The sequence below is a fragment of the Palaemon carinicauda genome, chromosome 4, assembly GCF_036898095.1.
Source record: "Palaemon carinicauda isolate YSFRI2023 chromosome 4, ASM3689809v2, whole genome shotgun sequence".
In the NCBI taxonomy this organism is placed as follows: Eukaryota; Metazoa; Arthropoda; class Malacostraca; order Decapoda; family Palaemonidae; genus Palaemon; species Palaemon carinicauda.
The window spans coordinates 163,155,313-163,380,312 of NC_090728.1; the positions used below are offsets into that span (position 1 = coordinate 163,155,313).

Below are 225,000 nucleotides of genomic sequence, written 5' to 3' on the forward strand. Positions count from 1 at the left end.
TATTTGGCTTGAAAGCTGTCAGAGAGAGACGTAAATCGACTCTTTTTTTTCTATGTCACGGCGATTTCGTGTCTTTAACAGCAGGTACATCACCCGACTGATACCAGTCTCAACCAAGTAAGACGTGGGAAAGGCTAGTAAGAGCAACTTCACATCTTTCCAGAATATTGGGTACTTATTATACACATCTTGATTCATCCACAGCTACTGGTGTCCTCCGCGCTTGAACCTTGCTTGAGCTGTTGTGTTATTCTGAAGTTCAATGAAACTTTCTTGTAGGGTGACATCAACTTCAGATACATCAGCAATGAAAGGATCCACAAACCAGTGTGGCACAGTCATTTGGAGTAGGTCAGAAAAGCGAGTTTCCATATCAGTATGCAACTGCTTCAGATGGTCAACATACACTGCTAAGTCATCATTAAGCAGCTCGGTGGATATAACTGCTAAGGAAGGAAACTCTGCAAACTCTCGTCTTCCAAGGTTCAACCAGAACAGCTTGAGTTTCCCTTTAAATGCAGTAATTGCCTCCTTACAGGAAAACAGGGTGGAGTTATTTCCTTGAAGCTCTTTGTTCAGAACATTTAGCTTTTCAAATATGTCAGACAGGTATAAGATGTCACTCTTTGCATCAACAAGTTTCTGTCCAAGTTCTGTCCAACTAAAGAAAGAGATAAAGCTTTCCCAAAATGCAACAAAACGGTTCAAGCAATTACCTTTAGAAAGCCACCTGACTTCAGTGTGCAACGCAAGTTGTTCAAATTCTTCATTGTTCTTTTCACATAATTGCCGAAAGAGGCGATCTTTCAGTGCACTATTTTTTATTAAGTTGACAGCCTTGATAACATGCCTAAGTGCTTGATGCAGACGTAATGATGTTTAAACTAAACTCAAGCATGATGAACAGAATATTCGAAGCATAATAATAATTTATTTCAAAATATTACACATTTATATATTTTGTGGGTCCTAAATTATCTGTGCCCGCCCCATGGCCCCCCAATTTTCAAATTTTGCCTTGTGGCCCCTAAAAAAATCTCATGGCCCACATTAAGAAACACTGCAGTAGATTGTGAAAAGTGCAATGTTGATCCAGAATTGTGATCTTGATCCGTATCACCTTCAGAATTCCATGGTTTCTTCCGATGAATCCATTGTTAGGTATTGGTGAAAATAATCCTTAAAATTAAGAAAAGAAAATGAAAACGGATCTAAAATCCAGATCTGGTACCGGATCATCTCCGAAAGTTGATAGAATCGTCCATGGCTAAGATCTATTTGTGGTGAGAATTTCGTAAAAATTCGCCAAATTTGTTTTATCTTTAAAATGGCGGAAATGCAAATCCGGATCCGGATCATCTCCAAAATTTAATGTGGCGAGAATTTCGTCAAAATCCGTCGAGTAAGGTAAAACGACAGTGGAAGGTCCTGTAGAGAGTGGGGTTCCCCTTCTGTATTGGACCGGAAAAGCAGCCATCAAAGTAAGTAAAGTAAAGAGTAGTTTTGCGTAATGCTGTCTAGGCCTACATACAACTAAATTAATAAACCGACGCGAAAATATAACTTCCTTGGCGGATATAATGAATAATAATGTAAAAATTAAATTAATTCGACCAGGCAATCATTTTAAGGAATGTTTATCCGTAAACACAAAATAAGTATTATTTGATGTTACTCGTTTATCTTTTTTATTCTTAAATACAAAATAAGTAATAAGTATTATTAATTTTACTTGTCTATTCTCATATCTAAAAGTCGATGAGGGAAAGGGATTCCAGTCTCCAGAAGGGCTTGGTAGTCTAAAAGGTTTTCGGGTGCTATTATAGTATGCTATCTACCGTCGAATTTCTATTATAGTATGCTATCTACCGTCGAATTTCTACTATAGTATGGTATCTACCACAAAGTATGTTATCTACCGTCAATGTTAATCCTCCTGTTTGATGAGGATTATCAAACAGATTATTTACCACCAGTATGTTATCCTCATTGGACTTTAATTATAGTTTAATAATATTTATTGGCTGGACAACATGGGTGCATAATTATAAGCAGTTTGTAGGGAAACTTTTTTTTTTTTTTTTTTTTTTTTTTTTTTTTTTTTTTTTTTTTTATCAAAAATTTATTCTACTACTGCTTGTAAACATATCTTACATCATTCAAGAAAGCAGGAAATACATCTTCGCCTTTTCTCAGAACTTTCCAATTGAAACCACCACACTACACACTTCCAGACACATTAAACCAATCAGTGACAGTATTAGGTGATTTCCCAGTTAATTGTAAAGTAGTGTTAATTGGGGTCTCATAAACAAAATAATAAACCAATTCCAAAATTTCAGAAAGGGGTGGTAGGCTAGATAGCAAAATCGGCGGTAGATAGCATACTATAATAGCACCGGTTTTCGGACCCCTGTTGCAATAATTTACTATGCAATTTGTTAATAACTTCGCAATGAGACTAATTTGCCACCTAAATCCGCTTTCCTATTATTACCAAGTTATTTTTTTAATTCTCCCTTTTTTCTGTTTGAAAATTAAAACTACTAGCTGTGTCAACAATCCAAATGTAAAAGAGCAAAGAGTAATGAGTTCACAGATGACGTACATACATTATTTTTAGTGTTACATTAAGCAGAATAATTTATTTTTTCTTTTCTAGAGCTTGTTAAGCTCTCGTGATCGGTGCTGCATATGACACGATTTTCTTTTCATTAAATTAAAATTCGTGAAAGCTGGTTAATGTTAAATTACCCATTCTTGTGTTGGCACAGGATCTTGCTATTAATGCAAAATAACACAAGTCTACATTCATAATTTTCTCATCGTTATTTCCTTATTTCGTTTGTCAATTTATCTCAAGAAATCAAAACTAAACACAATAAAGCTTACGACATTTCCAGTTCACTAAAGAATTAATCTCTATGGACGAGAAGGACGAGAATCACTACAAATTGTCTTATGTTGTATAATGCTAATTGGTGGAATGTTTTCCCGTTTCGGCCGTCAAAACTGTCTCTGGGTAACTGATGTAAGGCAATGGCTACTAGTGATAGTATTGATGATTTGGTACAGTCTGTGAGCCTTTACGTACCAAGGCCTCTGTTGTTGCACGGATATATATTACCCTTTTTAATATTGTACGGAGGATGGGCGTGGGCATGGATTTTCATATATGGCTGGGAAGAATACTTCGAGGCAGGCCTTATCGCCTTGGCAGGTCTTGGGTGTTTGCAAGTGCTCACATCTCTATTTTGTCACTGGTCCGTCCATGTACGATGTCTCCTCACTTGTAGAAAGGTACGTTTCTATTTCAAACTTTTATTTGGGCATTGGAATAATTTGCTTGCAACCATCTGTTGTTTAGGTTGTCCTCCCAAGTCAGAACAAGTTAGGCTACCGGCATCTGTAGACTACGTGTGTACAGCTGTTGGTGAATATTTATGTTCCACATAAAGCTGATTTATTTATTTTCATATCAGTTTTGTCTCTATGGTATGGTAGAGGAAAAAGATACGTTTGTAGATCTGCGGACACAGGTCTGCTCAGACATAAGGAAAGGAAATATCAATCCCATTTCACTTAGACATATTGGCTAACCTAATGTACCGCCACTTAACCTTTCTAGTAAGATTATTGGGTATTATTACAGTTTCAACCATTATGGGAAATCTATTATATTTATATTTTTCCCGAGTAAAGCACGTGATAACAAAACACTTCTTCTCAATACATTATTGTTGCTAATGCATACTTACAGAGAAAAAAAAATATTTCAGGTATTGAAGGTCTTGACTTTTTCTAAGTTTAGTGTATATCTTTCCATGGGCACGCAAGGTAGCTCTTGTTAGTTTGTATATCTGTTTTCATCTTACTTGGCTCCTCCCCATTGCGTAATGTGACAATATTTACTTGAATGCGCATTTCCTCCTCCCACTAATGTCGCTCCTCCAATCAAAATACTACTGGGATCTTTTCAAGTATTGGCTTCCTGCTAGTAATGTCGCTCTTCCAATGAAATTAGATTTTTTTTTTTCAAGAGTTATCGTTTGCTATTTTTTTCCCTTATACAGTAATTTGTTTTCGAAACGCCCGATTGTCGTTTGTTTTCGATTTTGAAACCTGCCGGTCTCTATACGTTCAGCACTCTCGTTACTTAACTGGCATGGATCTTCCGGTGCAGGTGTGCAATATATGTCGCTATTCGTATTTTGAGGTGATCGCTCGATTTCATGGAAGATATAATGGTACTCCAGAGGTTGTGAATAGGTTTCTTAGAGAGCATTCAGTATTACCCATAAGTGTAAGTGTGCTAAATGTGATTCACCTTTACTTTTCTGTGAGGTACTGATTAGGGGTAGGTTTAGGTAGGTCTAGGGTCTGAGACCGGGGTCGTTCTAGGTTAGGTTAGGGGGGTTTGTTAGGTTAGCTGGTTTAGTTTAGGGGTAGGTCTAGGGTCTGTGACCGGCGTCCTTCTAGGTTAGGTTAGGGGGGTTTGTTAGGTTAGCTGGTTTAGTTTAGGGGTAGGTCTAGGGTCTGTGACCGAGCTTCTTCTAGGTTAGGTTAGGGGGGTTTGTTAGGTTAGCTGGTTTAGTTTAGGGGTAGGTCTAGGGTCTGTGACTGGGGGCCTTCTAGGTTAGGTTAGGGGGGTTTGTTAGGTTAGCTGGTTTAGTTTAGTGATACGTTTAGGGTTTGTGATGAAAGATTAAGGTCTGTGGTATACTTAACAGCTTTCAGGATTTGTTTTCTAACATAAACCATTTTTTTTATTGCAAATATCATTTGACGCCCCCCCCCCACCTGGTGTCCCCCATAATTGTTGGGATGAAGTAGGGTCTTTCTGCATTACAACATAATATGAAACAAAAACAATAAAAACACGGTTACAAACACTGATTTTTCTGGAAAAAAACTTTTGTTTTAACTCTAATTACATAGTAAATCTCTAAATCGGATGGTTTGCGATCAAAATAAACGTTAAATCCGTTGGAACTACACTATTTCTGATGCAACAAGTATATTTTTATTCCAGTTTCCCCATAATGGTTGAAACTGTAATTTTACCGATTATAGATTAGTATGTTAACCTTTGTGGTACTCTTAAATACCCAAGGATGTATATGACAAACAAACTTTGTAGTGTACAGGGGTTCCCTGTGTGCTAGAAACACGGAAGCTGTCCTTAAAGTAAAGTAAGATGATAATAGATGTTCCTAGTTTATTTACAGAAAAATTGAATAGTCGTGTTGAAAACATTTGTCACAAACCTTTATCTTCTATGTTACAAGAGTATGGAACATAAGATTATGAATGAAAAACTAATTTTATAAGGGAAACGGATACAAACTACCTTAAGGTTCCCATTTAACCCAAACTGAGACTCCTTTCCTTACCTACCAGGGGCTCACTCCTCCTCCTGCAACCCACTAAGACTCTGTGTCCTTACTTTACCTTAAGGGAGACCGTATTTTGTGTTGGCTTCCCTTCTGAAAAATGGTTTGTCACTTATAACTTGAAAAGTATGATTTTTATATAATTATATTCCAATAATGTTTATTTGTTTACTTTCTCCATCATTAGAGAAAAAAGTCTTGTCTTTTTGGCATAGAAATAGTGCACAAGAAAAAAAAATAGTAGGAAATTATGCATTGATAAAATGAAATAAAAGTCCTTCTTTTTTAGCATTAAATAGCCCAGAAGCAAAATTAATGACTATCATGTATTTCAAATTTATACAAAAGCAAATTAGAGAAAAGTTATTTAATCCACAATTATGGGGAAATTTTTTTTACCCTTTCTGACATATGCATAATACAGATAAAACTAATGAAAAAAATATTGAAAACTTTAATTTGTTCCGTAACTGAATACAAACCACGCTATTTACATGGGGTAATTACTTTGGCGACAGCCGATGACGAGCCATAAAGTTTTAATGAGGGTTTCCTACCCCACCGCTAGTTAGCGGGGGGTAGGGAGGGGTAGCTAGCTACCCCTCCCCCTCACACACACCGGAGAATGCTCCACTTTACTTTTGGCTCGCATAGTGATCGGAGGTTACCGCTCCTATGCTCTCTTGACGGCCATTATTGTTTTGTCTTTTAACTTTCCTTTTCTTATACTGGATATATTTAAACATTACTGATGTTTATATATTTTTTTGTGTACAGTATAGAAAAGGTAAGTTTCCTTTGCTTTCGGTGTTGTGCGGTGTGTATTGTGTACGTCTGCTAGAGTTCGCCGGCTTAGGCCTCCACGATCTTTCCGTGATCACGGCCTTGCACTTCTAGGCCACCATGGTTGCCTTTCGTGGAGTCCGGCCCTTCTCTTGAGGTCGTTCACCTCTTACTCCGTACTATGCCTACGATAGCTTCTCAGTCCGAGTCGCTATTTAGTTTTATTTGTCTCAATTATTTTTATGAACATCATTGTGTTTTAACTTTTCAGCTCAAGGCTCACGTCCCTTCGGGGGCCGGTGATCCTTGGAACATTCAAAGTCAATTGCATAATTATAATGTTATAATTCTGTTTGTTAACTTCGTTCCCCCCCCCCCTCACCTAGGCATGCCGGGTGGGGAAGGGGGAGGGGCGCATACCTTCTTTCATTCTTATGTTTTTTTTTTTTATTCTCCCCTCGGGGTTTCTCTTCGGAGTTTCACCCGGGGGAATTGCTGTTAAATAATTATTTTGTTTTATTTTCCAGTTTGCGATGCTGTTTCTTCGTTCCTATTGTGTGCCTTCGAAGCAGAGCTGTCCTGTTATCCTGGGGAGTCGGCTTCGCCGCCGTCTCACAAGGCGTTCGTCAGGGGCGTTTCCTTCTCTTAGAAGTTCCCCCGTGACTACTGCCAGCTCTTCATTGCATCCTAGAACGATAAGGAGGTTCGCCTCCAGGGTAGTTAGTTAGCTTCCCTTTTTACTTCCTTGGTCTTTAGGCGGTTATGCTCTTGGGGCTGAGCGGCCGCCCTTATGACTCGCTCAAGGAGCTGAGCGGTTGCAAGGCTAGACCATGGTACTAGCGACTATGCTCTTGGGGCTGAGCGGTCGCTTCTGTGGCTACGCTCAAGGGGCTGAGCAGCTGCAGGTTCAGTCTGGCCCCTCTCTCGTTCGCGAGGGAGGCCTCACTAAGGGCTCCTCTTCGGAGGATCGCTCCTTTTGTCTCTTCTATGAAGAGTCCCCTCCCGTTCGCGTGAGAGGACACTCACAGCGACTCCTCTTCGGAGGATGGTTCCTGTTACGTCTGCTGATCTCTGGGCCTTTCGGGGCTCCATCGCCAGTCTCTTCCACGAAGTGCTTACCTCTCTCGTTCGCGAGAGAGGCCACTCATAGAGACTCCTCTTCGGAGGATTGTTCCTGTTAACAACAGCTTGCTGTTCAGTCACTAACATTTCGGTGTTTAGTGACAGGGAAACTTCGGTTTCCCTTTTTCCCCTTACCCTTCGGGGTCTCGGAGCTTTAGTTACGCAGTTCCCTCGGGTTCTTGTAACTTTGTCACTTCTACACTTCAGTGATTAGTGACGGAGAAACTTCGGTTTCTCGTTGCGTTGATCCTTCGGGGTCTTGCAACTTCTCCTCAGTGTACCTGTTGCCTGCTGTATCCGTTCCTGATTGCAGACGCGCCTTGGGCGCCCTCGCCCCCGTTATCTAACGGGCTTCTCCCTTCGGGGCAGGAGAGACTTTCTCAAACCTTGAGTAAGTCCCTTAAGTGCCAGGTATCACCTGTGCGCCAACGTTCCTTTACGCGCTTGCACTCGACTGCTGTTCCTGAGTCTGCTTTCAGAGACACCCTGTTTCAGTATGTAGTAGGCTGCTACCAACGTTCCCTGTGCATTTTGCGCACATCGTTGGGGTTCCTGAGTTAGCGCACTGGCGCTCACCAGCGTTTCAGCCTACGGTGTCTCTTAAGTCTCCTCTACGAAGGACACCTCCCGTTCGCGGGAAAGGTTCCTCACAGGGACTACTCCTCGGAGTATTTAGCAGTCCCTCAGTTGATCGTCGGCACTGAAGTAGACCTCCTGGTCCTCTTCAGGGGATGCCCTCCCTTTTAGGGATGCATCCCAGTTCCTGATCTACGAGTTAGCCGATCCCTTAACTATTCCCGACGATCTTCTGTTGCACAGAGGCTTACGTTCTTCACTCGCGCATATGCGCTGAAGACCGCCCGCGCGATTCGCGCTAATGCGTAAGCTTTGATGATCGCCCGCGCACGGGATGGTTATTCCGCTCGCGATCTGGCGATCATCAAGGATCGTTAGCCGACGATCTTCTGATGCGCGCCAACGCTTAGCGTTAATAATCGCCCGCGCGCGGGAAACCAACCCTCTCGCGATCGTCGATGGTTTAGCCGACGATCTTCTACTCGCTCTAACGCGTAAGCCTTAATGCTCGCCCGCGCGTGGGATGATTTCCCGCGCGCGATCTCGCGATCGTCGACGGTTTAGCCGACGATCTTCTACTCCCGCTAACGCGTAAGCGTTAATGCTCGCCCGCGCGTGGGATGATTTCCCGCGCGCGATCTCGCGATCGTCGACGTAGCCGACAATCTTCTACTCACGCTAACGCGTAAGCGTTAATGATCGCCCACGCGCAGGATTATTTCCCGTGCGCGATCTCGCGATCATCGACGGTTTAGCCGACGACCTTATGTTCTCGCTAACGCGTAAGCGTTGATGATCGCCCGCGCACGATCTCGCGATCGTCGACGATCTTCTACTCGCGCTAACGCGTAAGCGTTAATGCTCGCCCGCGCGTGGGATGATTTCCCCCGCACGATCTCGCAATCGTCGACGGTTTAGCCGACGATCTTCTGTTCGCGCTAACGCATAATTGTCGGCCGTTAGCCGGCGATCTTCGGATCCGGCGCTAAGCGGGAGCGCCGACGATCTTCTTAGTACGCTTAGGCTCCTATGATCGTTCTGTGCGCGGGATGGTTCCCGCGCACGGTTCTCCGCACTCGATCGCCTCAGGCTCCGTAATGGACAAGTAGCAGAAGGTTGAGGGCATTGTTACCTGGTGTTAGTCTGCATGAATGAAAAGATCTGTCTGGCCCTTATTCTTTTCTTCATCCTCTCCTCCCTTGGAGAAAGCAGCATCCTGGGTTCTCTGCACAGCTGACCTCAAACCACTGCAGGTAGACCATGCTTCCTTGTGTTCCTAGTATTAAGTGTAATACTGTCATGTCCCCATACCGTGACGAGATGGTATTGGGAGAGTCCTAGCCTAAATTTCCTTCTGAGGAACTCCAGGTCAACTTCCTAGGACGAGTCACTTTTCACCTTCGCATACACCTTACGTAGGCCGCGGCAGTTTCACAACCGCTAGCGAGGAGCAGGGATTCCCTGTTGTCCGAGTACTTAAACGCTCGAATATGGAATCCCCGGGCAAGCCAAAGCCAGTATGGCAGGGACTCACCACCCTTCCTAAGGGTTAAGTCACCCCATGTAAATAGCGTGGTTTGTATTTCAGTTACGGAACAAATGACAAATTCGTAGATAATTTGTATTTTTCCTAACTATACAAACCTTAGCTATTTACACATATTTGCCCGCCAGCCCTGTCCCCCAAGATAAGTCCTACCTCTAAGTAAAGTGGAGTTCGCACTGTGTGTGTGAGGGGGGAGGGGTAGCAAGCTACCCCTCCCTACCCCACGCTAACTAGCGGAGGGGTAGTAAACCCTCGTTAAAATTCTTATGGCTCGCCATTCAGCTACGCCGAAGTAATTACCGCATGTAAATAGCTAAGGTTTGTATAGTTAGGAAAAATACAAATTATCTACGAATTTTTCATATTTTTTTAAATGTTTCCTTTTTCTGTTTATTGAACATTTTATCAAAAAGAAGTTTGATGTTGATAGAAAATTAGTACCTAGTAAAATAATATTAAGAAAAATTATTTGTAAACTTGAAAATGATTTTTGCAAACAAGGCTTTGTAATAAAAAGCACTAAAGGAAAGTATAGTTGTGTAAATAACTTGTATTGTTTTAAGTATCTTCTATTGAATCCTTCCTCATATGTTCTTTATGTTTCAGGAGAACAACCCCAAGATTGCAAGTTTAGTCAAAGTTGTGCCAACACCAAACAATGGGTCAGCAGAGCTTGTTAAAATCCACAAAATGTTTGTAAGTTGAAAATTGAGTTTTGATTAATTTGTAACTTTCAAGTTTTGAATATAATATTGAATGCAGTGCCTTGATTTATTTATCGACAAGTAACAAGCCTTAATTGTTTCTACACAAATACGAATCCTTGTCCTTTACTAGGAGTATGATTTCAGCAAAGCTGGAATTTGGCTGTTAAAATTTATAATTAGTTGTTGCTAGTCAACGGTAGGCTGCTGGGAAGCCCCGTCCCCTCACTGAGTAGCCAATTTGACTTCAGCTGCAGAGCAGTATGGACGTAGTCTTTGCGCTAAACAAAGCTTAGATTTGTTCCGTAACCGGAATAAAAACCCCGCTATTTACATTGGGTTTACCTTTTAGCGCAGCTGAAATGGCGAGCCATTAGAATTTAACGAGGGTGTATTACCCCCGCGCTAGTTAGCGGGGTGGGTAGGGGAGTGGTAGCTAGCTACCCCTCCCCCCCTTCACACACAGGTAAATGCTCACTTTCACTTTTGGCTCGGACTGGGACAGACGTCTCTGTCTTGGTCCTCGCTTGGCAGCCATTGTTTGTTTTGTCTTTACTTAATCGCTTACTTTTCTTTTACTCAATATATATGTAAACATGTTTTCATGTTTGTATATATTTTTGAGTATAGAATTCAGTAAGTTTCCTTTTCAGAGTTGTGTGTGTAGTGTACGATATCTCCGTGGAGTCCTCGGCAGTTAGGCCACCACGGCGTAATTTTATGGGTTGCGATCGAGTTTGATTTCGGTCTTTCTCTCTCTCTCTCTCTTGAGGTCGTTCACCCTTTTACTACGTGTTTCTACGCCCTTGTAGCTTCCTTCCCGTGTGGGGGGGTAGCTACGCCGTACGTTTTGTCTCAATTAGTTTATGAATCTAATTGTAGTTGTTTTTTTTAGCTTGTAGAACGATTCCTTTCGGGGTTTTAGTTCTTTCTTTAGTGTTCATTCATTTTTAAATTACATTTTTCAATATTAATCTTACCCGATAATCATGTAGCTGTCAACTCCGTTGCCCGACAGAATTCTACGGAAGGGATACGCCAGCGATCACTATACTAGAAGGGGGTGTACTCACCAGCGCCACCTGTGGCCAGGTACTGCAGTACTTCTTGTTGACACCACCTCAATTTTTCCTCTGTCGTGCTTCCGGCAAGACATACATGGATACGCTTATAATTTTGGAGTCTTGTTCACGGTTTTTGGTGAAGTATTGCTCTAAGATTTCAGCTTTCGCTATACTGGAAACTTGTCTATTAGCTTAGATAGCTTTTATATTGATTTGATTAATGGTTAACGATCTTTTGCTTTAATTGGAATCCCCCTTGACTGTTCTTTGATTCAAGATGTCTGACCTTTCTCAAGCTCCTCCCCAAAGACGATGTAGGACTTGTATTAGGCGTATTCCGAAGGCCTCGGTTGATCCTCACACCGTTTGTTCCGACTGTAGGGGAAAATCCTGTCAGTTGGAAGATCGATGTGAGGAATGCGCCGGACTTTCGGAACTTGATTTTGTTCGATTCCTAAAGTATACCACTAAGTTAGAGAGAGAGAGAGTTAGGAGGAGTTCGGCTCGCTCTTCGCTTTATTCCTCATCCCATGATCCTCAACCTTTTCCTCCCCCTGTAGTGGCTACCCCCGAACCTACTTTTTGTGCTCAGCCTGATATGTCTGATGTTTTACGTGCCATTCAGGCTTTAGGTGATAAAGTGGAGTCGGTAGTGAGTGACCACAAGTTCCTCTTGGCGGACGTCAAGGAACTTAAAGTGAAAAGTGCAGTGGGAAGTGGTAGTGCCAGTGCTGTGCCGAGTGCTAGTGTCAGTGTCAGTGTTGTGCGTGAGGGTACTTCTGTGCGTGCCAGTCGTCCTCCCAGTCCGGGACCTCTTGCAAGCTCCCAAGCCCAGGGGAGAAGCAATGTCGAAGGGCAAAAGGGTTCGGCAGGCCTTGATCGGCGCACAGAAGTATCCTCGGTGGTTGCGGGCGTATCTTACGGAGATCGTCACTTCCACTCTCAGACGATTGAGCCTTTAATTTCCTCGTCTGCAGTAGCTTTTTCGGGGAGAAAACGCTGGACTCAGGTCTCAAGACCTATTAAGCGTAAAGTCCAAACCTCACGAGTTTAACAGCCCGGATGTAGTCATTGGGCTAGCTCTGACTCGCCGCAGTCATCAGGAGACTGCACACCTCCTAAGAGAGGTAAGGCGATGCCGCAACAGACCTCAACTTCTGTTAAGGCTTTGCCTCAACAGACCTCATCGTCTGTTGATCCCAAGATGGCTTTGCTGCAGTCCATGCAGTCGCAGCTTGCGGTCTTAATGAGTGAGTTTCAGGCAGAGAAGGTTACACCTCCGCCTGCGAGCGCTCCTCCTCCTCTCCGCAGTCCAGTCTGCCAGACGTACGAAGTTGAGGTTCCTCAAGCTACCTCCATGCGTGAGCTACCGCGTTGGGAGTTGCCAGATACCAGCGTTGTGCAGCAACCTCCACCTTCCTTAAGGCAGGAACCTCTTTCCACGCGGCAACCTCCTCAACAATGGGGACAGGAGTCTTATGCCTTACAACCTCTACCTTTGAGACAAGAGTTTCTCGCAGTAAGACCATCCTCGAGGCAGCAACCTCTTGAGGTACGACAACCTCTACCATCCTTGAGGCAGTCACCTCAGCTCTCGCAGCTGACACCTCAACTCTCGAGGCAAGCTCCTCAAGAACCTCACTCGTGAGACAGGAACCGCGTTCTGCGCAGCCGCCACCTCAACTCTCGCAGCTCACACCTCAAGAACCTCAACTCGTGAGACTGGAATCTCTTACTGCGCAACCACCTCAACCCTTGAAGCAAGCGCAACTCTTGAGACAGGAACCTCATGCAAGGAGTCAGCCACCTCAACGCATGCATCTACCACCTTCTCCTCTACTTGACCAGTCTTTGCAGCCTGAACCTCAGGTTTTACTTCAGTCGCCTCTCACCACACTTGCTCCTCAAACCTCCGCAGTACCTCCTTCATCCCAGCCTCATGACTTTGTCATTAACAGCCCTCATCCTCTTCAACAGAGACTTGAGGATGAGACCGCAAGTGTTTCTGCACCCGCTTGTCAGGATTCTGCTGTTCAGCATACCGCTGTAACTTTACCTCTCGCTTCCCAACACTCAGGTGATGAGGTTTCGGAGGAGGAAGCTGCGCACCTAGATGATCCCTCTTCGGACGTGGAGGAGCCCAAGTCGTTACCACCCTCCATTGACTTTCGCAAGGTCCTGGCTCTTTTCAGAGAGGTTTACCCGGATCATTTTGTTTCTGCTACCCCTCGCTCTCCTCCATCAGAGTTTTCTCTAGGCATGCAAACTGTTAAGTCGGCCTACACTAAGCTCGTCTTTGCTAGATCCTCTAAGAGAGCTTTAAGAATGTTAGGGGATTGGTTACAGTCCAAACAGCAACTAGGGAAGACTTCATTTATGTTTCCTCCTACTAAGCTGACTTCTAAGGCGGGCGTATGGTATGCCACAGGAGAGGAACCAGGCTTGGGAATCCCTGCCTCTGCCCAGGCTGACTTCTCAAGTTTGGTTGACTCTCCACGTAGATCGGCTATGAGGCGCTCTAAGGTCTGCTGGACCTTTTCCGACTTAGACCACTTCTTAAAGGGTGTCTTTCGCGCCTTTGAGATTTTCAATTTTCTCGACTGGTGCCTGGGGGCCTTGAGCAAGAAGACTGCCCCTGCTGACAAGGACTCGGCCATGCTTATAATGTCCTGTATGGATAAAGCAATTCGTGATGGGTCCGGCGAACTTGCTTCCATGTTTGTTTCAGGAGTACTCAAGAAAAGGGAACAACTGTGCACTTTCCTTTCCACTGGTATCACCTCTTGTCAAAGGTCTCAGTTACTTTTTGCTCCGCTTTCTAAGTTCCTGTTTCCTGAGGAGCTTATCAAGGAATTGTCTGCGGCCCTTATTCAGAAGGACACTCATGACCTTGTGGCCTCTTCAGCTCGTAAGGCTAAGGTTGCTCCTTCGGTTCCTAGAACTTACCGCACCCCAGTGGCCGATACTCCTGCTACAAGATTTATTCCGCCCTTTCATGGCAGAGCCCCCAGCCGAGGAAGTACCCGTCCAGACGCTTTCAGGGGCAGGTCTAAGAAAGGTCCCAAGCCTTCGAAAGGCAAACACTGACTCTCCTCCTCTCCAGACAGCAGTAGGAGCCAGACTCAAGATCTTCTGGCAAGCTTGGGAAAGAAGAGGTGCAGACGCCCAGTCTGTCAAGTGGCTAAGGGAGGGTTACAGGATACCATTCTGCCGCAATCCCCCTTTGACCACTTCTCCCATCAACCTCTCTCCCAACTACAAGGAAAAGGACAAGAGGCTAGCGTTACACCAGGAGGTGTCGCTCCTGTTACAGAAGAAGGCAGTGGTGATAGTCCGGGACCATCAATCCCCGGGCTTCTACAACCGTCTCTTTCTGGTGGCCAAGAAGACAGGAGGTTGGAGACCGGTGCTGGACGTCAGTGCGCTCAATGCTTATGTCACCAAGCAGACGTTCACTATGGAGACGACGAAGTCGGTCCTAGCAGCGGTCAGGCAGGAGGACTGGATGGTCTCGTTGGATCTGAAAGACGCTTACTTTCACGTTCCTATTCATCCAGACTCCCAACCTTTCCTGAGATTCGTTTTTGGAAAGGTTGTGTACCAATTCCAAGCCCTGTGTTTTGGCCTAAGCACAGCGCCTATGGTGTTTACGCGTCTGATGAGGAATATTGCAAAATTCCTCCACTTAGCGGACATCAGAGCCTCCCTTTATTTAGACGACTGGCTGTTAAGAGCCCCCACAAGTCGTCGCTGTCTGGAGAGTCTCAACTGGACTTTGGACTTGATCAAGGAACTGGGTCTTTTGGTCAACTTAGAAAAGTCCCAGCTTATTCCCTCCCAATCCATCGTTTACCTGGGAATGGAGATTCGGAGTCAAGCTTTTCGGGCTTTTCCGTCGGCCCCAAGAATCAGCCAAGCCCTAGAGTGCATTCTGAGCATGCTGAAGAGGAACAGTTGCTCGGTGAGACAGTGGATGAGTCTAACAGGGACCCTGTCATCGTTAGCCCTGTTCATCGAGTTAGGGAGACTCCACCTCCGCCCTCTCCAATTCCATCTAGCAGCTCACTGGGACAAGGATTTGACGCTCGAAGCGGTCTCTATTCCTGTCACCAAAGAGATGAAGACTACTCTCATGTGGTGGAAGACCAACATCCTTCTCAAGGAGGGTCTATCGTTAGCGATTCAGACCCCCAATCTTCATCTCTTTTCGGACGCATCAGACTCGGGCTGGGGCGCGACCTTGGACGGACAGGAATGCTCGGGAACATGGACCAAGGAACAGGAAACGCTTCATATCAACTGCAAGGAGCTGCTGGCAGTTCATCTGGCCTTAATGAACTTCAAGTCCCTCCTGCTAAACAAGGTGGTGGAGGTGAACTCCGACAACACCACAGCCTTGGCATACATCTCCAAGCAGGGAGGGACCCATTCGAGGAAGCTGTACGAGATAGCAAGGGACCTCCTCATTTGGTCAAGAAGTCTAAACCTCACTCTGGTAACGAGGTTCATTCAGGGCAATATGAACGTCTCAGCAGATCGCCTCAGCAGGAAAGATCAAGTCATCCCCACGGAATGGACCCTTCACAAGAGCGTGTGCGACAGACTTTGGACCTTGTGGGGTCAGCCAACGATAGATCTGTTCGCCACCTCCATGACCAAGAGGCTCCCTTTGTACTGTTCCCCGGTTCCAGACCCAGCAGCAGTTCACGTAGATGCTTTTCTGCTGGATTGGTCCCATCTCGACTTATATGCATTCCCGCCGTTCAAGATCATCAACAGAGTCATTCAGAAGTTCGTCTCTCACGAAGGGACACGGCTGACGCTGGTTGCTCCCCTTTGGCCTGCAAGAGAATGGTTCACAGAGGTACTACAATGGCTGGTCGACGTTCCCAGGACTCTCCCTCTAAGAGTGGACCTTCTACGTCAACCTCACGTAAGGAAGGTACACACAAACCTCCACGCTCTTCGTCTGACTGCCTTCAGACTGTCGAAAGACTCGCTAGAGCTAGAGGCTTTTCGAAGGAGGCAGCCAGAGCGATTGCCAGAGCAAGGAGGATATCCACTCGTAGAGTCTACCAATCCAAGTGGGAAGTCTTCCGAAGCTGGTGCAGAGCCAATGCAGTTTCCTCTACCAATACCTCTGTAACCCAAGTTGCTGACTTCCTGTTACATCTTAGGAATGTTAGATCTCTTTCGGCTCCTACGATTAAAGGGTACAGAAGTATGTTGGCTTCAGTTCTCCGCCACAGAGGTTTGGATCTTTCCTCCAACAAGGACCTACAAGACATCCTTAAATCTTTCGAGACTTCTAAAGAACGTCGTTTGTCCACTCCAGGCTGGAATCTAGACGTAGTCTTAAGGTTCCTTATGTCTCCGAGGTTCGAACCTCTCCAGTCAGCTTCCTTCAAAGACCTTACTCTCAAAACTCTTTTCCTCGTCTGCCTTGCGACAGCCAAAAGAGTTAGTGAGGTTCACGCCTTCAGCAAGAACATAGGATTCACATCCGAATCAGCAACATGTTCTTTACAGCTCGGATTTTTAGCTAAAAATGAACTTCCTTCACGTCCTTGGCCTTGATCGTTCGAAATTCCTAGCCTTTCCAACATGGTGGGTAACGAGCTAGAGAGAGTTCTTTGCCCTGTCAGAGCTCTGAAATTCTATCTTAAAAGGTCAAAACCTATACGAGGACAGTCAGAGGCCTTATGGTGTGCCATCAAGAAACCTTCGATGCCTATGTCCAAAAACGCAGTTTCGTATTATATAAGGCTTCTGATTAGAGAAGCTCATTCTCACATGAAGGATGAAGACCTTGCTTTGCTGAAGGTAAGGACCCACGAAGTGAGAGCTGTAGCCACTTCGATGGCCTTTAAACAGAACCGTTCTCTGCAGAGCATTATGGATGCAACTTATTGGAGGAGCAAGTCAGTGTTTGCATCTTTTTATCTCAAAGATGTCCAGTCTCTTTACGAGAACTGCTACACCCTGGGACCATTCGTAGCAGCGAGTGCAGTAGTAGGTGAGGGCTCAGCCACTACATTCCCTTAATTCCATAACCTTTTTAACCTTTCTCTTGAATGCTTTTATTGTTGTTTTTTGGGTTGTTACGGTAGGCTAAGAAGCCTTCCGCATCCTATTTGATTTGGCGGGTGGTCAATTCGTTCTTGAGAAGCGCCTAGGTTTGAGGTTGTGTAGAGGTCCTTTAGTATGGGTTGCAGCCCTTTATACTTCAGCACCTTAGGGTTGTTCAGCCTCCTAAGAGGAACGCTGCGCTCAGTAAGGAAGACAAACTTATTAAAGGCAGAGTAATGGTTCAAGTCGACTTCCTTACCAGGTACTTATAATTTCATTGTTATTTTGAATAACTGATAATATGAAATACGGGATACTTAGCTTACTGATATACACGTACACTGGTTTTCACCCACCTCCCTGGGTGTGAATCAGCTACATGATTATCGGGTAAGATTAATATTGAAAAATGTTATTTTCATTAGTAAAATAAATTTTTGAATATACTTACCCGATAATCATGATTTAATTGACCCACCCTTCCTCCCCATAGAGAACCAGTGGACCGAGGAAAAATTGAGGTGGTGTCAACAAGAAGTACTGCAGTACCTGGCCACAGGTGGCGCTGGTGAGTACACCCCCTTCTAGTATAGTGATCGCTGGCGTATCCCTTCCGTAGAATTCTGTCGGGCAACGGAGTTGACAGCTACATGATTATCGGGTAAGTATATTCAAAAATTTATTTTACTAATGAAAATAACATAATTACATATTTTCATAATTATAATTGTTATAATTCTGTTTTGGTTACAGCTCTCCTTCCGTGAGTGTAAGTGGTTGTGAGGGCACGTGCCTGTTGTGTAATTCTTGTTTCCTTTCCCTCGGGATTCCTCTTCGGAGCCTTCCCGGGGGAATGAATGTGTACTAATGTTTTTTGTTTTTATTTTTTTACAGTTACCGATCTAGTTCGTTTCTGTAATATGGCTACGGTGTGAGCTGTCTTGTGGAGGCCTGGGGATTCGGCTGTTGCTGCCTCCCCTTTGGATTTTCGTCAGGGGCGTGTCTCCTTCTACTGGAAGTACTCCCGTGACGATTGACAGCTCTCCAGTTCATTTTGGAACTCAGGAGGCTTGCCTCCTTGGGTGGTAACTTTCCTTCCGAGGGAAGTTTTTCCTGTCCAGGCTTGAGTTTTTCCCCTTTTGGGGGGTTCTTCTCTTGCCTTTTTTTCGTGCGACTATGCTCTTGGTGCTGAGCGGTCACACCTGCAGTTTCGCTCAAGGGGCTGGGCAACTGCAGGAGCCCCTCTTCGGAGGATTGCTCCTTTTAGGTCACTGGCTGACCAGTCTCTTCTACGAAGTGTTTCTCTTTCGTTCGCGAGAGAGTACACTCATAGACTCCTCTTCGGAGGATTCTTCTGCTGCTGTTGCTGTTGGCCTCCTTCGCCGTAAGGCTCACCGTCCGCCTCGTCGTAAGGGTCTCTCATCTCCCTATAAGGGTGCTAAGAGGCGCCTTTTTGAATCTACGTTTGCAGCCCACAACTCCTTCATCCGCCCTGATGCAGATGGACAGCAGTCTGACGGGCAACGGTCTTCCGACGGACATCAGTCTCCCGGCGGACAGGCAACGGTCTGCTCCTGCTCAGTGTTAGCGCACAGGCGCTCTCCTGCTCATCAGCGCTTCCTGATCACTAGCGCTCTCCTGTTCGCCAACGCTCTCCTGTTCGTCAGCGCTCTCCTGCTCGTCAGGACTCTCCTGCTCGTCGGCGCTCTCCTGATGTTCGCCCTCCTCGCCAGCGCTCTCCTGCTCATCAGCTCTCTTCTGAGTGTCAGCGCTCATTTGAGGATCATCGCCCTGCAGTCTCTGACCATCCTACAGTTCCTGCTGAGCTCCCTGCTCGCCATCAATCTTCTGACCCTGTGGCTACGCGACATCTTTCAGCGCGTGTGTCAAAAGCACATGTTCGCCAATACGCCTGCGATCTTCCTGCTCGTGAACGCGCCGCGCCACCTGTCCCTTCACAGGATCTCACGCGTCGACCTCCTGCTCGCCAGCGATCACCTACGCGCCAGCGATCACCTGCTCGCCAGCGCGCACAGGCGATTTTAGTATCGCCTATTCGCCAGCGTTCTCCCACGCGTCAACGATCGCCTACGCGCCAGTGTTCACCTGCTCTTCAGCGCGCTCAGGCGATTTTGGTATCGCTTATTCACCAGCGTTCTACGCGTCAGCGATCTCCGGACCGCCCGCGTATGTTACAGCCTGCGCGCCAACGTTCTCCAACGCTTCGTCGGCCGGAGGTTCTGAAGGGACATGGTTCGCCGGCTACTAGCTCGCCATCGCACGATCGCTCACCGGCGCATGCTGCTCGCTATCGCTCGCCAACGCGTCCTATGCCACAACGCGCCATCGCCTACCTGCGCGTCAGCGCTCACCAGCTCACCACCGATCTCCTGTTGATCCACATCGCCAGCGGTCTTCCTCACCCACGCGGCATCGCGTTTCCTCGCCATCGCGTTTCCTCGCCATCGCGCCAACGCTTACGTTCGCCGCTTCGGACACACGCTCATTCACCCTCGCGCCCACTCGTCTGCGCGACCGCTTGATCTTTCGCCTGCGCTCCCGCGCGACCATCGTTCGCGGCGAATTCCGCAGCCGGGGATAGCAGCAGGAACGCGTGTTCCTAGACAACGCTCGGGATCGCCTCCACCCAAACACAGGTTGGTAGTGCAGGACAAGGATACTACTGAGGAGAGGTCAGTACATCATTCTTCCCCACCTTCTTTTCAGGCAGGTACTGTGGTGTCCACTCCAAAGGATCGCCCAATCCCTTTCCCTTTAGCGAGGATTTCGTACTCTGTGTCCTTGGAGCAACAAACTTGGTTTGGTCCTCTGGCGCGGGCGTTAGTGAGGGTTGTGAAACCAGCACTCGCCGACCAGGGTAACAAACCAAAGGCTGTCTCTCCTACGCTGAAGAGAAAGAGAGGAGTGGACTTCGTGGTGACTTCCCCCTGGCGAAGTTGGTTCCCAAGAGGTCGGTCGCGAAGGCCCCTTCTCCTGCTCGAGGGCTTTCTCCTTCTCCTGTGGACGAGGCCTTTCCGTCCTCAGGTGAGTCCAGTGGGGGGGTAGTCTTCCCCTCGGCACCAAGGGGCGGAGACTTCGCTTCATGGAGGAGAATCATCTCGTGAGGAAGGGGCCCCTCGAATCTCTTTGTTGGGATCCTGTATCCCTCCCAGGAGGGAATCCAAGGACTCCAAGACCGTCCCGAAATCCTCCTCAAGGATTCGCCAGGAACCCACGACTACCCGGGGGAATGTCCACGTTTCACCCCAGGAAGAGATCCCTGGGGCAGGAGACTTAGCTGCCAGCCCGCAGGGAGGAGAACAGCAGGAATCCGAACATACCTTCTGGCAGGTCCTAAGCCTGATAAGGCAACTTAACGGGCTTATGGATCCAGTCATCGCCCCCCGTGAAGGCAAAGACACAATCTTGGATGAAGTGTTTGACGTTCGGAAGGCCCCGAAGTCCAGTGTGGCTCTGCCCTGGTCTCGGGGTCTGAAGAGTGCCAGAGCTAGGGCCATCCTTGAGAAGAGTTTGTTTGTGCCCAAGGACAGAGACTTAGACAGCGGCTGTGCGGAGGAAGTCGACTTCCGTTTTCACTCCTTCAAGGCGCTTTCTTCCAGACTCTGCAGGGCTCCAGCGCCTTTTTCTTTCAACCACGTCGGCCTGAGTTATCGGCTACGACAACTGAGACAAGGTGTCCAATTGCAGTTTCCTCCTGTCAGAAACAGATGGCACGGGAGTCTCCCCCGGGGGGGGGCGGGCATAGTCCTAAAGGGAGCGGCAGAGTTCACGAACTCTAGGATTGCAGGTTTCACGCTGGGAGGATGCTTAAGGTTACTCATCCGGATGACAGCTTCCCGATGCCCATTCCCGCACGATCTCTGTGATCAGCTAAGGATATCGCGCCTGCCGTCTCTGTCAGCGAATTCAGTGTCTCTGAACCTCTTTGCCATAGCGTTGGCAAGAGTTGCCCGTTTGGGCAGAATGATCCATACCTTAGGCGAAGGTCCTCCATAGGATCATCGACGGCTTCACCCCTGGCTTCTTCAGTCGATCCTTTCTTCTAAGGAAGTATCTGAAACGGGAGTTCCGTAGTCGACCTCTCAGCCCTGATCAAGTTTGTCGAACAAACTTCGGCCAGCGTAGAACAGCAGAATCGATCAGACTGGTAACGAGGCGACAGGACTCCTTAAACCCTGGATCGGAAGGATGGGTACTTTCAGTTTCCATTCCATCCATCTTCCACGGAGCTCGTGGAATTCAGCCTAGACTGCAGGTATTTCTGCTTATGATGCAGTGTGGTGATCCCGCCGTGGCATCGCAGGTTTTTTCCCCAGAGAACTCTCCCTGCTTTCCTCATGGCCGCTCAGGTGCAGGCTTCCGCCTCCTTCGCTTTTTGGAGGGCTGGTCAACTCCGGTAGGCTCGGGTTCGACCTCCTTCAGCGCCGGGACAAGCTTCCGGATGCTTACCATGAGTGTAGGTTCATGGTATTTTGCTAGGAGCCTTCTCTTCTTCTGCCTCAACATCTGGGTATCTGGCCATGATATTGAGTCAACGGCCTTACCACGTTGGAAACCCCGCTTCTCGTCTGTCCAGCGAGGTTAAGCAACGTCGGTTCTGGTCGGTACTTGGATGGGTGACCACCTGGGGACGCCAGATTCTGTTGCCACATCCTCCGAGCCTTCCCTTCAGTTGACTGTGGCAAGGCTGAGGAGAGTCGCAGTACCTGTTCTCATTCAAGCAGAGCTTTCAGCCCTACCTTGGAACGTTTCCTAGTTCTCCTTTCCTCATTGACCCGTCTATAGTCCGAACGGTCGCCTCAGGATAAGTTCCATGTGGGGCGGTCCAAGTTCCGGTGGTTTCACGCAACGATTAACCGGACTTCCTGGCCCCTATGGGACCAGCGGAACTATTAGACCTGCAATGGGTGTTGACTTATGGAACCTCTTGATGGGAGTGGATATTCTCGTCCTTTCCCCACATTCTTGATGCTGTTCTCGGACTCGTCAAAGAAGGGGGGGGGGGGGGCATGTTCCGATCCAGGCCTATGGTCAGGACCTGAAGGATACCTCTCAATCATTCAGGCAGGCTTAGGGGCTGTAGTCTGGCCCCTTTACAGATCCTACAGCTCCTGCCGAGTCGCTCCGTGCGCGTCGACTTCATGATTCTGGCGTGTTCTAACCAGCAGGGGACGCATTTTCACACCTTCACATCTTGCAGTAGAGATACCGAGATGATTGAGATACTCTCAATACCACCATCGGCTCTCTCATTCCAGGCAGAGGAATGTTCTCTCCAACTATCCGAGCAGAGCCTCGTAGAGAGAGTGTACCTGGGGGTCTTTGGCCTTGAGTAACCAGCAAGTCCTGGTCTGGGGGACCTGATCGCGACAGCTTGGAACCTCAAGCTTCCGCTGTTCTTCCCCCCAATCTCAGACCCCGAGACTCTGGCAAGATGCATTCCGGTGATGGTGGGACAACTTCGACGCCTGTGTCTTCCCTCCTTTTTGTTTGTGGAGAATGGGTCTCAACAAGACCAGGTTGTCTGTCAACCTTTCAATGGGAGAGCTCCACTGGGACTATGCGCAGAACGGTTTCTGGACCCTCTGCTTCCCCTGACGGAACTCCCGGGAGAGCTTCTCCCACGGCACAGACTACTCAAACAACCACACTGCAACATCTTTCACGAACCGGGGCGTCGCTTCGGCTTCATGCCTGGAGACACTACGCCTCCTCCTCAAGAAGAGACAACCCGCTACAGTCGCGGGACGGAGGTCGCGTCATCTGCGACAGTCATCCGCAGGGGTCTTCCAGGCAAAGGGAAGAGTCTTCGGTGGTTGGTGCCGTGGGAGATGTACCTCTTCCCTTGAGGCCTCTTCTCCAGCAATAACGGTCTTATTGCCTTGCGGCGGGAGGAAACTCCTTTCCGCTCTTGGCAATGAAGCCTGTCGCTCAGCATTCCCTGACCTTCAGGCTTAAAGGAATAACTTTTTCCTGCCCGCTGGATCTTTCCTCGCTCATGCGAAGCTACGATCGTCCCTGCCCTAGTCGGAGGGAGACCTCCAACTTGGAGCATGGCTCGGACTTTTTAGTCCCTTAAGAGATCTTCTCAAGACCCTTTACGACAGGCCTCGGATTGTATTCCGTCTTGGGTCTCCTGCTCACTCTGGCCGCGGCCAGTGTGTAAGCAATCTTCTTGGTCTCGTACGACTCCGCCCTTTCTAAGGAAGAGGGGAGGGCAACATTCAGGTTCGCTCCTGAGTTGTTGGCTAGACTCAGAATCTTGGGGTCCCGGCCCTTCGGTCCAAATCCTTCAAGATTTCGAGCCTCCATTTTGTATCTGATGTCCCAAGACCTTCTCTTTCTTGCCAGTAAAGGAATCGAGAGGTTAGCTTTGGGAACAGCTGCAGTTTGTCCTCAGTTGCAGCTGATTTGGGAGCACAAGGAGGACACGGGGGAGAGTCACCAGTATACCTCTTCAGCTCGGACTCAAGGACATTCATCTCGACATGTCTCCAGACCCTCCCCCGTCACGTCGCCCTACAGCACGATGTTGGATACATCGCAACGTCCCTCGCCTTCGAGTAATACTACTCTGTGACGCAGGTGCTACAAGCTGGAGTCTGGAAGCGTCTAATGACCTTCGCAGCCCGCTTCCTGCAGGGCGTGACCCACAGGAGTTTCGATACGTTTTCTATCGCTCTGTGGTGGCTACACAACAGCTGGTCTAACCTCAGGCTCCTTTTTGGACAGGTAGCAGAAGGTTGAGGGCATTGTTATCGGGTTTTAGTCTGCATGAACGAAAGAAGTATGTCTGGCCCTTATTTCTTTCTTCATCATCCCCTCTACGGGGAAGCAGCATCCTGGTCTTTGCATAGCGGACCTCGAACCTCTGCAGGTAAACCATGCTTCCTTGTGTTCCGAGTATTGAGTCAATACTGTTGCGTCCCCCATACCCTGACGAGGTGGTATTGGGAACGTCCTAACCCAGAGTTCCTTCTGGAACTCCAGGTCAACTGCCTAGGACGGGTCACACTTCTTCCTTCACACACAAGCTTATGTAGGCCACACGGTTCCTTGCGGAGCAAGGAACTTGTGAGGTGCAGGGACTCCTTTTCTCGAGTGCGACTCACTCGGATTCTGAGTCCCCGGGTAAAGCCAAAGCCAGTATGGCTGGGGACTTTCCACCCTACCTAAGGGGTAAGTCACCCAATGTAAATAGTGTGGTTTGTATTCCGGTTACGGAACAAATGACAAATTCGAAGATAATTTGTATTTTTCCTAACCATACAAACCTTAGCTATTTACACATATTTGCCCGCCAGCCCTGTCCCCCAAGACAAGTCCTACCTCTAAGTGAAAGTGAGCATTCACCTGTGTGTGAGGGGGGGAGGGGTAGCTAGCTACCACTCCCCTACCCCCCCGCTAACTAGCGCGGGGGTAATACACCCTCATTAAAGTCTAATGGCTCGCCATTTCAGCTGCGCTAAAAGGTAAACCCAATGTAAATAGCTAAGGTTTGTATGGTTAGGAAAAATACAAATTATCTTCGAATTTGTCATATTTGTTTTGTAAAACTTCTCTCTTTTCAGGTTTACTTATTGTGCTTGTGATGGAGAATTCATTTGTAGGCATGCAGGGCTGCCCTGATAAATCTGGATGCAATTGTGACAGGTTTATGAGTCGGCAAGGTGTGAAACCCTATTCTTTTTGCCTTTGTACAGGGGCTGTAACTGTTTACAGTCATCCCCTATGACTAGTGCAGGTCATGGCTACTTTTTCAGTGGTACAGCAGGAGGAAGAAGAAGAAGGCTAAGAGGGATTCTCTTGGTGTTTCCTCAAAATAAAGAAGTCTTTGGGCTTTCGATTTTTGCCCTACATTGGTTGAACTGCTATGCCTTCTTCGGATTCCTGTAGAGCAGTCCTCTGGAGGAAAACTGAAGAAGAAAGGTACAGTAATTCCGATCTGCCTCCGGGGCAAGCTTCAGGTGAAGCAGTTTTATCATCATCCCCCAAAGAAGGTGATATTCCCCACCTTTCTGGTGGAAGTGAGCCTGTTGCTGTAGTAGCTGACAATGACGATTTCAGGGACCTGGACCGAAGGGCCTTGTAGACCACCTTAGGTATCGATGGGGTTCCTTCTGCAGAGTTGTTGAAGGTCTTAGCCAATGCTAGCACCCCTAGGACTTTTGCTACAGTCCCTTCTTCATCTACTGCACCACCTGCAGAGGGAGCACTGGATGTGGCATCCATTGACCAGTATCTGCTTGCTGAAAGAGACCTTCTTCGATCCTCCCCTTCTGCGGTGTCTTTGCCATCAGCGGAGAAATTCTTGACAATGACCTTTGGCTAAGAGAAGAAATGACCTTGCCATCCTTCTCGTCCTACCCTGTACCTTTGATCTGGTCTTCTACTGCTGAGCCTTTAGATGCTTCCTGACCTCCAAAGAAGAAGACTGTCTGTACTAAGTCTTACCAGACATCTTCTAACCACCCTCACCTTCTTCCCTGTGTAGATCTTGGGTTAGAGCTCATGATGTCTGAGGAATCGGCCCAACCTTGGGTTTTCGTACAAAACTCTGTGATGCAGGTACTCCAGGCAGGTATCTGGAAACAAAAGACCAATTTTACTGCCTAGACACCTTTTTGATAGGACCTGTAGTGGCTGCACAGCAAGTGGTATAGCTGCCTCGGCTCCTCACACAGGACCATTAGCTTCAGATTGAGGATGGAGGTTACATGTTATACTGGGATGAAAGTAAAGATTGACTGCTCCTTTCATTTTTCATCTTCCCCTCTCTTGGGGCAACAGAAACCCTGATCAGAAGTGAAGAGTTGCTGGAGTTGTTATATGCAGATGAATTGGTGATTACCACTGAAAATGAGTAAGACTTGCACAGAGAAGGGTTGTAGATTGGCAAGAGACTTTGGAGATGGATGGCTTGAGAGTAAATGAGGATAAGACTGGAGCTATGGTGAGCAGTAAGGAAGGTAGGGACAGGATAGCCCCACATGAAAGTAGAGGCTCGGTTATAAAACAGGTGAAACAATTTGGGATCTATAATAAGCCAGGAGGAAGGATATGAGACTGAAGTTGAGAATAATATAAAAGCAGCCTGGGATAAGTGGAGGAAGGTAGTAGGAGTGGTAGGTGATAAGAAAATGCCTGTAAAACTAAAAGTAAAGATCTATAACACAGTAATAAGAACAGTGTTAATGTATTGATCAGAAACATGGGATCTAAGACGAAAAGAGGAAGCAAAGCTTGAGAGAACAGAGATGAGAATGCTGAGGTGAATTATGGGAATACCACTGCTTGAGAGATTGAAAAATGAAGAAATAAGAAGAATGGCAGGTGTAGTAAAGCTTACAGAGGTGATAAGAGTGTCACGACTGAGATGGTGTGGGCATGCGTTGACGATGGATGGTGGGGAGGAAGTAAGGAGAGCTTGAGAGCCAAATGTTTGGGGGGAAGATCAAGAGGAAGGTATAGAATTAGATGGTGAGATATGTTGAAGGTTGATATGGAGAGGAGGTATGGTGGAAGAGGATGCCTTTGATAGAGGGCATTGGAAAGGGCGCATCAGTGAACCAACCCCTTAATGTAGGAATAATGGTGGGAAAGAAGAAAAAGAAATTAATTATGTCTTATATACACGTTCAGGTTCAGCAGGCTCTTATGGACTTTGGGTTTTTTATCAACTTGGAAAGTTTATACGAATTCCAGAAGAATATTCAGTGGGGGTTAAGTCGCCATGGTTTATGGTGAAATCTACACTAGCCTTATAAAGCATCTCTGTGAAGAAGTCTAACAAGGTCAAAGCCTTGGTTTCGAGCCACTTTTCTGCCAGGAGGTAACTGGAGATGTGGACTCCTTTTCAGTTTGCCTTAATAGTTGATACAAAGTTAAAAAACAGAAGGACTGTGTTGAAAAGTTTTGAGACAGTCAGGCTCAGTCACCCAGTCTATGCAATAGAATTCTCAGGTTATGGCCGATAGCAATTGCTTGGCCTGGTCAGTCCCATTGGTCCCTCCCCCTGTTACCATGATTATTCATACAGACACATCCAGGTCAGGTTAGGGTGGTCATTTAAAGGAGACGTTTGTGCTCAGGAATGGTCCCCTCAGTTTGCAATTTTTCACATAAAAGTGTTGGAACTGATAGTGGTTCTCCTGACGTAACATGTTTAGCATAAGTCTCGAAGAGAGATAGAGGCTCTTCTACCTATTTCTTGTTTCCCTCTCAAGGGGATGCAGTAGCTGCTGCCATTACACGTGTTATGCGATGAAGTACCTTTCTTGCAGACTACATCTGCCAAGAACAACTCCCCCATCCTCCTTAAGAAGGGGCGGTGTCTTACCAAATATTTCTCTTGATGTGCATGGTTTGACACTGACAATGTTAACTCCCTGATAGGGAGATAGTTTTTCCCTTTGCTTGTACAGTACTGGCTTCCTTTCAATCCACTATTGGCCCATGGCCTAATGGTATTTACGTCCCTAAGATTAGCCGTTAGGGAGATTAACAGTACTAAATTCCTTTTAAGAGAGTATTAGCCAAGGGCCTAACAATATTAACATCCCTAAGATTAGGTGTTAGGGGTTGTTGGAATTACTTTTCTTATTCTCATATGTGACCCAGATTGATGACTTATCCAGGAAAGAAGGAGCCTTCCAGTTGGTTTCTTGGGGGACTTCCTCCCACCAATGATTTATTTTCCCTCTTTTAAAGGACCAAAGGTTTCCATACATATAACAACAAATTAACCTTAAACATAGTTTACATTGTTTCAACCTATACACAACTGAATCCAGTGATTTAAATTTCCCACCTTGACCACCCCTCTCAGTCCTAGGGTTAAGGACAAAATTGGCTGTTCTGTGACGGGTGGGTAAGTTGGGGTTCTCCCTTGCACCACCTGTTAATAACCAACTACTGTACCTTGTTAATGATTCAATGGATCCAGCAATGCTGAAAACATTTCTCTGCCTTTAAAGACTCGGATTATTATAATGTAGCTAGGAAAATACAAATTACTTTTAAAATTTGTCATACTGTATTTCATCGCTTATTCATTGCTCATTTTTTTTAAAGATTTTGTGTTTTTATGAACAGTGTTAGCCATAGTAGAGGTATAGAATGTACTTTTAAATTATCTTTTGTAGCTTAGAAATTAGTCATGTGTTCATAAATATTAGGTCATCATATAGTGGAAATCTCTTCTTAGAAAAAAATGGCGGATTCAACTTTGCTTTCTGCTTTTTCTTTTACAGACTAGTAAAGAAGATGAAGCAGAAAGTATATGGTTCACTTTCCAAAAAACAAAGTACATGTGGGATGGCGAAGAAAGAAAACGATTTAAAGGGCTACATTTTCCAATTGATCTCCAGCTACGTACATATGCAGAATGGCGTGGCTATCAGGAAGATTCAGATTTAGCAGGAGCGGAGAGGATATACGGGAAAAATGAGTAAGTCTAAGTCTCTCTCTCTCTCTCTCTCTCTCTCATTTGTATATTCCTACTATTTCATTTACAATGAAGCACTTTTTATGGTGAAGAGCTCAAAACTGGGATGACTTCAGAGTCAAGCTCATATCTTGCAAGAGTAACTTTGTTGATGGCCTTCTCAAGTGTGGACAAACCTTGTCTCTTGAAACAAATACAGGAAATCATAAAATTCCGTTTGTTCCGACACTGAATACATACCCTACTACAGTGAGCCCTCGCTACTTCGCGGTTCGACCATCGCGGATTCACCACTTCGTGGATTTTTTTCATAACGCATGCATACAGTATACACATATCGCGGATTTTCCGGAAATTTCGAAAATACCCCGCGATATATGAAGACCCCAAATACGTATTTCGTTAATTCCATTAATACTGTAATTAGTAATATCTGCTCTTACTGATGGTTCATTGCATTACATATGACATATAATTCAGTGCAGAAAGAAATAAAACACGGAAAAGAGAAAGTGATCATACGATAATTCAGTATACTGTACAGTACGTAGTAAAATTAAATCGAACATGAAACGCAAATCAGATGCAGTCATACCTTATTTGAATGGTGTAAGGCTGCTGATGGCTACTACTACAAATGTAATGGATGTGCATCTTTTCCATGAATCTTTTGTATGTATACGTACGTAGTACTGCATCCAATAATATTCTTTGTTGCAAAAATCACATCTCGAATAAGCATACATATCCTACAACAAAACAAGCGTAAAATAGCGTACGTAAAGCTGTATACGTAGTACCTTGTATTTGAATTGGTAACTACTACGTAGCATGTAAGACGGATTGTGATTGGTTCAAGTGCTGATAGATGATAGGTAGTAGGTTGGCCTATAGGTAGTAGGATGGCCAGGGCACCAGCCGCCCGTTGAGATACTACCACTAGAGAGGTATTGGATCCTTTGACTGGCCAGACAGTATTGCATTGGACCCCTCTCTCTAGTCACGGCTTATTTTTTCTTTGCCTACACTTACACGGAATAGTCTGGCCTATTCTTTACATATTCTCGTCTTTCCTCATACATCTGACAACAATGAGATACTTAACACTTCTTCACCAAGGGGTTAATTTACTGCACTGCAATTTGTTTAGTGTACTTTCCTCTTGGTAAGGGTAGAAGAGACTCTTTAGCTATGGTAAGCAGCTCTTCTAGGAGAAGGACACTCCAAAATTAAACCATTGTCCTCTAGTCTTGGGTAGTGCCATAGCCTCTGTACCATGGTCTTCCACTGTCTTGGGTTAAGTTCTCTTGCTTGAGGGTACACTCGGGCACACTATTCTATCTTTTTTTTTTTTTTTCTTCCTCTTGTTTTTTTGAAATGGTGTGTTGGGCAGGCTTAATAGAAGGGCCATGGATGCCTGGTGGTTTATCAAGAGGTTGTCTTTTCCTTTTTCTGATTTTTTCTTCTCAAAACCATCCTTACTGTCCTCCCTTCAGTTGAAGTGGCTATCCTGGAGGGTATTTAGCCTTGCATGGTGTATCGGCTCCTCCATGTTGACCAGTTTTTCCGACTTTTTACTATAGTCTATGGATATCATCAATCACTTTTATTATTATTCTGTACATATTGTTTTTGTTTTAATTCTTGTTAATCTAGTTTTTAAGTATGATGTGTCTTTTTTATTTCTATTAATTCTTATGCTGTCTGGAGACATTGAGCAAAATCCGGGACCAGTACGTCCTAGATTTCGTCAATGTCGTCTTCTGTATTGCAATATTCGTGGTCTTCATGCAAATATCCGAGACCTTACAGTTGCGTCCAGACAGTATGATATTCTTTTGTGCTCAGAAACTTTGGTTTCTAATATGAGGCACTCATCTGAGCTCCTTATAACTGGTTTTAAGAAGCCAATAATGCTGAAACGTGATTCCATTCCTAGGGGCCAGGGGAATGGCGGTGTATATTAGGACCGAGTACCCTGCTTCTCATAAGTCCTGCTATCAATGTGGATGTCATGAGATTCAGGTAATAAAAAGTTTGTGGCAGGCATAACAACTTTTATTTGTGTTCAATCTACCGGAATCCAGACATGGATGATTCTATCTTTGATTGTCTTCTTACCATTATGGCTAAGATACAAGAAGATGATAGAAAGGCTTCGTTTGTCTTTGTTGGTGATTTTAATGCTCACCATAGGGAGTGGTTGAGTTCTATCTCTCCTACCGATCGCCATGGCTTAAGAGCTTTAGACTTTGCCTCAGAATCAGGCTGTGAGCAAATCATAAATGAAGCTACTCACAGGTCTGGTAATTGCTTGGACCTCGTATACACTGACTCCCCTGGCGTTATAACTAGTAAGGTTGGTTCTCCAGTCGGGACTTCTGATCATGCCTTGATTTCATTATTAGTGAAGACTGAGCAGCCTGTCCCTGATATATCATATTCTTGTAAAATTTATATGAAATCCCAAGCAGACTGGAATGGGATTTTGCATGATCTTTTGTGCTTGAATTGGTCACAATTATATAATAGTGTAGATCCTGTTGTCCCTTTGAATGAGAATCTAGTCAACATAATTGATAGGCGTATCCCTTCTCGTGTGCTAAGGTACCGAATGAAGGACAAACCGTGGTTTCAATGATGATTGTAGACGTGCTTATTTGGAGAAGCAGGAGGCCTATCACCTTTGGAAGGGTAACAGATCAGATTTGACCTGGAACAACTATACTCAGCTTCGAGCTTTTGCTCAGAGAGTTTATGCCTCAACTGAAAAGGAGTACAATTTAATCATAAAAGAAACCCTCTCTGGTACAACTCAGGAACATAAATGGTGGTCTACCCTTAAATCTGCACTCTTTGGTGTAGATGCAACAGTTCCTCCTTTACTTAAACCAGATGGCTCAGTCACTCACTGTCCAAAGGAAAAGGCAACCCTTTTGGCTGATGTTTTTGACAGTAAACAGAGTAATGAAAAACTTGAACTTCCTCATTCCTGTTTTCTGAGGCTAAACTAACTAGTTTAGCTTTTCGATCTCGTGAGATTAAAGCTCTGTTGTTGGACCTTGATGCTTATGGAGGTGTAGACCCTAATGGTATTTTTCCTTTGTTTTTTATAAAGACAGCAGATTTCTTAGCTCCAAAGTTATCTGTTATTTTACGCAAGTTAGCAAGAAGAGGAGCTTTTAGCACTTGTTGGAGAATTGGTAATGTTACTCCTCTATGTAAATGTGTTTGTGGTAGCTCAAGTCCCACTGATTACCGCCCAATTTCCATAACTCCCATATTATCTAAAGTTTTTGAACGTCTTCTGGCAAAACGTCTTAATAGGTTTGCTGAAGGTAATCATCTATTCCCTATTTTGCAATTTGGTTTTCGGAAAGGCCTTGGAGCATGTGATGCCCTTCTTACAATCTCCAATGCAGTACAGAAATCTCTTGATTGTGGTCGGGAAGTTCGTATGATTGGCCTTGATTTTAGTGCTGCCTTTGACTGTGTTAATCATGAGGCCCTTGTTTTCAAACTGAAACAGTTGGGAGTGGGTGGGTCGTTTCTTAGCATTATTATTGATTTTTTAAGTAGTAGATCTCAAAGAGTTGTTGTTGATGGGCACCATAGTGAGTACAGGAATGTGATATCCGGTGTTCCACAGGGTAGTGTTCTTGGCCCATTACTTTTCATACTATATACACATGACATGTGGTTTGGCCTAGAAAATAAGCTTGTTGCATATGCAGATGATGCTACTCTCTTTGCATCAATTCCATCCCCTGAATGTAGATCTGGGGTTGGTGAATCCCTTAATAGAGATTTAGCTAAAATTAGTGCATGGTGCAAATTATGGGGTATGAAGTTGAATCCTAACAAAACTCAAAGTATGATTGTAAGTAGGTCAAGGACGGTGGCTCCTCAACATCCGGATCTCAGTATTGATAATGTTTCTTTAAATTTGTATGACTCTTTCAAAATTTTAGGCGTGATTCTTGACAGCAAATTTACTTTTGAGAAACATATAAGGGCTGTGTCTTCTTCAATTGCACAAAAAATTGGCTTATTGAGAAAGTCTTTTAAGATATTCGGTGATCAATCTATTCTGAAGAAGTGTTTTAATTCTTTTATTCTACCTTGTTTTGAGTATTGTTCTCCGGTCTGGTCTTCAGCTGCTGATTCTCATCTTAACTTGTTGGACAGAAACTTACGGTCTATTAAATTTCTTATTCCTGATCTAGATATTAATCTCTGGCACCGTCGATCAATTAGTTCATTATGCATGTTGCATAAGATTTTTCATAACTCTGACCATCCTTTACATTCAGATCTCCCTGGACAATTCTATCCTGTTCGTAATACTAGGCAGGCAGTTAATTCTAATAGCCAGGCCTTCTCCATCATAAGACTCAATACTACGCAGTACTCTAGAAGTTTTATTCCAGCTGTTACCAAGTTGTGGAATGATCTTCCTAATCGGGTTGTTGAATCAGTAGAACTTCAAAAGTTCAAAGTTGGAGCAAATGCTTTTTTGTTGACCAGACGGACATGAGTCTTTTTATAGTTTATATATGACATTTTTGTTGTTGACGTTGTTAATAGTTTATATATGATATATCTCTTTTGACATTACTTTTTTTAGAATGATTTATTGTTAATTTGTTTTCTTCAGTTATTTATTTCCTTATTTCCTTTCCTCACTGGGCTATTTTTCCCTATTGGAGCCCTTGGGCTTATAGCATCTTGCTTTTCCAATTAGGGTTGTAGCTTGTGATAGTAATAATAATAATAATAATAATAACCCAGTTTTGAAATCTAGCCTGTGATTGGTGCTTTGACCGCTTCTCCAACCTCCAGCATCTTTTCGCGGCCACTTCGTTCGCCGCTCTCCTCGCCGGTAGATGCTGCTACGTTATTGTGAACCTTAATCTGTGCTGTGCGTGACTGTTTTAAGTTGAATTTTTTCTCGATATGTTAAAAGAAGGCAGAAGTTACGCGGCTGCAGCCCGCCATTTTGGAGTGAACGAATCCACCGTTCGCTACATCAAGAAGGACGAGGCGAACATTAGAAAGACGGCTACCATCACCTTTAGCAGATCAGCGAAGCGAGTCGTTACCACGCGTAATAAAAACGATAGTACGCATGGAAGGTGCTTTAGCAGTCTGGATTGCCGACTGCCGGAAGAAGAACATAGCCTTGGATACGAACACCATCCGAACCAAGGCTTTGGGCTTATATGAGAATTTTGCGGCAAAGGAACCTCAAGACGACGATGGCAACCATGCTGAAGAAGAAGATGATGTAGATGAACCTCAACCAGGGACATCCACTGTTTCCCAGCCTCAGAAACAACGTTTTTCCGCCAGCAAAGGATGGTTCGCGAAGTTTCAGAAACGCTTCGGCCTGAAAAGCGTTTCCCTGCATGGCGAGGCTGCTTCCGCTTTGGGCTTATATGAGAATTTTGCGGCAAAGGAACCTCAAGACGACGATGGCAACCATGCTGAAGAAGAAGATGATGTAGATGAACCTCAACCAGGGACATCCACTGTTTCCCAGCCTCAGAAACAACGTTTTTCTGCCAGCAAAGGATGGTTCGCGAAGTTTCAGAAACGCTTCGGCCTGAAAAGCGTTTCCCTGCATGGCGAGGCTGCTTCCGCTGACACTGCCGCTGCTGAAACTTACGCGAACGAGACGTTCAAGAACATTATCGCTGAAGGTGGATACAAGCCGAAACAAGTGTTTAATATAGATGAGACCGGCTTGTTTTGGAAGAGAATGCCGTCGCGAACTTTCCTATTCAAAGAAGCCAAAGCCTCTGGCTTTAAAGCTTTCAAAGATCGTGTTACCCTCGTAATGTGTGGCAATGCTGCTGGATTTTTGCTAAAGCCGAGGCTCATTTACAAGTTGAAAAATCCTCGCGCTTTGAAAAATAAAAATAAGAATCTCCTTCCCGTGTACTGGATGCATAATCAAAAAGCATGGATTACGAAGATGCTGACCTCCAACTGGTTCCACCAGTGTTTTATCCCGCAAGTCAGCAAATATCTTGTAGAGAAGGGCTTGCCATTTAAGATCCTTCTCCTTATGGATAACGCTGGTGGACACGCAACTGATCTGTCGCATGAGGGCATTCAGGTTGAGTTCCTGCCACCCAACACCACGTCATTAATTCAGCCGATGGACCAGGGGGTTATCAGGGCATTCAAGGCCCCCCCCCCCCTCTCTCTCTCTCTCTCTCTCTCTCTCCTCTCTCTCTCTCTCTCTCTCTCTCTCTCTCTCTTTTTTTTTTTTAAATTGTTTTCCTGCTTTGCTATGTATGTACTGTATGATTTATATAGATACGGTAAATAATATTTGTAATAACATATTTTCTAAAAGCTTTTACTGTAATATCATTATTTATCACTTTCATCATGCGCGTTAAATGCCTTCGTTTGTTTATTACAATAGAAGATGGAGCGTACTTTAAAAACATTTCATTTAGAAATCCTAAGAAAAATTAAGTAAAACATTGGTAATAACAAAATCAACCTACTGTATAATCAATATAATCGATGCAAAAACTAAGCTTTACACGTATAAATGCGTTTGTTTCTTCATTATGATCAGAGATAAACGTAATCAAAACATTGGTTGCCATTTTTTATCGTGCTTTTTGGCGTGTTTAGGAAACGCATGATATAAAATCGCCTTTAATATTTGTGCCTGTTTTAGTTTAGGGTACTGTAGTACATGCATTAAGTGTTCTGTACATTAAAGGGTAGTTTGTTAACAGTACTACGTACAAGGGAAGGTTTTAAAAGTCTGAATATACATGTTAAATAAGTAGGTAAATATGGTGTCACTACTTCGCGGATTTTCACCTATCGCGGTCGGGTCTGGAACCTATCTACCGCGATAAACGAGGGTTCACTGTATATATAGGGATTATACTTTTGGGGAAGCTGGAAGGTAGCCATAAGACTTTTAGCGAGGTTTAAATTACCATACTGCTAGTTAGGGGGCGATAGGCTGGCTAGCCGCCAGCCCGCTCACACACACACCTCTTTTGTTTCCTTTTGGCTCGTAGAGGGTGGACATTTCTCCTCCCAACTGTTTTACTGGCCTTTGACTTTTCTTGTTTGTTCCGTAACTAAAGTACAAACCAATGTTATTTATAGGGGTATTACTTTCGGCTAGGCTGAAAGAGGAGCCATTAGAATTTTAAAAAGGGTTAACCACCCAAACTCATACACCTGTGTTTGTTACTCACTTTGCTTTTGGCTCGGGTGGAGAATGGTTGTTACTGTTCTTCCCCTAGTCAAATTTTTGATAGCCATTAATCTGCTGACATGCCCAGGAACTAAGGGCCTCTCTTGCGGGGCATTTAAGCCCTCAACGGACACCGATCTTTACTGTTTGTGTCCCGCCTGTAGGGGCAATGGTATGATACGGATTATACTTGTGTTGAATGCCGGGAGTGGTTTGCCTCCCAGTGGAAAGGTTTGGGGCGACAGCGGAAGAAGAAGGCTAAAAGGGATTCTTCTCCTTTGAGGTCTTCCTCGAAACAGAAGAAACCCAAAGCTGCTTCTTCCGTCCCCTGGCTCTCTTCCGAAGCTACTGTTCGGCCGATTTCCTCTGGGGAACCGTCAAACAGTAGCGTAGGACACTTAACTCCTGGACAACCTCGGTTCTTAAGAGACAAGGCTGCTTTCCCTAGCAAAGCCTCTCTCCTCGGGTGAGTCTGTAATACTTTCTGATATTTTACAGGTGTGGCCATCCCTAGGATTGTCTGTCCCCTCTTCAAAGGAGGTTTTGTTGCAACTCCTTCAGCGAGGTGCAGAATGGCAACGTTCTTCCGCCTAGGAGGGTGATCCGTTTGCTCTTTTCAGTGTTGATCTTCTTGACCCTGAGGAGTCCTCTGCTACCCCCCGCCTGTCGACTATGGCCCTGCCTCATCCTCCGCTCTTGCCACCGTTGCCGAAGACTGCGTGCTGATCATCCTTTGGGGGTGGAGCAAAGTCCAAGGCAAGTGTTTCCTGTGGGTGATCACCTCTCTCGTCCGCGAGAGGGACCACCCATAGAGGACACCTCTTTGGGAGACTGTCAGAGACCAGCTTGCTGATCAGCAAGCTCGCCCTCGTGGTCAACAATTTCTCAGAGTTTGTAGCCCTGGTCGCCTCAGACGTTCTCCTTTGGCAAAGTGACGGCTGTTTGGCTCATCACCATCTGCTGCTGAACGGTCCTCTTCAGAGGATCTTCCGTCTTGGAGCGACCGTCGGTCTGACGATTCTCGCCAACCTCGCTGCTGGCCACCTGGTTCCCAACTCGGCGTTTGACAGTTCAACACTCCTCGCGCCAGCTGGTTCTAGTTATCCGATGCCTTATCTGTCGCCCACTCATCAACAAGCAGCTTATCGTCGTTCGTCAGTGGTTCACCGTTCAAGAACATCTCACATCTCCACAGAGGTTCTCCTCCTCATCGTTCATCCTCTCCTCGCTCTCCTCGCAAACTCAGAATATCGAGTTTGCTGGAGAGAACAGAGACAGCCAGGAACGTTCCTTAACGATCTTCCTGTTCAGGGTCCCTGTACATATGATCAACATACAAGCCCCCTCTCCACTCAAGTTAGGAACAAGGGCACGAGGCAATGGCTGCCCATAACTCAGCATTTAGACTTGTAAACTACTAAACCCTCCCTTGCTAGCTCACAAGGATGATGAGGCTACACAGTAAACTAGAAACTATGGGGCTTGAACTCCCATCTTTCAGATTACGAGAAGGAGATTTCCAAATTTCCAATAGGCTACCACAAGCCATACTAATTCTCTAGATTAGTCATAAACATTTGCACTGATGTTGTGGCATGGGATAGATCATTTATTGAATTTTTCAAGATTGGCATCATGACAGATGACCTGTTTTCACACTAAAATATTTTCTTTTATTCAGGTTTGCATATTTTTGCTGCTCATAACCATAAATACTAGTATTTCATGATCATTGCATTCTAAACTATTCAGAAAGTATAGATCACTGTTAATGGAAGCAAAGAATAATTGACTATTTTTTAAACTTTTGAATATAGTACAGATATTTTTTTTGTGGCTTGAGAGTTTACTCAATTACATGACCAGTAATATTGTTTCCATACAAAAGAAACCTACCTTTGATTTGGCCTTCAATGTTAGAAAGAAGAAAAAGTCACATTTTGATTTCAGTGTCTAGTTATAACAAGTCTGAGTTAAGTAAGACTAAATGTTTCCTCGCATATATTATAATTTTAAAATTGAGGAAAGCCTTTCCTCATTTGGCAAGTAGAGATGTTTAAAATTTATAAAAAGTCCTTACAGTTTTAGGATCTACCTTTTTTCTTCAGCAGATAAGCAGCTCTTCTAGGAGAAGGACACTCCAAAATCAAACCATTGTTCTCTAGTCTTGGGCAGTGCCATAAGCTCTGTACCATGGTCTTCCACTGTCTTGGGTTAGAGTTCTCGTGCTTGAGGGTACACTCGGGCACACTTCTATCTAGTTTCCCTTCCTCTTGTTTTGTTAGTTTTTTTTTTTTATAGTTTTTATAGGAAATATTTTTTTTTAATGTTACTATACTTAAAATATTTTACTTTTCTTTATTTCCTTTCCTCACTGGGCTATTTTTCCCTGTTGGGGCCGCTGGGCTTATAGCATCCTGCTTTTCCAACTAGGGTTGTAGCTTAGCATTTAATAATAATAATAATAACAAGAATTTTACAGGATTATTGTATTGTATTAGTTTTTGTCTACATTGCATTCTGCTAATCCATACCTTCCTTTAGTTTTCCTGTTCTCTGGATGTTCATGGACTTTATGCTTACCTTGCTTTAAATTTCCCTGTGAAACTTCACTTGGTATGAGCTGTTTGAAAAAATTCAGTTTTTAAAAGTAATTTGTATTTTACCTAACTTTACAAACAAACCTGAGTCCTTTAGTAGGAGTATATTAATTTCAGTGAAGCAGGAACGTCTGTTTAAACTTTTAATGAGGTAAACATGTTGCCTGATGGGTGGTGGTTAGGCCTCACCCACTTGACAGTTGGAGGACCCTTAACCCTTCCACTACAAGGCAGCAGATCATCTTCATTAGTTGCTTACAAGATTTGTTACCATCGGATATACATGCACACGTACTCTGATAACCTACATTTCCATCTTTATTTTTTTTACTGCTAATTACAGAATGAATTTTTCATAAGTTTTTTATTATTGTAATTTTCTATAAACAACCAAACAATTCTTTTTATTCATTGTGAAGTGATTATACTGTAGAATAATTGTTCTGAAATTTATTTTTTTTTATGTTATTTTACTTTAAAGAATAGCGAAGTGATTATGTGATTGAGTAATAATTCCATGATAGATAGCCATCGAAAGATATAAAACTACTCGTCGGTAACGGTCCTTACGTTGTACAGAAATGCAAAGGAAATATCCGTGTGTGTCCTTTGAAACAATAAATCTACTATAATGTCTAATTACTAGGCATACGATGAGAGAGATTTGGTTCATTATACAAATATGTTCTTTCATTCTTTTATTGCTCCATCTTATGTGACCTGGGTTCCCATTGAACTATGAACTGGATATTTTTTTTTTCTTTTTGGTATTTCAAGTGCTTGAAAATAGGAACTATTCAGTTCAGTTTTATAAGTCAAAGACTGCGTAGAAATGTCAGCAAATGAAAATAATTACTTCTACTCTCAAAGACAATGGACAAAACTAACATGAAATATATTATATATCTAAGAAATGAAAATTATGTTATTTTGTAGATATGATAGTTGAATAAATAAGGAATTGAATAATAGAAAAATAAATCTTGCCTTTCATTGTGTTCACACACAAGTGTTACAAATGTGATCGGTGTTACTGATATTAAGGAATTTTTTTAAGATCTGTGCATTGCAACTAAATGATGTAGGAATTTAGAATATTATAAAAAAATAAGGGGAAGATTTAAATCGATTGAGACAGTTTCATGTCATTATTTATTGCATAGAGATAATTTGGCGTGATTTTAGATATAATTTTGTGATGAAATTGAACCAAACAGCAGTTCTCAACAATTTGCATGGCTGTGTCTTGGGTGGCATTGTGGGATAGAAGCAGGGTGTGAGAGCAACACAGCTACATCTCCCTTCAGAGAATGCTTTTTGTGTGATTTGATCATGTATGCCAACATAGAACCACACTAAAATACCTGTTAATCACGAATAAAGACAAGAATTGTAAATCTCGGTTGGTTGTGTTGTGAGATGTGAGGATAGCTACGTCTCTAAGCTGGGGGGATAGTTAGAGTAATGCTTCACGTAGGAAATGTCACCGTCGGCTAAAGAGAGTGGTGTAATTTTGCATGGTAATGTAATAACACACATGAATATTTTTACACAATTAGGAATAAAAGTAAGAATCCCAAAGTCTTCATTGGTTGGCTGAAGAAAGGAGGAGGGTCTAAAATCAAAGTGAGGATGTTTTTTAGTGAAATATCCCTCAGGTGTGATATACGGCCATGTGTTGTACTGTTAGGTAGGATATATGAATGGTTTTAGCTTCCATGTTATTAATATTAGTACAGTTCAGTAAATGATGCATACAGTACGTCATAGTGTGTCATACCTTGCATATTTAGACGTTCAGTGTACATCACCTTTGACTTACAGGATGATTGAGGTGGGCAGTATAACAAGAAAAACAAAGATTTATATAATTAGGAATAATAGAAATTACTGTATAATTATTTTACGGATGCTGTATAGGTTCTTCGACGACTGCTTTCTAGTCTCCTGGTAGTGATCTAGCCTAACACCTCTAACATCTTCATGCTCAGGTTAATAGGAGTCATCCCTTTTGCTTTTTTCCTAGGTTAGTAAACCAGCCAGATTGGTTTTAAGGTCTTCTGACCTCCTGAGGTTGAGACTCCTATTAAAAGTCAAGGTTTATATAAGGTGTAGGAACAACTTACAGACCTTCAAATTACATGCCCGCCTCTGAGGTGAAGGTCAAAGTGAAGATTAACCGACTCCGCCACCTACTACCACTACCTCATTAAAAGAGTAAAAGGTTGTTCCAGCATCGTTGAAATCATATGCCTGTGAAAGGTCTCAGAATTGTAGTTTGGACAAATACAAATTACTTTTAAATCATGTACATTTCTTTTACACTATATGTAATGTGTTTCTTTCATGTGGCTCTTTTTTTTTTTTTTTTGCTGTAAAATACTTGTGCTCCTGCAAATATTTTTCATAATTTATTTTCTTTCTAGTCTTCAGATGGATGTACCAGAGTTCGTAGAACTGTTTAAAGAAAGGGCAACAGCTCCGTTCTTTGTATTCCAAGTAAGTGTAATTAGTATGTTACTCTAACTTCATCTGTTTTTCAATATTTTATGTTGCCGCAAGTTGAAAATTTTGATTTTATAATTTGAATTAAAAGAAACTGATGTAAGGAATTTTATCTCTCGGGTCTATTTACTGTATAATGAAAACAGCAGTGGATAGGCAAACATTGCCGTCATTTCAAATATATAATAGGTTGGCCAAGGCACCAGCCACCCATTGAAATACTACTGCTAGAGATTTATTGGATCCTTTGAGAGGCTAGTTAATATTACATTGGAGCCCCCTCTGATTATGACTAATTTTTCCTTTGCCTCCACATACATCAAATAGTCTGGCCTATTCCTTACACTTTCTCCATTTTCCTCATACACCTGAGGTAACCAAAATAAATATATATATATATATATATATATGTGTATATATATATATATATATATATGTATATATATATATATATATATGTATATATATACACACACACACACATATATATATATATATATATACATATATATCTATGTATATATATATATATATATATACATATATATATGTATATATATACATATATATGTATATATATATGTATATATATATGTATATATATATATATATATATGTATATATATATATATATATACATATATATGTGTATATATATATATATATATACATATATATGTGTATATATATATATATATATACATATACATATATATATACATATATACATATATATATATACATATATATATATATATATATACAGTATATATACAGTATATATATATATATACATACATACATATACATATATTCACACCCTTTAAAAGAATTAACTTTTCACTCAACCAGAAATGACTGTAGATGCACCATTTTTTCAACTTGATATAAAAAATCATTATTAATTTCAAGAAATAATTGTTCCTTCTTCAGTGGAGAGGGACCAGTCTCTACTTTTGTATATAAGAATATTAACTTTTGAGATTATATTCTAAAAGATTTTAAATAGTGATAATTTTTACTCGAGTTTACTAGTGGCATGTTTCCTAATATAAAGGGACAAAGCCTTGCCTTATGAATAGGCTCTTGTAAAGCATTGGAATTTAATTTTATCTGTGATTTGGAAATAATATATTAAAAGTGAAAGAATAAAATTCTGTATATATTGTTAAACTTTCTCTTATTTCTCATTTTTCAGGTATTTTGTGTAGGACTGTGGTGTCTAGATGAATATTGGTATTATTCATTATTCACCTTATTTATGCTTGTTATATTTGAGTGCACTCTTGTTCAGCAGCAACTCCGCAATATGTCTGAAATTCGTAAGATGGGCGCAAAACCATATATGATTCATGTAAGTATTTAAACTTGCATCTATGACTAACTGGGTTAGCGCTATAACTTTTGACTTGTGGGTCTGGCTAGAATATTTTATAATATTGTTTGCTAATTAGAGAAAACTGTTCAAAGTTTTAAAAATCCTTAGGTAATGTATTAGAAACTTTTATTTTCTGGGTAATCTTTTCTCTTCAAGTCATTATCGTAGCTAATCTGTACTTGAGGAAAACATTATAAGATATGATATTGTGAGGAATATATCGTGATAGGCATCATTTGCATTATATTTTCCATGGTCCATTGTAGATGGTACTTGTTTAATCTCTTGTAGGCTGGCGAAGAAACACGAACAATGATAGGTCTCTTTAATAAGAGGTTACTATACAAATTGACGGCTAAACAGAGACTAACAATATTTGTTACATACATACAGAAGAAAGGTATTTACAAAACTCTCACTTGTTTATTTACATAAGACACCAACTACCATTACAATATAATTTCCGAACAACCCATTACATAACTAGTAAACAAAATAAATACAGACATTTGGAGGTATATCACACAGTACTAAAGGTTCTTCTTAGTACCTCTTCATCCACCAGTGGAACTGTTTTATAATTATTACCTGTCCAACTCTATTAGCTTTACTTCACCTCCTATAGAAATAAGTATTGCGGGTAACTTCATGAGAATGACCTTGTACAGTAGGGTCCCGAATTAAGCGTGTTCGAATTACACGATTCCCCTTTTCCACGATCGCTATTTTTCAAAAATAAATTTTCTGTATCCACGAGGCTGTTCAAAGTTCGCGAGTCAAGCACTACAAAATGTATCAAATCTATTGTCTTTTTAAGTATATTGGTAGCCCTAAATACGGTGATTTATAATAAATGTTACAAAACAATATTAACATTACATTTCATTAACATAATTTCATAATGAATAGCCTATTTAAGGATAAAATTCCACATCAACAATGAAATCAACTGTTAACTGTGCGAGTCCAGCTGACAAAATGTAAACAGAAATGTGGTTACGTTCTCGGCAATCTTTATCTTTCTCCAACCTTACGATAATTGTAATGGTAGTGTTAATGATGGTATATTAAAGCATTATTTTTGTTTAGTACAGTATATTTAAAAGCCTTATTTTTCCCTCTGGGCGTTCAAGGTTTTCACGAGTAGACTGGGTTCGTTTATCGGCAGTGAATAGCCTAAACTTCGGTAACGAGTCGTCAATATTTTGTCATATTTTAAACAGTAGGCTATACATTTGATTTGCAAACATTGGTTTTGTAGAGTAGACGGTAAAATAAAATCTAGAGAGAGAGAGAGAGAGAGAGAGAGAGATTTGATGGCAGAAATCTCTCTCTCTCTCTCTCTCTCTCTCTCTCTCTCTCTCTCAGAAATCTCTCTCTCTCTCTCTCTCTCTCTCTCTCTCTCTCTCTCTCTCTAGATTTTATTTTACCGTCTACTCTACAAAACCAATGTTTGCAAATCAAATGTATACTGTTTAAAATATGACAAAATATTGACGACTCGTTACCGAAGTTTAGGCTATTCACTGCCCATAAACGATAACAAACCCTTTAATGCAAACTAACTGTATCCTTTGATATTCCTCTATATTTATCACGAATTCCTTCTATACCTCCTCAGACACTCTTATTTCAAATATCTAAATTATTCTTATCACAACTAACACCATCTAGTCATTTGCATTCCATTATATCTATTATTCCTCTGGATCTTATTCCCTTTCCTTATTCTGTTTATTCGATGGGATTCTTTTTTCCCTTTACCGTCTTTCAGAATCTATTTTTAGCCACTGGCAACCAAATCCCCCCTTCCCCCGTCTCCTACCGACTCCCCTGCGAGTCCACCCAGCCTATCTCATCACTCCCCCCCCCTTCATCCTCCCCTGTTCTAGGTCTGTAACCTTCTGCGTCATAATCTCTCTCTCTCTCTCTCTCTCTCTCTCTCTCTCTCTCTCTCTCGTTATACAATACTTACAAATAGATGAAGAAACCAAAATCGGTTTTCTTGAAGTGTCAATTAATTACAAAACGAAAAAATTATACCGTGTATACATCCATTTCAATCATAGCTTAAAATACGGTAACCGATTTCGTCCGCAAACCACTATTTTTTAGGAAACACCATTCTATTCCAGAAAATTTTTACTCTTTAAATGTCAATTGCGCTATAATAAAACATGTACTTATGTTGTAAAATTTCGGGTGTGTTTTAAAAATCGAGTATTGCTAACTTATTTTTGTTTTACTTTTGGCTGTGATCACATCAGCTGATGTCTAGCTTCCGCGCGAATACAATAACAAAGAATTGTTTACACCATTTCTTAACTTATTCAAACCATCTATACAGTTAATATTACATAAGCACCAATGTGTTATAACCTATCATATTTATTGTTTAGTACTTTAAAACCATCTCTCTCTCTCTCTCTCTCTCTCTCTCTCTCTCTCTCTCTCTCTCTCTCTCATCGAACGTTATAGCGGTAACCTAATTGTTCGGTGACTTTAAAAATAGGCCTAGTACTTTCTTCTTTACCTTTTTTGCATATGGGTCCATAATTAAGGTGGGTACAAGTTGACTTATAACTGAAGTTAGGAAAAGTATTTTGGATATGGAAAGGACAATTATCTTTCGTAACAGTTTAGAATTATCGTAAGTTATCACTCTGTCATTAGCGGCAGTTTGCTATTGTGGATTAAACGCATAAGGAAAAAAAAATTTCCAGCTTTGCTACGAATTTAGGAATTTATATGGATACGGTAAGTAAAATATTTGTAATAACATAATGTTTACTAAATGTTTGTAATATCATTAGTTATGACTTAGATCATGTGTGTTTAATGCATTCGTTTGTTTATTATGATCGAAGATGGAGCGTAAACAAATGGAAGGTTTCCGTTTCAGGCGGCATCATAAAGAAAAACATTTCATAAATGGCATTCATTTCATTTATTTGAAAGTTCTAATAAAAAATAATTAGAACATTGGTAATAACAAATTCAACATATAATCTATACTTGGTAAAATTGCTGTCAATTCAAAAACACAGATGTATAAATGCGTCTGTTTCTTCGTTGTGATCAGAGTTAAACGTAAACAAAACATTGGTTGTCGTTTTCTATTCTGCTTTTTAGCGTGTTTAGGAAACGCATGATATAAAATCGCCTTTATTTTGATAATTCTGGATTTTCAATCATACAAGCTAGTCTATAGAGTGATGGTTTTGCTATTCACCAGTTGTATTATACAATAGATATGACAAACATTAAAATTTGTCTGTATTTTGGGTTGTGTTGTAACGGGAAATATATGGTGTTTACACCTATCCTGGTTATAATTTTAACCATTTTTCAAGTTATTAGAACTTTAAAGTATATTAAATGTTTTATTTATTTACAAAAACAATTTGATATTATAAAGAAATACAGTATAGTACAAAGAAAGTATTGGAAATGGGTAGTAAACACATTTGAATAGGCAAATTGCTGGTTGCCATGGCCACAATGGAATTATTTCTGTTAGTTGTGTTTCGAAATTCGCGATTTTCCATTTACACGAGGTCATTAATCGACCAAATTCTCGCATAATTCGGGACCCTACTGTACTACTATTCTGTAACATGAAGTGGGTATTACATATATTTCAAGCTTGTTTTGAATCAAGTCCCTCCAGGTTTGAGCTTGGAAAAGGAACTTCATGAAAATGGTCTTGTACTACTATTCTGTAGCATTGAGTGGGTATTTCATATATTTCAAGCTTGTTTTGAATCAAATCCCGCCAGGTTTGAGCTTGGAAAAGCATTTTCACAAATGCCATTGTTAGTAGAAGTTAGTTAAGACTTTGAAGATACGTTTATATGCTATTATTGTACTGTACTATGTTTTCTGGAAGAATTTTGTTTTGAGAGAGAATTAGTAAGAGCTAAATGCACTTTGAATGAGAGGATGTCATAAACCATAGGGAATTGGTAAAAGGTGGTGGATGTTGCAAAGAACATTTAATGATGACTGTAGCGAGTCATGCAAAAGACACAATTTTTTACCCTATTAGCTTTGTTTAATGATTTCTGTAAATCTTACTTGATATGCTTGTGCTGCCTCTTTGTCTGCAGATGCCAATTCCCCCAGAAATTTTATGTTTTTCAAATCTATATCTTAAATTTATCAACTCAATTCTTGCTTGCTGCAAAGGGTATTATTTCTCTGCCCGGAGCTATTTTCATAAGTCTTCATGCAATCTGACTGTTTATTTAAACATGTTGCTTACAAAGCTTATTGTGATAAAGATGGGAAGGTTAAAAACTTATTTCTTTCCACAGTTGTAATAACCCAGATTAAATTGGTGTAAGAAAGGTTTAAATAATTATATTTTAAACGTGGGAGGAAGTTTATGATATTATGGTCATCCCCATTCTGTTTTGACTGTAGCAGATTCAAAGGCTGAAGTGGCATTATCATCATCATTCGCTCAGTAAGCAAGTAGTCTAGCCCAGTCCAGATTTCCCCTGAACTAAAAGTGTATTTCTTTTACACTGTGAACTTTAATATGATTGTAAAACATATTTCCTAGAAGTTAGAAAAAATTTTCCCTGGCACGAGAGACAGGGAATGCAGATAATGATCACCTTGAAACAAATTTTATGCACAATAATGCAACGATTGATAACAAATCCTGAGGAGATATCTTTAAACCCCTGTAAAACAAGTGCTGTATAAAAACAGACAAATAATTTGGTTGGAATCTGTGGAGGACATGCATATTCACTCCCTTGTTGACTTTGAAACTGATAAATGTATACAACATGTGCAGCATGTCATTGTTGATAGATGCTGATAAGTCTAATTGCTTTAGTAGAAGCATTTGGATATTGGAAGGAACGAGATTGGAAAATTTCTTAATTTTAAGGTGTAACATTTACATTCCAAGCTTCCAGAGATGATAGCAATCTGAACATCATGAGAGGTTCATAGAAGTAAGATATTTTATTTTTAGAAGTCTGATTTTTGTAGCACAATGTAAAATTTTACACCGGTTTAAGTAAATGTGTAAAGAATTTTATTCTTTTTCAGGTATATCGTAATCGAAGATGGCGTTCTTTAATGACAGATCAATTAGTTCCTGGGGATATTGTGAGTGTAGGTCGTAGCCAAAATGATAATCTTGTACCATGTGATCTTTTACTACTTCGAGGCCCTTGTGTTGTAGATGAAAGCATGTTAACAGGTATGTACTGACATGTTTTGGTGTGATCTCTTTAAATTTGTTGACAGTATAAGATTTTAATTTCGTTAGATTTTTTTATTCCGATCCCATGAAATTTTATGTAATTGTTTTGTTTATTATCTTCAAAATTTGTCCATACAAATTTATATAGTGCTCATTGAGAATTTTTTATTTTTAATGCATGTATATCTTCCTTTAGGATTTGCAAGGTATGAAAAATGTTTTTGATTAATTTTTCAGGAGAATCTGTCCCCCAAATGAAAGAAAGTCTTGAATCAGCTGATTTGGATCGTCCTCTTGACCTTGCTAACGATTCGAAACTTCACATTTTATTTGGAGGGACTAAAGTTGTACAACATACACCACCAAGCAAAACTGTAACAGGTTTGAGAGGTAGGTGGAATATAGGATGTGTTGCAGGTAGGCTTTTATCTGTCAAGAGTTGTGAACGGAGAATATTGATTGATATCCAGTAATATCATAATTCTCAGAATAGCAACTTATTATTTTACACAGGCATTTTCCCTAGACATCTCTTAACCACATTTGTTATTTTTTTAATTTGATCAATAGAATTTTCAGTGTATAGGATTAGAATAAAGTAACATTTGCACATTCAAGAATGTAATTTTTTAAATGGAATTGTGAGTCTATTTCTGTACAGTAGTTGCATTAACTTTATCTTGATTTATTAATGTTATGTATTACTCCTTTACACAGATACAAAGCAGTTTTATTTTCTATTTCCAGCTCCTGACAATGGCTGTGTGTGCTATGTACTTCGTACAAACTTCAATACTGCACAGGGAAAATTACTAAGGACAATCTTATATGGTGTTAGCAGAGTTACTGCAAATAATTTAGAGACATTTGCTTTCATTCTGTTTCTACTAGTGTTCGCTGTGGCTGCAGCATCTTATGTTTGGATTAAAGGTATGTAATTCGTAATTTCGGTAGGATTTGTATTTCATATATTGCAGGCATTATTATAGCTATGTTCTGTAGATATGTATGGTAAAACTTGTTTATGGAATTTTATGTAATAGAACTGTAATTACTTCAATGAATCTTTTATTTATTTATTTATTATTATTATTATTTTTTAATTGACTTGTTTGATGGAATGTCATCCAGCATTACTGAACAGAGTTGTTACATGGCAAAATTTTTAGTATCTGTATTATTTTGATTCATGCCTGCGAGTCCCATTGCTAATACAGTATTCTTCAATTGTGTGCTTCTTGGCCGTAAAAGATGAAAAAAAATTTTTTTTTGTCTTCCATCATTGCTGATTTTGGTTACATTGTCAGATTTTTAGAATCTTTTATTTCTGGTAATTTGTGTATGTCACTTATAAGATATGATGATTCGCGTTCTGACTTTCTTGGTACTTTTAATTTCCATCTCTCAAAGTTGGGAAATTTGGTTAATCTTTTGAATGATGAGTTCCATATTTAATTATGGCGAATGTGAGAAGTTTGATTTAACCCTGTAATTTTTCATGTCTCTAGAATACCACATGTCAATACTACATAATCTATACTTTGATTTATGGTGTTGGTACAAATGGTTGAAGTCTCAAAATACTTTTCTATTAATGTCAAAGTGTTACTGTACGTTTGTTTAATTTAGCTCATATGAAAGCGGTTGCTCTTTTTGGTAGAGTGTTTGAAGTATAAGATGAACCATTATAATGCCAACATTTCTAAAACTAAAGCTTACAAGAAATTACTCTCATAGGCAGGCAAGACTTAGTAAATGGTAATCTGTAAATACTGAATATATAAATTAAAGACAAATTAAACCCATTGAAGAGTTGTGGTGCTCGTTATCCCAAAAATAACGCACATTATAGTAATATTGTTATATATTTAAATTGGTCGTGGGAAGGCCTATTGCTAAAAAGTCCCTTGGGACTTTAGCGATCACTATCCTCCTTTAGGAGGGAGGCTCAGTATTATAAACCCTCCAATATGAACATCATGTGAGTATAGAAATTCTATTTTATTATTGAATTTTCAATATTAATCTTACCCGATAATCATGTAGCTGTCAACTCTGTTGCCCGACAGAAATCTACGGTCGGGATACGCCAGCGATCGCTATACAGGTGGGGGTGTACACAACAGCGCCATCTGTGGTCAGGTACTCCAGTACTTCTTGTCAACACCACCTCAATTTTTCCTCTGTCGTGCCACCGGCTAGACCTACATGGATACGCTGTTGATTCTGGAGTTATTGTTCACGATTTGGTGATGTATTTGCTCTAGAGTTTAGCCTTCGCTATTCAGGAAGCTTTATCATTAGCTTAGCAAGTTTTTGGAATTAATTTGATTTAATTTTTTATTTAATTTTGGTGACGAAGAGAGTATGAACTCTCTTTCACTTTTAAATGGCCGACCCTTCCCTTAGACGGAAGTGTTGGTGTCGAAGAGAGTATAGACTCTCTTTCTTAATTTTGCTTAACAAAGTTATAGATTTATTTTATATCTCTCCGCCTTTTATAGGCCTCTTCGATTAACTTCCTTTTATATAAACTTATTAAAATTAATTTTTATGTTTGTTTATATGCGACCTTTCCTAATAGTAGGCGGTCTTTTCTTGGAACCGAAGTTAATTAACATTGAGCCCGTCATTTCGTTTTTACCTGTTAACATATTATGCTATTTTAATGTTTTTGAAAGAATTTCTTTGATAATCTCGTACTGTTTTCAAAGTTGAACTAACGTTTTGTTTTGTCTCTGCAGTTGTTGACGTTCAGAACGTTCAACTTGCGCTCTATCGTTACGATAGAGAGAGAGTATTCACGGTTTCACGTTGCAGTAAGAGTAAACCGATTCTAGCGTTTTGTTCATTCTTTCTTAGCTTAAATGGTTTTAATTCTAATAAAGGAACTTTTTATTTGGGAAATCTTTCAGTTTTTTTCCTTTAACAATAATATGTTTTAACGATATATATAATTGGGCTCATCTCTCAGGTTCTAAGTCAAGAGAGAGAGAGAGAGAGATAGAGACGGAGGGAGAGAGAGGAGGATAAACGTTTCGTTCAAGCGGGTAACGTTGTTATCGTTTTTGCTCTTCTCCCTAGTCTCTTTAGGGGAAGAAGGTAAACGTTTCAAGAGTTTTATTCTTGTTCCCAGGCTTTATGCGGTGAGAGATTTTAAATGTAGTTTATTTGATCTAGTGTTTAGTCTCTTTTCCAGCCACTGAATTATTTATCTTAAATTATGTTTTTCTGTTACATTGTAATACTGTTTTCGCAATTACTAACTTTTAATGAAAGATAGAATTGCGTGTTTCAGGTACAAACCACTTAAAGTTTCGAGTTCAGTGAAATAAGTGCAAACAGAAAATCAAAAGTGATAAAGTGATAAGCGCAAAGTGTTACAGTGTTGCGTTCGAGGGTTCGTCTGTTCGTGCCAGTTGTTCGCCTAGTCTGGGACCTCTTAAAAGCTCCCAAGCCCAGGGGAGAAGTAACGTCGAAGGACTTATGGGTTCATCAGGCCTTGATCGACGAACAGACGTTTCCCTCCGTGGTTTCGGGTGTAACCAACTCGCGTAGCCGACGTGATCACCCCACCCACACAAAGACGAGAGAGCCCATTTATTCCTCGTCTGCGGAAGAGGTTTCTCGCAGAAACCATGGACCAAATCTTGCAGCTTTTAAGTGCAAGTCGGTCCCTTCCGCGCAAGTCCAACACCTAGGTGTAGCCATTAGCACTGGGTCAGTTCGGACTTGCTGCAGTACGACAACTGCACACCTCCCAGAGAGGCAAGCTGGTACCGCAACAGGCAGTAACTCCGTCTGTTGCCGCACCAGCTGTTTTAGACCCTCAGTCTCAACGGACAGTAGCTCCGTTTGTTGTTGTCTTTCATAGACCCTAGTGGTCCATGCTGCAGACTATACAGTCTCAGCTTGCTCCTTCATACAGGAGTATCATGCTGGAAGGTTGACAATGTAGCCTGTTAACCTACAACCCGCCGAGGTTGTGCGCTCAGCAGATACTGCGGCTGCCTGCTCCCACCCTCCACCTGTGAGAGCTCCACCTCCGATGCGCAGTCCACCCTGCCAGACGCATGTTCTTGCTGCGCCTCCTGCTTTCATGCGTGAGTTGCCGCATCGGGAGTTGCCGGGTTCCAGCACTATGAGGCAACCTCCTCAACCCATGAGGCAGGAGCCTCATGCTATGCGGCAACCTCCTCTACCCATGAGGCAGGAGCCTCATGCTATGAGGAACCTCATGCTATGCGGCATCCTCCTCAACCCATGAGGCAGGAGCCTCATGCTATGCGGCAACCTCCTCTACCCATGAGGCAGGAGCCTCATGCTATGCGGCATCCTCCTCAAACCATGAGGCAGGAGCCTCATGCTATGCGGCATCCTCCTCAACCCATGAGGCAGGAGCCTCATGCTATGCGGCATCCTCCTCAACCCATGAGGCAGGAGCCTCATGCTATGAGGAGCCTCATGCTATGAGGAGCCTCATGCTATGCGGCATCCTCCTCAATCCATGAGGCAGGAGCCTCATGCTATGCGGCAACCTCCTCTACCCATGAGGCAGGAGCCTCATGCTATGCGGCATCCTCCTCAACCCATGAGGCAGGAGCCTCATGCTATGCGGCATCCTCCTCAACCCATGAGGCAGGAGCCTCATGCTATGAGGAGCCTCATGCTATGGGGCATCCTCCTCAAACCATGAGGCAGGAGCCTCATGCTATGCGGCAACCTCCTCAACCCATGAGGCAGGAGCCTCATACTATGCGGCATCCTCCTCAACACATGCGGCATGAGCCTCATCCCTTGCAGCATGAGCCTCATCCCATGCAGCATGAGCCTCATACCATGCAGCATGAGCCTCATCCCATGCAGCATGAGCCTCATCCCATGCAGCATAAGCCGCACGCCATGCAACATGCTCTGCATACCGTACAGCATGCTCTACATACAGCATGCTCTGCATACAGCATGCTCTGCATACAGCATGCTCTGCATACCTTACCGCATGCTCCTCAGTCACACATCTTTGGTTGTTGCCAACTCACAAGACTGTCAAGCAGTTTCATAACGTTGCCTTCTGGTCTGCTGCTTTTGCACCAGTGAAACCCTCACTGAGAGAACTTAGCTTTTCTCGGATATGGTTCCTGTAGATGAGAAAGTGCTATTCTCCCTCCTTCTGATATTCCCTTGAGGACTCTGTCATTTGGAGAGGAGCCTTTAGCTGCTTAGCCTCCTATGGACTTTTATTTAAGCATAACATGCTTCCAGGGAGGGTAATGGTTCCGCTTCAGTCGCTAACCCCGTCTGTTACCACACCTGCTCCCATAGACCTTGAGCTTTGTTGCAAGACATGCAGTCCAAGCTTAGTCCTTATTAGAGGATTTTTTGTTTACGGAGTCAGTGTGTCACTGGGAAGACGTTCAACAACCAGCAGAAGTGACTTGTTGTGACGCAGTGCGGCAACCTCAGCAACCCGATAAGGAGTTGTCTGTACGACCCAGACAGTCTAGACAGTTTCGGGTTGTCGCTGTACTTCCTCGCTTCCCCATGGTTGACAGTTCACAGACTGTGCAGCAGTACCATGATCTTGTGTCCGGCTCCGTCAGACGACTGGCTTTTAAGAGCTCCCACAAGTCGTCGCTGTCTGGAGATTCTCAGATGGACTATGGATCTGACCAAGGAACTGGGCCTCCTGGTCAATTTTGAGGAGTCCCAGCTCGTCCCATCCCAGACCATTGTCTACCTGGGTATGAAGCTTCAGAGTCGAGCTTTTCGGGCTTTTCCGTCGGCCCCAAGGATCTACCAAGCCCTAGAATGCATCCAGAGCATGCTGAGAAGGAACCGATGCTCAGTCAGGTAGTGGATGAGTCTAACAGGGACACTTTCATCGCTGGCCCTGTTCATCGAGTTAGGGAGACGCCACCTCCGCCCCCTTCAGTATCATCTAGCTGCTCACTGGATAAAGGACATGACGCTAGAGACGGTCTCAGTTCCTGTTTCCGAAGAGAGGAGGTCTACTCTCACGTGGTGAAAGAACAGCTTTCTTCTCAAGGAAGTCTACCTTTGGCTGTTCAGAAACCCGACCGCCGTCTCTTCTCGGACGCATCAGACACGGGCTGGGGTGCGACTTTGGACGGACAGGAATGCTCGGGAACATGGAATCAGGAGCAAAGGACACTTCACATCAATTGCAAGGAGCTGTTGGCGGTTCATCTGGCCTTGATAAACTTCAAGTCCCTCCAGCTTAACAAGGTGGTGGAGGTGGACTCCGACAACACCACAGCCTTGGCTTACTTCTCCAAGCAGGGAGGGACTCATTCGTGGAAGTTGTTCTAGATCGCAAGGGACCTCCTCATCTGGTCAAAAGATCGAAAGCTCACGCTGGTAACGAGGTTCATTCAGGGCGATATGAATGTCATGGCAGATCGCCTCAGCCGGAAGGGTTAGGTCATCCCCACAGAGTGGACCCTTCACAAGAATGTTTGCAGCAGACTTTGGGCCCTGTGGGGTCAGCCAACCATAGATCTGTTCGCTACCTCGATAACCTAGAGGCTCCCATTGTATTGTTCTCCGATTCCAGACCCAGCAGCAGTTCACGTGGATGCTTTTCTGCTGGATTGGTCCCTTCTCGACCTGTATGCATTCCCGCCGTTCAAGATTGTCAACAGGGTACTTCAGAAGTTCGCCTCTCGCAAAGGGACACGGCTGACGTTGGTTGGCTCCGCTCTGGCCCGCGAGAGAATGGTTCATAGAGGTACTGCAATGGCTGGTCGACATTCCCAGGACTCTTCCTCTAGGAGTGGACCTTCTACGTCTACCTCACGTAAAGAAGGTACACCCAAACCTCCACGCTCTTCGTCTGACTGCCTTCAGACTTTCGAAAGACTCTCAAGAGCTAGGGGCTTTTCGAAGGAGGCAGCCAGAGCGATTGCCAGAGCAAGGAGGACATCCACTCTCAGAGTCTATCAGTCTAAAGGGGAAGTCTTCCGAAGCTGGTACAAGGCCAATGCAGTTTCCTCAACCAGTACCACTGTAACCCAGATTGCTGACTTCCTGTTACATCTAAGGAACGTAAGATCCCTTTCAGCTCCTACGATCAAGGGTTACAGAAGTATGTTGGCAGCGGTTTTCCGCCACAGAGGCTTGGATCTTTCCACCAACAAAGATCTACAGGACCTCCTTAGGTCTTTTGAGACCTCAAAGGAACGTCGGTTGTCCACTCCAGGCTGGAATCTAGACGTGGTCCTAAGGTTCCTTATGTCATCAAGATTTGAACCTCTCCAATCAGCCTCTTTTAAGGACCTCACATTAAAAACTCTTTTCCTCGTGTGCTTGACAACAGCTAAAAGAGTAAGTGAGATCCACGCCTTCAGCAGGAACATAGTTTTCACATCTGAAACGGCTACATGTTCCTTGCAGCTCGGTTTTTTGCTAAAACGAGCTTCCTTCACGTCCTTGGCCTAAGTCGTTCGAGATCCCAAGCCTGTCCAACTTGGTGGGGAACGAACTGGAGAGAGTACTTTGCCCAGTTAGAGCTCTTAGGTACTATCTAAAAAGGTCATAACCTTTACGAGGACAATCAGAAGCCTTATGGTGTGCTATCAAGAAGCCTTCTCTTCCAAGGTCTAAGAACTCAGTTTCTTACTAATTCAGGCTCCTGATTAGGGAAGCACATTCTCATCTGAAGGAAGAAGACCTTGCTTTGCTGAAGGTAAGGACACATGAAGTGAGAGCTGTGGCTACTTCAGTGGCCTTCAAACAGAACCGTTCTCTGCAGAGTGTTATGGATGCAACCTATTGGAGAAGCAAGTCAGTGTTCGCATCATTCTATCTCAAAGATGTCCAGTCTCTTTACGAGAACTGCTACACCCTGGGACCATTCGTAGCAACGAATGCAGTAGTAGGCGGGGGCTCAGCCACTACATTCCCATAATCCCATAACCTTTTTAACCTTTCTCTTGAATACTTTTTATGGGTTGTACGGTCGGCTAAGAAGCCTTCCACATCCTTGTTGATTTGGCGGGTGGTCAATTCTTTCTTGAGAAGCGCCGAGGTTAAAGGTTGTGATGAGGTCCTTTAGTATGGGTTGCAGCCCTTTATACTTCAGCACCTAAGAGTCGTTCAGCATCCTAAGAGGACCGCTACGCTCAGTAAGGAAGACGTACTTAATAAAGGCAGAGTAATGGTTCAAGTCGTCTTCCTTACCAGGTACTTATTTATTTTGTTATTTTTGAATAACTAATAAAATAAAATACGGGATACTTAGCTTCTTTGTTAACTTGTATGCTGGTCTCCACCCACCACCCTGGGTGTGAATCAGCTACATGATTATCGGGTAAGATTAATATTGAAAAATGTTATTTTCATTAATAAAATAAATTTTTGAATATACTTACCCGATAATCATGATTTAATTGACCCACCCTTCCTCCCCATAGAGAACCAGTGGACCGAGGAAAAAAATTGAGGTGGTGTTGACAAGAAGTACTGGAGTACCTGACCACAGATGGCGCTGTTGTGTACACCCCCACCTGTATAGCGATCGCTGGCGTATCCCGACCGTAGATTTCTGTCGGGCAACAGAGTTGACAGCTACATGATTATCGGGTAAGTATATTCAAAAATTTATTTTATTAATGAAAATAACATATTCTGAAGAAATTCTATTTTATTGAAATTTTGCTCTTTTTTTCATTTAGGCACAGAAGATCCTAACAGGAATCGTTACAAACTCTTCTTGGAGTGCACCCTGATTTTAACATCTGTCGTGCCACCGGAATTGCCTATTGAGCTGTCCCTGGCTGTCAATACATCTTTGCTCTCACTATCTAAGCTGTTTGTTTACTGCACCGAGCCGTTTCGTATTCCTTTTGCTGGCAAAATAGATATCTGCTGCTTTGATAAAACAGGGACATTGACCAGCGATGATCTAGTTGTGGAAGGTGTCGCTGGCTTAGAGTAAGTATGCAGTATTATGTATTTGATTGTGCTAGTTTTAGTATTACTTTAATGTCATAAAAATATGGAACTCTGAAATATACCCTGTAGGGAATATAGGAACAGTAGTAGCTTGTGCTACGATTTTAATTCCTTCTGGTAGTGAGCTCGCAACCTTAAATGCCAGTATCCTAAACTAATTTTACTCATAAGAAATTAAGGAAATTCACTGGAAGTGTTTCTCGCGTCTATACACACATGTATACTAATTTTTAAAGTCTTTGTAATGGTAATTTTTGTACAAGCTATAACACCTAACATAAAAATTATTACATACATACATACATACATATACCAAGGCACCTCCCCCAATTTTGGGGGGTAGCCGACATCAACAAAGAAACAAAAACAAAAACAAAAACTTAAAGAAAATATAAAAATTAATAAAGATTAATAATTCCTTAGAGAAAAATAAATGATTGGCAAATTAACTTGCATTTTAAGTGTGATGAAAGTCGTAACTGGGTGTAGTGAGATGAAAGAGGAGGAGGAATTTACTGCTTTGAAGGAGTCTTCCTCCATGAGCACTTATGTAAAATATCAGTAGTTCTGTCTTGAATGACAAATTTGGAGATAATTAGTATTTTTCTTATTTACAAACCTGAGTCCTTTAAATAGGAATAGATGTCAGCTAAAGTGGCGTACTCGGCAGTTATCCTTTTATGACGAGGTATAAACGTGTCCAAAAAGGAACTCATATTCAGATTTTTATAGACAACCTAGCTGTCTGTTGCATCAGAAAAAGGTAATTCTGTTCAAGAATTCTTGATGTTGTAACTTCTCATAATGAGGTTCCTTCAGGAGAGAAATGTGTTCCTCTCACCATTCCATCTATCCAATCTCTCAAAGGAGTGGCGATTGCCCTATCCAGACAGACAGTCCTGCATGCAGAAGTGGATGGATCGTAATTCTTTTTAGAGGTTCTACTGTTAGTTTCAAATATCCAAATAGACCTGTTTGCAATAAAAGAGAACCACAAGTTTCCACTGCGCGTTACATAACTCTTTATGTGGATTTTCAAACACTGGCAAGAGATGCTCTGAATCTGGATTGGATCAGATGGCCATCGATCTCTCAGTTTCCACAGATGAGTTTGATTTCAAAGGCTTTGAATATCAAGATTTTTCAGGTACAGCTGTGCTAATAGCTCCACTGTGGCTGAACCGCCCGATATCCACTTCAGCGTATGAGACCAAGATTACACCCGCTTCGGTATGCACAGCTGCATCAGAAAGTAGGGAGTTGGATTCTTTCCACCTCCTCCTTTCTGACCCAGAACCTTCGTGCTTGGATTTTATCATGTATTTATGAGAGGGATTTCGTAACCTGCAACATGACTTATTTGATGAGCTGCAAGAGGTCTTCATCCACAATACAATTCCAATTCTCGTGGAAAGCTTGGATGGCCTTCCTGAGGAATAGGTCACCTTGTCAGATAACTCCGGACTTCTTGGCTTCCTTTTTGATCCACCTCTTTTAGGATAGGAAGTTCCAGCCATCAACAATCTTGTCATATAAATCGGCATTGTCATAAACTCAACTGTGTTTTTGGCATGAATTTAGACTCAGACATGTTGCATAAGATCACCCAGTTTTTGGTTTTAAGAGGCCATATCCACCAAGACCTGCAGTATCTTGGTATCTGGATAATGTTGCATAAGATCACCCAGTCTTTGGTTTTAAGAAACCATGTCCACCTAAACCTGCAGTATCTTGGTCTCTGGATAGGGTACTTGAGTTTTTGGCAAAATTGAATTTCTCCATCTCCCTTTGCAAAAAATCTTATTTTTAATGGCTTTAGCCTCAGGAAAAAGAATCAGTGACCTTGGGGCTTTCCAGAGAGACCAGGAGTTCATGATCATAACCCCAGGTTGTCTCCTAATCTTAAACCCAGGCCCTCTATTTTGAGCCAAAAACGAAAAGCTTCTTCACGGACGGGATCTACTTTACATTTTGGCTCTAGACTCTGGAGATAGTAACCTCTGTGTGGTGTCTACCCTGCAACTACACTTACAGAGGTCCTCGCCCTCAGAAGGCAGGTGTTTCAAAATACTCAGATCATTGAGCCTCATTCAACAAAAGAAAAACCTATATTTATGGAGGTGCTGTGTTGTATCCAGGACCCTCCCTCCCCCCACCTAGATTCATGCACGGGAGCAGGACAGTGGAATCTCACTTGAAGATTTAAATGGCGACTGGTGCAAGTTGATGCGCAGATAATTTTTTCTAGCTGTTGCATTGTTTTTTTGTCCATGCAGTGATGACAGTAATAATGTTAACCGTAGCAGATGGTTTTCAGCCTTGGAGGTACTTTGTCTAGTTCAATAGTGCCTGACCTCGATGTACTGGCTTATGCACAACGGGGCTTTTTTTCCCACATTAAAGCCCCTAGAACCCGAGACAATATTTCTTTGGCATATGTCGAATTGGATTCCCTGTTCTAGCCTTTCACAGGAAAGTCCTTGGAGATTACATTTTTAAATATTTAACTTAGCCGGTGAATATATAATAGCTGCAACTCTGCGGCTCGACAGAAAACACACTCAAAAAACTCGCGAGCGATCGCTATGAAGGTTGCGGGTGTGCCCACCAGCGCCAACTGTCGGCCAGATACCACTCTTGTATGTAAACAAAACCTTCAATTCTTCTCTGTCGACGTTGACGACAAGACGTATTCATACTCGCTGTAGAACCTGGAGTTTTCTTAACATATTTGGTGAAGTACTTCATTTTGGTTTGAGCTTTCGCAGTACAGGTGTTTTATCTTCAACTTAAATCTTGAACTCGTTTTTTGATAGATTTAATTTTTGATGACTTTGGATTGTTTTTTGGACTTTCCTTGACTTTTAAATGGCCGACCCTTCCCTCAGTACGGAAGTGTGTTTAGGCTTTTAGCAATTATCTTATCACGTTATAAATTAATTATAGATTTTCCTCTATATATTTTATATCTCAACCGCCTTTATTAGGCCTGTTCGATTAGCTTTCCATTTATAATAAACATCAAAATAAATTTTAATGATTTGTTTATATGCGACCTTTCCTGAGAGTAGGCGGTCCTAACTTGGAAACCGAAGTTAAACAACGTTGAGCCCTTTCAATCGTAAATAGCTTTTAAAGAGCTAATGATTTAAAACTTATTAAATGAATGTTTTTTAATAAATATTTTATGAAAGATTTTCTTTGAATAGTCTTCGTACTGTTTCAAAGATGAACTAGCGTTTAGTTTATTTATGCTACGCAGTTTGCGCTCTATCGTTACGATAGAGAGAGAGAGTATCACGGTTTCACTTTGCAGAAAGAGTAAATCGATTCGGACGTTTTGTTCATTCTTCTTTCAAAGCTTAAATGTTTTAAATTCTATTTTAAAGGAACTTTTTAATTGAAATACCTTTCAGTTTTTTCCTTTGGTCAAATAACCTGTTTTTTTGACGAAACGTAAGTGGGCTCTTCTCTTAGGTGCGAAATCAAGAGAGAGAGAGAGAGAGAGATAGAGACGGAGGGAGAGAGAGGAGAGAAAACGTTCCGATCTTTATCTCGTCCCAAGCGGGTAATGTTGTTCTCGAGTTACTCTCGTCCCTAGTCTCTGTACGGGGAGAAAAGATAAAACGTTTTTAGTTTTTTATTCTCGTCCCAAGGCAATGTACGGTGAGAGATTGAAAACGTAGTTTTGAATGAACTAGTGTTTAGTCTCTTCCCCAGCCACTGATTTTTTTATCTTAAAATATGTTTACTGTTTTTTGCTGGTATTAATGTGCTTACATTATACGTCTGATTTCGCAATTACAACCTTTTGATGAGGGTAGAATTGTGTGCTTCAGGTAGAAATCAGTTTTATTCATACCTAATGTGAATTGTTAAAAAATTCGATTTCAGTGAAATAAGTGCAAAACAGAAAATCGTAGTGATAAAGTGATATTGCGCAAAGTGTTATCAGTGTTGCGACCGAGGGTTCGTCTGTTCGTGCCTGTCGTTCACCTAGTCCGGGACCTCTTGCAAGCTCCCAAGCCCAGGGGAGAAGTAATGTCGTACGACTTATGGGTTCGAGAGGCCTTGATCAGCGAACAGACATTCCCTCTATGGTATCGGGTGTATCTTACCAAGATCACCCCTACCATAAGGCGAGAGAGACGATTTTCTCCTCGTCATCCGAAGGCTTTTCGCATAAGAAACCGTGGAACAAGGTTTCGAGGCCCTTTAAGCGAAAGTCAGTCCTTTCAGGACAGGTCCAGCGTCCTGGTTTTAACCATTAGGACAGCTCTGACCCTATGCAGTCATCGGAAGACTGCTCGCCGCCTAACAAAAGCGTAACACAGACTCCGAGAGTCTTTTTGTAGGCAAGGTTTTGCGGTCTCAGACGTTACCCTCGTCTCTTACCGCAACCATTCCCGTTGATCCTAAATGGGTTGTACGGCAAGACATGCAGAATAAGCTTGCCTCCCTTATGGAAGACTATTCTGCCGATAAGTCCGTTGAGCCTAGCCGTTTATCTTATCGAGATCCTGGCCTTCAGCCACCCTAATGTTCCTTTGTGCGTCCTGTTGACGTTGGCGTAGCCAAGTCACGTCAGTCAGGTTGTTTAGAACCACACTCGATGCGGTCTCGTGTGGATTTTCAGCCACATTTGGACGTTAGGCCACTTGCTGATGCTCCTGTTGACGTTAAGGACGTTCGCTAACAATCGGAGTTGACTTGTTTTGACGCTGAGCGTCAACCTCCGCATTCTAGAGTGGTTTTGACTGCTCAGTCTAGGCGGTCAAAGCAGTCTCGAGTGGACGCTGTGCGTCCTCACGCACCTGTTGTTGTTGACAGTTCACAGACTGTCAAGCAGTTACATGACGTTGCGTCCTGGTCCGCTACTAATGCACCAGTGTGTGTGGACTCTGCTTGTAAAGCATTGCCACCACGGTAGGTCTCTCCCTTGCTTGAGACTCGGCTATTATCGGACAAGGTTCCTTCAGATGAGGAAGTTGCTGTTCCCCCTCCTACTGATATTCCCTTGAGGACTCTGTCAGACGGAGAGGAGCCTAAAGCTGCTTAGCCCTCTATGGACTTTAAATAAATCATGCTGATTTTTAAGGATCTTTGTCCGGATCTTTTTGTAACTGCTGCTCCTCGTTCGCCTAAACGTCAGAGCTTACACTAGGCCTAGCTACTTCGAAGCCGTTATTTTATAAGCTAGTGCTCTCTCGCTCTTCTAAGAGAGCTTTACGTTTGCTAGGCGACTGGTTTATCACCAGGAGGAGTTTGGGGGAGACAGCCTTTGCTTTCCCTTCTTTTAAACTGGCTTATAGAGCGAGAGTCTGATATGACACGAGAGAAGTTCTCGGCTTGGGAGTTCCTGCCTCTGCCCAGATAGACTTCTCAAACCTCATAGACACTCCCTGGCGCCTGGCCATGCGACGCTCCAAGATTTTACAGGTCGACTTCACAGCTATTTTCGAGCCTTTGAAGTTTTGCTGTACAATTATGTCATGCATAAACAAGGCTTTCAGGGATGGCTCCAATGATCTGACAGCCACGTTCTCTGCAGGAACAAGTCCCTCAGGGATGGCTCCATGATTTGGCAGCCATGTTCACTGCAGGAGTACGTAAGAGGCAAGTGCGCTCAATGTGTTCATTGTCAAGACAAACTTCACGATGAAGTCTACCAGGCTGTCTTGACAGCATTTATGGAAGGCGACTGGATGGTCTCTCTCGACCTTCAGGAGGCATACTTCCACATTCCTATACACCCGGATTCCCAACCGTTTCTGAGGTTTGTTTACAGGAATGTGGGGTACCAGTTTCGAGCCCTGTGCTTTGGCCTCAGTCCTGCGCCTCTCGTGTTTACGAGGCTCATGAGGAATGTGGCAAAATCCCTCCATCTATCGGGGATCCGAGCCTCCCTGTACTTGGACGACTGGCTTCTCAGAGCATCGTCCAGTCTTCACTGTCTGCAGGATCTACATTGGACGTTGAGTCTGGCCAGGGAGTTGGGACTTTTGGTCAACCTAAAAGTCCCAACTGATCCCATCCCAGATTATTCTATATTTGGGGATGGAGATTCGCAGTCAAGCCCTGCTCGAAGTCCAACTAATGCTGAAACGAAACGTTTATTCAGTCAGGAGTTGGAACAGTCTCGTAGGGACTCTCTCATCCCTGGAGCAGTTTGTCTCACTAGGGAGACTACACCTTCTGCCTCTCCGGTTCCATCTAGCCTTTCACTGGAACTAGGACAAGACATTAGAGACGGTATCATTCCCAGTCTCCGAACCAGTAAAGGCATGCCTGAAATGGTGGGACAGCAATATCAGTCTGAGAGAGGGACTATCCCTAGCAGTCAAGAACCCAAACCACGTGTTGTCCTCAGACGCGTCGGATTTGGGTTGGGGTGCGACCCTGGACGGTCGGGAATGCTCGGGTCTGTGGACCTCAAGTCAGAAGAGCATGCACATCAACGGCAAGGAGCTATTAGCAGTCCACTTGGCCTTGATGATATTAGAAGGCTTCTTCGAAACTTAGTGGTAGAGGCAACTCAGACAACACCACAACTTTGGCGTACATCTCCAAGCAAGGAGGCACACACTCCTTCACGCTGCTCGAGATCGCAAGGGACCTTCTCTTATGGTCAAGAATTCGAGGCATCTCCCTGTTGACGAGATTCATCCAGGGGGACTTGAACGTCTTGGCAGACTGTCTCAGTCGGAGGGGTCAGGTGATACCCACGGAATGGACCCTCCACAATGACGTGGGCAAGAGTCTTTGGGCTACTTGGGGTCAACCCACCATAGACCTCTTTGCCTCCTCGTTGACCAAAAGGTTACCAATCTATTGCTCTCCAGTCCTAGATACAGAAGCAATCTACATAGACGCGTTTCTACTGGATTGGTCTTTTCTGGACTTATATGCATTCCCACCATTCAAGATAGTCAACAAGGTACTGCAGAAGTTCGCCTCTCACGAAGGGACAAGGTTGACGTTGGTTGCTCCCCTCTGGCCCGCGAGAGAGTGGTGCACCGAGGTACTTCAATGGCTGGTAGACTTTCCAAGAAGTCTTCCTCTAACGGTAGATCTGTTACGTCAGGCCCACGTAAAGAATGTCCATCAAAGCCTCCCCGCTCTTCGTCTGACTTCCTTCAGACTATCGAAAGACTCTCAAGAGCTAGAGGCTTTTCGAAGGAGGCAGCCAGTGCGATTGCAAGAGCTAGGAGAGCTTCTACCATTAGAGTATACCAGTTGAAGTGGGAAGTCTTTCGAGACTGGTGCAAGTCAGCATCTGTGTCCTCGTCCAGTACCTCTGTAGCCCAAATCGCAGATTTTCTTTTACATCTGAGAAAGGTTCACTCCCTTTCAGCTCCCACGATTAAGGGCTACAGGAGCATGTTGGCTTCGGTCTTTCGACATAGAGGCTTAGATCTTTCCAACAACAAAGATCTCCAAGATCTCCTTAAGTCATTCGAGACCTCTAAGGAACGTCGTTTGGCAACTCCTGGATGGAACTTAGACGTGGTCCTAAGGTTCCTCATGTCAGACAGGTTTGAGCCATTACATTCAGCCTCCCTGAAGGATCTCACCCTCAAGACACTTTTCCTAGTGTGCTTGGCTTCGGCTAAAAGGGTCAATGAACTTCGTGCCTTCAGTAAGAACATCGGCTTTTCTACAGAAAAAAGCCACTTGTTCACTTCAACTTAGTTTCCTGGCCAAAAATGAACTGCCTTCTCGTCCTTGGCCTAAATCTTTTGATATTCCTTGCTTATCAGAGATCGTAGGCAACGAACTGGAAAGAGTATTATGTCCTGTTAGAGCTCTTAAGTTCGATTTAGCTCATACTAAGTCATTACGAGGGAAATCTGAGGCATTATGGTGCTCAGTTAAGAAACCTTCATTGCCTATGTCAAAGAATGCTTTGTCATATTTTATCAGATTTTTTTAATACGAGAAGCTCATTCTCACTTGAATGAGAAAGACCGATGTTTGCTTAAGGTTAAGACGCACGAAGTTAGAGATATAGCAACCTCCGTGGCCTTCAAGCAAAATAAATCTCTGCAAAGTATTATGGACGTGACTTTTTGGAGAAGCAAGTCAGTGTTCGCGTCATTTTACTTAAAAGATGTCCAGACTCTTTACGAGGACTGCTACACACTGGGTCCATTCGTTGCAGCGAGTGCAGTAGTGGGTGAGGGTTCTACCACTACACTTCCCTAATTCCAATATCCTTTTAATCTGTCTCTTGAAATTTTTTTAATATTGTTTTATGGGTTGTTCGGAAGGCTAAGAAGCCTTTCGCATCCTGGTTGATTTGGCGGGTGGTCAAAGTCATTTCTTGAGAGCGCCCAGATTAGGGGTTTGATGAGGTCCTGTTGTATGGGTTGCAACCCTTGATACTTCAGCTCCTGGGAGTCTTTCAGCATCCTAAGAGGATCGCTGGGCTCCGTGAGGAAGACAGACTTACAAGCCAGAGTAATCGTCTAAGTCAACTTCCTTACCAGGTACCTATATATTTTGGTTTTGTTATATTGATAACTGTCAAAATGAAAAAACTCTTAGCTTATACGCTGTAAACATAATTAACTCTGGTCTCTACCCACCTCCTTGGGTGTGAATCAGCTATTATATATTCACCGGCTAAGTTAAATATTTAAAAATTATATTTTAATTATAAAATAAATTTTGGAATATACTTACCCGGTGAATATATAAATTAAATGACCCTCCCTTCCTCCCCAATAGAGACGCAGCGGAACGAGAAGAATTGAAGGTTTTGTTTACATACAAGAGTGGTATCTGGCTGACAGTTGGCGCTGGTGGGCACACCCGCAACCTTCATAGCGATCGCTCGCGAGTTTTTTGAGTGTGTTTTCTGTCGAGCCGCAGAGTTGCAGCTATTATATATTCACCGGGTAAGTATATTCAAAAATTTATTTTATAATTAAAATATCATATTACCTCACAAAAAAATAAGTTTTCCTCGTCAAAACTACTTTATTTTTATCAATGATTCAAAAGTACATTCGTCAAAACCCCTTTTTTATCAGTGACTGTACAGTACAGATGATGCAGTTATTTTTCTTTTTGTAGATTTTGAAGGTTGAAAGTTCTTTATTGTGTGATAAAATCCTGTATGTGTCTATATTTACTACTGTTAAAAGGCTTATGATTTTAGATAGAGACAGCCAACTTGTGTTTCATAATGTGTATTTGTATGATTGATTTGTTTGCATACAACATGCAAACAATAATATATATGTGTTTATATTTTATAGACTGAAAATTAGTATGTAGAGTGAGATAAAATATTGCATTTAACATTTTCAATTTGTAAAGAGATTTCTCTCATTAATTGAGGCTCTAATATGATTTTTCTGTCAGTTGAATTGAAATAGCCTATTTTTTTCTAATTTGATATACAAGCATAAAATAATAGAATACTATAATTCTGTATTTCTCTCCTCTTTAGCGGAACCAGTAAAGTTATACCATGCAGTGACGCTCCTTTAGAAACTATACAGGTAAATATATTTTACTGTAAATGAATTTAGATTCTCCATCAAATAGATTAAATTATGGCATTTTCTATTAGTACCTTTGTGCGCTAGCTATTTTCTGTATAAACTTTTTTTTTTTTTTATTTAAAAGCAATTTTATTTAGAATCGATTGAATAGGTACTCTACATCTTGAGTATCTTTAAAAAGTAGAGGATGCATTATTTTCAATTCACAATGTTAAAAGGTGGATGTCACAGCAACTTGTCTACACTCGTAGTATTTGATACATGTATTGTTTCCTCTGTAGTTTTTCATCGTTCATTGCCTTTTGGTGTTTATGATTCTTCCTCCACTTCAAAGATGGCAGGAATTACAATATGGAGAAACAGTACTCTATTTGTAATACTAGCCTTGGACTAACCATTTTGTTATGGATCATAGTAATTTATAAATGGTCAAGGGTAATCAAAGACCCGGAACCAGTTTTGTACATTGCAATGACTACTTTGATGATTGATATCTAAATTATTTTTTATGCATAGGTACTTTTATTTTAACTGCTATGAATAAGGAAACGTAACACTTTTTTTAAATCTCTTTACCATATTAATATATATTTGTTCCAACACGAATACTTACCTCGAACTACTTTCTAAGGAGTTACCTGTAACCTCCTCTCTACCGACCAGAGTTTTTGTGTAGTGTACCCCCTACCCCGTTTTCTAAGGAGGCCTACCCCCGGCATTAAGGAATGTGCCCCGAGGGTAGGCTTATCGTAGGTCGATGTCCGCCCGGGTCAACAGCTTCAGTAAGTTCTCTGGTCGCGACGTGTAAACACGTCGCCCTCGTTCTCTATCGATCCTTTGTGTGCGTTCTGAGTGTCCCACATGTTCCCCGCGCGGTAACTTGTGTTTCCTATGTACTATTCCCGGGTGTTCCTGTGTGTTCACCTTCCACCCTTGTGCTTACCCAGTGTTTTCCTTGATTCCCTTCAAGGAATTAATAGCTGAAGGGAACAATTTAACAATAAATCATCCTTCCTCCCCTTATCCTCTGTGCATCCAAGAGGTCTCATAGGAAGACGAGCCTCTCCTCGCCACTTACTTCACCCGATGCCTCGTCGAATAGAGCTTCTTTATACAGCCATCTTCCCCCTACCCAGAGTAGGGGACGAGGTAAGTTAGTTGTGGGGAAGTGCCCATTGCTCTTCCCCAGGAGTTTGAGTGGGTGCGGTATAGCATCAAGAAGAAGTAGGCGACGAAGAGGTCGCCTAAGAAGACTAGCGCCCCTTCCCCCCTTGCTTCGCCGGGCGTCTCGTCTGACAGAGCTTCCCTACCACCCTCCCCTACCCAGAGTAGGAGACGAGGTAGGTCCGTTGTGGGGAAGGTAACTCCTAAGAAAGTAGTTCGAGGTAAGTATTCGGGTTGGAACAAATCAAAAATTTTAAGTAATTTTTATTTTTCCTAACATACTTACCGAGAACTACTTTCGGGAGTGTGTTGGGAGACGGAGTCCTGGTACAAGCAGGCCACGTCTCCTCTGATGACCTCATGTGGGAGAAAAATGTCCCTAATTCTTCTCCAGTCTCTTTGGCGTATTTTTCAGTCACTTCTGCAGCCGAGGACATCGCCGAGAAGGAGCCTCCCAAGTCTGTATTGCAGCGTTCCCCGGACCGGCAGTCCAGGGATTTCTTGCCACGAAGGCCATCCTCCAGACATAGATATAACCCTCGCAGGGAGAAATGCGAGAAGGCCTCTTCAGGCAGGCGTAAGGCCGCGAAGCTTCCGGTTCACCCCGCCAGCGGGGGGAACCGTGCTTCCTTACGGGCAGCCTGGCCGAATCAGCACAGCTGGTTCGGCCCTCGGACTTAAAGGAACGGTTCCCTCCGTCGGGTCAGCCCACAGGGATCCGCGTCCTCGTCCCCCAGAGAGAATACACGAATGGTAGTCCTCGACGGCACGGCGATGCCAGTTCTGAACCCCGAACCTGGTGCGGAGGCTCCCGCCGGGGAAGACCGGTACCATCGCAAGGGAGTGCCTGGTATTCCAGAACCGAAGGGCCCGGTGGGGAGTGCCCGGTGACCCGGCTCCTCGGGATCAGGCCGTAAAAAGGACTCTACAGGTAGGCGTAAGTCCTCGAAGCCTCCGGTTCACCCCGCCCAGCGGGGGGAAACGCGCTTCTTTTCGGGCAGCCTGGCCGAACCAGCCCAGCTGGTGCGGCCTTTGGGTCGGAAGGAACGGTTACCGCTGTCGGGTCAGCCCACGGGAACCGCGTCCTCGTCACCCAGAGCTCTTGAGCGGACGTGAGTCCCCGCTGAGTCGGCGATGCCTGCGTTAACCCAGGCCCCTGGTGCGGACGTCCCCGCTGATGAAGTCCAGTACCTCGGTAGGACGGCACCCCTGGCTCCTAGAACTAGACGTCCGGTCGGTGTGCCCGGCAACCCAGCTCCCCGGTCTCAAGCCGAAACCTCGGCTGACGGGAGGGAGGGTTCCCCAACGGAGGACTCGGCCTATAGGAGGGTGATTGGCCTTATCAGGAGGCACCATAAGAATGAGGAACCTGCAGCTACGGACGAAGACTTCTGGAGGTCAAGCCTGTTACAGATAATGCAGACCCCTACCCAACCTAAGACGTCTCTAGCGCTTCCTCTAGCCTGAGATCTGGTCCTAGGGCAGGAGTATGTGGACAAAGTGGTGGCTAGTAATGCCGAGGCCCCCAAAACCCAGAGTTCCTCAAAATTGCTCCTGGGCCTCAAGACTCAGGGCAAAGTATATGTGCCAGAGGGGTGTCGCCCAGGCCCCTGTAAAATGGAATCTTCCATTGACATCCTGGGTCAGGGCGTCTCAGAGGATAGAGCCTCTTCGGCCCCAGTTTGTTTCTCTCCATCGGAGGCCTACATGATGGAAGAGATGTCAAGGGATCTGGTGAACGTCTCTTCTTGGCTGGACTGGTGGGCTTCCACCTTAGTAGGAGTACAAGCCTCGTTCGACCCCGCGGACCCTGATCAGCAGAGCCTCCTGAGGGAACTTATTACCTTCCGGGGGTAAAACCTTAAAGTTTCTAACGTACCAGTCGCTCGCCTTGACAGCTAACTGGGTACTCCGCAAAAGAGACACCGTATTGGCTAAGGTGTCCTGGAAGGTTCCAGACAGGGAAGCGCGGGCCATGAGGAGCCTACCCTTGTTTGGGGAGTCCTTGTTTCCCCTGAAAGAACTAGAGACCATCATGGAGAAGGTCTCGAAGAGGAAAGATTCTAACACCCCCAGGCCTACGCCTTCTAGGAGACCGCCCTACAAGAGGTCCGTCTCAGATAGTGCCGCGACGCCCCAGGCCTCTCCCAGCACGACGAGGAGAGAGGCTCCCTCTTCCTCCTGGTCCTCAGCGCCTCAGCCCCCCCGTAGGGGAGCTCCAGCATCCTCAAGCTCCTTCAGAACAGGTTACTCTGCCTCTAGGAGAGGCCGTTCAGGCCGCCTCTCCAGAAGGAGATAGAGTGGGAGGCCCCCTATCCCCGCCCAAGCCTCGGGTTGGGGGATTCCTCGTACTATATTGGCAAGCATGGAAGGCTCACGGAGCGGAGCTTTGGACAGTGTCCGTACTAAAGGAGGGCTACAGACTACCGTTCTTAGCTGAACCACCCCCTCTTATCCCGGCCAGCCGGTCGGAATGGCTAGCTCCCAAAGACCCGTTGAAGAAGACCGCCCTTCAAGAGGAGGTGTCCTCCATGTTAGAGAAGGGCGCCATGGAAGAAATTCTTCTCCCAGGCCGGGTTTTCTACAGTCGTCTGTTCCTAGTAGAAAAAGCGACGGGGGGGTGGAGACCGGTTATATATCTGTCGGCTCTCAACAAGTTCATCAAGAAGACGGACTTCAAAGTCAGTCCTGCTGTCCTTGAGGGAGAAAGATTACATGATGACCATAGACCTCAAGGACGCCTACTTCCAAATTCCGGTCCACCCCTCGAGTCGAAAGTTTCTCCGGGTGAAATGGGGTTCCCAGATCCTGCAATTCAAGACCCTTTGCTTCGGATTGTCAACAGCGCCCCAGGTGTTCACGAGAGTCTTCACGACTGTCTCAGTGTGGGCTCACGAACGAGGCATTCGCCTCATCCGATACCTGGACGACTGGTTGCTTTTTTCCTCCTCGAAGGACCTCTTGGAGGAACAAGGGATGAAACTCCTCCAGTTTTGCAAGGATCTGGGCATCGTAATCAACCCGGAAAAATCAAACCTATCCCCATCCACCAGAATGAACTACTTGGGAATGACGTTAGATACCATTCTGGGAAAAGCCGTCCCTTCGGAGGACAGAATAAACAACCTCATGAATATCATTCGGCCGTTCCTGTCGGGGCGCCCCAGGAGAGCGAAAGACTGGCAGAAACTGATAGGTCACCTGGTCTCATTGGAGAAACTAGTTCCCCAAGGGAGGGTAAGGCTCAGAGCCGTACAATGGAACCTGAAGAACCTCTGGTGCCAACTGGACTCGCAACAAGTCCTAATCCCAGTTCTACCAAACATGAGACCCTCCCTGGAATGGTGGCATTGCCGGTCGAACTCACTCAAGGGGATCCCCTTCGCGAGCGACCCCCCCCGAGTTACTACTGTTCACAGACGCCTCCAACCAAGGGTGGGGAGCCCATCTCCTCGACGAAACAGCACGAGGGACCTGGTTGGACGGGGAAAAGGAACTCCACATCAATGTCCTGGAGTTGAAGGCAGTCCAGAAGGCTTGCCTACACTTCGCATATCTTCTAAAGGGAAACACCGTGGCGTTGATGTGCGACAACGCCACGGTAGTAGCATACATAAAGAAGCAAGGAGGCTTGAAGTCGAAGGAATTGTGCGATCTCACCATAAAAATTCTAGATTGGGCAGAAGAGAACCAAGTGGTGTTGTTAGCGAGGTTCATTCCCGGGAAGAAAAACGTGCTGGCCGACGGTCTCAGCAGAGTGGGCCAGATAGTAGGGACAGAATGGTCCCTTCTTCCAGAAGCAGCCAAGCTCATCATCCAATGTTGGGGTTCCCCGGTGATGGACCTCTTTGCAACAAAACTCAACGCCCAACTCCTCGTATATTGTTCTCCTGTACCAGACCCGAAAGCAGCCTTAGAAGACGCCTTTCAGCACAAGGGACAATCTAGACGTGTACGTTTTTCCCCCTTTCACGTTGATAAGGCAGGTGCTCAACAGAGTAAGGACAGCCCGAAACCTAAAGATGACTTTGGTAGCGCCCTGGTGGCCGGGGAGAGAGTGGTTCGCGGACCTAAAAGACCTGGCGAGTCAACCACCGTGGCCTCTGCCCGACAGGTCAGACCTTCTGCATCAACCTCATTTTCTCAGGCTCCACGACAACCCACTCTCCCTACGTCTTCACGCCTGGAGACTATCGAGCGGCTCCTGAAGAAAGAAGGATATTCTTCATCCACTGCTAAGAGAATGTCGCTATACCTGAGAAAGTCTTCAGCCGCAGTCTACCAGGCTAAGTGGACCTCCTTCACGAAGTGGTGCTCTGAGAAGCACATTAAGCCTCTTAAGGCCTCTGTCCCAGACATAGCAGATTTTCTGGTGTTTCTTAGAGACAAGATGGGAATGTCAATCCCAGCCATAAAAGGGGTTCGGGCCGCCTTAGGCCAAGTCTTCCTCCTGAAGGGCATCGACCTGGGGGCCTCGAGGCACATAGCGATACTTGTCAAGAGTTTCGAGCAGTCCTGCCCCCCACAGGCGAGTAGGGTGCCCCAGTGGGACTTAGCCAAGGCCCTGAAGATGTTGTGTGGCCCCCCCCTTTGAACCTTTGAAAGATATCGTGGACAGGGATCTCACTCTCAAGGCCGTCTTCTTGCTGGCCTTGGCGTCCGCTAAGAGAGTGGGTGAGATCCATGGGCTGTCATATGACGTTTCTCATTCGAAGGGGTGGAAAGAAGTATCCTTCAAGTTCGTCCCTTCTTTTGTGGCTAAGACTCAGAACCCAGCAGTCTGGGATCCGAGGTTCGAAGGTTTTTCAATACCTGCCATCCCTAGGACGAGGAACTCAGAGGATTTGAAATTATGCCCTGTACGGACAATTAGAAAATACCTTGAAAGAACGGCTCATCTCCGCCCAGGCATCAAGAGCCTCTTCGTATCCATGGGTATTACTAAGAAACAAGTGTCCAAGAACACCATTTCCTTCTGGTTGAGACAAGTTATTGCCAGAGCCTACAAGGAAGAAGGCATAGCAGTGCCAGGCCCCCCCCGACCTCATGACATCAGGGGCCTGAGCACCTCCTTAGCCTTTGAGAAAAACATGGCAGTAGGTCAGATCCTGCGAGCAGGTACTTGGTCGAACCAATCAACCTTTACTGCCCATTACCTCAAGGACTACTCGAGGAAGTCCTTAGACGGGTTCTCCATTGGAACAGTCATCTCCGCCCTCCAAGCGGTGTAACGGTAAAAGCCCCAGGCTCAATCACGGCTAGCAACCTGGAGACACAGGTGCGGTTTCCTTCCATCCTACCCAGTTGCTTCCTAGCCTCATCGGGGAGTACCAACTTATACCATTGGATAACACATTCTTCACGACTACGCTACTGGAAGAAGCATCAGAAGAAGTTTTTTCAAAGGGTGAGTACTTAGACACTAACGTGAACTCTTGTGTAGTTACCCTCTCATCCGTTTTCTAGTAGGTACCGTTATCCCTGGGCCTCTTGGCCTCCGCTTCCCGGGTCAGGGGGTCAGAATAGCACTCCCTCCTCCTAAAGTGTAAGTCTCCTAAGAAAGTAGTTCGAGGTAAGTATTCGTGTTGGAACAAATAAAAAATTTTTAAGTAATTTTTATTTTTCCTAACATACTTACCGAGAACTACTTTCGGGTAATGGCCCTCCCTTCCTTCCCCGAGTGCCTCTCTTCCCTTGCAAGCATTGTGCTAATCCAATAGAACTTATTGAAGCTGTTGACCCGGGCGGACATCGACCTACGATAAGCCTACCCTCGGGGCACATTCCTTAATGCCGGGGGTAGGCCTCCTTAGAAAACGGGGTGGGGGGTACACTACATAAAAACTCTGGTCGGTAGAGAGGAGGTTACAGGTAACTCCTAAGAAAGTAGTTCTCGGTAAGTATGTTAGGAAAAATAAAAATTACTTAAAATTTTTGATTTTAAGATAATTCTTAAACTGAGATATTTTGATATCTGGTTGAATAAAAGGGTGTCAGTTTATAGAGAACAGGGTTAGATATAGGAGGAATTGAGTTTTGAGCTATTCATGCATGTCTTGTTTTGTAGAAAAGGACTTCTCTTTCATGTAATTTTCTATTAAAATGGAAGAATGCCTTTGTATAATTTATGTAAGGCTTATTGAAATTTTGTGGCATAAACCCTTGTTAAAGTTACACAAGTTTTCATCATATGTTTACTTTTTGTCTTTTTGTATATAACATAAGTTACATTTGTCTTTTTTATATATTTGTGTTTTCTGGATTTATTGAGGCTGTCCTTAATTAATCGCTAGTTTGAAATATTTTGTTAGATTTATACACTTATTCATGTTGGTTGCATTACAGGTTATTGCCTCTTGTCATTCATTAGTCCATTTAGACGACGGCTTAGTTGGCGATCCACAAGAAAAGGCAACATTAGCTGCAATTGAGTGGTACCTAACAAAAGGTTAGTAACTTCCAGGTGAAAACCACATGATACGTACATGGTAACATCCAAATGTAAAAGATCACAGGTTCTGAAAGATGGATTAATGGTAATCCTTGAAAAATATTAAGAATACTCTTGTCAAAATGAATCAAGATTCTTGGATACAAAGCTAACAGTTAAATACAAAAGTTGCGTTATCCATGCAAATAGCAATTCTGCTAAATATTATGAAAAGATTACAACAAAGTCATGCTAACTGGTAAATTATGGAAAAACTAGAATTCTTAGTATGTCTGTCAAAATTCATCTTTTGTCAAATTTTAGTTTGAAATTCATATTATTTCTAAGACCCTCCCTGATGTTTATATTGCTTTTGTCTCCGGAACCTTGGAATGTTAACGTTACCCTTGGATATTGAAAAATCTTCCTTTTTCTTTCCTATCAATACACTAATGCCTCTAGTTAAGCACTGAGACATACCAATGTTTAACAATGATAAAATGCTGTGCATGCCATAATGTTTTTTTAATATCTTATCCACTTTGGAATAAGGAGACGTGTGCTCCGCAGCTCCAGATGTAAGGTTTATGATAGAGGGAATGATAACAATAATGTCACCCCAGCCTTTGAATTTTCTGCAGCCTAACAGATTTGAGTTTTGATAATCATGAACTTGTTAAGAATGCAGTGCCATTAGCTTCTTTAGCTGAAGGGTCGAAGACCATTAAGGGGGCTGGCTGGCTAATGTAATTTTTTAAGGACAGGACTGACATTCATACCACTTAATAAGGTAACTTAGGACATCTCCAAACTGCATAGGATTTTTGCCTCTGACCTTTGATTTTGTGGCGCTATGGCGATTTATCCAGAAAATTAGTTTTTCAAACTCTATCTCCTCCCTCGATAATATTAAGACCTGGGATTACTACCCTATATAGACCTGATGTAGACCTCCAATCAAATGAAGTGATTTTTTTTTTCCAAAAAATTTCATTATGGTAAAAAATAAACCCTATAAATCAAGGGAAAAATTAGGAAAAAAAAAAATTGGAAAAATTGGCTTAATTTTGTTTGTATAATGTTTTTCTAAGTTATATACCAAATTTCAATGCCATATCTTTAAACCTAAGGGAGGAGGTAGAATTTGAAGGTCAACAAGTAAAGTTTTGAGAAACGGGCGTTCAAAGTTTTTATTTGTACAGTATTTTATACAAAGACAGTATTAATAAATCATGATTATTATGAATTTTGTTATTTTTTAGATATCAATAAACCAAAACAATGTTATTTATCATAATTTAATTATAGATGAAGATCCCTTTGCTCAATATCTTGCTTCTTTAGGCTCCTGTCAGGCAAGGCGGCCGCTCCTCCATCCACACCACTCTCTCTCACTAACTCCGCTAATTACGCCGATATCATCCACTTTTAAACTCTTATTAGAGCCAATTTTTTTCTTCCTTATGTTAGCGAGATATTGTAATTGTCTTTTCCTCTTTGGAAAGATAAAATTCTTGCTGAAACCAAGAAAAAACATATGTAAAAAAAGTGAATGTCAAAGGTCAAACTCAAACGTGTACTCTCCTTGAGGCCGAAGGGTGTAATACTTTATCTTGTGACTCATGGAATCTATACAGATGCCATTTCCCAAATTTTTTTTTTTTGTATTGAAAAGTTATAATTACCAAAATTTACGATAACAAGAAAAACTGCATTTTCTAGTAAGGATCAATGTTTTTGACTTATTGAGTTACTTTCACTAATTACCCTGTAACTGTGAAAGGAAAAGAAATTTGATAAAGTATTTCTTATACACATTCTCCCTTGCCTTACGAAGCTCGGTGAAATTTTTCAGGATTTTGTGTTTTTCGTCCTATACCCCTATATATTGTCATACCGGCCGGGCCCCTTAAGTCCTTGATTCAGGGTGATATTTTAGGCTTAATCTACTTTGTTTCAAACCTTAGCCTAACACTTCAAGTGGTAGCTAGTGTTCTAGGATGCCATTCATTAAGGGTTCTGAAGTTAATGGCACCCTCCAGATTCAAGATCTTCTCGTTGAGCCTCAAATCTTTAATTATGTGGAGTGTTCTGCTGCGAAACCTTCTCACTCCTGGATTTCTAGCTGCTCTTTTATAGATTGCGAGGCAGAAGACTGTAAAGCAAGTGCCTCTAAACAACCGGTTAGCGCTTATGGGCCATTGTGCTAGGCTGGATTTTATATCCCTCCTCTTAAGGAAATAATTACCCTTTAACTTAATCTTATTACTATGTGGGTGGCTTGGTAAATTGTATGATTCCCTTAGGCCAACCTATTTTCTTTTTTAATTAATTAGAAAGATTTTCTAAAACTTTGGTTGCATCATGTTTAAATGGTTGTGAGCATTGTTCACTTGCAAGCTTGGCCACTATCTCATGACAAGTTTTTCTCTTTTGTGGTTCCTCACTTGCATAAATGAGTGGCTTAAATAAATCTGCATCAGTTCCTGTAAGTAGAAAAATAAACAATTTAAAAAGTTTCATAAAGTTTTTTAAATAGATAATTAAAAATAAGAAAATGAGATTAGGTTTTCAGACAAATTATTTAATATCCAAATAAGTTACTTATGGAGCCCCTGGGCTTATAGCATCTTGCTTTTCCAACTAGGGTTGTAGCTTGGATAGTAATAATAATAATAATAATAATAACATAGTTCAGTTTGGGTAAGATCTTTAAATTATCCTAAATTCAAAGTAAGGCTGGTAATTCAATTTCCCATTTCTTTATACAAGGAGGATTTATTGCGATTCTACTGAATCATTGTAATCTGTTCTCTACCTTCAAACCCATCAACAAGGAAATTTCAGATTGTTATAACAAAAACCTTCAAGGATTTTTTAAAAATCTTTTGACATATGTAGCATAAAAAGTTAGATGGAGGATTTTAACTTCAAATACTTATTGATCTGTTTATCGAATTACTTTAATTTTGCTGGGTACCGAAATGAGGTTACATCCAGGTATTTAAGATTTAGATTATTCATATGATCCCTTGATATGAAAATAGTAATTCCGGTTAATATGGAATACAGTACATTTCAGATTAACACTGCATGGTTTCTGGTACATCTAATGTAGTCCTGTATTGTTTACTGACTAATGAAAGGTAAAATAAATGTTTATTCAAACATAACAAGTACTTAAACTGTTTATATAGTTGATACAATTTTTATTTTTTCATAGTTGTGGGACAATGGGTACACAGTGAACCCATAACAGTTCCCTTTGGTAAGAGAATAAATCAAAATAAAATATTAAAATGAAAGGATCCTCTATTGAGAATGAGTCATGTAATGTACTTGAACCCAGGAAAATTCTTCCCCATTTTCATCAGGTAGGGATGTAGGGAGGGGCTTCATCCCAATCCCTGAGCTTTAATTGTAGTCAAAGAACGTCCAAGAAACCCATCCAAGTTCAGTAGTCAGGAAATACAACAAATGCACTGATATTTTAATCTAGAGATTGTAAAAGTTTCGGTAAAAGTTTTTGTTAGAACAGTTATTAAAACTTTCTTCATGGTTTTTACAACAGGGTATTTCTTCTTCAAAGTGTAGAGAAGTGTGAAACCAGTTAGCTATATACAGATTTCTAAAGTTTTCAATTCTCATAGTTTTTCCATAATACCTTCAATGGTTCTTGGGGTAATTATGGAAGGGATTGATTGTTTCCATTTACCTAACATATGCATTTTTCCTCATTCCTATCCATCTGAATTCAAATTATTTCTTTGTTTTGTCACTAGTTTGAAGATTTACCAAGGAAAGGTAAAGATAAAAGTGTGAACTCGAATTCTTTTATTTCGTCAGTTGTTTTGAAGGTCAAAACAACTGACCTTCTAGCTGTAATGGGGAGACTTGTATGTCATTAGGATAACCTCTTTAAGGATAATCTGGGGCCACATACTGAGGGATGGATCCTTAATCTGTCAATGTGATTGAGGGAATGTATCAAAATTTTCAAATTTCATATCGAATGGAAGATAAACCACATACATACATGCATACATACATATTCCAAGGCACTTCCCCCAATTTTGGGGGGTAGCCGACATCAAACAAATGAAACAAAAAAGGGGACCTCTCCTCTCTACGTTCCTCCCAGCCTGTGTGTGTATGCATGTATGTACAGTAGGTATGTATGTACACTAAGTTATAATGCCCTCTGGCTGAGATGTTTGTCAGCTAACTTCTGAAAGCTACCAATATAGTAGCAATAAAATGACTTACCAATAGAGTAAAAATTTGTTTATAAGGCTAGCATTTAAAGAGGGTCAGCAACATAAGATTGACTAGCAACAAATAAATATTTTTGTACAGTAGGGTCCCGAATTATATGTGTTCGAATTATACGATTCCCCTTTTATGCGATCGCTATTTTCCAAAAATATATTTTCTGTATCTGCTAAGCTGTTCAAAGTCTGCTAGTCAAGGACTACAAAACGTATCAAATATATTGTCTTTTTAAGTCTATTGGTAGCCCTAAATATGGTGATTTATAATAAATGTTACAAAACAATAGTAACATTACATCTTATTAACATAATTTCATAATAAAAAGCCTATATAAGGATAAAATTCCACATCAACAATGAAATCAACTGTTAACTGTGCGAGTCCAGCTGACAAAATGTAAACAGAATTGTGGTTATGTTCTTGGCAATCTTTATCTTTCTCCAACCCTTCGATAATTTTAATGGTTGTGTTAATGATGGTATATTAAAGCATTATTTTTGTTTAGTGCAGTATTTATAAAAGCTTTATTTTTCCCTTCAGGCGTTCAAGGTTTTCACGAGTTGACTGGGTTCGTTTATCGGCAGTGAATAGCCTAAACTTCGGTAACGAGCCGGCAATATTTTGTCATATTTTAAACAGTATACATTTGATTTGCAAAGATTGGTTTTGTAGAGTACACGGTATAATTATAAAAATCTCTCTCTCTCTCTCTCTCTCTCTCTCTCTCTCTCTCTCTCTCTCTCTCTCTCTCTCTCTCTCTCTCTCTCTCTCTCTCTCTCTCTCTTTTGTTAATTCTGGCGATCAATTCCTCACGAAACAAAAACACGGCATTCAATTACAACAGCTGATTCTCTCTCTCTCTCTCTCTCTCTCTCTCTCTCTCTCTCTCTCTCCTCTCTCTCTCTCTCTCTCTCTCTCTCTCTCTCTCTCTCGTGTTATACAATACTTACAATTAGATGAAGAAACCAAAATCACTTTTCTTTAAAGTGTCAATCAAATACAAAACGAAAAAGTTGTACCGTGTATACATCCATTTCAGTCGTAGCTTAAAATACGTCATCCGATTTCTTCAGCAAACCACTATTTTTTGGGAAACATCATTTTATTCTAGAAAATTGCTACTCGTTAAATAGTTAATTGCACATTAAGAAAGCGTGTACTTTAGTTTTTAAATTTCGGATGTGTTTTAAAAATCGAGTATTGTTGACTTCTTTTTGTTTTACTTATGGCTAAGATCAGATCAGCTGACGTCTAGCTGCCGGTCTCAAGAATAGGCGCATACGAATACAGTAACAAAGTATTGTTTATACCATTTCTCAACTTATTCAAAACATCTATACAGTTGATATTACATAAGCACCAATGTATTATAACCTATCATATTTTTTTGTTTAGTACATTTAAAACTAACACACACACACACGCTCTCTCTCTCTCTCTCTCTCTCTCTCTCTCTCTCTCTCTCTCTCTCTCTCTCTCTCTCTCTCTCTCTCTCTCTCTCTCTCTCTCTCTCTCTCTCTCTCTCTCTCTAACAAATGAAACCTTTGTTGCTTCACAAAGTTTGTTATATTGAAAATCAATCATGATTAAATTTTCCTTACTTTCTCTAATCTCGCACCATCTCTGTCACATCGAACGTTATAGCGGCAACTTAATTGTTCGATAACTTTAAAAATCGGCCTAGTACTTACTTCTTCTCTTACTTTTTTATAGATGGTTTCATGATTGAAGTGGGTACAAGTTGACTTATAACTAAAGTTAGGAAAAGTATTTTGGATATGGAATGGACAATCATCTTTAGTAATAGTTTAAAATTATCGTAAATTATCATTCTGTCATTAGCGGCAGTTTGTTATTGTTGATTAAACGCAAAAAGAAAAAATAGTTTTCCTGCTTTGCCACGTAGGTAAGAATTTATATTAATATGGTAAATAATAATTGTAATAACATATTTACTAAAAGCTTTTAATATCATTATTTATCTCTTTGATCATGCGTGTTTAATACCTACGTTTGTTTATTATGATCGAAGATGGAGCGTACAGTAAACGAATGGAAGGTTTCCGTTTCAGGCGGCGTCATAAAGAAAAACATTACATTATATGAATGGCATTCATTTCATTTATTTGGAAGTTCTAAGAAAAATTAAGTAGAACATTGGTAATAGCAAAATCAACATATAATCAATACTTGGTAAGATTGCTGTCGATGCAAAAACTAACCAATACACAGATGTGTAAATGCGTCTGTTTCTTCGTTATGATCAGAGATAAATGTAAACAAAACATTGGTTGTCGTTTTTATTGTGCTTTTTGGTGTGTTTAGGAAACGGATGATATAAAATCGCCTTTATTTTAATAATTCTGGATTTTCAATGATACAACAAAAGCTAGTCTATAGAGTGATGGTTTTGCTATTCACCAGTTCTCTTAAACAATAGATATGACAAACATTAAAATTTGTCTGTATTTTGGGTCGCGTTATAACGGAAAATGTATGGTGTTTACACCCATCCTGGTTTTGATTTTAACCTTTTTTCAAGTTATTATAACTTTAAAGCATATTAAATGTTTGATTTATTTACAAGAACAATTTGACATTATAAAAAAGATGCAGTATAGTACATAGAAAGTATTGGAAATGGGTAGTAAACACGTTTGAATAGGCAAGTTGCTGGTTGCCATGGCCCCAATAGAATTATTTCTGTTAGGTGTGTTTCAAAATATGCGATTTTCCATTTACACGAGGTCATTCATCGACCAAATTCTTGCATAATTCGGGACCCTACTGTATGTAAACTCTGCCAAGCTGTTGTGAAAGCCTAAGCTAAAAAGAGTCATACGCTGGCAACCATGAAATATACTAGGTTATGTTACCCGAAAATTAAATGGCAAGGGATGAAACTTATAAAAAAATAATAATTATAATGAAAGGGAAGGTTAGAAATTCATGTAAATGGAAGAGTTGATAAGCTACAGAAACTTAAATATCTCTATGCTATATAGAAAGCTTGGAGTGTATGGTGTCATACACCTTACGAAGCTGATCGCATAAACAAAACAAACGCCCAAAGCAATATTGAATAGTAAGTAACCCCCCATTTTATGTTATTGATATTGCGAGTAATGGTGGTTAACTAAATCATAACCTAACTCCTGTTACCTAACTTAAGAGTAGACAAAGACTCTTTACCTCCTGGAGCTGAGCAGGGAACATAGTGACAGCTTGGTGACATGATTGAAAATGGCAGCTTGGCACAAATAGCATTGTCTCCAGTATTGGTATTAGTTTTCGGTGATGACTTATCATTGGTTACCGATGGTTTTCAGCATTGTTGGTGCTGTGGCAGGATCATATCATCATAGAGCTGGAACCCATAGGTGTCTCTTATACACACACAGTCCTTTTTTGCACATAGAAACATTGGCCCTAGAGCAGAAGAAAAACTATTCCTTTGGTATATTTGTTATATTGGATTCCCTCCTCTAACCTTTATGTGAAAGTCCTGGGAGACCACACTGCACATTAACCCCAAAAATAAGTAATTAGGTAGAATATTAATCAAAATCTGAAGTTTAGAGTAGCCAAAAGAATGGATGTTATTTAGTTGATTGAGAATTTAATTTCTTATCTTTTTCCTTCACTGGACACCCACCACCTGAGGAGTGTAGGAGTCAGCAATATGAACATCAGGGAAGGTTCATAGAAATAAATGGAATTTCAATAATAAAATTTTCTTATTTCTATACTTATCTGATGTTCATATACATGCCCACCCTTCTTTCCATAGACTAAGAGGGTATGGAATTATTTCAACTTTAGGACTGAAGAAGTGATACGGCATGCGCAGCATATTGTTATTAGACTTTGGTCTCATTACTTTACAAGAGATATTAGTACATTGTGGTAGATAACAGCAAATTTCTTTATTTTAAGGACTAATGACAAAATTCTAGCATTCTGAAAAAAGCAATATGAACCTTAGGTATACAGTATATAGAATTTTTTCCATTATTTCCTCAATATTTTCATATGTCATTGTTAACACAACAAACTAGTTTTGAAATTTCAAAACTAGATGCTCTTCTTTGTTACAATTATGGAATAGCCCAATTTTTTACATTTCATGGAATGTTTTTAAGAGTGCTGTATATTTTTATTTCTCTCAGGTGAGGCAGTTGTTCCAAGGAAAGGCAAGGCACCAGGCATGAAAATTTTTCATCGCTTTCATTTTTCATCACAGCTGAAGAGAATGTCTGTAATAACAGGATACACCCAATCTGGTTCAGCTGACGTATTATACTTAGCCACAGTCAAAGGAGCCCCAGAGACATTGAGACCAATGGTATATGACTTTGATTTTTGTTTCTGGGAATGATACATGTATAAGATTATCTTTATAGTGGGAGTTGCATGTACATATTTCCTTCTTTTAGGGATTTTTCAAGTTATTGCAATTGAATGTACATCAACCACAATTTGAAGACAAATTTTTTAATTATATCAGATGTGTGAATCTCATACTGTAGTTTGCATGGTAACTAATTTGGTGTAAAATACTATCAGTATGAGTACAAGGTATTCTATTTCTCTTAGTTTGTGAGATATGTTAATGAAAATATTTTTATATAATAGAATGTAGTTTGAACAAAATTGAGATTGCCCATTTTGTACATATTATATTTATTAAAAATTAATATGTGGAAATTCTAGTATGCTATAGCTGAAGGAATTTTATAAATTTAGAAGAACAGGAAGTTTGTGCACAGCTATTGGTTTTCTGTATTTCTTATAGTATATTTAGTATAACAAGTTGATGTAGTTGTTAGGATGTTAGCATATTGTAAAAGATCATACATAACATTCTTGATGTTAACAGCATATTTGAATAAACTACACTATTTTTTCTTTCTAAACAACATATTTAAATAAACTAAACTATTTTTTTCTTTCTAGTTTTCATCTCTACCTCCAAACTATGATAGCACATACTTAGAGTTGTCTCGACGCGGTGCTCGTGTTTTGGCTCTTGGAAGGAAAGCGCTTGGAAAGTTATCTCATGCAGAAGTAAGCAACTTTCTACTTTTCTTTATTACTTTTAGGAATAATTATATTGTTCAGAGTCATTGTTATAGTTATGAGAGTTTTTCCTGAAAAATACAAAGGTTATAGCTTTGTGTTATACTGTACTGTATAGTCAACCCTCAATTTTACAGATTCTAGATTTGTGGTTCCGTATATTCATATACAGTGAACCTTCAATTTTCGTGGGTATTAAGAAACAAAGACCATTGCGAAAATTGAATAAAGCAAATCATTTGTGTACTAGGGATAGTTGACTCATCACCCTCTCACCAACTAACTGCTTACTCGCTGGTGCCTAACACCCTAAATAACTCACTACATTGCTTTCACATAGTTCACTAGCTTTATTTTAGTTTACATTACTTAATAAACTCCTAAATCATCTATAACACTATATTAACTACTGTACTGCTACATTTCATTCTATTTTCATCTCAATTCCAAATACAGTACATACAATTTAACTACTTGATTACTAAATTTTTATTTTGCTTAATATTATATGTAATTTTTCTGTGATTCAGCACTATATAAAAACCTTTATGCACTTTACAGGAGATATATATTTCGGCAATAGCTGAAAATAGCTGTTAAGCTTTTTGCAAGGCGTGTGCGGGATAGACCAACCACTCTGCTTACACCAGTACTAGCAATTGAACGTCACTTTTTATTTCGGCATGGTAGCGTAGACTTGCATCATGGAATGATTAAGATTCACCTAGGGAAGGCACTCTTGTAGAGGAGAATAGGTTTGTTCCAGTGCACAAAGCGTTCTGCTTATGAAAATCGTTCTTACAGAGAGAGAAGTTGATGAATCTCTTACTTGAGATTTAGCTAAAATTAGTGCATGGTGCAAATTATGGGGTATGAAGTTGAATCCTAATAAAACTCAAAGTATGATTATAAGTAGGGCAAGGACGGTGGCTCCTCATCATCCGGATCTCAGTACAGTATTGATAATGTTTCTATAAATTTGTATGACTTTTAAAATTTTAGGTGTGATTCTCGACAGCAAATTTACTTTTGAGAAACACATTAGGTCTGTGTCTTCTTCAATTGCACAAAAAATTGGCTTATTGAGTAAGTCTTACAAGATTTTCGGTGATCAATCTATTCTGAAGAAGTGTTTTAATTCTTTCATTCTACCTTGTTTTGAGTATTGTTCTCCTGTCTGGTGTTCAGCTGCTGATTCTCATCTTAATTTGTTGGAAAGAAACTTACGGTCTATTAAATTTCTTATTCCTGATCTAGATATTAATCTCTGGCATCGTCGTTCAATTAGTTCGTTATGCATGTTGCATAAGATTTTTCATAATTCTGACCATCCTTTACATTCAGATCTCCCTGGACAATTCTATCCTGTTCGGCAGGCAGTTAATTCTAATAGCCAGGCCTTCTCCATCAGGAGGCTCAATACTACACAGTATTCTAGAAGTTTTATTCCAGCTGTTACCAAGATGTGGAATGATCTTCCTAATCGGGTAGTTGAATCAGTAGAACCTCAAAAGTTCAAAGTTGGAGAAAATGTTTTTATGTTGACCATGCTGACATGAGTCTTTTTATAGTTTATATAGGACATATGTTTTGACATTGTTCCTTTTTTTAGAATGATTTATTGTTAATTTATTCTCATCATTTATTTATTTCCTTATTTCCTTTCCTCTCTGGGCTATTTTTCCCTTGGGCTTATAGCATCTTGTTTTTCCAACTAGGGTTGTAGCTTGGCTAGTAATAATAATAATAAGTGTGTATGTGCATCTGTCATGGACAGGGGGCAGATGCAGAGTGGTCTCTTCATCCTCACGTGACATAAAGTCTCCTGACTGTATGGGGTTACCCATTAATAGACCTATTTGCATCAAGCCTCAACAGGAAGCTCTCTATCTATTGCTCACCAGCATTTCCCGAGAATGCCTTCCAACGTCCGTTGAACAACCTTGACACTTATGTTTTTCTGTCATTTTGCTTGATCAGATGGATTGTCAACAGGGTCTTGACAACACCTAACTTAAGATGACCATAGTGATACCAAAGTGGCCATAAGCAGGAAACTCCCTAATTGGCCCATCCTGTTGTGCCAACCACACCTACAAAGACATTACAGCTTGGTGACATCCTCCGTTTCTGGATGACTGACTGATCTTAGCAGACTCGGTGGCAACTTTGCGTTAGCACCGGAACTTCTGAAGTCTTTTTACCAAAATCGGGTGATCATGGTAAACCTTTGGAAGTCTTCCCTACTTCCCTCTCAGAAGACTGGTATATCTGGGAATGATTCTAGACACCAATCTCCACAAAACCTTCTCATCAAATACAGGCGTAGAAAAGCCACAAGACCCTTACTCAACATGAGAAGAACTCCCAGCCCAGAGTGATTATTTTTTTCCTCGGACACCTATCATCTCTGTCCTGTCTAGCCTCCAACTGCCGCCTCAATATTTGTTCTCTCCAGTTCTCTCGAGTTCGATTGGAATCAAGCCTTCGATTCCCCGGACATTCTGATCCACATGGGACCAGAAGTTTTGACGAACCTCAAGGGATGGATGTCAGTCAAGAATCTACGGAGTGGTATAACCTTCTCATCCTTCCTCACCTCTCGGACTTGATGCTGTGCTTAGACACATCAAAAGAAGGGAGGAGGTACCTTAATGCTGCACCACACGACCTCAGGCCTCTGGACAGACTCCGAAAGTACCATCACTTGAATCTCTTAAGAGATGAAGGCCAACTTTCCAGTCCTTCAACAGCTTCATCAGTTCCTAATGAGCCACTCAGTGGTGTGATGAGCGATAACACCATATAGGGGCTCACATCAACAAGCAAGAAGGAACTTGCTCGCAGCCTCTTCCCATCTAACAAATTCTGTTCGGTACCACTATCAGCCCACCTCATTCCAGACTAGAGGAATGTGCTTGCCGACAATCTGTGCACATCATCTCAGAGAAGGTGTACTGAAAGGTCTTTGGATCACCTTGTAGCCGACAAAGTCTCGACTTTTACGGGGTTCTCCAACTAGGGATCTGTTTGCAACGCCCCTGAACTTCGGACTTCCGCTGCTCCCCAGTCCTAGACCCCAAGGCTCTCGGGCAAGAAGCATGACAACAACGGTGGGTACAACAACAACGTTTACGTCTTGTCCCTGTTTTGTCTTGAGATGGGTACTCAACAAGGCTAGAACATCAGTCAGACTCACAGGTCTCTCATAGCTCATGGCATTACGTAGTTTGGTTTCTGAACCTTCTGCAGCTCCTGATAGAGCCTCCAAGAGAACCCTCTTCACATCACAGACAACCATGCTTCGACGTCTACCACAAGCTATAGCTTTGCTATGATTGTACGCCTGGAGACTACCCAGTACCTCCTCTCTCACAGAGGCTTTTCGCAATAAGTTGCGAAGAGGTTGTCTAGATATCTGAGGAATTCCTCAGCATCAGTCTACTGTGATTGGTATCATGGGAAAGTGTATCTCTCCACTCAATACCTGTATTCCAACAATAGCGGAATCTTCTAGTATATGCAGGAGGAAAAGACCCCCTTTTCAGTTTTAGCAGGTAAAGACCCTCACTCAACCTTGAGCCTTGCCCTCAAACTGAAAGGAAGAGACATCCCCTCATTGCTAGAACTTTCCTAACCCATGTGGACTTGCAACTTGCCTTTTCCCAGTCGGAATTGAGACCTCCCTCTCGGAACATGGTTCAAGTTCTCCAGTCTCTAAGGAGACCTCCTTACGTTCCACTTCACCAGACAACAAATTTTCACCTGGTTTAGAAGACAGTGTTTTTACACACTTTGGCAGCGGCCAAACGAGTCAAGGAACTTCATGGTCTCTCTTTTGACATTACCCATTAATGAGAAGGGTGGAAGACAACGTTCAGTTTCGTGCCCGAGTATGTTGCCAGACACAGTCTCCAGAGGTGACGGATCCTAGACAAGTCTCCACTCGGTAACTGATGATCTAGATCATCTGTTACTGTACCTGGGGTAAGGTTTGAGGCTCTACCTCAAGAGAATGGCAACAGCCCACACGGGTCTCTTCTCTTGTCATCAGCACTGGGAGAGACAAGGGGAGGATCACCAAAATATCATCTCTGCTGGATTCACAGTCATCAATTACGCTCTGAATCCAGATCCTCATCCAACACATCGACTCACGATGTCAGGGACATACAAGCAAATTACTGTACTCTGTGACTCAGGTTTTACAAGCAAGGGTGTGAATGTTCCAGGTGACTTTCACAACTTTTCTCCTGCAAGACGTGACCCACATGAACTCTATATGATCTCTATCAGTCCTGTGGTGGCTGCACAATAGCTGGTTGTATACCTCCAACTCCTTATTGGACAAGTAACAGAAGGTTGAGGGCACTGTTACCCAGTTTTAGTCTGCGTGAATGAAAAGATTTGACTGGCTCTTATTCTTTTCTTCATCCTCCCCTCTCTTGGGGAAAGCAGCATCCTGGGTTCTCTGCATAAGCTGACCTCAAACCACTGCAGGTAAACCATGCTCCCTTGTGTACCTAGTATTGAGCTAATACTGTTGCGTCCCCATTCCCTGGTGAGGTGGTATTAGGAAAGTGTTGGTTGCAACAGTTTTTTCTACAGAAAGACACTGAATAACTTTACCTAGACAGTCACACTTCTAAATATCTCAACACACAGCTTGCGTAGGCCACGGACCTTGCGTAGCAATTTTTTAGTGAGGCGCAGGGACTCCTTATTTTGAGTACTAACATACTAAATTAAGGAGCCCCTGGGTAAAGCCAAAAGCTAGATTGGCAGGGACGTCCACCCTTCCCAATGGGCGAGTCACCCCCTAAATAAATAGCGTAGGTTTGTGTTCCAGTTACGGAACAAATTACAAATTTGTAGATAATTTGTATTCTTCCTAACAATACAAACCTTAGCTATGTATACAAACTTGCCTGCCAGCCCTATCCCCCTTGAAGTCTTACCTCCAAGCAAAGTGAGCTGAATCACCGGTGTGTGAGGGGGAGCGTTAGCAAGCTACCCCCACTAACTAGCTGTATTTGTAGTTAACCCTCGCTAAATTTTAACGGCTCGTCATTTCAGTTTCGCAGAAAGTAACACCCCTAAATAAATAGCTAAGATTTGTATCGTTAGGAAAAATACAAATTATCTATGAATTTGTCATTTCACCAGGTCAAGTGGGCCATCATCTGTGGTTAATACCTTGGCAGGGGCACTTCTCAGCCTCTCTACAAATGATAGCAGACTTTCTAGTCTTCCAATTAGAAAGAAATGCCTTTTAGTCTTAGCGGTGAAAGGTTATTGCTCAGTCTTAAACCAAGTCTTTAGGCAGAAAGGCCTTGACCTCTCTTCATCTTGGGAATTCTCATTACTGAAGAGAAGTATCGAGCAATCCTGCTCTCTCAAAGAGCTCGGACAACCAGCTTGGGACTTAACCAAAGTCCTTAGCTTTTAAAAAAAAGCCTCATATGAACCCTTGAGAATGGCCTCTGACAGAGAATTTACCCTAAAATCAGTTTTCTTACTAGACCGGGCTCAGCTAAACGGGTTAGGAAAATCCAGGGATTGTCGTACAGGGTATCCTCACCTTCTTTAATTACTTCAGATCCTTCTGCTGCTAACCCTTGTATTTCCATTTTCTAGTCCTATTATTATTATTTCTAGATAAGTTACAAACTTAGTGGGAAAAGAAGGATACTATAAGCCAAAGGGCTCCAACAGGGAAAAATAGCCCAGTGAGGAAAGGGAATAAATTAACTACAAGATAAGAAATGAACAATTAAAATAAAATATTTTAAGAACAGTTACAGCATTAGAATAATTCTTTCATTTATAAACTATAAAAGCTTTATAAAAACAAGACAGTGGAAGACCATGGTACAGAGGCTATGGCACTAACCAAGGCTAGGGAGCAATGGTTTGATTTAGGAGTGTCCTTCTCATAGAAGAGTTCCTTACCATACCTAAAGAGTCTTCTACCCTTACCAAGAGAGAGGTAGCCACTGAAAAATTACAATGCAATAGTTAACACCTTGAGTGAAGAATTATTTAGTAATTTCGGTGTTGTCAGGTGTATGAGGGCAAACGAGAATGTGGAAAGAGTAAACCAGACCATTCGGTGCATGTGTAGGCAAAGGAAAAATGAGCCATAAACAGAGAGAGGGATCCTATGTAGTACTGTCTGGCTTGCTAAAAGGACCCAGTAACTCTGTAGCAGTATTTTTTCAATGGGTTGCTGGTGGCCTGGCCAATCTACTACCTACAATTAGATTACGATGCAGAAGACCGAGTTGGTAGTCTGAATTCCAATATCCTTCCACTAGCTAAAGTAAGCACTTAAACAATCTCATTTTTCATTGGCAGATGCAGTTTCATATCGTATGATTTGTATAGCTCATTAGTGTTGTTGGTGATGTTTCATCCCATTTCGGATGGCAGTGTTCTTTGCTTGCTTGCGAACTCGTCCACTAGCTTATTACGGCTTAACTTTAGCTTTGTAATGGTAAACACTAAAAGCTTTATATGAATTGAGTCTTACTAGGAAGAGAATTATAGTGAAAGGTGGATTATTTGTACTCGGTGAAGGAAATACAGAAAAGAGTAAGAAATTTTATACCTGTATCTTTATGTGGGTAAAGGACATCTGATAAAAAGAACAAAGGAAGAAATGCACATGAGTAAAATACAGTGCAATTATACTAGTGGCACCATTGCACAGATTTTCACACCTGAAAGTCTTGAAATAGTACCTTAGCAAATGAGCAGCAGCTCCCATAGCAGTTCCAAATTAGAGGAAATCTTAGTTTTGATTTATCCTTTATGGGAAGATGAGGATGAGAAAATCAGTGAGTAAATTCCTTTTAAACGCTTATGTTCCTTATTATAAATTTCCTAATATTTCTTCAAGTATTGAGAGACAACTTCTTGCCAGACTATTTACACTTCTCAATTTTCTTTCTTTGTTATGGGTAAAGTCATTCATTTGTTATCTCAACTACAAGGAAAGGCTGGTAATTCTAGTTTTGGTAGTCTTTAAACCTTCAATCCTTGAAAAGATTGTTACTTGTACTAGACTAATCAGTTTCTTATTCTTGTTCTACAGTCAGTTTAATTTAATTCTTTGAGCCCATCATTACTACTAACAAATAATCTTTTCATGCAGGGTTTGCAAGCTGGTTTTCTAAAGTATTGCTGCTTGTGGGTAATAATGTAGAAAGTGCTTTTGAAATATTTTTCCTGGCAGTTTCTATAACTGAAGTTTTTTTCTAGTGTTATGGAAGGCTTACTTCTAGTAGAAAAGGCTAGGCCAGTGAATCATAGAGGGAATAATGATGATGATAATACTCTAGGCTTTATCTCTGTAACAGAGTGACAAGTTTCATTTATAAGTCATTAAAAATTTAATGTCTTTAATGCCTTTAGTGGAAGTTCAGAAGCCAATAAGTATTCATTCAGGGTTATATTTCAGGCCTACCCTGCCCTTTTCAAACCCTAGCCTAACTCTTCAACAGTTGCTAGTAGTTTTAGTGCACCATTCAGTAAGAGTTCTCTTGATACACGCCCCTCCCAGGTTCAATATCCTCTTCTAGTAGAGTCAAATCCTTTTATTTACTTTTGAGAGAATGGAAAATGGCTGTCTGCTAAAGAAGGTGATGAATGCAAGACTTGATGGGAGAAGTACAAGAGGAAGGCCAAGGTTTGGGTGGATGGATGGAGTGAAGGAAGCTCTGGGTGATAGGAGGATAGATGTGAGAGAGGCAAGAGAGCGTGCTAGAAATAGGAATGAATGGCGAGCGATTGTGACGCAGTTCCGGTAGGCCCTGCTGCTTCCTCCGATGCCTTAGATGACTGCGGAGGTAGCAGCAGTAGGGGATTCAGCATTATGAAGCTTCATCTGTGGTGGATAATGTGGGAGGGTGGGCTGTGGCACCCTAGCAGTACCAGCTGAACTTGGTTGAGTCCCTTGTTAGGCTGGGAGGAACGTAGAGAGTAGAGGTCCCCTTTTTTTTGTTTTGTTTCATTGTTGATGTCGGCTACCCCTCAAAATTGGGGGAAGTGCCTTGGTATATGTATGTATGTACTTTTGACCCTTTTGCTGTGTAACTTCCTCCACCCCAGTTAGACAAAACAAGTCAGTTCTCTTTATCTAGTGAAGTGAAGTATCTCGCTTGCAAATGATAGATGGCGGCTGGGCACAAGTTGATACGCAGGTAGAATGTCCCCAGCTGTAGCGTCGCCCATAGGAGACAGTTTTTCATAATTGGAGTTGCTGTGTCGAGTTCAAGAGCGCTTGAACTCTATTTCCCTTATACTTAGAACTGGGTAGACATTTCTCTAGTATGTCGTACTGTATTTGATTCCCTGGTCTAGCCTTATACACAACACCTCGCAAAAATAGGTTGTTCCAACACAGGGACTTACCTCGAACTACTTTCTTAGGAGTTACCTGGAACCTCCTCTCAACCAACCAGAGTTTTGTGTAGTTTACCCTACTCCCGTTTTCTGTAATGGTAGGCCTAGGTGGAAGGATACGTGCCCTAAGGGCAATCCCGAGGCAGGCCACATGTGAGCTTGGGTCTCGACCTTCAGTAAGTTCTCTGGTCGCGTCGTGATATCATCATCTTTCATTTTTTTTCTCCAGATGGCTAGACTTATTACGCTTCTTTCAAGACACCCAGAACTCAACACAACAAAAATTTCATCTGCCAGTCTATTTTACCTTCATCTTTTCAGTATTTTATAGCCATAAGACAAAATTAACCAATAATATGGTTTCACTTTTCTTTTTCTGCTGCATAGTAATTTGATGAACTTTATTTTATTAAATGCTTTTTGCTTCCCTAGTCCTGTATTAAATTTCCCTAACACATTCTGCATTAGATGTTACCCAGGTACAACCTAGGTAGTAGAATTTTTCTTGTGCTATAATTCTATTGCCTCCTATAAGTAATTCACAGACTTTTTTTATCACCTGTTATAATTACTATACATTATATTTGCTTTAATAATATCTATTTTTTTTCCTTCATTAGGTCAATTACTTAATATATTTTGTAAAATTGTTTATATTGAAAATATTCAAATTTTCTTCAGGTTCGTGAAACATCACGTGAAAAATTGGAATGTAACCTGACCTTCGCTGGATTCATCATCATATCCTGCCCATTAAAGAGAGATTCAAAAGAAGTTATCAAGGAAATACTACAAAGTTCTCATGCAGTAAGTTTTTCAAGTAAACTACTAGTTATTTAAATTAACCTTTACCTGTATTCATCAGCAAAAAAAGCAGGAAACAATAACATTAAAATAAATATCTCCTATATAAACTTTATAAACTTAAACAAGACAAAGAGAAACAAGATAGAATAGTTTGCCCGAGTGTACCCTCTAGCAAGAGAACTCTAATCCAAAACAGAGGAAGACCATGGTACAGAGGCTATGGCACTACCCAAGACTAGAGAGCAATGGTTTGATTTTGGAGTATCCTTCTCCTAGAAGAGCTGCTTACCATAGCTAAAGAGTCTCTTCTACCCTTACCAAGAGGAAAGTCACCACTGAACAATTACAGTGTAGTAACCCCTTGGGTGAAGAAGAATTGTTTGGTAATCTCAGTGTCGTCAGGTGTATGAGGACAAAGGAGAATATGTAAAGAATAAGTCAGACTATTGGATGTTTGTGTAAGCAAATGTAAAATGAACTGTAACCAGAGAGAAGGATCCAATGTAGTACTGTCTGGTGAGTCAAAGGACCCCATAACTCTCTAGCGGTAGTATCTAACGGGTGGCTGGTGCCGTGGCCAGTCTACTACCTGTATGTAACTATTGAATACTGGCTAAGCATTTAAAATTTTCAATTTTATTCTGTTTTTCATCATGTTATGTATTAAAAAAAAATAAGTTTGTTCATTCAATCTTACTCCATGTTTGCACCCATGAAGGCATTAATCAAAATGTAATGCAAGGGATCGGAGGGTTACTGCAATGAATCATTATCCATCTGTTATGTGCCTCGCAAAGGAACATTGTGTAGGTGTATAATGTATGCCAAGAGATAATGATGGGACTGCATGAAACTTCTTCATTTTAGACTTATTGAAAAATGTACCACCAGTGTCTCTGGGAACTTTGAAATTTTTACCCATTGGTTTGAATTCTAGAAATTGGAACAGTACAGTATCTTATTTCCACTGCCACTTTGAGATATTGCAAATGATGTGGAAAGAGCTTGACATAAAAATCAGTTAGTTTTATTATATTTTGTTATGGAGAATTACCTGTAATTTTTCACATGGAAGTGAGGATTAAAACTGCTATATCAACCTGTAATCTGAGAAGAAATATGGAAATGGATTTAAAACTTGGGTGATTAATGTACCAGTCCTAGACTGTTTGTTAACTTGAAAAACATCCCCACTGACATCAGACTTTAAAGTTAGGATCTTCAAAAGAGTTTACTGTAATTTCTATATATATAGTATTGCAGTACCTTTATGTCCAAAACTCTTGATCAGTTGGATTTATTGGAACTAAATATTTTTATCAAATGACCCTTCCCAAATTTTATTAGGTAAATGTTTTTATCTTCATGACACTATCCAATGTGCAGCACAATCTTGATTCAGAATGTCTTCATGTATATAGGACTAGACTTGTCTGCAAGCGGTGTAATTTTATACCATCTGTTTTTTTATCATTGACAAACCTTTCCTAATCCTTTCAGATAGAATCTAGATGTAGTTCAAAGGTTTTTGAGGGGGTGTTAGTTTAAACCTATGGAGTTTGACTGTTAAAACTTTGTTCCTTTTGTCTTCAACTTCATCAAAAAGGATAACTGCTTATAAAGATCCTTGCCCATGATGTAAAATATGATTGTGTATCCAGTTAGAACTTTGAAATTATATTTAGAAAGATTTAAACATTACTTTAGAGGTTCTATGAGGAATCGTATTTGTGGAGTTCAGATACCTTCCCTTACGTTATCCAAAAATTTCATTTATTTCTTCGGAAAGAAGCATATTGCATAATTGATACTCACAGTCATCTACGAAGGTTAATTTCCCTGTTGTGTCACAGCTCACAATATTAGAAGTGTGGCTACTCCACTTAGCTTTGGAGAAAGTGTTACAATCAGTTCAGTGATGGTGCAAATCAGTATTTACCTTTCACTATTTGAGAAAACTTAGATGTAGTTTTTATCATTGTCGGTTCCTCAGATCCATCATGGCTACAGTGGTGGTCTAAGATAAATTCCCTAAATTTTTTGTTTAACTTGTTTACAGAAAGCATAAAGTTCCTTGATTGGCTTAGGTTCTTGAGTTTTACATTGTTTGACCGATATCCCATTACAATAGATGTTCATGAGTTGTTCTTGGCATCCATACTACCAGATTTCTCTTAATCAAGCCTTTATAGAGAAACTGTGATCTTGACATTTTTCAACGATGCCATTTGTTATGATGGAATGTACTTACATAAGTAAGATTAAAATTTTTTGTGCATCATGATCATGAAAATAGAAAATTAATTTTTTTCCGATTATTTTCCTTATAGTACTATTTTCCAATTTGTCTGTTATTTCTGCATTGAGTTATAAATATAAATACTTGATTTTCAATATTAAACTTACCCGGTGATCATATAGCTGTCAGCTCTGCTGCCAGCTATATGATCACCGGGTAAGTATATTCAAAAATTTATTTTACTAATGAAAATAACATTTTTCAAGGTAAAACATACAGTACTATACAATTAGTTTTATTTTTAATTTTGCTCGCTTTTTGTTGTATTAAATTCTCATTAAAATGTTCATATAACATTGATTCTAACGCATGTTAACCCAATATACTGATCTACAAAGAGATGTGAATATGGTTGGAAGTGACAAATGTCAAGCACTTCTTGGTTTACACTCATTCAGGTTGCGACACCGTCAGTGCATGTGCTGGCAAAGGGAAGGTAGTTGCCTTGAATTACTGAATATAAATGATATTTATGTTGAGACACTAAAATGGCTTGGCTCTAACTGGAAAATTTCTGAAGATCTCATCAGCATCTTTAAAAACTTCACCTGCAAAATCTAAAGCTCATGTACAAGTATCAAAAAGGTCGATGACTTTAGATTTAATATTTTGTCCCAGGAAGGTTGAATCAGAATCTTGGCAACTCCTTCCTTGCTCATCCTCTCTGATGATTTACTGTAAGAGGACTGTAGTTATAAGTGTGCAATTTGGAAGAGGGGTTTGGAAGCATTTCCCCAAATCTCTAAACATGTGGGATGGGGCTGGTGTCTTGAAAATGGAGAACTGAACATTGACTGGAATTCAGCAGCACCTGCCCCAAAAATGGTGATGGAACTCATATTCTGCACTTACTCAAGGTAACGTTTGGAAGAAACATGCACATACATACATATACCAAGGCACTTCCCCCAATTTTGGGGGGTAGCCGACATCAAACAAATGAAACAAAAAAGGGGACGTCTCCTCTCTATGTTCCTCCCAGCCTGACAAGGGACTCAACCGAGTTCGGCTGGTAGTGCTAGGGTGGCACAGCCCACCCTCCCACATTATCCACCACATATGAAGCTTCATAATGCTGATTCCCCTACTGCTGCTACCTCCGCAGTCATCCAAGGCACTGGAGGAAGCAGCAGGGCTTACCGGAACTGCGTCACAATCGCTCGCCATTCATTCCTATTTCTAGCACGCTCTCTTGCCTCTCTCACATCTATCCTCCTATCACCCAGAGCTTCCTTCACTCCATCCATCCACCCAAACCTTGGCCTTCCTCTTGTACTTTTCCCATCAACTCTTGCATTCATCACCTTCTTCAGCAGACAGCCATACACATGCAGATACCCAAAATAAACTGGAATGCACATACATGTGCAAGTTGACCAAGCGTATAAATCGGAATGATGATGATTAAGAGGATTAATCTTTGATTAGAGATACTTGAGAGCTAGATTTAAAGCAATAGTAAAATGCCTGAACTTTTACCAGCAATGATATACAGAAATTGAATAAAGAAGCATAAAGTGCATATTCCTATGACAGGATCATAAGCAAGAGGTGGTAATTTGTGCAGTAATTTGAATAGTAATTTGAATAGTACCTAGTTATAGGTTTTATTTCCCCCCAATTCCTCAATTTTGTGTATATTGAAACTAAAAGGAAAGTGTTTTTTACCACACAAATTCATAACTATCATTTGATATCAAATATATTCTTAAGAACTCTTTACATGTAGCTTATAAAACTGCCATTTTGTTTAGCAGAATTTATTCTTATTCAGAGTGGGCTTCTGTCCATATTCTAGTCATTACCCAGATTTAAGCAACAGTAAAAATTGTGACCTCTTGACCTCTGGTGACCCAGTTGTGGCCCTAATTTACGTAACAGATTTTGATTGCTAGAATCATATACAAGTTCAGAAATAGAAATTTGTTCAGTTTGGAAAAATTCCGATGTTATAAGATTTTCATTTTTCCTGCCTATTAATTTAATTGATTTCCCAATTACTGGAAAAGGGTCTGAATTCTTTTTATACCACCCCATAGATAACCATATTATATGATTATTTTACCCAAGTTATTATCAAGTAACTCTTTAGCACTATAATAAACCATTTTATTTAGCAGAATTTATTTTAGGTTTGTGCCCCACATTCCAGGATCATTGCAGAATTTTAAACTGGTAAAAAATTGTGACATTCTGACCTCTGGTGACCCAGGTAATGCCCAATTTATACAAAATGGATTTTTAATGTTATAGAGGTACATAAGCGACAACATGAATGGTCATTTGTTAAAAAATTCCAAAATGTTATAAAGATAATGCCTTTTCATTCCCCCTACCCTTAAATTTGGTGTCCAATTTTGATGTTCTAACCAAATTCCTTATGCAGGATGCAAGAACACTTTAATTCAATCAATTAATCAAGGTTTTTCTGTATCTATGGATATGAGCTTTAAAAAAAACATGGTGTCTTCAACTCTTCCCCCTCCTGGTGGGACCAATAGCTCAAATATGAGGGTTTAGCACATGGACTATTTAGCAACCCCCCCCCCCCCATCTTTTGAGTGGGAACAAGTGTAGTACCTAAAGATAATGTCTTTTCATACCCCTTACCTTAAATTTGGTGTCCAATTTTGATGTACCAACCAAATTTCTTATGCCATTTTCTACCGCTGGTTAGGTGTGGATCCCAGCTTGGCTTCAAGGTTTTTCTTCAGGATGCAAGAAAACTTTAATTCAATCAATCAATCAATCAAGGTTTTTCTGTATCTATGGATATAGGCTTTAAAAAAAAGAAAAAAAAAACATGCTGTCTTCAACTCTCCCCCCCCCCCCCACCCCCTCTCCCCCTGGTGTGACCAATAGCTCAAATTTGAGGGTTTAGGTCATGGACTAATTGGCAAACCATCCCCCCACATCTTTTGAGCAGGAACAAGTGGTGTCTACATCTTGACAAAGTTTTCTTATTATTTTTGTTTGTTTTAATTTGGTCAAGCTCATCCAATGGACTTCATAAAAGTATTGAAATAATTTTATTCTAAATATTAATTTTTTTTTGTAAAAATCCCTTTTCATGCTAAACTGTTTTCTTGAGGTCCTTACATTGCCATCCCTGACTTAACTTTTAATACTACAAGCCCTTGGAGGTTGTTAAAAATCACGTAGTATTAAATAACTCTCTACTTTATTATAAATTACTGGATACACATGATAGAAGTAGTGTTTTCTTAGCCCCTATATTCTTCAAGAAAAAAAACCATATTAATAAAACTCATATTCTTTCAAGGTAAATGGTGTGTCATTTGTTAACACTGATTTAATATATATGGATTACTAACTGCTACCATTATCTTTCAGGCAGTTATGATAACTGGAGATAACTCTTTGACTGCTTGTCACGTAGCCAAGGAGTTGAGATTCACACAGAAGAAAGCCACGTTAATATTGCAGGTGAGTTGCCTCATATTATATGTGAAAGCTACAGCATATAGTGGTTTAGTAGGTAGTTTTAACACCATATTCAAAGAAGATTATCAGTTTTATGGAAGGTTAAAGAAAGAAATTTATTACACATTCAATAATCAAGGCAGTGCATGTTATTAATTTTTTAAAAGGTAAGACTTATAAAGTTGGTTTGAATATTTGATTTTAAATCAGTTTATATTTTGTCTCCATCACATACCCACCTCCAAAAAAGTTTTAGTCGTTATGATGATTACGAGGAAAGATTCATTGAAATACTGTAAACAGAATTTAATACGATTATTCTTTCAATACTTACCTTTTAGTCATCTATCAACCTTCCGCCTCCCCACTTTCAGTGACATCAAGTATATTTTAGGGTATATGCAGGTCTACCATGACTGATTATACAAAGTTTTTGGGGCTGTGCCTGTGGGGTCTTACTCCCATGGTGCCACTGCCATCTAGCGGAATCACTACACAGCACAGAGAATGGGGAGTGGGAGAAAGGGAACTACTTTTTATTTTCCTTATTTGGAGCTTGGAAAACCAGTAGCTTCGATGAATTTAGCATGATGACTACAAGTTAAACTTCCAATTAATAATTTCATCATTGAAATTCTGTTTTTCTTTTGGTTTTTTATTTTAACTGAGGTTCTTCCTTTGAATAATGTATTGCACAAGAATTCCAAGTAAATATTGAAATTACTATTATGTAGCATTACGTTTCCAAAACATTGTAGAATAATTTATGATTGAAGAATTAATTCAATTGTATAATTGTTCCGTAACCGAAATACAAACCACGCTATTTACAAAGGGTTATTACTTTTAGCGTAGCTGAAATGGCGAGCCATTAGAATTTAACGAGGGTGTATTACCCCCGCGCTAGTTAGCGGGGGGGTAGGGGAGTGGTAGCTAGCTACCCCTCCTCCCCCTCACACACAGGTGAATACTCACTTTCACTTTTGGCTCGGACTGTGACAGACGTCTCTGTCTTGGTCCTCGCTTGGCAGCCATTGTCTGTTTTGTCTTTACTTAATCGCTTACTTTTCTTTTACTCAATATATATGTAAACATGTTTTCATGTTTGTATATATATTTGAGTATAGAAATAAGTAAGTTTCCTTTTCAGATGTGTGTGTGTAGTGTACGATATCTACGTGGAGGCCTCGGCAGTTAGGCCACCACGGCCTAATTTTATGGGTTGCGATCGAGTTTGACTTCGGTCTTTCTCTCTCTCTCTCTCTTGAGGTCGTTCACCCTTTTACTATGTTTTACTACGCCCTTGTAGCTTCCTTCCCGTGTGGGTGGGGTTGCTACGCCGTACATTTTGTCTCAATTAGTTTATGAATCTAATTGTAGTTGTTAATTTTTCAGCTTGTAGAACGATTCCTTTCGGGGTTTTCGTTTTTTCTTTAGTGTTCATTCATTTTTAAATTACATAATTACATAGTTACATAATTATAATTGTTATAATTCTGTTTTGGTTACAGCTCTCCTTCCGCGAGTGTAAGTGGTTGTGAGGGCACGTGCCTGTTGTGTAATTCTTGTTCCTTTTCCTCGGGATTCCTCTTCGGAGCCTTCCCGGGGGAATGAATGTGTACTAATATTATTTGTTTTATTTTTTTACAGTTACCGATCTAGTTCGTTTCTGTAATATAGCAACGGTGTGAGCTGTCTGGTTGAGTCCTGGGGATTCGGCTGTTGCTGCCTCCCCCCTTGTATTGTCGTCAGGGGCGTGTCTCCTTCTACTGGTAGTACTCCCGTGTCGACGGACAGCTCTCCAGTTCATTTTAGAACAGTCAGGAGGCTTGCCTCCTTGGGCGGATAACTTTCCTTCCGAGGGAAGTTTTTTCCTGTCCAGGCTTGAGCTTTTCCTCTTTTGGGGGGTTCTTCTCTTGCCTTTTTTTCGTGCGACTATGCTCTTGGTGCTGAGCGGTCGCACCTGCAGTTTCGCTCAAGGGGCTGGGCAACTGCAGGAGCTCCTCTTCGGAGGATTGCCCCTTTTAGGTCACTGGCTGACCAGTCTCTTCCACGAAGTGTTTCTCTTTCGTTCGCGAGAGAGTACACTCATAGAGACTCCTCTTCGGAGGTTTCTTCTGTTGCTGTTGCTGTTGGCCTCCCTCGCCGTAAGGCCCTCCGTCCGCCTCGTCGTAAGGGCCTCTCATCTCCCTATAAGGGTGCTTGAGGCGCCTTTTTGAATCTCCGTTTGCAGCCTACAACTTCTTTTTCTCGATCTTCCGTCTTGGTGCAGATGGACAGCAGTCTAATCTCGTCTTCCGACGGGCAACGGTCTTCCCGACGGACAACGGTCTTCCCGACGGACAGCGGTCTTCCGACGGACATCAGTCTCCCGGCGGACAACGATCCCTTCGGGGCAAAGGGTTGCCCCCACGGGGGTTCTTCCCTTGCGTGTCAGGGTTTCCCTGCGCGCCCTTCTGTTCGTCAGCGCTCTCCTGTTCGTCAACGCTTTCAAGATGATCTTCCCTGCGGTTCCTGTTACGTGCCCTGTGCGCCCACGTTCGCCCTCGCGATCTAGAACTTCGGTTCAGGTCGGGGTCAAGGACTCTTCTTCTTTGCGCAGGCTTCCACGCGTAGCCTTCTGCTCGTCAGCGATCATCAGCTCGTCAGCGATCATCAGCTCGTCAGCGATCATCAGCTCGCCAGCGATCGTCAGCTCGTCAGCGATCATCAGCTCGCCAGCGATCGTCAGCTCGTCAGCGATCATCAGCTCGCCAGCGATCTCCGGATCGCCCACGTGTGTTACAGCTGGCACGCCAACGTTCTCCAACACTTCTGAAGGAACATGGTTCGCCAGCTACTAGCTCAACTGCGGATGCTGATCGCCATCGCGCGACCCTCAACTGCGGATGCTGATCGCCATCGCGCGACCCTCAACTGCGGATGCTGATCGCCATCGCGCGACCCTCAACTGCGGATGCTGATCGCCATCGCGCGACCCTCAACTGAGGATGCTGATCGCCATCGCGCGACCCTCAACTGCGGATGCTGATCGCCATCGCGCGACCCTCAACTGCGGATGCTGATCGCCATCGCGCGACCCTCAACTGCGGATGCTGATCGCCATCGCGCGACCCTCAACTGCGGATGCTGATCGCCATCGCGCGACCCTCAACTGCGGATGCTGATCGCCATCGCGCGACCCTCAACTGCGGATGCTGATCGCCATCGCGCGACCCTCAACTGCGGATGCTGATCGCCATCGCGCGACCCTCAACTACGCATGCTGCTCCTCATCGCACAATCCTGAACGATCGCCCTCATGCGGATGCTGATCACCATCGCACCCTTTCACGCGATCATTTACCTGCGCATGCTGCTCGCCATCGCACAACCCTGAACGATTGCCCGCTTACGCATGCTGCTCCTCATCGCACCACCCTGAACGATCGCCCTCCTGCAGATGCTGATCACCATCGCACCCTTTCACGCGATCATTCACCTGCGCATGCTGCTCGCCATCGCACAACCCTGAACGATTGCCCGCTTACGCATGCTGCTCCTCATCGCACAACCCTGAACGATCGCCCTCTTGCGGATGCTGATCACCATCGCACCCTTTCACGCGATCATTCACCTGCGCATGCTGCTCGCCATCGCACAACCCTGAACGATTGCCCGCCTACGCATGCTGCTCCTCATCGCACCACCCTGAACGATCGCCCTCCTGCAGATGCTGATCACCATCGCACCCTTTCACGCGATCATTCACCTGCGCATGCTACTCGCCATCGCACAACCCTGCACGATTGCCCGCTTACGCATGCTGCTCCTCATCGCACAACCCTGAACGCTCGCCCTCTTGCAGATGCTGATCACCATCGCACCCTATCACGCGATCATTCACATGCTGCTCGCCATCGCTTACCGCCAGCGATCTTCTTCACCTACGCGGCAGCACGATCCCTCGCCGTCACGCCCATTCGCCTGCGCGCCCGCGCGATCGCTCGCCTGCGCGCCCGCGCGATCGCTCGCCTGCGCGCCCGCGCGATCGCTCGCCTGCGCGCCCTCGCGACCGCTCGCCTGCGCGACCACTCGCCTGTGCGCCCGCGCGACCATTCGCCTTTGCGCGACCGTTCGCCCTCGCGCGACCATAGTTCGCGGCGAATTCCACAGCCGGTGGTAGCAGCAGGGACGCGTGCTCCTAGGCGGCACTCGGGATCACCTCCATCCAAGCACAGGTTGGTAGTGCAGGACGAAGACAGGTCAGTAAAGCATTCTTCCCACCTTCTTTTCAGGCAGGAACCGTCGTGTCCTCTCCAAAGGATCGCCCGATCCCTTTCACCTTAGCGAGGATTTCGGACTCTGTGTCCTTGGAGCAGCAGACATGGTTTGATCCGCTGGCACGGGCGTTAATGAGGGTTATGAAACCAGCACTCACCGGCCAGGGTAACAAACCAGCGGCTGTCTCTCCTACGCTGAAGAGAAAGAGAGGAGTGGACTTCGTGGTGACTTCCCCCAGGGCGAAGTTGGTTCCCAAGAGGTCGGTCTCGAGGGTCCCCTCTCCTGCACGAGTACTCTCTCCTTCTCCCGCCCTGGAAGGATTTTTGGCGGGGGGGGGCTTTCCGTTGAAGTTTTCTCCATCGGACAAGGGGTGACTGCTTACCTCTTCCTCTGGGAGCTTACCAGGTTCTTTCCCTCCTCGGTTACGGCCCGAGGTTTGGTTCAAGGAAGCTACAGGAAGATCAAGGGTACTTTCCTCCTCTCGAGCTCAGGCACCTTGGCCTTTCGTCGTTAAGTATCTACTTGCGGACAAGCTCGATGTTGTACCATCTGGACGCACTGACTGAAGGCTTCCTTCGGGTGTCTCATCTGTGGAGGTCAACGACCTCAGACACCCTTCCATCCTTGAGAAGAGTTTTGTCTTTGCCCAAGGACAGAGACTTAAACATCTGCTGTGCGGAGTAAATCGACTTCCGGTTTCACTCCTCCAAGGCGCTTTCTTCCAGACTCTGCAGGGCTCCAGCTCCCTTTTCTTTCAACCACGTCGGCCTAAGTTATCGGCTACGACAACTGGGACAAGGTGTCCAATTGCAGTTTCCTCCTGTCAGGAACAGATGGCACGGGAGACTCCCCCTGGGGGGCATAGTCCTAAAAGGAGTTCACGAACTCTAGGATTGCAGGTTTTTTCGCTGGGAGGATGCTTAAGGTTACTCATCCGAATGACAGCTTCCCGATGCCCATTCCCGCATAATCTCTGTGAGTAGCCAAGGATATCGCGCCTGCCGTCTCTGTCAGCGAATTCAGTGTCTCTGAACCTCTATGCCATAGCATCAGCAGAGTTGCCCGGTTGGGCAGAATGATCCATACCTTAGGCGAAGGTCTTCCTTAGGATCATCGACGGCTTCACCCCCGGCCCCCTCAGTCGATCCTTTCTTGTAAGGAAGGATCTGAGAGGGGATGTCCATAGTCGACCTTTCAGCCCTGATCAAGTTTGTCGAACAAACTTCGGCCAGCGTAGACCAGCAGAATCGATCAGACTGGTAACGAGGCGACAGGACTCCTTTAACCCTGGATCGGAAGGACGGGTACTTTCAGTTTCCATTCCATCCATCTTCCAGGGTGCTCGTCGAATTCAGCCTAAACTGCAAGTATTCCTGCTTATGATGCAGTGTGGCTATCCCGCCGTGGCATAGCAGGTTTGTTTCCCCAGAGAACTCTCCCTGCCTTCCTCTTGGCCGCTCAGGTGCAGACTTCCGCCTCCTCTGCTGTTTGGAGGGCTGGTCAACTCCGGTAGGCTCGGGTTTCGACCTTCTTCAGCGCCGGGAAAAGCTTCCGAATGCTGACCATGAGTGTGGGCTCATGGTATTTTGCTTGGAGCCTTCTCTTCCTCTGCCTCAACATCTGGAGTATCTGGCCATGATATTGAGTCAACCGCCTTACCACGTTGGAAACCCCGCTTCTCGTCCGTCCAGCGAGGTTAAGCAACGTCGGTACTTGGATGGGTGACCACCTGGGGACGCCAGATTCTGTTACCACATCCTCCGAGCCTTCCTTTCGGTTGACTGTGGCAAGACTGAGGAGAGTCGCAGTACCTGTTCTCAGTCAAGCAGAGTTTTCAGCCCTACCTTGGAACGTTTCCTAGTTCTTCTTTCCTCATTGACCCGTTTATAGTCCGAACGGTCGCCTCAGGATAAGTTCCATGTGGGGCGATCCAAGTTCCGGTGGCTTCAGGCAATGTTTAACCGGACTCCCTGGCCCTATGGGACCAGCGGAACTATTAAACCTGCAATGGGTGTTGACCTATGGAGCCTCTTGATGGTAGTGGATATTCTCGTCCTTTCCCCACATTCTTGATGCGGTTCTCGGACTCGTCAAAGGAAAGGGGGGGGGGCATGTTCCGGTCCAGGCCTATGGTCAAGACCTGAAGGATACCTCTCCATCATTCAGGCAGGCTTAAGGGCCTTAGTCTGGCCCCTCTTCAGATCCTACCGCTCCTGCCAAGTCGCCCCGTTGCGTGTCGACTTCATGCTAACCAGCAGGGGACGCATTTTCACACCTTCACATCTTGCAGTAGAGATACCGGGATGATTGAGATTCTCTCAATTCCACCATCGGCTCTCTCATTCCAGGCAGGGGAATGTTTCTCTCAGACTATCCGAGCAGAGCCTCATAGAGAGAGTGTACCTAGGGGTCTTTGACCTTGGGTAACCAGCAAGTGCTGGTCTGGGGGACCTGATCGCGACAGCTTGGAACCTCAAGCTTCCGCTAGTTTTCCCCCCAGTCTCAGACCCCGAGACTCTGGCAAGATGCATTCCGGTGATGGTGGGACAACTTCGACGCCTGCGTCTTCCCTCCTTTTTGTCTGCGGACAATGGGTCTCAACAAAACCAGGTTGTCTGTCAACCTTTCAATGGGAGAGCTCCACTGGGACTATGCGCAGAACGGTTTCTGGACCCTCTGCTTCCCCTGACGGAACTCCCGGGAGAGCTTCTCCCACGGCGCAGACTACTCAAGCAACCACACTGCGACATCTCTCCCGAACCGGGGCGTCGCTTCGGCTTCATGCCTGGAGACACTACGCTTCCTCCTCTAGAAGAGACAACCCGCTACAGTCGCGGTACGGAGGTCGCGTCATCTGCGATAGTCATCCACAGGGGTCTCCCAGGCAAAGTGAAGAGTCTAAGGTGGTTGGTGCCGTGGGAGATATACCTCTTCCCGTGAGGCCTCTTCTCCAGCAATAACGGTCTTATTGCCTTTCGGCGGGAGGAAACTCCTTTCCGCTCTTGGCAATGAAGCCTGTCGCTCAGCCTTTCCCTGACCTTCAGGCTTAAAGGAATAACTTTTTCCTGCCCGCTGGATCTATCCTCGCTCATGCGAAGCTACGATCGTCCCTGCCCTAGTCGGAGGAAGACCTCCAACTTGGAGCATGGCTCGGACTTTTAGTCCTTTAAGAGATCTTCTCAAGACCCTTTTACGACAGGCCTCGGATTGTATTCCGCCTTGGGTCTTCTGCTCACTCTGGCCACGGCCAGTGTGTAAGCAATCTTCTTGGTCTCTTACTACTCCCCCCCTTTCTAAGGAAGAGGGGAAGGCAACATTCAGGCTCGCTCCTGAGTTGTTGGCTAGACTCAGAATCTGAGGGTCCCGACCCTTCGGTCCGATTCATTCAAGATTTTGAGTCTCCATTCTGTGTCTGATGTCCCAAGACCTTCTCTTTCTTGCCAGTACAGGAATCGAGAGGTTAGCGCTGGGAACAGCTGCAGTTTGGCCTCAGTTGCAGCCGATTTGGGAACACAAGGAGGACATGGGGGGAGAGTCACCAGTATACCTCTTCAGCCCGGACTCAAGGACATTCATCTCGACCTGTCTTCAGACCCTCCCCCGTCACGTCGCCCTACAGCACGATGTTGGATACATCGCAACGTCCCTCGCCTTCGAGTAATACTACTCTGTGACGCAGGTGCTACAAGCTGGAGTCTGGAAGCGTCTGATGACCTTCGCAGCCCGCTTCCTGCAGGGCGTGACCCACAGGAGTCTCGATACGTTTTCTATCGCTCTGTGGTGGCTACACAACAGCTGGTCTAACCTCAGGCTCCTTTTTGGACAGGTAGCAGAAGGTTGAGGGCATTGTTATCAGGTTTTAGTCTGCATGAACGAAAGAAGTATGTCTGGCCCTTACTTCTTTCTTCATCATCCCCTCTACGGGGAAGCAGCATCCTGGTCTCTGCATAGCTGACCTCGAACCTCTGCAGGTAAACCATGCTTCCTTGTGTTCCGAGTATTGAGTCAATACTGTCGCGTCCCCCATACCCTGACGAGGTGGTATTGGGAACGTCCTAACCCAGAGTTCCTTCTGGAACTCCAGGTCAACTGCCTAAGACGGGTCACACTTCTTCCTTCACACACAAGCTTACGTAGGCCACATGGTTCCTTGCAGTGCAAGGAACTTGTGAGGTGCAGGGACTCCTTTTCTCGAGTGCGACTCACTCGGATTCTGAGTCCCCGGGTAAAGCCAAAGCCAGTATGGCTGGGGACTTTCCACCCTTCCTAAGGGATAAGTCACCCTTTGTAAATAGCGTGGTTTGTATTTCGGTTACGGAACAAATGACAAATTCGAAGATAATTTGTATTTTTCCTAACCATACAAACCTTAGCTATTTACACATATTTGCCCGCCAGCCCTGTCCCCCAAGACAAGTCCTACCTCTAAGTGAAAGTGAGTATTCACCTGTGTGTGAGGGGGAGGAGGGGTAGCTAGCTACCACTCCCCTACCCCCCCGCTAACTAGCGCGGGGGTAATACACCCTCGTTAAATTCTAATGGCTCGCCATTTCAGCTACGCTAAAAGTAATAACCCTTTGTAAATAGCTAAGGTTTGTATGGTTAGGAAAAATACAAATTATCTTCGAATTTGTCATTTTAGATTTAAATAATTTTACTTTATGTATTTTTGCAGGAATATGGTAAAGACAGCTGGGGATGGAAAAGCATAGATGAATCAATTGCCATGGACCTAATTCCCTATAAGAATAATAAGGAATTAACATCTAATTTCTTTAGAATTTATGATTTTTGTATTACTGGTGAGGTCAGTATTATTTTTAAAGGTTGCTTATGTAGTTATTGTTGTAATAGCAGATGTACTCTTTTAAAGTTTGGCTGCCCTTTTTTATTTGATGGAAGTCACTGGTGAAATGCAGTAACTAGATTTTTACTCTTCACTACCTAATTATGAATAAATGTACTGAAGAGAATTGTTTACCACAATTATATTTTAGTGGCTTTCTTACTTGTATAGTTCTTATTGTATTTACATAGTGAGAAAAGTTGTATACACTATATATTGTTTGAAATTTGTTGCTTGGAAAAATTGTTCCAAATTTTGTTTTATATTAAGGAATTTGCACTTTTCATTAGTTTACCATTGTAAAAATGCAAGTTTTAAATTTAATCTTCTTTTCCACAGGGATTAGCTTGGTTAAAGAACAATCATGCAAAATTTTTCAAAGCCATCCTTCCATACGTCCGAGTGTTTGCACGTGTAGCTCCCAAGCAAAAGGAATTTGTGATAACAGCTTACAAAAGCTTAGGCCTCACAGCTTTGATGTGTGGTGATGGTACAAATGATGTGGGCGCATTAAAACATGCTCATTGTGGTAAGATTATACAGTAAACTTGTCATTACTTTTAAATCTTTATACATAAAAATTTAATTGTAGTCTACTTAAAGGTAAGATATCAACCGGGAAATGAAAGAGGCACTATGGTAAGGGTAGTTAAGGTATGTACAGTAAAAGTGTATTGAATTACTGCATTCATTTGCAATCTTGGTTATGGTAGGTATAATGTTCTACTTAGAATGTTATTAGTCTACAAACTTAGCTGTGTTTTAATGCTATCTCATGGCCCAAGCTTAACAATATTTTAAGAGATGTACAATAGAAATGTTTGGTTTAGACTATTTGAAAATAATTTCTCAGTTTAGAAAGTACTGGGTTTTTATATCAAAAGATTTTTAATTGAAACCTGTCTTTCCTTTATTTGTCTGAGTCATGCTTTGTCTTCATATTTACACCATTGCAAATAGAAATTAAATGAAGACCATATTTTGCTGGTTCCAAATAGTATAGTGTGGAGATGTGGCTACGAGTTTACCAGGGCTAAGAAAGAGAATTAAATTTACGATTGAGGGGTGTGTTGTGGAAAACTAGTTTTGTGAAAAAAAAGCTTAATTTATTTCAATTACAAACTCTTGTCATGTACAGTATTTGTTTGAATAGGGGAATTTGGGAAGGTAGTTTGAAGTGTTGAAGAGAAAAACTAAATATTTTTTTGGAATAAATGGCCAACTAATCATATAGGAAATACAAACCTTTGTCTTTTAGGGAGGTCATATGTTTTCAGCGCGAACTAGGCAGCTAAGCGACTGGTGGGATTGAAGGCAAGGAGCCCCGCCCACTCCCCTAATTATCTAACTATCATTATGTATGTTTTCGGTGGCATAAAGTACAGATGTACTTATGCGCCCGTAATCAAACTTTTCATTTTCTTCTTCTTTTCGGGAAGTGAATACTGGATTGTTGATTGTTGTGATGGGAATCAAGACACTCATACATGGGAGGATGGACTTTACATCCAGTTTTTGTTGAACTGGCTGTGAATTCACACACACATTGCTCTTGCTAGGTGCATGCTTATTCGGAATCTTCCCCGTGTGTTGAGTATAGGCTGTGGTGGTCTATGCTGTGTCAGGTGTATGCTTTTGGGGGTGAGGAAGAGACCTTTGCTTCTTCCTTCTGTTTATTGGGTGCATCTGCTATCACCGCTCTTGCGTTTACACCCCTACCTCTGTCCCTGGGTATTATGAGTCAGGAGCATAGCCTTTGGACATACATCACCGGGCCTTTGGGTTCTGGTGGCGGATAATCTCAAGCTAGTGTTCTGGTGGACGTCCATGCACACATTTGTGGGTGCAACAGTCACAGGGAGGCTACCTGGGATCTGCCTTCAGTGGCCTGGAGCATCCCTTGGTTGCCTTGTCCTCCTTATTCTCAACCACAAATTTGCTTGTGGCCATGGGAGTATCAGCACTTCATGGACACTCGAGCAGGTGAGCACACCTATTGGAATCATGCATTATAAAATTTAGCTATGATTTTTATACTGTAATTTACAAGATTGTCTGTTACAAAGCATATGCATTCTTTGCCGGGCAGGGATCATGTCATTTGAGGATTAAGGTATGCCCTTACCTCTCATCAGAGCTGGGCATGACTTTTCTGGGCCAAGGGTCAAACAGACACCTTTTTTCTGCTATTAGGACTTCCTCCCACCTAGGGAAGATTCTCCATTAAAATGACGAGGGTTTGTATTCGCTTAGGAACAAACAACAGATTTTAAAAATAAGTTTTCTTTTTGCTAGCAATACAAATCTGAGCCACTTTATTTATATTGCCCGCCTCTGCCATCCCGCAAGTCCAAACCAAAAGCCAAAGTGACGACATAAAGCTAGCATCACCTCGCTAATGTGTGGGTGGGAGCATGGTGCAACATACATTGTTGCTATGCCCACCAGTTTTCTTCTACATGATTGGAAAAAAAAAGTTCTCCAAAGGCTTACCCTATTAAAAGACTGCTTTGTATGTCTAGGAAAAATAGAAATCATTTGAAAAAATTTTAAGTGTTTATCAAAGGTAAAGAAAATAAGAAAATTAAACATTTTTACGGGTAGCCAATTCTCGAGAAGAAGCAGTATGACCATCAGGTAAGTTTATATATAAATTTATTATTAAAATTCTGTTATTACTCCAAAATTCATTATATCTTTATTTTTCCCTTCTGTTATCCAGCCATGTTAGAAGTGTAAAGGCTTATTCTAAAGTACAGTATATTGTTTCAGGTGTGGCAATTCTTTCAAATGCCCCAGACAGACCACCACAAAAGAAGAAACGCGGTGATGAGCCGAATAATGGTTTAACGCCAGCCATGTCAGAAAAATTAGAAAATGCCAAGAAACTTGCACGTAAAGTAGAAAAGCAGAAAGCTCAAACTCCTCCTGCAGCTCCTAACCAGCCTAGACTAACTCCACAGCAAGTAAGTTGTGTTGATTTTATCAGAACTGTAAAAGAGATACAAGACCAATCATTAAGTCGTTATAACACTGATGATTAATAATATATTTTAAAGAATGGCTGTAGAAAGATATTTACCATATATTCTTCATAGGACATGAAAGAATAGCTTTGGCATCAGTAACTGTGCTGTCACTGTATTGGATAATGACTGTATTAAACTTTAGGGTTTGTTGTGAGAGCCCTTTCATCGTTCTGCTTTTTCATTCATTCATTCTGTTTTCTTCCCTTTGGTTGTCCAGCCTTGAAAGAATTCTGACAGCTTACTGGTCTAGATAGAATGTTTCTTAATGAAATTATTTTAAACTTCACTCAATGTGTAAAGGTTGCTGAAGTGGAAGGGACCTTCCATGTAGCCTTCCTGACAAGACTGTTGTCCTGTTAACTACCTGTCACATAAATGATCCAGTGCTCTGCTTTTCCCTCTGATACTTTGTTAGGTTATAATCATTTTAACTTTTTTGATTAATTTAAATATTATTTATACATATATTAGTTTTCATCATTAGCCAGAATGCTTGTTAGAATTTTGACTTTGAAATAATTCAGTAATATGAGCTTGACATATTTTGAGTAGATCATCCTACGTGAACTAGATAGAACCACGTGATGTAGTTATCAGATAACTGCTCAGGAAAAGGGGAACTTGTAAAGAGTATGTAGAACACTTTTCTTGTTTAGGTTTTATTTAAACTGATGTTCCTTCAGAGGGTGTTCAAAAGCTCTTTAATACCATCCTATTCTGAAAGCTCCAGAATTTTTCCTTTCAGTTTAGTGAGCATTGACATTTTATAGTCATACTAAATGTATCAACCCAACTCTTGATTCTACTATATTAAGTAGTCATTCAAAATTTAAAGCCATTTGTGTGTGTTTGTTTCACTTTCGCTGATATTTAAGATAATCATAATGTAAATACTAAGTAAGTAATTTGAATTAAAATGGGCAATATAATTTTTTGTTACTTCAAAATAAAAATTGCACAAATTTTGTTACATTCTCTGAAGTATTTGTAGGTTTTACTCACTAAATAAAAAGTAATTACCCCATATTAGCTGTCAAAACTATTTTAAAGTTTATCTGTAGTTATACATTTGCTATAATTAGATTTATCTCATTGAATATCAGGAACAGGTGATGAAGGCACAGGCTCAGTTACAAAAGCTACTGCAAGAACTAGAAGAAGAAAATAATCCTGTTGTTAAATTAGGTGATGCTTCCATTGCTGCTCCATTTACCTCTAAACTTTCCTCAATACAATGCGGTAAGTTTTCTTTCTGTTTATCCTTATTAGGTTTTTTTTTTCAACCTTTAAAGGACCATAAAGGATATGTATCCATGTAATTTCTAGTTTTTTTAAGATAGACATTGATATTTAACCAGCTTCGAGAGAGGCAATATGAATGCCAGGGAGTGTTTATAAGAATAATTATTTGATATGTATAAACATGTATGAAGAAAAAGAGTACAGTATAGTGAAAAAAAAAATATGATTAAACAGATATTCCAACTATAAATTGGAATTAAACATGCAAAAATTGAGCGTTATGTCCTTAAATGGTATAGAATATTATGATATGTAAAGACAGAGAAAATTGGCAAAAATCATGTAAACACTACTGCTTTCATGATAAACATGATAAATTTTCAAATTAAAAGTGCTTATCTAAATGCATGAAAGCTTTCATATAATACTCTAAACTGTCCATGCAGTAAATAAATTTGGACAGTGAGTAGTTAAAAGTTATACAGTACATTTAGAGGTTTACTGTAGAGTAAAAGGTTTACAGTGCAATCGTTTTGAATATAAGGAGTTGATTAATGGGGTTGAATAACATTTTTTTTTTTCCTAAATACAAAATAAATGAGCTATTATAAGATAGCTAAGTCTGCATAGCAGTATTTGCTGTCATTAAAAATATAATGGACTTCAAAAGATCGTTGCAGTATCATAGGCTGTTTAAATTTTTTATTGAAGTTAGGATGATAGCCTAAGATAAACTTTCAAACAGTTTTAGGCTATCCTAAATTTTAGATGATACTTGGTTTTGCATACACAAATGATCTACTTGATCAGGCTAACTAACATGTTTATATTAAGCTGAGTTTCTTTACTTTTACATTCATGTCCTGATATAATTATGGCAGATAGTCCTAGTGTGTGCATATTTTAAGCAGACTATAGACTGTTGTGTGGAGACACAAATTAAGTAAAAAAAAAAAAAATACTTGAGGTTGGTTTGGATTAGATTTATGAAATATACTGTAGTCCACATGGCTTAGCTCTGGAGCTAGGGAGAAGATGACCCCACCACCTCACGGAAAGGCTCCTGGCCCAGTAGGTGAAATAAAGTCAGTTGGCAACAGAATTTTATAATTCTAGTTACTTCATCCCTGTATATATATCAGTGATGGTCAATTACTAGATCTATTTTCTTTCCCCATTTATTTGCTTATACCCATTTCATTCTTTCTCGTATTCATTAGATGAATACTATTTACAGTATGCCTTGCCAGAAACACTTGACGAGGGTCCAAAGGGCCTTTTTCAGCATCTTTATGGCTCCATCTGTAGTCCTTTTGTTCTTTACTTTTCATCCATTTCATTTGTTTTTTTCTATTTAGTCTAACATCTTTAACTTTGTGTCTCCACATTCATCTGTACAATAAAAACAAATCTTCAAGGCAAACCATGTGAGGTTAGAATGAATAGCTTTAAACCGATCTACTCTGATTAATAGTCAAGCAGCAACACTAGTTGAATTTTTTTTTATCACATACTACTGTAATTGTTATTCATTGCTCTGTATGTGATTATTACTGGAGTAAATTTAGAGTAATGTATTATAAATGTATGATGTTCTAATGGTAGAAAGTTTATATTGAAAATGCATTCAAGCAATGACATTAATATTTGACATATTTTCTTTGTCCACAGTCTGCCACATCATCAAACAGGGAAGATGCACTCTGGTTACTACTTTGCAAATGTTCAAAATTTTAGCTCTGAATGCTTTGATTTTAGCATATTCTCAGTCTGTTTTATACTTAGATGGCATCAAGTTTTCAGATTACCAAGCAACACTACAGGGACTGCTCCTAGCTGCCTGCTTCTTATTTATATCTAGATCAAAGGTAAGTTTATATGTATCAAAACATCTGCTTTTAATGTTCTTTATGTAAATTCTTTTGTTATAAAAACATAGTAATTATTTTTGTATTTCTAGTTACCTCTTCTGAAAAATAACTAAAGTAATATTTTTCATCCAGTAAATTCATAAACCTTAGTAAATGCTTTTTTGATGAATATAAGTAGTAGGTTGACCAAGGCACCAGCCACCCATTGAGATAGTACTGCCAGAGAATCATTGGGTCCTTTGACTGGCCAGACAGTACTATATTGGATCCTTCTCTCTTGTTACCGTTCATTTTCCCTTTGCCTACACATACACCAAATATTCTGCCCTATTCTTTACATATTCTCTTGTCCTCATACATCTGGCAACACAAATTACCAAAAAATTCTTCTCTAAAGGGGTTAACTACTGCACTGTATTTGTTCTATGGCTACTTTCCTCTTGGTAAGGGTGGAATAGACTCCTTAGCTATGGCAAACAGCGTCTCTAGTAGGACACTTCAAAATCAAACCATTGTTCTCTAGTCTTGGGTAGTGCCAAAGCCTCTGTACCATGGTCTTCCACTGTCTTGGGGTAGAGTTCTCTTGCTTGTTTTATGGTACACTAGGGCACACTATTCTTTCGTATTTCTCTTCCTCATATTTTGTTGAAGTTTTTTTAGTTTATATGAGAAATATTTATATTAATGTTGTTAAGTTTTTATAGTTTATATGAGAAATATTTATATTAATGTTACTATTCTTAGAATATTTTATTTTAATTGTTAATTACTTCTCTTATTAACTTGTTTCCTTTCCTCACTGGACTATTTTCCCTGTTGGAGCCTCTGGGCTTATAGCATCCTTCTTTTCCAACTAGGGTTGTAGCTTAGCAAGTAATAATAATACCTGTAATGTGACAGTTTATAGAGGTTCAATTTTCTTGGAAGGCTAATTTTTATCATTTGCTGTTTAGCCTTGGTAATTTACCCGATAGGGTTAGTCTCAGTGTGTTTTACGCAGAGCATCATAAATGGAACCAAAACCTCCTTGCTGCACCTGCGACTCATTTGCATTGCCTTCTGCCATATATTTTGTCCTTTTATTTTGGTCTCTTTTCTTATCAGACATTTTCCCTTTCAACTATTCCTTTCTCTAATTTATCCTTTACTTCTGGACGTGACACACCATTTAGATATGTTAAAGATCTGAACTTGGGATTATTAATTCCTTGTTTCCATTAAATAATAGTTTTATAGATTTTATGTTGCTTAGGAATTATATGATATTGATATTTGGTAATCTCAGTTATCAAAGGTTTGCAATTCTCACAAATTTTTCTATAGAAATATCCTTTACAGTTCTGGGGGCAAGGAAGAATGGATATTGAAATTTTACATTTACCTAACAGATGCTGTTTTCATGTTTTCACCTCCTGTGCGTCTGAATTACAAACATTGCTTTGTCAGTAATTTACAGGTATACCTATAAAAGTGTTGGTCATTTTGACTTGTGGGCAATATTAAGTGTTCACTAGGATGATGGCCCAAATTTACGTGGGCTAAGTATTCCGAGACTTGGAGTTCTGCTATACAAGACGACTAGCTATTTATTTTGTTGAAAGGATGCAGATTCAACAAGTACAGTTGCTCAGGTTTCTAAAGAAGTTGAGATATATGATCTGTGTATAAAAGTTTCTTTCAGAAGATTCTTTATTTAAGAATGTTAATAGAAGTTCCTTTTCTGATTTTTCTATCGATTCAATCTTGCCTTTATATTTTTGGTATTAAATAAAGTGCTGTGTGGTCTCCAAGGACTTTCTTGTGAAAGGCTAGAACTGGGAATCCAATACATGATTACCAAAGAAATACTGTCTCCCGTGCTTTAGGGATAATGTATCTACGTGCCAAGCACAGAGTCAGTGTGTATAGGGGAGATCCAGCAAGTTCAGGTTCAGTTGAACTTACCCGAGTACGTAGAAGTCATCCGTTATGAGTGAATTTATGAACAGCATCCCAGAAATGAACTATCATTTCAGTCATCGCTGGCATGCCTGTCACAACAAACTCTAAACCACTATTCACTTGTAGTCTAGTCGTCAAAGGGTATAAACGTATCTTTGTGTGATTAATCACTTCAAGAACATTATTACCCATATTTGTTTTTTTCTCTTTTTGTGATTTAATTATCGAATAATGAGTGAGAGTGAGAACGGGTGTAAGAAATGAGTTAGCAGCTAGAGTGGATATGGATGTGTTGAGGTGGTTTGGCCATGTTGAGAGAATGGAAAATGGCTGTCTGCTAAAGAAGGTGATGAATGCAAGAGTTGATGGGAGAAGTACAAGAGGAAGGCCAAGGTTTGGGTGGATGGATGGAGTGAAGGAAGCTCTGGGTGATAGGAGGATAGATGTGAGAGAGGTAAGAGAGCGTGCTAGAAATAGGAATGAATGGCGAGCGATTGTGACGCAGTTCCGGTAGGCCCTGCTGCTTCCTCCGATGCCTTAGATGACTGCGGAGGTAGCAGCAGTAGGGGATTCAGCATTATGAAGCTTCATCTGTGGTGGATAATGTGGGAGGGTGGGCTGTGGCACCCTAGCAGTACCAGCTGAACTCGGTTGAGTCCCTTGTCAGGCTGGAGGAACGTAGAGAGTAGAGGTCCCCTTTTTTTGTTTTGTTTCATTGTTGATGTCGGCTACCCCCCAAAATTGGGGGAAGTGCCTTGGTATATGTATGTATGTAATTATCGAATATAAGCATGCTTGGTTAGCGTCAGAATTCAAGTAATTTTTTTTTTTACCTTGCCCACCAAATGTTGGTGTATTATGTTTCCTATAATTTCATAAGTACATTTACTGTCCTAGAAATTTTGTCTCTTAGTAACATAAAAACGGGGTTGTTGTTTACTGGCACCATTTTGATAACTTCATTTCATTATCAACGAGTCATAATTACTATTTTGCATTCATTTATTAATATGAAGGCTAGGCTAGCATAGCCTCTTTGGAGACTGTATAGCTGGGTTAAGGGTAAATATTTTACCTTTAATTTTACTGTAGTCAGTTTCTGGCTTAATGTTTGCTGAATGCTGATCAGTGTCTATCATTTATAACCTTGGCAAAGTTAGTATTGTGGTGGGATTAGTGTACTTATTCAACTGTATCACAGGGATTCTGTAAAACCTATTTTTCAATATTAAACTTAGCCGGTGATCATATAAGCTGTCAGCTCTGCTGCCCGACAGAAAAACCTAAGGACAAAATACGCCAGCGATCGCTATACAGGTGGGGGTGTACATCAACTGCGCCATCTGTCGAGCAGGTACTCAAGTACTCCATGTCAACACAGAACCAATTTTCTCTCTGTCGTGCCACTGGCAAGACCTACTAAATACGCTGTTACTAACTGGATTTGTTTTCACAACTATTTGGTGAAGTACACTATTCTAGTTTTGAGCTTTCGCTATGCAGGGGTTTTATCTTCATCTCAAAACTTGAACTCGTTTTGGATAGATTTAATTATGGTGACAAAGAGAGTATGGACTCTCTTTCACTTTTAAATGGCCGACCCTTCCCTTAGACGGAAGTGTGTTTAGGTTTTTAGTAATTTTGCTTAACACGTTATAGATCTATATATTTTATATCTCTCCGCCTTTATTAGGCCTCTTCGATTAACTTTCCATTTATTATAAACATATAAAAATAAATTTTTATGTTTTGTTTATATGCGACCTTTCCTGGTAGTAGGCGGTCCTAACTTGGAACCGAAGTTAATCAACGTTGAGCCCGTTATATCGTATTTAGCCTTTAAGGAATTTAAAACTTTTTAAATTTAATGTTTTATGAAAGAATTTCTTTGATAGTCTTCATACTGTTTTCAAAGATGAACTAACGTTTAGTTTTTTTTAGACCGCAGTTGTTGACGTTCAGGACGTTCAACATGCGCTCTATCGTTACGATAGAGAGAGAGTGTATCACGGTTTCACTTTGCAGTAAGAGTAAATCGATTCTGACATTTTGTTCATTCTTTCTTAACTTAAATGGTTTAAATTCTAAATTAAAGGAACTTTTTATTTAGAAAACCTTTCAGTTTTTTTCCTTTAGCCAAATAACATGTTTATTGACGATATATAATTGGGCTCTTCTCTCAGGTGCGAAATCAAGAGAGAAAGAGAGAGAGTGATAGAGACGGAGGGAGAGAGAGGAGAAAAAACGTTCCGTTCAAGCGGGTAACGTTGTTCTCGTGTTACTCTCCTCCCTAGTCGCTGTACGGGGAAGAAGGTAAAACGTTTCTAGGGTTTTATTCTTGTCCCCAGGCTATGTGCGGTGAGAGATTGTAAACGTAGTTTATTTGAACTAGTGTTTAGTCTCTCCCAGCCACTGAATTCTTTATCTTTATATATGTTTTCTGTTTTTGCTAGTATTAATGAGCTGCATTATACGACTGTTTTCGCAATTACTACCTTTTAATGAAGGGTAGAATTGCGTGTTTCAGGTAGAAATCAGTAAAAGTTTCGATTTCAGTGAAATAAGTGCAAAACAGAAAATCGCAGTGATAAAGTGATATGCGCAAAGTGTTACAGTGTTGCGTCCGAGGGTTCGTCTGTTCGTGCCTGTCGTTCACCTAGTCCGGGACCTCTTGCAAGCTCCCAAGCCCAGGGGAGAAGTAATGTCGAACGACTTATGGGTTCGTCAGGCCTTGATCAACGAACAGACGTTTCCCTCCGTGGTTTCGGGCGTATCTACCCAAGATCGCCCCACCCACACAAAGACGAGAGAGCCCATTTACTTCTCGTCTGCGGAAGAGGTTTCTCGTAAGAAACCATGGACCAAGGTCTCGCAGCTTATTAAGCGCAAGTCGGTCCCTTCCGCGCAAGTCCAACGGCCCAGTTGTAGCCACTGGGTCAGTTCGGACTCGCTGCAGTCTTCCGACGACTGCTCACCTCCTAAGAGAGGCAAAGCGGTACCGCAACAGGCAGTAACACCGTCTGTTGCCGCACCTGCTACTGTAGACCCTAAGTGGTCTTTGCTGCAGACCATGCAGACACAATTAGCATCTTTTATGCTGGAGTATCGTGCGGAGAAGGTTGACGCTGCACCCGTTAGCCTACAACCAACCACGGTTGTGCGTACAGTAGACGCTGACGCTACCTGCTCCCGCACTCCGGCTGTGAGAGTTCCACCACCCATGCGCAGTGTACCCTGCCAGCCGCACGTTGACGTTCACAGACGCACGGAACCCTCCGTTGACGTTCGTGAGTTACCACAACAACAGGAGGGTGGAGTTAAGTTACTTTGTTTTGACGCTGTGCGTCAACCTCCGCAACCCACGGTGGTTTCCGCTACTCGCCCACAGCAGACTAGTCAGTCAGGAGTAGAAGCTTTGCTTCCCCACACAGCTATGGTTGTTGACAGTTCACAGACTGTCAAGCAGTTACATGACGTTGCCTTCTGGTCTGCTACTAATGCACCAGTGCTGTATGTCCTCACGCACCTGTTGTGGTTGACAGTTCAGTTGTTGACAGTTCACAGACTGTCAAGCAGTTACATGACGTTGCCTTCTGGTCTGCTACTAATGCACCAGTGAAAGACTCACTGAGATAACCTAGCTTTTATCGGACAAGGTTCCTGTAGATGAGAAAGTGCTGTTCTCCCTCCTACTGATATTCCTTTGAGGACTCTGTCATTTGGAGAGGAGCCTTAAGCTGCTTAGCCTCCTATGGACTTTAATTAAATCATGATGATTTTTTAAGGATCTTCGTCCGGATCTTGTAACTGCTGCTCCTAGTTCGCCTAAACGTCAGAACTTACACTAGGCCTAGCTACTTCGAAGCCGTTGTTGTTAAGCTAGTGCTCTCTCGCTCTCCTAGAGAGCGTTACGTTGGCTAGGCGACTGGTTTTTGCACCAGGAGGAGTTTTAGGGATACAGCCTTTGATTTCCCTTCTTTTAAACTGGCTTATAGAGCGAGAGTCTGATAGGACACGAGAGAAGTTCTCGGCTTGGGAGTTCATGCCTCTGCCCAGATAGACTTCTCAATTCTGGTAGACTCGCCCTGGCGCCTAGCCAGGAGACGCTCCAAGTTGTTTACAGGTCAACGTCTCAACTTTTGTCGAGCCTTTGAAGTTTTGCTGTACTATTATGTCACACATAACAAGGCTTCCAGGGATGGTAAATGGTTCCGCCTCAGTCGCTAACCCCGTCTGTTGCCACACCTGCTCCCGTAGACCCTAATGGGCTTTGCTGCAAGACAGAACAAGGCTTCCAGGGATGGTAAATGGTTCCGCCTCAGTCGCTAACCCCGTCTGTTGCCACACCTGCTCCCGTAGACCCTAATGGGCTTTGCTGCAAGACATGCAGTACAAGCTTGTGTCCTTGATAGAGGACTTAAATGCGGAGAAGAACCTTCTGGCCATCAACCTTCCAACCGGTTGGTTGTGCGCCCTGTTGACGCTGAGGTATCCTACTCGCGTCTGCCAGTTGAGGTGGTTCCTCCACCGATGCGACCCAGTGTGGGTTGCCAGTCGCACGTTGACGTTAAGCGACGCTCGGAGGTGGTTGTTGACGTTCAGTGTGTCACTAGGAAGACGTTCAACAACCAGCAGAGGTGACTTGTTGTGACGCAGTGCGTCAACCTCAGCAACCCGGTAGGGTGTTGACTGCACAACCCAGACAGTCTAGACAGTTCGGGTTGACGCTGTACTTCCTCGCGCACCCATGGTTGTTGACAGTTCACAGACTGTGCAGCAGTGCCATGATATTGCGTCCGGCTCCGTCACGCACCCACCAGTGCGACCGGATTCAGCGAGTCAGACGTTGCCCACTCCGTTGCCGTTTCCTCATCAGTTTCGGATGAGGAACCCTCTGATAAGGACGTTGCTGAACAAGACGATCAACCCCCAGCCCTGCTATCCATCCAGAAGATGCTGAAGAAGGAACGCTGCCCAGTCAGGCTGTGGATGAGTCTGGTAGGGACACTGTCATCCGTGGATCAATTTGTGTCACTAGGAAGACTACACCTCCGTCCTCTTCTATACCATCTAGCTTTTCACTGGAAAAAGGACAAGACGCTAGAAGCGGTCTCGATCCTGGTTTCCGGAAAGATAAAGTCTTGTCTGACTTGGTGAAAGGACTATATCAACCTTAGAGAGGGTCTTCCCCTGACTGTTCAGACTTCCAACCACGTTCTCTTCTCGGACGCATCGGACGTAGGCTGGGGTGCGACATTAGACGGTAGGGAATGCTCGGGATTATGGAACTCGTCAAAGGACAATGCATTTCAACTGCAAGGAGCTACTGGCAGTACGTCTGACCTGGAAAAGCTTCAGGTCTCTCCTTCAAGGCAAAGTGGTGGAGGTGAACTCGGACAACACCACGGCTTTGGCGTACATCTCCAAGCAAGGAGGGACCTACTCTCTGACATTGTACGAGATCGCAAGGGACCTCCTCACCTGGTCAAAAGGTCTAGACATTTCACTAGCGAGGTTCATCCAAGGCAACTTGAATGTCATGGCAGATTGTCTCAGTCGGAAGGGACAAATAATTCCAACAGAATGGACCCTCCACAAGGATGTATGCAAGAGACTTTGGGCCACCTGGGGCCAGCCAACCATAGATCTCTTCGCAACCTCGATGACCAAGAGGCTCCCAATATTTTGCTCACCAATCCCGGACCCAGCAGCAGTTCATATAAATGCCTTTCTACTAGATTGGTCACATCTAGATCTATATGCATTCCCTCCGTTCAAGATTGTCAACAAGGTACTGCAGAAGTTCGCCTCTCACGAAGGGACAAGGTTGACGCTAGTTGCTTCCCTCTGGCCCGCGAGAGAATGGCTCACCGAGGTACTTCGATGGCTAGTAGACGTTCCCAGAACACTTCCCCTAAGGGTGGACCTTCTACGTCAGCCACGCGTAAAGAAGGTACACCAAGGCCTCCACGCTCTTCGTCTGACTGCCTTCAGACTATCGAAAAACTCTCGAGAGTTAGAGGCTTTTCGAAGGAGGCAGCCAGAGCGATTGCTAGAGCAAGGAGAACATCCACCCTTAGAGTCTACCAATCGAAGTGGGAAATCTTCCGTAACTGGTGCAAGTCAGTATCCGTATCCTCGACCAGTACCTCTGTAACTCGAATAGCTGACTTTCTCTTATATCTGAGGAAAGAACGATCTCTTTCAGCTCCCACTATAAGGGTTACAGAAGCATGTTGGCATCAGTCTTCCGTCACAGAGGCTTAGATCTTTCCAACAATAAAGATCTACAGGACCTCCTTAAGTCTTTTGAGACCACGAAGGAGCGTCGTTTGGTTACACCAGGTTGGAATTTAGACGTGGTACTAAGATTCCTTATGTCAGACAGGTTCGAACTGCTACAATCAGCCTCCCTGAAAGATCTCACCTTAAAGACTCTTTTCCTGATATGCTTAGCCACAGCTAAAAGAGTCAGTGAGATTCATGCCTTCAGCAAGAACATCGGATTCTCATCCGAAACGGCTACATGTTCTACAACTTGGTTTTCTAGCCAAACACGAGCTGCCTTCTCGGCCTTGACCAATATCGTTCGATATTCCAAACTTATCGTATGGTTGGAAATGAACTAGAAAGAGTCTTATGTCCTGTAAGAGCTCTTAAGTTCTATTTAAAACCTTTACGAGGCCCGTCTGAAGCTTTATGGTGTTCAGTTAAGAATCCATCTTTGCCTATGTCAAAGAATGCTTTATCCTATTTTATCAGACTGTTAATACGAGAAGCTCATTCCCATCTGAATGAGGAAGACCAAGCTTTGCTGAAGGTAAGGACACACGAAGTTAGAGCTGTCGCAACTTCCGTGGCCTTTAAACAAAATAGATCTCTGCAAAGTATAATCGACGCAACCTATTGGAAAAGCAAATCAGTGTTCGCGTCTTTTTATCTTAAGAATGTCCAGTCTCTTTACGAGAACTGCTACACTCTGGGACCATTCGTAGCAACGAGTGCAGTAGTGGGTGAGGGCTCAACCACTACAATTCCCTAATTCCATAACCTTTTTAATCTTTCTCTTGAAATGTTTTATTATTGTTTTTGGGTTGTCCGGAAGGCTAAGAAGCCTTTCGCATCCTACTTGATTTGGCGGGTGGTCAAAGTCATTTCTTGAGAAGCGCCTAGATTAGAGGTTTTGATGAGGTCCTTTACTATGGGTTGCAACCCTTCATACTTCAGCTCCTAGGAGTCGCTCAGCATCCTATGAGGATCGCGAGGCTCAGTAAGGAAGACGTACTTAAAAAGGCAGAGTAATTGTTCAAGTCGACTTCCTTACCAGATACTTATTTATTTTATGTTTGTTATTTTGAATAACTGCTAAAATGAAATACAAAATACTTAGCTCATAATAATGTCAACATGTAATGCTGGTCTCTACCCACCCCCCTGGGTGTGAATCAGCTTATATGATCACCGGCTAAGTTTAATATTGAAAAATGTTATTTTTATTAATAAAATAAATTTTTGAATATACTTACCCGGTGATCATATATTAAAGGACCCTCCCTTCCTCCCCAATAGAGACCCAGTGGGCCGAGGAAAAAATTGGTTCTGTGTTGACATGGAGTACTCCAGTACCTGCTCGACAGATGGCGCAGTTGATGTACACCCCCACCTGTATAGCGATCGCTGGCGTATTTTGTCCTTAGGTTTTTCTGTCGGGCAGCAGAGCTGACAGCTTATATGATCACCGGGTAAGTATATTCAAAAATTTATTTTATTAATAAAAATAACATTTTTAGGCTGTATTCCCATATAATGTACATGATTGTATTGGAATACTTAAAATTAAAGGGGGGAGATGTTCCCATCCTCCTACAATTGGGTATAGGACCATGAGATGAGGGGCTGACCAGTCAGTCAGTTATTCAAACATATTCTTATACTGTATATTCATCTGATATGGGTATGGTGGTGGGGGGAAGAAAAGAGAAGTGTGATGTGAATCTCTTCCTATTTTAAGGCTGGGTAGATTTACATTAGTTGATGTTCTCATAACCTTTGGCTTGGTAAACCGTAAGGTTATATGATGCTAGAATGGACTGCCACCTTTCTTACTGAAGTTAATATCTTGGATATGTGGGTAATTTTGCTTTAAGTCTATATCTTAGTTTGGTTGTCATTAAACGAAAAGGTTTGGAGACATCCTAACCTTTTCCAAGAGTTTATAATGAGGATTTGTTCCAACACAAATACTTACCGAGAACTACTTTTCTTGGAGTCACTTGGTGATCTCTCTTTCTCGACCAAGGTTTTTCACGCCGTTACCCCCCTACTCCGTTCTCTATATAGGCCTACCCCCGCCGCCAAAGAATGCGCCCCGAGGGCAGGATTAAGGCAGGTCACTGCTTCTCTGGGCCATTCTCTTCATTAAGTTGTTTGGTCGTGAGGTGTTCACACCTCACTCTCGTCTCTCTCGATCCTTTGTGCGCGTTTAATGTTCCACGTGTTCCCAGCGTGGGGACTTGTGTTTTTTCGCAGTGTGCTTTCCCAAGTGTTCCTGTGCGTTCACTTTTCAACCGTGTGCTTACCCGGTGTTTAATTCATTTCCTTAAGTGCTTGTGTCGTGCGTTGTGTGCGTTATGGAACAGTATTCCTTGATTTCCTTCAAGGAATTAATAGCTGAAGGGAACAATTTTACAATAAATCATTCTTCCTCCCCTTATCCTCGGTGTTAGCCGTGTAGGGGCAGCTTATGTTCCCCTTCAACCACGTGTCAGGACTACTGGTCCTGGAACGTAGTGCAGTGAGTGCACTTCGGCACCAAGAGGAAGAATACATCCAAGAGGCTCATAGGAAGACGAGCCTCTCCTCGCCACTTAATTCCCGATGCCTCGTCGAATAGAGATTCTTCTACAGCCATCTTCCCCTACCCAGAGTAGGGGACGAGGTAAGTCAGTTGCGGGGAAGTGCCCATTGCTCTTCCCCAGGAGTTTGAGTGGGTGCGGTATAGCACCAAGAAGAAGTAGGCGACGAAGGGTTCGCCTAAGAAGACTAGCGCCGGGCGTCTCGCCTGACAGAGCTTCCCTACCACCCTCTCCTACCCAGAGTAGGAGACGAGGTTGGTTTATTGTGGAGAAGATAACTCTTAAGAAGTAGTTCGAGGTAAGTACTACTTTCGAGAGTGTGTGGGGAGAAGGAGTCCTGGTGCACAGGCCACGTCTCCTCTGATGACCCCATGTGGGGGAAAAATGTCCCTAATTCTTCTCCAGTCTCTTAGCGTATTTTTCAGTCTCTTCTGCAGCCGAGGGCCTCGCCGAGAAGGAGCCTCCCAGGTCTGTATTGCAGCGTTCCCCGGACCGGCAACCCAGGGTTTTTTCTCACCACGAAGGCCATCCTCCAAACGCAGATATAACCCTCGCAGGCAGAAATGCGAGAAGGCCTCTTCAGGCAGGCGTAAGACCGCGAAGCTTCCGGTTCACCCCGCCAGCGGGTGTAACCGGGCTTCTTTACGGGCAGCCTGGCTGAATCAGCACAGCTGGTTCGGCCCTCGGACTTAGAAGGAACGGTTCCCTCCGTTGGGTCAGCCCACGGGGATCCGCGTCCGCGTCCCCCAGCCCGCCAGCGGGTGTAACCGGGCTTCTTTACGGGCAGCCTGGCCGAATCAGCACAGCTGGTTCGCTGTGCTGGTTCGGCCCTCGGACTTAAAAGGAACGGTTCCCTCCGTTGGGTCAGCCCACGGGGATCCGCGTCCCCCAGAGAGAATACACGAACAGTAGTACCACTGCAAGGGAGTGCCTGGTATTCCAGAACCGAAGCGCCCGGGGAGTGCCCGGTGACCCGGCTCCTCGAGATCAAGCTGTAGGAAGGACTCTACAGGTAAGCGTAAGTCCCCGAAGCCTCCGGTTAACCCCGCCCCGCGGGGGGAAACGCGCTTCTTGTCGGACGGCCTGGCCGAACCAGCCCAGCTGGTGCGACCTTCGGGTCAGAAGGAACGGTTCCCGCTGTCGGGTCAGCCCGCGGGAACCGCATCCTCGGCACCCAGAGCCCTTGGGCCGACGAGAGTCCCCGCTGAACCAGTGTTGCCTGCGTTAACCCAGGCCCCTGGTGCGGACGTCCCCGCAGATGAAATCCAGTACCTCGGCAGGACGGCGCCCCTGGCCCCAAAGAGCTAGACGTCCAGTCGGCGTGCCCGGTAACCCAGCTCCCCGGCCCCAAGCCGAGACCTCAGCTGATGGAGAGGAGGACTCCGTCTATAGGAGAGTGGTTAGCCTTTTCAGAAGGCACCACAAGTACCGGAACCTGCGACTACGGATGAAGTTTTCTGGAAGTCAAGCCTTTTGAGGATCATGCAGACTCCTCCCAACCTAAGACGTCCCTAGCACTTCCTCTAACCCGAGATCTAGTCCTAGAGCAGGAGTATGTCGGCAAGGTAGTGGCCAGCAATGCCGGGGTCCCCCAACCTTTAAGGTGGGGTCAGCAGTAGACATCCTTAGTCAAGGCGTTTTCAGACAGTAGAGCCTCTTCAGCCCCAGTCTGGTTCTTGCCAGCAGAAGCCTCCATGATGGAGAAAATGTCGAGGGACTTAATAAACGTCTCCTCTTGGCTGGACTGGTGGGCTTACACCTTGGGAGGTGTACAAGCCTCCTTTGACCCCGAGGACCCTGTCCAGCAAGGCCTACGGAGGGACCTCATTACCTCCGGGGGTATAACCCTTAGGTTATTGACATATCAGTCTCTCGCACTAACAGCTAACTGGGTGCCCTGGAAGCGAGAGACTGTTCTGGCGAAGGTGTCTTGGAAGGTACCAGACAGGGAGACGCGAGCCATTCGCAGCTTTCCCCTGTGGGGAGAGTCTCTGTTTCCTCGGAAGGAACTAGAAGCCATAATGGAGAAGGTCTTGAAAAAGAAGGAGGCTAACGTCCCCAGACCTACGACTCCTAGGAGACCGCCCTATAAGAGGTCTGTCTCGGATAGTGCGGCGACACCCCAAGCCTCTACCAGCACTACGAGGAGAGAAGCCCCCCTCTTCCTCCTGGTCCGCAACGCCTCAGCCCCCCCGCAGGGGAGCTCCAGCGCCCTCAAGCTCCTTCAGGTCGGGTTACTCCGCCTCTAGGAGAGACAGATCAGGCCGACCCTCTAGAAGAAGATAAGAGTGGGAGGCCCCCTATCCCCGCCCAACCCTCGGGTTGGAGGATGCCTCAGACGTCATTGGCAAGCATGGAGGGCTCAAGGAGCAGAACCTTGGACAGTGTCCGTACTAAAGAAGGGCTACAGACTTCCGTTCCTAACGGAACCACCCCCGCTTTTTCCTGCCAACCGGATAGAATGGCTAGATCCCAAAGACCCGTTAAAGAGGACCGCCCTTCAAGAGGAGGTGTCGTCCATGCTAGAGAAGGGTGCCATGGAAGAAGTTCTTCTCCCAGGGCCAGGTTTCTACAGTCACCTATTCCTGGTGGAGAAAGCGACCGGGGGATGGAGACCGGTTATAGATCTGTCAGCTCTCAACAGGTTCGTCAAGAAGACGGACTTCAAAATGGACACTCAGAATTCAGTCCTGCTGTCCTTGAGGGAGAAAGATTATATGATGACCATCGACCCCAAGGACGCATACTTCCAGATTCCGGTCCACACCTCGGGTCGGAAGTTCCTCCGGGTGAAATAGGGTTCCCAGATCCTGCAATTCAGGACCCTTTTCTTTGGTCTGTCAACAGCGCCCCAAGTGTTCACGAGAGTCTCCACGGCTGTCGCAGTGGGGGCTCACGAACGAGGCATCCGCCTTATCAGATACCTGGATGACTGGTGGCTTCTTTCCGCCTCAATGGTCCTCTTGGAGGGACAAGGGAGAAGTCTCCTCCAGTTTTGCAAGGATCTGGGGAGCGTAATCAACCCGAAGTAGTCAAATCTATCCCCATCCACCGGAATGAACTACTTGGGAATGACATTAGACATCATTCGGGGAAAATTTTCCCTTCGGAGGATAAGATAAGAAACCTCAGGCACATTAGGGTCAGCCGTTCCTGTCAGAACACCCCAGGAGGGCGAAAGACTGGCAGAGGCTGATAGGTCACCTGGTCTCATTGGAGAACCTAGTTCCCCAAGGGAGGGTAAGGCTCAGATCCATCCAATGGAATCTCAGGAACCTCTGGTGACAGACGGATTCGCAGCAGGTGCTAACCCCAGTCATTCCAGACACGAGACCCTCCCTAGAATGGTGGCATTGCCAGTCGAACTCATTCAAGGGGACGACCTTCGGGACCGGCCCTCCCGAGTTACTACTGTTCACAGACGCCTCCAACCAGGGATGGGGAGCCCTTCCCCTCGACGAAACGGCACGAGAGACCTGGTTGGAAGGGGAGAGGCAACTCCACACAATGTCCTGGAGTTGGAAGCAGTCCAGAAGGCGTGCCTACACTTCGCAAGTCTGCTAAAGGGGAACACCGTGGCGTGGATGTGCGACAACGCCACGGTAGTGGCATACATAAAGAAGCAGGGTACTTGTAATCGAAGGAGTTGTGCGATCTCACCATAGAGAGTCTAGATTGAGCGGAAGAAAATCAAGGGGTGATGTTAGCAAGGTTCATTCCCGGGAAGAAAAACGCTCTGGCCGACGGCCTCAGCAGAATGGGCCACATAGTAGGGACAGAATGGTCCCTTCTCCCAGGAATAGCCAAGCTCATCATTCAACGCTGGGGTTCCCCGGTGGTTGACCTCTTTGCAACAACCTCAACGCCCAACTCCCAGTCTATTGCTCCCCTGTACCAGACCCGAAAGCATCCTTAGAAGACTTTTCAGCACAAGTGGGACAATCTGGATGTGTACGCCTTTCCCCCTTTTCACGTTGATAAGACAAGTGCTTAGCAGAGTAAAGACGGCCCGAAACCTAAAGATGACTTTGGTAGCGCCCTGGTGGCCGGAGAGAGAGAGTGGTTCGCGGGTCTAAAAGACCTATCGAGTCAACCGCCGTGGCCTCTGTCCGCCAGGTCAGACCTTCTGCACCAGCCTCACTTTCTCAAGCTCCACAACAGGCCACTCTCCCTACGTCTTCACGACTGAAGACTAAGAGCGGCTCCTGAAGAAAGAAGGATATTCTTCCTCCACGGCTAAGAGAATGTCTCTATTCCTGAGAAAGTCGTCAACCGCGGTCTACCAGACAAAATGGACCTCCGTCGCGAAGTGGTGCTCCGAGAGGCACATTAGACCTCTTAGGCCTCTGTCCCAGACATAGCAGATTTTCGGGTGTTTCTCAGGGACAAAGCAGAGATGTCAATCCCAGCCATAAAAAGGGGTTCGGGCTGCCTTAGGCCAAGTCTTCCTCCTGAAGGGCATCGACCTGGGGGCCTCGAGAGACACAGCGATGCTTGTCAAAAGCTTCGAGCAGTCTTGCCCCCCTCAGGCGGGAAAGGTGCCCCAGTGGGACTTAGGCAAGGTCCGGAAGATGATGTGTCGTTCCCCCTTTGAACCTTTGAAGGATATCGTGAACAAAGATCTCACCCTCAAGGCCGTCTTCTTGCTGGCCTTGGCGTCCGATAAGAGAGTGGGAGAGATCCATGGTTTGTCATTCGACGTCTCTCACTCCGACCAGGTATCAAAAACCTCTTCGTTTCCACAGGTGTTAATAGGAAGCAAGTTTACAAGAACACCATTTCCTTCTGGCTGAGACAAGTCATCGCTAGAACCTATGAAGAGGATAAAATGGCAGTGCCAGGCACTCCCCGGACCCATGACATCAGGGGTCTGAGCACCTCCTTGGCCTTTGAGAGAAACATGGCGGTGGGGCAGATCCTACAGGCAGGCACTTGGTCGCACCAGTCAACCTTTACTGCCCACTACCTCAGGGGTTATTCAAGGAAATCCTTGGACGGGTTCTCCATTGGGACAGTCATGGCCGCCCTCCAGGCTATGTAGCGGTAAGACCAGAGGCTGTCCCCAACGATGAACACATTCTTCGCGACTACATCGGAGGGAATCGTCAGAAGAATTTTTTAAGAGGTGAAATCTTAGATAATAGCGTAAGGTTGCGCAGTTACCCTCACTCCCGCACTCTGATAGGCCCCCGCATTCCATAGCCCTCTAGGCCCTACGTGCCGAGTCAAGTGTCAGAATAGCACTCCCGCCTCCTAAAGTATAAGTCTCCAAGAAAAGTAGTTCTCAGTAAGTATTTGTGTTGGAACAAATCAAAAATTTAAAATAATTTTTATTTTTCCTAACATACTTACCGAGAACTACTTTTCGGGTAATGGCCCTCCCTTCCGTCCCCGAGTTGGGCTATACGACGAACTTAATGAAGAGAATGGCCCAGAGAAGCAGTGACCTGCCTTAATCCTGCCCTCGGGGCGCATTCTTTGGCGGCGGGGGTAGGCCTATATAGAGAACGGAGTAGGGGGGTAACGGCGCGAAAAACCTTGGTCGAGAAAGAGAGATCACCAAGTGACTCCAAGAAAAGTAGTTCTCGGTAAGTATGTTAGGAAAAATAAAAATTATTTGAAATTTTTGATTTTTCATTTAAAATATTTTTATTACAAATGAGTGTCATTAACCAAAATGCATCTGTGTTGGATATAACTTCGCTCTTAATGGCTGATAATAATGAATTTAATGCTACTTAGAAAAACTACCCTGATCTTTTTGAGAAAGCCAGTGTGTCTCCTATTCCACAGCCTTCACCTTGATGCAAAAATTTCTCGAGACACATTTACCCATAGAATACGTGATCTTGTCTTCATTATTGAAAATGTATTGTGCTCACTGTAACCTAGTACAGTGATTTATTTTTAGAAAGTACTTCTTCAAAATGCCTTATTTTAATTGTAAAGTTTTCTATTTAGATAACTTTTTAAAAAGTAAAACATAACTTATGGTAAATAGTATTTTGGTTATTTCGATTATTGTCTCTAAAAAGTTTGATAAATGTATAGTTTAGTTAGACTATTTGATATTAAAAACAAATTTCCTGGTGATTCAGTCAATCGGATAACAAAATCTGATTAGTGAAATTTTGATGTTTCTAGATTTTTTAATTTTATATCATATTTATCTAAACATAAAGTACAGTTATGAATTAAGATTTAAATAAGAAACTATAGTCCATTTCTTTTAGCGATGCATATTTGCACCGACTCGCGGCGGTGCCCTTTTAGCTCGGAAAAGTTTCCTGATCGCTGATTGGTTAGAATTATCTTGTCCAACCAATCAGCGATCCGGAAACTTTTCCGAGCTAAAAGGGCATCGCTGCGAGTCGGTGCAAATATGCATCGCTAAAAGAAATGGACTATAGTACAGTATGTATGTACATGTTTATAATGCTATAGTCTTTACTGGCTTTAGGTATGAATCTCTTAATTTGTTTCTAACTTTATGATTATGTATTTCAGCCTTTGAAGATTCTCAGCAAGGAAAGGCCACTTCCCAACATTTTCAACGTTTACACAATTATGACAGTATTACTGCAGTTCGCAGTTCACTTCACATGCCTCGTATTCCTTGTCAAAAACGCTAATGAATGGTCACCACCTAAGTAAGTTAAAGAAATATAATTTTAAATTGTACGTAATAAATAAGTTAAAGAAATCTAGTTCTAAATTGTATGAAGCTATATAATTTAAATTGTAAAGTTTTTGCTACCAATGTATTGGGTTTCGAGTTACCGGGTCATTTTAAGAATTTTAGTTTAATATTATAAATGTAATCTACCATTCTTATATGCACAGGATTTGCCATCTGTCACTTTACTTATATGTGACCAACTAAATTGGGAGCACTAGAAATTATATGCAACAGAAAAAAACAGTTTTGCATATATTATAATACTATACTAAAGATCTCTCTTTTAAAATTGAATGCAATTTCATATTAACTATAAGAAAGTAATGAATAAGTATCACAGAATTGTCTTTTAAAGCCACCCGTTGAGATACTACCACTAGAGTGTTATGGCATCTTTTGACTGGCCAGACAGTATTACATAGATCCTTCTCTCTGGTTACGGTTCATTTTCCCTTTGCTGACACATACATCAAATATTCTGGCCTATTCTTTACATATTCTCTGTCTTACACCTGACAACACTGAGATTACCAAACTATTCTTCTTCACCCAAGGGGTTACTATACTGTAATTGTTCAGTGGCCACTTTCCTCTTGCCAAGGGTAGAAGAGACTTTAGCTATGGTAAGCAGCTCTTCTAAGAGAAGGACACTCCAAAATTAAACCACTGTTCTCTAGTCTTGGTTAGTGCCATAGCCTCTGTGCCATGGTCTTCCACTATCTTGGGTTAGAGTTCTCTTGCTTGAGGGTACACTCGGGCATACTATTCTACATAATTTCTCTTCCTCTGTTTTGTTAAAGTTTATATAGGAGATATTCATTTTAATGATGTTACTCTTCTTAAAATATTTTATTTTTAAATTTTTCCTTTCCTCACTGGGCTATTTTCCCTTTAGGAGCCCCTGGGCTTACAGCATCCTGCTTTTTCAAATAGGGTTGTAGCTTAGCAAGTTATAATAATAATAATAATAATAATAATAATAATTATGAGTACTGCATTATTACATTACTGCTATGTATTATTTGTAATTATTTATTATTTTAATTAACCTTACTCAAATTAAATTGAGTGAGAAAGTTTGTATTATTTAAAGGCAAATATTTCTTTTTACCCTTTGCATCTTCAACTCCTGAAGATCCTCTTAGATAAGATTGGTGTGTCTTCTTATCTGCCAGTGTTTAGCTGTGCACAGTTTGAAAATTAAAAATTTATTCTCTTACGTAAGCAACTCCATTTGTTCATATAAACCTTACACGATATTAGGGGAGGCAAACAAAATCTTTTAAAGTATTAATTTGTATATTTACTGGATTCATGGTTATGTGTCTAGGAATATATAACAGCATACACAGGTCTGTAAAAAAAATATAAACTTCATTACACAAGAGCTTCTTGAAATATAAATTTAATTACAAAGGGCTTGAAAATTTACTTAGTACCCTTGACAGTCTTCTTCACCCTTTTCTACTAGAAGAGAGTAGCTGTTGGTAGTAGGGAGGCAACGGCCCCCTGTTGGCTCACTGACAAATTGCTTATATGTCGGCCTGTAGTGGGAACAGATGTACTCTCTGTACTGGGACTATTTAAAGGCTTTACTAATTGTTTCTTTCACTTTTTCTAGCATACCTGTATTTTCAGTAAGAATGCCTGCCGAAATGTCCTGGGTCGTCGCTGAAGACTTGCGGCACTTTTATGAGTGCAATGAATGTTTATCCTCAACAGACATATTCTGTGTCACCATATGATAAGTCCCGGAAGTGGCCATCCTCCCAGTGGGAAATGTACGGCAGGAGGCAGAATCAAAAAGGGGTTCTTTGCCTTTGGGGTCTTCCTTGAAGCCACAGTATTCCTTTGGGCTCTTCTCCATTGGTCTCCTCCAGGTGGCAAGGGGGTCCTTCAGTTTCCCCTAGAGAAATGGTGGGGACGCCTCCTCGGTGAGCCACTTAGTTTTCAGTTACTGTATAAGATGCGTTGTGGCGGCTGTGGCCTTCTTTGGCGATTGAAGGTTCCTCTTTGTATGAGAAACTGCAGCAGGTTCTGGCAGCAAGACACCAACATGAGGTTCCTGCTGCTCAGGTGTTTCCCAGGAAGTCTTTCATCCCTTCAGAGCCTTTAATACGAGACTTGTCTCCTCGGTGCCTTTTTCCTTCTCATGTTCTCGGTGCCTTTCCCACAGGAAGTACCTTTTCCCTTTTTATCTCAGTGCCTTTCCCACAAAAAAAAGCACCTTTTTCTTTTTCATTTTCTCTGTGCCTTTCCCACAGGATGCATCTTTGACCTTTTCAGAGGTTGTATAACATAGTGCCCAACCCTTGCCTTTCAAGGAGGTCTTGTCCTTCAGAGCTCTCCTAGCCTTTACTCTGGTTGTTCCTCAACCTTTGTGACTTTCCTCTTTGGAGGGGATTGTAGGTTAGCCTCACTCAGATCCTACTCCTCTCCCCCGGGTTCTTAAAGAGATGATTCCCCGTTCAGACATATCTCTCTTCCAGTCGATCCCATTCAGTGTGCGTCTCTCCTAAGAGCACCTCACCTGTACGAGCGTCTCGCTTTAAGAGAAGCCTCTTCCAGACGTCTCACATTTCAGTTCTTCTCCATTAGTGCCTCACAATCCAGCACTTCTCCATACGTGCGCCTCGTTAAGTGCACCTTGCATTCTAGGTTTTCTCTTTCCAGGTGAGATTTCAACCTCTTCTAAACACGCTTCACTCCCACACATCATGTGAGCTCTTCTCTAAGACATGCTTCAACCTTTGGACAGACATCTTCCAGACTCATTTCTTCTGTAAGGGTTTCAACTATGTGCGCTTTTTCTTGTCGCGCTTCAGCTTTTGGAAAAGTTTCTGCTGGACACGCCTCTCCCACTAGTTCAGCTCCTGTATGCATCTCACCCCAGTGCTACTTATCTCAGTGCTCCTTGTCCACAAGGCGACCTTCCAGTTGGGACATACCCATTTCCATACACATTTCTAAAAACATTTCCCTTGAGCACACTATGTGCTCTTCCAGGGGATTCCATAAAATGTGAACGTGAGGTGTCAGGATCCACAAACGTTTCACCTGAGCTCACAAGGCGAGTCATCCCTGAACAAGCTAAGAGACCTTCTCCTGAACGGTTTAGACAGTTTTCTAGATGTACAATGCACGTCACACCAGCTCATCCCAGGCAGACTGTTCCTTGTTCCTGAATAGTGCAGACGCGTTTTGCCCAAGCCTTCTAGGTACGCGCCAGTACATCAGATTGGCTTGATCCTGAACTTTACAGTTTTTCAGATTAGGATAATATACACGTCCCATTTAGAATAATGCACTGGGTGTTTTTCTTCAACACACTGGTCTGGAAGATGATCAGTAGAACCCTCTCCTTCCAAGGATTGGTCTAGGCAAGTGATCTCTCCAACAAGGGGTAAATCTTCGAGGCAAGCAAAACATCCTTCGTCCATCACATCTCCAACATCAGAACCCAGCCCAGAAGGGACACTCATACAGGATCTCACAGAGGGTTTCAATCTCTCAGGTAAATTACCCTGGTAGATAATTGTATGCTTTCACCTATAGAGTATGATTCCGACCACTCCCTACCACTCAAGAGTCAGGAAGGACGTTGGAAGAGAATGTTTAGAACAAGTTAAGTCCCTCCCTAAGGACCATTAGGGTCTTATGAGTCAATTTCTTACCTATGGCAGCTGCTTCCAGGCAAAATGAGAGAAAGGACTGGAAAGCAGTTCTTAAGACCTTGATCCCTATGGATTCAAGGGCACCTGTTAGAGCAAAGTTTGAGGTGAAGTGAGGTGTACTACCGGTAGCATTTCATCTGGAGAAAGTATAGGTCGAGGAATTTCTGTAGAGATATGGCATGCAAATACCTTTCCCCCAAGCCCTAGTGGACAAATCCCCCAAGCCCTAGTGGACAAAACCAAGGACAATGTGGAGACAATGATCACATCCAGAGTTTTACAGGTTATTCTGGGCATAGGGTGTTTATTAAAAACTACCAGAAACAAAACCAAGCAATACAGCGCAACAATCATGCGTGGGATTTGGAGCATTTGTGACCCCTATAAGAGTAGTCTGGAGAGTTGACCAGGACCTTCAGAAGTGGAATAATGGAATGTCGGGCAGCCATTATTCTTAAGTCATCCCTTATGAGGTAAGAGTCAGACTTTTTAGTGTTTCTTATTCATGGCAACATGCACATGTTATAGGTCTTGCTTGGTTGTAAACAGTTGTTTGGGAATGGGGCATTTCTAATTCATCTACCCCAAAAAGGAGTTTTGACAAAGGCGACAGGTTTTTGGGTAGGTGCTGTGTGGTCTTCAGGACCCTCCCTCCTCCTCAGCCTCATGCAGGAGAGTGGGGTAATTGTTCGCTCCCTTTGGATTGTGGATGGAGGTTAGGTTGAGCGTTAGTTGAGGTGCGTGTAGACTGACAGTTAACAAGGATGTTGGTTTCTTTTAATGGCGCGCATAACGTGTAGTAATGACGTCACACTTAGAAAACGAATGTCAGCTACTGAGGTGCTGTGTCGAGTTATAATGGGCCTTTGAAGTCGAAGGTCTCCCTTATTATACAAACTGAGTTTGTGCTTTGCAACATTGATACACTGGGTCTAGAGCAGGGGCAGACTCTATTTCTTTGGTATTTGTGTCATCGAATTCCCTGTTTTAACTTTTCCTGCTTCAAAGCCCATTTTTTCTAATTTTTCTAGTGATTTATTTACTTTTAGAATTGAATAGCAAGTAGTGGAGATTGTTAAAACTATGTAAGGATAAGTATGTAAGTATGTTATGAGTTATGAGTATCCAAAGATATTTAAAGCAATTTTAGTTTTCCTCTTCAAAAATATTAAAGTAATGACATCAAAATTACCCTACCTATGGTGTAATTCCAACTGGGTTTATATTCCATGTGTTCCATTGCTAATTCTTTTGCTTTATGGCTCCTGATAATCCCCCTAAAGCGATGAATCAGCTGATACTCAGGCCGGTATGCGACGCATCAGTGAGATTTTCTTTCTTCCTTTTCATGTTAAATGAAGACGTCTTCTGTTACTTGGTGTGTTTATTGCTTTTCACATGTTTTTTGTCCTAAAAAGGAAAAATACATAAAAACGTTTGGAACTACTTTATCACGAGAGTAAACAAAGGGACATGATCAATCTTGAGCAACTATGGGGTTACTGATTTTATCAAGATTCACTCAAGTAAGCTGTGTCATAATTTCATAAAGGTTGTTAACTTTTGTTTATATGTGTGAGACTCAGATGTATGAGGAAAATCTTTTTAATTATAAGTTACTGTACAGTATAGCAAAATGCCCATACAAATGTAATACTGTATCTGTCAAATTTATAAATGCTGATGATAGGATGATGTCATTAAGCAAAAAAAGAGCTAATCTCTGTTATTTATCTAGATAATTCAAATGAAACTTCTTGTGGTGGTGTTACGATATGTTTCTCTCTACATACACCAACTCATTTTCAGATGTCTGAAAAATTATGGCAGCTGGTCCCCTTGAATTATATTCTGTTCTGTAAAGTGTTTTAACTATAGCTTGCAGTCTTCACTTCAGGTACTGTGAGACATTAAGAATGTTTGGAAGTTTGGAGCGACATTGTATCGTGAATTATTGTAGATATTTTTGTCTTTGTAACATTTTAGCACTACTATAGCTTTGGTTTTTCTGATTTTTTTTTTTTTTCAGAGACAAGTTTGTTGATTTAGAGAAAGAATTTGAACCAAGTTTGTTGAACAGTACCGTATATGTTATATCCATGACTCTACAAATATCTACATTTGCCATCAATTATCGGGTAAATATTTTCAGTATAAAATATATTTTCATTGTTTATTTGTTAAAGTTTTGAAAGAGTAAATTGAATTAACCTTCAGTGTGAATTTTTTTTTATTAAATAACTTGTGTAAATTTGAAATGGTAGTCTTTAGTAGTAGAGAACGTGTATTTAAATCTTCATGTCTTAATGTATAATTGTACTGTACTGTATAGCCATTGTAACAACGGTAAAAATTTAATATAAACATCTCCCAGCTCCGATTTCATTTACATGATTCTCTTTCACAAAGTTACTCAGTTGATTGCTCTTTGTAAATTTTATTTCATTTCTTACTTCAATAAAATAATATCTATTTGCCAGATTCACAATTAACATTTGCCAATAGCCCTTGCTGCAACAACTTGCTTCCAATTTAATTTAATCCATTTATGTAAGTATAATATCCACAATTAAGTCCCAAATAATATAATTATATTAATTAAACAATATTCATGTTAATTAATGATTTAATTGTCTTCGATTCCCATAATTTAATGAACTTGCAGATGTATGTAGCATAGTATCATTTCTAATAATTATCTGTGTCGTTTGCTAGTTATCCAGCCATCATGTTTGTTTTGGTCATCATCTTTTTTGACGAGCGGTCTGCCGTTTGGATTATCGAGTCCAGATTGATAACATAGCAATGTAAGGCGACCAAGAGCCCTCGGGGTCTAGTATAGTACCCTTGCAAACCAACAGGGTAGTATACTGTCTCACCACCAGGAAACCTCACTTGTGATCTTCCTGCCAGTGTGAGCAGATATCCTGTTTATCTCTCCCAGCTTTTACAATTAATTCAGGTAGGAAGCTTGCTTTTTATTAACAATTGCCATTGGGAATTATTCAACTCTTTGCGGAGTATTCACAGCAAAGAAGACTTAAGAAGTGGACAGTAATTTGAACTCAAATTTTTCCCCAGCATGGATCAAATCGACCATCTTTTGCCTTTAGACCGACCTCCCCATTGCACGTTGCTAGGGCTAAGCTGTCGCAAATTTGCATTTTATAACAATTCTTTTTGTGCCAACTGTAGGGGAGTGAATTGTCACATGACTTGACGTATGTGATGAATGTACAAGTTGGTCTCTTGGTGAGAGATAAGTGTATGTACCTTAGCTATGAAAATATTTTCCAAGCAAAGACGTAGGGAGGGTTCAGTGCATCGGCCGGTTTCAGGTAATCCTTCTTGACCAAGCTCGCTTGACGAGTGAGTACGGCTGTATGTTGAAAATTTCTGTGTGTAACAGGGTCAGTGGCCCTTGAAGAGAGAGTTGCTGAGGCTGAAGAATGGTGAAGTCTCTATTGGGGTCAAAGAAACAGAAACCAGTTCTAACTTGTTAAAAGGAGAATTGAATTCCTCACACATGGGAGATAGGTGGTTAGCAGGGCATGCAAATGACAAACCTGTCTTTCTGGCCTCTGTTTTGGCCAAAAATCTCAAAGCTAAGGAGGACCCTTGGGGCAGTACAGATTTTTTCATAATCAATTGTCCAACTCCTATAACATCTCCATCAAATCATCCATGACAGTTATGTCTTCAAAAGGTATATCTGACTTCACATGGGAAGGATTTCTTCTTGTCCCATGCTCCTCTGTCCGCTCTCTGACGTACAGAAGAGAGCTTTGAGGGTTTCACCTCTTCACAGAGCAGCTGTTCGATAAGGACACACTTGAATCATCTTTGGAGAAGGCTCAATTGAAAGCTAAAGAAGACAAGGGAAGACAGGTTTCAGTCCTTGATAAAAGGCATTCTCAGCCAAAACCTGTGCCCAGGCAGTCTTCAATATACTGTATAAGAAGCGAAGGACAGGTTACCAAGGCCCTTGAATCCCATCATCTTGTCCTTCTATGACTCAACAACAACCTCAACTGTCTACCAGCTCAAAATCAGGATGTAGGGAACAGAAAAGATCGAAGATGATCGGTAAGGGTTTTCATCCGTAGGGACTACACGCCTTGAGTGTGAAGATAGGAGGCTACTTACAACAACACTTGCATGCCTGGGAGGAACTGGATCCACACCCTTGGGTCATTCAGATTCTGAGGTACAGGTACAGGATTTCCCTTAGCCAACCTCCACCACTATCGAGCAGTCCAATGTCTCTCAGCTCATTCCAAGAATCATTGGAGAAGGGAAGATTTCTTTCGGCAGAGTTAGAAGACCTTGGAAGAAAGAGAGTGCTGAAATTAGTTTTGCTCCCATATCCTGGTTTTTAGTCTTATGTTTATCATCACTAATGCATCCAGTTCTTGGAGAACCATTATCTCCCTCATCAGAACCATTTTGTTATAGATTCAAAGGTTGGTCCTTTTTGGTGGTCAGATGAGATGACTTTTTCTCACTCTACCTGAAAGACACATATCTCTAAGTTTCCATCCACCTTCAGTCTTAACACCTACTGAGCTTTTGCAGGGAACAGGAGGTTTGGCAGTTTAAAGCTCTACTTTAGCCTGACGATGGCACCACAGGTCTTCATTTATCTCATGGTACCTGTGGGACCAGCTCTGCACAAAAGAAGCATAAGTATGGTGAGATACTTTTACGCCTGGCTCTCCCTGTCAAGGTCAGAACAGGAAGCCATCCACATGAGGGATGTAGTCCTGAGACTCTACAACAAACTGGGCATCCAGATCAACATAGAGAAGTCAGTTCTAGACCCCAGTCAAGTTCATTTATCTGGGTATGAAGATCAACACTTCAATTTTGAAGGCTTTTCTGACACAAGGTCACATCCAGACTACAGGAATGCATCACACTTTGTCGCCAACAGGACGAGACTCGATGCCTTCTCGGCTCCCACAGGAAGGAGGAGATACTGACCATTGCTATATCAACTCCACAACCTTTGAGATCAAGAGAACCATTCTTTTAAAGTTTATTGGACAGAGACAATCACACAGAATCTCATATGGTGATGGTCTGATCCAATGAACCTGAACTAAGGTTCTTTTTTTTTTCCAGTCCCCATGGTCTGATCCAATGAACCTGAACTAAGGTTCTTTTTTTTTCCAGTCCCCATTCCTGGATGCTTAAGATTCCAGTTGGGGAGCTTTGATAGGTGACCAGTTTGTGCTGGAGACATAGATGATGCAGGAATCCCGAGAATCCATCAATGGAGGGAGCTCCGGGCAATCCAGCTAGCCCTCTCTCACCTCGACCTCCAGTGTTCATCAAGAGTGGTCGTTGTATTCATTGATAACCTGCCAGCTAGTCTAGTCCTTATTTTAGGAAGGAAAGAGGGATGAGGTCACAGACATGGTTAAGGCGAATGTGAAAAGTAGACACGAGTCGAAGTCACCTGATCCTGAACTTAGAATGGTCTATCCACCACCTATTGGTGGACAACTTTGTTAATCTATGGACATTTATAGTAGATATGTTTGCCACAGTGATTAACCACAGACTTCAGGCAACGTTCAGTCCCCACACCGATCTGGTGTCAGTGGGGCAGATGTGATGGTTCAAGCCACACCAGAGGACTTCAAGGGGGTATGCTCTCCCTCTGATTCCTGTAATAAGCATACTGCACAAACTGAGGAAGTCCAAAGGATGCAGTTATACTCTGGTCATACCCTTTTGATCTCAAAGACTGGTTCATAGACCTCCTGGAATTGTCAGACACTCCAAGAAGGTTAATTTCATCTTAAACCACAAGCTCTTCAGCTGACTGCATGGAGACAATCTGCAGATTCGAAAGGGCTTGGGGAGTCTCCAGGTAGGTGGCCCAACGTTTCCTTCACTCAAAAGTTTTCCACTTATATAAACTACTAGTACAAGTGAAGGTATTCAGGAAGTGGCGCAAGTTCTTGAAACACCATCTCAGACCTGACAATTTGCCAATATCGCAGATATCTCGAACATGGCAATTGCCAAAATTGCAGATTTCCTTTTCTTTCTTTGTAAAAGAAAATGTTTGTGTGTTCCAAGCATTAAAGTGTACAATACTATGTTATCTTCAGTCTTAAAATGTACTTTCAGGAGATGTATGAGAACTCGATCATTACACATTTCATTAGGTCTTTGATGACCATGTCATTACAGATCGCATTGAAGTCTTGAGACTTGGATGTGGTCCTTAAGGCTTTAACTAGAGAGACCTATAAACCACAACCATCAGCAGATCGTTAAACCATATCTAAAAAGGCCCTTTTCTTAGTTGCCTTAGCAACCGCAAAGAGGACGACTCGGAGGGAAAGGATTTTTATTTAGCTACTTACCAGAATTTCTAGAAAAAGCAGTCATTCAACAATGCTAATCCTTGGGAATTCATTCTGATGTCTCTTTCAAAGACAGTGGGTAGAGATGACGAAGAGAGACTTCTGTACCTGGTAAGAGCTCTTCATTACTACCTGGATAGGACGAAGACAATCCAGCTACGTCGTAGATTGCTCTTCATCTCGCCTAAATGCCCAAATAAAGCCTTTCAAAAAATGTAATGGTCTATCTTAGTCAGGGCCTTTGGCAGTCGTCTGGGGGCATTACTCACCTCATCAACTTAACGGAGAGCATCAGTAGTCTATTTTTGGTTTTTCAACAGTTCACTTAAAAGATGTAGAATAAGTAAAGAGTAATGTTAGTTCCTTAGGTCCCATTTTTGTGGCAGGCAGAGTCATTGCTTAACCACTGTGATTGCTGTTCCCTCTTCTCTACGCTGAACTTTGTTGATGATACAGAACTATGACGTCATACCTTCAACATGCGCTGACAATCGTATACAGAACTATGACGTCATACCTTCAACATGCGCTGACAATCGAACCGTCTTAACAGAAGTGACACCTTCAAGGGCAGAGATCGTTCAGTTCAAGTCCTCACGCATCAACAATGGAATCCCTTCAATGCAAGTGACACCTAGAAGACACTAGATTTTTGAATGCAGGGTGCCATGTATCCCTCAATCGAACCCCTTCAACGGAAGTGACACCAAGGAGGGCATAGATTGAGTAAAGGAACTCTCACAACATTGTAAGGTTCCACATGACCACACAGTTGGGAGAAGACCACTGTATCTGTCGTGTCATCAACAGATTGACCATAGAGGATGCCTAGATGGTAACTCTGTTAAGGACGTAGCTTTGACATGGCAATGAACTGACGATCATGTGGCACACATCATCAGAAGTCAAATAAGGAAAGCTACAATTCAGGCAACCTTCCTAGCTTCATACTCATCATTTCCCCCTATCCTACTAAATGTCAGGAAACAAAATATATTGACTGTGCAGTTGAGTATTATGGTATGACAAATATAATTTTTAATTTAAAATTAGTTCTCTAATACTCACCTGCACAATCAACATCAAATGCCCTCCCACCTGCCCCTCTTTCAATTAATAGATCAGTATCACGTCTTTACACCTGTAGAAGATCAGAAGTGGCATTTCCTGGTGGTGAGACAGTCTACAACCCTTTTGGTTTGCAGGAACGATACCATAGGAGTCTTGATCACTTTTGGTCGTCATCTTACATTGCTCTTGATTTAAAAATTGAGCTTGCAGATCACTCAGCAGGAAAGATGACAACCTAAACAAACACAGTGGCTGGATAACTAGTAAATAACATGCAAAGACAATTATTAGAAACAAGTTGCTGCAGCAAGATCTATAGGCAAATGTTGACTGTGGAGGCAAGTATCAAAATTACATTTCTGTCTTCGGTCCCAGATTGACATCAAGCCAGTCTGTTTCCACTTGCATATTTTTAACAAAACCTCAATTGCACACTTTATAATGAAACAAACATTAAAAAGATGCATCAAGGATTGGTCACAAACCTCAATTGCGCATTTTATACTAAAAAGATGCATCAAGGATTTGTCACCTCCTGTAGTTTTTATTGAAATAATAAAATTTACTTTCAGATTTTAACAATGTTTGGGAAATTATCTTTAAAGAATTATCCAATTAACTTTGATTATAGATAACTTAAATCCTAAATAGCTATGTGAATGTTTATTCCTAGTACAGTACCTAAATAGCTATGTGAATGTTTATTCCTAGTACAGTACAGTACTTTATACTATTCCCAAGTACAGTTAAGTGTTCTGCTAAAAAAAAACTTTTTGCCGAGGTTGTATTTGGGTTTCATTTGATACTGTTCGATAGTAGTGTGAAGTTTTTTTTTTTTTTTTTATATATTACAGTACTTAATTTTACCATTTAACACATTGCCATAGAATCAAAATTGAAGTTGTATTGGTTTGAGGTAAATAATAGAATAATACTAGAAGAATTTTGTTTTATACAGGGTCATCCATTCATGGAAAGTCTGACAGAGAACAAAGCACTTCTCTACAGTCTGTTGTGTTCTGGTGGTGTTGTAATGGCACTTGCATTAGGCATAATTCCAGAGTTTGCCCAGCAGTTCGAGATAGTTGACTTTCCCCCAGAGGTAAGATCTGTTGTATATTCAAGTCAAGCACTTGTTATATTAGCTTTGTAATGACCTTTTACTGTACAGTATTATAATAGTTATTTGTAGCATTAGAATAACCTTAAGGAGTAGAATCTAGTTTATTTGATGTGCAGACAAGTATGCATATATGCATGTTTCAAGTTTTTTTATTCCAAGATCTTTTTCTTCCTCAGTATCGAACCATCCTTGTGAAGGTGTTGGTAGCAGACTTTGCGCTATCAATGTTTGCAGATAGAATCTGCTTATTTCTTTTTGGTGAAGGAAAATTACCAGCTGAACTCAAAAGAAATGTACCTTAAGGGGAATATAGGGTAAATATTTGGACGGTTATTCTCAAATTATACCTCATAAATCTGAATACATGTTTTAATGAACTGCAACTGAACATATGACTATTATATTTTTAGTAGACGTCAAGTTCATACATGTATTCTGCAAGTGAGAGTCTAGTGTAATTCAGTCATTTATTTTGATATTCAGTTTATCAATGCTGTATTGTAATCAGTGATACAATAAAATTCACACCAAACTATAAACTAAAGTGTGATGAATTATGATGCCTTGTTCTTTAGCAAATTTTTACAGGAAGTAGAATTTTCCATTAACACTCATTAACTTAGATATACAAAAGATTTACCTCCTTTTTTAAAGGTTCAAATGGGGGAGCTATATATTCCTTGTGGTTGGTGTTAAGCACATTTATTGATAATCAAGAGTCCATCAGATAAGTGTATGGCTAGTAAATTATTTGGGATGGCTTTATAAATTATACTGTTATTGGAGAAGAAACTTTTTTTCATTATGGAGTGAGATTTGTAAAATATACTGTATTTATGTATTATAGAGTCTTCATTATTTTGATATTTTTGGGAGGGATAAAACTTTAAACAAAATAAAAAACTTTTGTGTTAACCCAAAAAGCAAGTGTTGGAAATGAGGCAAGGTGGATTATTAAAAAAAACATATATAATTCTGTTGCTTTTAAAGTTGATATACAATAAATAAGAACTCAATCCACACCAAATGGAATTTTTTGAAATTATCCTCTGCTGTTAATATTTACAGATGAAAATAAGGAGTAATCATCATAGGACAATTCACATTGAAAGGGATATTATTGGAAATTTGGCAATTTTTTTTTCCATAAAAAATAATTTTTGGAATTGCTCAGAAAGGGACTTTTGAACGTGTCGTATACACCTACAGTCTCCCAGTTTGAGTTATTGAATACAGTGAGCACGGAGATGATGATGAATCGATGATTGCTCAATGTTATCATAGCGAATTTTTATATTAAAGTTAGTAAAATCTGCCAAAAATATGTGATAATTCCAGTAGGTTTTACTTATCCATTAGGAGATGACTTGTGACACCAAGGTTTGGTTGGTTGGATTGTACTATAAATCAGTTAGTGTCATCTTTACAAGGTTATTTATAAATTTATATATGTGAGTTTTTATGTATATTCTTTGGAGGCTTTATTTATGAAGGCATTTAATTTAAATATGATAGATCCAAGGCAATTTTTGGTGCTATTGGAAGGAGTCACAGTGGGGGACTTGAATTAGGTTTCATAAATGAATAATCTTTATTGTTCTGTTATTTTATACAACTTATTCACTAATATTTCATAAATGAATAATCATTATTGTTCTGTTATTTGATACAACTTATTCAATAAGATTTTAAAGTATTCCTTTAGATATTTTGTGTACAGTTATCCATTGCAAAGTTTACAGTTTGCACTACTGCTTAAGAAATCTCATTCTGTAATTGGATTTTTCATTCAAAGGTTCTTGTCCTTTCGTTGCAAGTATTCAGTGACTTCCATTACTGTTTTCATGTAATTTATGCCCTTAATAGGCATGATGTTCTGTTTTGTTGCATCAAATTTTTTGGTGTCAAATTAGCTAATTTTTGCAAAGCAGAATTAATTTCTTGAGTTTGTTGCATAAATATCTTTTCTATTACTACAATAGGATTTTATACTAGTGAGTTTCAACACTCCCATTTTGACAAAAAACATAACCCTAGAATGTACAGGTCTACAGACATCATGAGATGATAATACCAATCCTTAAAAACTTTCCAAGGCATGTAAGTTTTTATTTAAAGAATTCCATCATATGTATATTTGTTAATTTCCATTTGCCATTATGGAAAAATATCAATTTTGCTTCAAGTTAATGCTATAGAAACAAGGACGTTTGCTAATGAGGATAGCACGTGAGAAGGAAAATAGTAAAGATGAATGAAATTTGGACAAGGAGTGATGGAAAGGAAAAAAATTTGTTCCAACACTGAGTACTTACCTCGAACTACTTTGTTAGGAGTATCTGGGATCTCCTCCCAACCGACCAGAATTTTGTGTAGTTTACCCTACTCCTGTTTTCTATGCGGAGTAACCTCTGGCGGAGTGATACGCGCCACGAGGCGACCCGAGGTCAGAGAGCATGCTTGCTCAGGTCTAGAGCTCCAGTAAGTTTTCTGGTCGCGTCGTGATAACACCTCGACGCGCTCTCCTTACCCAGTGCGACCCTTTGTGTCCCACGTGGTCCTCTTGTGTTCATACCTTATCCTACCTTTCCCTCTGTGTTCCTGTGTCGTTTTGGTGCTTTATTGGTTCGTTATGGAGCATCCCCGCCGTTGCCCCGGGCCTATGGCCGGTAAATCTTGTGGGGCCTTTCTTTTCAAGCCGGAAGTCGACCCCCACTCTTTGTGTTCGTCGTGTAGGGGCAGTGTGTGTTCCCTACAGCCATGTGTCCGGAGTGTGAATCCTGGAACGAAATTCAGTTGGTGCACTACGGCACCAAAAAGAAGAAGGCTACCAAGAGATCGCCTTAGAAATCAAGCATTGCCTCGCCTCTTGCTTCGCCTGCTGCCTCTTCGGAGAGGGCTTCTCTGCCGCCTTCCCCTACCCAGAGTAGGGGACGAGGTAAGTCCGTTGCGGGGAAGCGGCCCATTGCTCTTCCCCAGGAGTCTGTGATGTCTGTTGATGGGGATGTTGTGTCAGCTCAGGCAAGTGGGGGGCCTGAAGGAGGGACGGGAGTGTGTTCGGGAGACAAAGTCCTGGTGCCAGTAGGGCCCGTCTCTACCGACGATCCTATGTGGGGAAGCGAAGCCCGCTACAGCCTCTTCTTGGGTCTGCGTTTCAGGTACGTCAGTGGCCAGGGGAGACGCCGAGAAAGAAGGTTCACCGAGTTTGGACCCCTTCGCGTGGGCGCCGCCAAGGACGCCCTTCAGGTCGCCCATAGGCTGGAAGAGGAGTTTGACACCTGGTTTGTCCGCAGGAAAGTGCCTCGCTCTCCCCCAGTGCCGTCGGCAATGCTCCCGCCCGTCTTTCTTCAACCTTCTTTGCCAGCGGGCCGGCACGAAGATCTACCAGCAAATCGGGACGCCTCGGACGATTCAGCACGTTCCTTCCAGTCGTCGGTCTCCTCTTTTGGGTCATACTCTTTCTCCTCAGAGGACGAAGGTCCGAGGGACTTGAGGACGAGACGAGAGAGGTCCCGTTCCCGATCACGCCATGCCAGGAGACGTTCCAGATCCCTCAGGAGAAAGCACAGGAGGAACCACGCGTCAAAAGGCGAATGGGTTTGAGTCACCATCTCCCGCAGCCACCTCCTAGGAGCTTCAGCAGCCTCGAATACCTCTGGTTGGCTCCCTAGAGCTCATTCGCCATCCTCCAGCAGACCCAATCATCGACGGAGGTCATCGCACCAGGTCTCGGTCGACAGGCATAAGCCCGCGAAGGTTCAGACTTCATCCGCCCAGCGGAGAGTCGCCCCTTCGGACTGGAAGCCTCGTCCCGGCCTCCGGTTCTTCGATGGCCTGCCCTGAACGAAGGAACCAACCAGCCAGCACGGGGAAGCCCGCAGCTCCATGGATCTCCGCAGGAGCTCCATCCATTCAGCGGAGGCAGCCGCTGGCTCGACCCAGCAGCATGGCATCCATACCCGGTACCACAACAGCTCCATTCAAGCTTCGTGGTCAACCGCTGGTATACCAGGGTACTCACACCCCACGGATTCCCCAGGAAGGGGTAGACCCATGACGGCTACCTCCGTCCCAGCAACCCCCGTCCAAGCATCAGAGGTGGCCGCTGACACACCCATGACGGCTACCTCCGTCCTGGCGGCTCCATCCGTGATGGAGCCAGACGATGGAGCCAGCCGCGCCATCGTCCCGGCCAGCACCATCCAAGCATCGGAGGCGGCCGCTGACATAGCAGGGTACTTAACACTCCACGGATTTCCCCAGGAGGGGGTAGACCCATGACGGCTACCCCCGTCCCGACGGCTCCATTCATGACGGAGGCAAAGTGGCTTTCCCCCCTAGCGGGTTGAACAGGGCTCTTGCCGCTCCAGTCCCTGCCTCTGTGGCTGCTGGAGATTTCCCCGCATCTTTCCCCAGTGTCTTCGGCTCCGTACGCCCGTCGGATGTAGACGTTGGCACAAGTAATCTTTACCTTGCCTTGCCCGGCAAGTCACCGGCTCCATCTGTCCAGCGGAGGCAGCGGCACAGATTAGACGAGCCTAAACCGTCATCAGGGCAGGATTGGCTTTCAGGTTTGGGGAGGATGGTGGATAACCCCAGCCAACGGAAACCATCCTTGGCCCTAGCGCGGGACGTGGCACTAGGTATGGAACTCGTCGATAAATACGTTGAGGGGACATTAGAACTCCCAAAGAGCTCAAGGGTCCTGCAGGCTTCTGCCGCGTCTGAGGACCCAGAAGAAATTCCATGTTCCAGACGGGCTTCATGCAGGTCGCCGCTAGTTGGAAGAAGCCTTTGCAACGTTAAACCAGGGCAGTGCAGATGATAGATCCCTCACTGCAGCAGTGGTTTTCTCTCAAGCAGTGGTCTCCATGATGGAGGACACCTCGTGAGACATAGTCAATGTGACCTCCTGGCTGGACTAGTGGGCGTGCACCCTGGAAGGGTTCCAGCTATCTCTCAACCTGTCAGTACCAGGGAATCAGGCCCTTCTACAAGAACTCATTCGCTCGGAACGGAAGGCGATGAAGTGCCTTACCTTCCAGTCCCTGGCCCAGTCGGCAAACTGGGTGTTAAGGAGGAGGGACAAGGTCCTTTCAGGATCTCCCGTAAACTTCCCGAACGGGAAACAAAGTTTCGGAGGAATGCGCCGGTGTGAGGTGAGACAGTGTTCCCCCTGCAGGGTGTAGTGGAAACTATGGAGAGAGTGGGCAAAATTAAGGACTCGGGAGCCCAGGCTGTCAGTGGCAAGACGTCCTCCCCATAGGAGACCATCAGCGGACGTGGCCAACCCACCTACGTGCAGCATCCCCGCAGTCCCCCGCAGGAGCGGTGCCCCAGCCCAGTCCTCCTTTAGGCAAAATACGCCGGCTCAAGGAGTGCTAGCAACCTTGAGGGAAGGGGATTTCCTGATGTCCCTGGATCATCAAGGACGACCTTTTCAGGTCCCCGTGCATCCCTCCAGCAGGAAGTTTCCTCAGGGCAAAGTGGGGATTCCGTTCTCTGCAGTTCAGGACTCTCTGCTTCGGACTGTCAACGGCTCCTCAGGTGTTCACGAGGGTGGTCACTGTAGTATCAGCCTGGGCCCACAAGCAGGGCATCAGGCTGATCCAGTACCTAGACGACTGGTTGCTGCTTTCAGCCTCAGAGACACTCTTAAAGGAGCAAGGAGCGAAGCTATTGCAGTTCTGCAGGGAACTAGGGATCACCATGAACTTGGGAAAGTCCAAGTTAGACCCCACCACCAGGATAACGTACCTAGGGATCGTCCTGGACTCCCAATTGGGAGGGCATTCCCCTCTCAAGAGAGGCTGAGCAACCTGGATCAAGTTATTCGACCATTCCTGACAGGTGCGCTAATGAGAGCCAAGGACTGGCAGAGGCTCGTGGGAGAAGTTGGTTCCTCAGGGGAGGCTCAAGCTGAGGCCAGTCCAATATAAACTGAAGGACCTTTGGCCACCAGGAGCCCCGGGCTCCAGGAACATGTTCCACTGGTGATCCGACAGGGCGAACACCCTTGAGGGGTTACCATTCGCGTCCGTTCCTCCAGAGGTGTTGCTCTTCACAGACGTATCAAAGGAGGGGTTGGTAGCCCATCTGCTCGGGGAAACAGCAGAGAGGAAGTGGTCCCCGGAGGAGAAGACCCTTCACATAAACATACTCGAGCTACTAGCAGGCCAAAGAGCCCTCGCAAGGTTCGCCCATCGTCTCCGTGGAAATATGATAGCATTCGGGTGCGACAACGCCACCGTGGTGGCATACATAAAGAAGCAAGGAGGTGAGATCAAGGGGTTTGTGCAACCTCACGTCTCAAATACTGGAATGGGCCAAAAAGGAACACATCAGCCTCACAGCCAGGTTCATTCCGGGAAAAGGAATGTTCTAGCCGACAGCCTCGGCAGTACAGGGCAAGTAGTGGGGTCGGAGTGGTCCCTACACCCACAGATAGCCCAGAAGGTCCTCCAGAGGTGGAGCTCACTGGTGATAGACCTTTTTGCCACGGGGCTCAACGAACAGTTCCCCCGTGTTCTGTTCCCCGGTGCCAGACCCAGCAGCAGAGTTCGAAGACGACTCCCAACGCTCGTGGGACGGATTCGACGTATAGGCCTTTCCTCCCTTTGGGATTCTCAGGCAGGTTCTCAACAGGATTAGGCAGCCAAGAGATACAAGGTTGCTTTCGGTAGTGCCTTGGTGGCCGGAGAGAGAGTGGTTCGCGGACCTACAAGACCTGGCTATCCTTCTTCCGTGGCCTCTGCCGGTAAGAGATCGGCCACACCAGCCCCACTTCCAAAGGGTTTCATGAAAACCCCCAGTGCCTTCAGCTACACGCGTGGAGGTGATTGGGCGTCTACTAAGGAAGGAAGGATACTCGAAGAGGACAGCCTTGAGGATGTCCGGTTATCTTAGGAAATCCTCGGTCAGGGTTTACCAGGCCGAGTGGGCCACATTTGTGAAGTGGTATGCAGTTCAGAACCTGAGGCCCATGGATGCATAGGTCCACAGGATTGCAAGGAGCTCACCCCCAAGACGGTCGTCCTGTTAGCCTTGCGTCAGCAAAAAGAGTAAGTGAGATTCATGGCCTGTCTTACGAGGTCTCACACTCGAAGCGGTGGCGAGAAGCTACTTTAAGGTTCTTGCCTACCTTCGTAGCTAAGACTCAGAACCCAGCTGTTTGGGACCCTAGCTTTGAAGGGTTCTCAGTGCCAGCAATCCCGTGTTCAGACACCTGAGGGACTTGCTACTGTGCCCAGCCAGAGCAGTACGTAAGTACCTAGAGAGAACGGCCAGACTTCGCCCCGAGACCAAGAGTCTGTTCGTCTCCTCATGACTAGTGAAGAGGCCGGTCTCTAAGAATACGATCTCCTTCTGGCTGCGGCAGGTAATCATGAGAGCCTATGACAGTTCGGGGGAAAATCTCTTCCGGGAAAGCCTACAGTAGACCCCATGACATTAGGGACCTGAGTACTCAGTTGGCCTTCGAGAGGAACATGGCAGTGGACCGGATCCTGAGAGCAGGCACGTGGTCAAGGCAGTCCACCTTTACGGCTCACTACCTAAAGGAAGGTTCGAGAAATACTTGGACGGGTTCTCTCTTGGTCCTGTCATTTCTGTGCTCCAAAAGTTTTAAGGTGTAGCTCCGGGGTACATGACCCTTGAGTCCTTCACCTTCCATGGGATACACCGTCAGTGAATGAAAACGTCTCCGAGGATTTTTACAGAGGTGAGGTACTTAGCCACTAAGATAATTTTTTGCGTAGTTTTTCCCTAATTTCTCGTTTCTATTTTTGGGTCAGCAGAACCTAGCCTCCTTTCTAGGATTCTTTTTTCCCTTCGTAATCGGTCTCTAGGTCCGGAAGGCCACTCCCACCTCCTAAAGTATAAGCCTCCTAAGAAAGTAGTTTGAGGTAAGTACTCCGTGTTGGAACAAATCACAAATTTTAAGTAATTTGTATTTTTCCTAACAGTACTTACTTCAAACTACTTTCGGGTTATGGCCCGCCCATCCTGCCCCGAGTGCCTTACAGGACTTCATAGAAACCTATCTGCCAAAACTTACTGGAGCTCGAGACCTGAGCAAGCATGCTCTCTGACTCCGGGTCGCCTCGTGGCGCGTATCACTCCGCCAGAGGTTACCCCGCATAGAAAACGGGACTAGGGTAAACTACACAAAATTTTGGTCGGTTGGGAGGAGATACCAGATACTCCTAAGAAAGTAGTTCGAGGTAAGTACTGTTAGGAAAAATACAAATTACTTAAAATTTGTGATATTTGACTTACATTAGTAAACAAAAAGTCTTGAATATTTTATATCCTTCGCATTCAGTAGCATTACCATTTGTCCTAATTTTACTTCTATGAACCTCCCCTGATATTCATATTGCTTCTCCAGAAGCTCAGTTTATCAAAATTTACCCCTAAAATTTTTTTTACGTACAAATTTTATTTCCTTTCAATAGATGCATTTCTTGTAAATAATGAGACACATACATATACCAAGGCACTTCCCCCATTTTGGGGGGTAGCCGACATCAAACATGAAACAAAAAAGGGGACCTCTCCTCTCTACGTTTCTCCCAGCCTGACAAGGGACTCAACCGAGTTCAGCTGGTACTGCTAGGGTGCCACAGCCCACCCTCCCCCTGTTATCCACCACATGAAGCTTCATAATGCTGAATCCCCTACTGCTGCTACCTCCGCGGTCATCCAAGGCACCGTTGGAAGCAGCAGGGCCTATCAGAACTGCGTCACAATTGCTAGCCATTCATTCCTATTTCTAGCATGCTCTCTTGCCTCTCTCACATCTATCCTCCTATCACCCAGAGCTTTCTTCACTCCATCCATCCACCCAAACCTTGGCCTTCCTCTTGTACTTTTCCCATCAACTCTTGCATTCATCACCTTCTTTAGCAGACAGCCATTTTCTATTCTCTCAACATGGCCAAACCACCTCAGCACATTCATATCCACTCTAGCTGCTAACTCATTTCTTACAACCATTCTCACCCTCACTACTTTGTTTCTAACTCTATCTACTCGAGATACACCAGCCATACTCCTTAGACACTTCATCTCAAACACATTCAATTTCTGTCTCTCCATCACTTTCATTCCCCACAACTCCGATCCACACATAACAGTTGGTACAATCACTTTCTCATACAGAATTCTCTTTACATTCATGCCCAACCCTCTATCTTTTACTACTCCCTCAAATGCCCCCAACACTTTGCATCCTTCATTCACTCTGACGTACATCGGCTTCCACTCCACCATTTGCTGCAACAACAGACCCAAAGTACTTAAACAGATCCACCTCCTCAAGTAACTCTCCATTCAACATGATATTCAACCTCACACCACCTTCCCTTCTCGTACATCTCATAACCTTACTCTTACCCACATTAACTCTCAACTTTCTTCTCTTACACCCTTCCAAATTCTGTCATTAATCGGCCAAGCTTCTCTTCCGCGTCTGCAACCAGTGCTGTATCATCCGCAAACAATGAGACATACTAGCAGGTAAATGGCTGGAAGAGAAGTGCCAGGGTCTTATTTTTTCCCGACACATTGGTTCAACTTCAACATACACCCCTTCGAGATTTTGATAAGTGGTAGTAAGTGGTTCTAGAGCACAATTCAGTATAGGTTCTGTAGGTACAAAGTACCTCCCAGGTTTGAGAGCCTCTCATAGAGCCACAAATCCTTGATTTACTTTTGACCCTTTGCTGCATAACTCTCACACTCTTACATTTCTAGACACAGAAACTTAGATTTTGCGAGGCAAAAGATCATGATGATAGCCTGGATTCTTATCCCTAGGTGCCGAAATGGTATTTGTGATATTTTATCATTACTCTCGATGAAAAATGTTTTCATTTTGAATTATTCTGTTGAAGATTCACTAAATCTGTTCAATTGCATCATGTTTGAATGGCTGTGTGCGTCGTTCGCTTGCAAGCTCGGCAACTAGCTCATATCATATTTTCTCTTATGGGATTAATGTAGGGACTAGTACTTCGCTTGCTTAAACAAGCTTCTCGTGCACTTCAACTCCCGTACGTCGTAAGTAGACAATCAAAAAAGCTTAGTTAGGTCTTTAAAAAAATTATTAAAAAGATGTTACCTGTAATTAAAATTAGTCCAAGATATTTATATAATAATATTCAAATAGCTTAGAATTAATATCCAAACAGGTTATTTAAGGTATATACTGTAGTCCGTTTTGGTTAGATCTACAACTTTATTCCAAATTTAAAGTAAGGCTGGTAATTAAAGTTCCCTTTGGTATTTAAATTAACCTTCTATCCCACAACAGATCATTGCCATTCTAGTAATGGATTACGTGTACAACCTGTTTCCTGCCCTTGAAGCCCATCAGAAAGGACATTACAGTACTACCTCATTTTAAGAGTAATTCATTAAGGGAGCAAGCCTGTAACTTAAAATTTTGTATTCTTATACAATTTTTCCCACATAGGAATTAAAGGAAATTCGCTCAATGTATTCTTTAAGTCCATAAATATATAGATGAGGTAGGGGTTACTGCTTGGAAGGAGAATTTCTTGTAAAATATTGGGCGTTCTCTCTCTTGAATAATGTTTACTATCACTAGATGAATCCCTTAATTTATGCTTTATGGACACTTGCAGGTCTCTTTTTTTATCACACATATTCAATTTTGTTCAGTCACTAAATGAATCCCTCAATTTATGCATTATGGACACTTGGTTGTCATTTTTTTTTTCTTATCACAATTATTCAATTTTGACAAGGAACTTATCTACAGACGACTGTTTTTGGCTTTTATTTAAAAGATACAAGGTTAGAAAGTTTAAACTTATAATAATGGTTAATTCAAGTTGCCAAAACCTAAATGAAGTTAGGTCCAGATAATTAGTTTTAGATATTTATTATCCCTTAATAATACTAGACCAGGAATCACAGTTGGTAGGGTAGACCGTGGCAGTGTTTTCAGATATTCGTTGTCACTAGATCACATCTCTGTACCAGATAAGGGAGGGGCTGTTAAATTTGACAAATTTGCAGACCAATAGTCTCAAAGAGTTTCCAAGGCTGTATCAGTCTTTGTCTGTTTTACAATTCAAAAAGAGAATAGGTTTAATGTTGGAACAGTCTTTTGAGGCGCAATCTTTATTTTCTTCCCCTTTATGGGGGCCTGATGTAATGTAATTGATACAAGTACTTGCCTAGTTGGATACTGGAAATCAAGCCTGCCTTTTGCTCCACATTTGTTAACAATCACTGTGCTATTGCGCATAAGAATTGTTTTTGGGTGATCTTGATACACATTATCGTCGTTTCGTCCCAGCAACATTTTTTACTTGAGAAACCGTGTGAGGAATGCATAGGCCTCACAGTCTCTCTCTGTTAAGTATGCTTTATGATCAAATTAAAGTTCTTAGCGTAAATGAAAAGTTAAGCTAAGCAGAGTCAAGTTCTTCCAAACAAATGGCCACTACTACATCTGTCAGCATCTAGAATTTGGAAAAGGTGGGGTCGCCCAAAATTTAGTTTGCAATATAACTGAACAAAGGAGGTGTTTTTTTCTGTTATGGATCCCTTAGCATAGAAGGTAGATGCTCTTTTACATATTGGACAAATATTGATCTTCACACATTCCTATCATTTGCACAACTGACGCATACCCACTTGTAACATGTGTCTGGGAACTTGGTCCCTAGTCGGGCACCCATCTAGTGCCTCAGCAATGGGGGCGGGCACTTCAATGGTTTGGTTATGGATTTCTTGTCTATGATGTCATCAACACCCATGATTGCATCCACCCACAAAATTGGTAACACACACACACATTGCCTACCCTCCATGTTTCACCCCTTGTATGAACAAGACTTTAGGTTCAGGATATTAAGAATAAACGAACATTTCTTAATTTTTGCAGAAATCTCTTTTTGGAAAGTTTTGGTGTCGGCTCAATGGCATACAACGTTGGTGTTCACTAAACATTATCTTGAAAAATCCTGGTTTTATCAAGATTGATGGGCTTTAAGTGGTGGTTTGCAATATGGTCTTTCAACTTTTTTTAGTTCAATAATTTATAATTTTCTTATTCATTACCTTGGAAATATTTCAAATATCTTTAGAAAACCATTCTGGAGTCACATATATCAAAGATAGTTTGTTACCATTTATCTAGACCAGTCGAGACTAGAATTTAAATTAGTTTAAACTGCACTTTAATTCAATAATTCTCCTATCCCTTTCCTTCACTCAGGTCCCACTTCCATCAGAGTGTGGGAGTTGACAATATGAACATCCAGGAAGGTTCATTGAATTCTAATGATAGGATCTGTACAAATACATGCCCACCCTCCTCCCCACTGACTTGTGATGTCAGGAGGATTGGGATTAGTGATATTAGTGCAATTTCAACACTGAAATAACAATGGAGGCCCTGGCGCTTCGCTTCTTCTCTTCAACCGCTAGTGTCTCATTAGCTTACTAGAGGCGTGTCTATTGAAATGAAAGAAAAGGGTAATTTTTTGGAGGTAAATGTCGATAAACAGAATTTCTGGAGAAAAAGCTATGCGAGTATAGAAATAAATTTTATTATTGAAATTCAGTTTTTTGGAAGTAGATTAACAAGATCGCAGCCACACTGAGAGACCTTCCAGAATTACCTTTTTCTTGAATGACAAAAGATATTAAAAGAGATAAATTTAGGAAATTAAATGGCTTATTTAGAAGTGACCAGAGGAAACATATGAATAGCACACAGCAGAAAGCAATGCAGCTAATTTTGTGTATAATTATTTTTTTTTTTTTTAACTATTAATTTGGAGTACGGATTCAATATGTTCTGCATAGGTCAATGATCATGATAATTCATGAAAAAGAGTCGAAAGTACTTTTTCATTTTAAATTTTTTTTTAATGTTACGGCAGGGACAAATTCAGTTTGTGACAATGCATAGTTTGAAAACTTGATAAATGCATTGGATTGTTTTTTTATGAATTTGGGCTGTATCCCAGTGCTGAGACCTGTTAAGTGCATTGGAAATGTTTTAATACTTGTATATATATTATTGAGCAAATGAAGGAAATATTTTGATATTTAAAGAAATTTTACAACAAACTTGAGCATGGCTTGGGACTTGTTACAGACCAATTACTGCCTATGACTTTATTCTTATTCAGGAAGCTGACTATGTTATCAGAATTATATTTCCATTAAAATCTTACTTTTATCCAGGAATCTTGGTACAGATTTCTAAGAATTTTGTTTAAATTACCAGCTTATTCTTATCTTGGAATTGGGCAATATATGTCTTAAGAATTTTATTTTTATTTTAAAATTACTCTAATCCAGAATTCTATTTATCTCCAAGAATGTTATTTACATTTTAATCTTAACAACCTATTGTAAGGAAATCATGTAACAATCCAATTTACTTCGTGTCTGACTGTGCCATCTTCCACTCCAAAATGCACAAGAGTTGGTAAAGCATTTGTATGGCTACCCAGTTCTAACTGTTTAGGGAGTAGAGGAGGTTTTGTACAGTTAAGCAGTTAGATATCTAACAAGTAATAATGAATTACTGTATAATAATAAAAACTATTAACTGAAAACCTCACCACTAAGATATTCAGATACCATTTAGCATTAACAATACTGGATATGATTCACTTTTTGCACTCATTTTTACATCTAATGAATAGCCTTAAAACATTTAGCATTATAGATGAATTTTTATGCCTTCAAAAAACCATGCAACATGAATCTCTGGTCATACCTTTATCCATGTTTTAGAAAAGGATGTGTTGTATACTAAAAGTTAAGCTTTTGTAATGGAACATCGTTTTTTTTTTTAGATGCAAAGCATGATATACAAATTAATTTTCACAAATGCCAGTGCAGTAGCCCCAGTTTTTTTTTTTTTCTGTGTGTTGCATTTTCAACTTTGATATATCAGCTTGTTTGGAAAAGGAACAGTTGGTCATAAAAAGAGTAGATACAGATGTGGCAGGACAAAGATATGTAAGAAAGTCTAGGTAATGGGGGGAAAATGTGATGTATGAAAACATTTACATGATGGGAGTTGAGAGAGATAAAGTACAGGATGAGAACTGAGAGAACTTTCATATCTGACCTTATAAAAGAAAGCTGAAATAAAAGTGTATGATGACGAGTACAACTTTAGATTTTGGGATACTAATAGAGCAAAAGTTTTTTTTTTTTTTTAATAAACAATACATTAGTCTGGCATCACACCATCATCACAATCACCCTTCACATTAGGGGCATAGTGTAAAGTAATTTCTCATTACTGTATTCTATTTTGTGCTCTTTCTGCAACAAACCTCTATCTGTTCAAGTTATTGGACATGTCCGTTTTTCATGATTTACCAAGACTTTCTTGGTTGTTCTCCAGCTACACTGCTTCTATATTTTCCATACTCATTTCCTAAATAATTGCTCCTCATCCCTTTTCATTACATCCAAATAATATCATTCATCGATATCCAAATCTATTTTTGAGCTTGGACATTAAATCTTTCCATAATTTCCAGTATGAATAGTGCAGCCTCTTGTATTAGCATCAAGAATCATTAATGTCAGATTTCATTATGGAAAATAAAATGTCATTACAACCTTGACCATTTCTATATATTATGCTTAATTTCTTGAAAAAATATTTTGTGGTTAATTTATAGCGATCTATTTCAAGTAATGAAGACAGTGGTGACTTCCTTTTATTATAGTGTTAGTTTGATGCTCATCCTGCCAGAAAAGCAATATTTTTGTTCGATAATCTCCAGAATATCATGTCAATACAAGTTCTGTGCAATGTTTTCTACACAATGTTCCTTCTTGGTTTTTTAGCAAAGTACTTTGTTCCTATATGTATCAAAGACTTTTGTTCTTTAGAATAGGGAATGTTTTCAGCGGAGCGGGAATGGCCGTTGAATTTGCTAAGAAGGTGATTAATGACAGGTGGTGTACACGGGTGAGTACTCCTAACCATCAGCCTTTTGAAGACACTTCACTTTTGTCTTCGGACGCAAAGAGTATAGACATACATTTGCATCCTGTCTAAAGCTGTTTAATCTGTATCTTGAGTTTGAATGGTGATTTGACACCAAGTATAAAGATGGAAAGAAGCAGGATTGTGAGTGTATAGTGTACACTTCAATTTATGATAAATCGGCCATAGCGTCAATCACTATTTAGGGGAATAACTGTTACAATTATCCCCTTTGTTACACAGCGTAAATTATGTTCTCTAGTAGTCTTCCCGTTTCATTCTTGAAAAACTCACGAATTGACAGAGAGCGAGTTAGTACTTTCTCCACTTCAAGTTGGCCGTTGGCTTTAGCTTTTGCGTATGCACTCCCGGCTTAGATCTATATTAGGTAGTTTTCAGGTTTCGTTAGGAACGAGGTAATTGCTGTACTTCAACATTTACTAGAAGTACTTTCTTGCAGACAGCTGACGAGTGATTGGCCTTCCTTAGGTCTTGCAGGTAGGCCCTCAACACCTTTTGGAGGAGAGGGTACCTGAGGCTACTTTGACCCTAGTGACCACAGTTCCAATACTCCATTAAGTCAGTGAAGATTCCAGGCAAGTGACCACAGTACCAATGACCCCAGTGGTGATACCTAAGCGTGTTTGCCCCTGCCCTATGCCTGTGAATGGTCTGTAACTCACTCCCACTCTGTGTCTGTGTTGCCACCCTACATAAGTGTGCCTACCACTTCCCCTAACAATGCTTGCAAAGCCTGAAGTGATGGTTGGTAAAGGAGCCCCGTGTCATGGTCTGCAGGATTATGGGGCAGTGACCTCGTGCCTGGGGGCCATAACCGATGTTGCGGCACCATGACCTCCCATGCATTGACTCCTTAGCCAGGACCTTAATCCCCCATGCTACCTTTCTTTCTGGGAGGGGGAGGGGGTGGATAATGCCCAAGAATTTCGAGACCATGCTTTGTCCCCTTGGAGACTGTGCAGTATGAGGCCAATGCTGTGTAGTGGCCATGACCTCCTATGTATTGGCTCAATACCACAGCCTCTCAGGGGTGGGACCATAACCCTGTATCACATTCCGGTGTTCCATAGCTTCCCTGGTAGCCAGGCAGGACAGAGGTGCACAACCCTGTGAAACTTCTGTTGGCCATGTGTTGGAACTTGGGTGCCCTTTTTCACCTTACTACATGGACAGTAGACTGCTGCTCCCTACTCTGTTTGCAGTGCTTTGTTGGGAAGTAGCACTGATTGAGACAGTGGACTGCTAATCCCTTCTCTGATCGCAGTATTTTGTTGAGAAGTAGCATCGAATTAGGTTGCCGTATGCAGCTGGCGGTGGAAGGACCAGTAACCAGTGCTTATCAGCATGAGACTGGTGATGCCTTCCTACCTCAATCAGTGGGAGGAAGAGATTCTTCCCCCACTGTTGTCAGTTGTCCTGGTCAATCATCAGTCTTCGATTACATTGCTGGGTCAGTATGTTTGTGTTGGGGGGAGGGGGGTGAATCTTCAGAGCAACCTGGTGCACTGACAGCCTCTACTGGGTATAAGGGTATTTGGGAATTGTCTGCAGAAAATCTAGTTGTTGTTCCTTCGTGGACTTTCTTGCACTAATTTATACGTACAATGGAATGGGTGAGGTGACTTTGGTTCCAAGTGTCGAGATCATCTCTGGAGTTATCCTGGTCAGATCTGGCTAGTTTGGCCCTGGATTGAGTTGACAATCAGATCTGCAAACTCTCATTTCCAGTGGGTCAAACAAGATCTTGCCCCCTGCACTCACAAGAAAGAGAAGGCTGCATTGTCACCTTTTAAGGTTGATCAGTCAGTGTGTGCACTAAAAGGGGATTATCCTTGGACAATCAAATCAGAAGGCATGTCCTTCTTAGTCTGAGTAAGCAGCTATGGAATTGTCTGTCATGGCCACCCCTAATCTGTCTTGTGGGTTAGTGGTCAGGCACAGTGAGATATTTTGCAAAGTTAACGGAGTTCATCAACTCAAGTCTGGAGACATACAAGATTAATATGCCGTCTCATATGGAAGCAGTGCCCTTCCTGGCACATCAGTCAGTGAGCCAGTGAGCCAACTGGGTTTTAAAGAAAAGAGATTTCTTGGTGTACCAAAGCTCAAAACAAGTTCGTTCAGAGGTAGCTCTGAAGTTCTGTAACTGCAGTGTGGGCGGCCATGTTTCTCCTTCCGAGGGGTCAAGTGTAGGCAGCGGTGTGAAGAACTGCTTCGCAAGGCTCCCTGATCCAATGTGCAGTCAAGGGCCAATTCAATGGAATCTGCGGCCAAACCCATGACTAAGGGATAATTTACAAGGAAGTTGCCTGAGGCCTCTCCTAGAGCCTGTCCAGGACTGTCTGTAGCCTCTTCCACAAAAAGGGAGCCTTTTGAACCAACCAGGAAGTGAAAGGGAAACACTAATACCAGCATTCACCCTCCTGCTACCACGAGTAGTAGGATGTATGTTTGACCTTTGGGAAACCTGGCTGAGCTATGGATAGTGCATGTCCTTTGGGACAGTTACTTACAACTGTTTCTGGACCATCACCCTTCTCCCTTCCTCACTAACTGATAAGTGTATTTGCCCAATCTTCTATCTCCAAAAGCCCTGGCATTTTAGACAGAGGTGGAAGGGATGTTAAAGAAGAATGTGTTCAAATTCATTTCAGACGAGTCTACAGGCTTTTGCAGTCTACTCTTCCTGATGGAAAAGTCAAATGGGGCTGGAGACCAATCATCAACCTCTTTTTTCGCTGAACTAGTTTGCTTGTCAAACAAAGTTCAGGATGGAAATGGTACGGCCTGAGGTCAATTCCATCAAAGAAGGAGACTGAATGCTTTCAGTGGATCTGAAGAATGCGTACTTCAAGTACCCATTCATTAGACCTCTCCAAGGTACCACCGCTTCTCCCTCTACTCAAGTTTTCTCTCTAGTAATGGTTTGGGCCCATTCGTAAAGGATAAGTCTGTTGACGTATCTCAATGATGGGCTGATCCTGGCCTCCTCCATGAGGCAGTTGCTACAGGGTTGAGATTACTAATTACATTTTGTCACAATCTGGGGATTGTGATAAATTGTAAGAAGTCAAATTTCATACCCAAGCAGAGGTTGAAGTAACTGAGCATGCTGATAAACACAACAGCAGTGAGTCTCCTTTAAGACTATCACACCAGCAAGCTCAAGTAGGTAGTGCATCCGTTCCTTTAAGACAGTACTCACAGCTCGGTACTGGCAGTCTTCTTGGATACCTTTCCTCACTGGAGAAGCTCATTCCTTACATTTCCCTTCATAAGGGATCCCATCAGTGGTATTTGAAAAATCACTGGTCAGCCTGCTGGAGATTTTGGGACTATGTTGCCTGAATGAGGAAAACCTCAGCAGGGGAGTCCCTATCAACTCCCAACCTCTAGATATGCATCTCTTCTCAAATGCATCAAAGAAAGGCAACCTGGTAGTCTAAAGAGTGTGGCCAGGAGAGGGGAAGGCATCTACTCATCAACATCCTAGACATGCAAGCATTGTTTCTAGCACTGCAACTATTCCATGGACGTTTAAGGAAGCACTCGGCAGTGTTCAGGAGTGACAACACCATCATAGTAACCTATGTCAATGAACAATAAACCCTTGTGCAAAAAGCTGATAAAGCAGAAAGACTTCTGAGTGCCATTTCATACCATAAAGTTTCCAGCCAGGTACATTCCAGACAAGAGATATGTACTAGCTGACACACAGTCACCAGGGGCAGGTTGTAGAGTCGTAATTGTCTCTGCATCCTCACATAGTGGAAAGACTTCTTGCTCTGTGTGGATCAACCTATTTGCCACATGGCTAAAAAGGAAACTCCCCATGTGTCGTTCTCCATTCCCGACACATGGGACGTGTTCGCACACTTTCCAAACCTATGGGATTACTTGGATACCTTTGCTTTTCCTCAGTTGAGTCTGTTCCACCCACTAATCAACCGAGTGTTGATTCTGCCAAGCCTCAGATGACCCTGGTGGCTCACAGATGGCTACATGCCGAATGGTATCCCGGTCTTTTTGCACTTATAGTCAAGGTCCCGATAGAACTACTCCAGTGGTCCACACTTCTCTCTCATTCACACCTTCAGAGATACCACCAATTCCTGAAGTCCCTGGAACTTTGCAGTTTGAGACTATCCAGCATCTCCAAGCGAATAGTTTTTCTCAAGGCAATGCACAAATGTCTGGATACCTGCGACAGTCCACTGCAGCCGTCTACCAGGGAAGTTGGTCATCTGCAATTTTAGAAGGGCTATTTCTCTGACCAAAGTGTCTATAGCACAAATCACAGATTTCACCGTCATCCTTCCCCAAGAGAAGTGCCACTCAGTTGTAGCTGTCAATGGCTACTACTCAACCATGAGTACTGTATTTTTTACTGAATGTTGAACTATGTGAACATGACTCTGCTTCTCATGACTTAGAGTCTACCACATTTGAGCCTTTGGGAAGGTCATCAGCCAGAGAATTGCCCTCAACTTTTTGCTAAGGCTTAGCTTCAGCGAAGAGACTATGCGAGTTGCACACACTCTTTTAGTTATCTTTTCTATGCTGAAGGTTGGGTTGAGCTACTCGTGTATATATGAATAACCTATCGTTAACAAGGTAAATGGCCAGTCCAGCTCTGCTGAATACATTCCCTATTTTTAAAGGACTCAGGTTTGTATGGCTAGGAAAAAATTTTAAATTACCTTAAAAAATTATTTTAAATTATCAATGACAATCATAGGTTGTGCAATTAATTTCTATTTTATAGTAGATTGTATTAGTCTTTTGAAATAAAATTGAGAATGCTGTATTTATAAGAATCACAGAGCCACATCTCTTGTAAGGTGGAGCAATTATACCAGAACAGAACAATGGTATTCACATTACTATTATTTATTTCCGAGTAAATATATTTTAACATTGATAGTTGTGCACAATTTCTTGGTCTTTATCAACATATGTTCCACAGTGTATCAGCTGCTAAAATTTAGATATAAAATTGAAAGCCAATTCTATACTGCATACAAAGTTTGATTTAATTTGCCAAAAATAGCCCTTAAAGTTTCCTTACCTTCAGTTATATGATGTCTAACAAGATAAAGTAAGTAACTTATTTTTCTCATTTGATTATGATTATAAGGTTATCTGAGGAGGACTGAGGGGCAAAATGATAATCATAATTATTTTTTCAGTAGTGTAAGAGATTATTTTTTTCATTCCTTTGATTATAAAAGAATATTCTAAAGACATTTAAATGGTAGTGCAGCATTTAATATCTTTTATCACTACCATATTAAATTTTAGTAGTTTTTACAAATGTATTCTACTCTGATTATCCAAAAATTAATAAATTAGAAGCTGCTAAGAGAGACATATTATTGATATACAGTAAATAAATTAGACTAATAATTAGATCATTATGGTGATTAGTATCTTGACAAGCATTCCAATGTGAATAATGCTGGCTTCATTGACATCCTATGTATGGCTAGATTTAGAAGTAAATCTCTTCATTATAATCATATAACTTTTATAGCTACAATATATCCCATATCCATGTTTGTTGATGATCTAAATAATAATGTTCAAGGTTGCAATTTACTTTTCTAATTTTTGTATGCCATGTTAAATGCACATCTTTATATCCCTCCACTCCATTAGGGAGGTGTAGCTGTTGCTCTTCAATAAGGTTTAAAAATAGGTTGTATGCAAGGTTTAATGGTGTGAAGTTATTCCTCTTTCTCCTTGTCATATACTAACTTAATTTTTGTCCATATACAGAATTAGATTCACCAATTTTCAGACAAGTCATTGAATAGTGATATAGAATTTTTAATTGTTACTAGTCACAACAAATAATGTTGATATTTATAAAAAGGTTACAACGGGATTGATACTCATGTTTTTATAGTATCAAGTTCCGTGTTTTGGAGGACTGTAGCTCATTTATTTTTGGTTATAGAAGTTGGCATTATTTATTGTAGTTTCACCCTTGTGGTTTCTAAAATGAAAAGTTAAGCTAACCCAAAGTAATGTACAGTACTGCCAAATCTTCTCTTACTGGTAATTGAAGGGTTTTGCATTATTAGTTTGTCATGTGATATTAACACTTATTACATTCCAGGTTACTATTAGCCTAGTTATTAACAGACTTTTTACTTTTAAAAGAAAAGCAAAGTAAATCTAAGAATGCATCCTTGATAATTAAAATTCTATACAGGTATTGTAATTGATTTTTTATAGGTTTTTATCATCAGCTTTTAATTATTTAGAACTAATTATTTTACATGGGAGGTTTATGAATTAAGTTATACCTATACTTTTGATGTCTTATGGGACAATTCTGTCGTTATGTATTTTAATGGTAACTGAGGAGGTGGCGGCAGAATGAATGATTTTGTTTAAGATAAGATCTTTAGTACTTTCCATTATTAGATGCAAATAAAGCATTTTTTTTTTCAAGATTCTATTTAATGAAAGATCATAAATGGTTCAAGAAAGTTTTATGCTATAAAAATACTGTAGATTACTTTTCCAAAGTGTTGGGCCATAAACGTTTTCACATATTTTCTTGTTATTTTTTCTATGTATTTTATTTAGTTGTTTTACATTTAGAATATAAAATTCAGGTTTAATTTTAAAATACAGTATTCCAGTTATCATTTTTATCTCAATAACATGTTATTTTGATAATAAAATAAATTTTTGAATATACTTACCCGGTGATTATAATAGCTGCAACTCTGTTGCTCAACAGAAAAACTCTACGGAAAAATTCGCCAGCGATCGCTACACAGGTAGGGGGTGTACTCAACAGCGCCATCTGTCGTTCAGATACCCAGTACTCATTGTAAACAAAGAACTCAATTTTCTCCTCGGTCCACTGCGTCTCTATTGGGGAGGAAGGGAGGGTCCTTTAATTTATAATCACCGGGTAAGTATATTCAAAAATTTATTTTATTATCAAAATAACATTTTTCAATATTTAACTTAGCCGGTGATTATAATAGCTGATTCACACCCAGGGGGGTGGGTAGAGACCAGCAAAATATGTTTACATCATATGAGCTAAGAATTTTTATTTCATTTTAGAAGTTATCAAAATAACAAAAACAAAATAAATAGATACCTGGTAAGGAAGTCGACTTGAACAATTACTCTGCCTTTTTAAGTACGTCTTCCTTACGGAGCCTCGCGATCCTCTTAGGATGCTGAGCGACCCCTAGGATCTGAAGTATCAAGGGTTGCAACCCATACAACAGGACCTCATCAAAACCTCTAATCTAGGCGCTTCTCAAGAAATGACTTTGACCACCCGCCAAATCAACCAGGATGCGAAAGGCTTCTTAGCCTTCCGGACAACCCAAAAACAACAATAAAAACATTTCAAGAGAAAGATTAAAAAGGTTATGGAATTAGGGAATTGTAGTGGTTGAGCCCTCACCCACTACTGCACTCGCTGCTACGAATGGTCCCAGAGTGTAGCAGTTCTCGTAAAGAGACTGGACATCCTTAAGATAAAAAGACGCGAACACTGACTTGCTTCTCCAATAGGTTGCGTCCATTATACTTCGCAGAGATCTATTTTGTTTAAAGGCCACGGAAGTTGCGACAGCTCTAACTTCGTGTGTCCTTACCTTCAGCAAAGCTTGGTCTTCCTCATTCAGATGGGAATGAGCTTCTCGTATTAACAGTCTGATAAAATAGGATAAAGCATTCTTTGACATAGGCAAAGATGGTTTCTTAACTGAACACCATAAAGCTTCAGACGGGCCTCGTAAAGGGAGCTCTTACAGGGCATAAGACTCTTTCTAGTTCATTTCCAACCATATACGATAAGTTTGGAATATCGAACGATTTTGGCCAAGGTCGAGAAGGCAGCTCGTTTTTGGCTAGAAAACCAAGTTGTAGAGAACATGTAGCCGTTTCAGATGAGAATCCGATGTTCTTGCTGAAGGCATGAATCTCACTGACTCTTTTAGCTGTGGCTAAGCATACCAGGAAAAGAGTCTTTAAGGTGAGATCTTTCAGGGAGGCTGATTGTAGCGGCTCGAACCTGTCTGACATAAGGAATCTTAGTACCACGTCTAAATTCCAACCAGGTGTAACCAAACGACGCTCCTTCGTGGTCTCAAAAGACTTAAGGAGGTCCTGTAGATCTTTATTGTTGGAAAGATCTAAGCCTCTGTGACGGAAGACTGATGCCAACATGCTTCTGTAACCCTTGATAGTGGGAGCTGAAAGAGATCGTTCTTTCCTCAGATATAAGAGGAAGTCAGCTATTTGAGTTACAGAGGTACTGGTCGAGGATACGGATACTGACTTGCACCAGTTTCGGAAGATTTCCCACTTCGATTGGTAGACTCTAAGGGTGGATGTTCTCCTTGCTCTAGCAATCGCTCTGGCTGCCTCCTTCGAAAAGCCTCTAGCTCTCGAGAGTCTTTAGATAGTCTGAAGGCAGTCAGACGAAGAGCGTGGAGGCCTTGGTGTACCTTCTTTACGTGTGGCTGACGTAGAAGGTCCACCCTTAGGGGAAGTGTTCTGGGAACGTCTACTAGCCATCGAAGTACCTCGGTGAACCATTCTCTCGCGGGCCAGAGGGGAGCAACTAGCGTCAACCTTGTCCCTTCGTGAGAGGCGAACTTCTGCAGTACCTTGTTGACAATCTTGAACGGAGGGAATGCATATAGATCTAGATGTGACCAATCTAGGAGAAAGGCATCTATATGAACTGCTGCTGGGTCCGGGATTGGTGAGCAAAATATTGGGAGCCTCTTGGTCATCGAGGTTGCGAAGAGATCTATGGTTGGCTGGCCCCAGGTGGCCCAAAGTCTCTTGCATACATCCTTGTGGAGGGTCCATTCTGTTGGAATTATTTGTCCCTTCCGACTGAGACAAACTGCCATGACATTCAAGTTGCCTTGGATGAACCTCGTTACTAGTGAAAAGTCTAGACCTTTTGACCAGGTGAGGAGGTCCCTTGCGATCTCGTACAACGTCAGAGAGTAGGTCCCTCCTTGCTTGGAGATGTACGCCAAAGCCGTGGTGTTGTCCGAGTTCACCTCCACCACTTTGCCTTGAAGGAGAGACCTGAAGCTTTTCCAGGCCAGACGTACTGCCAGTAGCTCCTTGCAGTTGATATGCATTGTCCTTTGACTTGAGTTCCATATTCCCGAGCATTCCCGACCGTCTAATGTCGCACCCCAGCCTACGTCCGATGCGTCCGAGAAGAGAACGTGGTTGGGAGTCTGAACAGCCAGGGGAAGACCCTCTCTTAGGTTGATATTGTCCTTTCACCAAGTCAGACAAGACTTTATCTTTTCGGAAACCGGGATCGAGACCACTTCTAGCGTCTTGTCCTTTTTCCAGTGAAAAGCTAGATGGTATTGAAGAGGACGGAGGTGTAGTCTTCCTAGTGACACAAATTGTTCCACGGATGACAGCGTCCCTACCAGACTCATCCACAGCCTGACTGAGCAGCGTTCCTTCTTCAGCATCTTCTGGATGGATAGCAGGGCTGGGGGCTGATCGTCTTGTTGTAAAGCAACGTCCTCATCAGAGGGTTCCTCATCCGAAAACTGATGAGGAAACGGCAACGGAGTGGGCAACGTCTGGCTCGCTGAGTCCGGTCGCACTGGTGGATGCGTGACGGAGCCGGACGCAATATCATGGAACTGCTGCACAGTCTGTGAACTGTCAACAACCATGGGTGCGCGAGGAAGCACAGCGTCAACCCGAGACTGTCTAGACCGTCTGGGTTGTGCAGTCAACACTCTACCGGGTTGTTGAGGTTGACGCACTGCGTCAAAACAAGTCACCTCTGCTGGTTGTTGAACGTCCTGAACGTCAACAACCACCTCCGAGCGTCGCTTAACGTCAACGTGCGGCTGGCAACCCACACTGGGTCGCATCGGTGGAGGAACCACCTCAACTGGCAGACGCGAGTAGGTTACCTCAGCGTCAACAGGGCGCACAACCGACCGGTTGGAAGGTTGTTGGCCAGAAGGTTCGGTAGCAACCTTCTCCGCATTTAAGTCCTCTATCAAGGACGCAAGCTTGGACTGCATATCTTGCAGCAAAGCCCATTTAGGGTCTACGGGAGCAGGTGTGGCAACAGACGGGGTTAGCGACTGAGGCGGAACCGTTTACCATCCCTGAAAGCCTTGTTATGCGTGACAATTGTACAGCAAAACTTCAAAGGCTCGAAAACAGTTGTGAAGTTGACCTGTAAACAACTTGGAGCGTCTCCTGGCTAGGCGCCAGGTAGAGTCTACCAGAATTGAGAAGTCTATCTGGGCAGAGGCATGAACTCCCAAGCCGAGAACTTCTCTCGTGTCATATCAGACTCTCGCTCTGAAAACCAGTTTAAAAGAAGGGAAAGCAAAGGCTGTATCCCCCAAACTCCTCCTGGTGAAAAACCAGTCGCCTAGCCAACGTAACGCTCTCTAGGAGAGCGAGAGAGCACTAGCTTAAAAACAACGGCTTCGAAGTAGCTAGGCCTAGTGTAAGCTCTGACGTTTAGGCGAACGAGGAGCAGCAGTTACAAAAAGATCCGGACGAAGATCCTTAAAAAAAATCATCATGATTTAATTAAAGTCCATAGGAGGCTAAGCAGCTTTAGGCTCCTCTCCATCTGACAGAGTCCTCAAGGGAATATCAGTAGGAGGGAGAACAGCAACTTCCTCATCTACAGGAACCTTGTCCGATAAAAACTGAGTCTCAAGCAAGGGAGAGACCTACCGTGGTGGCAATGCTTTACAAGCAGAGTCCACACTCACTGGTGCATTAGTAGCGGACCAGAACGCAACGTCATGTAACTGCTTGACAGTCTGTGAACTGTCAACCACAACAGGTGCGTGAGGACGCACAGCGTCCACTCGAGACTGCTTTGACTGCCTAGACTGAGCAGTCAAAATGACTCTAGAATGCGGAGGTTGACGCACAGCGTCAAAACAAGTCAACTCCGATTGTTAGTGAACGTCTTGAACGTCAACAGGAGCCTCAGCAAGTGGCCTAACGTCCAAATGCGGCTGAAAAACCACACGAGACCGCATCGAGTGTGGTTCTAAACAACCTGACTGACGTGACTAAGCTACGCCAACGTCAACAGTAAGCACAAAGGAACGTTAGGTTGGCTGAAAGCCAGGATATCGATGAGATAAACGGCTAGACTCAACGGACTAATCGGTAGAATAGTCTTCCATAAGGGAGGCAAGCATATACTGCATGTCTTGCCATACAACCCATTAAGGATCAACGGAAATGGTTGTGGTAAGAGACGAGGGTAACGTCTATGACCGCAACACTTTGCCTACAAAAAAAGACTCTCGGAGTCTGTGTTACGCTTTTGTTAGGCGGCGAGCAGTTATCCGATGACTGCATAGGGTCAGAGCTGTCCTAATGGTTGTAACCAGGACGCTGGACCTGTCCTGAAAGGACTGACTTTCGCTTAAGGGCTTCGAAACCTTGTGACAGGTTTCTTATGCGAAAAGCCTTCGGATGACGAGGAGAAACAACGTCTCTCTCGTCTTATGGTAGGGGAGATCTTGGTAAGATACACCCGATACCATAGAGGGAAAAACGTCTGTTCGTTGGTCAAGGCCTCTCGAACCCATAAGTCGTTTGACATTACTTCTCCCCTGGGCTTGGGAGCATGTAAGAGGTCCCGGACTAGGTGAACGACAGGCACGAACAGACGAACCCTCGGACGCAACACTAACACTTTGCGCCTCGGACGCAACACTGTAACACTTTGCGCATATCACTTTATCACTTCGATTTTCTGTTTTGCACTTATTTCTACCTGAAACACGCAATTCTACCCTTCATTAAAAGGTAGTAATTGCGAAATCAGTCGTATAATGCAAGCTCATTAATACCAGCAAAAAACAGAAAACATATTTTAAGATAAAAAAATCAGTGGCTGGGAAAGAGACTAAACACTAGTTCATATAACTACGTTTTCAATTTCTCACCGCACATAGCCTGGGGACGAGAATAAAAACCTAAAAACGTTTTACCCTTCCTCCCCGTACAGCGACTAGGGACGAGAGTAACTCGAGAACAACGTTACCCGCTTGAACGGAACGTTTTCTCTCCTCTCTCTCCCTCCGTCTCTATCTCTCTCTCTCTTTCTCTCTTGATTTCGCACCTAAGAGAAGAGCCCAATTATATTTCGTCAAAAAAACATGTTATTTGACTAAAGGAAAAAACTGAAAGGTTTTTCAATAAAAAGTTCCTTTAAATTAGAATTTAAAACATTTAAGCTAAGAAAGAATGAACAAAACGTTAGAATCGATTTACTCTTACTGCAAAGTGAAACCGTGATACACTCTCTCTCTATCGTAACGATAGAGCGCATGTTGAACGTCCTGAACGTCAACAACTGCGTAGCATAAAAAAACTAAACGTTAGTTCATCTTTGAAAACAGTACGAAGACTATCAAAGAAATTCTTTCATAAAATATTACATTTAAAAAGTTTTAAATCCTTAGCTCTTTAAAAGCTAATTACGAAATAAAGGGCTCAACGTTGATTAACTTCGGTTTCCAAGTTAGGACCGCCTACTCTCAGGAAAGGTCTATATAAACAAAACATTAAAATTTATTTTTATATGTTTATAATAAATGGAAAGTTAATCGAAGAGGCCTAATAAAGGCGGAGAGATATAAAATATATAGAGGAAAATCTATAACGTGATAAGAATTACTAAAAGCCTAAACACACTTCCGTCTAAGGGAAGGGTCGGCCATTTAAAAGTGAAAGAAAGTCCATACTCTCTTTGTCACCGTAATTAAATCTATCCAAAACGAGTTCAAGATTTAAGATGAAGATAAAACACCTGCATAGCGAAAGCTCAAAACTAGAATAAAGTACTTCACCAATTAGTTGTGAAAAAACTCCAGTTTAGCAACAGCGAATAAGAGTGTCTTGTCGATAGCTCGACAGAGAGAAAATTGAGTTCTTTGTTTACAATGAGTACTGGGTATCTGAACGACAGATGGCGCTGTTGAGTACACCCCCTACCTGTGTAGCGATCGCTGGCGAATTTTTCCGTAGAGTTTTTCTGTCGAGCAACAGAGTTGCAGCTATTATAATCACCGGCTAAGTTAAATATTGAAAATTAGGATATTGCTCCCTTATTTTCTGTTCACCGTTTCTTGTACATCTCTGACCTAATTAACTTTTTGGACATTTTGAAAAAATCATAAAAATATTTCAGTATTGCTAAAAAAATGCTTATATAAAATTTGAAAATTACTGGATTGACGTACAGTATATTGAAAAACTTATACACATGCGGTGGAGTGTCAAACTTAAAAAGGTTAGTTAACCTTGTTGTCATTAGATAACTGATATTTAATAAATATTGCTAGGGAAGGGTACTGCTTATAATGAACGTAGCACATCACTTTTTGTGTGTAAGTAATGGTTCTTTCCAGTGCTCACTAAGTTATATCTGCTGTGGTTTCTATCTTTTATCATCTGCCCATTCTCTTTGGTCTCCAACCCAGCTGTCCAACCTCTTCCATACTGCTTAAATTTTCATCCCTCATATCCTTTTGGGTCACTGGCATAAGTCATCAATGTGACATCATTTAGGTTAGACCTTATAACAATCATTGTTTCCATCTCTAGTAGCCAAATGTTTTGGGGATTTTGACTGAATCTGGATATATTTTGGTAAAATAAATAGTGTAATATAATAAATTCAGGGACAGAAATAGATTAACATAGCTAAAATCTATGTACAGTACAAAATAAAGCAAGTGTTATTTTACACTTGTATAGCATATAGGCCTACAGCACTTATTGCAACATGTGACTTTATCCATCTATCTATCAAGGCACTTTCCCCATTTTTGGGGGGTAGCAGGCTTAAAAAAAAGGGGGGGGGACTTTTTTTCTCTTAGCTCCTTCCAGCCTGACTGAGGATTTAGCGAGTGGCTTAATAGAAACTTTTAAATTTTAAATACTAATAAATATAGTCAGAATGGCAATTAATAGTAGTAGAGAAGATAAAAAAAATTTATGGCACTTGGCCTGGCACTTGGGTTTGGGAGTCTATTCAGTACAGTACTTTTTTTTCTTCAACAAGACCCACATAGTTGCACTTTAAAAGGAATGAGAAAGCACGATTGAATAAAATAATGGGAGTGGAGATGAAGTAGAGGACTAAAAAGCAGGTGCACATAGGAGATAGAAGGGATACTGGAAAGACCATTTAATAATACCTACAGTGCACTGCATGAGCTGCACTAATAGCACTACCTTCCTATGGGGTAAATCAGTGTAATGGTGGGAGGGGGGGGGCTGTAACCACAGCTCCAAAACTGACCTGTGATCATAAAAAATAAGTCAAGGACAAAAGAATTTTAATATATGTGACCCCAAATTATGCCCTAATAATTTTCATCAAAATCAGTGGGGAAAAGTTAAAATTAACCAGGACTTTGAAATACTGTATCCAAAGGCCAAGGGCAAAAAGTAATTGGAGATATAATTATTTAACCTCAAGATAAATGCATAAACAGCTTTGTTTAGTTCAGAAAAAGTATAAGATCTTTAAATAATCCTAGATTTGTGCAAAATATGTTGCAAAAAAAAACTTAACATTGCTATGACTTTAAAACTAGGTCAAAGTAATAAAAAAGTAATAATAATGTAAAGCCAAACAAGTGAGTCACATTTTTATTGGTATACTGTGTCTGACCCAAAAGGATTTGTTTAGTATAGTGTGAAAATCAGACCATGAAAAAGTAACGTAAGTTTGATCTTTGGACGGGAGAACCCAAATTGGGCCATTTCTTCATAAAATACATAGGCAATGCAGCTGGGTCAAATGTGTCTACAATAAAGAACCATTAGCAATATCTACATTGTGCCACTTAAGCAAATGGTACTGTACAAGGTAATTTATAGAAATTACACTAAAACTGAAAAAGATAAAATAGACAATGGCAGAGTAAGAGTATACTATGAAGTATTAATATCTTTGAATTATCCCAAGAGATAATAAATGAATAATAAAAACCAGCAGGTCAATTTGACAGTACAGTATCTACAAATTTGTATAAAATGTTTTGAACATGAATTATGTTTTAAAGGTGAAAGTGCATTAACCACTGCATTGCTAAATGTGCTATTATTTTATTTTAAAAATCTAGTGCAATGTTAGTCAAAAACTAAAAATTTGTAGCTGAAATGCATATCATGTGATCCAATCATAAATTTAGAGCCCTCAAGAAACTCCTTCTTATAGTACCATCATTTTTTATTTCCTCTATAATAGGTTTCACAATTTTGGAAGTAATGCTCTGTTAGTACGTGCATATGATTATTAGGTAATGCTGATTATATTTGAGATAAAAATTTATGTATTGAATAAAGGAAAAATTATTTGCCTTATTTTTCTTCAATTCCCAAGATAATTTCTAGTTCCCAGCTTGATTTATAACTTTAATGATATTGTAGATTTAAAAACTTTTCTTATCATTAAATTAGACGGGTAAGTGCTGGTACTATGTGAGCAAATATATGTTTTGTACAATTTAATCAGCAAAAAATTATAGAAGTTACTCAAAGGGGAAGGGGTACTGATAGGGTTATAACAACAAGGTGTCTTGTTCTAGTAAAAATGTAAGGAGGGCATTATTAATTATAAGACTAAATAAGTAAAATACATACTAACCCTTTTACCCCCGGGGTATCTGGAAATTTCCAACCCTTAACCCCCAGGGGGTTATTTTTTTCCCAGCACATTTTGCAGTATATTTTTTTTTAAATTGCTCTAACAACCTTAATTTTTGTCATAGAGAGGTAAGGTTGGTCTCATTCTCTTGGAAAATGCCTGAATTTTCTCAAAAAATTATCAAAAAATATGAAAAACAAATTTTTATAGCATTTTTTTGCAAGGACGTACCGGTACGTCCATGGGGGTAAAGGGATGGCTTTTGTGAAACGTACCAGTACGTCCTTTGGGGGTAAAAGGGCTAAGATACACCCGGGGAATTAGCAGGTCGTAACAACAGAGCTATAATACTTGAAGCTCGGTTTAAAGATAAGATTGGCAAATCTTGAAAGGGAGTTAAATCTAGAATATAAATTTGCTACCATTTTCAAACTTAGGAATTTAGTGATCTGTTATTAATGGGGATTTGACTTTAACTAGGGGTTTTGTAAAAGAAAAAAAAAAAATACTGTACATTAATAATGATCAGCACAAAAACATCTGCAAAGAAAATATGACAATTTCAGAGATAATTTTTATTTTTCCTAACGATACAAACCTTTAGTTATCTATTAGGGGTGTTACTTTCAGTGAAACTGAAAGGACAAGCCATTTAAAATTTAGCAAGGGTTAACTACCAATTGCACTAGTTAGCGGGATGGGTAGCTTCCACCTTCACTCATACACCTGCGACTGCTTCATTTTGTTTGGAGGTAGGACTTCAAGGGGGACAGGATTGGCGGGTGAGTTTGTGTAAATGGCTAAAGGTTGTACGGTTAGGAAAAATACAATTCATCTCCGAACTTGTCATTTGTTCCGTAACTGGAATACAAACCTACGCTATACCAACCCATTAGAAGGGTGGGCGTCCCTACCAATATGGCTTTTTGGCTTTATTCGGAGACGCCTTGTCAGTACCAAAATTAAGGAGACCCTAACACCTCGTTAAACCTTGCTACAAGGTCTGCGGCCTACACAAGCTGTGTGTTGAGATAAGCAGTACGATTGTCAAGGTAAAAGTTATTCAAGAGTCCCAATACCCGGTCACCAGGGTATGGAGACGCAACAGTATTGACACAAAAATAACCTTATGCAGAGAACCCAGGATGCTACTTTCCCCATAAGAGGGGAGGATGAAGAAAAGAAAGAGCCAGTCATTCCTTTTCATTCATGCAGACCAAAACCAGGTAACAGTGCCCTCAACCTTCTGCTACTTGTCCAATAAGGAGCTTGAGGTGTTCAACCAGCTGTTGTGCAGCACCACAAGACCGATAGAGATCGTATCGAGCTCCTGTGGGTCACGTCTTGCAAGTAATGGGGCTGTGAAAGTCGTCCAACGCTTTCACACCCTTACTTGTAGAACCTGCGTCACAGAGTAATCTCTTTTGAAGGCCAGGGACGTAGCTATGCCCGACCTCGTGAGATATGGGTCAACGTGTTGGAGAATCTAGATTCAAAGCGTAATTGATGACTCTGTGATCCATGCAGAGATGTTTTTGGTGATCCTCCTCTTGTCTCTCCTGGTTGTAACGACAAGTAAAGGCACCCGAGGGTGAGCTGTTGCTGTTCTCTTGAGGGAGAGCCTCAAACTCCTTCCTGAGCACAGTAACAGATGATCTGGATCGTTAGTTACATTGTGGCGACTCGTTATCCAGAAGGGGTCGAATCTAGGATCCGTCACCCCTGGATTTTGAGTCTTGGCAACAAACTCAGGGACGAAGCTGAACGTTACCTCTCCCACTCCCCTTGAATGGGAGATGTTGTATGAGAGATCATGAAGTCCACTGACCCGTTTGGCCGAGGTCAAAGCGAGTAGGGAGGCCTCCTTAGAGACCGGAGAACTCAAACCATGTTCGGCGGGGTAGGTCTCACTTCTGACTGAGGACAGGTAAGTTCGTATGAGTAAGGAAAGATCTAGCAACGAGATGTCCCTTCCTTTCAGTTTGAAGGCAAGGCTCAGGGCTGAGCAATCGCACTTCACTGCCGAAACTGAAAGGCATCTTTCCTCCTCCAAATACCTGAGGAATTCTGCTATTGCTAGAATAGTGGCATTGAGTGGAGAGACCCTTTCCATGACACCAACCACAGAAGACGTTTTACTTTGCCTGGTAAACTGCTGCTGAGGATGTCCACAGACATCCAGACATCTTCCCAACTTGTTGCAAAAATCCCTTCTGAGAGAGGAGATGCTGAGTACTCTCCAGGTATGCAGTCATAGCAAAGCTACAGCTTTGTGGTAGATGTCAACATGCGGCAGTCTGAGTAGATCATGTCGTGGAGAGAGTTCTCTTAAAGGCCCCGTCAGGAGCTGCAGATGGTCCGAAACCCTTCCGCATGATGCCACATCGGAGCTTTGAGTCATTGAGAGGTTGACCGATGTTCTACCCTTCTCATCAGATAGAACGGGGGGAAAAGCTAAAACATCGTTTTTGTCCCCACTGTTGTTGGAATGTATCTTGTCAAAGAGCATTGTGGTCTGGGACTGGGGAGAAGTACAGCGGTAGCCTGAAGCTCAGGGCCATTGCAAACAGATCCATGGTTGGAGAACCCTACAAAGTCAGGACTTTGTAGGCTACTAGATGATCCAAAGACCATACGGTACCCATTATCTCAGATGCTCTGCTCAGATTGTCAGTGAGCACATTCCTCTAGCCTGGAATGAAGCGGGCGGATAGCGGTACCGAACGGAATTTGGCCCATCTCGGTATTTCTACTGCTAGATGAGATAGGGGCTGCACACAAGTACCTTCTTGTTTGTTGACGTGAGCCACTACTGTGGTGTTGTCGCTCATCACCACCACTGAGTGGCCCGCCAAAAACTGATGGTACTGTTGAAAGACTTGAAAGACAGCCTTCACCTCTAAATGATTCATGTAAAGGTACTTTTCAAACTCTGGCAAGAGGCCTGAGGTCGTGTGGTGCGGCACGTTGTCCACCCCCCTTTCTTTTGATGTATCTAAAACAGCGTAAAGTCGGGGGGGGAAGGATGAGATCTACACCCCTCCACAGATTCTTGTCTTCCACCCACCACTTGAGGTCCATCCGTTCCTCTGGTCTCATGGGGATCAGAATGCCTGGGGAATCGAACGCTTGATTCCAATCGGACTCATGCCGCTAGTGGAAAGATTGAATCCCGAGGCGGCCGTTGGGAACTAGACGGGCCAGGGATTATAGGTGTCCGAGGAGGCAGCCACTTCTTGGCTAGGAGTTCTTCTAGTCCTGAGAAAAGGTCTTGTGACCTTTCTCAGCCTTGTTATTCTGTCTCTTGATGGGAAGGTTTTGTGGAGACTAGCGTTTAAAATCATTCCTAGGTATACCAGTCTTCTGAGTGGGAAGCAGGGAAGACTTCTCGAGGTTTACCATGATCACCAGATCTTGGCAAAACCTCAGAAGTTTGTCTCGGTGCTGAAGAAGGGTTGCCACCGAGTCTGCTGGGATCCGCCAGTCATCCAAATAATGGAGGAGAAGGATGTCGATCCTATGATCCCAGGATGATACTAGGACAAATACTCTGGTGAAGACTTGAGGTGCCGTGGAAAGACCCAAGCACAGTACCCCGAACTGGTATTTCCTGTCTAGGCTGAATCTCAGGTACTTCCTGGCAGGCAGATGGATTGGGCTCTGGAAGTATTCATCCTTTAGGTCCAGCGTGCACATTAAGACCTGTGGTCTTACAACTTGTCCAACCTTCTCCAACATGGTGTGGACATCGGCCCAAAGGCCCAGCTCCTTTGGGGATCCCTTTACATAGGAGCTCGTTGATGCTGGGGTCTTGACCTGTGGAGGGAGAGATGAGTGAACGGGACGCAATACCCTGCGAAAGGACTCTTCCCTGGGAGAGAACTCGGCCTTATCTGATGAAGAAGTGGGTAAGGCAACGCTTGACCTTACCTTGCATCCCTAAGGAACAGCATCATTCTGACGAACGTTGACAATAGTCAAGGGTTGGCTACGTAGCCACTTTGCAGTTGGAGAGTGCTTGCAAGTCACCTGTGACAAGCTGCTGACAGAGACTGCTGATCGTTTATTGGATTGGTGTGATGGTGAACAGCAAGCAGTGGGCGAACTGTCGGTGATCAGCGATCAGGCAATCTGTGAGCCGGAGATGGTGACTGACGAGCAGACGAAGGCTGCCTGGTCAGTCGGCAAATGGTGATCTGCCATTGATCGTTGGGTTGACTCGAAGATCAGCGAGTTGGCGATCCAAGAGCCGAAGGTGAATTGCGACCCGCTAGATAAGTCCACAAGCGGGTAACCATTGTTGAATGGTGAACGGCCACATACCGACAGGTCACTGAAGGATGAGCAACCGGGAGGTTGGAAATAGCTAGAGAGTCATGAGCCAGAGTTCGTATACGAACATGTGGCGAGGAGGGTTGGTCTGACGAGGAACGTTAGACTGGTAAACAACAAGACTGAGGAGAGTCCGAGGTCTCAGGCAATAGGTGATCAGCGAGACGTCTATTGGTGATCGGAGATCAGTGAGCTGGAGATCGATGATTGGCAAAAGCATGAGCAGACAATCGATGATCGGAAGGGTGATCAGTGATAGGCGATCACTGACATGCGAACGGCAATCGTTGAGCTTGCAACCGTTGAACTGGCAAGGTAAGTTGGCCACCGTTAAGCAGGCAAGGTAAACTGGCAAAGTAGACTGGCGATCGGAGAGCCACAAAATAGGCGAGATGGCGGATGATCGGATAAGCTTGAGGAACAACAGAAAGGTTCAACGATAGACTAGTTGGTGATAATCGAGCCAGAGATTGGCGATCAGCGCCCGGAACTCTGAGAGGATGCTCGGAATGCTGGTAATAGACAAATGGATGGCTAGAGTAAGGTTCAACGATTGAAGTGTTGAGCTAATGATTGATCAACAGCAATCTGTGAGCTAGCGATCGGCAATCTAGCACAAGCTGACTCGGGGATAGGCGTCAGCAAGACTGGAGTTAGCAGAAATATGAGCTGCAGAAGGTTGAACAGCCGAACAATGATCTGGAGACAGGAGGTGCCCTTTGGAAGGGGAAACATCCTTAGGAGAGGCTAACGTATGAGACCTCAACGGTGCATAATGAAGCGAGGTTCATTGACGAGTATGCAAGCTAGTGATCAGCGAGCTGGCAATCTGCAACGTAGCATTCATCGATCGACAGGAGATCGGCAAACTGACAATCAAGTTGACAATTGCTATCGGCACTGGTGATCAGCGATCGGCCAGACTGGAGAAAGACGAGCTACAATAGGTCAGAACAGCTGGTTTGCAAATCAACCGAAGGATCATCTGGAGACAGGATGTGCCCTTTTGAAGGGAAAACATCCTGAGGAGAGACTCACGAAGGAGACCTCGACGGTACGTCATGAATCGGGGTTAGTTGACGGGCAGGCGAGCGGTGAGGTAGTGATCAGCGACCAACAAGCTGGCAATCAGTGATTGGCGCGCTAGCGATTGACCAGACTGGAGAAAGACAAGCTGCAATAGGTCGGAACAGCTGGTCGGTGAACAGCCGAACAATGATCTAGAGACAGGATATGCCCTTTGGAAGGGCAAGCATCCCCGGGGGAGGCAAGTGAACGAGAGACTGACGGTGCATCACGAACCGGGGTTCGTTGACAGATGGGTGAATCTAAAGAACCAGGCGAAGGTCGTCAGTAGAATCATCCGAAGAGGGAAGCTGCAATGACGAGGCTGGAGAACATCTTTCTGCCAAAGGCGAACCCAAAGGCGAAGAATCATCTCTAAGGCGGAGAACGGAAGGGTCAAAGACCACGGTGATGAACACCCGAAGGGACAGGAGGATCAGCAAGCTGATCAGCAGCAGAAAGCCTCCAAAGAGGAGTCTCTATAAGTAGCTATCTCATGAACAACAGATGATCATTCGCAGGAGTGACTTGCCTCGAACTTGAGCTCTGAGAAGGCCTCACTCCCTTTCCACAGCAGATTCCAATAGATGGAAAGGGGACGACAACAACTGAACGGAGGAGTATCAAAGCGATGACGATTTCCCTGCGGCGGCGGCCGAGTCACACAGATGGCTATCCTCCAACAGAATGACCGATGTCCGAGGGGGGAGGGGGGAGGGAAGGTTCTCCGTCCTTGAGAACCTGACGTATTGGGCTATCACACAAACAGCAACAAACACTGTAAGGCAAGCTACAACATAAACTATATATAAAAACATTAGGAATGTTTCCATATATATAGAAGAGAAAAAAATTTTTCCATATATTTATTAGAAGAGAAAAAACATAAGTTCAAAAGATAAAAGATTTATGGCAGTCCAAAATAGGCGGGGAGGAAAAGCGGCAACAATCGCTCACCCTCCGAGCCAAAAGTAAAGTGAAGCACAGTCACAGGTGTGTAAGTAAAGGGGTAGCTAGCTACCCTCCTACCCCCTGCTAACTAGCGGGATGGGTGGTTAACTCTCGCTAAATTTCAATGGCTCGTCCTCTTAGCTTCCTCGAAAGTAATACCCCTAATAATTAGCGTAGGTTTGTATTCCAGTTACGGAACAAATATAAATCATATCATTATTGAGGGCTATTTGTGGCATTTTAAAATATTAGATTAATAATTCAGGCTTGACAAGCCAATATTATATTTTAACTACCTTAATTTTAATTTAATTAGGGGGCAGGCCTCCTGTTGGGGGGGCAGGCCTCCTGTTGGGGGGGCAGGCCTCCTGTTGGGGGGGCAGGCCTCCTGTTGGGGGGGCAGAGGATGGATTATGAGTGTCTGGTTCCAACACAAATTCATTTGACAATTTTCAGTTACATCCAGCAGATTTAGCTGCATCTTTTCATGTGGGGCAGAGCAGAAATAGTTCTTAAGCAGTCTAAAATTAGAAGGCTCTGATAATATTTTCAGGTTTGTGGTGTTCACAGATAACAGCAATATTGAAGGAAGGCTAGCATGGTCAACAATGGCGCCTTTCCTGAAGACATTTGGAACAAATTTAATATTTACTTGTATTATTGAGAGCCCCCAGAATTGCCGACCTAATTTTCAATATAACATGTCCAACCATGTGTATATACCTCACTTATATGGGAACTAGAGCAGATGCTGTATCCATACACATATGCAGAGACACTGAGAATTTGCAAATGTACCTCTAATACTGAATTAACTTTCTTTATCTGTTTTCCTCTTCAAAGGTGTTTGAACGTCTTTTGTTAGTATCTGTATTTATGAACTTGGCACTTACACATACTAAGTTTGTCTTTGGGAAGAAGTTCTGTTAACCTGATTTGATGCTAAGATAACATTCTTACCAGCCACTTTAATATTTTTTATCTACAGTACAGTATTTTTTTTTCTTTAATTATTCTACATATTTTGGCATAGGTTCACCTAAAATTATTTCCTTATTCTGGTGAAGATTTTCCTAATTTCTAGTTTTTCCTTAGTCACAAAATCAGGACTTGTTTGCTTCACGGCAGTCGTTTAACCATTCACATACATATTCCCCAACATGAAAAAGCTCTTTGATTAATAAATGATTAAGCACTTACCTATTCAACTGGCATATTTGCCAATTTTCAGTGTGCCTCAGCAGAGGAATGTGGATGCCCAATCATACACAGTGCCAGAGTTTTCTGTATCAGTTTTGTACCAGTGGGAGACAGATCTGAATGCAAGGTTTGATGTGAATGTGCAGGAATTGGTTTACATTTCAGTGGGATTTGTATGACAATGAAATTCCAAAGCTCCCGACAAAAGGGCTGTTCTTTTGTGTCGAATCTTCTTATATTTCTTTAGCAGTGCCATTATCAATGAGCTAAGTAAAGACAAAATCCTCGTTATAGCCTTCTAATTTTAGAAACTCAACAGTTATATCTACTCTGCCCTGCATATAAAGACGAAGTAGAAACTGCTGAATTAAATGGAGATTCTAAAGGAAAATTTTGCACTGGAACCACATGCTCATATCACTCTTCCTCAATGACCCAAGAGGTTATATTTTCTAAATGTCAACAAGCATAAAAGCTCACGCTGAACTAGCTAAACAGTGCACACTTTCCTCTGCAGATTTCAACACTATCAATATATCATACATTACCCACATTTCTCCACATGGCACTATCTAACACAGCAATTTCATGCACTGCATCAACACTATCCATGTACAAAGATGATGAAGGGTACCCAAAGTCCTCCAATATATAGCCAATAAAGAGTCTGTGCACCTTTGCTTTGCCTGGGTAGTTGGGGGAAACTCAGGCCACGGCCCAGGGCCATGACACAGGGTCACAGTTGCTGCTCTGTGCACCAGCCAGGAAGGGACGAAGCACGGGGCCTGGTACCACTAGAACATCGTCAAACTCCGCCCCCCCCCCCTCCCGAAAGAGAGGTGGTGACGCAAGGAGTCCTCTCCTTAAGGCTACAACCGGTCTTCCTGGATCTTGGACTACTACTACTGGCGGATAAGGAAGGCACATGTTTCTTCCCCTTACCAAACCTAACCTCAGACTCTGCAAGTGGAGGAATCTAGGTCTGAGCGACCATTAACAATGAAGCTTCCCCAGGGGAAGAAACTGTACTGGCTGCTCTAACAGAAATCCTAACACTGGGGAAGTGTGTCACAAGGGAAGTGTTAGGCACATTCACTAGGGCTTGCAACACAGACACATGGACTGGGGGCACAGGTACAGAGGGGGAAGGAGCCACAGGTTGGGGTCACAGATACAGAGGGGGAAGGAGCCACAGGTTAGGGTCACAGGCACAGGGGTGGCAGCCACTGGGGTGACACAACACAGGACGCACTACGTACAGATATTACCATTGGGGTCATTGATACCGGGGTCACCGACACTCCTGACACTGGAACCGCTGAATTACTGGTGTCACCAGGGTGAAGTAACCTTAGCCGTCTGCCTCTCCAAAAAAAGCAGGCCATTATATAGGTCACTCATTGGTGGCAGTCTGCAAGAATTAAAGGGCTGCCAGAAAATGTTGTTATGTGGCAATCACCTCGCTCCACAAAACCTGAAAAACTCTCCCATGTGTAGATTAGAGTTCTTTCTGTTCCTAAAGCATACTCTACGGGTCTAAGTGAGGGGTGTCTATTCAAGTTCCAACGAAAGGCAAACTCAACGAACAGAGCAAAATGCCAACAGTCTCTTTGGCAATTTATGGCCTTGCCAAGAATAAAACCGTTAAAGTCTTGGCCTTCTCGCTCTTCAACTAAAACACCTGCTTACAGGAGGCAATGATCTATGCTCGATAACAAAATACATAAATGAAACAATTATACCTTTAAGTAGTGATTGGATATATTGTTTTTATCACAAACCAAGTCCATCACAAACTTGCAATCTTGCTAAGTTCCGTTATGATACACAAAGCCGATATCGCCCCATTCAAACTAAAGGTATATGAAGCCAAATAACATGATGCCAGAAAGCTTTACAGTAGAAGGAAGACAAAAAGAATAACAAGTAGAAGGAAGAAAAAATAATAGAAGAAATTAAGAAAAAAGCTCAGTTGACTGCTGAGGGGATGCTGCTGCACAGCCTCTTTCGTAATACAGTACTGTATTATGCTTAAATATACCACATAAAGCCATCTTAGGCAACAACCGTAGTCCCCTGGGGATTTCAGTCTCATCCATTATTACTTACCACTTCACTTATCTTAAAATTACTATTTACCTTTAATCAAGCCAAAATCACAAGAAAACTTACAGAGATTTACAATCTGCATTGAAATGACAATAAATCAGTGATCATTACCTCTTTCTGGGGGAATAGAAGTAAATCTGGACGTGGACGACAATCCAAACAGCTTAATTAGCCATTGCCCAAAGTTCAATTTTGTTCCAGTAACTGCAGCTCACACCTGTCAATGAAGAGGCAAGTTTTTAGGACAGCTGAATCTTTCAAACTTTTAGAAATAAAGATAGATGACAAATTTCTACATAATTTGTATTTTTCCTTAACTAATACAAATCTGGAGTTATTTGCGTGGATTATTTTTCAGTGGAGCTGGAAGGTAGACATTAGAAGAAAAGTGCAAGGTGGCAAACCTGCCTAACCACTGTAGTGGGTGGGCAGGGGGTGGCTGGTGGTACCCAGCCACCTATATCTATTCACACGTCGGTGAACTACGTCACTTTATTATTGCAGGCAGGATTTATCGGGGGACAAGGGATGGTGGGGCAATTTATATAAATAACTCCTTGCTTGTATTATTTAGGCAAAAATATAAATTATCTCTAAATATGACAAATTCGTAGATAATTTGTTTTTTTCCTAACTATACAAACCTAAGCTATTTATTAGGGGTTATACTTTCGGCGGAGCTGAAATGACGAGCCATTAAAATTTAGCGAGGGTTAACTACCCACACCACTAGTTAGCGGGGCGTAGCTTTCTAACACTCCCATTCACACACCTATGATTTAGCCACTTTGCTTGGAGGTAGGACTTCAAGGGGGATAGGGCTGGCAGGCAAGTTTGTATAAATAGCTAAGGTTTGTATACTGTAGTTAGGAAAAATGTTATTTTCCTTAGTAAAATAAATTTTTGAATATACTTACCCGATGATCATATAGCTGTCAGCTCTGCTGCCCGACAGAAAAAACCTACGGGCGGAATATGCCAGCGATCGCTATACAGGTGGGGGTGTACATCAACAGTGCCATCTGTCAAGTAGGTACTCAAGTACTTGATGTCAACATAGAACCAATTTTCTCCTCTGTCCACTGGGTCTCTATTGGGGAGGAAGGGTGGGTCCTTTAATTTATGATCATCGGGTAAGTATATTCAAAAATCTATTTTACTAAGGAAAATAACATTTTTCAATATTAAACTTACCCGATGATCATATAGCTGATTCACACCCAGGGGGGTGGGTAGAGACCAGCATTACATGTTGACATTATTATGAGCTAAGTATTCCGTATTTCATTTTAGCAGTTATTCAAAATAACAAGCATAAAATAAATAAGTACCTGGTAAGGAAGACGACTTGAACAATTACTCTGCCTTTTTAAGTACGTCTTCCTTACTGAGCCTCGCGATCCTCATAGGATGCTGAGCGACTCCTAGGAGCTGAAGTATGAAGGGTTGCAACCCATACTAAAGGTCCTCATCAAAACCTCTAATCTAGGCGCTTCTCAAGAAATGACTTTGACCACCCGCCAAATCAAGTAGGATACGAAAGGCTTCTTAGCCTTCCGGACAACCCAAAAATATTTCAAGAGAAAGATTAAAAAGGTTCTGGAATTAGGGAATTGTAGTGGTGGAGCCCCCACCACTACTGCACTCGTTGCTACGAATGGTCCCAGAGTGTAGCAGTTCTCGTAAAGAGACTGGACATTCTTAAGATAAAAGACGCGAACACTGATTTGCTTTTCCAATAGGTTGCGTCGAATATACTTTGCAGAGATCTATTTTGTTTAAAGGCCACGGAAGTTGCGACAGCTCTAACTTCGTGTGTCCTTACCTTCAGCCAAGCTTGGTCTTCCTCATTCAGAAGGGAATGAGCTTCTCGTATTAACAGTCTGATAAAATAGGATAAAGAATTCTCTGACATAGGCAAAGATGGATTCTTAACTGAACACCATAAAGCTTCAGACGGGCCTCGTAAAGGTTTTTAAAATAGAACTTAAGAGCTCTTACAGGACATAATACTCTTTCTAGTTCATTTCCAACCATACGATAAGTTTGGAATATCGAACGATATTGGTCAAGGCCGAGAAGGCAGCTCGTGTTTGGCTAGAAAACCAAGTTGTAGAACATGTAGCCGTTTCGGATGAGAATCCGATGTTCTTGCTGAAGGCATGAATCTCACTGACTCTTTTAGCTGTGGTTAAGCATATCAGGAAAAGAGTCTTAAAAGGTGAGATCTTTCAGGGAGGCTGATTGAAGCGGTTCGAACCTGTCTGACATAAGGAATCTTAGAACCACGTCTAAATTCCAACCAGGTGTAACCAAACGACGCTCCTTCGTGGTCTCAAAAGACTTAAGGAGGTCCTGTAGATCTTTATTGTTGGAAAGAACTAAGCCTCTGTGACGGAAGACAGATGCCAACATGCTTCTGTAACCCTTGATAGTGGGAGCTGAAAGAGATCGTTCTTTCCTCAGATATAAGAGGAAGTCAGCTATTTGAGTTACAGAGGTACTGGTCGAGGATACGGATACTGACTTGCACCAGTTTCGGAAGATTTCCCACTTCGATTGGTAGACTCTAAGGGTGGATGTTCTCCTTGCTCTAGCAATCGCTCTGGTTGCCTCCTTCGAAAAACCTCTAGTTCTCGAGAGTCTTTCGACAGTCTGAAGGCAGTCAGACGAAGAGCGTGGAGGCCTTGGGGTACCTTCTTTACGCGTGGCAGACGTAGCAGGTCCACCCTTAGGGGAAGTGTTCTGGGAACGTCTACTAGCCATCGAAGTACCTCGGTGAGTTATTCTCTCGCGGGCCAGAGGGAAGCAACTAGCGTCAACTTTGTCCCTTCGTGAGAGGCGAACTTCTGCAGTACCTTGTTGACAATCCAGAACGGAGGGAATGCATATAGATCTAGATGTGACCAATCTAGTAGAAAGGCATCTATATGAACTACTGCTGGGTCCGGGATAGGTGAGCAAAGTATTGGGAGCCTCTTGGTCATCGAGGTTGCGAAGAGATCTATGGTTGGCTGGCCCCAGGTGGCCCAAAGTCTCTTGCATACATCCTAGTGGAGGGTCCAATCTGTTGGAATTATTTGTCCCTTCCTACTGAGACAATCTGCTATGACATTCAAGTTGCCTTGGATGAACCTCGTTACTAGTGAAAAGTCTAGACCTGTTGAACAGGTGAGGAGGTCTCTTGCGAACTCATACCATGTCAGAGAGTAGGTCCCTCCTTGCTTGGAGATGTACGTCAAAGCAGGGTGTTGTCCATGCTCACCTCCACCACTTTGCCTTGAAGGAGAGACCTGAAGCTTTTCCAGGTCAGACGTACTGCCAGTAGCTTCTTGCAGTTGAAATGCATTGTCCTTTGACTCGAGTTCCATAATCCCGAGCATTCCCTACCGCCTAATGTCGCACCCCAGCCTACGTCCGATGCGTCCGAGAAGAGAACGTGGTTGGGAGTCTGAACAGTCAGGGGAAAACCCTTTCAAAGGTTGATAAAGTCCTTTCACCAAGTCAGACTAGACTTTATCTTTCCGGAAACCGGGATCGAGACCGCTTCTAGCGTCTTGTCCTTTTCCAGTGAAAAGCTAGATGATACAGAAGAGGACGGAGGTGTAGTCTTCCAAGTGACACAAATTGAACCACGGATGACAGTGTCCTAACCAGACTCATCCATAGCCTGACAGGGCAGCGTTCCTTCTTCAGCATCTTCTGGATGGATAGCAGGGCTGGGGGTTGATCGTCTTGTTCAGCAATGTCCTCATCAGAGGGTTCCTCATCCGAAACTGATGAGGAAACGGCAACGGAGTGGGCAACGTCTGACTCGCTGAATCCGGTCGCACTGGTGGATGCGTGACGGAGCCGGACACAATATCATGGTACTGCTGCACAGTCTGTGAACTGTCAACCATGGGGACGCGAGGAAGTACAGCGTCAACCCGAAACTGTCTAGACTGTCTGGGTTGTGCAGTCAACCCCCTACCGGGTTGCTGAGGTTGCCGCACTGCGTCACAACAAGTCACCTCTGCTGGTTGTTGAACGTCTTCCTAGTGACACACTGAACGTCCACAACCACCTCCGAGAGTCGCTTAACGTCAACGTGCGACTGGCAACCCACACTGGGTCGCATCGGTGGAGGAACCACCTCAACTGGCGGACGCGAGTAGGATACCTCAGCGTCAACAGGGCGCACAACCAACCGGTAGGAAGGTTGTTGGCCAGAAGGTTCTTCTCCGTAAAAAATCCTCTATCAAGGACACAAGCTTGGACTGCATGTCTTGCAACAAAGCCCATTAGGGTCTATGGGAGCAGGTGTGGCAACAGACGGGGTTAGCGACTGAAGCGGAACCATTTACCATCCCTGGAAGCCTTGTTATGCTTTAATTAAAGTCCATAGGAGGCTAAGCAGCTTAAGGCTCCTCTCCAAATGACAGAGTCCTCAAAGGAATATCAGTAGGAGGGAGAACAGCACTTTCTCATCTACAGGAACCATGTCCGAGAAAAGCTAGGTTATCTCAGTGAGGGTCTCACTGGTGCATAAGCAGCAGACCATAAGGCAACGTTATGTAACTGCTTGACAGTCTGTGAACTGTCAAAAACTGAACTGTCAACCACAACAGGTGCGTGAGGACATACAGCACTGGTGCAATAGTAGCAGACCAGAAGGCAACGTCATGTAACTGCTTGACAGTCTGTGAGCTGGCAACAACCAAAGCTGTGTGGGGAAGCCTCAACTCCTGACTGACTAGTCTGCTGCAGGCGAGTGGCGGTAACCACAGTGGGTTGCGGAGGCTGACACACCGTGTCAAAACACGGCAGCTTGTGGTAGCTCACGCACGGCAACGGAGTGCTCCGTGTGTCTGTGGGAGTCAGCATGCGTCTGGCAGGGTCGACTGCGCATGGGTGAAGGAGCTCTCACAACAAGAGTGTGGGAGCAGGCAGCCGCAGCGTCTGCTGGGCGCACAACCGTGGCAGGTTGTAGGCAAACGGGTGCATCGTCAACCTTCTCCGCAGTCGGAGTGTGGGAGCAGGCAACAACCAAAGCGGAGTGGTGGTGCGTGGTGGGGACTGCCGTGGGTTGCGGAAACTAACGCATCGCGTCAAAACACGGCAGCTTGACTCCACCTTCCCACTGCTGATGCGGTAGCTCACGCATGTTAACGGAGGGTGCCGCACGTCGGCTAACGTCAACATGCGTCTGGCAGGGTCGATTGCGCATCGGAGGTGGAGCTCTCCGCAGCCGGAGTGTGGGAGCAGGCAGCCTCAGCGTGAGCTGGGCGCACAACCGTGGCAGGTTGTAGGCTAACGGGAGCAGTGTCAACCTTCTCCGCACGAAACTCCTGCATAACCGCAGCTAACTGAGTCTGCATAGACTGCAGTAAAGACCACTTAGGGTCTACAAAAACGGCAACAGACGGAGCTACTGTCCGTTGTGACTGAGGGTCTAAAACAGCTGGTGCGGCAACAGACGGAGTTACTGCCTGTTGCGGTACCACCTTGCCTCTCTTGGGAGGTGTGCAGTTGTCGGATGACTGCAGCGAGTCCGAACTGACCCAGTGGCTACAACTGGGCCGTTGGACTTGCGCGGAAGGGACCGACTTGCACTTAAAAAGCTGCAAGATGTGGTCCATGGTTTCTTACGAGAAACCTCTTCCGCAGATGAGGAATAAATGAGCTCTCTCGTCTTTGTGTGGGTGGGGCGATCTTGGGTAGATACGCCCGAAACCACGGAGGGAAAAACGTCTGTTCGTTGATCAAGGCCTGTGGAACCCATAAGTCGTTCGACATTACTTCTCCCCTGGGCTTGGGAGCTTGTAAGAGGTCCCGGACTAGGTGAACGACTGGAACGAACAGACGAACCCTCGGACGCAACACTGTAACACTTTGCGCATATCACTTTATCACTTTGATTTTCTGTTTTGCACTTATTTCACTGAAATCGAAACATTAACTGATTTCTACCTGAAACACGCAATCCTATCCTTCATTAAAAGGTAGTAATTGCGAAAACAGTCGTACAATGCAACAGAAAAACATAAATAAAGATAAAGAATTCAGTGGCTGGAAAAGAGACTAAACACTAGATCAAATAAACTACGTTTACAATCTCTCACCGCACATAGCCTGGGAACAAGAATAAAACCCTAGAAACGTTTTACCTTCTTCCCCTACAGCGACTAGGGAGGAGAGTAAAAAACGAGAACAACGTTACCAGCTTGAACGAAACGTTTATTCTCCTCTCTCTCCCTCCGTCTCTATCTCTCTCTCTCTTTCTCTCTTGATTTCGCACCTGAGAGAAGAGCCCAATTATATAACGTTAAAACATGTTATTTGCTAAAGGAAAAAACTGAAAGGTTTTCCAAATAAAAAGTTCCTTTAATTTAGAATTTAAACCATTTAAGCTAAGAAAGAATGAACGAAACGCTAGAATAGGTTTACTCTTACTGCAAAGTGAAACCGTGATACACTCTCTCTCTATCGTAACGATAGAGCGCATGTTGAACGTCCTGAACGTCAACAACTGCGTAGACTAAAAACTAAACGTTAGTTCATCTTTGAAAACAGTACGAGACTATCAAAGAAATTCTTTCATAAAGCATTAAAATTTAAAAAGTATTAAATTCTTTAAAGGTTAAATACGATATAACGGGCTCAATGTTAATTAACTTCGGTTCCAAGTTAGGACCGCCTACTAACAGGAAAGGTCGCATATAAACAAACATAAAAATTTATAGTTATATGTTTATAAAAAATGGAAAGTTAATCGAAGAGGCCTATAAAGGCGGAGAGATATAAAATATATAGATCTATAACGTGTTAAGAAAAATTACCAAAAACCTAAACACACTTCCGTCTAAGGGAAGGGTCGGCCATTTAAAAGTGAAAGAGAGTCCATAGTCTCTTCGTCACCATAAATAAATCTATCCAAACGAGTTCAAGTTTTGAAATGAAGATAAAACCCCTGCATAGCGAAAGCTCAAAACTGGAAAAGTGTACTTCACCAAATCGTTGTGAAAACAAATCCAGTTAGTAACAGCGTATTTAGTAGGTCTTGCCAGTGGCACGACAGAGAGAAAATTGGTTCTATGTTGACATCAAGTACTTGAGTACCTACTTGACAGATGGCGCTGTTGATGTACACCCCCACCTGTACAGCGATCGCTGGCGTATTCCGCCCGTAGGTTTTTTCTGTCGGGCAGCAGAGCTGACAGCTATATGATCATCGGGTAAGTTTAATATTGAAAAATATAAATTATCTACGAATTTGTCGTTTGTTCTGTAACTGGAATACAAACCACGCTATTTATTAGGGGTGACTCACCCATTAGGAAGGGTGGACGTCCCTGAAAATTTGGCTTTTGGCTTTACCCAGGGGCTCCTTATCTGTGTATGTTAGTACTAAAAAATAAGGAGTCCCTGCCCTCGCTAAAACCTTGCTACGCAAGGTCCGCGGCCTACGCAAGCTGTGTGTTGAAACATGCAGACGTGTGACTGTCTAGGTAAAGTTATTCCGAGTCTATTGTAAGAAAACCTGATGTAACCAAGACTCTCCTAATCCCACCTCAACAGGGTATGGGGACGCAACAGTATTAGCTTATTACTAGGTACACAAGGGAGCATGGTTTACCTGCAGTGGTTTGAGGTAGGTTATGCAGAGAACCCAGGATGCTGCTTTCCCCACGAGAGGGTAGGATGAAGAAAAGAATAATAGCCAGTCAAATCTGTTCATTCACGCAGACTAAAACCGGGTAACAGTGCCCTCAACCTTCTGCTACTTGTCCAATAAGGAGCTTGAGGTATACAACCAGCTGTTATGCAGCCACCACCGGACCGAGATCGTATGGAGTTCCTGTGGGTCACGTCTTGCAGGAGAAAGGTTGTGAAAGTCACCTGGAGCATTCACATCCTTAAACCTTGTAAAACCTGCGTCACAGAGTAATCTGCTAAGAAGGACCAGGGGCATAGCTATGCCCCTGACATCGTGAGTCGTCATGTCGAGATGATGTTTTGGAAATTATGACAAATTTGGAGATAATTTGTATTTTTCCTAACCATACAAACCTTAGCTATTTACATTGGGTTTACCTTTTAGCATAGCTGAAATGACGAGCCAATAGTTTTTAACGAGGGTTAATTACCCCCGCGCTAGTTAGCGGGGGGTAGGGGAAGGGTAGCTTGCTACCCCCCCCCCCCCCCCACACACACCGGTGATTTGCTTCACTTCACTTAGAGGTAGGACTTGACTTGGGAGCCAGGGATGGAGGGCAAATATGTGTAAATAGCTAAGGTTTGTATGGTTAGGAAAAATACAAATTCTCTCTGAATTTGTCATTTGTTCCGTAACCGAAATACAAACCACGCTATTTACATTGGGTGACTTACCCCTTAGGAAGGGTGGAAAGTCCCCAGCCTTAGGAAGGGTGGAAAGTCCCCAGCCTTACTGACTTCGGCTTTGCCCGGAGACTCAATCCCTCAGTGAGTAGCACTTGAGAGAAGGAGCCCCTGCACCTCACAAGTTCCTTGCTTCGCTAGGAACGAGTGGCCTACATAAGTTGTATGTGGAGGAAGGTGTGACTCGTCCTATGAAGTTGACCTTGAGACCTTTAGATAGGAATCTAGGATAGGACGTTCCCAATACCACCTCGTCAGGATATGGGGGACGCAACAGTATTAAGCTTAATACTAGGAGCACAAGGAAGCATGGGTTACAGGCGAGCGCTGACGAGCAGGAGAGCGCCTGTGCGATAACACTGCACGTGAAAGGGAAGAATCCCTTTGCCCCGAAGGGACCGTTGCCCGTCGGGTGACGAGGTCAGGTTGCTGAACATCTGCCCCAGAAGGTGAAGGTCTAGCAGGCGTAGGAGACCGATCCCCAGAGAGGTCTAATGAAGCTGGAGCTGCAGGCTGTTTACGGCGAGGAGAGTCCCCTTCGGAGGAAGAAGATCCAAAAAGGCGCCTATTAACACTCTTATAAGGAGACGGGAGGCCCTTGCGACGCAGCGGACAGTGAGCCTTACGGAGAAGGCAGCCACAAGGAAGATCATCAGGACCATCAGTCCTCCGAAGGGGAGTCTCAGTCAAAGCACTCCCCTTAGAGGGAAGCTGGACAGCAGAAGAGCCCGCAGGATTCCCTTCCCCCTTCGAAGGATGTACGGAAGGGGGAGGAGAGCCGTCAGCACCAACATCTCCAATTGCACCTGCAGAGGATTGCCCCGCCCCATCGGAGGCCTCTGCCACCACGACGTCGACGATAGACAGAGGGTCTACCTCTGCTATCACCAGCAACTGCTTAACAGCGGCCCCCAACTGGACAAGGTCAATCAGGGCAACCCTGGAGGGCAAGCCCTTCAGCCCCAGGGAAGCCCAAATCTGAAAAAGATCATTAGACAGAGATTCATCAATAACCTACCCCGGAGGAGGAGGAGGAACAGCCCTGCTATGGGAGGCGACGCCCTCTCCCCCCACCCAAGGTCGGGAAACAGAACTAGGGCCTGCGCTCCCACTCGGCCGACTATCATTAGGAGCCGAACGAGGGGGAGCTTCGGAGGAGGTTTGGGCGGCGAAAGAAGAGTCCCGAGAACCTTCCTCCTTCAAGGCAACCCCGGAAGGAGAACAGTCTCTCTTGGACTTCTTCTTACGCCAGCGGCCAAACCTCTCCCACTGGGAGGCAGACCACTCCCTGCACTCACTACACATATTTTCCTGATCACACCGTCGGCCTCGACACTGCGGGCAAAGGGTGTGAGGATCCGTGTCCGTGGCCGACATAAAGGTAGCACAAGGGCGGCCGGCAATTCCAGGGCACGTACGCATAGTAATAATAAAGGTGGTTAACTTCTAACACACACACACACTGTAAAGAAAAAGCAGAAAAAAGATTAAAGGCTGTCAGCGAGGACAATGGACAGACACGTCTGATCATCGCCGGTGCCAAAAGTGAAGTAAAGCAAATCACCGGTGTGTGGGGGGGGGGAGGGGTAGCAAGCTACCCTTCCCCTACCCCCCGCTAACTAGCGCAGGGGTAATTAACCCTTGTTAAAAACTATTGGCTCGTCATTTCAGCTACGCTAAAAGGTAAACCCAATGTAAATAGCGTGGTTTGTATTTCGGTTACAGAACAAATAATTTTTATAGTAAGAATATAAAATGGTCAGAAATAAATGAAGAACTGAACAACGAATGGGAAAATGTATTCGTGAGTGATAATAAACAGGTAAATACGGACATACTGTACAAAATACTGGAGAAAATTGTTGAAAAATATTTACCGAAAAAAAAAACAATAAACAAAAGACATGCATACCAAGAGACAGAAGGATCTTATTTCAGAAAATTAGCAAGTGGAAGAAAAATCTTGCAAAAAAAAAAAGTTTGGAAAATGATGGAAATAAAATGTAAGATAGAAAATGCAGAACAAAAGATTATACAATCGAAAGAAAATGAAAAAAGGGACTTAGAAGAAAGGACACTTCCAAATATGAAAAAAAAAAACCAAGTACTTTACTCCTATGCATAAAAAGATGAATAAAGGGAGATTAGAAATAGGCCCTCTAAGAATTGAAGGACGGTTAACGCAATGAAAATAAGGAAATATGCAACATATTAGCAGAAAAAAATAAGAGTGAATTCACGCCAAAATTGTAAATGAAACAGAAATGAGAGAAGAATATGTTGAATATCTAATGGATATAGATATTAATGAAGCAGATATTGTCAAGGCTATAAGCGAAATTAAAAATGGATCGGCAGCCGGACAAGATAGAGTTCCAGCGATTTTGTTAAAAATAACTGCACGCACTATCGCGAAGCCGCTTGCAATACTGCTAAGACAAAGTGTAGATATGAGCAAGATATATGTTAAACATAAATTAGCTTATATAACCCCTATTTTCAAAAGTGGATCAAGACTAGAGGCAAGCAATTATAGACCTGTTAGTCTAACATCACATATTATGAAAGTGTATGAGAGGATAATAAAAGAGAAAATAATGAAGTTTAGTTAAAAATAATTTGTTTAATATAGGTCAACACGGTTTTGTGCCTGGAAAAAGTACACAAACCCAACTGATAGCACACTATGAAAACATATACAAAAATATGATAAATGAAAAAGACACAGATGTGATCTATCTAGATTTTGCAAAAGCCTTTGGCAAGGCAAACCATAATATATTAGAGAAAAAAATGAGAAAGCATAATATTGTGGGAAAGATAGGAAAATGGGTAAAAGAATTCCTGCAAAATGACAAAGTCGTAGATAATTTGTATTTTACCTAACTATACAAACCTTAGCTATTTAATAGAGGTTATTACTTTCGGCGTAGCTGAAATGACGAGCCATTAGAATTTTAACGAGGGTTTACTACCCCACCACTAGTTAGCGGGGGGTAGGGAGGGTAGCTTGCTAACACCCCCACCCCCCCCACACACACATCTGTGCTTGAGCTCACTTTGCTTAGAGGTAAGACTTCAAGGGGGATAAGGCTGGCGGGCAAGTTTCATTAAATAGCTAAGGTTTGTATAGTTAGGAAAAATACAAATTATCTACGAATTTGTCATTTGTTCCGTAACTGACATACAAACCACGCTATTTAATAGGGGTGACTCACCCATTCGGAAAGGTGGAAAGTCCCGGCCAGTACTGGCTTTTGGCTTTGTCCCGGGACTCGGTATTTGAGTGTGTCAGCACTCAACAATAAGGAGTCCCTGCACCTCGCTAGAACCTTGCTACGCAAGGGCTGCGGACTACGTAAGCTGTGTGTGAGGGTATAAAGTGTGACTCGTCCTAGGAAGATGACTTGTAGTCCTTTAGATGGAAACTTAGGCTAGGACTCTCCCAATACCACCTCGTCAGGGTATGGGGACGTGACAGTATTACAGTAGCTTAATACTAGGAACACAAGGAAACATGGTTTACCTGCAGTGGTTTGAGGTTAGCTGTGCAGAGAACCCAGGATGCTGCTTTCCCCAAGAAAGGGGAAGATGAAGAAAAGAATAAGGGCCAGACAAACCTTTTCATTCATGCAGACTAAGACTGGTTAACAATGCCCTCAACCTACTGCTACTTGTCCATTAAGGAGCCCGAGGTTTTAAACCAGCTGTTGTGCAGCCACCACAGGGCCGATAGAAAACGTATCGAGCCTCCTGTGAGTCACGTCTTGCAGATAGTGGGCTGTGAAGGTCATCTGACGCTTCCACACCCCCAGCTTGAAGAACCTGCGTCACCGAGAAATTTTTCTTGAAGGCCAGGGACGTAGCTACGCCCCTGACATCATGTGCTCTAGGGCAACGTGACGGAGGAGGGTCTGGATTCAGGGACAGATGAATCACCCTATGAATACATGCCAAGATGGTGTTCTTGGTGACCCTCCTCTTAATCCTCCCAGTGCTCACAAACAATGCCTGCACCTGGGGACGGACTGCAGCCGTTCTTTTGAGATATAGCCTCAGACCCCTTACTGGGCACAGTAAGAGATGGTCTGGGTCATCTGTTACAGAATGAAGACTCAAAATCTGGAAGGAGTCAAAGAGAGGGTCCGGCACCCCCGGATTCTGATTCTTAGCAATAAACTCTGGGACGAATTTGAACGTTATCTCCCCCCATCCCCTTGAATGGGCGATGTCAAATGAGAGACCATGAAGTTCACCGACTCGCTTGGCCGAGGCCAAAGCTAGTACGAACACCGTCTTCCAAGTTAGGTGGCAATCTGAAGCCTGGTGTAATGGTTCATAGGGAGGTCTCTTAAGAGACCTGAGAACTGGAACCACGTTCCATGGAGGAGGTCTCACTTCCGACTGAGGGCAGTTAAGTTCATAACTTCGTATGAGTAGGGAAAGTTCCAGCGAGGAATAAATGTCCATTCCTTTGAGCTTGAAGGCTAGACTTAAGGCTGAGTGATAGCCTTTCACCGCCGAGACTAAAAGGCGCATTTCTTCCCGCAAATACACGAGGAACTCCACTATTGCTGGAATAGTGGCATCGAGTGGAGAGATACCCCTTCCACGACACCAACTACAGAAGACTTTCCACTTTGCCTGGTAGACAGATGCGGATGACTTTCGCAGATGTCCAGACATCCTAATCGCAACTTGTTGCGAAAATCCTCTCTCAGCGAGGAGATGCTGGATAGTCTCCAGGCGTGAAGTCGTAGCGAAGCTACGGCTTTGTGGAAGATGTTGGCATGTGGTTGTCTGAGTAGCTCGTGTCGCGGAGGGAGTTCTCTCGGAAGTTCCGTTAGGAGTTGCAGAAGGTCCAGAAACCATTCTGCGTGATGCCATAGCGGAGCTATGAGGGTCATTGAAAGATTGACCGATATTCTGGTCTTGTTGAGCACCCTCCTCATCAGACAGAACGGGGGAAAGACGTACATGTCGATGTTGTCCCACCAATGTTGGAAGGCATCTTGCCAGAGTGCCTTGGGATCCGTTACTGGGGAGCAGTACAGCGGAAGCTTAAAGTTCAACGCTGTCGCAAACAGATTCACAGTCGGGGAACCCCACAAAGTCAGGCCTTTGTTGGCTACTAGATGATCCAAAGACCACTCGGTACTCACTATCTGAGACGCTCTGCTCAGATTGTCGGCGAGCACATTCCTCTTGCCTGGAATGAAACGTGCTGATAGTGGAATTGAGTGGACTTCGGTCCATCTCAGTATCTCTACTGCGGGATGGGATAGCTGCTTCGAAAAGGTACCTCCTTGCTTGTTGATGTAAGCCACTACTGTGGTGTTGTCACTCATCACCACCACAGCGTGACCCGCCAGGTATTGTTGGAACTGTTGAAGGGCCAGGAAGACGGCCTTCATCTCTAGAAGATTTATATGGAGGCACTTTTCTGATTCTGACCACAGGCCTGAGGTCCTGTGGTGCAGAACGTGGGCCCCCCACCCTTTCTTTGAGGCGTCCGAAAACAGCATCAAATCCAAGGGGAGGACGAGAAGATCCACTCCTCTTCGTAAGTTCTCGTCTGTCACCACCACTGGAGGTCCGTCCGTTCCGCAGGTCCCATAGGGATCATGACGTCCGGGGAATCGTAACCTTGATTCCACCGGGACTTGAGTCGCCACTGGAGAGATCTCATCCTGAGGCGACCGTTGGGAACTAGACGAGCCAAAGATGAGAGGGGACCGAGGAGACGTAACCACGATTGTGCTGGAAGTTCTTCTCGTCTGAGGAAAGGGCTTGCGACCCTCCTCAGTCTTGCTATCCTGTCGTCTGATGGGAAGGCTTTGTGGAGATTGGTATCTATGATCACGCCTAGATATACCAGTCTTTGAGTGGGAAGCAGAGAGGACTTCTCAAGATTTACCATGATCCCCAGATCCTGGCAAAGTCCCAGAAGTTTGTCTCGGTGTTGAAGAAGGGATGATTCCGAGTGTGCTAGGATCAGCCAGTCGTCCAGATAACAGAAGAGACGGATGCCGATCCTGTGTGCCCACGACAATATTAGGGTGAACACTCTGGTGAAAACCTGTGGTGCTGTGGAGAGACCGAAACACAGCACCTTGAACTGGTAAACCTTGTTGTCTAGGCTGAATCTTAAGTACTTCCTTGAAGATGGATGGACTGGGATCTGGAAGTACGAGTCCTTCAGATCCAGTGTACACATGAAGTCTTGCCGTCTCACTGCAAGTCTGACCGTGTCTGCGGTCTCCATGCTGAGTGGAGTTTGCTTGACAAACTTGTTCAGAGCCGAGAGGTCGATGACTGGTCTCCAGCCTACAGACGCCTTCTTTGCAAGAAAGAGTCGACTGAAGAAGCCTGGAGACCCATCGAGGACCTCTTGGAGAGCGCCCTTCTTCAACATGGTCTGGACTTCTGCCCGAAGGGCTTGCCCCCTTGCTGATCCCATGGCAAGGGAGCTCAACGACACTGGATTCGCTGTCAGGGGAGGTAGAGATGTTGTGAACGGGACGCGATATCCCTGACTGATTACGGAAATTGTCCAGGAATCGGGCCCGAGTTGCTGCCACCTGTTCATGCAACTTTATAGGCATCCCCCCACTGGTGGACATGCAGGGGGACTGCCACTCCTAGCGTTTGCGGCCTCGGCCGCTCCCTCTAGGATTCTTCCCTCCCCTGGAGGACTTCTTGCCTTTCTTGTCCTTGACAGGAAAGGGCTTAGACACCGTCGTCTTCGCTGCCGCTGCCGGTTTCGTGGTCTTGGTAGGGCGTGGCTGCTGGGGTGCAGGAGGTTTACTGTATAGGGCTTAGATGTCAGAGCTCTATGTAGGAGGGCGTCTTGGTGGGATTTCCTCCACCTCTCAGCGGCCTGCTCCACGTCCCTAGGCTCAAACAAGTTCGTTCCCATCACGGAAGAATGTCTGAGCCTGCTTATCTCGGTGTTAGGGACCTTTTGATGGAACCTCTCCGACACCGCATCTCAACGTTTCAAGATGGTGTTAGCCCACAAGTTTGAGACTTGGTGGGCTAGAAACTCGATCGTGAGAGTGCCTGAGAGTAAAAAGGTCTCCATAGCCTTCCTGGTACGTTCTTTGGATAAATCCTCCGAACGTATCAGGATACCTAAGGTCCCTAGCCAGATATCCAGCCATGAAGTGGTCTGCATGGCACACTTCGCCACCTTCTCCTGGCTAAGGCTCTCAGACGCCGAGAATGAGACCTGCCGGTTGGAGTCTCTCTCAAGAGGGACTCCCCTGCTAAGCTCTTCCAACAAATGGTGAAGGGGAAGAGCCAAACAAGTCTCCTCTACGATGTCGAAGTACCTCCTCTGTTGTACACGAGGAGGTTGGAGGAGCTTGTTACCGGCGTTGGAACGGCTGGAGGAGGCAAGCTCGGAGAGCTGGACTTCGATCTTGTCCCTGGCACTCTTGACCCTTTGAGACCAGGGCAAAGCCGCACTGGTCTTCGAGGGTTTTTGAGTCCCAAAGACTCGGTCCAAGACCGTGTCTTTGCCCTCACGAGGAGGAATCTGGATCAGCAAACCCATTGAGAGTCCTCATAAGGGTCAGAACCTACCAAAATGCATGTTCTGACTCCTGCAGCTCTCCTCCTGAAGGACTAGCAGCGAAGTCTCCTGTCCCCAAAGGCTCTTCTTGGGGGGACTCGCGGACGTTCTCCGAATGACTGGCTGGCTCCGGTCTAAGTCTTGATGAAGACTTTGATACCGTCTTGGAGTCCTTCGACTCCCTCCTGGGAGGGATGCAAGACTCCAACTACGACGGGGGTAGGCTCTTCTCCACTCCTACCCGAGAAGACTTTCCAGCGTGAGGTGGGGTTTCCCGCATTGGTGCGATGGGGGAACCCCTCACCTCACGTGACTCCCCTGAGGACGGGAAATCTTCGTCCGAAGGGGAGGGAGAAAAAGTCTGGGGTGGTGAGGAGGCCTGCCTCAAGGACTTACGAGGAGTCAGCTTTGCCCTCGGAGAAGTTACCAAGTTTGAAACTCCTCTTTTCCTCTTCAGGGGAGTAGAAGCTGCCAAGGATTTGTGGCCCAAGTTAGAGAGAACAGGCTTAAATGCCTGCACGACCGCTCTGACCAGTGTCCCAGACCAAGGTTGACGGCTGCGCTGTCAGATACTCCCTCTGGAGGGAAAGGGATTGACCGATCCTTGGGAGGAGTTACCAAAGGGGGGTTCGCCTGAAAAGAAGATGATGATGGAGAAGAAATGACCCTGGACCTTTCTGGAACCATCCCCCCTGCCGGCGAGTGCGCTGTTCTGCAGCGTCGCGCGTGGGATGATATTGGCGATCGCGCTGGGGAGCGCGTTGGCGCTCATGCGATGGGGAATACCTGGGGTCGCGCACGGGAGACTGTTGGCGCGCCCGGGCGAATGTTGGCGCGCCCGGGCGAAGGCGAGGGTGCGCGCGGGCGAGCGATGGCGAATAGGAGCGCGTGCCGGAGACAGCAGAGGGTGCGCAGAAGGTAATTTGCGCGCACGCGCGCCCGGGGGCTAATGTTCACGCGTGCGCGGGCGCGCAGGATCAGGATGAAGAGCCCGTGCGGGCGATGATACCATTGGGTGCGCACGCACAGGAGAGAGAGCGCATGTGTGCGCACATCAGGCTGGGGAGATGGGCGTGGGCGCGCATCCTCGTGGGCGCGAGTGGGTGAGCAGGGGAAGCATTCAACTTCCCTACTGCGCCCAGATCGGAAGATCGTGGGCGCACAGGAGATCGTTGGCGCTGAGAGCGCTGGTGCACAGGAGAGTGTTGGCACGCAGGCGAGTGCTGGCGCGCAGGAGAGCGCTGGCGCGTTGGCGAGCGCTGGCGCGCTGGCGCGTTGGCGAGCTGGCGCGTTGGCGAGCTGGCGCGTTGGCGAGCGCTGGCGCGCAGGAGGACAATGGCGCGCAGGTGAGCGCTGACGAGCAAGTGAGCGCTGGCATGCTTTAGCAGGAATATCAGCCAACAGTGAGCGCTGACGCGCTTTATCCGGATCGTCGGCAGCAGAAGAGCGCTGGCGCGTAAGGGACGTATGCGTCAATTTGTGCATACGCCCTTGTTGTCACGAAGGGACCGTTGCCTGTCTCACAAAAACAGGATGGGTAGGCGCCCACAGCGCAACAGCAGCCAGGAACGGCGACGGCAGGTCAGCAGGTCTGACGGGTGGAAGGTCGACATGTCCTTTGTAAGGACGACCTTCCACCGAAGGGGATCGTGAACGATCCGCAGAGAGGTCCAGGGTTGTAGCAGGAACAGTCGGAGATCGATGATGAGGCTCCTCTGCGGCGGACTGCAGCGATGAAGATGAACCGAAGAGGCGCCTCCTCACACCCTTGTGAGGTGAAGGAAGGCCTCTCCGGCGAAGAGGAAGGCGAGCTTTACGCCGTATGCGCCCTCTGGGGGCCGTTGGGCCAGCAGTCCTCCGAAGAGGAGTCTCTGTGAGTGAACTCCCCCGAGGGAGAGAATCATCGGCAGTAGAGACTGCTGGACTTAGTTCCTCCCTCGAAGGTTGAGCAGAGGGAGAAACTAAGCCTTCAGCTACAGCAAGTTGATCAGTTGCAGAGGTCGGAGATACCGCATCGGAAGCCTCTGCCACCACAACGTCGACGATAGACAGAGGATCAACCTCTGCCAAAGTCGGCAATTGTTTGACAGCGACACCCAACCGGATCATGTCAAACAAGGCTTCCTTGGAGGGCGAACCCTCGAGCCCCAAGGAAGACCAAAGCTGAAACAAATCATTAGTGCTTACTGTACATTAATATTTAATTCCTCCCCCGGTGGAGGCGGAGGAGCTGCCTCGCTATGGGAGGCAACGCCCTCTCCCGAACCCCAAGGTCGGGAAACAGAACTATGGCCTACACTACCCCTCGACGGTCTCTCAGAAGAAACCAATCGAGCGGGAGCTTCGGAGGAGGTTTGGGCAACGGAAGAAGTGTCCTTGGGAATTTCTCCTTTCAAAGAAACCTTCGAAGGAGAAATATCCCGCTTGGACTACTTCTTACGTCGCCGAGAAAACCTATCCACTGGGAGGTAGATCACTCCCTACACTCACCACACTTATTAGTTCTATCACACCGTTGGCCCCTACAATAAGGACAAAGGGTGTGAGGGTCCATCTCGACCGCCGACATAAACGTACCAGAAGGGCGGTCGGGTAATCCAAGACATTTGCGCATGATAGCAGAGGCCAACTTCACAAACACACCTGTAGAAGAGAAAGCAAAAAAATGCATTAATGGCTGTCAGAAAGGCGAGGGTGAGAGCGGACACGTCCAACTACCACCCGAGCCGAGAGCAAAGTGATCTCAAGCACAGGTGTGTGTGTGTGGGGGGGGGTAAGCAAGCTACCCCCAAACCCCCACCCCCCGCTAACTTGCGGTGGGGTAGTAAACCCTTGTTAAAATTCTAAAGGCTCGTCATTTCAGCTACGCCGAAAGTAATAACCCCTATTAAATAACGTGGTTTGTATGTCAGTTATGGAACAAACAGAAAATAGATAGTGGTTGCAAATGACGAGAAATCAGATGAAGCTCAGGTAATATCTGGCGTGCCACAAGGTACGGTATTAGCTGCACTGCTGTTTATTATTATGATCTCAGACATAGACTGTGATGTTAAAAACTCTGTAGTGAGAAGTTTCGCCGATGACACAAGAATAAGTAGAGAAATTACCTGTGATGAAGATAAGAACTCACTACAAAGAGATCTAAACAAAATATATGAATGGGCGGAGATAAATAGGATGGTATTTAACTCCGATAAATTTGAATCAATAAATTATGGAAACAGATGGAATGGTATATGCATAAAAGGGACCTAATAATGAGACAATCACAAACAAGGAAGCAATTAAAGACCTTGGTGTAATGTTAAATAAGAATATGTTATGCAACGATCAAATAGCAACACTGTTGGTTAAATGTACAGTAAAGCAAAAATGGGAATGTTATTCAGACACTTTAAAACAAGAAAAGCTGAACACATGATCATGCTTTACAAAACTTATGTATGTAGCACACTCGAGTACTGCAATGTGATATGGTACCCACACTACCAAAAGGATATTGCACAAATAGTGTGTGTACAAAGGTCCTATACTGCTAGAATAGAAGTAGTTAAGGACCTTGACTACTGGGAAAGACTGCAATTTTTAAAACTATACAGTCTAGAAAGGAGAAGAGAACGCTACATGATAATACAAGCATGGAAGCAAATAGAAGGAATTACTGAAAACATCATGGAGCTAAAAATATCAGAAAGAGCAAGCCGAGGTAGATTAATAGTGCCAAAAATTATACCAGGAAAACAAAGGAAGGCGCACAGGACATTAATCCACTACGCACCAGCATCGATAATGCAGCGACTATTTAATGCGCTGCCAGCTCATCTAAGAAACATATCAGGAGTGAGCGTAGATGTGTTTAAGAATAAGCTCGATAAATACATAAGATGCATCCCAGACCATCCAAGACTGGAAGATGCAAAATACACCGGAAGATGCATTAGCAACTCTCTGGTGGATATACGAGGTGCCTCACACTGAGGGACCTGGGGGAACCCAAACATAAAATAAGGCAATAAGGTAAGGTAAGGCAGTGCTGATGACAAGAGAAGGGACCCGGGTGGGCTGTTGCCGTTTTCTTAAGGTAAAATCTCATACCTTACCCTGGGTACAGTAATGGATAATCTGGATCGTCCGTTACCGAGTGGAGACCTGTGTAAGATCCGTCACCTCTGGAGACTGTGTATGGCGACATACTCTGGGACAAAACTGAACATTGCCTTTCGCCCTTCTCATTAATGGGCGATGTCGAAAGAGAGACCATGAAGTTCCTTGACTCGTATGGTTGCTGTCAGTGTGTGTAGGAACATTGTCTCCTTAAATCAGGTGAAAATTTGTTGCCTGGTGAAGTGGAACATAAGGAGGTCTCTTTAGAGATCGGAGAATTTGAACCATGTTCCGAGAGGAAGGTCTCAATTCTGACTGGAGAAAGGTAAGTTGTAAGTCCGTATGAGTGTCTATCGATGAGAGGATGTCCCTTCCTTTCAGTTTGAAGGTGAAGGATCAATGTTGAGTGATCATCTTTACATATCGAAACTGAATAGGGGGTCTTTTCCTCTTGTATATACTCGAGGATTCCGCTATCGCTGGAATAGAAGTATCAAGTGGAGAGAGACACTTTCACATGACACCAACTACACAAGACGTTATACTGCCTGGTAGACTGATGCTGAGGAATTCCTCAGATATCTTAGACAGACAACCTTTTCGCAAAAGAGGTACTGGGTAGTCTCCAAGCGTACAATCATAGCAAAGCTATAGCTTGTGGTAGGTGTCGAAGTGGGTTGTTTGTGATGTGGAGAGGGTTCCCTTGGAGACTATCAGGAGCTGCAAAAGGTTTGGAAACCGTTCTGTGTAATGCCATAGCAGAGCTAGGAGAGTCCTTGAGAGGCTGACAGATGTTCTAGGTGAAGGTCATACATGCTTTCACCCTACCACTGGCATGGCCTCTACCACAAAGGAGCTGCTTTAAAACGCTATGGACAGATTCTGACATAAAACGTTATGAACTCTGGGTCACCTCTATGAGAAGAAGAGGGTATATTACCTGTGTGTCCCAGTCACGAACGAGATCCTTAAAAGCCTCCTCGGGTTAGCGAAGCATGCTGAGCCTTTGGAGCGAACTCTTTTAATTGTTTTCCTGAGGTATGGCCTCACTTTAATCACTGGCATGAAAAGGAGGACTCAATCTATGACCAAGTAGGTACCAGTCAGGAATGAGTGTGATGAACTCCCTTTGGGCCTCCTAGGCTTGGTAAAACGTGCTGTACCCTTGGGGCTAGCTAATGCATCCTCCTCGAGGTTTGGCCACAAGTTAATTACTGGCTTAACAGCCTTGATCACAAAGCAGAGGGTTTCCAGTTCGGAGGGCTTGAACCAAAAAATTGGATGTTACTTGGTTTCTCGCCGTGAGTGAGAGACGTTGAGGGAGCCCATAGAGTACGTCTCTAGTCTTGGCTGAGGGCCACACCGGAAGAGACCTGTCCTCAGGATCAGGAGAAGTTCTGCTTTTTAGATGTCCTAGGTCTTCGAGGTAGGGCAACCCAGGACCAAAGAAATCCCCCGTCCCATAGAGGGGCTGTATTACCCTACTACAGTTAAATAGGCTCAAACTCTGTGACGAGCAACGATTGGAGATGCTTGATGGACGAGCAAAGGTCATCTGTTGCCCAAGACTAAGAGCGAGATTCCTTTCGATGACAATTTTGAGTGTATTACTGGAATAGCACCCTTAAGAAGAGAGACAGACTTCACCCGATCCTCACCACATAGCATTTACAGTGAACCCTCGTTTATCGCGGTAGATAGGTTCCAGACGCGGGCGCGATAGGTGAAAATCCGCGAAGTAGTGACATCATATTTACCTATTTATTTAACATGTATATTCGGACTTTTAAAACCTTCCCTTGTACGTAGTACTGTTAACAAACCACCCTTTAATGTACAGAACACTTAATGCATGTACTACAGCACCCTAAACTAAAACAGGCACAAATATTAAAGGCGATTTTATATCATGCGTTTCCTAAACACCTAAAAAGCACGATAAAAAATGGCAACCAATGTTTTGTTTACGTTCATCTCTGATCATAATGAAGAAACAAACTCATTTAGTGTACGGTACACATATATGTATAGGTTAGTTTTTGCATCGATTATATTGATTACAGTATACAGTACTGTATGTTGATTTTTTTTATTACCAATGTTTTAGTTTACGTATTTTTCTTAGGACTTCCAAATGAAATGTTTTTCTTTATGACGCCGCCTGAAACGACGGCGTGTACGCTCAGTAAACAACCACGCTCAGAACAAACAAGGCATTTAACGCGCATGATGATAGTAATAAATAATGATACAGTACATACAGTATTTACAGTAAAAGCATTTACAAAATATGTTACCTTACAAATATAAATTATACAGTATTGTACGTAGCAAAGCAGGAAAACAATTTACGAGAGAGAGAGAGAGAGAGAGAGAGAGAGAGAGAGAGAGAGAGAGAGAGAGAGAGAGAGAGAGAGATTGTTTTACGTACGTAAATGTAAATTTTAAACAAAAAAAATATGATAGGTTACAACATGTAGACTTTTAAAACCTTCCCTTTAACTTAATGCATACAGTACGTACAGTACTAAACTATAAAACAGGCACAAATACAGTTTTAGAATGTACAGTAAGAATATTAAAGTAAAAAATAAAGATTGTTACTGTACTCACCACGAAAGAAGTTGAAGAAAAACTTGAATGGTGATGGCGATGAATTTGCTGCACAGTAGAAATGATGATGATGAAGCTGATGATGTGTTCTACTGTGCAGCCAATGATAGTATTTTACGTCTCTTCAGACAGAGGTGTCTTTTCCTGGGACACCTCTTCAACTTCTTCCTGGGAAACTTCTTCAATTTCTTCCGAAGGCGTACTAGCAGGAGGAACTGGCTCTTTTTTGCGAGGCTGGAAGAACATAGTGATCGGAAGTTGTTGCCGCTGCTTCTTTTTTCGATCCAAGAGCATTTTGTAGGGAGTCATGTCTTCATCGATCTTGTTGCAGAATTGCATCGAGCGAACCATATCCTCGTCCCACTCTTGCAACATTTCTTTCAACTCCTTCGCATGGTTGCAGGCCTTGGCAAGCCGTTCTAATGTTAAGCCCGTTTCTTCGACATTTTCTTGGGTCTCTTCCTGGGTATCACTCTCTTCCTCACTTGCCGATTTCGTCAGGTCTTCGAGGTCTGCGTCAGTTAGGGGCTGGGAATGGCAGTCCAACAACTCGTCGACGTCTTCAGTCGTCATGTCGCCAAACCCGTCACCTCCAATTATGGCAGCCAACTGCACAGATTTCCGTATTGCAGAGTGTTGGATTTCCGACGGAGTAAATCCCTTGTCGTCGTAAACAATATCGGGCCACAACTTCTTCCAGCTCGCATTCACGGTTGCAGGTTTCATCTCTTGAAGTGCCTTCTGAATATTCTGCAGGCACGTGGCTATGGTGTACTGCCGCCAGTACGCCTTCAAGTTAAAATCTTCATCCTCGTCATCTTGGGCAGCATCCACACACGCAACGAGGTCCGCCAAGGTATTCTTCGTGTAGAGGGCCTTGAACGCCCTGATAACCCCCTGGTCCATCGGTTGAATTAATGACGTGGTGTTGGGTGGCAGGAACTCAACCTGAATGCCCTCATGCGACAGGTCAGTTGCGTGTCCACCAGCGTTATCCATAAGGAGAAGGATCTTGAATGGCAAGCCCTTCTCTAAGAGATATTTGCTGACTTGCGGGATAAAACACTGATGGAACCAGTTGGAGGTCAGCATCTTCTTAATCCATGCTTTTTGATTATGCATCCAGTACACGGGAAGGAGATTCTTATTTTTATTTTTCAAAGCGCGAGATTTTTCGACTTATAAATAAGCCCCGGCTTTAACAAAAATCCAGCAGCATTGCCACACATCACGAGGGTAACGCGATCCTTGAATGCTTTAAAGCCAGAGGCTTTGGCTTCCTCTTTGAACAGGAAAGTTCGCGACGGCATTCTCTTCCAAAACAAGCCAGTCTCATCCATATTAAAGACTTGTTCCGGCTTGTATCCACCTTCGGCGATAATATTCTTGAACGTCTGGTTCACGTAAGTTTCAGCAGCGGCAGTGTCAGCGGAAGCTGACTCCCCATGCAGGGAAACGCTTTTCAGGGCGAAGCGTTTCTGAAACTTCGCGAACCATCCTTTGCTTGCGGAAAAACGTTTCTGAGGCTGGGAATCAGTGGATGTCCCTGGTTGAGGATCATCTGCATCATCATCATCTTCAGCATGGTTGCCGTCGTCGTCTTTAGGTTCCTTTGCAGCAAAATTCTCATATAAGCTCAAAGCCTTTGTTTGGATGGTGTTCGTATCCAACGCTATGTTCTTCTTCCGGCAGTCGGCAATCCACACAGCTAAAGCACCTTCCATGCGTACGATCGTTTTATTACACGTTGTAACGACTCGCATCGCTGATCTGCTAAAGGCGATTGCAGCCGTCTTTCTAATGTTCGCCTCGTCCTTCTTGATATAGCGAACAGTAGATTCGTTGATGCCAAAATGGCGGCCGGCGGCCGCGTAACTTCTACCATCTTTTAACATGTCGAGAAGCGTAACCTTCTCAGCTATCGTCATCATCCTTCGGTGGCGTTTAGGCTCACTACCAGCCTTAAGAGAAGCAGAACGCTTGGGAGCCATTACAGTAGGATTTACAGTAACAAAAAGTTCAACTTAAAAAAGTCGCACACAGCACAGATTCACACACTTAAGAACGTCTACTCAGCGATACGCGGTAACAGAGAGTGGACGATCCAGCCCCGCGAGAACTTTGATGCTGCGGGTAGGAGATGCGGGCAAAACACCAATCACAGGCTAGATAACAAAACTTGAGTTCTGATTCGTCATCTATCAGCGCTTGAACCAATCACAACCCGTCTTACAGTACTATGATGCGTTGGTTACCTACTCATAGAAGATGCCCCGCGCATACCGAACGTACGTAGATTAAGTAAATACCGTAATAATAATAAATAATGATAATAATACTGTACAGTAATAATAATAATAATAATGATAATAATAATAACAATAATAATTTTATTAACAACAACAACAATAATAATAATAATAACAATAATAATAATACAGCTTTACGTACGCTATTTTACGCCTCTCTCTCTCTCTCTCTCTCTCTCTGTCTCTCTCTCTCTCTCTCTCGTACGCTTATTCGAAATGTGATTTTTGCAACAAAGAATATTATTGGATGCAGTACTGTACTACGTACGTATACATACAAAAGATTCATGGAAAAGAAGCACATCCATTACAGTACACACCATTCTAATATGGTATGACTGCATCTGATTTGCGTTTCATGTTCGATTTAATTTTACTACGTACTGTATACAGTACTGAATTATCGTATGATCACATTCTCTTTTCGTGTTTTATTTCTTTCTGTGCTGAATTATATATCATATGTAATGCAATGAACAATCAGTAAGAACAGATATTACTAATTACAGTATTAATGGAATTACAGGTAACAAAATATCGTATTTGGTTAGTCTTCAGATTTCGCTGTATTTTCGAATTTTCCGGAAAATCCGCGATATGTATATATATATGGGTTATGGGAAAACCCCGCGAAGTGGTGAATCCGCGATTGTCGAACCGCGAAGTAGCGAGGGTTCACTGTAGTCGTAAAGAAAGTACGTAAAGTGTTGAAGTTGTAGACAAGCCACTGGATGTGACGTGTCTTTTAGGCAAGACGAGTGTTGTTGACGAGGCTAGTCCGATGGCCTAATGAGTCTCTTGATGAGACAAGTCTGACTATGAGTTTGCTCAGTGGTGGGGAGAAGCCATCTTTTTTTTTTTTTCTTGGAGAAATTGCTTGAAGAGGGGAATCCAACAGGTAACCGCAGTTCTTCCCCCGCAGAAAGAAGATCAATGCCTGTCACTGATATTCATTCTGCTTCCCGAAGGAAGGCCTTTAAACAGGCCGGTGGAGGAAGTCGCCCACAGAAGTGGTAGATTCAATAAAATGCAAACCCATGGACAGGATATCCCAAAGGGCAGACCACGTAGAAGCAGGAAGTGTTTCCCGCTAACGGTAAACCGACAAATCACTGCCATTCCCCTAGGCACTTTATGAGGGAAGAGGATGGCTTCGAGGAGATTAAGAGAGAGTATCATTTGTGCTCTAATCATAATCGTGAGGGTGTGGTACTGTGTGTGGCCTCCCCTCCTTTTCTTTGATACCTCTAAAAGAAACGTCAAATACAGGAAAACCAAGGAGATGGCCTCCCTGGTAGAGATTCTAGTCAGTCAGCCTGTTTACCAGGGCAGTCTCTTGCTCGGATCTCGTAGAGAACCAGAGGGAAGGACGATTCCTAGTGCCGAAGGACCTGGGGCCTGGCTAGTCCTGAAGAGGTCGCATTCGACGGAGACTGATATGGTCTTGTCGAACCGTCTGCGGAGGTTTCTACAGGTTGATGACCAAGCATATACTGTATAGATACCAGTATTGGATATGACAGTCGGATCTTTCCTTCGATTACTTAGATTGTGGTAAACTGAAGGAGATGCCTCACAGCTCGAGACTGTTAGGATAAATCCATAGTCCGAAGTCTTGGATGCGGGGCTGATCCTGTACAGGAAACCATGGGATGATTGTTTGATCGCAAAACCTTTCCTTCGCATGACAGGGTTTGAAGGTTCAACTCGTTTCACGAGGAGAGACTAAAAACTGGAGACTTCTAACCAACAAAGCTCAGCGGTATCTTGGTGAACAGCGTCTTCCCATGAGACCGGATGTTTCAATTGCAAAGAAAAAGAGACCGCTTCCCATTTCCTAAAAGAAGATGGGAGATACAAAAGAGTATCACTTGTAGCTTAAATGTGGACTCATAGTCCTTGGCATAAAAGAACATGAGCCTAGTACTGTATTCTGAGCTTGTGGGAGGGGTTTTTCCATTACCGGAAAAAAAAAAAAACTCACTCTGGGATGAGGAAGGAAGATATTCCTTTCCAACATCTCCAGCCGAAGGGAGAGCTCCGGCTACGGAAGTGTGTTATTGGCCAACTTCATGAACAAGACTGAGTTTCATGAGGTGTAGCCAAAAATGTTTCCTCGGATAAGAATTTAGTGGATGGAGGGTGAATGTATTCACACGAAGGTCTGAGGGCGTAAAGGCCGACGGAGACCGGGAGTACACAAAACACCGAAAACCTCTGTTGTTCTCATTGGTCACCCATCTAGGGCCGACCCGAATTGTAGCAATTAAGTTGCTATAGCTGTCTTGTTAGACAGCACTGAATTCATTTCTCTAAGAGGGAGAGAAGGGGTTAAGGTGGGTTATGTTTCCCGATGGAGGGGAAGGAACAGATTCAAGGGATCTGCCATCCCCACCACATCTGAGATCCGATTTGCTGCAAGAGACTGCATGCAAAAATAAAAGGATGAAACAACATCTACGGACTAAGCGTCGTATTCACTCCAGTTTTGTTTTCTTTCAAACACAGACTTCTCAATCTTTAATATGGTCTAATTCTAAGAGACAAACAAATGCAAGCTAACCTAAACTTTCACACCTAACTTAACCTAGAAACCATATCCTTATGTACCAGGAGGAGAGGTTCACGGGCCCCTTAGACAGCCTTATTTCTAACTAATGCCGAGACTCAGTCTTTAATGTCTTGCCTTTTAATAGTCGGAGTCCAAATGATACGAATCAGGTGTAAAACAGAGGAACTCCATGATAACGTAGAAATTTCATTTTCTTTGTTATTAGTTAAAAATAGTTTAATGGCTTTGTGTAGGATATTTTCTTATCAATCACAAAGGGTAGCTATGACTGAACTGAGAATTTTTTATTTAAAAATCAACAGCTGAGGCATATTGTTTAACAAATTTCAAGAAAAAAAATAAAAAGGAGTTTATAATATATCTGGATTTTGATTGGTAAATTTGAAGTAACGATCATAAAAACGGGAGAAAAACATTAGAAAATGTGTGAATATGTCATGGACAAACTAATCATCAAATGAAGAGCCTGCCAAAATCTAATGGTACAGTTATAGAATGGTGCAATAAATGTTTATTATAAAATAAGACAGGTTTCAAATTTAATTTCTGGTGTTTCAAAAGTTTGTGATAATGATTCCCAGCAGAAATCGGAATTCAATCGCTTTTGAGTTATGGTGGGTCGACAACCATAACTGAAAATCTATAGCTTTGTGCTAGGTATCATCATCAATTACGTTTAATCGCTTTATAATATACAGTGCACTATACTTGTATAATTGCACTGGTATTTTAATTAACTTTTTTAATCTTGTTTCCGCCAGTAATTATCATAAAACAACCAGGCATCATAATAAAAAAAAAGTTACCGTAATCAAAACTGAGTATACCAGTAATGAAATACAGTACGGTCAAATACTGAAGCTTTTGTTAGCCAACACTTCTGGCAATTCAATGTTTCAATACCTCACCTGGAGTTCTCGGAATTACTGTTGGGTGGTGGTAATCGGAAAACGATACATTCACGGAAGGTAATAAGATCAGAACAAAACAAAACAACAAGAAAAGTAACGGAAAAAAAATAGTTTTTTTTTATAGAGTCCTTTCAATGACGTCACTGGGAATCGCCGGCGGCCATGCTGGAGGACATACAAAGCTAAAACATGGCAGCTGGTACAGCGAATATGGACAATGAGAGCGACTTTGTCTAAAAATTGTTGGGTGATGATAAGCGTTTTTACAAGCAGAAACTCGATCTAATTGATGGCCTAGATCCATACCAGATGCAGAATTCATTCAGTCAAAATATTGAGGATTTTCCCAGTATTTCATACATTGATATGATGAACTACTTGGTAGTGTCGGCCAACCCAGAACATGAGTGGGCATACATTTCCATTGAATAATCTGCTTCCAGAATTCGTTGTTTTTCCCTTTAATGCTTTTAAGTCCAAAATTAGATAAACACTGGACCAATGAAGAGAGTGTTTATAATTATAAAGCTAATATTGATCATTTAGCCTAACCTTGTGTATTATAATTTTTGATTGTCAAAATGTATGTAAAAGTTTTGCATTATAATGTCAAATCTTTATCAGTTCATGCCTAACCATTGTGTTTGTGTTTGGTTACAAATGCTTTAATTTCTTATATACATATAAACATATGATGGACAAACTCTATTGTAATGCTCTTGGATGATCGTTTTGCCTCCTTGCAATTAAATGCGCAAGTTTAATTATTTTTTCAATGTTTCATATATAAGCTGAAGACCCCTTCGGGTTAAACCAGCTTTCAGATATTATTATTATTTATAATCAATGTTTATTCATCACATAGGCCTGTATGTCTGCACAATTTAATACACAAATTAAAATAAATATAAATATACACTTAATCATATATAGGCATGAGCACCTTGACGAAATAGAGACCTAGGTAAGAAGCCTTTGTTAATATAGCCAATATGGGCGCTTTTAATTTTTGTTTTGAAAATCTGAAATGCCCCTTTGATGTTTAAAAATTGAGATGCCCCCTGCCCCACACACACTACACACTGAACTGACGATGATACTTGTGAAGTCACCCATGCGATCGGATATAGCATGTTTACACAGGAATAATGATACTTTTAGGGCCTAGCCGAGACTGACCTGATATGAAATGATCAGAACAAATACGTGCGTAGGGTAGCGAGGATTCACGTAGATCAGCCCGTGATATTCTGGTCAACCAAAAGTCACGTCTGCACTTGGATAATTCCTCTGTATCTTTGTCCTGATTCTGAATAACTGCCGGTATGCGGTAGAAACTCTTGTCATCTCTTTGTCCTCGATTCCCACAGCCAGCAATAGCGCAAAAACTGGGCATTGTGTGAATGTGAATGTGATGAGATGGCTAAATATTCAACAGTTCAACCATAGCTATTCACTGAACACGTCTTTGTTTGTCCTCCAAGATGGCGGACCGGAAGTTTGATGACGTGTATTGAAAGGACTCTATTGCAAAAAATGGCTGGGTGGGATTCTAACGAAATATTACCAATCGAAATTTAGATACAAGAGGTGGGCTGGAGTCTACCGAAATTAGGCAGTTTTCCGAGACCTGGTGAATTCTTACTTAAAAGTAGGCTACGTATCCTTCCCAACCTTGTTCAACAATCAACATCACTGTAAGGATATAGAGTCAATAAGGGGGTGAAATATGACTTACGTGGATGTAGCACAAAACTGACAAAAGTAGAAGGGGCATCTTTTTCTTTATCTTCTTTCGATTCGTGCTTCGGCAACATTACCTCTAGCTGCTGTAGGGTTCAATTAGAGAGAACAAGGAGCTACGTGGTTGATTGCAACAAGAAATAATCATAGCCCTCCAAATCACTATTACTAATGACACAAGTTACAACACTAGAACTGCTGCGCAAAACATTTCCAAACGATACAATACCTCAGGGCATCTTCCATGCTGAAACATGCATATATGCTACCAAGCAAAATCTGAGAAAAATTTTATATCTAATCCTGTTCACCCCTGAATTTAAATTTCACTTCTATAATACTATTCTTGAATCTTGACCAAATCAGCTTCACCCATAAATCTAGCAGCTAAAAGCAAATTACTCCAACAGAGACCTACCTGTGAAACACAGAACCTAAGGTAAAGTTTGAAGAAGCGAGAACAGGATGTGGTTACTTCTTACTAAATGGTATAGCCACGGTCAATTAATTTTCTTTAATGTGTTTCTCTGGTTAACTCAGAAATGTATTAAGATCATACATCACAACATTCATACACTCTTCAACTTTTAAATCACATAAAATGTATTTTTCCAAATACTGATCTAGCTTTTATTGTCAATCAGACTGATTTGCTTCCCGTGTGATCCACGTCTTAAATGAAATACAGTTATTATTATTATTATTATTATTATTATTATTATTATTATTATTATTATTATTATTATGCTATGCACTCTAGTTAGAAAAGCTAGATGCTTGTCCAAGGGCTCCAACAGAGAAAAATAGCCCAGTGAGAAAAGGACACAAGGAAATAAATAAACTACAAGAGAAGTATAAACAATCAAAATGAGATATTTCAAGAACAGTAACAACATTAAATCAGACATTTCACATATAAACTATAATAACTTCAAAAGAAAAAAAAAACACAGGAGGAAGAGAAATAAGATAGAACAGCACGCTCGAGTGTAGGCTACCCCCAAGCAATACATCTCTAATCCAAGACAGTGGAAGGCCACAGTACAGAAGTTATGACACTATCCAAGACCAGAGAACAATGGTTTTGATTTTGGAGTGTCCTTCTAGAATATCTGCTTGCCATAGGTTAAGAGTCTCTTCTATGTCACCAAGAGGAAAGTAGCCACTGAACACTTACATTGCAGTAATTAACCCCTTGAGTGAAGAAGAATTGTTTGGTAATCTCAGTGTTGTCAGGTGTATGAGGACAGAGGAGAATGTGGTAAGAAAAAGCCAGACAATTCGATGTATGTGTAGGCAAAGACAAAATGAGCCGTAACTAGAGATAGGCCGTCAAAGTGGTACTGTCTGGCCATTCAACGGGCCCAATGACTCTTTGGCTGTAGTATCTCAACGGGTGGCTGATGCCCTGGCCAACCTAATACTTAGACAGATTATATCTAGAAACATTATAAAACTTACAAAACCGATTATTATACTTAACATCCTTTTTGTATTCCACAGAAGTAACATATTTATCTTCAAATGACGTACTAAAATTCTTCAAAGTTGAAGCAGTCTTTCTACAACCTTTGAACTGGCAGAAGGTTTGAACTCCATCTTTATAGGTTTGTTATTAGTCCTAACCTTAGTAAAACTCACTTTTAACGACATTATTCTCTCTCTCTCTCTCTCTCTCTCTCTCTCTCTCTCTCTCTCTCTCTCTCTCTCTCTCTCCTCTCTCTCTCTCTCTCTCTCTCTCTCTCTCAGTAAGAAGTACGGTACGAATTTAAAGTTTTTAAGGTCAAACAATTCTTCAACTGAAGAATATTTGTTATACACTTTATAAACTCGTCCCCTTTTAATTAGGGGAGGTAGCTTTGAGAAACAATGTAACTAAGAAGCTTACACCCTGCTGAGCCCTGTTCAAGAAGGTATACATATAAACTCCAGCTCATGATGTTTTTCCTTTCAAACACTTCCACGAACAACATGGGCCTAGGTCTGGCATCACTCAGCTCAGCCTCTTTTCCAAAATGCTGACCTTATAGACACATGACTTAATTCACGTTGTAAATCACCTTTTATTCAAAATTACACTTATATTTATTGTCCTTTTTTCCTCTAATTATATGAATGGCTATCCATCCTGCTATCATATCACTACATCTTAAACAATCTCACTTTTTCTTTCCATAAACCTTTCAATTCCTCACACATTACTTATCATTTCATTCCTTCTCCCTACCTTTTCATAACCAAAAATTTTATTTGCTGTTCCGCTGCTCCATCAAAATACTTTAAGAAATCTACTTATTCTATCTTCGCTTCTTTAACCTTAGCCTACGGTTAATTTGTTTTCTTATATACTCTGCCTGCTCATTTCCTTTTTATCCACGTTCTTGTCTTAATCATAGTTACAACTAAATTGGCACACTTTCCTAATATCCACATCAACTTTAGCTTCAACCAGATAGTGATCTGATATACCTCAAGCTATTCCTCTTCTCACCCAAACATCCATAAACTTACTTTTCAATCTACTCTCTACTAACAAGCGCCTCTATTAGGAAAAGGACACTTCAAAATCAAACCTTTGTTCTCTAGTCTTGGGTAGTGTAATAGCCTCTGTACCATGGTCTTCCACTGACTTTGGGTAAACCAAACATGAATGGTCTTTCCTACGGCAGTTGTGCCCATGCTGTACCATTCACGTAACATAATACTTGCAAAAATGCATTTGCAAGTAAACTAATAGGCCATATACATACATGCTAACAAGAGTATTTCAACGAAAAAGAGGATGTTTAAACATTGAAAATACTGTACATTAAATGTCGATATTTCACACTGAACACCATAGTTAGGTATCTATTAAGTCTTCGTTTTCTATTTACGCAGTAATCAGTGAGAAAACCGACACATGACTTTCAACGATACATTACCTAAACTATTACTACAGCCTATGATAAAGCTAAAATTCTTAAGTCGGGCTTACACGACTCGATTTAATATCAAATGAGGCGAATATTGGAACAGGAAATTGAGAGCCAGGTGAATTAGAATGAAGGAAATTTATGTGAAATGAAAGGCCAACTGTAACCTCAATTGCTTGACAAAGATTAGGCCTACGTTCTATGCAAAACTTACCTATAGAATCCTAAATACGTTTTCAACATAATTTAAAATCTATGAACCACAATAGTTCCCTTTACTCATATATTAATCTTGCTTTTTATTCCCCCGACCTTATCAACTCAACAGAAAGATTACTCTGTAAATACGCTGAAATATGTTGAGACAATGGTAGAAAAAAATCACGGAGCACCCCGACCCCTTGGCTACGTCACCGATGACAGCCTTAGTGCAATCCTTTCATCTTCCTCCTGACTGGTCCCATCAAATCCATATGCTTTAGGGTCCATTTTATATCATTCATAATTGCAACTATGCAGTCTTTGGAGTCCAAATAGATCGTTAAAAACGGAGAAAAGAATGTCTCCCCCCATCCCTTTAATACCAAAGGTTATTATCTGGTCAGCATTTTTTGCTTGGGTGTCATTGTGCGTTTCGTCAATGAAGACATTCCTAGAATTCAGGTTTTTATGAACCGAACCTTGCTAGGATTATCTTTTAACTTAACTTTCAAAACTTACTTAGGTGATGAAATGATCTGTTATAGAGAACAAAAGGGTTTGGACAACTATTTTTTTTCCTGGATTATCCTGCCAGTTTTAAGGAAATCTAGGGGCTCGTCCGGAGAGGGGCTCCCTATAAGAAAAGAATTTTTCCAGGACCGAAGAGGTGTCAGGTTTAGCGTATAATGAAGTGAGGCAGCCAGCGCCTTTAGACTTCAGATCGGGTCCTCCTCCCGGAAAGTCATCGCAAGAGTACTTCTGGCTGCATTTATCTCATAATCATAATCATCATGTCCGTCTTCTGTGTTCCCTGTGATGTCAAGCATGATTTTCACCCCCTCTTTCCAGTAGGAAAAATCCTCACCAACTAATTCAAACGTCTATTATCCCTTTTTATTCGGGCTACCAAACGCAAGAGCCAGTGTCACACCCATGTGTGGAGCGATATTAACCGAACAGGGAAACTCGGGGGTCCAAAACATTTTTTGTTATGTGTATTAGCACAATCATTTGTAGATCTGCAGTACGTTAAGTTACCATGAACTCATAATCAGCTCCAAAATAATCCACATCCAATGAATTCCAATCAAATTAGGTTACTACGTTCTGAAGAGATGGGAGTATTAATATGAGGCTCATTTATGCCATAATCTGTCTTTGTTTCTTGCTTAAAACTCTGTTTACTCTGACATTCTCCCTTCAGCTTAACAGCTAATTTGGCTTAGATTCCAATTGAAGAATGTACGTTTCAGTATTGATCATTTTCGAGTTCTCAATATTCTGGCTTCATTTTGGAGAACATGTAAAAAGGCCAAGAACATATCATAAAGCACAAAAGTATAATTATTATACTTTTGTGCTTTAGAAAATTTCAAAGAAAATTCCTCAACATCGCCGGGGATTATGAGAGATAAATGTTACATTAACAGGGGCAAAGTCTTGCTTGCATTCCAAATTTGTAAACGGAGTCATTCCAGACTAAGAATCTATCCCAGTAATCGAGCAAGAAATATAATAATCTCTCCAGTTCTTTGTTCCTTGGGAAGATAAAGGTCTCATAAACGGGTCATCCAACCTTTGGTGGCCATTTTTTTCAAGAATATATAAATTTTTGGTAATTTTTTCAATTATAAGTAATTTTCGTAATCATTTTCTCAATATTTAATTCGCTCAGCCATATCTGCAAGAATATGTAAATCTAACAGTCATTTCTTCATGAATATGTAAATTTGGTAAAAAAATTATCAAGAATGTCACTTCCGCAACTGTGTGTGTCTTCAAGAACATGCAAATGTGGTGGTTATTTCTTCAATAATATTTAATTTTAGCAACCATTTCTTCAATAATATGCTTTAAGTAACTAATTCTCCAAGAACAAGCAATTTTTAGAGACATATCCTTAAGAATGCGTAAATTTGGCAGTTCTTTCTTTGAGAATACGCATTTTAGCAACAATTTCTCCAGAATATGCCATTTTCGTAGCAAAATCTTCAAGAATGTGTAAATTTGGTACCCATGTCTTCAAAATATGTAATTTTGCAACAATTCATTCAAGAATATGTAATTTCTCTAGAAGTTTCTTTAGGAATATGCAATTTTATATAAAAAAAATCAAGAATATGGAATTTTTGGCAGTCATGTCTTCAAGAATATGTAAATTTGACAGTCATCTCTTCTAAAAACGTAAATGTAACCATTCTTTCAAGAATGTGTAAATTTCGCAGTCATTTCTTCTAGAATGTTATTTAAGCAACAATTTATTCAAGAATATGTAACTTTAGTAGCAGTTTCTTCAAAATAATATAACTTTAGTAGCAGTTTCTTCAAAATAATATAACTTTAGTAGCAGTTTCTTCAAAATAATATAACTTTAGTAGCAGTTTCTTCAAAATAATATAACTTTAGTAGCAGTTTCTTCAAGATGATAAAAATTTAGAAGCAGTTTCTTCAAGATGATAAAACTTTAGTAAGAATTTCTTCAAGATGATAAAACTTTAGTAGCAGTTTCTCTAAAAATATGTAAGTTTAGTAGCAGTCTCTTCAAGAAATGTAATTTTAGTAGCAGTTTCTTCAAGAATATGCATCTTTAGTAGAAGTTTCTTCAAGAAATGTAATTTAGTAGCAGTTTCTTCAAGATTATGAAACTATAGTAGAAGTTTCTTCAAGATTATAAAACTTTAGTTGCAGTTTCTTCAAGATTATAAAACTTTAGTAGCAGTTTCTCCAAGAATATGTAACTTCAGTAGCAATTTCTTCAAGAATTGCAATTATAGTAGCAGTTTCTTCAAGAACATGTAACTTTAGTAACAGTTTCTTCAAGAAATGTAATCTAAGTAGCAGTTGTTTCAAGAATATTTAAATTTAGTAGCAGTTTATTCAAGAATATACAACTTTAGTAGCCACTTCTTCAAGAAACGCAATTTTAGCAGCAGTTGTTTTACGAATATGTAACTTTAGTATGTTTCTTCAATAAGTTCGTTCCGAGGATATTTCAATACACTTCGGCCTTGCGCAGTCTCTGACTTAATAGCAATCATCTCCACAAGTTAAATATATGTAAAATTTATATCTTTGAAAAAAATTCTCCTTTGGCAAGCAGCAACAAGGATTTTAAAAGAATTAATACGCCAAGAATAACTGCCAATCTTCGCTATACCGTAAGTCACACTTTCTCAGCTTTTTACCGTTAGCAACTCGTTTCTTCCCTAACACTAAAACGTTCTGACCATAACCAGTGTACCTTGCACCTTGATCCATTCAGGGAACTTTGTTTCTTTGTCTCTTTCCTCTTTCACCCCAGGCTTTTCATTTACTGCACAGCTTTCTCCCTTTCATCTGTTCTTTCTTCTGTATCTTCGAATTCTGTTTTATTTCCTACTTTTTTTCCCCCGTGGTAGTTTTCCTTTCACCTGTCATTTTTTTTTTTAATAACTTACAGCTTCCTTTTCCAGTTAAATCTTCCCTATTGATTTCAACTCTTATTTTTTGTTTCGTCAGGAATCCCATTGCCTATCATACTCTCTCTCTCTCTCTCTCTCTCTCTCTCTCTCTCTCTCTCTCTCTCTCTCTCTCTCTCTCTCTCTCTCTTTGTCCCTTTCATAATGCTTAGCTCCATTTTGAATGACGTTTTGTTAGGGTTTACTTCTCCCTAGATTTTCCATCGAGGCCTTTCAGTCGTTTATTCCATTTTCTTGCACGACGCATTTTTTTACTTATTTAATCCCCTGCCTTCCATTTTTCAGTGTCCTATCATTTTCATATTCATTATCAAATTCTTCTCCGCCACGTGTTTCACTTTCCTTTAAGTTTTCTTCTTAAAGAACGCTACTTTTTTTCTCCGACACATCTCTCTCTCTCTCTCTCTCTCTCTCTCTCTCTCTCTCTCTCTCTCTCTCTCTCTCTCTCTCTCTCTCTCTCTCTCTCTCTCTCTTATTCCTAAGGCTAAGTTCTCTTCACAAAAAGCCTCTTTGTTCTTTGCCAGAAACTTCCCTTCCCCCACCAAGGGCCCTCTTCTGTCTCCCTCATAGGATAGCTTCTTTTTATTTATTTCTATTTTCATCCAAAACCAATCTAGTTTCTTCAAGCGACTTTTTCTCATTACTGATAGGCTCTCGATCTATTGTGAAGGCCATTACTTCGGTAATGAAGGTTTCTTTACCATTGGTGAAGGTCTTCCTATATTCTTAATTGGGGGTATTTATTGCCTTGGTAAAGTTTTCTTTTAAACAAAGGTTTCTTATAGGCATAGTCTCTCTAGTGAAGCTTCATTTTATACATCCCAAAGTTAGCAGAATTTTTTTCTTTGAATTCACAGTTCTGCGAATTATATTGATGCTGTATTTTAATCAAAGGTGTCTATTTTCTTATAGGCCTAGTCTCTCTACCAAGGCTCCATTTTATCCATCCCATAGTTAACAGAATTGCTTTTCTTTGAATTCACAGATCTGGGAATTATAAACATTCAGAGGGCTGGAATATATTATCTTGTCTAATGTTTGCTTGTTCAGCTTAGGACAAACTATTAAAAAAAATTTACTTCTATTAGATTTTACTTTGTTTCAAAGAATTCACGCCAGTTCCCTTTTAGTTGGTAAAATCGAAGGAACCCTTTCACTCTACTTAAGTCACCCGATTCGTCATAGTTACCAGTAACATTTACTTTATAAACACAGTCCTTCAAAGAGAGCTGAACTTGGTGTACGCAATTATGATCCTTATGCTCTTCAACCACTGCAGTTTCATATTGTGTTATGTTAAGAGTACTCTCAATTACCTCTAAACTATTTTTAAAATAAACAAAAACGTGGTGATATTCGCTTCACAAAAATCAATATTGCACAGTATTCTACAAGTTTTATTCAATTCCAGCTGTGACCAGACTGTGGAATGATCCTATAAATCTGGCAGTTGAATCGGTTGAAGTTTAGAAGTTTAAACTTGCAGCAAATTTGTTTATGTTGGACGTTTATTATAAATGACCGATCTATTTTTACATTGGTACCGATCTAAAAATATCTTATACTTTTTATTCATTACTTTTCATAATTAGTTTATTTCCTTATTTCCTTTCCTCACTGGGCTTTTTTTCCCAGTTTGAACATCCTGCCTTTGAAACTAGTATATATGTATCATCAATAATAATATTTGTTTGTAAATATAGGTCTATATCTGTTGTGTATATATATATATATATACACACAAACACACAGACACACACACCTATATATATATAAATATATATATATATATATATATATATATATATATATATATATATATATATATATAGGTGTGTGTGTGTGTGTGTGTGTGTATGTATATATGAGAGAGAGAGAGAGAGAGAGAGAGAGAGAGAGAGAGAGAGAGAGAGAGAGAGAGAGAGAGATAATACCCCGTCTAAACAAATATCTCACCACAACAAGCAATTATTCTAAATCTAATCTAACTTGTAGCTCAGTTTATATATAATTTTAATGGATGCAATTTTACATTGGAATGTTGATGCGTTCTTCATATACCCAGGCCACTGAACGTTTTTTTTTTTTTTTTTTTTTTCTTTTTTTTCTTTTTTTTTTTTTACACAGTACATGAATGGGAAATTCTCGTTGACAAAATGTAGAGTACAAAACATATTAAATAGAGGGGCACTCAGTAGAGCGCAGACCTCAGCCACGACGCTTATTTCTTGACTTTTTACTCGACCGTGACCTTGAACTTTGGCTTTGACTCTCCAAAATTCAATAATTTCCAGCTTTTTACATAACAGTTAATCCCTGAAAGTTTCATTACTCTACGATTAAAATTGTGACCAGGAAGATGCTCATACAAAAAGAAAAAAAAATCCACACACGCGCGCGCGCAAAGAGTGGATAAAACATAACTTTCTTTCAACTTCGTTGGTTGAGGTAAATATTATCCGAAGGCAGATCAATGGCCGAGTGCATGACCGCTATACAGCCCACATTTATGTCAAAAGCTATGAATGATCCTTACCCATTAAGCCAGAGTAAGCATACCCTAAAGTAGAACCCAGCAGGGACATCTCCATTGCAGAACCAAAAGGAAGGATCAACCGCAAAATCTCCTCGCACACCGTTATCCTTACATTACGGGGTCGGTTGCCTTCCTCTCTCGATTTCCAACCCCCTCTTCCTAACAGGTTCCTCCGAAGCCGTCCTCACTCCTTCCCCATCATCCATCCTTAACACGTGCCTACACCATCTCAGTCGTGACATTCTTATCACCTCTATAATCTTTACTACGCCTGCCAGTCTTTTTATTTCCGCATTTACCAATATTTCAAGCACTGATATTCCATTAATCCACCTCAGCATTCTCATTTCTGTTCTATCAAGCTTTGCTTCTTCTCTGCACCTTAGAGCCCACCTTCGTCTTCGAACCCCCGGGATCAACCACAAAATGACCACCCGCTAATGGCCCGGAGTATGCAAAAGTCAAACTCTTGTAGTAGTTGTTTTTGGCACACTACCGCCTTTCCTCTAAGCTGCTCTGCTAAGCCTCATTAACTTCCTCATCAGCAGGTGTGATGTACCTCTGGTGAAGACGGCGTGAGACTACAGGGAAAGGAGCTACGTTAACGAGGAAGGACGAGATGAGAGGGAGTTAGTGTTAATGACTTGAGAATGGAGGAGTAATTTTCCCATTTCTAATTAACAATGGTGGGATACGGGGATCAAGGGAGTTCATGTCGTGTAGAATATGGACCAAATAATCAAAGAACCCCGGGGTTTGTGTCTTCACTTCTAAGGTTTTTTTTTTTTCTTTTTTTTTTGCTCTTTATTCTTAATGGTTAAATATTATTTTTAAGCCGTGAGATTTATAAATTAAGATTAAAAAAAATAGAAAAGATACCTATTCATATGGATGACAGAGCGAGCAAAGAGGAGATTTGTCGTCTAGGAATTTTAATACAAATGTCAGATTAGTGGAAGCAGGTAAAAGGAAACTACTGTGAATAGTGATAAACCATAAATGACAATGAATATCTTTTACTTGGGAGTTTATAGTAAGAGATAGTGTGATTCTAATGGAGGTAGAGCCAGGAAGATACTAAACCTTTACCAAAGTTTTGGAAAAAGGATTCTCTTATGTCTTATTAATGTCTCTTTCTTTACCCCCTGATAATCATCTTATCTCGTCCCTTACCATCATATCTTATACCACACTCATACCATATACTCCAAAGTAAAAAAGAAAATTAATTGTTACTTATGGTTTATCACTGTTCACTGTTTTATTTTACTTGCTTACCACGATCCTTCTTAATTCTGCTGCTAATTTTATCAAGAATTTTCCCTCTCTCAAATTCTTCCAACTGTGTAACACATGTCTGCAGATTCTCTTCAGAATGATAACATTATCCTCTATGTCCATCAGACATACCTTACTCCGTACTCAACCAAATTTCACCTCTGACTTTTCCGTTATCACTCTGTACTTTTGATTATTTAACACCCAAGGAAACATATGGGCTACATTCTCATCTTGTAACCAGATTCCAAAAACCGTCTAGGCATTTTACATAAATATTGCTTCTATCCTTAAAATATCTAAATATTTTCAGCTGATTACCTTTTATATCATATATTCTCAACACTATCCATACGTCTCCTCTATCAGTTCCATCATAAACTCTTTCAGATTCCCTGTATACATTTTCAATGTATCAACCCAATTTTCTCTTCTTTCAGTTTTCTGAAATCTAGCATGCTTTCTAAATCAACTATTAGCCTATACACTTTCAGAGATCAACTAAGTTATATATGTCTTTTTCATATTCACAATCACCTGTCCCTTTAAATAATATGACAATTGTATTTTAATTAACACCACAATATCTCATTTGTAATCCCATCAACTCAATTGACTATACATTTATTCAAGTTTTATGCTTGCTTCACAAGAGGAATTTTTTTTTTCCGCACGGGAAAATTTCCGCTCGTTTGGAGGCATGTTTTGATGCGAGCAGATTTTTTCCCGAGCGGCTTAATAGTTTCTATAAGCTGCTACACTGGAACTGTGGGGTTAGCAGTGCACGTGGCTAGTAAATCACTGCTGCCCAGAAATTCAGGCAGCATTTGATGAGAGACTTTGGCGCGAACTAAGTCGACCAGCATCAAACCGCTCGTGTGAAATGAGACTTAATAGTTTTTCCAAAACCTCATTCACATCTTTCTTTCGTCAATCTTCAACTTTTAACAAATCGGCAATACTCATTCTTATCAACAAAGGTAATCCTTCTCTTCACATAG

At 42.6% G+C, this 225,000-nt stretch overlaps 1 protein-coding gene, 1 long non-coding RNA gene and 1 pseudogene across 2 annotated transcripts; all 3 read left to right on the forward strand.

Annotated features, from left to right (window-relative positions):
- The first annotated feature begins 2,978 nt into the window (after positions 1–2,978).
- LOC137640140 (endoplasmic reticulum transmembrane helix translocase) lies at positions 2,979–144,679 on the forward strand. The gene is made up of 24 exons (XM_068372632.1): positions 2,979–3,300; positions 10,027–10,116; positions 28,531–28,727; positions 40,988–41,060; positions 42,265–42,420; positions 47,512–47,665; positions 47,906–48,058; positions 48,416–48,598; positions 56,362–56,620; positions 66,099–66,150; positions 73,663–73,765; positions 82,189–82,364; positions 82,976–83,086; positions 92,186–92,311; positions 97,965–98,057; positions 106,993–107,124; positions 107,503–107,692; positions 109,936–110,129; positions 111,296–111,431; positions 113,106–113,302; positions 130,609–130,751; positions 136,484–136,592; positions 142,864–143,007; positions 143,205–144,679. The coding sequence occupies exons 1-24, from the start codon at positions 3,040–3,042 to the stop codon at positions 143,328–143,330; spliced, it is 3,558 nt and encodes a 1,185-aa protein (XP_068228733.1). The 5' UTR covers positions 2,979–3,039; the 3' UTR covers positions 143,331–144,679.
- Positions 21,809–21,927, forward strand: LOC137640357 (5S ribosomal RNA; annotated as a pseudogene).
- Positions 144,680–151,205: 6,526 nt separating the features above from the next.
- On the forward strand, positions 151,206–157,243 carry LOC137640139 (uncharacterized). Its single transcript, XR_011044306.1, has 2 exons — positions 151,206–155,030; positions 155,354–157,243. It is a non-coding gene; the product is annotated as an uncharacterized lncRNA (long non-coding RNA).
- Positions 157,244–225,000: the final 67,757 nt, after the last annotated feature.

Bases quoted from the DNA above. Each gene is read 5' to 3' on its own strand.
- LOC137640140 (XM_068372632.1), top strand. From the start codon at position 3,040: ATGGCTACTAGTGATAGTATTGATGATTTGGTACAGTCTGTGAGCCTT. The intron at 48,599-56,361 runs GTATGTAATTCG...TTTTTCATTTAG, and splicing joins ATCTTATGTTTGGATTAAAG to GCACAGAAGATCCTAACAGG. The intron at 82,365-82,975 runs GTATATGACTTT...TTTTCTTTCTAG, and splicing joins CAGAGACATTGAGACCAATG to TTTTCATCTCTACCTCCAAA.